A 288358-nucleotide genomic window follows, 5' to 3' on the forward strand; every position below is an offset into this window, starting at 1 on the left:
AAGCACTACAGACCATAGCTTAAAAAAACTGCATCACATCACAGAAATATTTGAGATGGCTTACCTAAACTGTGTCAAAATAAGAGATGGAATACAAACTCCTAAATTACTTAGAATGCACTGGGCTGGCCATATCATATGTCCCAGTCTTATGGGAAATTGTTCATTGAACAGGAATAGAAATCTGTTTAATTACAAGAGAGATAAGTCACTAATAAATGAAAACAATATAGCTCAAAGAGCTTTTTATGCTGATACTATTGATTACGAAACACAGGGTGCAAAATTCAACACTTGAAATTATATAAACCTTAAAAATACAGAACTTAACAGAAGTTTACAAGTCAAAATACTTCAGCACCTGAGATTTTCCTGTAGAAAGACAAATAGAGATACTTTCTTCAGAAACATGTAATACAATCAGCTCCTTTTTCTCAGTATTACACACAGGAATAATCAAGAAAGAGTTGAAATATACAAAATGCTCAAAAATTCTAATTAAGCCTTGAAGGTAAATGTGCTGTTAATCTATACTTAATATTTGATTAATGACTTTATTTTACAAAAACATTTTTATTAAAACTGGAACAATCTATTAAAGTGTTCTGATGAAATTAAAGCTGAAACAGAAGAAAAAGAACAGTATGTGACCTGAATCATGTTGACAGAAAACTAGGAATACAGCAACAGAAACAGGTTTGAAGAAAATGTAGGAACAATCTGCTATGCAAGCATTTAAATTTATAAACAACTAGTGGTTCTGTCTTTACTTTTGGTAAACTAATACTTTAAGGAAAATATTTTCTATTTCCACTTTGAGAGCTGGGAAGTTACATTTTATGTGTTCTGCTCCATGTGATTAAGACTTCATGATTTTGTTTGTATAATTGTATGTCATCTTCAAGGTGGATATTGTAGTGCATACAGTCTTAGAACAGAAACTTTCTTTTTTAATCCCTTGGATTTGAAGCTTTAAGCAACTGTGTATTCTATTTGAACTCCCAGACCCCAGAATAAAGGAGAAGAAAAGATTTAAATACAAGTCTTAACAAAACAGCATTCGGATGGGAACACAGTAGTTTTAGTCTAACATTATCTAATTTTATTTATGAAAATTATTTAAATGTCAAATGATCTGCAAAATTAAGACTTCAAATACTGGAAAATGAGGGATGTTCCTTTAAATCTAAAATATGCTTTCATCAGGGAAAGTATACTGTGCATTTGGTTTTATTTAATCATTCACTTAGTGATACTGTAAAAAATTAAACTACCAGTGTTATCAAAGCTAAATGTTCCTCCCCCCACAATTAACTACTTGGAATTTTCTGGAAACTTTCTATCACTGAAACCCAGTCAAGCACATCTGTTTCTGTCCTTTGATTCCTAAATATGAGTAAGCAGACACTCAGTAGTACCTTAGGAAGAAAAGCTACAGAGATTATACTGAAAAAATTAATATTAAATTATAGCAGTTTTAAAATTAAGTGCAATAAAATGCACCATTGACTCACTTAAAACCAGTTATCCTTAAAACCCACCAACTTTCTTCAATACAAGGTGCAGCAGAGTTTAAAAAACAAGAAGGGGGACAAACCCCTCTACCATAAACAATAAATTCTAACTCAAGAATATTGCTTTCAGTGCAAACACTGTAGTCTTCTAAAGGTTAAGAGTACAAATATTTACATTCCAGTGTATCCTTACCTACAAGGAAAGTTGTTTCACATCACAAAGTATGTCAAATACCTTTACTCCAATCACAATACTGAAGTTTACCCTCTCAAATCGATATGGTAGCTGAAACGGAAATGTTTATATAAGCAGTGTAACTTTCTGGAGAAACGAAGAAAGTTCTCCCAATAACCAAGGGCAAAAACTGCAAATTCAGCTCCTGGTTCTTAACCAATTTCAGTATCAATGCCTGCAAGCAATCACTTCCTTAATGAGGAGGGAACAGAGCCTCCTGTACCTGCACCTTAAACACCTTGTCCCTCTCCCTGAACCTACAAGCCCCAGAGGCAAGCTGCAGACCACCGCTTCTTAGGTGAAATTCTTCTTGACAGGGCACAACCTTGCTCTATATGTCATTCATTTTTTTAATGTGCGAAAGTTAAATTTCTAGCAAAACCTCTCAAACCTAAAGAAAACTTCAGTGACACAGCAGAGGAAGGTGGGCATTTTACTTTAATCATTCAAAATATACTTACGATGTTCACCTAGAATACAATTTTGCAGCATTGTGCTTTTAGAGTTACTAGCTGGGATTCCAAGGAACATTTTAAAAAGGCACCTACTACATTTAATTAGCTGCCCATTTTAATAATTTTGATACTATTTGTCACAGTACATCAAAAAACAGCAGCACAAAGTGTTAGACAGACAAGAATTTTATATTTGTTCCCCTTTACGAAGCAAACATTTTTAAACTGAAAGGCACTCAGGACAGAAACTCTCTCTCCAGTTCATATATAGATGGCCGACAAGTTTTGCTCTTCATTCTGCATAAAGGCACAGTACAGTCTCTGTTTTGACCTTCCACATCAATATCAAGTAATGAGGGCATATGGCAGTTAGTTCTTTCCTCAGTATCTGGCAAGAAGTTAACATCTGGATCTACATTGCCCTCTGAACATTCAGAGTCTTTAGAGTTTGGTTTTATAATACGTGGAATGATCTGCCATGCATCGATTTTACTTCTTAGAGAAGGTCTAGGCCTTGAGATAGTATTGACAGCACTTTGCTTTTCATTTGAAACACCACTGTGATTGCTTCTTTGTTGAAAAGATGGGGAGGGCAGAGTTCCAGGAACTGACAGGACCAGGAGTCTGGAGACATCATTGGTTGAAGCAACTCCATTAGCTAGGGGAAAAAAAGCCCAAAGAAATGCAAATTTAAACTATGTGATTTCTTGAATTCCTTGCCATTTGTAAAACTGGGTTGCTATAAACACTAGTGGCTTTTCTTCCACCAGAAAAATGAAGAGGTTTGTACATTGTGGGGAATCTCCTAAGACAAGACCAGTGGTGCTCAAGTAACGTGTTTGCATATAGACTCACTGTAACTGGCAATCACAATTCATTTTTTCTTGCTACGAAAGAGATGTAGACAAAAAGCACTAACCCCCCAATAACTGGATGAATATTCATACTGGAATGAAGTCCCATGAACTTCTCTAGTTTTTCTGAAAAATCACATATGCATAGAGCATCATGAAGAATATCATATTTAAGCCACCCCAGAATATCAGTATTGAAATTTAGAACTTCTTTTCAAACACTCATTGATCATGATCTTATCCATTTAAATGTACACCAGATTTAAAGAAATTATTTTGCGCTTAAATTTTTATCAACAGCTTAACTTAAAGATTCTTGGAAATTCTTAATTACCTACCTGTGGTCTGAAAATGGCTCCCATCTGATAAGGTTCGTCTGTGACCCAACATACCTAACTTTGTGGAGGAATCTTTTGGCACATTTTGAGACTCTTGTTTCAGACCCAGACTAAAAGGCTGATTTTTCAATTGTGTCGAAACTGTGTTAGGAGCCAGCTGTATCCTTTGTTCTCGCTTACTTTCAGAAGTCTGAGATAAAAAGTTGTCCATGGAACTACATTGACCACTATCACCAAGCACAGTGCTTAGAAAAGCATCTTCACTACCAGGTTGAAGCAGGCATTTCGTGGAAATGGAGGGCATAGAGAGAAGATTCACAGTATCTGATGCTGGATTTAGGGATGGAATACTTGTTTCCTCTTTCTTGTACTGCAGTCGTGTAGGGCTGGCACTCCTGCGGAATTTTGAAGCACGCTGAAATATTCCATCACGCTTCTTCCTCTCATCTTTAGGCAAGAGTTCATCTGGACCCTGTGATTTATTCAGCTCTCTGATGTCTAAGCCCAGGGCAATGGATGCAAGGAGGACAGCACACCCATACAGCACTGAATCAGTCATCTTTTTGTGCAGCATCCTGCTCAGACTGTTCGTAGGTGTCATTTGAGGAGTACTGTTTGTAGAACTAGCTGAGGTTCCTTCTTCAAAGCTCTCGTGTTCTACTTTGTTCTCTCCCTGATCATCTTTCCAAAGAGGTAGATTAATATAGGCCTGATTGGGCAACTTAATTGGCTTTGGTCTTTTACTGTGCAAACCTTCAGGGATAAGTTTCTTATCAGTACAGGCACCTGTAAAACATCACAGTATTCTTTAAGATTGTAATTCAACTGTTAAGCTGTTGCTGTCTGGATATGTACATCATTATTTCCTTTAAAATGCACAAGTATTAACGTTGAAGGATGCTCTACAATCCATTTAGATGCTGTCAGAAGATCAGACTCAGATTTTGAGTTTCAGAAACACATCCCACACCTAAACCTCTTGGTGTTTGCAACACTTTGATAATGCTTTTTAAATGACACAGAAAATATTTCAGTGTATGGATTACATAGAAGTAATTTACTATACACAAACTGGCAGATAAGATCTGGAACATATTCTTTACAATACTTTCAATTCAGCTGAGTTTCGAAATCCAGTCAGTTATTAGAAATTTTTCCAATTAATTCATTAGGTCATGGTGGTCTGGAGTAAAAAGTAAATTTGACATCTTACACCCAATGACAAATAAAATGGAGGTATTATTTGACTTGCATGTGTTATTCTACCATAAACTACTGAATGCTAGAGAATAAACACAGAAGCATTTGAAATTCAAGTATGGTAACTTTGTGTGCAGGGTTGTAGTAGTAAGCTAATAAATCTACAAAATTACTATTTGTGAAGCCTTGATTTATACACCTACCACTATACATGAAGATTAAAATGTCTTTTTCCAGCAGTGTCCAAACACCTTACTATTTCCTCTTCCACATGGCATGAATCTACCTGCTGGTATGAACACCAGGTTATATCACAGGCTTCTTTCTTGACACTGGTAACTTAATTTTCTCAGATAAGACAATACAGTATAGAAAAAGTGTGTGCAGATGTTAAAATTATTTTATCGTCACGGCCCATTATAGCAATGGTCATAAAAAGCAGCATGCAGCTATTAAGCTCCTGATCCTAAAGGGACCAAATATGTTTTTCCTTGTGATTTTACCTGTAAACAGCAATATGTTGTATGAAACACTTTAAGATTTGAAAACTACATTTCTGTCTTGAAAATTTAGATAATAGGTCTTATTCAAAAAACCTGGGAACTAATATCTGGGAATGTATCAGGGCTTATAGGTTTTTAAAAAACTATGCATTTATGCAACAACTATGCAGATTACACAACAATGTCAATGATTATTTAAATGTCAAGACAATTACTGATTTAGGTTCTTTTTAAAAGAAACAAAAAAGTGATGACTGCAGACCTCATATAGAGTAGCCTGCAACTCAAAAACATGGAAAAAATCTGTATATGCTTCTGTTCACAGACTATGTGTGTTTCTTAGTTGTTAATGATGTAAATACAGGGTTTTTTTGCAGAGGAAAATGGTTGGCAGCATGATTTTTCCTGCATAATATTCTGTGTGATCCTTTAAGGAATTCAAGCAATACAATTGATAACATTGGAGGTGATCTTAATACTATTATATGGCTACTTTCACTTTTTCAAAAACAGCTCTTACCTTGGTCCACAAAGAGTGAAGCTAAGGGCACACCCTTCTGATTTTTCATTAAAACAGTTGACCAAGGGTTGCTGCCATCTGAAAGGGGTCTTACTCTGCAATAACAATAGTTACTTTGAGATTACAGATACCATGCTCACATAAACTTTGTGAGAAAATTACTTCCTTTTCAAACTATAAACCTGCAGTACATAACTTGAAAACCTTTCCAAAGGTAAAAAGAATAAGGAGTAGCATTGAATCATATGATTATAAATGTAAACACATCTTAATGTCAGGCATTCTTTTAATGATAAAAATTTCATGTCTAAAAAGAAAGCAAATGAAAAATGGGCCTTCACTACCTATTGAACAACACAGATTTGTGAAAATCTGGACAATAGTTTCATTGTCTCAAAGAAATGATGTGAATATTGGAAGTTTATTAAACATTGTGACTTATAAACAAAAAAAATATAAAGCCAGTTCCAACTGATTGTCTGTAACCAACTCCTGACACAGGTAACTGAGTGGATATCCCTACCAAGAAAAATAAAGAAAGGCACTATAAATAATTGTATATATTAGAGAAATAAAGAAAAGTATTCTTACTATCTCTGGTTTTGAGCCATTGGAAAACATAATGTGTAAGTAAAGCTGTCCAGCTGATTTTCATAACCTTTTCACCCTCTGTCAGCATAAAGGATGTTGCTGGTGTGAACTCTGCCTCACGTATGCCAAATCAGTCAGTCTTACCTAATCATGCTGAAAGTACCCAGTGGGGGCCATGCTTGCAATTCCTCAATATAATGTGAGGAAGGGCAAGAAAGATGGGCCATGAATGTCTGGTATGCACTGGTAGCTCAGCATCCCAGTATGCTCCAAATCTCAAAAAAACTGAGATAAACAGTCATAGATAAGAATCAATAAAACTTTAACATAAGTAGATGTTTTATCCTCAAGATTAAGTGGGGGAGCTACTCATCAGTAATGTAATTTCTAAATTAATTAAAGGTAGGATTTCTTGCTGTAACTAGACACAGCAGAACTTTTTTCACTCACTACTTATGCCACCAAGAAGGCTTTAATATTATCAAAAAAACAAAATGTAGTAGACATACCTGTCCTTACAATCTGCACGATCCTTTGTTTGAACTGAACTTGGTCCCCATGTACAACCTTTCTTTTTAAAATTCCTCTTCACATCTTCAAACTCTTCTTGGTGATATGTTGTGCTCCTTCCCCAAGTTCTGTTGCTTTCATCTGAAGTTACTGGAGATTGGATTTAAAAACACAAAACCCACACACATAAATACCATTTCTAAACCCAAAATCTTTTGACAGAACAGAATATCTTCTGCACTGCAAAACCATTTTGACACAGTAACACATAGGAGCAGAAAAAAAAAATTGAGATTTTTTTTTTTCTTTTAAAAAAAGCACCACACAAACTTCACTGATCCATAAAGATGAGGAAGAAAGAAAAGTAATTTATGAGCTGATGAGAGACCCAGATCAAAGATAAAGCAGCAAAGCAATCACATTTTCCATGCTTCCCTTAACTGAGAACCATATATTTAGGTAATTCAGACAATTGAATTAGACTGAGCACTTAAGTTCAATGAAGAAAATATATTCTGTAGACAACTGGTATCAAAAGAAATAAATACTCCAGTTGTGACTATGATTAACATTTTCTTTCTCACTACACAAAAACAAATTATACTTTAAAGTGTCTAGCCTCCATTAAATGCTTAGTCTGTCACTGTCTCAGCTGATAAATTAAACAGAACCAGCACCTTGGAAACATAACGAAATCTTGCCTTTTTTCATAATCCCACAGGGAAGTTCATATTCACTTGTGATATCTACATCTTGCTGGTACACATATACACTGTTTCTTCGGCCATTAGCTGTGTGTGTATCTTTTTTTTGAATCACTGAGGAAAAATTAAGAGAATGTAGTAGAGATCTTAGTCAAATTGATTTCAGAAACAGAACTGTTTCCCTCATATTTTTATCTTTGAGTCATAAAGCCTGGATCTATAAAGGCATTAAGCATCTTCTAATGATGGATTTTCATGGTAGGGTTTAAAGGATCCTCTTTCTAGCACCCAGCCTAGGAGGGTATATTTTCACATGCCACTGACTAACTGAAGCATTAGCTTGGAGTCACGATGGCATGCTAATAGATATGACGAAGAGACCTAGGAGAAAAACAACGTAGCCAGTTACAACAGCATGATAAATAAGGGGGCATTTACATGTCCATGATTCTGCTTTTCCTTCACTGTACAGATTCTTCTCCTTCCTCACCATTCACCTCGCCAGCAAAGTTCACCCTGTAGAACACCACTACACTTGCCTACCTTACACTCTCATTTTGAACCACATTCCTGTGGAATATGTACCTTAGTGGCTTTCCTTCTCCCTCCAAAACTCCTTTCAAAATCAGCAGAATTTGTTTTAATAAGAAATTAACTAGATTTTTCTTTTAACTTAATGTTTAGATTTGAAAGCTAGATTTGCTCAAGAGAAAGTGAAGCAAGCAAATAACCAGTTGTTACATACGCCTGTTCAAATCACTTGTATTTGAGCAAGTCGTCTTGAAACAAAGACACTTCGAAGTTAAATCAAGATAAAACATTATTGTGGGAAAGGGAATTTATTTTGCACAGCTGCAGATGGGTGTGGAAGCTAAATTGTTTCAGCTAGATACTCCTGAGATATCTGATTAGCTTTTAGGTAAAAACCTAAGGATCCAAACCCAGAAGCAGACATGTACTTCTTTTAAACGAGAGCCTTTATGCTGTCCTGTGTGTTCAAGCCCTATGAATACAAATGCCTGCTCAAATAAAAAAGAAAAAATCCTCAGTGGTACTTAGCACACATGCAAGGAGTGGCACTGCAACAGCTTACACAGGGCTATGCAATTAAAAAAACACACACAGAAAACTCAAGTTTTCAGAACCATGCCAATACTTGACATTTGTTTAATTTCCAAGCATTTCCACACAGAGCAAGAAGAATCAATGATAAAATGAGATAGTTTATACATAATTACAACATTTTACTAAGAAAAGCCTTTCTTTACCTTTCTGCAAAAACCAAAGCCAACCAACCAGAAAACCCCACCACATTTTGAGGACAGGAAACTATTGACAACACAAATGCTCTGTTAGCTAACATCTGAAAAAGACTCCAGTTGATTTTCCTTCCATCTCAACTTTTCATTATAAAAAGCAAGACAGAGGTTGTCCACCTCTCCTCTTTATCCACAATGTTGCCAACTGTATCCACTGCAGCTCAAACAAATACTGAAGTGCCAGAGAAGACATCACTGCTCCCCTTTAGACATTAACAATGAAACTGATTTCATAAGGCGGAGTTGTTACAAAGGAGATGAGCGATCTGGTTTCTATCCAAACTTAAAGTGGCTGGTCTAAAATACAATCAATCTTTACAGACTAGCTACAGAACAGTATGGAAAAAATCTTCATGCATTCCGATTTCCCTTTCTCCTCATTTATAGGTGGCAAAGCCAGATTCGGAGCAGTGAATCCTGTAGGAAATGTTTTATCTGTGTATATGTCATTCCCAAATATGCTTCTCTGCAATTACATGATCATATTCCTGGTACCTCCACTGTGTGAGCATGAACATACCTTCCTTTCTGTTATCAGTATACATACTAATGTAGACCTACAAATGTACCCACAATTTTTTTGTCTCTTTTTCCTAAAAATCTAAAGCAAGATTTCTTTTGGATTTATATCTGTTGAAAGCTTGATTCTCTTTTGACATAAGAAAGTTGAGTTATTGGCTCATTCTTTGATCTTTCCATCTTACAAGACTCCCTTACTCTCTGAATCTTTCTTTTCCTTTACCAACTCCAATACCTAATAAAAACTTGTTTTCCATCTTACTTGGGTTCTAAATGTGATGCTTTGCCTTTTGTCAAATTTTGATTGGTCATTGTTTTATCCCAGTTTACAAATTGGTTCCCAAAGTAATTAAGTAAAGATACAATTTAAAGCATTCACAATCATTTTGAATTACTGAAAATTATTTAGCGTTTTAGCAAGATTATCCCTCCTTTCAAAGAAGTTGCAACTGTTAGAACCAATCAAGGGATGTGGAAATCAGACAGAAATCTGCCTGGAATCTGATACTACTACCAACATTTTGGTATGTATATAGAACATTCTCTATTGATCAAACGAACAGAGACTGACATTGTATAGCTCGAAGACGAGGAATTATTGTGGGGCTACTTGATGGGCTAGAGCTGTTACTGTTTAAACTCCTCCTCTTATCCAGATTGGGAGATGCCTGCACTGTTATTTTGTGCTGGAAATCTGTAAGAGAACAAAACAAATCAGTTTTAACATTCTGAATAAAAAAAACTTCTCAGAAGAACATTCTGCTATACTTCTTAAAACCAAGTTATATAATGAATTAAACTTCATTATATGTCATTTATTTATATAGGTAAGAGATATACATATTAAAAACATTGGAAAACCCTAAATGTAACAATTTAGATTTTGAGTCAAACAGGCAAGGCTTCACACCTTCATGTGATAGTCTTGCAAGAACATGAATAACAGCAAGTAGGTGCAAGTGGACCTGATCTGAGATACAGCCACACCATAAGCTGTTACTCAATCTTTTTGGTTGTCACAGGAGGGGCACAAAATACCCCTCAGTATTTAATCTCAAATTAATCAATACTCATTCCAATGAGATTTGCCTTATCTTTTTTAGCATGTAATTCATATACACCATAAAAAAGCAGTAACAAAAAGTCACATTAATTCATAACAGAAAATCATGACAGTAAACTACAGAATTACAAATATTTATAGCAAAGTAGTAAAAAAAAATGCAACAAATATTGCGGAGGAAAAAATTTATGAAATTAACCTTAATATGCCACTCTAATATCCACCATCAATGCAAATATATTGTACACTATTCTTAGAATAGAATTGTCTCAAGGACAAGTTCATCTGGATCTTCTTGGTAACAAGGAGCTAACTGCTATTCTGAATGGAAATATTTATTTTATCACTGTTTCAATTTAAATACAAACAGAACTGGAAACAAAGGACCAAATATTCAATTGAAGCTTGCAATCCAGCATAAATCTAACTAAAACCCATAAATGTACCATATTTGTCTGGGAGGCTGTAGGGTGCTTTTATCTTATTTGCTCTTATTTTTAAAGTAAGGAAAAATATTTCACTAGTGCTGAAATAGTACTCTAAATATTACTGTCCTCTTGGTGTCTTTCCACCTACCAGATAGCTACAATTTGGTCAGACTTGTGTTAACACAGATTCAAGTTCTTAATGCATTTGTAATAAACTGTCAGACTTGACCTGGAAGCCACTGAAAGGAAGCCCACCAAACCCAGGATGCTGGTAATGAATTTGAAATAATAATGAAAGCTTTCCAACCATTGGTGAAACCATGAGTTTGTGTAGTGCTGTCTGGTGGCAACACTAAAAAGGCACCTCTAAACCAGCCCCTCAGAACTGAAAGACCCTCACTATCTACAAACACGCCTCCTTTGCGAATGGGGCATTTTAACACATTCATAGGTGGAATGAAACGCTCTAGCATTCAAATTATACTATATTTGTATTCTGAAATCATCATCTGCTGCTATTAATATGTTTTCTTGCAAGAAACAAGGCACTGAAGATTGTAACTACTGTGTTGTACTTGCAACTGCAGTAAGTGTGCAGTTTGGACCTACTGCACCTGTACATCCCGAGCCCTTTCGAAGCATTTTTTTTCTGCTCAGTATTTGCAATTTTAGGGCAAACAGCACTAATCATGATCGAAAGTTCTGGCATGTAGTAAAAAGTGCCTTCCTGTCTGTACAGAAACAATGATAACAAAAATCTGAACTTTGAACCAGTATTAAATCAAGTGGCTCTAATGCTAGTGACCTTTCCCTCCAAATGGGATGGACTCTAGCTGAATCATTCTTCCAGATGAAATGAGGATTCATTTCATGGGAATATGGTATGTGAAAGCTTTTCCTTGTGGGAAGGGAGCTATACAATTCTTACCAAACCCTTCTGTGCATTACAGTGCAAGAACCTGACAACAAAATAAAATAGCAGCTAACACTGAAAACACAAACCATGGCAGTGAAGAAGCTGGCATATTTAATCATTACATATACAGTGAACTTTTAAAAAATTGCAGACCTGAAGGCAAACTAATTCTGTGTCCATCTTTGAGTTTTAACCTGCTTCTTTTAAACTTCCCCTTCCTCTTCTTTACATTGGGTTTCTCTTGGTTTAACTGGAATATCATGATATTCAGCTCACGCTCCAGTACATCGATCTCGCGTTCCGCTAACTGCTGCTCACGGCGCTTCAGTAATTCTTCTTGAGATTTTTGCTGAAGAGCTGCTCTTGTCAACTCCTCTTCTCGGGATCGAAGCTCCTGAAGACAAGAGTCACAAAAATAAAACTTATTAATGTGAAGGCAGTATTAAAGGACATATGAAGTGCACAGTAGGTTGTATTTCCTGATTTATTTTTATGATGCACTATATACATGCAACATGCGCAATCTTCTGCAAGTCCTCCATTCTCAACAAACCAAGACTCTGTATTCAGAATCAAGCATTACACATATTTCCTTTAAACTAATTAACTTGAGTCACTCCACTTAAAGCAGGTAAGCAGTAGCAATGGGGACAATACATGCAATCAAAGATTATCAGCTAACAGCCCAGCAGAAAATGCACTTCAAGTATTTCACATGATGAGAAGCTCTTGCACAGCATGAGGGCTGCTATTGGACAGCTCCTACACTTTAACATAAGTCCAATGACCTGATGAATACACAAATTATTGCCTTTATCTTAAATTCTCTAACCTTTCATGTTTCTCAGCCACGTATTAAGTAGCACTTTTCTATCTAGAAAAGCAATCAGTATTACACTGAATGGGGATTAGTGCAATTGGATAAGCTAAGTCATAAGACAGCTGTTTCTTAATTAAATCTAGCAGGTATCTCTAACATCAAACAGCTACTACTGAATTACAGCACACAGACTCCCCAGCCACCAGTCTCAAAAGAGTTGCTCTTCTTTTATTATTGTTTAATTTTGGAAAAGGGAAAGCTTTAATAAGGAAGCTAGTTAGATTTTCAGGGTAAATGAATACCCAAGGCTAAATAACTGTAAGCCTAGCATTTTAAAGTTATCTTAATCTTCAGTTTCCAAAATCTGTTAAAATACATCTGAAATTTAAGACCTCCCTAATTTTAGACCTTCCTTAATAGTATGGGGTGTATTACACAGGAGACAGAAGGAACACTTACAGTCTATATTGCTAATAACATTGTACGGAAAGTATAGGAAAAGGAAAACTAGATGTGACTCATACTATATATGTTTCTCACTACATTTTTTTTTTTCATACTATTCTATAAATTCCAGTTAATTCAACTCAGAAAACTATCATTTGGAACAAAGCTATGCTAAAAGTTCAGGGTATCTAAAAATTTATTTCTATTTAAAAAGAATTTATTTTTACACTACACAATTTTATAATGGGGTGTTGCTTGGTTTTATTTGTTTCAGAACTGTCTAATTCTGCTCATTGGTTGTATGTTATATGCCAGAAGAATTCCTTATTCCAGCAATGTTGTATGCCAGAAGAATTCCTTATTTCATACCCTTAAAGAAAAAAACTACTTCCTGAACTGTATTATTTCAGTGTTTTCAAATGAGGGGATGTTCAAATGTTCTTGCCAAAAAGACTATGGATGTCAAAAGACAGGTTGGCACTGAAGTAAAATGGTTCAGTGAGAAGTGTCTACTCTTCACAAAGACACTTTCAGGGTTTTTTTTGCAGCTATAGCACATGTATATTGCTTATCATGGGTTTAAAATTTAAGTGATATGACTTGACAAATTTCATATGGTATACTAATTTTGAGTGAGCTTTTTTCAACACAATATTGGAAACCAAATTTTTTAAAAGATATTTAATAACTTAATTCAGGGACTCCTGAAAATCCTCACTTTTCTCCTCCTCTGTCCACACAAAACAGGGTAACCTAAAACAAGGGTTGAAAGCAGAAACTACATTAATTCAGATTTAGAAAAGAGATACTTAAAAGTTTAAATAGAGAAGATCTTTATTACTGCATTAGTACAGTAATAAAGGTACATTAGGAGACACTGTTGATTTTTCACCTTTCACAGCCCTCAAATCCAGGTTCCATAAAGTTCAGCAAACAGGCAGAAACTGAGGGCCTGTACTGAAATGGTAGACCGTTTAGAGGATGTAAAAGTATTTCCTCTGTGAGAGATTAAATATTTACTCTTTTCCAAATAAACTAATTAAAACCAAACTTACTGCAATTAGTTAGGCAATGTTTCCACATCACTCTACAATTAAAACACCCATTGTAAGGAAGCTTGGAAAGAATTTCTGTATTTCAGTTGCTCAAGAACATTTGTCAAAATAAGATTGTGATCTTCTCTTCGAGTAGGCGTCACCATCACCCATTTGCAGTAAGCCCTTGAGGAAATTCCTCTAGCTACAGAAGTTCCTCTTTTACAAAAAAGGATGAATGAGACTCCATGCAGAGGATTTTTGTATTATTATTATTATTATATAAATACTTTCTAGACATGACTTTCGCTCTAGTAGCTCATAGCAAAATTGATAATATGGCAAATTAAAAACCCTGAATATATGAAAATCTTGTCTAAGTCAAAGTTATATGTTTTCAGCCTTAGAGAAGTATACCTCATTAGGGTAGATGCCTCTGGAGATGCACTTACCTTAGCATATTAAAAATAAATTTCATTTTATCTTTTCCCCTCTCTGAGCTTAACTCACTTTTGCACCCAAAATATGACTCTTCTCGTAAACCTTTTCACCTGCTTATTTAAACCTAGATTTGATTTAATCACATTTTTCTTAGGAAATCTCATACTAGAGTAATGCCTCCAGAAAAACAAAAAATAAACAAAAAACCTGAACAGGAAGGCCTGTTACAATTGCTCTCAGAGTAAAAAGAGGAGAATGGTTGGTTAAGCAGTTGCTGGAGGGGCCAAAAACAGAGTTATGTTCTATGGCAGGTTGAGGCAAGTGAACACAGTAGCTGGTGACCCCACGGCAAGTAAAAAAGGAAGCTTCTACTCTCTGTAGAGGGACTATAACTCAACTGCAAAGGAAGAGACCTGACAGCTCCTGAGGCACACAACTCAGCTCTAGCACTCTGTATGCCTACTGCAGGCAGAGCAGACCACACCACATACTTACCCACTTCTGTGAACCAAAATGAAGAGGGAAATGCAGAGGGTAGAAGAAACAGTAGAGAGGAAGTATGTAATGATACGGCAATCTTAGAGGTGATCAGTAAATTCTAAAACCACTATGCTGATATTTCAGTACATGTAAAGAAGGCATAGGATAGAGGCACATAACAGGATAAAAGGCTATTCATTCTCATAGCTGAGGAGAATGTTCAACAGCAGCCGAAAATTTGCAGTCATAAAGATTAGCTTAAAGGATAAATCCAATTTAACTGATACATGCAAACATACAAGAAAAAAATAGCACATTTTAAAAAAGAGCTTAGAATACGACATTTACAGATCTACAACTTCTTTTCTTTGCGGAGACAGGTGTGGATATCTTTCTTTTTCAACTATCTGTATATTTGCACGAGTACATTGGTAAGCAACAATTCAAAAGTTCAAAGTGTGCTGTATTACAAACATACATAGACACATACCCTTCCTTAACTGCCATGCAATTGGAAAAATCAACTTACTTTTTCCTTGGTCCTCAATTCATTAAATATCTGCTGAATTTCCAATTTCCAATCATCTTGCATGGAGTGGAAAGACTCTTGAGGCATTTCAGTCATAACTGCCCCTTCAATGGCAGTAAGCTGTTCAAGAATTAAGGCAAACGATGGCCGGATATGAGGGTCCTGCTCCCAGCATTCTAGAATTTATCAAAATCCCATCAGTTTGTAATAGCACATAGAACCTTTGGAAGAACTATGTCAATTTCAAGTTACTTGCAACTGCATTTCAAATTCTAATGTGTTCTCTTTACTTGCAAGAAATCCCCAGCCCTGTCTCAATTTACAGAGGTGACATGTACATACCTGTATTCAGAGGGTTGTTTTTGTATTAATAGTAAATTTTTTGTCTATTTTTAGCATCTGAAATAGCAAAACTAGCAATATTGTATGGAAAGAATAAACAAAAAGGTAGAAAAATTCACTAAACATATGGAAATAGCCATTAGCAAGCAATATTTCTCTCTAAAATATTTCGAAAACATTTTTGACACTCATGAAGAAACAATGGAAATAAAAAGGCATTTGCAATTCTTTTCCTTGGGATTTTAATCTTATCTTGTATTAATCCATAGTAGAATGCCATAATTTATGAAAATTAATGCAATTTCAGAGTAGAAAAAAAATCTGTGAAATCAGAGCACAAACTGTACTGTTGCTACTGAAAAACTTATATGCAACACCATAACACTGTATGGCTCCCTCAGAAACACACCCAACTCTCTGTAACACCAGACTGCTGTGTAAAGAAAAACAAAATACTTGATACACAGCACACTATCAAATGAGGTACTTATTTGGCAACCCATGATTATTTCATACCCCCAAAATGTAACTATTTAAATACATAGGAAGAAAATGTGGATACCTTTCATTAGTTTTGCAAATGGTTCAGGGCAGGTGGATGGAATGGGCAAAGTAAGCTTATTGACAGCTACTCCATAAGCCACAGTGAGGCCATCTATGCCACGGTAAGGAACTTCTCCTGTAAGCAGTTCCCACAGCAACACTCCATAACTACAAAAGGTAATTTTTAAACAGTTATTTTCTGAGAAAGAAACAAGAACACAAGAAAACACAAACAAGTAACCATCCAATCATGTACTCCAATTCATGAGGATTTTCCAGTCAAAGGTGAATGCCTTTGTCAGCTGTACTTTTGTCATTGTGCACCTTTCCGGTTATAGTGATTAAGCAAATTGGAACGTAAGCCTGAAGCCCCTCCTATGGAAATGCTAGTTTCACATAAATCTGACTTACAATAGGAAGTCTGAATGACAGGAAAACAAGCAACCTTCTCCCCACAAAAAAACTAAAAAAAAAAAAACAATAAAAAGAAATTCTCAGCAGAGCATTCAGGCCATCCCCTTTCCAAATATTTCCCAGTAATTTACCTAGAGGGACATATTTTTTCTTTTTTAAATAACAGTACAAAAATTACAGAAAACTCACATCTTTATCTGGAAGTTTGAATTTCTAATCCCATCATGTATATATGAAGGCCAGTGAACTTGTCACTTCCCACTGAAGATCCAACAAGTTTGAGAAATTATTTCATGCACACACAACAAATTTCTCCATACTAGAAAAAATCCCACCCACAAAATCCAAACAAAACAACATTATTTTCAGCAAAAGGTGGTGGCATGAAGAGATTTTTTATCAGAGTCAGGTACAGAAATCAAGAATTATGGGAACTCCTATTACCAGTAACAATTACCATAAGAACTTCTGCAATGCTCTCCACGCAAAGAAGAGCCAGGTGCTGCTTTTACCTTTTTTGGGTCTGTATGCCCAATGCTTGGCTTGTTCAAATTACTCAAGCCCCTAGAAAGGGCAGGGGCAGCACACTGGCTGCTGTGGCTCCAGAGCTCCTATTCTGCCACCACTGAAGTGGACAACTTTCACAGTCATTTTTGTGGAAGTGGGAATTATTCCTTTCAGAATGTTAGCCTAAAGTGGACTTTATGACTGGATTTGGTTTTTGTTCCTTCCTTCATCCCCCACACCCCCACTTCTATTCCTGCCCGGGAACCACTACCTGTAGAACAAGGATACAAAGGATAACCTATAGCTGCTTTTGAATAGCAAAGTGAGCAGGCAAAGGAAAAAACAATACAAACTACCACTCTTGCCCCTTCATTCCAAATGTGCAAAGAAGCCACCTGCAAGTTTTGCAGGACTAGACTGAACTCTCCAACAGGAGAAGAAAAGCATTGTGCACTGGGGAAGTGAGGGCTATGCACTCCTTTAGGACTAGAAATGACACCTCAAGTGGAGATGTCAGATGTGACAGGGAGAAGAACACACACTGGGGTTAAGGTTTTCTATCGCTGTCTGCTTAATCAGAAGAAGTCAGTCAGTACCTTAAAACAACAATAACACCTTACAACATCACTTTAATAAATAATAAAACAGCAAACTACACAATATCAGCACAAATATCAGCAGTACTTTGTTTTCTATGGTCTGTTTGTCTGAGAATTTTTGCATCTCATAAAATCTTAAAAACTAATGAATTTACAGTGCTAACACTTCATCAAAAGCTGAAGAAAACAGTCTGCACCTGCACCCAAAAGAAAAAGGAATTTAAAAAGTCTTGAGCTTCTTAATAATTTCTTCCTGATTTTTCTGGTCTAATTTCTACATTTGCTTGTATACTCAAAGAAGGTTTAAATAATTAATTCCAATTAGTTTTAAAACAGTGGTATTCTGACCATAATGAATACAACACTTCCTGTGGTACATACACATTTTATGCCTGATGGAGGAATTCTCCTCAACTATGGCTCATGTGTGTCTTTGGAGAAAGCATAAAAAAAAAGCATCTCTCAGCAAGTACAGTCTGTTCTGAATTCAAGTAATTCCTTTGTTCAGACTGTCCCATGCATATTTTAGCATGAACTCTGAAGATAAGCAAAATATTAAATTTAACTAAAAAGAAGTCACCTTTTATAAAAAAGTTGTCACACTATTAGCTTAGTTATATTTACAACTCAAGTCTTTAATTTTAAAGAGCTCTCAACAGTGCCAAGAAGGTGGTTGCAAAGTTTTAAACAGACCAGCATAGTAACAGCCTTTTAATGAAAGCAGTCTTAATGTCAAGTACCAAGAGCCAGCACTATGGGGGAAAAACTGCAAGGAGGAAGCCTAAAGACATTATGGTCTTGATATGTTGGAGTTTTTAACTACTTCAGCATAGCAGTTTTTAACTACTACTAGGGAGGTACTAATCTGCCATTATCTAGGAAAACAACTACTTGTTAACTCTCTCAGCTACACAAGTAGCTACTTAGTTTATTAAATTTCACCAGCTCACACACAATTGTCTTATGCATACAGCCTGAACTTCTAAGAAACAGCTTTTCTTTAAAGAGCAAAAGCCATGTCCCTTTCCATCATCAGCAAAAGGCAAAGCCACAACCTTGTAATTGAAATACATATTTCTAAACCACAAAAATGAATACACCTCCAAAAATATGTTAAGTATTTTCATTATTAAAATTATTTTTCCTTCAATCAAATGCGATTTAACCCTTACTGTATCTCACTCCAGTGAAAACTTGCTGATTTTACATATTTTAGGAGCTGAAAGTCTGCAGGTAAGGTTCTCAAAGTTTATTTTACTCTACAATCCATCTTCTAGAGCACAGGTTACTAAGCACTGCTAGGTGAATCACTTCAAATTTATACAAATGTTCCAAGCAAAAGCAACTACTAATTCTGCTGTACAGTAGATGCTTCCTGGCTTTGCCAAGGGCTTGTACAACCAGGACACACATTACTCTAAAGACCACTGCTGAAGCACACCATCAGCACTTGGAAACCTGTAGGTATATTTGCACTTTCAGGCTCCACACAAAACCAATACTGACACACCATTCAGAAATGTGTGATGATTGACGGAAGGGCAGGGTTGGAACAGCAGAATTCTTGTTTGGGAATTTGGAAACATGTGCCAGAGTAAAATAAATACAGTAGTTGAAGCTCTGGTCTGGAAAGCAAAAGGATACACGTGCAGGGCCTGGAAAGCACTAATTCTGCTATCTAGGATGACACCTGAGAACATAGCCTGGAAGGCTCTGCATGAAAATACTCCAACAACATTTCTGAGCACTGGCAGATTCTGGAAGACTAGCTGGAAGTGTAAGTTGCCTCAACTTGTGCAGCCTCAATTGCTCTTTCTTTTCCTAATAAGAGGTCTGCAGATTTCATTCAGAGCCCCAGCACTCAGTATGTGTAACTGAGGTTTAGAAATTTGCTGAAACATACTGTGTTTTTGTCTTACAGAGACCCATATACTTAAATTGGTAAACTGAAGGCTTTTTAAAACAAAAACCACTCCTGTAACCAGGATATTCTTTATTTGCTTTTCTTTTAAAGAAAGAGTAAAGATAAGCAACAGAATAGATCAAGGTGCAGTGAGCAGAAAATGTTTAGAAGCTAAGAAGGTCTAAACTATACTGCAAAACACAGCCTTTCTACTTAAAAACCTCTCCTGTTAGACTTCCATCATTGAACTAAATACTTACATTTTTACAAGAGAGGCGTGCAGAAGAGAAGGCGAAGAAGAGAAATACTGTAGGTTCCAAAAATGTAAACTAATGTTGCAGCAGAATATAAAATAATTGCACCAAAGCATACCCCCTCAGATACCTAAAATCACAGCAACAAGACTGGACAGGACCTGTAATTAAGCATGGAATACAGCTGATTAGGGAAACGCCTACACCCAACCTCCATCCCGCAAAAGAAAAAAAAATTAAGAAAAAAGTAAGAAAGAATGGGAAAAAAAAAGAATGAGGCCAAAGATGCTTCCCAACTGGGCATCAACTGAGACTAATGCAAATAAAATTGGTTCCAGAGACAAGACAAATGAGTGTCACAAAACAGCAGTGCAGATACAGAATCATCACAAGAATACCAAAAGTATTACTTCATGCTGTAGAGTATCATGCATTTAAGCAAAACAGGACCCTATTTAAGAATTATACAATACAGAACATGCATAAAGCAGCAGGAGAAAACAGATGAAAGTCCTCCCTCCTTCCCCAAATAGCTGTCTTGGATCCTTCGGAGCAAATGTATCAAAAAGAAAGGAAATTCAGACATTTCAAGGTGGGGCACAGCAGCTTTTAGAGCCTATTGTGCAATCACTGCTTTTCTGCACTTACAAAACAGAACTAAATTAAAACTAAAGTTTAAATTACCTTTCTATAGTACATGTATCCCACACTACACCACTCAAAAACAGCATCAGTAGTGAGAGCCATATTATTTATATTATCCACAATAACATCTTAAATGAGAAATTCACAAATTTAACACAGGGCATTTCCCACCTTTAAAATTAGAGAGCAAGTTAAAACAAATTTGTGCCGAATACATTCTCCTTAATCCAGCTACTGGAAGCAAAATCTCTGTAAATGTAGAAGCTTCAACATAGCATTAATTTTTACACACAATCACATTCCAGATTCCTAAAAACAGCACTAATTCAAGTTAACACTTGGCAAAGTTCTGGTTTGCACCTTATTATTATTTATCAGTCATATAAGGCAGTAATTGATTGGTCCCATTTTTATACAGACTGAGAGTTTTCAGACATTTAATATAAAATAAACCCACCAAAATGAGATCAATCATACATTAATGTATCAAGAGCACAAAGTTATTTACATTAAGACTCCAGAGAAACTTGGGTATATTAGCCAACAAATGGCTAATGGCTTCTCTTAATGAGAGCTTGCTTTAAAAAAAAAAAAAAAAAAAAAAATCCTTATTTTCCCTCCTCCTCCCCCAGTTTGTAAGTAATGGATAATAAAAGGTATAACATCTGAAGTAGATATTTAAAAATGCATTTGTTTCTTAGAAGAGCTAAACTAGCCATATGTAGAGGCAATAACCTAGCAAACCACCAAAAAAAATTCTGTCAAAAACCTCAACACAGTTCCACTGAACATGGTCTTCAGCAGAAAAACTTCTTACCTCCAAATATCACTTCCTTTAGAAAACATGGAGGACTTGATAACTTCTGGAGCCATCCATGCATAAGTTCCGGCTGCACTCATTTTGGTTGTTCTGTGCCACTCTCTAGCCAGACCGAAGTCTGTAATCTTCAGAGTTTTATTACAAATGTCATCATGCTCCACCTTCTCTAGCAATAAAACTGAAAAATATTGAGTTTGTAAATTAATGCAATGGCAATAAAAAAAAAAACATTTCTGTTACTAATTTCACACACAATTTGTATTGCACAGATAATTGTATACTTTTAGTGTTGAGAAAATATTATTGCAATTTTTAGCTGCATGAAAATGTTTCTTTGATAATTTTAAGCTATTCCAAGCTATAGAACCAAGAAATACCTACAATGTCATGAGCTTTTTATGCAACTGTAGGAGCATATATTAAATTAGTACAAGAAATACACTTGGAAAGATGGAAAGTAAATCAGATCATTTAAGAAAGCCCAGAATCCTAATATCCCAGATGATGACAGACTTTCAGAAAATTATCCACTTTGCAACCAGATTCTGGAATAATAAAAACAGCAGCAGTAGTAAACAAAAAACAAATGTTCAGAATTCTTATAAAAGACTGATAAAACAAAGCAGCATTATGTCACCATATAAAATCCATTCTTAATAGTGCACTCCATCCTGGCCCCTACTCATCTTCAAAAGCATGTAACAACTGAAAGAGGTGCAGGGAAGGACACAAGCAGGGTACTCAAAACAAAATAACCACAGCTACAAGGAATGGTTAATAGACAAGAAGCCTTTTCCTAGCCTTCCCCTAGGAAAAGAAACATTTACAAACAAAAATCTATATAACAATGCCTTGTTAATGAAGAAAACTAGAGCTAATAATTGTTCAAAGTTTCTCACTACAAGAAATGGACACCATCGGGTAAAACTAGCAGATGAGACTCAAACACATGTCATTTGTACACATAATACATAGGTGAAATTTGCAACAAGATTCTGAACTTTGGAATTCTTGGCATGGTATGTGAATATTATTATTTAACATAGATTTAAAAAGCATCTCCACAAATTCACAGGAGTAAACTTGATATAGGGAATTTATATCAAAAAAGTTAGTTTATTTTCATGAAATCCCTGGACTACAAATCAGAACAAAGTTGGGAAACTATATGCCAGGGAAATTAGTTTGCCTTAGGAGTCCCCAGCTGGCAACAGGCCACTGAACTTGGATCCAGTCCCTTTTATGTTATACGCACTGCACCTTCAGGAATGTTAAAGAGTAAGTTATCCTTTCTACGCTGTTGCATCCTACAGTGCCTGACTTGTTCAATGAGACAACATTATTGACAGAGTTGTAGCACCTCTTCAGGAAACAGTGTTACAAGAAGAGAATTGGGTAATTGTGTCAGAGCTCACAGGGAGGGAGGCAACAGATGGAAAGGAATCATGTTGACACATGTTGAATCATGTTGACATAATTTAAATTCCATATTCAGTTCCTCTGCCACTGTTTGAGAGCAACTGCCAGTTTTAACTTTCTATTAAAATGATCTCCTGGGACAAAGACCAAAAATTAAATTACATGTAAGAAGCATAAACATATGGTTTCTAGCTGTATGTAGAGCAAAACACAGTACAGGAAACCCATTAACAAAAAAGCAGACAAAGACTTACCCTCCCTTACAGAAGAAAAACTCATGACCTCGTACTTGCAATTGAAAGAAAGAATTCTTAGTGGTAGAGATTAACTCTTACAAATATTTCAAAAATTACATCAAATCCAGATAAAAGAAAAAGAACCCACATTCCATTTTCAATAAGCTTCTTAACAAAGCAAGAGAAATGAAGGCCAAAATGGTACAGACAAACCAAGACCTCACCAATGAGAACCACTAGAACAGGTTAAATTCATGCAAGTCATTTTACTTTTATACTTGAATCAAAGACCTATTGTTTGCTGTTCCATTTCAAACATGTTCAGCAGAATTCCTGACATTCCTTGTCAGTCAATGTGACCGAAACAAAAAACAGTCAGTCTTGCAAAAGGTAATATAACTGGCATGTGACCAAGTTTCATCCTACAAAGGTACAACATTTCTCAGCAGTTCAAACTTCCCATTCCGGCTGGTAACCAGACAAACAATACCACACACACATTACTTAGCAGCTGGGCAGTAAAAATGCTCAGCATAGCTGAGTAGCACTGTGTAAGAGCTTACCTTGGAGTAGCCTAGCAACCTTTACTATAGCATCCTTCTGCCTCTTCCATAGCTTCCTGGCCCTTGCTAGCTGCTAACTTGGGAGAAGCTATTTTACAACCACCAGTTTGCCCTGTTTACTCAGCATCCCCCTTGTTTCTTTTCCAAACCTTTAAATTGTCTTTTCTGGCTCCAATATACATGCAATGTTAAGTTTAACACTTTTGGGTTTACTTCAATATTTTTCAGACTTTTTATTTTCCATGAAGAATCAAGTTCATACTTACATTCTAGCTTGGCTCCTGGCAAGCACAGCCCAAAATATTTAGACGTGCAAAGACTATTTGAAAACAAACCCACCAACACCCACAGATTACATTAGGTATGCAGAAATGCAGGAAAATCCTATGTGCTTACTTATGTACAAGTAAGTAGGACATAGGATAAGGATATTTATCTAACTCCTTATTTATTTTTACATAAGCAAAACCATATACAATGTTTCTGAATGATTCAAAATCGAAGGAGATTAAATTTGGTCCAAATGTAAAACACTTCCTTGGATCCTTACCCAAACATTCCAGCCAGAAATAAAAAAAAATACCAAGTAATCTAAGGTTGCATATGATTTCTACCTGCAACACCATTTTCAACTAAATTCTGAATTATTACATCTCTCTTTGTGACTCTACCTTCCAGCAAGGAGATCAAGGAGAAAATATATCTGTGAACATCACAGAGCAAAGGCTTGGGTGACAAGTAACAGGCACTCCTTGAATATATGAGACAGCACATGCCCAGAAATATTTACAGCAGGGCAACAAAGAGATGTTATTTTCAATAATTCCTGAAATATAAATCAACAAGTTAAAGATAAAAGCCAGGTAAGTCAGAGAGAAAAATAAAGTGCTATGCAGTAAACTGGTATTAAAAGCGGTAGATAAGATATCTTAGAATCATAAAGGTTGGAAAAAATCTCCAAGATCATCAGGTCCAACCTTTGACCAAAAGCACCATGTCAACTAAACCTTAGCACCAAGTACCACATCCATTCGTTTCTGGAACATTTGCAGAGACGGTGACTCCACCACCTCCCTGGGCAGCACAGTCAGAAGGTAGTGCCCACTCTAAGAAAGAACAGACCATCATACTAAAAAATATGCAGATTTGCATAAGATCAATCATAAAATCTATAGCTATAAAGAAGAGATGAAGGAAGAAGAAATGCCTGGCTGTTTTGGCTAACGGAAAACTAGCAAGCTACATGTAGCTGTGCAAGTAGTTCATTCAATTCTAAAAGACACTAAAGAAGGCTTAGTTCAGTAGAAACAGGGAGGTATCAATAGAATTTTACAAAGCATAACATCTCATATGAAATATCGAATGACCAAACCTGCAAATGCATGTCCAACAACAAGAACTGAAGCAGACATAGAAAATAGAATAGTTAGGATCTAGTAATATCTTTTATATAGATAAAAATCAGAAAAGCTTGTCCTTTTTGCTAGGCTAAACAAAGGTTTAGAGGAGTTATGACAACAGAAGTTACCCATACCTAACAATAGAATGGAGACCTACAATACTGGTGCTCTTAACAACAATGTATTTTCCTAGGTGCTCTGGCTGGTCCAGATCTTACAGGTACACTTCTGATTAAACTCAGTTCTAGATCTGGAGTTAGCAGCGTAGGGAATTTTATTGCCTCTTTTCTCCCATCTCCGTTTCAGACCTCCTCTGCAGTATAAAGCAGAGTTCACTCCTCAAAAAAAAGTCTCAAGATCCAACACACATTCCTGTAACCTAATGGTCCCTGAAACAGGATTGCCATTAATCTTTCTTGCTTTCTGCACTATCATTGTTACAGTTGGAATATTTTTCTACTAATCTTATGGCACAATGCAAATATTTCATGGTGTAACAGTATGCAGGTAAGATGTTTTGCACACTTTTAGAAACCAAAATCTATCACTTTGCCATGGAGCTTGCCAGTACTTCCTAAGTCTGTTTTCCTCTAATTAGAACAGACCAAGCAACAATTCTTTGCCACACCACTACTGTTTCCATGTAAAGTGTTCTTAGTCAAGAAAAGCACAGAAATTGTGCTTGAAAAGAAGGCACGGGTCCCAGGAAAATCCTCCTCAAATGCTCCCAGTTGCCACTCCTTTTCCTGTGCCATTCCCATCTCATCAGTCCCATCTCCAAACCCTCCACACAGGCAATAAAGCTCTTTTTAACATGAGCAAAAGCTGAAATATACATAAAGTAGCAGACCAAGTCTGGCCAGAGTTGAACAAGAACTGCGTTCTCTGTGCTTTTGAGCTTGGGTTGAAATTTTATTGGGGAAAAGGAAAAATTAAGCAAGAGCCTACATACAGACCAATAAGCCAGAAATAATAGAACAGGGCACATCTAGACAAACCAGATTTCTGGGGGCACACGTCTGGCAAACTCAAGTACAGAATGACACCCCCAGTGCTACTTTCAAGACTAAGCTGAAAGCCTAGAGAAGAACCAGAAGTACTAATTTAAATTGCAAGCACTTTGTTTAAAGCATAATTCTAAATAAAAGGCTCACATTCCTGCCTCGGCTTCTCTTTTATTTGTTAAAATTCATATAATTTAGGAAACAGTATTTACAGCAAGCCTGAGGGAGGCCTGGACAGACATTTTAGGCAGGACATCTAGGAAACCTATACCTAGAACTAAGCTCTTCAATGCTACCCTTTTCATGCAGGTTATTTCCAACAGTGTTGGTTTTCTTTTTGTTTCTAAGTACATATAGATTGTATTTCTCTAAACTTATCTAGCCAAAGTCCCCATTTAAGACAACACTTCAGTTGAAATTTTTTTTTTAAATCCAAAGACTTCATACAGTTAAAGTCAGTTTTATTGCATTGCATCAACAATGCATTTCAGTGTTTTCAGGTGACTTTTTTCAGTTACCACACATATAAAATAATTAAGAAGATATTCTGAGAGAAGCCAATGCAAAGGATTGAACACCTTTTCAATAGTTCAAATGTACTGAATTCAAACTACCATCTAATACTTAAAAAAAAAAATCCTGAAATATCGAAGTCCATTCTATCCCCCCTATCATCTTTGTACTTTCTATTATACCCTCTTTATATTACCTATTTTGTTAGTACTAAAAATAAAACATTAAGCAACCTTATTTTCCCAAGATAATCAATTACTACCAACCATTTCTTGCTACTTTATCTACAATTTGCTAAACAGGTGACTATCATGGGCTTTGCAAATGTAAGCTATTTAATACCATAGCTATTTAAGTTACTATGATTATAGGTAAGAATGCCTACATATCCACTACATTTACCACCACTGATAAAGTCATTCTTAGAGAATACTATAAAGGAAAGAAAGTTGTTATGCTGTACAACTCAACTTGCAAATAGAGATTGTCCAGACAATGCTGCTACTGTCTCTGTTCCCGCTATACTCAGTCAGTTCCCTCTCCAACTGTTTGCAAGCAAATCTGGTTCCTGTTACTTCACTAAATCAACACGCAACAAAACCAGCAGGGTTACCCTGCATCTTTACCTGGAGACTAACAGCAGAAAAAAAAACCCTATTAAATGCTGTATATTCAATTAATGAAACACAATACCTTGTCCATATTAAGAGACCCACCTCCATCATTTGGAACTGTTATTTGGCTCCAACTGTAACTGGAAATTAAAATGCCAACATTGCTTATAGAAGCCATATCCAGATTTTAAACTGTAGATTAAGTATCATAGTGCAAAAAATTAGGTGTGCAAACCACAAATTAAATATCTCAGTGAGAACATGAACTGATCAGAAACTCTTCTGCATATACAAAAGATGATATTTTTGCCTATGCAGCACCGCTTCTTAAATACCTTCCTTTTCTCCTGTGGGCTCTCAGGATGGATTCTGCTATCTCTGTAGCTACTATCTGTCAGATTGTGATGGTCTTACCAGATTAAGTTCAGAGGTCACTATCAGCAAGGGAATTTTATCCTTTAAATACTTATTACACATACAGGAGACTTTTTTATTCTATGGATACTGTGCTCTTCTATTATCTATGTAATTTAACAGTAGGCATACAACCCATTCTTAATTTTCACACTCAACTGAAAGGAATAGTTTGTACTTAAATGCATTTGTCTAAAAATATCCAGCTTAAAAAAAATCCAAAACAATCAACAACCCAAGAAATGTACCTCAAAGGAGCCAACATAGACGTAAAAAAAAAAGAATCGTGAACCAAGTGTTCCCAGTTGGAAAGCCAAAACAAGACAAGACTTGACACAAGAAGTCCTCGACATTATGAATTGACAAATACACACCAACTTCATAAGAAAAGCACAAAGGATAAAAATGACTAGGAGTCACCTGCCTTCTGAAGAAAATGGAGGGAGAAGGAAAGAGAGGAAAAGGGACAAGAGATTTCAACAGCTCAAATGCATCATCATTTTTTGCTTCCCCTTCACTTCTTTAATAACTATTATTAAAGCAACTTTGGGCAAATTGAAACTTGAGAGAAAGAAGAAGTTTTACCAAGTTATTGGCACAGACTACAGGTGCTGCAAGTTATTTTACTGCATGCCATTTGTGCTTCACTTGCTCTTCAGATAGGTCTGTAATGCAAAACAGAAATGTATATTGTGCTGTAAGAGGAAGTACTAGAGGTAACAAGAATTTATAAGTAAACATTCAAATAATCGTAATTTAAATACTAGATCAGCAGTAAATTCTGAAAAAAATTGGATTTGGATACTACATCAGCAAAAAATCAGAAGCAGACTGAACACCAAACATTCTCAAGTTCTCTTTAATAAAATACTGAATTTAACTCTCCTATTTAAAAACTAAATTTAAGAAAAAACAACCTCATTAAGGCAATTCCTCCATAATTTCACAATTACGCGGAAATCAATCAACATTGAAACTTAGCTTTAAAACTTAAAACACTCAGTTGTGTTCTATCTACCAGGAACGTCATCACTTATTTGAAACTGCCTAAAAAGTCTTCGTCAATATATAACATATCAGGTACAGTTTCCTCCAGGAGAAACTTGGAGAAAACATTAATTTCCTGCCTAACCCAAATTTAATACCTGGCCATTCCCTAAATCAATATACGTCATACAGCACACAGAACAGGCAATGCAGATGAAGTTTATAATCTCACAAATGGCGTCCAGGGCAAGAGCTGACAGAGGTTACCTTCCTTCAGAACCTACAATTTAAGTTATCTATCATTAGTCAAATCACCTTTTCAGTATTTTGTTTTGAAGCTATGAATATTTCATTCAAATTTGGCTTGGATTTATAGTTTTATTTCTGAAGTCAATAGAACATGACTCGATGCAGTTTGATATTTCAAGCTAATCAGAAGAATACACAGCTTCTGAGTACATGGAAGTATTTACATAGTTGGCATACTTTTCCTGATCATAACACATTGCACACCACAATTACGAACTTCCTTGTTGCTTCATTTTTTGTAACCTATCTCAAAGGTACATTTGATGTGCTGAAATTAGAATATTTAATATTAAAAAAAGTCACATCAAAATGAAATAAAGTTTAATAGAAATACATAGATACATACCTAAAAAATTAAAAAGACGTTCTATTTTTAAAGGTGACTTACTGGCAAAGCTGAAGTAAAGAGGTGTAGTCTGATGTCACAACCAAGACAGTAAGAGCCTGCTGCCACTGAAACACTTACCTTAACCTCCTCTTCATTTATAGCCCCCCACCCTCTACAGCTTTTCCCCCCTAGACTGAGTCTAGCAGCTGGGTAATCTTGGGAGACTCAACCAGCCAGATAGCTCAGCAGAAAATGAAGCCTGCAAATAAACTAGCTTAGAGTAGTTTCCTGCTGAATCTCTCCAAAGTTTTAACTTAACCTACTGACCACACAGGCAGAGACTGGGATGTGTAGATTCTGCTGACAGGTGGAAGGGGGAGAAGCTGCCTGGAGGTGGCTGGGGAAGCCTCCTCATGCAGCTAATAGCTGCCCAAGGAATCCATTGTGGCACCTGTTGCAACAAGTAGGAAGTCAAGCAATAGAAACAGGTCAACCCTTTTACATATAGTTTTAGTCAGAGATTTAAAGATAGGATCCAGCTTTGCTACCTTTTTTTCCATTATAAAATCCCCTCTGACGAAATCTACTATTGGAAAGAACCCATTAAATAAACCAAAATCAACTCCTGGGCCCCTTTGAAGATGCCAACTGCTATGAATCCAAATTCTGGTTGTAGATAGTTAGGTTTAGTCATTAAGTTCTGTTAGAATTTCATCAGTTAACAGGAAACCCTGTTAACACAATTTCTATGAGGAATCTTAATAAGGTACACTTTATAAAGCATTTTTAGGTTGTCAGTTTCTTTTATAAAGAATATTTGAAAGAATCTTGCTGTTTTAACAAAAAATAAAAAAAGCCAAACAACTTGTTACCCACCAAACAAAGCAGAAAAAAAACCAGACCATTTTTGAGTCCACTTTTTTTTTTAAATACAAAACTTGGGAGGAAAAAAAAATCCCATCAAAATAGATTCTGTGGGGTAGGATTCCTGCATTCCATCCTTGCAGTTTCTTCATTACCTTCTCAGGGCTGTGCATTTTCAAGAACAGCAGAGTTCTTGAAAAAAAGAAAACACTTATTTTGAAATGAGAACTCTGCAAACTTGACAGTGCTATCCTCTTGAGAAGAGAAAATGAAAGGGAAGGCTGATTGTTTGTCTCAATAGCGTAACATTAAGCAATGAGTTTAAAAAGTACAATATTTTTTCCTTTCTTTTTCCTCCTCCTAATACAGGAGGAAATAAAAGCAATTAACTTCAGGAAGAACAGTGGCATCTAATCCTAACAGAAAAGAAAATCACAAAACTACCTGAACATTTAGAACTAAAATATAAACAGTTCCAAGGGTTAACTTGTCCCATAATGAACCACAGCAATTAAGCATTTACTCCTACATTTCTGAGAGGGAGGGCTGACTTATCATCTCTGAGTTAATAGTACACCTGCCAAAACAGAGATTTTAGTCACTATGAAGAGAACAAAGAATGATTATGTAGCCAACATTGGCATGTCTAGAACTGATTTAACTGGAGCTATGACCCCCATCCTACACAAAAAAGGTTAAAGCTGGCAAGAAGCTCCAAGAAGGAAGAATACGTCTGTGGTGACATTATACAAATATGTAATTTTTTCCAACTTACCATATTTAATCCATGAATTTAACATGCAGTAAGAGGGCTAAAATTTAAACATCCACTTATTTTCAGTGACCGGACTGAGGTAGGCTCTTAGTCCACATTTGGTCAAGCAAGGTAAAAATGATGAAATGTAGTTTAAAGCTGTCAATCCAGGAATGTACATTACACCAGTTGATATTTTTGCACTGTGAATATAGACAGCCAAGTAATTTGGTATTTATCTTTTTGTATCTATATATAATCTGTATTTATGTTTACTTAATGCCCTAATTTTGCTTCTAATAAACAAAAAAATACCAAAGCTCAAAAAAAATTCTGCATTTTCAGAAGCATTATTACTGAAAGTCATTGAAACAAATTTCAATGCCTTAAATTTTAACAAATAATCAAAAATAAATTTCAAGGTCAGAAATTACCCTACACTCAACCACTCCTTGCAAATGTTTATCATACAAGGTCAGCGTGTTTCAGAACTTGAAACACTGAAGCAAGTTTACAAGAAAGTTCATACTCAGTGGTAAGAAAACTCACAGATTGCAAACAAAAAGCCATTCTCTTCTAAGGTCAAAGAAACCACAAAACAGCATTCAACATCCAAATACAGTTCAGTGATGTGTTACTTCTCTATTATTTTGAGGATGAAGAACATTTTCATGGAACTTTTAACATTTGCTAAGAGGGTCCAAAGATACGCCTTGTCCCTGCAGCTCCAATGTGGATGGGGGAATAATCTGTAACTGACAACTCAGTTATATCTCAATTTCTTCTAATGCTTGGATAACACCACCAATGTCTAAATCCCAACCACACTTTACAGTCTGTTTATTTAAGTACAATACCTCATTAAACAAGTGCTATGGTCAGCAGTTAAACTTATTTTTCACTGTTTAGGGGAATTAACAAAATTGTATAAGTATTTTAACAGCTAATGGGAGGTGTGTAGCTGTCTGGTTTTCCGCTGACCTTTGTGGAAATGGGTTGCTTGCCCAGCATAATTTTCAGAGGCAAAAAGGTATATGAACATATCTTTAGGGTACTAGCTATAAAAAAAAAAAAAAAATTGAGCCAAATAATGCTTGAAGTCTTCTTTAAGACACAAATATTAAAAACACTTTTATCCAAAGTCCTACACTTCAATTTATAATGCTACCCCAAAACAGAACTCTTTATCATCAAAACCAGTGAGCAAACACAACATACAGACTAGAATGTGACTCCCCACATTCTCCATGAAGAGGTCACCAGAAACCCTGGTACAAATGAAAGTCCTGAAGAAACTTGCTAGGAATGAGTATAACAAAGCAGAAAAGAAAATCTTCCAAAAGTTATAAACCAGATCACTTGGTGTTTTACAATGACAGACAGAACAAAGACAGAGAGAAGAAGACATGAAAAACCAAGTTAGATCCAGAGAAAGATCAAAGTAATATTATTCTGGACTAAATAATCCAACCTGTTAGAGATGCAGTCTCAACACCAAATAAGAAACAACTCTCTACAGCTGTCAGATGGACATAGTTGGGAAAACATTAAAATGAAAGTCAGAATTAAAAATGAGTTATAAATAGGGGTATTAAAAGTTCATGAGGTTTTAATTAATCAAATTACATATAGCTAGTGTTTCAGCCTAGAGTCTTGGTTTCAGTATAAAGCACTACATGTAAGTATACTTCAGCCTTGTTAAATTTGAGGGACTTTGTTCTAAAGTAATGAGCAATCTTTCTCACCTGTTAATGTCCAGATTTGAGAAACAGAAAAACATCAAACAAAAGCAAATTTAAAGGCAGCAATTGAGGTGAAATAAATGGCTACTGCAGTTAAGTTTTCATCTACAAATAAAATAACTGCTGGATATTATTCCTCCTCTGAAAGCTTAGACTATACAAATATTGTGTTACAGAGCAGTAGTTCACAAAATTTCATTTGATGGATATTGTACTAAAATCATAATGTTCCTGAATATTATTTTTAAATGTTGAAACACATCCTTCAACTGGAAATTAGGCCTCTACAACATTTTAACACTATAGTTATTAACACTTTAGTTATTTCTATGGTGGATCGAGACAAACGCAGTAACCAGTTACTCAAAACTGTTCTCTCTTGAATTCCAGCATGTTTCTGGACATAAACTATACAACATATTTATATGCAACAGGCATATATATCAAGAGAATATTAAAACAGGTATAACACATAGCATTGCCTTTGATGAACTGGAAAAAGATAATACTCTAGCTCAAGGCTGCTAAGCAACTGATGCTCCCACAGAATCCAGCTAACCTTCAGGGCCTTTCAGAAAATAGAATCCCTATCTACATAGTCTGAGCAGACATGAAATAATGAAAAAAAAAAAAAATACTGGGAGCAATGTTTCATGAAACACAGAACTCTTTCATTTGACATAAGGACATTCAAAAGAAAAACTTCCTGGAATTCAATGGCACGCTAACTTTAAGTAGATCACAACCTTCAAAACAGATGTTGTTTCCAAAATTAATGAAATTTTGCAATCCTACTGATATTTGCATGAAGGTGATTTGATTTTGGTTTTCTGTGTTTTTCTTAAAGAATACTTAGCCAACAAGGTTATAAAAACCAGTGCTCCTTCCTGCATATACACTTCCAGATGCTTCAGGATGTATGACCAGTTCTTAATGTTGCAATGCAGCAGCATGATTTTTACAGCAAAGCACAAGGCAGGGCTGCCGCCTCTCAGAGATGGGATAGGAACATGGTACACCTGGCATAATTTCTAACTTTATGTGATTTTAAGTAATTAAAACAATATAAAGCATTCAAATACTGTGACTTCCTATATGAAGACAGCATGGAAAACTACAGCTTACAGATTTTAAAATGCTAAATAACTTCTGGCCCACTATTCTACCTGATTGACAGTTATCAAAGTGATGCCACACTCTCAAAGATGTGGTTCCTATAGGTTTTATGAAAATCGGTTGCCTTCTGGCAGAGGAACTTCAGTTAGTTCTGCCAGGAAAAACACCCACTCCCCTCCAGACCCCAGAGACACCAGCCACCAGGAGCTTAGCAGCTAGCCAGGCAGTACAAGCAATGTCAAACCAATTACAGCATATACAGAATGCTACAGGAGGTGCCTGAGTCACCCAGCACTGGAGATAGGCACCTTGGGACAGTCAGGCTTAGCCCATCAGGGACACTGGAGATGTGGAAGCCAATATGAGACTGTAAGTTCTACAAATGGGATTGCCAAGAGGAGGAGACTGAGATGCAGAATACATCAGCTTTTTTAGTTTTGTTACACCACAATAGGTGAGCAGTAATTGGCACAGTGCTACTGACAAAAAAACCTCCAAGTTTCACTGCCATCAGTGGGCATCTTGGAACTTTATTTTCAAAGGAAGTTACATTGAAGCTCAAATCTACTGAAAAGTCATTTCTCTTCTCTCTCAAAACTACCAAAGACAAGTGCAATAATGTAAGAATGTAATTTTGAATTCTCTTGGTAACTGTACAAGATTCCGCATTTCAAGCATTTAATAAAAGCTGCACTTACGATGTGAAAAAGTCTTAACCTCTTCAAAACAGTAAAGAGACAAATTATGCACCCTAGTGATTTCAGAATACATAAAATCAGTTCAGAAAATAGCAGACAGGCTTAACTCTAGTTTCGATCTCTTCCTCTCCCTGAACAGCTAGCCTAAAGTTGCTATACAGAGAAGTTTGAGAGAAAGCAGTTTTTACGAATTCTGGAAAACATCTCCATCTTATTTTAGAAGGTGTTTAATAGCATAATTTGAGCAATTCTGCTACAAATAACCTGTAAAAGCAAAGAACCAGAGATAATTTGTTCTTGCTTTTTTCAAACTCCAGGACACCTTGCCTCAACAAAAGCTACTGAGTCAACAGTTCTGTGAAAACACATCACACTTCCTTTTAAGGTTTTAAAATCAAATGGTTTATATTCTCTAACTGCTACTCATTATACTAGTTTGAAGAACATGACATTACAGTGGGTTGGTGTCTCATATGTTTGATTCCTTCAAATTCCAAGTAGTTCTCATTAGAACTGTCACTTCCATGGCCTTATTCAACAATCCTTGAAACTCAAGCTGACCTTGACAATTTCAAAAAGCAATATAAACTCAGTGCCCTTTATAGAGCTGAGAGCTGCAAAAGACCCTGGATTGTTGGAGGAGCTGGTGAAAACCACAGCAAACTGAACCCTGCTGGCATATCCATCTATGACAAGTGAGCACAGAGCACTTTATCAGTACTGTGTTAGTACACTTAACCTACACATAATCAACTCTGTAATCATGGATAGGTCTATGCCATAAGCAAGATATTCTGAACTTATTGCAATGCTTCCTACAAGTACACAAGGCTGCTGCACTAAAGTGCATTTTTTAAAAGGCAGAAGTAGTGCACAGTCTGAAATCAACCCCAGAATCCCAAACCTCAATTTTCTCTACCCTTGACTTCAGAAAGTGAAAATGTGGCATACTCTACCTGAACATATTACTAGCTTTCTTCAGGATAGAATAATCAGGGGAGGCTATGCTGACCCCTTACACAACCACAGGTATTGAAAATAATGGGGTGTCCTTACTCAGAAGCAAGAAATTTTATCCCCTCAGAGAAAAAAGTTGCCCTTCCAAAGAGTCAGAAAAACAGCTGAGATGTGGTAAAAAGACACAAATAACTATTAGTGTCTAGTCTTGTAGATGATTTCCTGTCTTTTATTTCCAGTAAAACCTAATTTTTTTTCATAATCAGCTGGCATGCTTAATCAAGAATAAATTCCTACCCAGAAGACAAAGTTAGAAATATTTGAGTATTTTCACAATTTATAAGACATTTTTTCAGTTAAAGCATCAATTAATTCAGAATTCCTTGACTAACAATGATGTTTGAAAAAAATTTTTTTTCTTCTATGATTTTTATTCAGATTTTAGATTAGGTAAAACTCATGTCTTAATCTTTAATTTTAGATTATGCCCTTAATCTATAAAGTACATCGAGGAATGTCAGAACTGCTTATGAGACGTTATCCTCAAAACAGGCCATGATCTTTGTCAGTGAAACTTCTCACCACTTCAGCCACACAAGGTTTTAAAAAGCAACATCTTTATTGAATTTGTAAGGCAACATTAGAGAGCATGGTTAGTAAGTTTCATTTAATCACACATATCTAAAGCTAAGAGTTCTTTACGCCTTTGTTTTATCTGCTTCTGAAAAGCCTGAACATTTAAATCTATTTTCTGTGGACTCCAGAACTGAAGAAACTCCCTCTGCTGTTAATAAAACTCATGAGTTACAATTTACTTCCCTGTTCAGCCCTCAAAACCAAGTTTGTTAGTTTTCCTTTCCAATATGGAAAACATTTGTTTACCTACAAATTTCCCTTACTCAGGCAGAAACACAAACCTTTTCTCACCTCCCAAAAGGAGACCAATGAAAAAAAGAGCATTCAAACCTAGATAGTCACTGCTGTTAATAAAAACTGGCTGCTCTCATGGCCCTTCTCTTTGTAGCACTTCCTCTTCAGTCCTGTCAATTTGGCATCAGTGAAACCACACTAGATATGCTACAGAGATCCCAACTCCATAAAACTGCACTGAGAGAAGTAACATGCTTGCCTTTGAGATGCTTGCTATTGCCTGCCAACCACAAGCCCAGACATATACCTTCTCTGGATCAAATACACTGGTAGAAGGGGCTCCCTTTCCCTGGCTGGAAAAATTAGTTCCTGCCTGCTTGCTAGGGAAATAGTTTGAGAAGCATTCCTTACCACACCGTATTAAGGGCAGTAATTTTTCTAATTTATTGTCTGAGGAAGAAAAAACATCCTTCTTAACAAAAATAACTAAGCCAGCACAAAATTGATACATTCATATACTACTACCTAGAGCTGCTTAAGGGTAAGCACTGACCCACCACCACTAGCAGTGCCTGGAAAGCAGCAACGAGCAGGTGAGGAATGGGTGCTGCCAGACCCCTGCCTGGAGCTGCAGCCACTGCAGAGCTGTTATTATCCATGCCAAGTAAATCACTCAGTCAACCCTGGCAGCATTCCACTCCCACTGTGCAAGACTGCAAAAGACTACAGAATAAGAATGAAGGGAAATTTCAATGAATGGATGAGTTACCAGAACAGGGGATACTGCCATGACTTGCAGTCATTTTAAATTCATGCTGTTAAACAGTATATGGTACCACCAGTACACCATTGTCTTCTAACACTATCTTTTAGGTGGATGGTCAAGAGTCATAATTCTATTTAGCATATTCAGTACTTCTTCAAACTAAGAAGTTTGTTTGAAGTATCTTGCTAAGACTAAGAAATACAGGTGAGAGATCTAACTAGCTCAAGTTAAGTGCATCTGCAAGAGGAGTTAGTAATGGAAGCAGTGAATAGGCACATATGCTGAGGTTATAATCAGAATTATATTTTTTAAATGCTCTGCTATTACCCCTATATGAAAAGATGATAATGGTAATCAGTTCTCAGCAGTACCCAACTCAGTTCCCAGTGTTATGCTAAACCACAGGGTTATGAATTCATTTCAGACATGAACTTTGTCACTGAACATGCTGCTAGCATGCAGCAGCCCACTCTGTCTAAGGAGAGCCACTAAATGCTCAAGGTGCAGCATCTCATTCTGAACACAGAAGCAAACTAAAAGGGCACAAGCTGGGCTACAGACCACTTGCTAGAAATAAAGGTGTTGGCTATGACGCTAAATGTCCATGAGTTCACCGCCTGTGCTACAAACATAATTACAAACACAGCTGAGCTAGGTTCTTTCTTTATCAAACAAATAGTGAGAGTATTCTCAGAACAGTCAGTCCCATGACTGAGCCTTGTCTTAACAGCCCATGCATGGTGACCTTCAAGACACACAGCCTCTTAAACAAAGTGCTTCAAACTTGAACAAAGCTTTTTTAGTTCTACTGGACTACTTAAGGACTCCTAACTGGAAAAAAAAAAAAAAAAAAAAAAAGACTAACACATTGCTGCACTTTTGGAACATTCAGAACAAAAATGAAAGAGTTGAGATTTAGGGAAACACACCGATTTCCACCTTCAGGTCATCATTTCTAAACACAACTGCAACGGCAATCCATAAACACTATTCTAGTAAACCAGCTTTCCAAATGCACAGTGGCCAAATCTCAGATGCTTCTGTATTGTCAGATGGACCAAGGAGCCATTAAGCACAAATTGAGCAACTCCCTCATTGCTCCAGGTGCAGCCAAGGGAATGAAAGCAAATCTGGCATCTGAACAACAGTTTCTACTGGTTTTAAGTTACTTGTCTTTTCCACCTCAGTGTTGGCTAACTGGGTAAATTTTAACAATGGTAAATGCATGCAGTGAAAAACAGAAACACATATGATTGTTCGGCAGTGAAACAGAAGTGATACCCTTATTAAATCTTTTCTTTACAAGGCGCTTGGTTCCTTGGGTAAGTTTTAAAAGGCAGGACCACACAATGCATCAGAGTAAAAACAGCCTTGTAGATTTGCAGTTGTGGTTGCGCACAGGATTTTATCCGGCTCTAACGGAGCCTCCCTCTGAGGGGGCAGGACTTTGCGTGTGCTGAAGGTACCTCCGGTTCCTCCCGACCTTTCCACGAGTTCGTAGCCAGCTCACAGCCCGGCAAACCGACCTGCCGCTTGCCCAAGCTTCTGGCACGGGGTGCCCAAGTTGCGACACCCATCCCGCGGTGGAACACGGCTCTCGGACGGAGCCCGTCCAAGCCCGGCCACCCGCCCCCGCGCCGCGGCCAGCGCCGCTACGCCGGGCTCACGCCGGGGCCACGCCGGGATTCCCCCGGCCCAGCGGCCTAAGGCGGGGACATCCCCTCGCCGTCGCGGTCCGAAGGTCCCTCGTCACCTCCCCCCACCGCCCCGCCCGAGACTCACTGTTGCTCGACTTGAGGTCCCGGTGCAGGATGGGGACGATGGCCTCGTCGTGCAGGTAGAGCATGCCGCGGGCGATCTGCACCGCCCAGTTCACCAAGATGTGCGGGGGGATGCGGCGGCCCCCGCGGGCGGCTGCGGCCCCGGGGGCGGCGGCCAGGGCCCTGTTGAGGGATCCGCCGCGGGCGAACTCCATGACGAGGCAGAGGTTTGGCTCCCGCAGACAGACCCCGTGCAGGGCGATGATGTTGGGGTGCCGCAGCATGGAGAAGAGCTTGGCCTCCTGCCGCACGCTCTCCGCCGTGGCCGTGATGTCCTGGTCGGGGTCCTGCCGTGCCGCCTTCACGGCCACCTCGCGGCCCCGCCAGGTGGCCCGGTACACCTTCCCGAAGCCCCCCACGCCGATGATCTCCTGCAGCTCCAGGTGCTGGAAGTCGATCTCCGTTAGGGTCCCCGCGGGGTCCCCCCGCCCGCCGCCCCCCGCCGCCGCTCCATTGCGGGGCTGGCGGGTCACGTAGTTGGCCGGGAAGATGCCGAGGCGGCGGCGGATCTTCCCCGCCCACCAGCCGTCGTCGCCGGACACCGCCGCGTCCTGCGACAGCACCTCCACCACGTCCCCTCGCCGCAGGCTCAGCTCGTCCTCGCCGCTCGCCTCGTAGTCGTACAGCGCCGTCCACAACGGACACGGACCCCCGCTGCCACCGGCGGCCGCCGCCGCCGCCCCGGCGCCCGGCAGAGCCATGGCAGCGACCTCAGCCCCGGCGGCTGCCAGCAGCAGCGCCGCCGACGCGGAAGCGCCCGCCCAGCCGCATCCTCACCTGCCGCCGCCGTCGTCGTCGTCGCTGCCGCCGCCGAGCGGGAGTCGCGGGAGGGGAGGGCGGGGCGCGGGCAGGGGCGGGGCCTTCTGGCCCCGGTCGCCGCCGCCGACGCGGAGCTCCGGCGGGGAGAGCGCAGGCGCGCGCGGGAAAGGCGGGGAGGGCAGCGCCGGTGCCCCGCGCCCGCCCGGCCGGGCCCACCCATTGGCCGCCCGCCGTCACGTGGCGCGGGTGCGGTTCCGCAGAGCAGGGGGACGAGTGGCCTGTGATCCGCCTTTTGTCCCTCAGCGGCTGCAGACCGGGCTGAGGGCTTGTGCCTCCGCCGCAGCTTCCCCTCTCCTTCCTTGTGCGGTTTTGGGGCTCCTTTTGAACAAACCCCAAGAGGGTTCTGAAGAAACCGAACTTCCTCGGTTCGTGCTTGCTCTGCCACCTGCCTCCGCCGCTCGTGAGCTCTCACAGAATGGGTCAGGTTGGAAGGGACCACAGTGGGCCATCTGTTCCAAGCTCCCTGCTCAAGCAGGGCCATCCTAGAGCACGTGGCACAGGATTGATGTGAGATTCTTGAACATCTCCAGTGAAGGAGACTCCACAACCTCTCCAGACAATCTGTTCCAGTGCTCAGTCACTCTCACAGTAAAGAAGTTCTTTCTCATATTCAGGTGGAATTTCCTGTGCATCAGTTTTCTGCCTGTTGCCTCTTGTCCTATTGCTCAGCCCCACTCAGAAGAGTCTGGCTCCATCCTCTTGGCACCCTCCCTTTAAATACTGATAGACATTGATGAGGTCCCTTCTCAGTCATCTCTGCTCGAGGCTGAACAGGCCCAGCTCCCTCAGCCTGTCCTTGTGAGAGATGCTCCAGGCCCTTAATTATCTTTGTTGCCCTTCTCTGGACCCACTCCAACTCTCCCCTGCTCACCACCCTGTCCATGTACGTGCTGAGAGAGTCACAGCCCTGTGTGGTGTGATCACACAATCCTTTCAATTAAGAGGTTGCCTGAAAATAGCAAATGCTGTGTATGTGCTATTTCTGGGTGAAGATTCTCCTGGTTTTAAGTGGAAAAATCGTATCACTTTCTAAACTACAGTTCTCATTTCCTTGGAAGTTGGAGGGAAGTGTGTGGGCTGGGGACGCCCTCCTGTCTCGCCAGTGTGGTGGGAAACAGTGGTTCAAAGTGGAAGGAAATGAGTTTTCATGCCAGGAGCCAATCACTGTGCTGTGGGACCTGTGGTTATGGATGTGGCCTCCTCAGCAGAGGCCCTGAGGAGGACAGTAAAGGCTCGGGAAAGGTGTAAAACTGCACTGCTGTGTTGAATGGCCTGATGCGATGAACACTCAATATTTTGTAGAAAAACCTACATTCAGAGCACCGTACATCTCTACATAAACACAAAATTTGCAGCTGGATACCACAGAAGGAAGGTTTGAACATAAAGACAGTAATTAAAAAAATTTACAGTATTCAAAATCATAAATTCTTGTTTATCCCTCTGTATTTATAGTTATACACCACACAAAAATACAATTATGCTAAAGTGACTTACTGAACCACATTAACCAAAAAGAAAGAATGTGGAACCAGTATGTCTATCAAGTCTTCTCCCATTTCCTTTAATATAACATTGCCTTGCAGCTATTCAGAGAGCCTTTCCCTTATCTGCATATTTGCCTTATTATAAAAGCCATAAAGTATGTTGTAATACAAGCGTTCTGCCACACAAATTCCACCTTGTACTTTGTTATCTAAAAGAATCTGCAGGAACTAATTAAGTGTGGAATGTTTTGGGTCAGACAAGGTATTGGTTGCAGTACAGTGAAATGTTTAAATATTTATCTAGAGCTATTATTCCAAAATTTGCTTTCTGAAGTGCCACTGTCCACTAGCAATCACTGCACTCGGGTTAGACTTTGTGCAGTGTTTCTTCAGCACCCAGCGTTCCAGGATATTGGTGTATATTTCCAATGGAAATATTATGACACAAAACAGTGTAAAGTGCCCTTAACTTTCCTGACGACACCACCTAGTGGAGTTAACGGTTAAAAGAGCGCCGTACAGGCGGCTCAGACTCTTTCTGGGTCTCTCTGGCATCTCTCTGTTGAGAAAAGAGGTCCCTTTTTTCATCTTTGGCACTCCTGCAACTGTGTAGCTATAATACTGTGCATCTACCTTGTGTTCAGAACACATATCCTGACCTGGAAATTACAGGAACCCTTCATAACTGCAAGTATCATACAAAAAAAATACTTGGTGTCAGCATTATCCAAAAATGAGGAAGAGTTCAAAGATTCCACTGATGTGTGGATAAGTGTCATAGTTTAACCCCAGTCAGCAGCCAACCCCCATGCAGGCACTCACTCACTCCCCCACCAGTAGGACTGAGGAGAGAATCAGAAGAGTAAAAATGAGAAAACTTGTGAGTTAAGACAGTTTAATAGGAAAAGAAAAGCCATGCTCACAATCAAAACAATACAAGGACTTAATTCACCACTTTTCATGGGCAGGCAGGTGTTCAGCTATCTCCAGGAGAGCAGGGCCCCATCACATGTAATAGTTACTTGGGAAGACAAACACTATCACTCCAAGTGTCCCCCTCTTACTCCTTCTTCCCCCCACTTTATATACTGAGCATGATGTCATATGGTCTAGGATATCCCTTTGGGAAGTTTCAGTCACCTGCCCCTCCCAGTTTTTCTTTTTTGTACCACCTCGCTGGCAGGACATGAGACACAAAAAGTTCCTCGATTTAAGACAAACATGACATAGCAACAACCAAAATATCACTGATTTATCAACAGTATTCTCATATGGAATCCAACACATGGCACTGTACCAGCTACCAAGAAGAAAAATGACACTATCCCAGCCAAAACCAGCTAAAACCAACAAGTCAACCTAATATCAATTGCAGTTTGCATTATCTAGGCCTTCCACATTGTAACCTACATGAGTTAGAGGTCTCAAAAAAAACAGACGAGAGGAGGTTTTGAAGAAGCTTTCTATTTGCACCCTAGTTTATCCACCTTTCTATTTTGGAGCTATGCATGTAAACAAAATTATTTGCTAGTCTGCCTGTGGGAAAATGACTTCAGTTGTTTCTGAAACTTAACCTTTTTAGTTATCATACATCAAAACATTACTATTAGCTGCATATTGCACTTGATTCAATCATTACAATTGGTTTAATAAACTTTGACATCTTTGAAAAGAACCTGCAAAGGATAAAAAAAAAAAAAAAATCACTCAACAAGGCAGAAGTTTGGGCAAGATGTGTTTACAGGAGTAGCACATGAGGCACGGCCAGGACTGTGCCTCCTTCATTCAGCTCACGAACAGCTAAGGAAACTTCCTGAGGTCACACTGAGCAAGTATTCAAGCCCCAAGGCTTTAGATCCTCAGGCATCTAATGGTGGCAGTGCTGCTGAGGGAGACGATGCCATTCCTCCCCTGCTCCCAACTGCTTGTTCATAGTGCTGTATCATCCCTCCCATCAAGCCAAAACTAGCATCCAGCACAGCCACATCACCTGTGAAATCAGGAAGAAGGTTGAGGTATGTGGTTCATGAGCTCACAATTACTATAATAGCATCTGTGGTCTCTTACCTTTGTCAAAAAAAAGAAAAAAATCCACACAAAGTACAGCAGAATGGCATGTTTGGTCTGTGAAACTGAAGCCAAAGTCAGGAACAATTGAAGTAGGGTAAATTTGGTGATGTATGCAAGATCATAGCTGTATCCATTACATACATGCATCCTTCACAAAATTGACTGCAATAAAGGTCTATACATGTGGAACAGTCCCTAGAGGGGTCGGTGAGACACTTAAAATTGAATTTCACCGCTATTTTCTGATGGTCAGGGATGGGAGGTCGTGAGCACCGTGTGAGGTCAGCCCTGGTGTTCACAACCCACCCTTGCACCCCTTCCTTCGGAGGTGTCCTATAAGAATATACCTGGTATCATTATGCCTCATTCTTCACCGACTTTAGTCTCCCCTGCTCAAGGCTTCCACTCAGCTCCATCACCTTTTCAGCCCCACTCTCGCCCACTTCGCCTATGCTTCCTCCAGCCCGCCCCTACCTCCTCACTCCGCTAGTTTGAGGTCAGCTGCATGAAAGCATTCAACGAAGGCACACTGGGCTTTTCTCTAAACCCATTCTTGAAAGAATACGAATGGGTTTTTTGAGGAATTCCCCCCATCCCGCCCAAAACACATCTTAAGTCAACGCAAAACGGGTGACATTAAAGTTGGGCAGAGCTCGCAGATCGGAAACTCGTGATGTATAGGGCAGGATCAGTGAGAACCCTGCGGTGGGGGAGTGGCCGGCGAGGCGCGCAGCCCAGCTGGCGGCCGCCGGGGCTGCCCCTGTGCCGCGCTCTTTTTGCACCTGTGAACGCACCTCGCGGTGCCCGGGGCGGGACGCGGCCGTGACGGACACCCCCGCGCCAGAATCGCCCCCCCTCCGCCGCGGCTCGGCCCGGCCCCGCTCCGCCCCGCGGCCTCCGAGCGCTGCCGCCGCTCCCGGCAGCCGGGCGCGGACCCCGGTGGGGCGGTGGCCTCGGCTCCGCGGCGGGGCAGAGCGGGCGCAGTGCTCGACGGGGGGCGGCCCGTGACAGCGCCCCCCGGCAGCGGCGGCGGCGCCTGGGGTGGGGCGGGCGGGATGCTCGGCGTCGCGGGGCACCATGGGAGAATCCGCGGGCGCCCGGCATGGCGGCGGCGGCGGCGGCGGGCGGCTGAGGGGCGGCGGTGGCGGGGCGCGGCCATGGTGTCGCCGGCGGCGCGGCTCGTGGGGCAGGGCGTGTGGGCGGCGCTGACCGGGGGCTGGTACCACGACCCGGAGCAGGGCGCCTTCACCAACAGCTGCCACCTCTATCTGTGGCTGTTCCTGCTGACGCTGCCCATGGCCCTGCACTTGGTGAGAGGGGCTCGGGGGCGGGCGGCAGTGGGTGTCGGGGTGGGAGCCGCGGGCTCCGGCCCTCAGGCGGCGAGGGCGTGTGCGCTCAGGCGGCTGTAAACTGCCCTCTGGGGAGCTTAAATATTGGGCATTCTGGGCTTTACCTGAGGGTTTTGTGTCTAAAGGTTAACGGGGTGAGTCCGCCGGCTGCGCTAGGCAGGGGCCGGACCCTTAGCCCTGCCGAAGGAGTTGGGTAGGGGTGCAGCAATGGCCTCTGCAAGTGCTGAATGACCGTGGGACGTTTGTTCAAAAATCTCTTTTGGAGACAGGTGTTTTGTGATTTTTTTTTTTTTTTTTTTTTAAGTTTGACCCAGTCTTACCTGCTGAGAAGGGTAAATAAATGGAAAAATCCAGATGCCATGTAATTAATATACCTTGCTGAATGTCACTGGTGCATCACATGGCTTTTTGTGACATGCAGCTCCCTTTGTCCTGAAATTTAAACTTTGCAAGTGATAGTAACTAGAGTTTCTTTGCTGGACTTTAAAATTTATTTTCCTGAAAAGCTTGAAACTTCTGCTCTTGTTTTTGTCTGTTTTCCTACTGTGTGAGAAAAGCTTAAAGTATGCTAGATCATCGAATCTATTTTGGTGTGTCCTTAAGTGATTATAAGGTAATGTTGCTTCCGTTAGAAACAGGTTCCATCCATCTGGTTCCTGGAGTGACTCAACTAAATTCTCAAGTTCTAAATAGGTTTGTTCACCCTACATAGTCAGATATGGGCCTGATTATCAAAAGGAAAGAGCATTTATGAATCTCCTTGTAATCCCAGGGGAAAACAAATCTTGTATTTTTAAGTGTGAATTGGTATTGGATTTTGTGGCATGGATTGCAGTGAATTCCTGTAAGAATGGCTCATGGAGTTAAGGAACCAGAGAAAATGTGACTTATCTACTGAATTCTCTTGAGCATCATCTTTGCCTGTCTAGATGGACTTGCTTTTTCTGCAGACTGACTTCTGATAAATCATCTGGTTAAATGCAGGACTTACGTTCTTGAGCTAACATATTGCTATGGGAATTCTTTGTCCTTGATAAGAATAAAGTGTTTATTATGATGGCTGCCTAACAGTAATTATATTCTTACATATTTTCTTGTTTTCAAGTGACTTGTTTCTAAGGCTTTGTAAACTTTATGTAAGACATCTGTTCTTGTAACTTAGAAACTTGAACCTGCTTTTTTCTGTTTTTTTCTGGTTTATGAGAAATTTTTTTTATAATATTCAGTAATATTTGGGGTGATATTTTTGTTACATACTTGACACCAATATTTTGGATTCAGCAAAAGCAGTCAGTGATGTTTCTTGAAATGGCAAAATGAAAACAGATCAGAGTACTACTTCTTAAATTTTTGATTTGCTTGGGATAATCTTTTGTTGAAGTCAGGAAGTCTCTCTGAAACAGTGTGACTTGAATTAAGTGTCAAAACTCATCCATCTGTTTTTAGTTTTTTCACAGTGGCTCAGCAGAGGCATGCTGATGGTAGCATTGAGAAGCTTAAAGTATCAAGTTGTTTCTGTTGTGTGGATTGAGAATTTCTTTCTCTAGCTTATTCAGCACAGCTTACTTTGGTACTAAGGATTCCTTTATTAGCTTTCCCCACCCCTGAAAATGCAGCTCTGTGTTTCCATTACTTTATTTTCTTTATCATTTAAGCATTAACAATGTACATTGGATATTTGGAGCATCATTGCTGTTCAAATCAACTTTCAAAATTATAAAGAGATCTCTTCTAACTGTGCCTTATCAACTTTCATAATATATTAAGAATTAACGTTATCTTGTTCCACCCAATTGAGGATCCCTGGGTGTTTTGCACATGAAAATAGTGATAACTCATTAGTATTCAGCCCCAGTAAAACACCAGTGACCTAGAGATGCAACTTCAGGAAATACTTGTGCTATAGCTTATTTTACAAGCTGCAAGAGAATGTGCATTGTATTTGGGTGACTGCCCAAAACAATGTACTGAATGTTTCTCCTGCCTTTTGTTGGACAGGGAACCCTTAAACTTGCAGGCTTGTTACTTCTCACACACTAGATCTTCAAATCATGCTGTGATAGGAGAAGTACAACATGGCAGTATAAGGGTGTGGGCACATAAATTACTCAGAGGTAAACTGTGATAAAACTAGCAGTGTGTCAGCTGCTTCCAGTCCCACGTGGCTGCCTTTTACCCCACTCTATCTCTCTGTAAAAGTTAAGAATACATACATCTCCGCAGCAGAGAGATAGGCTACCCTGTTATGTACTATATTTGTTGTGTGGTAGGACACACTTAGAACTCAATGTACACCCCAGGAATTTTTTTGCTACCTGCTTTCCCATATTTTATATTGTGTGATGGATATCTCTTAATATTGATTCACCTTAATTAACAGATAAACATGGATCTTTGGCCCCCAGTATCATATCTCCTATGCATGTCTCTGTTGGAAGTGGCTGACTGAACATTTGTTTGGTAGTTCCCTTATTTGTGTTCTGTAGCACACCAGAGACAGTGAGGCCCAGATGCAGCACTGCCTTGCTTTAGATGTCTCAGGGGCTCTAGCAGTGGGTGGGATGCATCTGGGTCTAAGCACCCTTTCTCATTCAGCCCAATTTACAAGGCGTGGTATTGTGTTCAAAGGTTACATACCTTTATGTACATATCTCAGTCACCTCCACCTTTGTGCTACTCGAATAAGCCAGTAGACACGTGAAGGAGAATGTGGCTGTTCTTCAGAGAACAATCTCTGGGCAGGCAGAAACTCCAAGCAAAAGTGCTCCTTACGTGGTGATGTCAACCCTGTCGCATTTACAGCAGTAAGTTTGGCCATATTTGGGGCTCACCAGCCTGCATTTCTGGCTATGACCCCATGCTATTCTGGTGCAGGGTACAACAACAGAAGCTACTGGAGAACAAAAAGTACATTATGGTAGAGTTCTTAATGGGACGAAAGAATGAAGAAAACTAGGGCTACAGCTTCCATAGAAACCTGTGGGAAGTCATGAAGCCCACTTTCTAATGAATTTGTATTTGTGGTTTTTTTTTTCATAGCTTTTAATAAGATGTCAACTCAGTTGAAGCTTTTCCTGTCACTGGGGTGGCATCAAAAGGTCAGAGAGCTGTGTGGGTTCCTCTCATTAATGGAGGAGGTGTGCTGCTGTGACCTTGCCCAGTGGGGTATATTCTCTTAAAGTTTGCTGAATAACTTTTTAATTCTTTGGCTACCTTCAGCTGAAGGGATGGAGGGAGATGATGAATACACAGACACATGGTGTGATTATAAAACCTCATTTTCATAGAAAACCAGGCTAATTATAACTATTAGTGCATCAAAAATGACTTGATCATCTAATTCCTCAGTGGCCTGTAACTTAGCTCCTCCTTAGCATGGATTTGATAGCTTTCACCTGTCTGTCCCTGAGAACACCAACTGCAGTCATATTACACTGGTACCTTATGCAAGAAGCCCGATTCAGAGAATGGAGGGCTTTCCATTATCATCTTTCTCCTAATTCCTCATGTTGACAGGGAGCAACCTGCTGGCTTGCAGAACTCAGCCTGCCCCAAGATTCAGAATATTAAAGATGCACTGGCCATTGACGGTCTTGGTGTGGTGAGCACACTAAAACACAGCATTTATCGGACAGATGGGCACAGAGACCATGGGCTGGCTCAGGGCACAGCTCCTGTAGGTCTGGTCACAAGGCAGGGATGAGGACATGCAGCACTCAACATTTGCTAAAACTGGCCCTGTTTTCCACTCAAAAATCTAGGAGCTTCCTTTGAGCTTCTCTTGTAGCATGGCACACATAGGCTGAGCTACTGGAAATCTCTTTTTGTTGTGTCCTCTTGACATTATTCATATAATATTTATTAAGCTTTATGAATGTCACCTATAAAACACTTATTTTCTTAGTGGGCCATTCTGAGTTGTTATTTAATAATGAGTGGTTGATCTGTGCCTTTTAGTGTATATTTGAAGAGATTCCTTGGAAGGTGAACAAATCTCTCTTAAACAGTTATTACAGGTAATTGGCTGTTGCTCTTTGTGAAACCAAGCAATTTCTTGCTCATTTTGTAAAAACATTAGTCATAAACCACAAATTCTTTAACCTCAAGTTCTTCAACCTCATCTACTAAACCTTATACCCTGAGAACATGACCTTGCAAATGGATCCTCTCTTTGGCCTGAGTTCACTAAATAACTGAAGGGTATGCTGGGAGTTGGTATTTTCACAGTACCATGAAGTACTCTTACCAGACTTAAGCCTCAGCTTGTAGAAAGTTGTGTCTGTCTTATTAGGGATCATTGGTAGTACATACGTCCTAAGTAGCTCCTCCACTATTGTGCAATAGATTCTTTGTATCTGGATCAGAATAGTCATAAAAAAGGATTTGCCTGAAAATTTTCATGTGTATATCTTGATGGTATGAAGTCCCAGTGAGCCAAAAGCAGCATCAGAATTGCATCCCACTTGCTTGTCACAACACAGAAATAATTCAACATATTAATTTCAACATCGAGATAAATGTGGTGACTTGTTCTAAAGATGAAGTAAGCATGCCTTGTTCCCTTCCCTTTATCTGTGTGATTGGTATGATTTATTTATGAATTTGAAAGAATTATTTAGTCCCAAAGTAAAGACTGTTCTTAAAAATTACCTTCAGCAGGCTTTTAGCAAGTCTGGAATATTGGAAACCTTTTTTTGTTTTTGTGTGTTGCTTGGATTTTTTTGTTGTTCCTGTGTGAGAATGTAGTAAATTTCTGTTTAAATAAACCCCCTGAAACTTTGAGATTTAACTCACTGTGAGACTGCAGCTGTGTAATGGCAATACATAAGCATGTTCCATGACTATAATGCTAAAGACTTTGGTACTTCAATTATAACTGCAAGTGTCCGTTGCTATGATTTGCCCGTTACTGTAAGGAAGTATTTGTATATTAAAAAGTTGTTAGTATGTCATGTCTGTGAAAGAACTTTACAGACTATAGTTGAACTGTAATTAATTTTAATGACTAAGAGCTGTGGTGCTCATCACAGATCATCAAACAGATCACAGACAGCTGCAAATTAACAATTATGTACTTTAGAAAAAGAATTCAAAGAGGTTGTGTCATAGTTTAACCCTAGCTGGCAACTAAGCATCGCATAGCCAGTCGCTCACTCCTTGAATGTCAGCTGGGACAGGATGCCTCTCTGTGTTTTTATTCGTTTGTTTTGACTAGTCCTGACTAATTATTTAAAATTCCTCAGTGGTTAAGGTATTTGGGAAAATGTTGTGAGGCATTAGGAAATGGACATCAAATGACAGTGTTCTACTATTGAGTCATAGCTGACATATAGAGTAAGATGACAGAATTTTTCTGAAGTTTTGTGTTTGTAGATAACTAATGTTTCATTTTGTATTTTTATGAATTCATAGTTTAGGAAAGGCTGCAGCTGCATTAACATGGGATGGCAGTATTTTTAAAAGCTTTATAATGTTTGTCAATGGTGAGATTTTGCTGATTTTGATGATAAATAATATCCACAGCTAATAAAAAGAAGAATAGATCTTGTGAAATGGTTTGAAACTTGAACAAACCCTTGAACCTTTTCTGTGAGCAGAACTCAATACATATATTATATTTAGAAGTTTTAGCAGCATTTTCTCAAAGCAAACTGTTATCATTGTGTCCTCATTATTTCTTTCTGTAGGCTTTTCCAGCAAATGCAGTGACAGTTTTTGTGTACTGCAGCTCAGTGACAGTTTTCTTCACCGTAATAAAGGTGATCAGCTACCGTTTACATCTTATGTTTGATAAAGGCGAAGTAATTCAACAAAAGCTCTCAAGAAAAAATGGAAGGCAATGTAAAGATACAGAGGTTCAAAAAGGAGAAGCGGTTCAGTCTTCAAATTGTAGGTAAGGTTTTCCTTGCATTGCTGGCACATTATGTAAAATGGGTGAGTTTGCACCATGGTTCTGCACAGCAGAAATGTCTGTTGAAAGCAAGAATACTCCTTACAGCTGTATAAAGAATGGCACTTTCAAAAACTTGCTTAGTGCTTTTCAGCTGGGTAGCTGAAATGTTCTTGTGGTGAAGCAGGCAGAGCTGCACGTGATTCAGAGGTTGGGCAGCAGCTGGGCATCATGAAGGTGGCAGAGGAGATATGTACTGGAGGTGCTAACAGATCCTGAAGAAAACGTGGCAGAAATTTTCTGGGGAAGCCTTAAATGCTTGCTCCTTCCTCTTCCTTCTGTGCTTACCTGCTGGGAAGAGGCGAGGAAGTGGCAGGCACCTGTTGGTAAAGAAAATGCTTTAATATCATGGCTTTGGAAGTCAAAGCAACCTCATGTTGCCTTTGTGTGCTTTTAGTAACTTCCCTCTCAGATCACACCTAGATGCATAAGTTGCTTTCCCCCCTTATGTTTTACTGTGACTGCTTATGATTCTTCTGTGGTCCTGTTCGTGAGGAAAGCTAGTACTGCTTTTATTTCTCAGGGGCATTTGGTAGGTTTTTGTAGCTTCTCTACCGAGGAGACAAGTTCTATTAGTCTTTGCTGCGTATAATCAATAAGGCTGCTTCTAGGCTGTGATGGTATTAAAGGTAAAAACAATAGTGAGATGGAGACTAGTACTGACGTTTTCCAGATTTGTGTATTGGTAGAATGTTCCTGCTGGTTTCTCAAGCTTGAGTCATACAAAGAAATGAAGCTGTCAAGTGGCTTTCAGTGATACGAAGTGTTATGACAGATGTGAAAAATGCTGAAAGAAGGTATCTAAAAGTGACAGAAGCGTAGAAATGTCCAAAGTAAGCTTAAATTGAGTAGCTTTGTTAAATCTACCAGTCAAGCTTCAACAGAGAGCTCTGTATAAAAGACCTGTGGGTATTTTTTTATTCATTTGAAATTGCTATTGTTAGCTCTGTGCTGGCTAAGTAGTATCAAGATTGTGTTCCTCTGTGCTGCTGCTCTTCTGTGTCTTTACACGTGCACATCTGTGCTACACTCCTGGCAGTGATATTGCTGGGACATTAAAGGTCTGCCTCCATCAGGACTCTTCTGAGAAATGCCTCTGTGTGTCACTAAACATACGACATTTTTATTTTAGATGGGGTTATGCCTTTCAGACTATTTTGGCTGAGCAGTGAAGGTAGAATAACTTAAAAGTTGCATGTTAAATCACGTGACTGTTCCTCCCAGGTTGATCTGTGTATGCACAACAATCCATTGATTAGTACTTGGTCAGAAAATAAAGATCTTAATATTATTTTGACTAGATGGATGACAGAATTTTTTAAACAGACCTTGATAGTTGGCAGGTTGGTTGAACAAGTTTTTGAAGCCAGTTAACTAAAAAAAATGTTTTGGAAAGATGATAGAGACCCCCAGATAAATAATTTTATAGCTTATATACAGCTTTAGAATTTTAAAAATAAACAACCCCATGAACAAATAGAAAAGCCCAACCCCATGTTTTTTAATGTTTCACTGTGGTGTTTTTCTGGTTTCTTTTTTTGGATTTTTTTTTTTTTTTTGTTAAAATGAATTTTTGTTGTGCTATACCTGAGAAATAGAATGTTTGTAGGTTATTGATAGTAAACTTTGTCCAAAAATACCTGCTTATATCCATGGAAAACCTAGTAGAACATGTGTAAAAGGAGTTAGTGGATAGTTTAGAGTATCCACAAAGGAACTGATCAATAAATTGCCTTATAATATATGAAATTAGTAATGGTTGTATATTTGCTTTGCCTAGACCAGAGCAAAAAGTTTATTTTCTGGTCTAATGATTGTATTAGTACTCTCTGTCTTGCATTTCAAGTAGGTGGTTATGGGAGATTTCCAGATAATCAGGCAATTAGATAAGTCTTACATTCTCCAGGACTTATGAAGTAAAAATTGTGAAAGGAGTAGCTTTTGATTGTCATATTTCTAAGGAAAAGCCCCAAATTGCCTTTTGTGCTAATAAATCTGTTTGTGTGTCAGGCAGGCTAAATGGCATTATATGGGCATAGAGAGGTTGAAGAGATGTCATTGTATTTCTCGTAGCTCTACTTCTGAAGACACCATAATCATTTTGCATTGATGGGTTTTTATTCTTTTGGTTTTATCAAGTTGTCTTGGTGAGGAAGTGCAGAAAGGTGTTACAATATTTTTACAGTCCTGTGCTTTTATCATTGGAGGGGAAAGAAGTGCTGTTACTTCATTGTGCTGTGCTACTTCTTCCCATTTTGTTCTTATTCATAAGCTGTTTCCCAAAGCTCACTGTGATGCTCTGCGGTAAGAAGCATTGCCTTATCTTTTGTGTGCTTCCCCTTCAGCAATAGCTCGGGGGATCATGTCGTCAGTGAGACCAGCCGAAATGGCTCTACCCAGACAATTCCTGACAGTTCCAGAGTGCAGGCCTCACATTCACGGGACTCACCTGGAGCCACGGTTAGTATGTGCACTCCTCTAGCAGTGTCCTCACCTCCAGCAGTGCACACTCACCACGCACGGTGTTGTGTTCTCAGGTGCTCATTGCTTGTAACACAGGCCTGCTCCAAGCAGGAAGGGTCATTCCATGCATCTACTGGGTATGCCACTGCTGCCTGTCAGCCTTGTCCTAAAGGTTTGGCTTTGCAGAGCTGGAGCTGTCATACATAATGCTGCACTTCTTAGGAGGGCTCCCTCTGCTCTATAGATAGCAAGTGGCCTTTGTAAATCTTGCCAAGAGCAACTAGTTTTTTTGGACTGCTTTGAGAGGAGGGAGAGGCTAATGCAATCAGCATTATTTTGTTGTCTCTGAAGGGATCTGCTCCTGTAGCATTAATAATTTGGTTTTGTGTAACTAGACTTATGCTTATAAAATGAACCAAAACCATCTCTTCAGTATTTAAACGAAGCATAAAAGTCATTTAAATCTAGGAGATGTCTAGAGGAGGTTAAAAGTACATATATTTGCACTCAACACCATTGGCTGTGCTTAATAAATCAAAGGTATATGAAGTGATGAAGGTGATGTATGTAAATGTTATTAAAGAAAAAAAATAGGAAACACTCATGATAAGTTGAAGAAATTTTCAAAAAATTAAGAAACAGAATAACACTGTCTGTGTAATCTGAAGCTACTCCCCTTGCATACTGTGATAACATCTTTAATTATGTGATACCATGCTATTTTTTTCTACAGGACTCCTGCCTCAGTCAGTGCAGTGGATGGTTAGTGATTTCTGAATAAGTGGCTATTTGATACTTCATTCTGTCTTCATATTCCTCCACATCCACTCTTTATCCCTATTTACTACAAATTATTCAAATCCTGATCTGAATCAGAACTATTTCTTCATTTCCTGGAGTGTTTTTACCTTTTTGTAGCATCTGTGTGATTCAGAGACATTAATAGTTCTTTTTGTTTGGTTTTTTTTTTTTTTTTAAACGAGGTAAAATATTTTTCACCTTGTTTCTGTCCTACTCTCCAGTATTCTGGTATTTGTTCATTCTGCAAACCTGTGCCTTCCTGGGATCTCATCCTAGTCTCCCACTTCCAAACATGTAGGTTGGGTCTTGTCAAACCAAGTGTCCTGTTCTTGCTACCAGGATACCACCATGAAATTTTAGAAAATAGTAATAATTTCCTCTTGATTTTAGTACCTGTCAGTCAGAAGAGAGCCACAGTCATTATTTTCAACGTCTTGTTCTTAATTATGCACTTAGGCTGTTGAATTTAAACCCCTGAAGTATTCCTCTGGGGTGTTGTGTTTAGTTTTGAGCTCCCCAGTTAGTTTCCAGGCACATTGACCTGCTGATGAGAATCCAGCAGAGACCAGCAAGGTGATTGAGGAACGTGATGTATGAGGACAGGCAAATGGGGTGTTTCAGCCTTTGTAAGGCTAAACTCTTTTGTAACCATTCAAGTAGAGCTTACTGCTGTCTTCAGTTTTCTAATAGTAAGTTACAAAGCAGGTTGAGCACACTCTTCTCAGAGGTGCCCAGTGGCAGGATAAGAACCAGTTGCAGCCATGGGAAGCTACAGTTAGATAAATTACATTTCATGTCTTTTGTGTGGGGTTGTTTTGGTTTTTGGTGGTTTGTGTGATTTTTATTTTCCCTACCGAGTGGTCAAATACTGGATGAAGTTTTCCAGAGAAGTGAAATCTTCTTTGGAGATTTTCAAAGCTCTGTTGAAGATGACCCTGAGCTACCTGCTCAAACTGTACCTGCTTTGAGTGTGTGTGTATGGCAGAGGGGATTTGGACTAAATGACCTTCAGAGCTTTCTTGGAATCTAAATGATTTTATATTAATTTAATGTCTCTGTTCTCTGGTTTGCCATTGAGAAATACTTACCAATGATAGAGGCCAAACTTTTCATTCTAGTGCTTTGGAAACACATAGCTGGAAAAGTGGAACAGATCTATTGTGGAATGTTCTATTCCTTAATGATTAAAAAAAAATATATCTGGATTAGGCAATTTTTTTTTTTTTAAAGAACATCTTGCTTTTCTTTCCCCTCCCCCAAATCACACACAATTTCAGTGATGCAATTTGGAGCGTGACTGTTCTATAATCATCTCCCTCACTGATCCCTTGCATTTTGTGCAAGGTACATGTTCAAATTTCAGTGATTTTAAGTAGCTTACCAATGCTGTAATTAACCTTTGATTAGATAGCTATTGATAGCTACATTGATAGACCTTTTTTTTTCCCCAACAGAATTTAATAAATGACCATGTTAATCTTGTGTGTTTCTTTTCATTTTTTTAGGACCTGCCAACACGGGAAACTATTGAAGATCTTAGAGGTATTTGAACGGCTTTATAAATCCCCTAAACTGTTGCTTGGCACAAAAAGTAATGGCACAGGGGACACCATGGCAGGTTCTGTTGTGCCTCCTATTAGGATCTGAGTTGAAGAGCCAGAACTAAATTTCAAGGGTATTCTAACAGACTAAGCTTTCTCAACTGTCAGCCAAGCTGTTTGGGATGCAGCCTTTTGAGGGGTGTGCAAATAGCTCTCCCCATGTTGATACAGGGCGATGAAAGAGCCTTGCCCCCCATTCTTAGGAAGTTCTGAGCTTCTGTAAAACATTAAATTAGGAAGCTAACACTTGGATTGCATCTTAGAACCCTTGAACATGTGGTTGTAAGTTTCTGTTTGATTGTCAACCTTTAGCTCTGTGTTTTATATTCCAGTACACCTTACTTTGCCTACACTTCCAGTGCTTGAGATGTCTTAATATTTTAAATCTTATTTTGTTTTCGTTAAGGCTGATCACTATGTCCTGTGTGACCATTTAGGAATTGCAGGAAGTGATGTAGCAAACCTGCAGCATTGGCTTATTCTTTTTTTCACCTCTCCCTAAGTGGGGATAGTTCTATAAAACATTTTGATTTTGAAACTAGCTGTTTCTTCAGCTATTTTGATTATTTAAATAGACACACTGCTACACTTGTCCCGACTTGGAAGGGGTCTATTCTTGCTTTTGTAGTATTTCATATGTAGCTACCAAAAAAAATCCCTCCTTGCTTTAGAACTGTTTTAATCAGCTGCATCATCTGTGCTTCCTTTGTTCTGCTCTGGATCAGGTTTTGTTGGTTAAAGATCATACTTTAATAATGCTTAGTGTTCATGTGAGACCTAATGCCCAAATGTTTTTTCTTAGGTGTTATGGTACTAGAAGATCAGACTACACCACCACTTTCATCTACCTCACCCTGTATCAAAGCAGATATATTACCTGTTTCTGCAACCTCTGGTTCAGGTGCCACCACATCAGCAATAGCAAGAAAACCAGCTGCTATGGAAACACTTCCTGGTGATGGAGTAAATGAAAAAGGATTGAATGGATGGCCTTGTGGCCACCATGGATCCCAAGATATTCTTGTGGGCAGAGACGTAGCTAAAAACTTCTCCAATGTTTCTTCATCACAAGGTGATATTTTAAGGACTGGAGTTTCTTCAGAGCCGTGGGACAGTGAAAATTCAGTTATTTCAGACCATTTAAGTAATCCTAAAAGCTACAAAAGAGAGAAATTGCCAGATGGATCGCCACAGACAGGCTTTACCAACAACTGCCCACAGTGCAATGCTATTGCAACCAAAGAGCACGAGCAGATGGAAAGTTCTTGCAATGCTGGTAATAGCCATGAGGACCTTGATTGCTCAGACAGTGAGACTGCTGTTGCAGTTGTGGACAATTCTCTTCCCGGAGACCAGCTGTGTGAGCCCATTAAAATTGTCATCACAATGAGTACTACACCAAACACCACCCTTAGTGACCTACCAGGCTCTGTCCATTTACAGGCCCTGGAAAGTGAGAGAAGAAACTCAGCCTTTGACTCTGGTGTAGTTAGAGCAGGCTGGTCAAGTCAGCAAACTAATGAACAGCTCAGAATCCCTGTTATCACGTTTGACCTGTCTGATGACAGTAAAGCTAAGCCTTGCTCAGAAGTTAGTGAAAGTGACAGAACTCCAGAAATGTTGAGGGCAGAGCTGTCATCCAAGCAATGCTCTGGCTACGAATCGGGTGATGCAGTAAAGGAGCTCAGCAACCCAGCAAATACACCTCTAAAAACTAACACTTGTTCAGATCCAAATCAGGAAAATGCTTTGGAAAATGTACAGACTGTGGATTTAAGTTCTAAGGAAGACTTGCATAACCTAGACCCGCAGTCCTGCAGAACTGCTCATGAAAAGAGGCACATGCGGGTGTTGAGTGTAGACAGTGGGACAGACGTGCTTTTAAGTAAGAATTTTGTGGAGGTATCTGACAAAGAAAAGACCTTACCAACCTCTAAATCAGATCTAGAAGCTAAAGAAGGTCAGATGCCCAACGAATCTAACTTTTTAGAATTTGTCTCCCTCTTGGAATCCATTAATACCTCAAAGATGAAGACATCTAATCAATCCACTGTCAAAACAGAGACAACAAAGGAAAATGGGCTTGTTGGAGGTATTATGCATGGATTACAATTCTTTTGGAGTAAAGATGTTGTGAAGAGTTTGATTACTTAGTGCAGCTTAGCTGGATACCTGCAGTAAGGCAAATTCCGAGAGAAAGACTGGTTTTGCTAATAGGGCCAGGGTAGGGCTGGACTTGGTGGGACAAAGTGGTATAGTGAAAGTGTGTGATAGTGTCAGCTGCACTTTTAAAATATTTTTATCTTCTTGAAGAAAACTGTTTTTCTTCCTCTAGGAAACAAGTGATAAGCTTAGTATCCATTATATATTTACTATTCTGTACTAAAATAGTGTGCCTGGATTGCTGGAGTGTCAGAAGTGTGCAAAAATGTGTGTAGCTATAGCATTACCCCTGTCCTTGTGCATCTTACCAGGTGCATGTTGAGGAGTTGTCTGTGTGCCTCTAAGTATGAAGGCTGGAATTGTCACTAGAGATGGTTCAACTTTTAGTTAACACGTGTGCACACACACACACATATTTCTAAATTTCCTGAATGGTTGTGGGTTGGCTTATAATTTTAAAAAAAGGTAAAAATTCTCACTAGGGAATAGTTTTGATTCTCAGTCACTTTAAAATATTTGCATTTTAAGGATGGAAGTTTGGCTGTTTTCAGTGAAAGCCCCCAGTGTTTTAATGAAAAATAGTATGTTCCCATGCAAGTTTCCATTTAATCAAGAGGGCTTTTGTTTAGAACAAAATCAGTCAGCTAATTTAAAAATTGATATGCAGTACAGTTATATGCAGCTCTTGTATAGAAATTTCTGGTTTTAATCAGCATTGTCCTTGCTGTCACTGAACTTTGTGACCCTTTTCTGTTGGGAAGGACTGTTGTTTGTAGTGTTTCTAGCAGCTCTCCAGCAAAATTAGTAGGGCTATGTAATGAGGATGTGAGATACAGTGCAGTGAAGGCAGATGCAATCTTGGGGTACTTCCCCAAGTGATCAGCACAATTGGTTTAGCAGATCTGAGTCAAAGTGAAATAAGGCAACCTGTATCTTCCCCTTCTCCAAAATGTTTGGTTTACTTTAGATCTATAATAAGCTGTTCTAAGACAGCCAAAGAGGATGCAGTCTCAATATTAGTTTGCATGGAAGGTAAGGAACGTGATGGTACCGTAGAAGAGCAGCTTGGCACTCCTGTTTTGTCTGCTCTGTCCTGTTCCACCAGCTTGCTCCTGCAAAACCTTCCATTACATGAAAAATGCCCAACTGACTTGAATGGTTTTTAAAACTATTGTGGAATGTGTGCTTTTATCTTGTTAAAAAAATAAGTAGATTTATCTTCTCAGTGGGTCATTTTCTTTTAGATTCCATTTACCTTTCACTCTGTCTTTCTCTAAGTCTGTCCTATCCAATGTATTACACCCCATCTCATTCCATCTTTCACCTGGGTTCATTTTTGCTTCCACTTTTTTTAGTTCTGTGCCTTTCCTTTCTCAGTTTAGGCACTCCCCTCCTGTGCCACCTCCTTATTTGTCTTACTCTTCATATTGGTATGCTCTTTTCTTTCCTTCTGATGAAGGAATTGAGAGAAGGGTAAGTGCAGGAGAAGTGAATTTTGCTTTTCCTAGACCTGCTGCCTCTCTTCTGGTGTATCTTACCATCTCTCCCTCCTTCTCAGGCTGTTTATTTTCACTGCAGTTTCTGTCCTTCTCTATCGAGTTTATCAGCCTGCCCTGATGGTTCCAGTCTGTGCTCTGGTTGCCCAAGACAAGTGCTGAGCAAGCCCTGCTTCTCACCTGAGCCTGCTGAGCCCTGCTGGATTCCTGGGGTGCAGAGTCACCTGCCTGCACAGCAGCACACAGCAATGTGAGGGGTGCAGCAAGCAGATTGGGATTTTTTTTTTTCTGATCCTCAGCCATAAAAAGGAGTGTTTACCTAATAATTGCACTTCTGAGTGATGTGACTTAGCTTGAAAAGAGAAATTTAGAGGTAAATTTAAATGAAAATTAAAAAAGAGAAAGTGCAGCTAATCTAGAAAGGCCTTTCAGATAAGTACCCTCAGGTAATATGAACAGTCACAGTTGCTGCATGAAAGAAAGCAGTGAATGATCAGAATAAGTCAGCCTCAGATTCCACAGAGAAAATACAACCCAAACCCCAAACCCAAAACTTACTAATGTGTATGTTGTTATTGTGCTTTAGATCTAGTGAACAAGATTCTCAATGAGGGAAAAGAAGAATTCTGCTCTTCCCTCAAACCAAACTCTCATTTAGTGACTTGAACTGAATTTCATAGAACCATAGAATGGTTTTGTTTGGAAGAGACCTTAAACATCATCCAGTTCCAAACCCTTGCCATGGACAGGGACACCTTGCACTAGGCCAGAATGCTCAAAGCCTCATCCAACCTGGCCTTGAACACTTCTGCAGATGGGAGATCTGCATCTGGTCTGGGCAACCTGTTTTGGTGCCTCACCACCCACTGAGTAAAGACTTTCTTGCTAATATGTATTCTAAATTTTCTTATTTTCTGAAGTCTTTACTTTTGTGAGATAGTGAAGTTGAGCTGCATACATGTGTAATTTTCTCTGTTTGCGGTGTGGGCTCAGCAAGTGTCATCCAGAAACAGATGAGGGACTGGAAAGAGGGTGCCCTGCAGGAGCAGGGATGACAGCTGTGGATTCTGCACCTTGAACTGGTGCTGTGGGAAAAAGGAGATTCAGTCTGAACTCCTTGAGCTTGGGAGAGGTAGTTCAAAGGCAGTTATTTTTAAGAGCAAGTAGGCTTTGTTTTCCAGCCTAGTCAGAATGTGCTGTTTGTTGAAATAAATTACTGTCATTACCGGCAGCTTCCCCTTTGCAATACTGAATTTTAGGAATGAGAGAGCCTTTAATTTGTTTACAGCCTTGCAATTGCAAATATGCTTTAATAATGTAGTATCTTGGAACAGATGTGAATAAACATTATTCCCACATTAGAGTGGTTGTTAAGTGTGTGTGTGTGGGAATACAGAGTCAAGCTATGTGCCAGTTGTTTTGAGGTAAGAGGTTGGTTCTGTTTGGTTTTTGTTCTTTTAACCTTGCATGCTGTCTAATTGGCAAAAGTTATATGTCTGGTCCAAATGAGCATGAAATGCACCCCATAAAGATTTTTATTAGGCAATGTGAAAAACTTCACAAATTCCTGGAAAGCTGGATATTCAGAGCTGTGCGAAAGAAAGCTGATATTTTGCATAATTTGTGGAACGTGGGGAAATGTGCTCATCAGAGCAGTCTGGCAAGTGAGTGAATGTCATGGATGGCTCTTTGTTATGGGTGATCCCTCACAGAACTTGGGTGTTCTGTGGAAATAGAAGAGTTATTATCCTGACCACGTAAGCCTTTGCCAGTAGACAGCTTGGTAAAATGCAGTACGAGAAAATTAAAGCCTTTCTTTACACTTCTAAGGGTGCCAGATTTAACCTGTTAAAATACAGGATATAAAAGCTCTAAGAGCTCTTCTATAGCCATTCCACTTCTAGATTGTGAGAAAATACCACTGACATTGTTGCTTAAACTGGCTGTTAGACCAGTGTCCTTTCAGTTTTGAATCACACTTATACCACCCACATGATGAAAGTGTGTTGTAGGGCAATTGCAAAATTTTTTTCAGTTTTCTAGAGGTGTAAGTAAACCTGGGTTTATTGACTGCTTTGGGTCCCTCTGATGTGTCTTGAACCAAGTAAGAGCAGTTGTGCATCAGACTTATGCAGGGCAAAGCCTCCTGTAGGTCCCCTTTGGCACAGCTGGCTTGTAATCTAGGATAGGCAAGTATTATCACCCAGGGAGCAAAGCCTGCCATGGAAGTGGTGGGGACTGGCACAGGAGAAACTAAACCAGGGCTGCATGGCCCAAATTTAGATGTTTTGCAGGCCCTTTTTAGAAAATGTACTCATCATTCTGGTCAGTGCACAAACCACAACCTCGAGTGAGTTGTTCTGGATCCCAAGCAATTACCCTTCTCCTATAAAAAAACTAAAACATACTCCTGTGGGTGTTTTTAGACTGCTATTTTTTTTTCCCTTGGATGTGGGAAATAGGACTATCACATACCATATAGTCAGGGGGAAGAGGGATCTTGTGCATTGAGTCACTGGTGCAGTTGACAGTCATGGTGGGAAGTGACAGCAGGTGATTTTGCTGGAAGGTGGGTAGCACCTAGAAAGTCAAGCCCTGCCTTTATTGTGCTAGCTTATCTCTTGGAGCAGTTGTGTATCACCCCTGACTCTTGTGCCAGAGAGGGGCTACGTGGCATGTGGTGCACCTCTTTGGATATGGAGGAACCTGGTGTGCAGAGCTCAGTTCTCTGAATCTGATGCTCAATGTGTAAGGCTTGACAGGCTAACATTTTAAAATTTCAGTCTAAGTTGAAGAGGTAGTAGTATGTATGATGACGAGTCTGATATCTGCAAAAAAAATATGACGTTATTTCAGAGGTCTGTATTCTGATGTAATTGGTAGGTATCATGATTAGGCTGCTAATTCCTAGCTCTGCTGCTGACACGGGAGATCGTTTCAAGCAAGCCACTTCCTGTAGCAGGTACAATGCCTATTGCTAGTTTTTCCTGTTGCTTCAGGATTAATGTGGCAATCCTCATTAACGGATAATGCCATGTGCTGCTTCAGTGTCCATGCTGAACTCTTGTAGCAATTATTGGATGGTGTGGTGTTCCCTGGGCACTCAGATTGTTTGTGGATGACCAGCTTAAATGTCAGTTTTTTCTTTTAATGTATTTGTGGCATAATAGGCAAATTTGGGCTGAGAAGAAAGTGCATAAGCTAGATGTTTCTGTTAAAGCAGTTGGTGAAGAAAGGATTAGGGATGTTCTTAGGATTTATAATCCACATATATGAATGACACAGTTCAGCTTGTAGAACTTTGGTTTCATGCTGGTACTAACAAAAGCATACAGTGATTTGAAATAATTTCTTTGTGGCTGAACAGGCAGCAAATATATTTTAAAGTGAAAATTTCTATTTAGGAGCATAATGTTGTTGAAGAAAGTGGATTCTGTAGCAAAGCAATTAATGAACAGAAGAGAGACAAGCTTAATTAGGTTAATTCTGCTTGCTCAGGTTTCAAACTAGATGGTGTTTGAAATTATGACAGCAGTGGCATTTTGTTTTACAGGAGTGAGCTATGAAGGCTGGGATAGGGATATGTAAGTAAAAGATGAGGAAGAAGGTTTGGAAGACTCCAGTAAGGGGTCACAAATAATAAAAATGTTTTTGAGGAAAGTTACAGAGTAATAAAATTTAATTCGAATTACCTAATAATAAGGTAGCTTTAAGGTTGAGATACACTGATAGTTGGTTGTCGTGATTACTGTATCACAGAATTAAAGAATGGTTTAGGTTGGAAGGGACATTAATAAATATCATCTAGTTCCAACACCCCCCCCCCCCCCACCCCTCTCCTTGGGCAGGGATGCCTTTCACTAGACCAGGTTGCTCAGAGCCCCATCCAATCTGGCCTTGAACACTTCCAGGAATGAGGCATCTATAACTCTCTGGGCAAGCTGTACCAGTTCCTCACCACCCTCACAGTAAAGAATTCCTTTCAAATGTCCAATCTAAACTTGCCCTCTTCCAGTTGAAAGACATTCCTCCTTGTTCTATCATTACATGCTCTTGTAAAAAGTCCCTCTTCAGATTTCTTGTGGTCACTCTTCAGGTACCAAAAGGCTGCAATTAGGTCTGCTTGGAGCTTTCTCTAGGCTGAAATCTCAGCCAACTCTCCCACCCTTTCCTTGCAGGAGGAGAGGTTCCATCCCTCTGATCATCTTGGTGGCCCTTCTCTGGACTCACTGTAATAACATATGTACAAAGGCTGTTTCATTTCAACTGTAAAATTGTTCACAGCCTCTTCCTAGAGTAGAACAAGGGTCTGTCTATAAAGATGATCTGGGATGCTTCAAATCTGTTCTACAAGTGAAAAAGTTACATGGCAAAAGAAAGTATGGTACTGTAACCGCTTTTAAGTTGGGAGCTTATTTGTTAGCATTGGGATGGTATACTTGTAAGTAATGTTGATATGCTGTTAAAAGTTGTTAATGCAGAAAAAATGTTTACTGAAAGTATCTTATGTATGGGACCTGTAAGAATTGTTCCTTTTCATAAGTATTTTACCACGCTAACTTAAGCTTGTGTCTTGTGCTCTATCAAAATATGAAAATGGTGTACAGACCAAAACTTGGCTGTTTATGCAGGACTCTTCGGAATCACCCTGCCCCAAGTCTGATTTAGCCATGAGTTCTGATACTTACACCTCATATGTCTGAGTCATGTGGCATATAATTTCCAGATAAATTATGTGGTTATTGCAGAGCTTAGGTCTGATCTTGATGCTACTGTGCGCCCAGCCATGCGTGAGCTGGAGATGCGTGGAGCAGTGGATAAGGCTAAATGACACCGGGAAAAGTGCAAATACACTGTCGTGTTGTCCTCTTTAATCTGCTCTTGCACTTGGGAAAGGTTTTTCCTGGTGTTTGAGCTTTGCCAGCACAATTTCCGTGCAGGGAGCGTTTGGTGACGTAGAGCCGATTGCGTACTCTGGCAGGGCACTCCTAGTCTAGACACCTCTATCTTCATTTAAATACGGAAGGTGTAAGTCACCTGGAAGAAGATGAGTAATAATCTTGAAAACCAGTCACAAAGCCATCATGGCCCGCTTTTCCAGCGCTGGAGGTACTCATCACCATGGTATTGTCTGATTGGCAAATAAAGCCTGTAAGAAGCAGTATGTTTAGGTTTTTGTTATTATGACTCTTTACCACAGCAGGAAAAAGAAGTCTGCAAGGCTTGTGGTTTGGAATGGAAAAGTGAGAAGCATATTCTAAAACCACTAGATAATCAGATTTTAAAAAATCTTTTTAATTGTTGCAGCCCTAAAGCTGATTTGGGGCACTATGGGACCAATTAGGTTATTTAAACCACAGTTTCTGATCTCTATCAATTATTCTTACAGCTTGAACAGCCCAAGCCTTTAGGAAGGTCATTTTGATTAGGTATCTGTGGCTCCATTACCACCCACAGGTATGGTTACATCATTAAGGGGGTGCTTCAGTAATGACACAGTTTCTGCTTAAACTGGAGTTTAAGTCTTTAACTAGGAGACGAAAAAATTGTTGTCTCTTTCCCTAAATGCTTCCCCCCTCCCCCCCCCCGAAGGTAGAATAAAATAGACCTGGAAGACCTATTGAATTTTGCCTCCATGCACAACAAAGTATTTCCCTACACCAAACTTGTGCTCGTTTCATTGTATTTATAGCACAGGCTCTAGGGTGTGAGGGGGCTTCGTCCTGTGAGTTGAAACTGCTGTAGAGATGTTTTAGCTCATGAAGGTAGGTTTGTTTATAGAAATAATGTGTTGGTAGATCAGCTGATGCAGTTGGAGGAAAACAAGACAGATGATCTGAAAGGTCTGCATATGCAAAAGCTTGTTTAATTTTTCAGTTTTATCAGCTGACCTTTTAAAAGGTAAAGCATCTCTTTATAAGCCTTCATTCTGTTTTATACTTAGACCAACTTAGATATGACACCACTGTTTCATGACTGGCAATTCTTACAGGTTAGGATAGTAATTATATTTATGAGATATGGAATTTTCTGTGGTTTGTTCCTTGATCTGAGGTGTTTAAACAGCAGGTACTGCAAGAAGTCTGAGTAAGTATGTTTCAATACACTTTGCTTGGTGTTAAAAGACTATAGGATTTACTGAGGCATATCCAACAAGCACCCTTTTTTCCATTTAAAGCATTTAATTGCACAACTGCACGGGGTGCTGATGAAATCATTGTCTTAGTTGCACTTTAAACCCTAACAGGTAATTGTTTTGGTTTATAAACGAAGTGCAGTTGAAAAATGTTTCACTATTCACCATGAATATGTTGTACACATATATACATATGAAAAAAATGACATGCATGTGTGGAGAGGCAATATAAATAGTGTAGAGAGGCAATATAAATATAAATATAATTGTACTCAAAGTAGTAGAAATTGGACAAATACTTCATGTGTATTTTTAAATCTATAGTTCTGTATTTTCCAAGCATGGGATAATCTGCTGTGAAATTGTTTTGCCAGTTTGTCCTTCGTCCTGCACCAGGTGTGTGGCCAGTGGGGAAGAGAGATTAGGCAGCTTTCTGCTTTCCTGTCCAAGAGCTCTATTTCCTTTGAAGGTGCTGCTTTCCCTTCTGTAAAAGGGGAATGGGCCAGTGCTTCTGCTTTTCCACTGCCGGCGTACACAGCTTGGGAACAAATTACAGCCCCCAGGAAAGCAGCCTCTTACCATTCTAAATTAGAAACATATTGCTTCCCTCTGAAACAATAGGAGAAGCAAAGCAAAAATTCTCTCTTGTTTGTCCTCTACTTTACACAGTGTGTTTTTGAAACAGCCCATTCATAAGGGTCAGAGTACCTCCTCATCCATATTTGTGGTTGCATTGTTTTACGTAATGATAGTGCTTTCCATAAAACTAACAAATACTGCAGTGTTTTAGATTTTCATTTTTAGATGCTCTTGTTCAGTAGTTTACTAATGAAACTCTTGAAAGCCGTCTGTGGAGAGTGGCTCCACTTCACTGCCCTGTTTTCCAGATAGCCAGATGACGGAGAGAAAAGAAGAAATGGTGGGAACAGAAAAGCACTGTGAGCAACTTCCTAAACAGGAAAGATCAGATGTACAAAGCCAAGATCGTGCTAGTACTAGTCCGGTGCTACCAGAGTCTGCCAAATTTGCAGCACTGTAAGGCCAGTTTACTTTACGATTTTATACTTCAAAGATATGACGTAAGCTGTTTTGTTTCACTGAGTAGAAATGACATAAACTTTTAATTAACCTCTCTTTTTGTTTTATTGAGAACAAGAAAAAAGTTCCTCATAGTAGTTTTGAAACATTTTTGTGTCAAGTTACCAGGGCAGCAGGCAAAGGCAGATAATCTACCGAGTAACTTCTCAGCAAGACAGTTCTGTCTTGCAAGTAATAAGTGGACCTGAGGCGTCTGTGCAAGATGAGCTCTCCGTGGATGCCATGCATGTGTTCATAGATGAAAACGGTGAGTTTATCTAGTTGGATAATTGCAATGCATGAGGAAATTTCTAAACACTTCAGATGTCCTGGAAGGATATTTCTCTTGTCTGTTACCGGTTGCATGTTTTTCTGTGTGTGTGGAAAAAAAAAGGGCTTGGTAATTTAAAGTCAGATGAGCAATAAATAGAATTTTCCAGATCCACAAATGACCATCACAGACCTGAGCCTTACACAGTGCCTGAAGTTTATCTTGCAAACATCATCCTCAAAAGATGCTGGCTAGGCCAGAAGACAACTTCTGTCCCATCAGAAGAACCCCTGGTGTTTTCTGCCTGACTAGAGGTTTTGCACTGACCTGGCTGGGCAAAATATGACTCCTTTTTACAGTTTTGTTCTTCAGCTGGCTCAGACTGATCTCTTGGTATGGTGGTGCTTGTTGTCATTTGGAGTTGTGATCTGCTACTCCTTTAAAGAAATTAATGAGTGACCTAGTCTTTCCCCACACATATAGTTGGGATCACACTGCTCTGAAGCTATTCTTGGAATCTGAAGCTGTAGGATGTGTTTGAGCCCTGTTTAGTGCCCTGTGAGGTACTGACTCATACCTCTGAAAGACAGCTGTCCCAAAAGCCCTGTTTCCTTTAAAGTTACCTTCAAACCAGCATGGAGTGAGTTCTCACGGTACTGGGTCTGTGACCCTGGAGATACTTTGATTTTCTGCCTGTTCTTCCTGACTCTGCTGGCAGGCTATAGCTGCAGCTGTGCTGTGGCCAGAAGGGCAGCAGCTGCCAGTGGGGCAGGTGACGCAGCCTCTGGGTCAGCCAGCACCCACCCTTGGCTTTATGCTCACTCTGCAAACAGGGAGGAGCTGTGGTTGCACTTGTAGCAGAACTTTTTGCTGCTTTGTACCTCCTGACCTCACCTTTGGGAATGGAAAGAGGGAAATATGATTTCACATTTTATGGTGAACTCTACAAATTGATGTGCTTTGTGTTTAATTTACATGCCTTTTAATTTTTTACTGAGACTTCTGTGTTTTGATTTTTCTCAGGTTTTCAGTTGTTCAAATGTTAATTTGCTTTCTGAAATCTAAAATGAGCCTAATGCACAGACTGAAAAATATATATTTATAAATGTGCCTGATGTAGAATGTGTATTTTATAAATTTTTTGTGTACACATATGATTGCATCACTGAACTGATATTTTCCCCCTCTGTATTTTCTGAAGGGGAAATCAAATCCTGCTATTTAAAAGCTGGCTGTCAGAAAGAAGGAAATTTTAGACATCAGCTATCAAATTGTGATTGTATTTCAAATGCTCAGTAAGTAAGCCCTTATTTTTAGAAACGTTGAAAATTTTAATTGCTGGAAATGATGAAACTGTAGCTGTGAAAGATGCATATGAAGGGGAGTAGTGGTGAATAAATGTGCTAACCTTTTCTAGAGAAGTCAAAGTGGAAAATTTTTTTTGCTTTCTGCTAAAACACTGACAGCTTTATAAGAATATAGGATAGAAAAAGTGAAAATGAAAATCAGAACTATGCACTTGGTTTTATTTATTTTCTGGGAATAGCCAAAGTCAAATGTAGCTATTATAAATGAAATTGTAAACAAAGTAAGTGGGACTGTCCCACCAACCTTGTCTTGTTTGCTTCCCATACCTGTTGCATTCTTTACAAATTTTTAGTGCTGTCTGTATCAGTCATTGACCTGTGGATTCTAGCAGCAGAGCCTTTCAGCTTGCATTAAATCTCTAATGATAATTTGCTGCTGCAAGGATGAGCTGATCCAAACAATTTTCTTTTTTTGAAATTTCTTTTTGGAATGATCCATGTAAATCCTGTATTTATTACTATGGTTTCCAGACTCTTCCATGTAATCTGTTGTTTGCATATCTGTAAAAAGACTTGTAGCTATTCGTAAGTATTTCAATAAAATAATTTTGGTTTTCATACAGAATATGAAATATTTCACAGAATTTTAGAGAATTTGGAGAAGTTGAGTGAAGGAGTGAGAATCGCCTTTTTTTAATAGCAAGCAAATATTGTTCTTCGAGTGTTTGGTTTCAGTGGAGGTTTTTGAAAAACCTTGGAACCATGTTAAAAAGAGCTTTAGCATTTTAGTTAGAATGCTAGTATGAGAGACATGAGAATAATGCTTTTATTTGTCAGTGGGCAAAGAGTAAAAAAATAAGAAAAAATTGAATAGTAGAAATAATCTGTCTGTTTTTAGCAAAATAGCCCCCCCCCCACCCCACCACCATCCTGGTGGAGTTCAGTTTTGACCTAAAAAATCAAACATTTTAATTGGATTCTATTTATTTCTTGCAACTTTCTTCGTTTCACCTTGCACAGAGCACTCTTCTGCTCCTTCTTCCTCTAACTATGAATTTGAATCTGTCCTAAATTCAGAAATAGTTTTCTGTCCCCTGACTTTTTTTTAATCAAAGAAGGACCATCTTCCTTCTCATGTAAGAAGTAATGCAGGATCTGCCTTTGTTAGATGCTTATGTGACACCTCTGTCTTGGTTTACAGACCTTAAAGGGATGAGGTTTATTTTTAAGGGGTCCACTCAACCACGTTAACAAAAGCAAGTTCAGATATTCTTTACAGGCATGTAATGTATTCTTTACATGCATGTAATTTCTTAAGATGAGCACCTTTGCTGGAAGTCTCAGAGTAAAGTGATAGTTCAGACCAGGGAATGGAACAGATCAGCAAAGAGAAGTGTGTTCCCAGGACTGTTTCTTTGTGGGGAGTCAGTGGGAAGCCAGACCATGAGCTTTTCCAAGAAGAGAGCAGCATGAAAGAAAGTGCAAAGTAGAAGTTAATATGAAAAATGAGGAAAGGGGACAAGGAAGCTTGAAGTATGCTTAAGCTGGTGTTTGCAGGGGCAGTCTGTAATGTCTAGGCCAGAGAGATTAGTGAGAGCTGTTTGTTCAGTGGGCAGTTTCTACCATCTGTGAGTAGATTGAAGCACAGGAAGGAAGGAGTTTTTGGTTTTTGTTTTTTTTTTTCAGGTGTTCACTATCAAGTAGTTTTGTATTTAGACAATATGGAGCACTTACAGCATATAGAAAATGGAAGTGCAAACCTGCTTTAAGGACAATACAGGAATGATGCATCTTTCTCTCTCCCCTGTCCCCACCTGCAGGCTTGCTCATCAGTTGTGTCAGGTTACTTTCTTTTTTGCTTTTTAAAGATAAACCAAATAATCAGTGAAGGAAAGGTTATTATTGAAGAAAAAGGCAAATAGGATTAAAAAAAGCACGAGGTGCAATCAACAAGTGCTTCACTTAATCTCTTCTGTTTGTCTGTCTGGAGAGGGTCCTTAACAAAAACTATTCCCTTGAGGGTGGGCTCTCTCTGGAGATGTTCATCGTAAGAGTAGTCCATACCAACAGGAGATGCTGCTGTTATGGAAGGTTATTAGAAAAGAGATACGGAAAGCACCTCTGAGATGAACATGACTTATCTACCAGCCCATGAAAAAGTTAACTAAGGAGAAGACAATGATTTTGACAGTACAGCTTCATGAGCAATTGAAATGGTGCAGAAACAACCAATAGCTTTAGGCTTGTTATCTGAATTCATTAATGAGACATCCAAATTAGATTTCATGTGTCAAGAGATGCAGGAGAAAACTAATGCCTAGCCAAAAGAGGTGTCATCCTCCTTTCATAGGAGGGGTGGATTTTTGGTCTCATGGAGCCCATATTTCAGAATTTAGAAAAAGCACAGACAGCAATAGAAAGGTTTGCTGTAGATGTATATGAGTTCTTAAAACACTTATCACCAATCACGCTTGCTTTATACTGTTAAGATTAAGCAGCTCCTAAGGGGAAAATATGAAACTGAGTTGAGCAAGTGGAGTAACCATGTGGATTTGAATGGACTGTGCCCTGATGTGCTTCTTTATGAGAAGAATTGACCCAGAACAAGAGGCCTCTTGCTTTGTGGGTGTTGTGAGAGGCAGTAGACCTGTTGCTAGTGTTTAGGAGCTGTGATGCTTCTGGGATGCTGCAGTTGTGAAAGGGGAAGGAATTTTGACTGGGGAGGGTATGAACTGTTGCTGGTTTGTCAAGAGTAAAGTAATTGCCTTATGAGTTGGCCATAGGTAACTATCTTTTAATAGTGTTATGCAAAACTGAAGTAGATGTTTAAATATTACTCAAAAGTTCTAAACTTTAGGGCAAACTAATTAATGTTCTATGATCTTCAATTCAAATTCTAACTTTCTATTTCTGTCTATTGAGTCCTACTATTGTCTTCTCCATTTGTAGGCTTAAGCATTTCACATCAAATTATTAGGAACTGAAATTAAAGTAGTATTCCTATGGCCCATTTTATCTTCTTGGCATAGTATCTGAAATTAATCTCTCACAAATAATTCACTGTCACAGAAGTGAGGATGTGTTAGGTTTTATTTTTCTTCTTTGTTTTTGTGTGCTTCCTGCTTTTCATTTGCTTAGGAAGGGCTGGATGGTTAACAATGGATTGCAATGTGTCAGAGAAAGCAGATGTCCAAATCTGGAGGAGTCTGTGATTTCTTCCTTCAGACACTCCTTGACATTGCAGGCAAAACTGTTAAAGGGAATAGACTTTGTCTTGTCACCTCTTTTTGGTTTTGCAGTGTTATGAGATGTTCTTTGGAGTATTCTCAAGTTTATAAATATTAATATATATTCCATCAGTTTCTACTTTTTGTCTTTGTTTTTGGTTTTTTAGCTTTATTGTTGGCTTTTTCAGCTATAGTAGTTGTTCCTACTATTACCTGGACCTACAGTCCTTGTCGTGAGAAATTTTCAGAGCTTCTTAAATGTAATATAAACACTTCCAAAACTTTGCCTTAATTCTATTAAAGGTTAGTGAAAATCAGAATTTTTTCAGATTATTTCTGGACTTGGTTCTTGCCAAATTGTCTCTCATTTGTCTAGCAGTCCAGCTTTTAAAATATTTGAAGACCTAGCCAAGTTAAATCTTGCAGAGGTTTATATGTTTTAATTATCACCAAAAGTAGGTAATTCCTATTCCATCATAATCTCCACTTTGATGGGTGATTCTTGTCACTGAGTTTGGTGAATTATTTAAACATTGGCAGGACTAATCAAGTCCCCAGTTATTGTCAGTGTAATTACCCTGACCCACTTTTGTCTGTTGGCTTGCCAACAGCACCTCTTGCCAGCAGTCCCAGTTGAATGGGTTCCCTGCTGAACTAATTGCATCTAAATTTGATGCTCCCATTACTCTGCCAATTTCACCTGTAGCCATAAATTGCTTTGTGACAAAAAGTACAAACTCTATTCCCAGCTCATGTATCATGTTAGAAATTAGTGCAAAAAGACCATTTGAACCAATTCTGAAGTGAGTCACCAAGACATGTGATGGAGCCTGGCTTTCTTGGAGGTGGCTGAACAGAACACCTGCTTGCCCTGAGTCTTGGTGATGTGGTGAGACAAAGCCATCACTCCAAACACCCTTCTTTCCTCCTCCTTCACCTAGATTTATATGCTGAGTGCTGTATTTTAAGGAATGTCCCTTTGGTCAGTTGGGGTCAGCTGTCCTGGCTTTGTCTCCTCTCAGCTGCTTTGCACCCCCAGCCTCCTGACTGATGGGGTGCTGTGAGGAGCAGAGAAAGCCCTTGGGGCTCTGTGTAAGGGCTGCTCAGAAACAGCTAAAGCATACCTGTGTTATCAACACCATTTCCAATACAAATCCAAAACATAGCTCCATAATACCAGCTACTATTAAGAAAAGTAACTCTGTTCCAACCAAAACCAGTACAAACAGAAAAAATAATTACCTAGCTCTTAGCAAAAAGCACTTTTATCTGAGGTGGAGATTCTCCTTGTTGTGTGACACTTGAGCTTTCATTTGGAAACTTGCTCTATAACTTTAAAAAAAATATTCCAGTTTGAGCCTTATCCTGCTTTCTTGGTCATGTATCTTTTAATTTACCTGTAAAATTATTAAAACTTTTTGTAGGATAAAATTATATTCATGTGTGTTTCATTACTACACGTGGCTCAACCATACCAGTACAATAACGCATCCATATTGCACTTTCCAGACATGTTCTGTCTGAGCAGTTGATCCTCTGAACTCCTCACTTTTTTCAGATGAGGCTCTGACACTGAAACCAGGCTTCTAAAAAGCTATATTATAGCCAAAATGTTTTGCAATACAAATAGAGGCCTCCATTTAAAACAATTGCTAAGATTTTTTTGCTTGTTTTGAGAATAATTTTAATTTTGGTATCACTGGGGCCAAAAGTTTTAAAATAAGTATTTGCAGCAAAGTAGTGGCTAATAAGTACTAAAAAAATAATTTAAGGTACAGCTGTCAGTACAGCTGCAGAGTGCTGGTGTTTCTGGCCCTGGGCAAAACAGAGAATGTCAGATCAGTGAGCTAACTTATTTGATTTACATTCTCACCCCAGAATAAGCTGCTTGAGTGTATTATACTATATGAAAGTCTATCTGAATGACTTAGTGGTACTATATGTCTCCTTCATAAATCCGCTAATACTTAGTATGTTCACTGCTGGAAAATTCCCTGAACTTTTGAAGTTATTTCTCACAGGAGAGAGTAGATTTTTTTTCTTGGTGTTTCAAAATGTTTTAGAACATGACCAAAAATGTATCACTAAAGCATCTTTGTATTTTTCAGCAAGGTGACCCAAATAAAACAATCCCCCACTGCTCTTGTAACAAGCTGCTGAATCTTAAAACATTTCTTAATGCTGTTTGTCAGGTTGTGCAGTTCTGCAGCTGAGCATGTTTTGAAATGGATGTGACAAATATTACAGAGTTCTCTTTGGGATTCAGTGGTTTCAGATGAGCTGCTCCCCTGGGCATAGAGCTGCTTGAGCACAGAAATGAGCAGGGGGTGTGCACTGAAAATGGTAATAATGTTTGTGTTGTAATGAAGCAATGGATTTTTCTGAAAAGTACTCTTTACAAACTCACTAGCATTTTCCAGATAGCTTGTAAGGGGCAGGAGGAAACCCTTGCGTTAAGCTTGGCCAGTTAAAATCCTTTCCTTTATTTGTGTAGGGGTTTTTAGCCCTAGTTTCATTGAACATTAGGCAGTGTTTTCAACAGAATGAGACTCAGAGGTGAGAGGGGACCATGCTGCCACATGATGGCAGCAAAATCCTGCTCAGGACTAGGAGCTTATGGAGTGCTTTTTGTGTTGGGGCTGGTTTCTCTTCTATACCCTGCCCTCCCATAAGGAGAGCAAAAAGGAATGTTTTAAAGTATGTTGGAGATAACACAACTGTGGAAGCTATTAATGCACTAATTCCAATAAGGCTGCATCTTCTCAAAATGCATCCTCTAGTTTATTAGCTAACACATACTGTTTGTTTTTAAAGTTTTTAGTATATTTATCTTTGCTTTGAAATGTATTAGGCTTGCAAATTTCAGTTTACATGCTTATTAGCAACATAAAAGTATCTGAATACTGGAAAGTAAGAGTGTACTGAATGGACCCCATTCTTAACATTTGAGTAAGAAGGCATTCATCACTTCCTGCCTTCATATTGACCACAGTGCCTTTGGGAACGTGCTTTACAAGGCCTTTCAGTCCATCTACAGTAGCTGACTTAATATGTACCACTACTTGTTTTGCAGTCTATTGCAACACAGCAACAGTGATCTCTTTCCTGCCTATTATGTCATTATATCACTACATCCAGCTTTCACATTCTGTAAACTCAGTCTGCCTTATTGTTGTTAGGGGTGTTATTTTTGCTAGTTAAAACAAATGCCAAAAATTGTCCCCAAATCCTGTAGTAAAATGTGTATAAATACACATTTGTACTACTAGCAAAATATGAATATTTAAGAGCGATTTAATCTTTAGCTTGAGCTGCCATCAGATGTAAGCACTGAAGAAAGTTAAGATGCACGTTTTGAATTAATTTTACACTTCATGAAGCTGCTAAAGGCTTACCAAAAAAAGTGAAGAATGGTTCCTCTGAGTTTTTTCTTTCTCCTGTGATTGGATTTGTCACATAATGATCCACTGCTAATGCAGCTATTACTGGCATATTTCAATCTTCTTACATGCTCTGAGATGCTTTTTAGTGTAAGTCTTGTTATTTGATTATTTGGGAACTGTAAGCCATCATTTTCTTAAAAGAAGCAACGTCCACAATTTTAGTGGCTCTTAGTGTCAGTCTTGAACTGTGCTGTACTCTGGTCAGATTGGTGCTGGCAGCTTTCTAGTGGAGACCTAATGAGCAACATCAGTTCAGACAGCTTGAGCCACAAATTGACTGTTTTGAAAGAGCACAAGGGTATGGGTGTGTTGAGTTCCTGCTGTGTTGTCAGCACTGGCTGGGTCTTGTACAGCCACATTGCTCAGGTTCAGTGCTTTTGGGTGCCCCTCAGACCAGTACTCCAGAAACAAATGCTTTTTGGATGTGCAGGAGGAGACTTCCAACTCTGAGCTGCCTTCTGGCTCTTTACAGCTGTAATTGGTTACCATCACCTGTGGGCAGTATTTTAGGGAGTATTACAAACAGCTTTCAGCTGTATTATTTATTATCATTATGGATATTTATTGCACACTGTACGCTCTGTAGTGAGCCAGACAGCTGTCTTCAGGCAGTCCAGTGCGATCTTTCTGGTTTTTAGCATGTGAGGACCTGTCCTTTCTCCAATATGCAAGTTAAAATGAAATTTAACCAAGACCTGCAAAACAGCTTTGTTAACAGGTAATTTTTTGTGGTGTGCCTGCATAATGAACTTATGGGGGGGTTCAGACCCAAGGCAAGCTAATCCTAACAAAGGGGATGATTTAGGCTGGATTATGTTTGAATGGCTTGGGCCAAGTTGTCGGTGGTGTAAGGCAACAGGCTAAACAGAGAGGGAGAAGGAAGATTTTTCCAGCACTGTGTGGTTATACTGAAACATTCTATGTGTTGTATGATTGCTCCCCTACCTTATGCTTACTGAGTGTTCTTACAAAATGGGATTATGAGTGAGAAAAAAAATTCCTGGTTTCATACCCAATTATCAGTAGAGGGTGCTATGTTGCTTTTAAATTTGACCTGTATAGGTTATATGTTTATCAAAGATATTTTTAGTTAATAATTTGTTATTAAAAATTTAGTTCAATTATACCTTTGCTTACATTAGCAGTGCAGTTTCCTGTGATAGATCTTGATAATATTAATTTGATTCTGCAAATGAACAAATTTTGTGTTTAGCAAGATTCTGTGTTATACTGCGATCAGCTCCATTATAATGATTTTATGATTAGAGAGTGTTTGTTCCTATTTATATATGGTAATAAATGTATAGAATCTAATTTACAGGCTTACAAAAACACAAACACCATCATTGCATTTCTTATTGGTGTTTGCTGTCAGTATGATAGCAGTGCCATCAGATGAGATGTACAGTTTCTAAGTAGCTGTGCAAGCAATTCATCTTTGGGGGTAGCAAGTGAATGTCAGAAGGAGGTTATGTGGAAAATAGGGATAAGGAAGACAAAAGCAGCAAACAGGAGCTGAAGGAAATGGAAGATCAGGAGGGAATCAGAAGGTACAGAGAAATGAAGCTGATGACTGCCAGATGACAGATTCTGATTTTGGAGTTGTTGCTTTACTAGCTCTGCCTTCACAACTTCTCTGCCCAAATTGCTTTTTGAGACTTAGGAAGTTTCTGACTCTTCCCCATGGTCAGTGTCCTGGCTGCTTGTGGTCTCCTCTGCTGCTTTTTGAGAGGCGCAGTTATGGTTTTTTAATGTAAACACAAAACAGACTATGGGCACTCTTGGCTTTTTGGTTAACTTCAAGTCTGGTGGGAGATGATTTATCTCCTAGGTTTATTCTTGGAAGAAGCCTTATTAGTTAAAGATTTTTGATTTCTGAGAACTGGTAGACTCCTTTGGTATTCTGTTCCATCCATCTGTCCTTCTGCCATTTCTGTTTTTGGTGAATTTGGGATTAAAGATGTGGTCTGATCTCAAAATACTTTTGGATTTTATGGAAAGACAGCTAAAGATGCAGCAATTTAGTGAAGATTGACTCTTCATTTAGGAAGGCGTGACCACTGTTTTATTTCCCTGCTTTTTTGTTGAGTCACCTTTTGGGCAGGAATTCCTAGTACTCCTGCATAGCCTGGGCTAAATTTGCCTTCTTCCTGCTGTGAACAGGGAGACTCAGGGTTGCACCCATAATGACAAGGAATGGGACAGCTCATCCTGAGGAAGCAAACAAAAAAATCCCTTGCCTTCCTTCTGACTGGACCAGGTTGTTCTGTAGTCCATATCTGTGGGAATCTTATTCCTGGAGACATTCCTCAAGGCTTCCTCCACTTTCTTCCTGCTTAAATCTTTTGGTTGTGATCCAGGATCTTGGATGTGTGCCCATCTCTTTTGTACAGTTTTGTTAATAACTGTTGACAAAGGAGATGAGTGATACAGAGCCTGCCTTGTGGCTGGGACATCAAGTGGATTGTGGTGGACCACCTTCTCATTTGCTAGCACTGTCCAAAGGGAGCATGACAGCTTTCCTGACTCTCTGGAATGGATCATGCTGCTGTCTGTAGCAGGAGGAGTGTGGAGTGCAGAGGAAGCCATTAGGGTCAGGAGCATTTCTGCTCAGCTGAGAGTTCTGCTGGAGTTGGCAGATGGTGAATAGCATGTCTGGAATTCAAGTTTGATAGCAGTCAAGGCTTTTAAAACATAAACTATCTGGCTCAGAGCCAGAGGCAGGATGGCTTCTCTGCTGACATCCCAAGGCTGATAGTGTTCCTGTTGGTCCAGGCAGAGCTGTCAAATCCTGGAGGGGAGGAGAGAGAGTGTGCATTTCAACCTGTTGGTGTGACACTTCAACCCTTCTTTTAAGTAATCCAGACATTGAGCTGCATTCCAGAACAATGCTAGCCACTGCAGCTGAAGTTAAAAGCCAGTCATGTGCAGGACAACCACAATTTTAGCACTTTAACAAGGGTTACCTAGGAGCTTTTGGGAACTGGCAACCAAAGGAAAGGGAAGTTGAGTTAACTAAAATTAATACAGTGCCTTTGGGGCAAATGTAGGATATGCAAGAGGAGGGTTTTAATCTTTGCACTGCCATAGGCTTCCTGGCTGACTGTAGGCAGATTGCTCTAGTTTCTTCCTGCTTGACTTTATGCAAAATAAGAACAACAGATATTGACTACATTGCATGAGCACTTAGGTGCTTTCACCTCATGTAGATACGAAAGTAAAGAGCCCAAGGCAGGTATCCAGAGGCAGTGGGGCAATGAGCTTGGAGCAGAGTGCCTGATGTATAAATCCCATTTGGAAAAGAATTAGAAAGAAGTATTCAAATTAGATCTCTTCCCCAAGTAACAATTATTTCATTTCAATAAAGCTGTCTCTGAAACCCAGTCAATCAGATCATGGTAACACCATTTCTGCAACCCAACAGGCACTGCTGCTCTAAGTGCAGATTTTTGCAAGTGTTTTGGTGCTGTACTACAACAGAAAACAGTAAATGTGAGGAAAAACAATAAATAGTATCTTGCTTAGGACCCTCCCAGGGTGAGTTTACACTCAGTACACGGGGGATGTCTGAACTAGCCTTATGTGAATTAGCTCATGTATTATTATCTTGTTAGGGCAGAAGGAAATTCTTGTAGCCTGAATTCTCAGCAGGGTAAATCAGTACTCACTGAATTCAGTGCAGGTGAAACCAGGCTTAGTTTGGTACCTAAGTGAGCTCGTTGGAAACTATTCTGGGATCTCTGCAGTATCTACTTTGCAGTTTTGCTCTGTAGATGTGCATCTCTAAACTTAAATTGTCAATGGACAGAAAAAGGCACTTCTGAAGTGTGATTCCTTGAGGGTGTTCATCTCAGAATGAGAAAAGCTGTGATACAGAAGTATCTGTTTCTCTGTGGTGGATGTAGTAAATCAAGTGTATCTGAATTTGGGTGTTGACTGCTTTGTGGATCTGTGCTAGATTTCAGATATGAAGGTGGAAGGTTCCCAAGTCCTGTGAGACAGCCAATAGTGTAATTACAGGCTTTCTTCTGTAATATTTCAGAATGGTTAAGAAAATATTGGTGCTTAAAACAATCTCTCCTGTCCTCTTGCACAGTGAAATACAGTTCAGCTCCTCCAGTACTACCACTTCAGAGAGCCAAGAACCATTGTCTGGGGATCAAGCAGCCAGCGCGCTTCAGCAGCAGCTCCTGCTGATGGTGGCCAGAAGGACCCTTTCAGAAAACCCACGGGTACATTGTTACATCTGAGTTTCTAGCATCTTGATGAACTGCTCAATAAACAAATGCTGCAGGCTTGTTCCTGGGACAATTTTGTTGATTTTGCTATACTGCTTTTCCTGGTATTGCTCATGTGGGAGAAGATGTGTTTTATGTTGATGGATGCAACTGAGCTGTTTTCTACTGACACTGAGTAGTGTCCTGGGGGACTATTTCAAGACTGTCACCAAAAAGGTTCATCTTCTATCTTCAACCATATTTCATTTGGAGGAGGAGACATCTGTTAGGATTTTAGACACAACACCAGATTTTAATAGTATGAAGTGTTTATTCCAGATTCATTGCTGTCATAGAACCTCATGTCTGGTTTCACTTTTCTGAATTGGGCAACCAGACCTCTGAATGTTTGCTGTGGAATGTTGAAGCCACCTCCTTAATGAAGCTAGTAAAAGAAAAAGGCCCTCAGACTTCAGTTTGCATGGTCTTATGTGGACATGAACTTCACAGTGTTTGGAGTCTGTGACTTAGGGCTATAATCTGTTTATAAAATTCCTTATTGTAATACCTTTGACTTTCTCTCTACCATGGCAAATTCTAGTTTGGTATTTATGAATAACAGTAAAATGACAGTTAATTGCCTTTCATCTTAGATTTCACACCGGAGTGTTAAGCTAGAAGTAGCTTGCGTAAAGGAACTATTGTAAACTAAAAATCAGTAAATTGTCCCAAATAATGTCTTTCATATTTGGACAGTGTCTTCCATCTAAAGGCTCTGATGTTTTCCAGATATTTATAGTCTTGTGAACTGCCTGTATATTAGAGAACAGTTGTCACTTTTTCTTTCTCTTTTAGGAAGACTGCTCCTCAAGGTCATATTGGCAAATTTGAAGCCAGGCCAGGCAGTAATTTCAGAATGTCCTGGTTTCTGAATTTTTTTTCTTAAACATGAAATTCTGAACCTACATAAGTCAGGAAAAGCATTGTCATTGATTTCAATGAAGCTAGGGCTTCAGGCTGTTACTGACACCATATAAATTTATGAAGTGAATTTTTATAAGCCCTTTCTTGATAGGAGAAACAGACTCGAGTAACTTTCTCAGGGCTAGTCAGAGAGTTTCCCAAATCCAGCTCAAAAATCTGACTCCTGCCTAAGCACTACAAGACACACAGATGATTTCATCCAAAGGTTACAGTTCCTCAGGAGCCAAAATGTTCACTTATGCACTCAGCTAAAGGTGTGTTAGGCTATTCTGGGGACTCAACGATCAGATCCTTGGGTGTTTTTAGTGAACTCTCTGCCACTGTTTTGATTTTTTTATCTAGTTGTGGCGAGCAATATACATTAGATGTGTGAAGTTAATGACTGCAGCAGACTGAGTTTTACTTTACTTTCTGTTGGGTAATAGGACCCAAGAGAAACAAAACTGTGCCAGTATTAGCAACTGTAATATTTTAAAACATATTTTTTTCTTTAAAAATGCCTCAACCCTATGTTTAAGTTACTTTTTAAAGTAGTAATAAAAATATTAAAATTTGGACTACATAAACTATTTGCAGATTTTAAAGTCAGCATAGTGAAAGGATTGCAGTTGGTCTCATGGCTTTTAAGTTGCTTAGAATTGTTAATAAAGGAAAGAATGCCAAATAGCCCAGCATCCCCTTGCATGTTTCAGTGCTCAGAAATATGAGGGATTGTCCTGCACTACTAGCAGTTGAGCTCCCTGGCCCTGCATGGCTGTACACTTTTAGTCAATTGGAGGCATGAGATAAAATGCCTAAACTTGAATTTCTTTCTCCAGAGCTTATGCTAGCCTGTTTCACCTCGTGTTTGCCAGCAGACTGAGGATATCTGAATTGTTTCCCAGCTGATGCACAGTAATACATTGTCATGTGTAAACTCTGTGTAAAATTCCTGTTCCTGGAAAGGGAAGATTAGAAATTATTCCAATATTCTGAGAAAAAAAAGTAACAATTCCTATGTGCAGGTGGACAGGTTGTTTAAAAAACTGTGCTTTGCTAACAGTTATGATTCTAAAATCTATTGCTTCACACAGAAATCCCCTGCCCTGACTAGGAATTTTAATCTAACATAAATAGCTCTAATGTCGACATTACCTAGAGTTCCATAATAAGTATATTTATTGATTAATTATCTTTAAGGAGGGGCAGGTAAAAGGCTGCCTAGGAGGAGATTGAAAACCATTGGATTTCACAGTAATTTGAAATCTCAAATTCGTTTACTTGGAAGAAAAATGATTGATTATTCCCTCTCTATAACATTAGTAATGATCTACTTTGGAAAAAATCACTGCTTCACAGAGATTTTTTTTCATCTATTGTCTAGCTTTGCAGGCTTGGCTGATGGTCTCCAGATAGTTGGAGGGGAGTTGTATAGAAGAGTTGGAAAAAGCCTTAGAATCTGGGAAAAGCAATATTCAAAAGGGTGGATTTCTGGTTATGATGGTATGATTAGAGACTCTCAAATTAGTGCTGTTTATGCTATTTGTGCTTCTTTGCAATTTTTTCTCCTCCTCTTGCTGTATTCAAAGCATCTCTGGAAAGATAAACAAAGATTTGTTCTGGAAGAAAAGGTGATAAGTCACACCTCTAGACTTTAAGGCCTACTTATTTTTTAATTTTTTTATTTAAAATGTAGGATTTGTCCTGTCATGTATTTATATTGTGCTGTAATTAGCCTGATACATGGGAAAATCTTCTAAAAGAAACTTCAGACATGTACTGGATCTGGACTAAAAAATAATTACTTTTTAAATGAATATTTAGTATTACTTTTTAAAGCATATTGTTACTATTGAGCTCCATAAATGATATAGCTTCTATGCATCTGCAACAATTATGCTGGTGTGATATTTTTGTTTCTAATTTAAAATTAAGGAAATAAATATGCTAATATGCTCCCACTACCCCTTTTAGTAAAAAAAAAAAAATCTGATACTTCATGTATATTTGGCCTTTTAGACTCCTGTTTTGCTTGCAGCTGTGTGAGAGAGTTTTGTGTATTTCTCATTTGTTTTTATAGCAGCCCAGCCAGGACCCTGAGGATTCATGTTCTTCAGCACAACGGAAGCTGAACAGGCAGTTTTACAGATTTGTTATATTCCCTGGCAAGTGGATTAAAGTCTGGTATGATCGTCTTACCTTGTTGGCATTATTGGACCGGTAAGCTTTTTCTTTTAAAGCTGCTCTATGTAGTGTTAGGGTGGGTGGCTCTTCATGTCCATAGAGCAGTGCTGACCACTAGAGAAGGAGGATACAGGTTGAGTAGATAGATGTGTTTTTGCTTTAAGTTCAGGGTTGGTCTCGGTGGTTCTTGCTACCCTTTGTCTTCAGGTAGAGACTTTGATTCATGTGAGAGCCAGGCTTGTAGACTAGTCTGTAATTTGACTCAGAGATGTTATAGATCCAATGATTTCTGATGAGAAAATCAGTAGTAGAAAGGTCCCAGGATACTGTAAACCAAGTACTCCAATGTTTAAAAAAAGAAAATGATTTATAGAATGGTATTCAGGTGAAGAATTTTTTGAGCTGCTGCATCTGTTCCAGTTCAAGTTTATTTGTCTCTGCTTCTGTTGGGGGTGCTGTGCCATATGGGTTAGCATGGGCTCCACAGCAGAAATTTCAGATGGCAGTTTTACCTGATGCAGAAATCAGGCTGCATGTCAAGGAGCTTTTTAGTCCAGAGCAGATATTTACTCATCTATGGTGTCTTATCTCTATGTTTCAATTGCATGGAAATCTTTTCTGCTGATAAGTTCTTTTGTTACAGCCTGAATATTGACAGTGTTTTTTATCTCAGCTTCCATGTTCCAACAGAACAGATAAAACAAATAAAACATCAGATGACAAATTTGGTCTTTCATCCAGTTCTTTGCTGTCAGATGTATATTTTTCATTAATGGAACGCCTTATTTCCTCATTTAAAGGTGTTTGGGTATTTGATTTTATTTGTAATTGTTCAGGTGTTGGGGTTTTTTTTGTTTTGTTTGGTTTTGCTTTTATAAGCATACACTTTTCTACACTCAAATAATCTCCCTCCTGGAATTCTAATTGGAAAGTGAGATGGGAAGGGATATTAGACTTCAGTGCATATGGCTTTTTTTCCTATAACATTTTAGCTATCATTTTGGGCAAAGTTTTTGGCATGGGGATGAAATACTGTTGAACATGGAAATGTAGTTGTAGGATCCAATGAATTCTGATAGCTGCAGCACTGACAGATCATACCAGCTACAGATGCACCTGCCTTGCTCTAATGAATCTATAAATATTTGTGCTTCTCCAACTTTTATTCACATAGGACAGAAGATATAAAGGAAAATGTATTTGCTGTCCTTCTAGTAGTTCTTGTTTCACTTTTTGGATTCCTGACTCTGAACCAAGGCTTCTGTAAAGACGTTTGGGTTCTGTTGTTCTGTCTTGTAATGGCCAGCTGCCAGTATTCTCTCCTCAAGGTAGGACTCAAGTTCATATCCAATTCCTGAATTCTGTTCTAACTTCTACAAAGAAAAAAAATCCTGTAAGCAAACATCTTTTTTTCTGTTTTGTTTTTAGAGTGTTCAGCCTGATCCTGCTTCACCCATACATGTAAGTCTCAGTCAGTAAAACAAGTCTTTCTCCTCTATTATTGATTTTTTGAAGAAATATGGATATTGATCTAGCACCAATATCCAACTGTGACGGACAAAAAATCTCTAACAGTTTAAAGTTAGAAAGTGTATGTTTATTGCGATGCTGGGCAGCATGTGGGTTAGCTCCCAAATACACACCACACCTTTCAAATTATTACAGAGTCCTTTTATCCACACAAGAATTGAATACCCAAAATACAAATACATATTCATCATTTTGGTAGATCCCATTCCTCGCTTCGTATGCTAATCATTTCAAAAGCTATTAAGCATGCATAGTTTGTTCCTTGAAATGGGTCGGTGGTCCCTTTCATGGGGAGGGGTCCCAAAATAAGGAAGTAAATGAAGTCTTCCTCATTTTGACCTTTCTACCTTTTCAATGCAAATATGACAAATGAACCTTGGTAGAACTCCCATTCCTTGTCTTCAATCGGTTTCAGAACAGAGGAGGCCCACAATTGTCTTATGTTCCTAAAAGCTATTTGTCAGTTTCTATATTCTTCATTATAAACCCAGCTAACTAAACATTGTGTTGACAAGCAATCAATTATGAGTTAACTACTAACTCTTAACTTCATCAAGGCCAACTTACAGAGTCCTTTTATTTTAATTAACTCTAGTAAGGCTTATCTCTAACTAAAATCTTAGCTCCTCTAAAATCTTTAAATCTCTTAAAGTTTATGTTTCATTATCTCTTGTGTACTGTGAAACAGCTGGCTGTTCAGTGAAACACAGGTATTAGTCACTTGCTGTCCAAGCTGATATATGAAAAGAAAAATATATCCGTGATTTCAAGACTTTGTACTAGGTTTAATTATTTTTAAGCTATTAGAATTTATCACTCCTATTAGAAAAGTGCTTTTTCTTTAATTTAATATGTGCACTAAAAAATTCATCTGGACTATCTTGCTGATGTTTGATCCTGTGGCATCACACAACCCTTTGCTTTCTTTAGAAACAGACAGAAAAGAGGAGAAATTCCAGACTAGCAGCTCAGTTGTTGCTCAGTTGGGATTTTTTTGTATTTTTTTTTCTTTGAGACTGGGGATTGATCTTTTTATTTTTTAAATCTGCTATCGAATATTTATTTATTAAAGGTATTATTAGCTCATCAAATGGCACAGGTGTTTTCCCTTTGTTACAATATTGTCACAGTTTCTGTGCTTGTGTCCTGAAGAAATTGCCAGATCTTTGGGTGAATGCAGGATGTAAGAATCCTTGCTGATTGATATGAATTTTTTTTATTGGATATGTCTAAGAAATTGAAATGTGATGGTGCCACACCTTGTAGAGAACCACTTCTTTACACAAGTCTGTCCTTGTTATAGGACTGTTCTAGAGGCATCATCCTACAACTTAAACCTTACCGCTTCACCTAACATGGTGTCTCAGCGTTTTTGATTTCTGGATCTTGGAAGACATTTCAGTGGCCATAATGCCTTTTCCTTTCTTTTACACTGGGTGCTAGTTGCTTATGTTTCTTATTTAGCTCTTTGAATATTTTTGAGGATGCCCTCTCTTCCCTCAAGTTTCAAAAATGACATGTTGAAAAGTTCAGGTCTGTTGGATCAGTTCTCTTTGGCAGGGAGCAATTATTTTTGTCAATTTAGAGGCTAGAAGTACAGGCTGAACTTGAAATTGATGTTATTTATATATGTATACTGCACACTTCACTAGCTGGATTTCAGAAGATTCTCAGTTTCTTTTTCATGCCAATTATTTAGGGGTGAAGTTATGGTGATTTTGGTTATAATGCATTCATAGGAAATACCTGTCTGCATAAAAAGTAGAGAAAGGTAATAAACAGCAACTTACCCATTGTAGGATAATATTTTCAATATATTAAAGAACTGGTCCAGTCTCAGTGAAAAGTTGGGGGATCTTGTGAGTGAAATAATATAATTTGTCAGTTCAAATCTGACTAGATATAATAATGTGAGCTGTAATCAAGTAGTTTGCACTTAATCAGACATTAGTAATGCGTACGTTTGTTTAAAGTGGGTGGCAAACAGTTTAATAAAAACTTCATTATGAACCTATCCAGCCCATATGTTTTTATAGTGTTAAACACAAGGTAGTGTTTAAACAGAACCTTTTTTTTGTGCAGAATCCAAGTCTGAATTTCAGGTTCTCACAGTAGTATTACAAGTGTTACTTGCTGTATTGTGTAAGTCATGCAGCAATGCAAAAAAGTAACAATAGGTGTATTCCCATCTTCCTTTTCTTTCCTAAAACTTTATTAGGGGTACTGTCTTGCAAACGTTTTGGTGCACTATACAAACTCCAATAGAAATAAAATCTAGAAAGTTTTTCCACTAAAGGTTTTGAAGCTGGAGGTGTTGTCATGCTAAAATAGAAGATTAGCAATTTCTACATTATAACTTTTTAACACAATAGATATTTGTAAAGGCTTGCTTGAGCTACTAAGCACCTCAGAAATAGGAGAATGAGTAGGTGAGAAGAGATACTCCATGTAGTGTTTCATAATTCATGTGACTGCATTCAATTTAAAGACAATTAATGTCTCTTGATGTTAATGTAAGGATGCAGAACAACTGAGTGATTAAAGAATGATCAGTATCACACTCATGAATGAAAATGCAGCTGAGACATTTTGAGTATGAAACAAACTATTACGAGCCTCAGATCTCCACAGTGAATTAAGTTCTGTTCGTGGATCCATGAGTAGCCACTAATGGCTTATGTTGACCGTGGCTGCCAAGGATGTTCCAAACTTCTTCCCTATATAATGTGGAGACTTTGTTTCTGTTTAATGTGATTTTGTCATCTCTAGCCTGTAGCATTTTGAAAGACTGCTTTAAAATAGCATCCAGTGAGTTCAGAAAACACAGTACCTGGAGATGCCATAAGCTTTTGTTCCAAACTCCTTCTGAGTGTCAATGTATTCACTTGTTGCTGTTGAGGAAGAGCTGGCATTTTTTGTTGCTGCAGGTTTAATACTGGTGCCTGCTACAAGATGGGAGTCTAATTTTCCTGTCAGCTGGAACTTTAGTCTTTCCAATCGTGGCCCACTGGGAGCTGGTGGCCTTTAGGTGCTGTTTACACAGGGGTATGTGGTTCTGGGATGGTGAAATTTGGGAGCAGCCTCCTCACTGGAGTGGTGGAGAGAAGAAAATCAAGTCCATTCCAAAGTGTGTTCTATTTTGCTGTTAGTGACCTGAAACAAGCAACCTGCTGGTGACTGCAGGGTATTAAAATTCAGAGATCCAAGAGATCCTTGTCATGTGCACTCAAACATTTTAGAAAAACCTTAGGCAAGGTTTTACATTTAGTAAATGGCTCTATAGAAGGATCAGGAGAGCTTGTCTCTAAGCACCTCATAAGACACCTCTATAGCTCAGCATCTAGCTTGGGCTTACAAAGGCATTTGAGCTTGAAAGATTGCAGTCATGCTTTTAACAAGATTTAGGGAATCTCTTGCATAAATTCATTGTCTCAGTCCTGTTATGTCCGAAAGCAGATAGCTAACTCAGTTGTGTACCTATCATAGGCAGTTTCCTAAATCCCATAAGGCACTTACAAAGTACTTGTAATTTGTCCCTGTAAGCTTTTCTGTAGAACTGAGCACATACACTTTTCGTTATATATAAAATCTTTCTGTCTTTCTCCTTTTACATGTGTGCACCCACAAACAATAAAAAAAAAAAAAACTATTAGATCTTTCTAAAATTTTGCTATCAAAATCCTTTGCAGTCAAAGCTACTGTTGTAGTGAATGGAAGTGTTTGTGAAATTATTCTTTGTTGAAAGTCTTAATATCGTTTTAGAAATAGAAGATGCATCACTGCTGTGTTGGTAAGATGTCATTGTGTATCTGAAACATATTAATGAGAAACATGGACATGAAAAAAGTGAATTTTTTTAGCAGACTAGGGGAAAGGAAAAGCTTTCACTGACATTTTTATCAGTGAAGGGAAAAAAAGATTGTTTAACAAATGAGATGTAAAATATAAAAGGAATTCTGCTTCATTATTTAAATTCTTCTGAACAAGAATGCAGAGTGGAGTAATTTCACCAAGATTAAATCAGTTTTGCATGTCAAAATCTGGTGAGCTTGCCTAGCAAAACAAAATGAACCCTTTATATCTAAAATACCTCATTAAACAAGTTGTGCTGCCACATGCCCATTTTGGTGAAGACTGCCTAGCTTTGTTGGTCAGTGGCAGGTACAGGAGTACTATTTTTCTGTTAGTTTGTTTCTAAAACCTTAAAAAATTAAATTTAATGTCTATTCCCTGGCTGTGACTTCTGGGAAGTGATCCTCTCTTTCCCAGAAGGTGTCCACTGTTGCCCTCAAACCAGTCCTGTTCTAAATAATGCCCTTCACATGAAGCATGTAAATGACAGTGAATTACCACATTAATACTTGCAGCAGTTCCTCTTTCTTGTGTTGTGTTGCATGTTCCCCAGATGTGGCGACTAGAGTATTTGCTGTGCTCTAGGAAGCTCATTCAGCTTGAGCACATCCCAAGTAGTGCAAGAGCGGTGCAGACACTGCCCTTCTGAGTGCATTGCTGCTGCATTGCTTTGCTTCAGTTGATAAGATTCTAGAAAGATTTCAAGGTTTTGTCTCATTACCCACCACCACCACCTGAAAAACAGGGAAGGTAATATTTGCTCACATTTTGCAGCTTTCAGAAAACCTCTGGAATCTGCTTCCTCAATTGTAAGTGGCATTACTGTAGTTAGCATCGTAAGAGTGATTGAATTAGTCTATTCTATTCTAACTAAGATAGAAGTGACCCAAATGATCATCCAGTGGCACTGCCTGACCACTTCAGGGCTGCCCAAATGTCAGAAGAAGTTGTTAAGAGCATTGTCCTAATGCTTCCTCTAAACACTGACAGGCTTGGGGCATCAACCACTTCTCTAGGAAGCCTGTTCTTGTGTTTGACCACCTTTTCAAAAGAAATACTCCTGCCTAATGCAGCTTAGAGCCATTCCCACATATACTTTCACTGGATGGCACAGGAGATCAGCACCCCCTTCTTCACTTCCCCTCCTCAGGAACCTGTAGGGAGCAATGAAGTTGCTCCTCAGCCTTGTTCTCTCCAATCTGCACAAGCCTGAAGTCCTTAACTGCTCCTTATAGGACATTCCTTCCAACGATTTCACCAGCTTTGTTGCCCTCCTCTGGATGCCTTCAGGGACCTTCACATACTTTTTAAATTGTGAGGCCCAAAGCACACAGCACTCAAGGTGGGCCTGCACCAGTGCTGAGTACAGCAGGATAATCACCTCTTGACCAGCTCATGTTGCTGTGTTTGATGCACTCCAGATGCAGTTTTCCCTCTTGGCTGTTGGCACTCACAGCGGACTCACATTGAACCTGCTGGTGAGCAGCACCCCCAGGCCCCTTTCTGCAGGGCTGCTCATCAGCCACTCATCTCACAATTTACACTTGTGCCCAGCATTAATTCATCCTAGGAGCAGGATCTAGCATTGCATCTCGTTAATCATTGCCCCGTGTTCCAGTCTGTCTAGTTCCCTCTGCAAAGCCGCCTGACCCTCAACAGAGTCAACAGCACCTCTGGGGTTGGTATCTTTGGCAAACTTGCTAAATGCTGCATTCAATTCCTACATGCAGATCACTGATAATCTGTTAGGCAGAGCTGGCTCTAAAACTCAGCCCTGAGGAACTTCACTGCTGATAGGTCCAGCCAGATGTGGCCCCTTTCACTGCAGCTCTTTGAGTTCTGCCCACCCTTCAGCCAGCACTTCACCCAGTGCACCATAAACTTCTTTAGAAGTCAGAGTTAAATATGCCCTGTAATCCTAATTGAGTATGTCAGTGTTCTGCATGGAACTGCAAGGTGTGTGGAGTTAAACCTCTGAGCTTGTAGTCATCAACTCTGTATCACCCAGCTGCCTTCAAATAATCACTGTGCAATGATAAAACTGGCTTCCATAGTTCAAGAGGTAAGACAAGAGTGTTACAGAATGTAATCATGATAAAACAGCCTTTGAAATGAACAGGGCTAATGCCTTTATTAATGTTCAGCTCTTTATTAAAAAGATCAGCTCGGCAGGGGGCTCGACGCAGAGCTCGCCCCCGCGGTTGTAGCTTTCCCAGGCAGCCGGAAGGAAGGCGGCGTGCAGAGCCGGTCACTGGAGTCCCGAGCAGCAGCTGTCCTTTCTCCTTCCTTGTGGCACACCGGTGGCCCGAGGATGAGGAGGCGTGGTGTGCAGATTCTGTTGCTGAAGTCCAGAACAACAGCTGGCCCCGCTCCTTCCGTGGTGGCAGCACCAGGGCTCTCTGTCTCTATCTCCCTGCTTCTCAGAGCCTAATATAGTCTGTTCTCTCTTAGGTGATGGCGACGGTTAAAAGCCAGTCAGGGGATGTGTTTCCCTCTTCCTCAGCTAGGGCATTTATCTAGACTCCTCTATTGTGTTCAGTTTTTGATTTATATTCATTTTTATCTCCTAAAAATACTCCCATGATCCTAAGGGTTTTTTATTTGCATGTTAGTCCCAGAATGGCAGCGTGGAGGGGTGGGAGGCCAGGTAGTTTAGAGAAAACAAACAGAGCAATTAGCTAATTAGCATTTCAATATCGGTACTTAGCTAGAGTTAGTAGTTTTCTTTTAGTGTTACCATGGGAACTAGGAAAGCCCTGCCTGGGTCTCTGGGGAACACCTGGAAACTGTTCATAACAGCCTTGAGTGAATGTCAGGATATAAAGCATTAAGCAATTGTTTAGGTGCATATTTATTGGCCTCTTTTCCTAAGGCACAGCTCACATTTTACATAAATGAACTCTAGTTTAAAAAAGGCCAGAAAACAATAGCTTAAATTATTTTTATTTTTTAAAGTTGTATTTTTATCTTTATAATTCTCTATGGATTGTTTTGTGGACATGTGTTCTATTAAAAAAAATCAGTAGTAAAATTGAAATTGATTAAAGAGCAAGGATTTGTGTCCCTGACTTGATTCATATTCCATGGATGTGAGGCATGATGTAAGCCCGCCAGTTCCCTGTAATCTTCCACCTTGTTAACTGATTGATCCCAAAAGAGAGTACAGATCATTTAATAACAATCTAACATGCGAGCTTGGCTGGCAGCCAAACAAACTCAGCCACATTTTCAAGTCAGTAAGTAGACTCAAAAAAAGACATGATCTTTTATTATACTCAAATTACGTTTTTCAAATAAGAACAGTTGCATGGCAGCTTTAAGCAAGGCAAACTTGGATTCTTGTCACTTTGCTTCTGGCTTTTCACACTCAAGGAATTTTTTGACTTACCGCTGTTTAAAATGTCTTAGTTACCCTTAAGCTTGCTACCAGGAGAGCTATTAAGGTTGTTCTTAAGTATGTGTTAGGTTCCCTGGCCTGCAGCCCCACAACAGTGTTTTGTAGGATTAGTGGGAATCAATTGTGTGAGAGATGTGTGTGAAAGACATCAGATGAGATTCCTTCCGCACCCTAATTCCTTTGGATCATAATTTCAAAGTGCTTCATGAGAAGCAGACCAGAAACTGCTGATGAGTGTCACCCCGTTCAGAAGGCATGCTGATTTGCTGTTAAGTGGTTCAAAGAAACAAAAAAATTAAATTGGCGAAGAAAAATCTATCCCCCTGCCTCACACTGTACCAGGGATATGCTCAATTATATTTTTTCTTCCCAGGAGTCAATTAAAACTGAAATTAATTTTATATTTCATAAAGTAAAAAAAAAGTCAAGCCACCTGAAGCAGATGCTCAATGAAATAAAATACATGTAGAGAAAAATTCTTTTTCTACTGAAAAGAAAGTTTCAGACAGATTGAGGTTTTCTTCTCCACAGAAAATGACAACTTCTGGAATTAGTAAGTTTTGAAAGGTCCAGAAGGGTAGGTTTTCAAAAGTATAAATGGTTGCCGGAGTCAGTCTTAACTGCTCATTGTGTCTTTTGAAAGTCTCCTCTGGAGAAGATGAAATACCTTGTCACATTTTTATTACTAATTATTATGTATAAGCCATTAAAATATTTTGTCTGACCCCTGACTCTCTCTTCAAGTTAATGCAGTGCATGCACTAGAAAAATGAATATAAAAGTTTAATTTTTTTTCGTTTTTCTTCCAGGGACACAATAAAGTCATAATCTACAGCAGACCTGTATATTTTTGTATATTGTGTGGCCTTATTTTGCTGCTAGATGCTGGATCTAAAGACACAAATCCTCCTGTTTATACAATGTATGGCCTGAAGCTCTTCTCACCTGGGTCTCTCCAGTCAGCCAGAGACCATGTAATAGGTGAGTCAGTATTTTTCCTAGGACTGCAAAAAGGAATTAAGCGAGTGTCTGTATTTTCCCATGCTGGCAATCAAATGCAAGTTATGGAGGCACAACCTGAAGTCAAATTGATAGAAACATTTGGAATTACTAAAGAAGGGCGGGGGGCAGCTGTCAACCTTCCCTCATGTAAAAAGAGTTCTTAATGAAATGAGGCTCATAGAAATGTCTCCATAGAAAACTAAAAGTCGCTGATGTTATTAGCAAAAGTCATCATCTGTGAAATGCTGTTCATCTGTGTAACAGCTTGTCTGTGTGGAGCAGTTACTGCAGAATAACTTGAGTTTTAAATTTAATGCCTGGAAGCTAATCCATGCCAGTTCCTCAGATGGACATCAATCTTCTGATCGCAAAGAAAGTGCTTTATCTTGGTTTAGTTTAATCATACTGTCCATATGACCAGTTAGTGAGGAGCAGCCACTCTGCAGTAGCTCTTTCAACCTGTTTCCTTCTAGAATCATGTTCTGAGGCTGCTGAGGATATTCTAATATTGCCCCAAGACACATGTGGTGATCCCTTGGCACTGATTTGGAGTGGCCACAGCTGACATTACCCTATTCTGTCAGGACATTTCTTCCTGTTGCATACCACACTTACAGTCTCTGTGATGTTACACCAGCTGAGCCACAGATACAAGTGCTGGACTGGACTCCCGTGAATAGTGCAACACTGCTAAGATACAAAGTGAAGGAATGTGAGGTTTACTGTAAAAGTTGTGAGAAGATTTCCCAGAAAGCTGTCTTGTAGTGTACCAAAGATGGCCTGCTGGTTTGTGAATTTAGAACCAAGAGAACCTACTGTAGCAGAAGAAAACCATTTTTGTGATATTGTGTATGACCTTCGAGGTCTTTGTTCACCTGTGACTGTTGTACTTGCTTTTTGCCATAGTCAGGTCAGACTTACTGCCTGAAAGGCATACTGTTTTTAGGAAAGCCTCCTGGTCCTTAACAAGGAGTTCTTCTCAGTTCTTCTCACCCGAAACAGGGAAATGTGAAGAGTTGCGTCTCACTTATTTTAATTAGCTTCTTTCATTACTTTCCTTTGGTTTCATTTAAGTTTCTCCTTACGTCTTATTTTCTGTCTGTCAAAGGTGAGCAGTAAAAATGCTGATAAATAATTCATCAAGAATTCTAGATGACACTTGGGATAGAGATAAATTAAAAACCATAGCAACCAGCATAAGAAAACAAAGTGTGGTTATAAATGTGTTCATTTTAGCTGGTCTCAAAAGAGATGGCAGAGCATGTTCTTGAAGCAGGAGGGGGTGGGGGAGAGAAGAAATAAAGGCTCATCTCCCCAGCTGGCATGTGTTAAATGAGAAAGAGAGAAGAGACCCTTTCCCTTTGCTTGTCCCTGTTCTTGTTTTCCCATGGTGTCTTGAGTCAAGTGATGTTTGGTGCTGTGCTTTGGCTATTCCTTGCTTTGTCTCTATGGGAGCCCTAACTTCTGGCTGCTGTGAATCCTTGCAATTGTTCACAGTGCAGTGACCTCTGTAAGCCATGGCAGTGTGGCATCCTGTGGCATCTTGCTGCACTTCTAGTGTAGATTCTCTTAGGTAATGAAGGTATAGAAATACTTTGTTTGGGCTATAAAATAAGGAGGGAAGTGGATGGCTCTGAATACCAGTCTTGCAGTTCTGCCTATTTGCTAGGTAGTTTTTATATCTTTTTATTGGTCTCTCATCATATGGTGACTCTGTAGTTTATATTTTAATCAGAATTTATTGTGGTATTCGGAGTTGATATGTTTGGAAATCAAAGAATTTTTGACTCTGCGTTGTAACTACTAAGGAAAGGAAAAGTCTTTTATTTCAGGTGCTTATTATGGTAGAAAGCAAAAGCCATGTAAATCATAGAACATACCAAAGAGCTAGTGTGATGCTGCATATCATATTCTGATGAAAGTCTTGAAGCAAGGTCATAAAAGAAATAATTGCAGGTTTGTTAGATGTGTAACCTAATTACTTATGAAACATGGTTTTTAACAGGTTCATTTATTTTCAATCTTCTTATGATCTGATTTGGTTTTATTTTAAATTGGTGATGATTCTGCTATTGTTTTATATTTCTATTAGTTGGAGGTTCATGACTTTAATTCTGACTGTGGTTTTCATCTTGAATTCCTTATTTCAGTTAACATTTTTGCTAGATTAACATACGAAGTGCAAGTAAGGGCACAGACAACCAGCCTCAGTCACTGGGACCTACAGGTGTGGTTAATGACAAAAGTAGCTGTGCATTTTATATATGATAGTTCTTGTGATTAAACCATTTTAATTCAACAGGTAAATGAAACTATTTCACAGACATCTCAGAAGACTTAAGAATCAGGAGGTGGCAAAATTTTTTGATAGTGAATCCTCTGCCTGCTCCTTTTAACAGTGACTGAGCTTCTGTCAAGAGAAGAAAGCCTGTGGATGTTATGCTCTCCCATGTTCAAGAGTGGGAGAACAAAAAGACTTTCTCACTGAAATAATGCCTTTTTTTTTTTCCTTGAGAAAAAAACACGTTTTAGTACTCAGATATTTAATTTTTTAATTATCGTTTTTTCTAAATGTCTAAAATGTTTGCAATGTGATGTTGCTATTCTACATTGCTCAAAAGACACAAATTTTCCAAAGTCATAATTTGTGTTTCCCCCTCACATTTATGTGATACATGCTTATTTAGAGGAAGACTGCAGTGTCAAATCCAGCAGCTCACAGAATGATCTCTTAGTGGTCCAGCTTTTAAAGGTGTTGTGGGTCTCTATGAAAATGTGTGATGTTAAGGAAATTCTTTCTGGAATTCATAATGCAATTTCAAAGGATTAATCAGTTGCTTTTATTGTCTGCTTCCCGCAAGGGGAACTGCTGCTTCTAAGTTCAATCCTTTTGTAGGTGACAACTGTTTATTTTCCTGTCCGGTGTGCTTCTTGCTGCAAGACGAGATAAACTAAGCTGCCTTAGCGGAAGAAGTTGCTAGGGTTGTTCAAGGTATTAATAGAGAGTGGGTGCGGTGAGGACAGTTTTACAGTCAACTAACTTTTCCCTCCTTGTTTACATTTGTCTCTATATATCTTGGTGTACTGTCAACTCTTTAATCTCATCCTTCCTTCCGTTGCTCTTATTTTACTTTTTCTGAGGTTGCTACAGCAAAGGCAATTATTTGGGCTGTAAGTTTGTAGTCTAAGATGAGTTCTGGCAGTTCTGCAAGTCCTTTGCCCAAGGAACAATATCTTCTGAGAGTTTCAGCAGTGTGTTTTTGGGATAGTTAATCCATCATGGGTCCACATGGCCTCTTGAGCAGTTTGCTATTGTGCCATTGCCTGTCTTCAAGAGTGATCCTTGCTTGGCTTGGAATATCTAAAAATGTGCAGAGTAATAGAGGAAGAAGACTTTAATATTGGCATTTTTATGTAAAACACTGAGAAGAGAGCATTTCCTCATTTTCTTACATGTGGATGATTTGTGCCGATAGTGGGAAGTAATGTTGAAGGTGCATTGTGAATCCAAGTATACTTAAGTGAGTGCTGTCTGTGTTAAGCACTTGAGTATGTCATTTTCTCCCCTGTGTTGGGCTTTCTCAGCAAGATTTACAGTATTAGGTAGCAGTAATGTATAATACGGTGAAGATAAAAGCTGTCAGATCAAACTTGGTGTATTGTTTCCTTTTAGCACAAGATGCCTTATTAAGATGAGCTGGCAGATGTGAAATTAGCATTCAGCAAAGAACACAAATCCTTTTGTTTCCTTCTCAAAAATCTGACTGGGGGAATGGGGAGTAAGTTGTTCTAGTGATTTGTTTAATTTGCTTTTTATGAGAATGACTAGGAGGAAACTGTAGTCTTCCTAGGATCTGAAGTAAAAAAGACATACTTGTTTACAAGGAAGAGTGGCTGACACTTTCTGCCATGCAGAACATCGTGGAACTAGTACAATGAATAAGTAAGACTATGCTTAACAATATGATAAATGTTGATTAATGTAATTATGTGTGTGTATTCTTGAACGTTTACATTTGGGTCAAGCGTGTGTTTAGATGCTTTGCTAGAGAGCATTTTCTGTGGTGGAGCTGAGAGTGAATTAATGGGGAGGAGGACTGCTGGAAGTAAACAGGACTTAAGACTAGCAGCATGATTACCTGAATTATGACTCTTCCTTTTCCTTGTCTATGAGGCAGCCATTAAAAGTAGCATTAAAATTAGCATTTCTATTCAGAAAGAGAGTATGTAAAGCTGTAAGACTGGGTTTTACCCCTGAGTTTCTTTCCTGTTTTTAATGTTCTTTCACTACTGTTAAAGTCTATTGTGCTGGAAGCAGGTGGAATATTCCGGAGAAGCTTCACTATAGGTTTCTCCCATTTTTTGGGGCTGCTATAAGTGTCTGCTCTTGATTGCTGGGAGAGGCAGGATATTGTGATAGCCAAGATATTTCAGATCTTAGCTATTAACATTTTTTTTTGTTTATATTGAATTGTTGTAGCTGTGCTTGAACCATCTCAGATTCAAGGAAGAAGTTCCAAAGTCTGCAAATTAAAATTTCTCTACTTTGAAAGGAACAAATATGAGCTTGAACGTATTTGAGAAACAGTAAGGAGGCTATGCAATGCTGTTTTTTCTGCTGTTTTTCTGCTCAGGTTAACTCTGAGCTTTAGTTTCTTATGTGTAAAATGGCATTATTTATTTTGAATACATGAGGAAGAAAGTGTAATCATTGCTGGTAAGGTTAAGGTATGCTCACTTGAATAATATTCAGAATTTATTGCAGCAATTTCTTATTTTGCTGTCATGCATATTTCTTTACTTTCCATATATAGGATGTGTGGCTGTGTTCTAAAATACCTTTTTTTTTCCCCTCAGTGTTTTTATATTGCTTTCCTGCAATTTCTCTTCTTGGACTTTTCCCTCAAATCAATACCTTCTGCATATATCTTTTGGAACAAATAGATATGTTGCTTTTTGGTGGTTCTGGTAAGTAGCCATCTGCCATCTTTCTGGGCTTATAACCTCAAATTAGAATATATTATTGCATGTTACATAGCACAGTGCATTTTAAAGCTCTAACAGTTAATAGTATTCATCTAACAGTGGGGTGAATACTTATAAGGCCCACTTGATTATATTTCTTTTTGCTTTTGAAAAGTTGTATACAAGTTTTTAAAACTATAAGTTGCAAATTATGGTTGATATCAAAGAGCTCTTTCCTGGCATATGTGGTGTGAATCTTTATTTATTAAAAAAGAAAACCTTTGACTTTCTTTTCTGTTAACATCTAGGAAAAAGTTTGCATTTTTCCAGAGAAAGGCATATTGACAAGACACTTGATGTGTGATAATTTTTTTTTGTGTTATTTCAGTCAGAGATTAAAGAAGGCCCTTGAGAGATGAAGCATCGAGATTTTTTGTTGGTAGTGTTTTGTTTTTTTTTTTTTGTTTTTCATTATAGCTTAAGTAGCTGGGAAGACTGAGATGCATCTATACTGTAGTCTTAGTTTGGGTCAGAAATGAAGTTCCTCTTTCTTCCCACTTCCCACATGTCTCTATTTCAGCTGCTGCTGGGTTCATGTCTGCTTTGTACAGCATTTCCCGAAGCTTTGTTGTTCTGATTGTCCTATATGCCTTCTGCTTCAGTGCAGTGAAGGTAAGCCAGAAAACCAGCATTGGAACAATTCAAAATTTCAAGTTGGAAATTGATGTAATCAAGGGAGACTAGCATTGTTTGGTCCTACATTGTTGTTGCTTACCAAGATAAGCTTTGCAAAGCCACGCTTCAGTTTCTGCATGGTAGTTACACTGAAATAGACCAAAACTGTAGCAAAAATTTTTAAGTAAACGTGTCTCTAATACCTGTGATTATTTGCCTCTTATATGTATCAGTGTGAAATGGTCCACTGAATTTTCTCTACAAACGTAAACAGCAGCCTTGACTTAAAAAGCTGCAGTCTCTGTTGACCTGCATACCCAGGCCAAATTTGCTCATAATTCCTGCTAAGGTTTTTGCTTTTGCTTCATAACAATATGCCTAAGAACTTAAATGTTGAGCAACCAGTGGACCATCTAAGTAAGTAATGTGTCTGCATCCACAGGGAAATGCAATTTAGGAATTTAATTCTAGCCAGATGACTGGGTTTGCCACTTTTTTCCCTAATATCCCACAATTGTTACACTAGGGATGTTGGAGAGTGTGCTTATAATTTGGTGTCTGTGAATTTGTCAAGTCCCTTCCTGAATGTGCTGGTTCTCTCTGACTCCACAGTTTTGTGCCAGCAAATTCTAGACGTTCACTGTGCTCTGTGCAAAGCAATGCTGTCCTTCATTGGTTTTAAGCTGATCTGCTAATTTCACCAGGTCTTGCTGATGCCTAGTTTTGTAGGATTTGTGGAAAACCAGGTCTGCATTCTATTCATCTGCTGCCTTTACAGTTTTGCTGGCATCAGGTATATCACCCTCAGCCATTTCTTTAAACTGAAGAGTCCCAGCCTTTCTGTGCTTTCCCTTGCTCTGCTGTTAACTTTGGATGTGGAGAGTCAGTTGTGTATGGTGCTTAGGATGCAGGTGTGCCACAGCTTTCTATGCTGGCATAGGACTGGTTCCCTTACCAGTGATGCCCAGTTTTGGACAATATTCAATCTAAAGCTTTTTTAATTTTTTTTTTTTATTTATTTTAATGTGCCTATGTCCTCTGCATGGGACATTTAAAAATGGCAATGAAATTTTGTCTGCCTTCAAGTCAGCTGTAAAATTCCCGGTGAACACAGCAAGACCAGTATTTTGTGTTAGACTTGTAAGAAAAAGTATCCTCTAAGAGGACAAGCTTTTGGCAGTGTTTCTTTGAGGGCTGGATGCTGTCAGTGTCCATGCAGGGGAGCAGCAGGATGTGCTGTGGTTGACAGGCTGCCCTTGACTTCTTGCGGGCACATGTCAGAGGAAGCTTTGTGGTGGCACATGCACAGCACACACAGGGAACCCAATAGGTTCTGCAGCTGCCAAGGCTGTATCGTGTCAGCACCCAGGCTGGCAATTAACACAGATGGGAGGGGCACTCAAGGATTCCTTTAAGGGAATTCTTTTAGGAACATCAGCATTTCTATAGTGGCTTTCAATAATTTTTCACTTGAAATTTTCAATAGGAGCCTTAAATCAAAGAAGAATAATTATAATGCCTTAATGGTTACCTGCAGATGATCAGAGCTGGTTGTGTGTTCTTAACCACTCCCAACAGTAAGGTAAAATGTGTTAAACACATTTGGTGGCTTGAGTCCTTACAAAATAAATTACAGCAACTCAGCTGCTGTGTTAAGACACTTAAAATTAAATGTCTTTGAACATGTGGTGTTCTCCCAGGGAATCTCTTGTCACCTGGCTCGCCCTCTTTGTCAGTTGTATTGGTTAGAGCTGACCCAGCTGTGTGATTGATGCTACAAAGTTTAACTGCTGCTTGTGCAGTTTCCTGCAGAAGTAGCCAGTACTCCTACTATTGTTTTCTGGCTGTATTAACGATTCGGAAACTGGCAATGGGATGGAGAAGGAGGCTCTTCTTAAGGATGAACAGAGAGAGAAAATGGGTAACTGGGATGAGAAACAGTGATAAAAATGAAAAGAGCTACATGGAAGGCAGGAGTTAAACTACTGTTAAACAGGCTAATACCTGGGGAATGATTTTTTTTTCTTTTTTATTCCTAAGATTGGCAGATGGTGATTCTCTAGTTGAGGGTAGGGAAGTTGTGTTATGGATACTTCAAAAATGTTTCTTGTAAAGAGTAGGGGAAAAAGCCACTTAAAATAGTCTACATACTCTTTTCTCAGCATAATACTTTAAATTACAGCATGCAGGTGGCTTTGTAGATAAGCAATCTCCTTGTGGATTATGCTTCAAACTGCTTAGAAATATGCTTTTAATGCTACCCTGAAGCTGAATGCTATGAAAGATTTCCAAGATATCTGTTGTAAATTACTAATATTAAGTTCAGACTTTCTGTTCACACAGAAGTTAGAGTTAATTTGAATTTTAATGGCACTGTTCCAGTAAAGGCAATTCTGAGAAGGTTAATTTAAAGCATGTAAAGATGATTCCTCTTGCTTCAGCTCATCATCTCAGTCTACCAGGGTGCTTGAAATTTCATACATTTTTTCTTCTAGAAGTTATAAAATAAGCACTTGTGTTAAACCTCCTTGTTCTTCAGTCAGGTCCAGAGCTTTTTATTTTGAGCTGATTTCTGTAATGTTGCAAGAGAATGATTATTTGGTTGATGGAAGAAGAGTAGGAATGAGCTTAATCTGATCCTGAATAGAGCCCACTGTGAAATGTGGTCTAATACCCCTGTAAGTAACTCAAGCTGTTTTGATAACTAGTGAGCAGCAATTTATAATCTTAATCAAGTGAAGATTTTAACTTTTGGTGTGTTAGAAATTGGGGAGTTTAACTCAAAACTGAGCAAATGCTGTAGTATGTTTCACTGAGGTGTTTGCACAACAGTGGTAACATGGTTTTCTTTAAGCTAGAAGGAATGTCTCTTCCATACTTGCACTTTATAGCTGTTATTTATTTTTTATTTTTGTTTTACTCTGTTCATTTTGATCAGTTTGCCAAAACCAACAGAGCAAAATTTTCAATATTTATGGAGGTCAAAAAAAAAAAAATCACCATAATCAAAATTTTTCAGGGCAGGGAAACATGATAGATTCTATTTGGCAGAGGATTTCTGGGTTGCAAAGCGTGTTGTTTTGGCTGAAATGTAGCATCCTCAAATGTCAACTCTATTTATTGGCAGAACATCTTATGGCTCAGCAGGTGTAACTACCAGAGTTCTATTTCCTGAAATAAATTGCAGAGGAGAATGGATCTCTAAGTGGTTTTGTGCTATTTACTGGTGAACAATTGCTCACATCAAATGCCCAGCCTGAAGAACATTCCAGTGGTATCAGGCTTGATTCTCTCCTTCCTTAAGTGGTTCTTGCATTCTAGTCATATTCTTGCAGGGTGAAATAGTCTAACCTGCTTTCTCTGTGTACATTAATTATTCTGAAAGAAAATCTATTACTCCTGAAGAAATTAATTTGGAATTTACTGTACTAGTTTTGTTTTTTATTAAAATAAGACAAATCTTTATTTTATAATTAACCTGTAATCTTAAGTGAGTTTTTCTTGTTCTTTATATACACACAATAGTTTGATTTCGTTGTGCCCAGATTTTGAAATTCATTTTGAGTAGCAAATTCACAGTGATTAATTGTTTACTCTAGAACTTCAGTTTTAGACAATTAGGAAGTAGGAATTGTTTTGGAGTATCTCCACAGAACTGTGTAAGTACTCAAGGTACCTTTCAGCATGTGAATATAAGCCCTGAAAACTGAGACTAGCAGGCCTGTGCTGAAGTCCTGTGCCTTGTCCAGCCTGATTTTGCTGTTGAATTACGTTGTACAAGACCAACTGAGAGCCTTTGTGAAAAAGCAGCTGTGGTATAGACATACAATTTAACGTAAGTTTAACTTACCAGTTTAACTTAATTCTCATGGATTTTCATTCAGGTAAGTTGCCTGAGGAAAATTATTACACAGTATTCTCAGTTGAGAGTTCATCCTGTGACCTGCAGACACCATTTGGCACATCCGACAGGTTCATCTGGCCCTGTCAGTCTTTCTGAGTGACCTTGCAGTGCCTTTGCCATCACATGACCAGAAATATTTCTCTCTCATGGCTGAAATGCACATAGCACCTAAAAATGGATGGACATATCTGTAGTCTTGTATGAATGGTGAGGGTGCAGGTTGGGTCAGGTGTCAGGCTGCTGTCATGTCCCATCACAGGCCTTGATCAGAAGCACATGACATGTTCTGGGGAGTGGCTGCACACTGCTCACCTGGCAGACCTGGGGTTTTTTACGTGGCCAAATGTGCACTTTGACACAACTAAAATAAGGGACAGACTGTCACCAGGGCAGCCACAAACCCTTTGCAAGATGATGATACCTGTGTGTGTGCTGTATGACTTGGACACGTGGAGGAGAAAAAGGAACATGTTCTTCAGAGGTGACTGGGAAGCAAATGAGTCCCAGCTGCTGTGGCCAGGCAATGGCTCCCTTCCTCAGAGCGCTCCTGAGCAGCTTTGCCCTTGCTTGATATTGGTGTGGAGGAGCTGTGGGTCTGGAGCTTGTCAGGACCTCCTCTCGTGATGCTACTGCTGGGATGATCAGTTTTCATTTTCTGTAAAGCTGTCACATAAAAAAGAAACCCAAAATTGGTCACAGTAGGAAGTACAGAGTAATGCATCTGAAATTACAACAGATAATTTCTCCATAAAAGCCATGAGCACAAAATAGCTGGTCTCTGTCTGTGTATTTGAGGCCTTGAGGACTGATGGGCGGAACACTGTTTATCACTGCTGTCAGTGAAAGCAGTGTATTGTGAGTGGAACAGGTTTACAATTCTGTCTGCCCTGGCTGGTGCAGAAGGTGTTCCCTGTGGTGATGATGTGAAGTCACATGGATAGATTTCTGTTGTGCTATCCCAGTGATGTAAAGGTGATTTGGTTACAGCATCTCTTCATAAACCTTACCCCATGACATATTTGTATCACAAGTGATAGGACACCAGCTGCTTATCCATCCTTGCACATAAGAATACTGTAAACCTGGTTTAAGTATGTAGGTAAATGTGTTAGATTCTGAAGTGCAAAAACCTGAGTTTCTTCTGCTTGCTTTGAAATTTCTTTATCTCCCAGACCTCTGTTTAATGATATCATCACTCCTTATCCAGTTCTTCCCAGGTCTTCTGTGAACTTTCATTTACTTTTGCTAATACAAAGCTCTAAATCCTAAGCATGGGTTTATCAGCTCTTTTGATCATTCCTTGGATTCTTACATCCAATAGCAGCAATTTTTCAGCTCACTACTTTTTTTGAGGCTCTTGGGTAACTGAGCTTAGTTGAACATTACCTGAGTTCAATTCAGCCGGACTTTATTTTTGTTCTCATCTTCAATCCTGTAATCTTGAGCAGAAATTGGCAGCTCTAATAGCTACCTTAGCTTTCATATGTGAAAGGGTTTTCTCTTTTGCCAGGAGGAGGTGTTCTTATTTTTCAGATATTGCATCCATCAGATTGGAGACATGGGAATTTCTGTGCCATCTTTTTCATAATGTACTGATTTTTGTCTCCTGCTCCATCTGTTTTGTGGTCTGTGCCAAAATATTTAAGAGATGTTTTAAAAGAAGTTAAGTATGCCCTCTTACTTTTTTTACAAATATTTGGTCTGGAATTTAGCAATCCTGATATGAGTCTTTAGCATTCCAGTGTTCCAGAGTTTTGCCGTGGGGCAGAAGAGCACATCCCTGAATGTTTCTGGAATCAGTCCTTGTCTTCTGCCTTCTGTTCATATCAGTTAGTTTTGATTTGAAATGTATCCAGAACCAGTTAATTACTTGTTATCCAGATAATTTTTTTTTTTTTTGTGTGTGTATGGAACTTGCAGTTTATCTTAATCAGCCTGGAAAAAAAAATTGGATTTTTGGACTTGGATCAGAAAAATTAAACTGATGTGAATGTTTTCATATGTGGCACACCAGCTTTCTCCAGCTGTATGTAAATGTATATTTTTTGAAGTGTAAGTTACATAGTTTCCGTTACCTCATACCTGAAGAAAGTACTTTCTGGTGGCTTATTTATTGCTTCAATGGACAGTTACTAAAAATCCTGTGTGGATTTTAAGTTTTTCTCAGCTCACATTGATGTAGTTTGGTTTGTTTAATGAATTTGAAACTCATTAATCAGAATAACAGTGTTCCTTGCTTCCTTTCTTCAGTGATGCAGTCTTCATCTGTGTACTAATAATTTTGAAATATTTGTCTTAGGGGTTTATGGTGGGAAAGAGTTGCAAGAATACATCTCCTTCAATCTCCAAAGACTGCCCAAATAAATTTCTAGACAGCAGTGAATGGGTTCATGTGTATAGACAGAATTCCTGTATATGTAAGTGACCAAAAATAGAAGTATATTATTGGACAGCTTTATTTCTGCTGCATAGAATACTCTCAGTCCTTTTGGTGGTTTTGGAGGCTTTTTTTTTTTTCTAGTTTATAAACCCCTGAGGTTCAAGTGAGAGCTGTTAGGGGTGTTAATTTTGGGGCATTCCTAGATACCATGCCTTTCAGTAGGTGAAGTCTGCAGCCATAGTCAAGTATTGCATTGTAGACATAACTTCAATAGTTATGATCTTAGTTTTCTGTGTGTAATAACTTGTTTTCCAGATAGAAAAAAGGAATTGTGCCTGTGGAATCCAACACAGCCCAGGGTTGCTCTCACTGTATGTCACTGTCCAGGAATATAGAAATCTGCACTATTTCTTTAGCATAAACTTGCCGTTATGTGAAACATGAGTATCCGTGCTTCCTGCCTGAAGCTGCTGCTCATCTTGCTTTTTAGCCAAGGCATTCCAATCACAGACCGGGATCTGATGTATAAGGTGCTGTGTGTGGACACACATGGACGCCCCTGTATCAGTCCAGTCTTCATGAATTTTAAATTTCAGCAAGGAAAATACAGTCCAAGATAGCAGCAATTGCAGAGAAAGAGGGCCCATGTTACTTGGAGTGGGCAGTGATACCTGTATTCTGGTAACTTATCACTTGTCATGTTTTTGGAGATCATCTGGGAAATTAATGCTTTGTTTTCCATGGATGATGGGAAGATAAGGCTGGTGAGCATCTCTTCCTAGATCTTGTCTTATTTCTGTGTAACATGAGGTTCAGTAATTCATATATTTTGGTCGTTAGTGTTTATTGAAGAGGAGTATCCATGGTAATATGGCGTTAAGCTTATAGTTAGCCTTGTAGAGAACAAGTTCTTACTATTTTCTCATATTTTGGGCGGTGAAGAGGGTTCCCTTTTATGATCTCTTTCAGAAAGTCAGTGTTTTGGATCTTCAGAAATAGGATGATAGTGTTTATTTCCATCTTTACCATCACACGTGTGGAATGGTTGACCATCAGCCCTTCCCCCTTATTGCTTGATATGTGAGCAATAGCACAGATCCATGATGAAGCAGCAGTGTGGGGGTAAGGAGAAAGAGCCAAGAAAGTTTATTGAATTGCACAAGGGGCTACGTGACTTTTAAAGGTCCATTCCAACCCTAGCCATTCTCTGACTCTGTAAATAGTGATGAAATTGTAAGTGTAAAACCAGGTGTGTGAAGACCAACTGGAGTTTGTCTCCATGTTTAAAAACCCAGCCACTATGCCAATGCCTTCACATTCAATGATGCTGTCACTGCAGCAATCTGCAAAGTCACCATTGAGAGGAATACTCTGAAATAAAAAAAACAACAGAAAAAGTAACGAGAATTTCTACTCAGCATACTTGGTTCTCTATTCAGAGCACTTTTTGCCTCTGGAATAGAACATATGATTTATTTGAGCATATCTTTGAAAGATAAGTGTGTTACATGCGGGTTTTTTAGGAGAAGAAAGAAGTAAAAAGGATAAATAATATGGGACAGAAAACTACTAACACTACTTTTTAAAAATACGTTTGCCTTCCTACCTCTAGCAGTGCTAAAAGGCTCATAAGTTCAAAGACACCTTTATCTCCCCTTTTAGTGGATTGTTTTGGGATTAGGCAATACTGTGGTTGGAATGGAACACCCCCACTCCTACCACTGGGTCTGTTGTAACTCATGGCTTTCATCCTTAACCCTATAAGTCTGTTTCACTTGTTTTAAAAATGACTACATGAGTGTCTGCATCAAAGGCAAAACCATATATGAAAGCACTACATGTCACCTAAACCCAATGAGGTAAACTAGGAGGTGAAAGTCCCTGTCTCATGTGACAGATACCAGCTTCCAAGAGTAAAACCTGTTAGTCCTGTTTTCCCACTGAGAAGAAACATTGTTCAATTAGCAATTATATATATTTTAATTTTTTTTTTTTTAATCTGAAGCTACCAGTCATCATTTCTGGGGTAGGAAAATGACAAAATGGAAGAGGGTACATCACACTGATACTAGAAAAATGACACCTTTGTTCATTCTCATCTTTTCTACAACGTTGTATAGCATTTTTCTAGGAAATCTTGTTCTCTAGGCACGTAGTGAATATTGATGCCTATCCTACCTGCTTTCCTGGCTCCCTGACATGTGAGTTTTGAGGGGACAGTGACAGTTTGGAAATCGAGCACTGACCAGACAAATGCAGAGGCTGTGTGTAATATGCAGAAAATATGGAAATAGAGTTCTGAGACGTTAATGTGGGGATTCAGCTGTGTACAGCTTTATAGTAGAAAGAAGGTGGAATGATTTTTCAAACTGGCCTCTGATAAATTTCAGTATCAAGAATATTGTTCAACTCTTGATAGTATTTTGCTTTCAAAATAAGTTGCAGAACAAAGGGTCAGTCATGCACTGGTAGCTGCTGGAAGGATCTGTACACAGTTGTGTTGCCCTGAAAATGCAGAGGATGTTTGGATAGGCTGTGATTCAGCTATTTTCAGAATGTTTTGTTTTCAGTTAATTTTCTTCAGTATTTTGAAGATATTAATTGAATATTACTATTCAATTAATTGATATTAATTGAATATGACTAGCATGGGAAAAGCGAACCAAAAATATATTTGTCCCCAAAACTGGGAAGAGTGAAATGAAGAGTAGGATTGTATGGTAAAGTTTAAATTGTCAAATAAATGGTGCTGGGTTCTTTCAGTAATATCATGTGATTCTCTCTTTTGTTTGTAATTACTATTTTGGGTAGGATTGTTTGATGGAACCAGGCTCTTCTGTCTTTTATCTTTGTGATTTTCAGTAGTATGATGAAGGGAAGATGATTGTTGGAATTAAATTTTCACTTGTTTGGTACTACTCTTAGGATAACAAGAATTTCAGAGTTAAATTGCAAAATTCCATGCTGCAATGGGTTAGATGTTTAACACTTAAAATTAGTTTGTCTTAGGTATTCATTGCACATGAAAGAAATAGAGTGTTTCCTAACATGCTAAGAAATCATGCATATAACTGAGCAAAATAAGGCTAATAAACCTACTTCATCCTCTGAAAATATTGGTGCTGTACTAACTTTAAAGTTTTTAAAGCAAGAGATGACCATGCAGAAGAAGTCTTATTTATGCTAGCCTGAAATGTCACAGATCCTGCAAGCATTGCTTCTCAAAACCTGTTCAGAAAATGCTCTGATGCCAGGATCTGGTGAGTTCACATTTGGCTGATCAGGTAGAAGTCATGTGGAGGCAAGGAATACAATTACTAAGTGAAATGGATTTGTTCCAAGTTTCTTTGTTCTTCACAGGTGAAATTTGTGTTCTTCACAAATAGGACTCAAAAGTATGTCTTAGGATCCCTAATTTGTACCTGAGGATGTCACAAATAAAGCTAATCTTGATAAGTGTTCCTTAAGCTTTATATTTTTTCTCTTATTCTTTCTAGCCAGTTTTAGTTGTTAGAGTCATCTGGAGAGAGTTTCTTATCTCAATTATATCCAGAGTGTGCTGGTGAGTGTGTCAGTTGTCTCCCGTTTTCCTCCTCAGGGATGTCACGCACAGTGGCGAGTGCTCTCCCTCTCTGCTGTTTTAACATCCAGGGCCTGGGTGTATAGCGGCCTGGAGTCCTGGGGGTCTGTCCAGTCCCCCGGGCAGCAGCCGCCATAGGTGTCCCGGATAGCACTGTGCTGATGAGGCGCAGCCTGTCTGGGCCCTCCAGCTAGCTCCTAGCCGCAGGCAACTTTAGCAAGCGATTGTGAAGTGATTTCAGCTCTCATGAGTTCAGCTCTCAGCGATTTCAGCTCTGTGCTCACAAAGTGCCTTGGCAGATGCAGGGATGGAGAAAGGTAAAGGCTTTGTGGAGTTCTGCGGAGATGTCTTTATTGGCAGCTTCTGCAAAGGGTTCCAGTGACAGCTCTTCTACTGAACTGGGCAGAGGTGAGGGTTTAAGTAGGCTACTGGGGGATTGGAAATCATCCAATGGCTGGGGTCGAGGAGAAGACGACCTATAGCCTTACAGAGAGATAACAGGGGTCCGAGTGCAGAAGAGGGGCAGCTCTGGTCCACTCATCATGACTCTGCATTTCTTATCTTAGGCTAGTGACCGCCATGGAGGCCTTTCAGGGCCTCTGACTGTTATATGGGTGGAATGCACAAGGCAGCAGAAAGATGTCTGAAAGAAACCCCACTGCCTGATCTACGTGATATTGTCATTTGTTATGTGCAGTCTGGCTACAAGTCGAGTGACAGCATATCAGTTTAGCATGTAGCTAAATACACTGCAGTTGATTTCACACAGATCTCATTTTAATGAGAATTTTCCTCTAACGTTTCATTGAAGAGGAAAGAAAACCTGCCTTTCATGTGGTTTCCTAGCTAATTGCTGATTATAGGGGAGTTGCACAATATGACCACAAAACATGCCTTTAATTGCAAGGTTACAGTAGTAATCTTTGATATGAAAAGGGATTTTCAGTCTGTGGTAGACGGTGTACAAATGTAGATGTTGTGCATGTAACACTGCATGTATGATTTATGGCTTAACCTACTTATTTTGGCTTTTTAAGTTCTGCATTCCTAACTTTGCTTTCTGTCATCCTCTCAGGAACCCTGGGATGCACAGCACATTCCAGCGCTGTTCTCTGCTTTCTGTGGTCTGCTAGTTGCACTTTCTTATCACCTCAGCAGACAAAGCAGCGACCCATCTGTGCTGATGTAAGTTGCCTGTAAATGTTTTTTTGCTGATTAGTCTTCGCAGCACACAGGCAGAGTGATGCCTGGGTTTCAGAACCACAGGGGTTGCTTCCTTAAAGTACTGTCATGAGGTGAAAGTCCTCACCATGTCTGCATGGTTGGTATCAGTCCTGTATATGAATGAAGTGCTGCAGTAAGATCACCAGCAGGGCTGGTGTTCTTTAAGCAGCACTATCCAAAATATCTGAAGCAGATTTTTCCCCTCTGGAGGTTGTGTCCTTGCCAGGTTGGAGGACAGTGATTTAGTTGAGGGGAGTTCGGGTGACTGGAGTTGCAGAATGTGCATTGGTTAGCACTGGGACCAGTAGAAGGAACATTTAATGTGCTGGGAAGATGGCTGAATTCCAGCTCTTGCTGAGGATTACTACAGTAGGCTATGCCTCTCTGTTTGAGGTTCCATCCTTCCTTTTGTTTGCTGACACAGTCTGCTAGAGGTAACTGAGGAGAGGAAGTGTATGCTAAGTGCTGACACTGCAAAAAGGGAGATGAAGGGGAAAAGTCCCAACATAGTGATCTGCATGTTGAGGTGATGTGTGAGAGAGACACACAATAGATCTATAGCTCAGGGACAGCAAAGGTGAACTTCCTAGTGAGGAAACTGTGATATGTGGCTGTTATAGGGGCTGTGGGGGTCAGCAAGCAGCTGGACAATTACATCTATGGCTGTGGGGCCAAGCAAGCAAGTGGGTTTTGTGCCACCAGTATCAGCATGCCATTTGGAATTCTGTTTCACAGGCATCTCAGTTTTATCCTAGGAGAGTGCAGAGGGCCTGTGAGAGGTTCTCTCACAGAGAGGTTCTCTCCTTTGATTAATGAGGTGAGGCTCAAGGTTCGTTATGCACAATTCTGCAATGCAGAAGAGAGAAGGGGGAAGTGGAGAACATTTTAGGCTGTTCAGGATTCTGTTTTTTTCCAAGTAGAGGAACTTGGAAAAAGCAGAACAACACTGATGAGGAAGGAAAAGATTTAGAGCACTAGTAGGAAATTGTCATCCCAGTAAATCTTACTGAAGAGTTGAGAAATTCTTTACCAAAAAATTCAGGGAATCTGACATTTATATATTGCTAGGTCCTGATGTGGCAAAGCAGTAAGAACTGCTTGCATGTCTTGCCGTGAACTTCACCCATAGCCTACTGTGTGTGACATGGATGTCAGGGAGACCTTGATCAAGTTTTGTGTGGATGGTGTGTAGTTTATTGGTCATTACAGTATGGAAATTATGTATGGAAGGAAGTAAAGCTATGTGGTGTATTAGGAGTGTTCTTAGCTTTGGAGTAAAATATACACAGGTAAATTATAAATCAGCATGAAATTGTGAGTTCTTTCAATTTTGAAGTAATTTAAATATATCCTTTTCTCCCACTTCCCAGAAAGGACACATCAGTTCATGAACCTCTTTAATGAAACAGAAACTTTTCTTCCTTGAAACTTTTGTTTTAAGGAAGTAATCTTAAACTATTAAATACATTTTAACTTGTAAATCTAGCTAGCAATTTCCTAACATTTGCAATGAAATCTTCAGCAACTGAAATGGTTAAAAATCTAAAAATTAAGAATACATATACAACATCAGATGTTTATTGCACAATTGTAAAAATGCATCATCCTTAAAAAAAAAAAATTAAGATTTTTTTCTCTAAACAGCTTTGAACTTCTTTTAAATAAGTTAAGGAGATTGGAAAAAATATTTAAGGTATGGCCTATGACATAAAATTCAAGATGGATGAGGAGATAGCACATAAATCTCGAAGAGAGAATTAATATACAGGTTGTAAAGACCTGGCTTCCTTAGCCATTTTAACATGGGTCTAAAGAGCTCACATATTGGTTTCAGCTTAGCTGAAACAGAACTAAGAGTCATAAATGCAACAGTACCCTCTCTCGTTATTCCTCTAAATGACTGAGTCACATTGATTGGTCTGCTGAGACTCCTCAGAATTCTGATGAGGAATTTCTGCCCTGATCACAGGTAGAGCTGGTTTGTGTCAATCTCCAGCTGTACAGAGATAGGAATGCTAACGTATACGTGAAGAAGGAAATGTGAGGCTGTTGTTCATCTTCTGTCCTTCTGTCCAGGAATATTCATATCTGTTGAACATGTTCTGAAGTGTATTAACTAGGAATTTTTTTAAACAGGTCCCTTATTCAATGTAAATATGTCCCTCACTATCTACGCCAGCGATTTGAAGATTCATCAGAAGATCCACTCCCAGAAAAAATGAGAGAATCAGTGGTAAGGCTTTTTCTTTCATTACTTTCTGTTCAAAGTTCTCTCATCCATTTTGCCTACTAAGGAACCTTGTAAATATTGTCATTTAGTAATTTAATTTACTAAAAGCACAGATAGATTATCTTTACAGTGAGGCTAGCAGTGAGAAGGGGATACATGCCATTTTCCTTTCTGAAGGGGTCCTTTGAAGGGCTCTGCCACATTGATTATTTAATATAGTACATGAGAAGTGCAATACTAGAGCTTGGGGAGTGGTGCATCTCTCATCCTAGTACACAGAGAACTAATACAGGTTCTGTGCACAGAGTTGCAGTCTGGGAATATGGTGTGTCCAAGGTAGACTGGATTGTTCAACGAACATTCAAAAAGGTGAGCAGTCCTGCCAAACTCATTGTGTGCACTGCAGAGGAGCAGGATTTGGTCCACAGAATTACATGTGTTTAAAACAGCTCCTATTCTTTATTTTTCTATGGCTAGGGCTACCTGTTTTTCAGGAATGCCTTTTCTGTGCCAGGATATACTCTTGACTGTGTGCCATCCACCCCAGCTGAGCCAAGTGGAGCACACTGTCAGACTTGGCACCTAGAGGTGGAAGAAGCACATGAAACTGGGATAGTATGGGAGAGGGAGGTACATGCCTGGTGCCAAGCATTGCCATCTGATCATCTTTTCTTTGCTTGGTAGGCTGTTTATTTACTACTGTCTGGCAGGAAGCTGTAAGTTTGTGTCACCTTATTTCTCACTTCAGCATAAACATCGTGAAGTGACCCATCTTCCTTTTTGTCTTTTTATATTAAAAAAATGTTTGCTGTTACCCAGGGGAGGTTGATTTTATAAGGCGTTCATGTGGGAAGATCATCAAGTTTCCAGAAATGCTAAGGGGTGTTTGACATTCATTAGTCACGTGAGCTGTCCTGCTTCCTGCTGTCAGACAACTCTTCCTCCTGACATCCCCAGTGCCTGCACATCTGAGCATTTGCAACCTAGGTAGCTATTCCTAAACTTCTGAATGCTCTCTGAAATCCAGGAGCAGTCAGAGAGTCTCTGGAAGATAGAGTGTGTTTTTTGACCCTTAGACATGACCTGGGAGTCTGTAGTTCTTACTGGCCTCCAGATGTCCCTTCAAAGGGATGCATCTCTTATGTACGTCTTGAATAATTTCTTAGGCATTTTATAAGGTGTTACACAGCCTACATTCAGCATATGCATTGATCCTACATTGCCAATGTTTTCTACTTTTCTAAGCTGCTTCTTAGATTGTAATTTTTACCATGTATAATATTATTTTAAACTGCTTCCTTTAACAGGACCTACATAAGGTTAAGTGATATGGCTATTTCTTTTTGCTTGTATTGAGCTACAGTTTCTTGCAAACTAAACTGTTTGCAGCAGTTGATACTGGAATATGAGTGTGCATCTAGAAACAGAGTAAACAAGTAAAGTATTTTTGTTAGAATTTTGCTGTGTTCTGTGGTATTTGTGGTGTTTTGCTGTAGGTTATTGCAGTAGTTCATTGACATTCTGTTTTTGTACACGGGGACTGTATGGCAGATGTAATGGAAAGCTTCTCATGCTCCTGTAGTTCTGTCTTTTGCTGATAGTGCCTTTCTTGGAGGAATACAGAATCTGATGTCATCTGTTCCGCAGATGGAGCCCAGTCTGGGGACTGAAGCAGTTACAGCAGCTGTCCTCTTAACTGGTTTCATTTCACAGTCCAGAGGGAAACCTTGAGCAAGGATTCAAAATACTGAAAACAAAATCCAAAAATAGTGGGAAAAATCTGCATCTAAGATCCTGTCTGTATTTTCAAAATGAAGTAATTCTGCAGATTCTCTAACAATTTTTGTATCAGTGACGTGGACAGGGATCTGCTGTCTTACACTAACACTGCACAGCTGCACTTGGGCCCTTGAGCCAGTGGGGTGGAAGGTGCAGAAGTACAGGAATAGCTGCACTGGGATTTTCCAGACACAGTAGTTCAGTTCTTCTCTTCACAATGTTTCATTACTGTCACACTTTTTCATTTTGTCACACTTTTAGGATTAATTAAGTGGGCTTCCTGGCACCTTTGCTTTCCAGGAAATGGCTGGATTTGGGAATTGACACTTTTCTGCTCTGTACATTTGATACTCTATGCTACTGCTGCTATGAGGCAGAGCCTGCTTTCCTTCAGTGTTGCTGGAGTTTGCTAGTTTTTTGCCTTTTTTCTCTCTCTGGGCTTCCTTCAATCTGTATAAAAATTGTAAGTGTTTGCTTATGATGTCAATTAGTAGTGCTAATTTGGAAGGAATTAGCTGAAGAAAGAGAAGGCAATTTCTGATGAATATGGGCTCTTGTCTAACCCCTGTGTTACCTGGTACCTCTGTCTCAGTGAAATACCAAGGAGACTCCCACTGCTATCTCACCAATGTAGTGCTAATAGGGCAAGTAGGGAAGAATTGAGGCAGGAGAAAATGCACGTGCATTGAATTCAAGGAGCACAATCAAACCATAGTCCCTGTTGACTTGCTTCAGCAATAGTAGTCATGTTTAGGATGTAGGACTAGGCTGACTCTTCAAAGCCAATTTAAAATAACTTCCAGAAGTTTTGTAAGGGGATCTTCAAAATGTTCAGAAGCTGGGTGAAACAATATACCAGTATTTGGAAGAGATTTCATGATGGTAGCTCATTTTTTCTGCTCCCCTGTGAGGAGAGTATTCCTAACCCCTGTCAGTGGCAAGAGATGGCAGGATGCCACCCAAGCCAGCCTTGCTTTGTCTACAAAACACCATTTAAATAAGACCCATTTTAATCAGAAAGCCAGAGGCATACAGAACCAAATCGCCTTTTCAAACAGCTGAAAGCAAACAAGGTTAATATTGAAAATTATTGTATTGTTTTCTGGATGGCTTTGCACTGATGTTAGGAGTAATAAATACAGCATCTCTAATGTTTGATTACATGACTTTTACCCTTTTCCTTTCCTTGAATAGCTGTGTAAGAATTGCCAGCTTTGGAAGCCTGAATTACGAAGCAGCTGTGATTGATAATTGACCATTCAACTTTGAGAATGGAGCTTCCTGTTATTATAATTAATTTCTGTAGGCATCCACATGGTTGATTACTAGATTAAGCAGTGGCCTGAGGGTGATAATGTGTTACATTCAAACTCAAGGTTCCTTCCTGGTCTTTAGTACAAACATTTAGATAGCTAATAAAAGGATTTGTACAAAGCTCCAAAAATCTAATTGAAAATAATGGTTGATCTTGATGATTTTAAAGATCTTTTCCACATAAACAATTCGATGATTCTGTGATAATAATTCAAACACAAAAACTGTGCCACTCTAATATATTCTGCTTGTGAAATCCCCAAGGCATCAAAGGTAGCAATGTTGGTTTGGAATTTCTTTTTTTTTTTCCCTTGAGTGTAACATGGAAAGTGTAGAATGGCTTTCAGCCCAAACTATAACAGTGATTGTCTCTCACTGGAGAGATTTGAACTGTGAATAGAGTTTAATTTTTACATTTTTGGACCAATTGCAGTGAAGGGCTCAAGCATCATGCTATAGAGCTATTCAGTACCCAGCTCATAAGTTCCTGGCTTTGGGAATGATATCCAAAATCCTGCTTTAGACAGCTGAGTCCAAGGTAGGCACATGTTTTTCAGCTGCCTTCCATGGGGAAGCCAGGAGCCACAGCTTCACCCCCAGCAGGTAGATGCCTGAGGTTTTCTCCTGGAGAGTAGCTGTGAGTTCCTCTCAGCCAGAGAGATCACTGCCATTTCCTGGGGGACCCTGTCCCCTGTGCAGTGACATGGAACAGAAGCAAACACTGCTTAGCTTTGTTTTAGAGGGAAAAAAGCCTGAATTTTGTGAGAAGTTTGAAAGCACTGGCCACATCAAGAGGGAGCTCCTGTGTGGACCATTGTGCCAGTCAGCATCTGAGTAGTATATTTATATTTTGAAACAGTTCAGTGATAGGACAGAAGGACAAACCTGGACATATATAATATTTAAACACTTTCAATATTGCCAGAAATGGAAAGCAATTGTCAAATTTGGGGTTGAATATCTGAATAATAATAATTTCCTTAAAAACATAGGCCTTTTTCTGTATAGGATTGTCAAAAGTGATGAGAGGACTGTAAAAAGGACAGTTGCAAAAGGAAAGATGGGAAATAAAAATCCTGTGCAATATAATTTGTGTAATGTGTTCCTTTCTGAATGTAATGCTTGAAAAGATTCTCTTTGGTGATCTGGCCTGGAATAGAAAGTTAGGATGCCACCTCTCCCCAGAATGTGCATTGTTATCACCTCTGCTGGTTTTACAGCTAAATTCTTAATATTTTACATGGTTTTAGTGTCAGCTTCTTAGTCATCTGATTGTGAGAGAAATCAGCCATTTTAATAGTAAACCTTTTGGGTTGTACAGAAGAACTTGTGAATGTGATTGGAGTGTGTTTGTTGTTCTTAGAAGCTTGTTTTAGATTACTGAGTTGAATTCAGCTGTGCAGAAAATGATACTTGATCAAGACTTTTCATGCTGTGTATTCACAAAAGGGCTGAAGTAGTGCCATATAAATTTGACACCACTTTATTTTCTCAGATACTGCTGTTTTACACAGATTTTATATGCAACATCTTTAAAAATATCTGAAAAGGTTAAAAAATAATTTCCATTACATGGATTGGTAATAATTTCATTATTAACTTTTATTAGACTGTGTTTTTTTCAGTACTGCTACTTGCTAGTGAGAGAACTGAACAGTGAAGTCCTGTGGGGACAGGCAGGGAGCCAAGGTTTAGTCAGGGAAGAGAAGGCTTTTCCTGTGGGCTCCCTCATGTTGTGGTTCTTCTGTTGAATGCAACAGCCAAGGAGCAAGGCTAGCAGGGCTGTGCTTTGGAAAGGTGGTCAGGAGGAGTTCCAAAGACTTAACTGGGCTCCCACACCTTTGCACTACATGTAGCCCAAGCTGAGTACAGGGCTGTCCAGAGAAGGATGACTCTCAGAGTGGAGGGAGTGCCGCTCTTTTGGAGACAGTTGCATACTCCTGAGCAGCATGGGAAGGGCAAAAGCCGTGGTGGTTGCTTGAGATTTCAGCTAAGCTGTATTGGAGTTTCCTGGGATAAAGCAAAAGTACTTCCAGAGCCTGAAGGCTTTTTAGTCCTGCTGCATTTCAAAGGGCTGCTGCAGTAAGTGAAAGTGCTGGTGCAGGTGACCTTTTACTGAGAAGCATCTTTCATAACAGGGAGTGATAGGCAGCCTAAATACAGAGGTTGCTACCAGCTTCCCTGGTAATTCACAACCCTTCTGTTCTTCACTTGTTCTGCTTGCTTTCTTTTTTATCTCCTTTTTTCGTAGGTTTGCTGTACCATCATTATTTTAGTTTTCTTTCTTTTTCTCTGATGAGATTCATTAAACTTACCTAGATTGCACCACCAGGAAGTCAGATGAACCTCTGGTTCTAACGAAAGGGTTGCTTTTCACATGTTGTTTCTAGGTATCTTTGAATTAAAACATAAGCCATCTTCTAAACCAAGAGCTACAAATAGTTTCTCATTTGGTAACTTAGCAGCAGAATTGAGTGCTGAACCTAAATGCCCTTTTCATAAATCTAAGACAAGATTTTCATTTACTCACAAAAGCATTTGGGTGACCTCTGCAGTACAATTCAGAAGACCGCACAGATCACAAGCTATCTTGTTTATTTGTTTACTGAGAATGACATTTTAATCTCAAGAAAAATGTGCTGTAAGGACAGTGATATTTGCCATCTTTAGAAACAAAATGACTCCTACCACAGTTATAGATCTTTACATAAAGGCAGATGTGTCCTTTCATTATCATTCAATGACACTGGAAAAAAGCCTTGTCTAAAATCCACAAAATCTTGCTGCAATTTGACTTCCAATAAAGAAAATCAGGAAATGGGGCATGTCACTTTAGAACATAATAAATGTATTAATGTTGTGTCTTAGAAGACATTAAGGAAAAGCATTACTTTTTTCAGTAATACAAGAGAATGGGAATAAGAAATATTAGTTCTTGAAAATAGGAAATGGAACCAGAATTTTGATTCCCAAAAATAAGAAGGTCATAATGGAAAAGAGTTATATTCCTCAAGCAGAATCAGATTCAGTATTAAAATGTATTGCATTCATTTCTCCAATATTATAACTTTGTTATTTAAAAATATAATTCAAAATTAGGCATGAAGAATTTAAATGTGATTACTTCAACAGACCTGGAGTGTGGAGAAATAATTTCCCAAAGCAGACTGGAGAAAATACTTTTGTATTAGGGAGTGCTGATTAGCCTTATCACAATGCAGAGTGTAAGTAATTGAGAACAGAATAATTACTTTGGTTAAAATAGCGCTGCCTTACTAATTGTGTCTAAAATAATTACTTTTACAGAAGGAAATCTTGAAATCGGATCTTATTGTCTGCACAGCAGCTGCTGTTCTGTCGTTTGCTGTCAGTGCCAGTACTGTGTTTCTGTCACTAAGGGTGTGTATCTATTTTTTTTCCCCCCCTAAGGTATTATGTCTCTTATGGAAAACCACAGGGTGCTTTAACTGGAAAGAATAGAAGAGGGAAGAGAAGTTAGTGGAAGTGCATTTACTGGTTATGATAAGACTGTTATAGCTGCAAAACAGTTTGTTTCTAGATATTTGTATTAATTTCAGTATTACTTATTTGACATCTCTTTCCTTAAACAGCTCTTACGATATGGAACCCAGAAGACAGAATGAATAAGCCTGACATTTTGCATTTTTTCCTCCAATTATGCAGGAAAAAAATAGTTAATTGTGTGTGTAAAACACATATGTCAAAATCCATATTCACCTAACGTCAAGAATTTGAACATAAGAATAAAAATAATTTGCACAAAAATACAGTTATGGAAACTGTTAAAAAATGTTTTAAAAAAATGTGTGTGAATTATAACTCTGTTTCCTTTTTCTCTGCTTTGGCCCAGCCATTTCTCAGCATTGTGCTGTTTGCTTTAGCGTGGACCGTGGGATTTGTAACACATTACATCCTTCCTCAGCTCCGCAAGCATCACCCTTGGCTGTGGATCTCCCACCCCATACTCAAAAGCAAAGAGCACCAGCAGCGGGAAGTGAGAGGTTTGTAAGACAATCTTTTCTAAACAGTGGATTCAATGACTTCCAGCTTGCCTTGGTTTGAAGAACTAAAAATAAAAAAATCCAGAAGTAACAGAGCTGGGAGAATAAATGATCCTTTTACTTCTGAGTAGCACACATATCTGATCATTTTAATTTTTCCACTGCATCACCAGCAGATCTGTGAACCTGTAGGAGTTGTCTTAACAGGCCACTGCCCAGATGGGCTGAGGCTGGGCAGACACGTCTGGAGATTGTCTAGTCTGATGCCCCTGCTCAGACCAGGGTCTGAGCAGGGGCAGGTTGCTCAGGGTTATGTCCAGTTTTTAATATTTTCAAGTGTAGAGACTCTAAATAAACTTTCTGGACATGGCATTCAGTCATCCTTACAGTAAGAAAAGTTGCTTCAAACTGTGTTTTTTGGGTGGATTTTGGTGGGGTTTTTTTCTACTTTTTTTTTGGTTTTGTGGGGTTTTTTTTGTGATTTATTTGTTTTGGTACTGTTTTTTTGTGGGAATAAATTTTCAGTTTATGCCCATTTCTTTTGTCCTGTCTCTGGTCACTACCGAGAACAGAGTGGCTCCATCAACTTTACTTTCCCCCATCAGGCATTTATACCCTAAAAATGCTGCCAATCAGGCATTCATAAGATGCCCCCAAGACTTTCTCTTCTCAAAGTTAAGCAATCCCAGCTCTCTGTTTCTCCTCATATGTTGAATGTTCCCATCCCTTAATCATTTCACAGCCTCTATGTGATCTTTCATGAGCCACTGTCTGATCTGCCTTTTGTTTTACTTTACAGTACTGTTACTTGCTGTGTTGCTTTACATGGTATAGTTCATGCCTAATACATTGGCATTCTACATAATTTAAAAACTTAAAAGATTGATGAAATTGAGGCAGATTTTTTTCTACTTTCTGATGTGTTAGCAAATGTAGTGCAATTTAAGTGTTCTAATTTCAATTGTAACACTTTTAGAGAAACATTACAATTGAAAAGAACTGAAATTTTCTTTAAGATTTGTTCTTGTTGATGTCTGCTGGCTTCAGTGGATGGTGCCTTGATATATGTGAATACTAGTCAATATTTTAGTATGTCGAGATCTGATTTCCTGTTCTGATAGAGTTATTTCTGAAGCAGGCAATGTGTTTTGCAAAGTAAAGCTTCCTCCCTCCACCCCAGTTCTCTTCTTGCCTTTGCTACCAGCCAAAAGCTTGCTTGTCATTTCTTGATGGATCCCACGCCTTAATAATTCTCAATATCTGTTTCTGAAGTGTTGGAAGACAGCATTTGCAGAACAGTCTGTTGAGGGACTTCAGTCTGTTCTTCAACTAGACCACAAAAGAATGCAGATCGCTCTCTGAAAAACCATACATGAAGGATTTAAGTATTTTTTATTTAAAAAAAAATTATGTGTTTCAAAACATTTACTTTCCAAACAAGGGTTGGGTATGATTGAAGTACCCAAGAGACTTGATTGAAGGTTGCCTTTTAACTTTTATTGCAATATGCCAAGGAAGGTATAATAGAATATAAATATTATTAAGCACCATGCCCAGCTGAAAACAGTGTCTGGGAGTTCCTGTCCCCGATAACCAGTAATTCTGATAAATACCCAAGTTGCACTGTTTGTTTCAGCACTTAATTATAAATAACCACTGTAGGATTTCTTTGCCTTTTCTTGATTAAGTCTGTATTCATTTGTCAAAGAAACATTGTTTTCCTAAATGCAGTGACTCAGCATTTGAAAAGGTTGAAGATAGAGACCTGCTGGACTGATTTCCACAGATGGGTTTCCTTCTGTTTTGAGATCCAGCTGCATTTCTCATGCTGCCTACTGTGGGGAACAGGCTTTTTTTGCTTCTTTTGCAGTCCTCATTTATATGTGGCACATTCCTGTACTTTGGGGTCTAAGTATTGCAATGTAGCTGGTGTTGTGTGATAGAAAACAAGAGTGAAAAAAAAAAGAAAAAAAAAATATTTCAGTCCCTTAGGCTGCTGCAGAATTTTTTTATCATGTCTGAGATGAGACAGACTGTGGAAAAGGTAATCCCTTTGATAGACAGATTGATAGAAGACAGGCTGTCTTCTTTCTTTTGTCCTGTAATAAAAAATGTAGGAACTAAACTTTAAAATGTTCTCTCTTTGTATAGAAAGAGAAACTTGGAAAAAGGACAGTAGTACCCCGTAGTTGTCAGATGCAGACAATGAAAGGACGAGTACACAAGATGTCTGTGAGGAGTTTTTACTGTATAGATTTTAATTCTAATCTATTTTTTTTTTGACAAGGGTAATGCTATTGAAAGACAAATGACTACTTGCAATTAGACAAACAACTGGCAGTGACAATTCCACAAGTTTATTACTAGCTTTGTTGCACAGACTTTGGATGAGCTCCTCGAACTTTAGGGTGTTTCACAGAATAGCAATTATCAGACCAGTTCTTGTGATGCCCCTGTGAGATAACTCAGTTATTACTTGTCATTGTCTTGGCTGGCTGCAGGATGAAAGATTTAGGTCAGGATGTATGAGCTTATGGTATATAGATGTGTAGAAATTAGTGCAGGAGTAAATGAGAAAGAAACCCTGATATACTAGGCTATTTTTTCTTTTCCTTTCTCCCTACTACTGCTTTTGTACCCCACAGGTTTGTGTAAGCCATTTTCAAATCATCCATGTCTTTCCCTGGGGCCCCTTCTGAATGTGAGCTCTTTTTTCTGTCTCCATTGTCAGAACAGATCTCTCTCTGCTCCTGCACCTGCCTTCTGTTTGGTTTATGTGATATGCTTATCTCTTTACTGAAGCCTGAGTTCTTACACAGAGCTCAGCTTTGGACATGGCTGAAGTTCTTGAGCTCAGGAGGAGGAAAGAGGAATGGGGAAAAACAATTAGATTCCAAAATGGACATTTTTCTGTGTGTATGAACTTTTAGGAGGTAGCTTTTAGGTAATGAAGAGGAAATATTTCTATGTTATAGCAAGAAACAGAAGTTGTTTATATTTTCTGAAGGGGGATTTTTGCAAGAGCATTGCCTTTCCTTAAAGTACTGTCAAAACATGACTTCAGCCTAATTCAGAAGGATTGGTTTTAGATCTTTGTCTTAGCCTATGCAGTATACAACTGTGCCTCTAGAACGTAGAAATCCACTGAGTCAGTATCTTTTCTTTGTCATTGAAAAGGTGTGTATGGAAGAGGGGTTGTCTGCATATAATTGTTTTCATTTTGCAGGGATGATTATTGAAGATTCAGTAGCTGGCATTTTTATTTCTGAGTTAATACCAAGTTCTGCCTTTTTGTGTTCACTCTTTTTCCAATAACCTTGTCTAGCTGAGCTTTGAGGAAAAAGGCATTATTTTTGTCTGTGCACAAGTGTTTCTGCACTCAGTTCACCTAAGTTCTCATAGCAGCTGAATTGCATGGAGCATTCGGTTCTTGTTTAATACAGTAAGCACTGTAGTATTGTTAGAAAAGTCTACTGCAAAAAAGAAAAAGCTATTCCTTAGAGAGGAATGATGTGAGATGTGATCCTGGCAGATACTTCTTACAATGTCTGTTTAAGTGTTTTGAGAAACATCTATGACAGTTTCTAGCTCGTAATATTTCTTCAGTTGTTAGATCTCAGGGGGTTGTTTCATTTATCAGTGAGGTCAATGGTAATTTACATTCTAATGAACAGTATTTTGCTACTATAAGATGAGGAAGTAGAGGCACGGAGTTGATGATTAAGCAGGTGATTAGGTGAGTAGGTGATTCAGCAGGTCAGTGCCAGAGCTGGAGAGAGTCTCTCTGGGGTCATTACATCCACTGAGAATACTATTTAATATACTGACTAAATAATTGGATGATGTAAAAACTAGCATCTATGTACTATCTTTTATTGTTTCTGAATGTGTCTCACGAGTGCAATTATAAGCAGCAAAACAGATACTTTCTAAACTCAGAGAGCAAACTGATTTCTCTATTGCCAAAGAATTATGAATTCCATTGTTTCATAAATTAGTTGGTTGACTATATTTATTAATGTGAGCTAACTTGTGTCTTCTATAGTACTCCAGTGCAAAAAATGCTGATGATTTGACAACACGATCTGTTATCTGAATTTCCATTTCAGATGCTGCTCATTTGATGTGGTTTGAAAGGCTTTATGTGTGGCTACAGTGCTTTGAGAAATACATTTTATATCCAGCCATAATACTGAATGCACTCACCATTGATGCTTTCTCAATTAGTAAATACAAGAAGCTTGGTACACAGTAAGTAGTTTATAACTCAAAGCATATGATTAGTAGAATATTTGGTTTTAGACTGAAGACTGAGAAATGGAATTTGTTTTTAAATAAGCCTGTAATCTTATCACAGTTTGCTTTCATGCATATTAGTTCAAAATACAATAATCATTGGCTTTGCTGCAAGAAAAATGCAAAACTACCTTAGCACACCAAAATATGTCTCCAGTGAGAGAGACTGAAATTAAAAGATTAAAGAGCTATATATAGATATATATGGAAGATCTAGATGTCAATTAAAAGCAAGACATACTATATCAGGCTGCAGGTGTTTGATGGGCATAAACTCAGTGGGGTAACTAGAATTAATCAGATGAAAATGAGAAATCTAGGCTGGATATCAGGAAACATTTCCTAACTGAGAATTTTTAACACTATGCTGTAGTCTCCCAAAGGAGTTATCAGAAGCTTCACCACACAAGTCTTTTAAGGCTGAATGAAATACTAAACAGTGTAGAAAGGTGGGTAGTTCTGCATTAAGAGTGGTTTCAAAAAGGTGGGGGTACAGGTTTTGATGAAGTCTGATGTCTTAGATATTAAGCAGAACTCGTGGTGCTGATCCATGGTCTCACAGTATGATCCTTGCAGACAGCCTTTTATGGTATTTTAGTCAGTGACTTGCCTATTGCAGATACGCAGCAGGCTTAGTGACTGCAGTATCCCCAGTGAGCAGTTTCTGCAGTCTTTTTATCAGAATGATAGGGATGCAGATGATAAAACAAAGACACAGCCTTGGAATGTTCCAGTAGCAAGAAAAACTGCTGGGAGGTGGGGGAGAGTTCCTTGGTGTCCATAATAATACAGATTCTTAATTTCAAATATTAGATAAAAGAACTTTGATGTAAAAATTGCATGTTGATTTAATTATTTCTCTCTCGAGGAGCAACACAGCTTTAGGAACTACACAACTATAAGGAAAAGGCAGCCCCTGCTTTTAGGCAGCCCCCTTAGTTTGAAACTTGGACTAGGGCATTAGTCAAATTTTCTGCATATTTCTCCCAGACAATTGTTTTTCCAGAGAGACTCTCATGAGTCACTCATTGATAGCCTCTGTAGTTCCCCACTGACTTTTCTTCCCCCCAGGCACTTGGAAGATGCTACAGCCAAGGTGCTTCAAGAGTTCAGGTGTATTGTCCAGGGTGACACTGAATCCACACTTATCCCTCTATTTAGTTCTGCAAGGCTGGGAGAATTAAAAGTAGTCAGAATGCCATTTGTTACTAGCTACCAGACGCGACTGAATACATGCACAGAGCAAATATGTAGGGTTAGGAAGGTGCTATTTTTACATAGTCATTCCTCCAAGCTAGATTGCACTTTAAAGTATCACCTCCCTCAAGTGTTTAGAAGAAATGAGTCAGACCCCCAGAAGTCTTGAGATAAAGAAAGTAATTACATTTGTCTGCCTCTGATTGTTTGGCCTGTGGGGGAATACCACAGCAGTCCTTTCCTTCCCCATCCCCCTTGTGTCTGTGTGATCACCTGTGTAAAACCTGCTTTCTCCTTTTCGTTGTAACTCTGGTCTATGCATGAAACTCCCAATATCACTTTTCCTTTGGCTTTCCTCTTTAATACATTCTCCTTACAGCTGCCATCCAAATGCCACACGCAAAGCATTCATCTTCATATCCCACCTCTTTCTGAACTCCATAAACCCACAAGGCATCCTGGATTCTCCTTGCTACTTCCACATACAGTGTTACTGAGGGTTTTAATGCATAAATACATGTTTTCTGTTGCTGGAACATTCTTTAGTTATTGACCACCCAAGGATCAGACCGCATCATGCTGTAGGGAAGGGAAGACTCTCCCACTCTGTATCTGAAAGTGTCTGAGGTGGTACATTTTGTGGGATTTGATGTTGAAGTTTTCCTCAAATTGAATTTATCTTTTAAAGAAGCTTCACCTTGCTTTGTGATTTAAAGGACTGCAGCAGTTTGCTTCTTGAGGAGGCAGAACAGCTCCTTTATAGTCAGGAGTTTGCTTGAGCTTTCCAGACCCTGGTGTGCTGGTTATTAATAGGACCCATGATGACAGTGCCTGCCCCTGTAACCTGCCAAAGAGGCATCAGCCCCTCCTTCTCATGCTCCCTTACATCTTTTCCCAGGAGTTAAGGCTCCAGGAAAAGCACCTTGTGTGGCAGTATTCTTAAAGAAGAAGGAATAACAAGCAAATTATTTTTTGTTACCTGTGAATGTACTATTTTGTAAAGCGTCATTTTTTGGTGAAAGTTTCATCATGGTAACAGGCACAGTGACAAAAAAGTCTTCCTTTTGCTCTATAATCTGTAAGTTTCCATGTGAAAAAATCTCCATGTTGCAAGAATTTTCTTCTTTCTGATAAATTAAATACAAATGAAATACATCTGGTTCGTGTAGGATACACTGGGATGGCTTCTGTTGGCTTCAGAATCTATTTAGCTTAGTCATTAGGTTTTCCATTCAGAAATGTGAGGCAAATTGAAAAGAACAGCTTTGACAAGGTGGGAAATAAGGTCAGCTTGGTGTTTCATTCCAAACTAATGCCCTGCTGATTCTTTAGAATGACCAGCACTCAAAACAAAGTTGCATCTGCATTACGGGAGATAGACAAAAATGCCACATATAATAAAGTCAACCTGGAAAAGTGGAATCTTGCTAGGATGCTGAAAACCTGTTGAGAGCTTTCTAGCCTGCCAAGTGTCAGTCATGGCAGCAGGTATTCTCCTGGTTAGCAGCAGGATGAAGGAGAACCTTCCATGCATTTTGCAAATACCTGGCCTACTTTCTCACTCGTTATACATTGAAGTCCCCACATTTTGGAACACATAGTTGCAACACAATTTCTTTTCATCTGATTAATTACTATGTAGAATAGTCAACTTTCTGATCAAGAACAGTGGTAAGAATTTCAAACACTTCACATCTATGTGTATTTCTATCCAGAATTTTGGCAGTGCATAATGAAATTACAAGTAAAATTATAAATTCTGTCATCAGGTGAAATTTCTTGTAATAAAAAAAAAATGGGTTTAAGGGTTTTCTTTTTTTCAAATTACGGTAATGTGTTAATGAAAGTGCCAAGGTATTTCGTGGACTGAAATTTTATTTTAAGAGGGATATAAAAATGTCTGGTCTAGATTCTTGGGTTTTAGTAATCATTACTACTCTTTTTAGTACAGAGATTGCTCTTTTTTACAACTTAAAAATATGTCATAATGATAAGGGAAAAATACAAAATTTCACATACATAAAATAAATGTGATGATTTCTGATATTACTTCTGTATCCTTTTAATAAATATGTAGATTTAGATATGCATAGCAGTCTAAAATACATCTGGTACAGATATTTGTATTTAAGAGCTTCTTAATTTAATGCCGTATGACTTGATTAGGTTTTTCTCTCTGCTTTTCTTACAGCTGTGACATTATCCTGATAACAGTTGCTGGGATGAAACTCCTCCGCTCCTCATTCTGTAATCCCATTAATCAGTTTGTTACTTTGAGCTTTACTGTGATCTTCTTCCGATTTGACTACAGAGACATTTCAGAAAATTTCTTGCTGGATTTTTTCATGATGTCCATTGTCTTTCATAAGGCGAGTTTTAGAGCTCCTATAATTTCTTTGGGAAAAAATATACTTTCAGTGTCAACTGGCTAATCAATACGTGTTAGAACTTTTTAGAAGTAGTAAATGCATACCTAGACTCAGACTGTTGGTATTGTAGAGGAAAAAATCGGTTAAATTGAAAAAAAGGCTTTGATTAAGTGTTTTTTCAGGCTTTGTGTGATGTTTTTCATCTACTTTTTGTTCACGTGTTGCTATATAAAGTTCAGAATTGTTTTCAAGAAGAGAATCCTCAATGAGTTCAAAAGAGCCTCTTGGGTCATTAGTGCAGGACTGCCCTCCAGATCAATCGCCTGGTGTTTTTATCTCAGTTTCCTTTGAATGCCTCTAGTGGTTGACTCAACAACTTCCTTTGGGAAATTATTCCATTATCTAATCACCCTCATGATAATAAATATTTTCCTAATGTCAGCCTTAACATTTTTCTTTTCCTATTTTCAGTCTGTTATCCTTGTGATCCTTAACCTTAACCTCAGTGCTCCTTCCTCTCTATTGCATTGTTAACTCTTGAAGTGTGCTCCAGTTGAGTTTATTAAAAAAACTACCAAACCCTTTCTGCATCAGTCAGAAAAGACCCTGTCTTTATTTGGAATCTAAAGTATTTCACTGAAAGAATTAGACTTAACTGATACCTTGAGAAAACATGGGAAAGTACTGAAGATTTGAAAGCATTTGTCCAGGGGTAATTCTAGTGAGGTGTTTGGTTTTGTTGTTCTTTGTTTTATTTGGTTCTTTTTGCTCAGGCTTCTTTGCTTGGTTTCTTTACCTAAAATATTCCTACTATATGTTTCAGAATGACCCAGCTAGCATCCCTTAGTTGGTGAGAGAAGAAAGACATGGTTCCATATTGATTGCTGCATGTGCTGTGGAGATATTTAGCCTTTCTACACAAGCAGCATCAGCTCATACTGCTGTCTATGCCTATCTGGAAGTTTCAGGCTTCTGATGGAAGGGTCCAGTTAATTGGTGTTATGTTGGGAGTTCCCAGTCATTTAGGGAAAGAGTGAAGGAGAAATTAAATGTTTTTCCTGGTTTATTTCTGTGCTGCTGTAAGGGAGGATGAGAAAGGAGGAGTCACAACTTGGTGAGGTAACTTGAGCTCCTACTTTTTGATGAACTCTTGGACCACACTCCAGCAGAAGCTTCACCTGCTTCAAGCCTTCACCCTCGGAACTGTTGTTCTGCTTTCTCTCTGCTGGGGTGAGAAAGCAAGGGCCGGGGAGGAATTGCAGAATAAGAGGACTAGAAGAGATGAAACTCTGCTTTAACAAGATCCCCCTCCACCATACTCTTATCCTACAACAGGACTAGAGTAATTTTTTAAGCTTCTTAGCTTAGAGTGAAAGATAACCAGCGAAGGCGATGCAGGGTTTGCTCGCATTATGCCACTTTTCAGTATTTGTTTAATTACCGTGTTCCCTAGAGAAAGGGGTAAATTTTTGTCTCCAGAGAAGTTGATCATTGCGAAGTCCCATGTCTGAATGATGGTTTACTTAGTCCTAAAACTCATTCTCTAAAAACCTCTATACAGGATCAAAAAATTAGCATGCCTGAATTGCAAATTCCACTATTTAATTCTTTTGAAAATGTTGAGCATATCACAAAATACTGCTGTGAATTATTGCATGCTTTTGTAAGAAAGAGATATGATTTTTTACAGCTACTTGGGTAGATTGGAGCTACTGTTCACAGTAGAAAGACTAGTGTTAGCAATGAGAATGAGATAATTAAGGATGCTTATTAAATTAAGCAGAGATGTTTGCTAAAATAACTACTGCTCTACTAGACTGAGGGCTGTACTGCAGACATGTATTGAAAATGTGGTTTTAGGACTGATCTTCCATCTTCATATCTAACAATATCTGAAATTTTGCAGGTCATTAGTTCAGCAAGTGGAATTGTCCTTGTTCCATTTAATTATTCTAAGTCAAGCGGTTGAATTCTTTATATTACAAAAGCACATGCACATTTTCACAATAATCATTAGATCCAATATGAAAAATTGCATTGCAGATGATAGAAATTTAATACCTTTTAATTTCAAATTGTAAAGGGCATAACTTTTCTTTACCCTAATTAAGATTTGAGCTTTAATTAGCTCAGCGTTGTGGAACTTCAGCAAAGGATATAATCACTTGAGGATAAAGATGATGTGTGTTTATTTCATACTATACTCTCTAAGCAAGCTGCATCCACCTTTGTTCCTAACAGCTTTATGGGTCTTCACAGATTTTGTCTGTATTTCAGTAACTTTTATGTTTGCACTTACTTTTTAAAATACAAACAAAATCGGAAATACTGTCTATTACTGTCACCTTTAGCTATGCAGAGTTTATTACACAGCCATGACTGATTTCTGTTTGCATGTTGAAAATGTCAGTTTGCCACTCTCTTAATTAGGGAACATTAGAAGCACTGTCTTAAGTCATAGTGATGGCAATTTTTAAACAAGCTTACCCCATAAAAAGCTTTGCACGCTTTCAAAACATGATGCTAATATTTTTTCTTCTACAAGGTGCTGGGGAAGAAAGAATCTCAATTCAACAGGCGTTCACAACTCCACTAGTCACTCTTGATGCAGATTATATGGAATACAACTTTGCTAATAATGTTTGATAGAGTATTTCTAAATAGCTCACTGATTGTACTTCCCTTGTTTTCCCCATTGTGGTGTTAATTTAATGTAATTCAGTCAAATCAGAAACTCCAAATGAGCATACTGCTCCCTGAGCAAGCTGGGACACGGAAGTCCGAATTGCTGCTCACAGATTTTCATTTCTCTTAGCCAAAACACCCACACTGAGGTAACACAGAGAACAAGAGAGTCTACTCAGTTCTATTCCTGAGATTTTTTTTTATTTTTTGTCATAGGACTTACTAATGTGACACAGTTAATTCAATTATTTTTAAAAAATGATTAGCTATTTACATTTTGACAATTTACAGAATGTGAAAACACTAAATGTTGATTTAGGCATATGCAGAATGTGCTATTTTGTATTTCAAATTGCCTTGGGAAGTCAGCAAGATAGACATTTAGGAAATATTTTCTTACTTGTTTTTGAGAATGATTGCAGCTTTTAATTCAAATGAAACAGGACTTCTCCATCTTTCTTAAACTAAGACTTCCCATGTAGCAAGACCAAGTTGTATCCTTGACTACAACCTGGGGATCTTCTGTCCAAAAGTCCTGTTGTCTCTAATCTTTAAATCAGAGCTGAATGGCCTTTTAAAAGTTTGTGGTTGCTCATTAAACATGCATGGGTGTAATGCTCTGATGTATATTCTGCAGGAAGTCAAACCAGATAATTGAGACAGTCTTGGTCTACATGACTCCATGTAAAATTTTCAAATGAGCCAGTTGTTCTCCCTGGATGTTTTAGGAGATAATGTCAGTGCAAAGGTTAATAAGAATGTTCATATTAAGTGAAAATGGAAATCCACAAAAAAAATAAGAACATATTCTTCATAGGCATAGCAAAGATATAATAGGACTTAGAAGATTTCTTCCTAGACTTTTAACACTAGGAAAAAATCTGAGACTCTTTCTTGTAATAGAGTAAAAAAAAAAGTGGAAATATTAAATGGTTTGAGTAATTTATTTGGAACTGATGAATAGATGGACCTTTCTTCCATTCTTTTGCTGTCTACTGACATAATATTTAACTGAGGAAAAGCTCTAACATATGCAAAAGCTCTCAGAGGAAGAGCATATGGATGGTTAAGTGATATAGCTCATCCAGTCCATTTTTCTTCAGCGTGATAAAAACAAACGAAAACTAAAACAGTAATGGACCCAGCACTGCCTTCTGTGGCAGATACTTTTGAAGGGTGTCTGGAGTAGCTGCTCAAGAATGAACCAGTATTTAAGTGTGAAGTAGAAGTGAATGCAAATCAGTCAGACAGCAGGGATATCAGTTTGGAACTGGCTGAATGTTAACAAGGATGCTCAGGGCAAGACTTGTCCCAGGCTCTTTTGCTGTGCTCTGTTAAAAATGCGATTTTCCGTTTCATCCAGTGCCACAGGCATCCTCTAAATTTTGCTGGTGGGAAGGAGTCATAGTATCTCCCTGAACTGCTTTTGGAACCTCAAGCAGGGCTGATGTTGAGCTGAAGGAGCAAAGACAGCAAAAACCTCTGTACTAGAACCCTAGTGGGGGGTTCTTGCCAGTCCCTTCACTACTGGGAGCATGCTGCTAAACTGGCTCTTACCAGCAACTTTTTCATCTCTACAGCACAACTGAAAAATTATACTTGTATTTTGGAATATGGATTTTTGACAGATCTCTGCAGCTTCCTTTAAGCTCTAAAGAGTGAGCCACCCTTAGCTTACACACTCATCTACCATATGGATCTGAATGGGAATGATAAGCCCAAGTGCCATTAACCTTCCAATGTACAGGACTACAAGTTCTTAGCTCTTTCGCTCTCTTATATGTTACTGTCACGTAGTTTAATGGCCTCCTAATTTGTGTGTGTATATGAACTAATTAGCAATACAAAAATATGAAATCACCTTGTATTTTCTTATCATCAAGTCTTCTGAGGGTCCTGAATTTGTCTTCATGCATAAGGCAAAATAATCAATGAAGCAGAGCTTGTTAAATTTGCCTTCATTAACACTGAATTTATTTGCCTAAATACTCTTATCCCTGCTGAGCTCACTTAAATATACAATTTCCCTGTTTGATATTTTTTCTTCTTTCCCAGAATACATTTTCCAGCTAAAAACGAATCCACGTTTTTATAAGAATTTTTTCTCTTTCTGTATACTTCTTTCTCATACAGTATCCAAGACCACAGGTTTATAAAATATGATCTTTGTCAAAGTAGATGCAGCTAATGCAGCCAGTTTGTAGCAACCTGGCAGACCTTTGTTGATCAGGCTTAACATTCAACATCTGTAACACAATCCCTTGGACAGGAAAGAAATTTTGCGTCATCTTGTTTTCCTTCATTTTATGAGAAAGTGTTGCCAAGTGCATTGGCCTTCTTGGTGCTTTGTTGAAGTCAAGTAATTAACCTATTGGATCTTTTTATTGCCTTTGTGGCAATAAAACTCTTGGTTAGTTGGCATGTCTCATTGATTTAGGTGTGACTTATCATTCAAAAGCCTCACTCTTTTTCCTTTCCTCTTCTGATTTTTCATCCTTCTCTAAATCTGATGTTTCACTTCAGAGCTTCTGGGTCTGAGTCATTAATTCATATTTTAATCTTTTCCTTGCCATTTGTGCATACTAAAAGCCAATGTCTTAATCATCTGTACCCTCTTGGCTCACAGCTGTTTCCTCAACTTTTGGTATCTGGCATATAAACCCTTTCAAGACACTTTCTGCAAGTAAAATACCCAAAGCTACATCTGATATTTGACAGGATAATCCCAGTGGTATTTTCCATACACTCCTTAACTCTCTTGGGCACTGTACATTTCATGTTTCCTCTTAATATTGGAGGAATGGTTTAATTGATTTTTCATTCAGCCTTCTGTCACTGACCTCTTTGTCAGACTTCATTCATTACACTATTCCCAATTTGCATTTTCTCTCTCTCTTCTTTTTTTTATTTTTTTTTTTTTAATTTTCTCTAGAATGGGGCAAGTGCATTTGGGGGTTCAGGGAGATGTACACCCACTCCCTGGGTCAGTATGGCTCAGTATCCACTGAGGTCTATGTTCATGTGCATTCGTGCTGATAGAGGCCTGTTCTGTCTGTGTTGATATAGGCGCTGAAAGAGAAATCTGGAGTACTGCAAACTTGGTGTTTTTTCTTATGCCCACTTTTACCACAGAATGTTAGAATGGCTTGGGTTGGAAGGGACTTGAAATATCGAGTTCCAACTCCCCTGCTATGGGCAGGGACACCTTCTACCAGATCAGGTTGCTCAAAGCCCCATCCAACCTGGCCTTGAATGCTTCCATGGATGAGGCATCCACAGCTTCTCCAAGCAACCTGTTCCAGTGCCTTATCACCCTCCTAGTGAAGAATTTCTTCCTAATACTTTATCTAAATCTCTTTTAATTAAAAAGCATTCCCCCATCTCCTATCACTTCAGGCCCCTATAAAAAGCCCCTCTCTCCAGCTCTTTTGTAGGTCCCCTTTCGGTACTGGAAGGCTGCTTTAAAGTCTTCCTGTAGCCCTCTCTTCACCAGGCTGAACAGCCCCAACTCTCTCAGCCTTTTCTTCATAGGAGAGGCACTCAATTCCTCTGACCATCCTCTGGACCCACTGGTTCATGTCTTTCTTGGGCTGGGCACCCCAGAGGCTGATGCAGGGTTCCAGGTGGGGTCTCACCAGAGCAGAGCAGAGGGACAGAATCCTCTCCCTGGCCCTGCTGCTCACGCTGCTTTGGATGCAACCCAGGGCATGTTTGGTTTCTGGGCTGGGAGTGCCCATGGCTGGGTCATGTCCAGCCATTCATCCACCAGCACCCTGCAAGTCCTTCTCACAGGGCTGCTCTCTTATCCATTCTCTGAGCAGCCTGTATTTGTGCCTGGGATTGCCCCAACCCAGATGCAGGACCTTTCACTTGGCTTTGTTCAACTACATGAGGTTTGCATGGGCCCAGTCCTTTTGAAAAGGAAATTTCTGGGAAGATACAGTCTTGGCAGAATCCATGCCTGTGAAGGCTTTCCTGAAAATGCCTGAATCAGTGCAGCTGATGAGTGCACTCTGAGCTGCATTGATGTATTTTGCTTGTCTGGCCCTCTTCATATTAAGCTGATGAGCTCTGATCTTGTCCTTTTTGCCCACCTTGGGATATATGCAAGTCTGTTTTTTTTACAGTGCCACAGGTTCCTTCCCTGAGCTCTTGCTATCAGCTGACAATGTAGGAAGAAGCAGCATCTGCCATGAGCAGATCCAGGGCTCTGTTAGGTTTTATCATCATCTTCTTGTCATAATCCTTACCATAATTACATCTGGCTAACATTTAACTTCAATTGTAAGGCTTTCAAAGCTTGCTGCTCAAACTGCCTAAAACGTGCCTGTTTTGTACAGTGTCACTATTAAGTGCTCAGTGTTGTGCTTGAGGAATATATTCTTTTCTCCAAGGTTTGATGTCAGAGACTTGGACTGATTATATTTTGATCCTCTTGTATGTATTGCATTAGACAATGATTTTGGAGCCCACTGTATAAAGGCTTCAAGGGTCTGTAAGCATGTGCACATAAAGACATCCTAGAAAGTATTTGTTGTAGGTTCAAACACAGCTGTCCAAATACACCATAGAATGTCACAATGACTTAAAACATAAGCATTAAAAACCTTTACTAAAGCTAATGCTCCAGAAAATCTTGTTTTACAGGATTTCGTAGGCGAAGTTTGTTAAATTGGTATTAAATAAAAACCCAAAAGTCAATGATTTGCAAAGCAAAGCCATGAACAATAATAAAATTATTCCAAGTTTAATTTTATGTCCTTAAATGCATGCATACTTACAGCTTTTCCCTCTTGATGTATATTCATTTTTATTGACATACTAAAAAGAAAATAAAAATATATCAGGTATTAGAATTTAATTCTGAAAGCTGGAGTTTCCACTTGATCAGAATTACCTTAACATGAAGAAGTAAATACTCCTCTCAGAGTCTCAGTTCAAATAATCTCAAGGTCACAGGAGGAATCTAAGGAGTAATATAAAGAAATACCTGTTCAAACTAAATAATTTCTTCCTGCACTTAACTTTTTAAATCGCAATTTGTGTTGCATGTAGAGCATATAGCTATATATATATATATAACCATTATTTTTGTTTAAAACCTATGTGTGTATATATAATGCAGCTTTTTTAAACACACAGAAAAAAAAATCAAACTTAGCAAGAAAATGTTAATGTTTATGCATTATTTAGTCCCAGACTTGCCAAGAAGTCTGCCCACACAGAATCCCGGCAGGTGCCAAACACATAGAAGGGCCGCCAAAAGCTGAGAGCATTGCATAATCTCCATCTCACACTGAATCATTTAAATTCAGGTGTTAATCTCTGCCTAGTTCATTAAAATATACCAAACTGAGAAAAGAAGATACCATTTTAGTGATGTTTCAGACTCCACAAATCTTTAGTTTTTCATGTATGTTGACTAATTTCCATTAAATTAGCTTGCAATGGTACCTAAATTTGGTTAAGTGAGAATAACCAGATTTAAAGAAAATCCTGGGAAGATGAGTCTTTGCCTTTGCTTTCTTTATAGCTCTCTGGTGCACCAGAAGTCTGTAGAGGCTTCAGAACTCATAGAAGACTTAAGGATGATTAAAACAAAATGTGTGTCCACATAAAATAAACATGAAAGAGGGATGCATGTTCTGCACTTTTACTTGAAGGTAGTGGGAATGTGCTGGTTTAAATTCACCAAACATGCCGATAATTTAAAGTCCTTATGAAAGACTTTAAAAAAGGTTTACTGTGTAAAACTGCCACATGCATAAAGATATCTAGGAATATTAGAACTTTTATGCCCTCTAAAGATATATATTTATATATATTTTAAATAATATATAAACATATAATAGTTTCTGCTTATTGAACTATAGAAAACATTGACAATCTAATCAGGCTTAATACAAATATTCTTTTATAAATCATTCTAAACTGAGATGCAGAAGTCTTAAATAAAAATTAACCTTTAATATATGTTTAAGCAAGTGGTTGTGGAAAGAGGGTTCAAATTCACCATAGACTGTTTTTTTCACCTTCACTTTAGATGGGAAGGTTCTCTCTTTGTATCTAGCACTGTTGCACCTCACCCTCATTCAAACAGAACTCTACTGGAGATAATTTGTGTTTCACAGAACCACAGAATGGCTGAGGTATCCCATCAGGTTCCACGGAAGTAGGTTTTTTCTAGTTTGGTTTAATGTGCCCTTAACTAATCCTTTGCTATGTAGGTTGTCCCAATTTCTCCATGCTTCCTCACAGCTCTCAGGGGCCTCTGGCTTGAAGGGTCACTAGTAAAGACCAAGACAAGGAAGGCATTGAGCACTTCTGCATTCCCTGTGCCCTTTGTCACCAGGTTCCCTGCCTCATCCACCAGCAGGTCCATGGGATTTTTTCCAGTTTGTGTGTTGCTGTTGATACACCTGTAGAAGTCCTTTCTGTTTCCTTTTACTTTCCTCAACAGATTCAGCTCCAGATGGGCTTTGCCTTTTCTCTCTCTTTCTAATTCATTCTGGTTTGTTTCTGACAATTTAAAAGAGATGAAGGTTTTCCTCTTTAGCTCATGTCTTCAGATTACTGAAGGTTGAAATGCAGCTAGTTGTAGTTGAAATGAGAATAGCTCAGCCTCCCCTATTTATGAAGGCAATTTTAGCAGCTTCAGTTTCTTTCTGTGAGAAAAGCTCTGTGAGTTCCCCTATCAGATATAGGAGGAAGCATATTGCAAATTTGATGAAACTGATAAGGAGAAACAGTTTCTCAGATCGTTTTAGCAAAATGAAAAAGAAAATGTAAAGCCAAGTCTTCCTTTCCTAAATCTCAGTGTTGTAGTTGGTAGATGACATCACCTTTAGCAATTATAGTTAGAGATGTAAAATGCTAATGGCATATTACCCTGAAGGCATTTTGCAGAACATGCCCTGGAAGCAGGGATTTAAGAAGTAATAGAGGCACTTGACAACTCTTAATGAAAGCAGTAGCCTGAAAATCACACATTTCCAGGCTTTTAAGTGCAGTGTTGTAAGGCTTTCAAAAACCAAGAGAGGTTCGCTAAAGCATTATTGCTTCATGTTCTTGTGAATGGAAATGAGGTCCTTTGCCTGTCTTTCGAAGTGTTAGCTGAGAGGAAAGTGTTGGAAGAAACAGCAGCAAGTTCATGCAGAAGTAGTAGGACTTGTTAGATGCAACAGGGAACCTGGGCTCCATGGGTCAAGTTTTGCAAGGTGTAAATATTAAAGAACAACTGAAAATTATATATTGGAACAAGGAGCCAGAAGGGTGTCCTCCTGGATTTGGTTTCCTAGCAAATGCAAAACCCGAGTTTTATTTGAGATTTGAAAACCTTTTGATGAATTCTGTGCTTTGAGCACAGCTAGGGTGATTTATGACTCTGTGATGTCAATCTGTAACTGGCAGAACTTTGCTGGGTTGTGCTGCCATTTTAAATCTTTGAAGTTTCAAATGTAAGTCATCAGATTTTTCCAGCCCTTCACTTAAATCTTTTTGCAGATAAAATTTTTCTTCCAGCTGTTAATTGTGGTGTTTCAGATAAATAAAAATGAAGCAAAACAAAGCAACCCCACAACCTGCTGAATAAGACTGAAATAAATAAATGTCCATTTGAGTTTCAGTTCTGTTTTACTTGCCTACTTTAATGTTGCAGTCTGCAAGTCACGTGTAGTATTTTTGACAGAAAACAAAGTTAGCAAGATATGAGTTTCTCAAACTAAGTAGGGGTAACCAGGCTGTGCATTGAAGGGATTGTAACAGCTTCTTTTTATCAGGGCTTCGGTGGTTTTAAATAGTATATCTGTGCAAAGTAAGTGTAATCTATACTTTGTGTATTGCTCTTAATTTGAGTCATGCCAAAGCAAAGAAAGTGGGTGAATCACTGCTTGCATCTCACCTGGAAGGTTTATTAGTTGTAACTGGAGCTAGGGTGACACTGGTTGTACCGAGTTAGCAGCTACTGTTTGATGGTTTTGTAGCACAAAGACCAAAACAGGTCAATGCTACAAGTGATTCTGACTTCCCTCACACTTGATATGCAATTATTTACTACAGTCTGTGGAGAAGCTCAGTGAAACATCCTGTAACTGCATTGCCACTGTGTATATAGATGGCCAAGTGGGATTTTGGGGCTGGTGACTTGAGGAGTGAAAGGAGCTGGCCAGAGAAGGTGTGTCCTCTCTGACTGCCAACATGCTTGTACATGAAGTGTGCCCAGAACCGTGCTCTGTCCCGAGGCCAGCTGTCATGGGGGAGCTTGTGTCTGGGCTGATGAACTCTCCCAGTCTCTATGCAAGGTGCAGGTATGGAATTGCCACCTAGAAATGAACCATGGAGGGTTTTCGTTCAAAAGGATTCCTGGAGGTTGTTTGGAAGAGTGTTAGCTGGGCCAGACCAGAACCTTCCCAGATGCCTTTCTAACAGTTTAAAAATATGCACAATATCAGTGCTTGAGAACATTCCCTGGAAGCATTTTAATATACAAGTATTGATACAGTCTCAATGTCTTTCAGGATGTTGGCAAAGTCTTATTTTTCACTAACCCAGAAAAAAATTACTCTAAGAAATTCAACATATATTTGCTATATAAGCATGAAATATTGCATATACTCCTGTTTCACTGTCAACTTCTCTGTGTGTTGAGCACTAATGTCTATTGATGGCCAAATCTTTCCTGACAGTTTGTCAGGAACCCACTCTGCAATAGATGAGACATAAGATCTGTTTTGGCCTGGTGCCAAGAGAAATGACAGGGGGGAAAATGTATTCCAGGGAAAAAGTATACATCATTCTTGAATCAGAAACTGCTAGTTGCAGCACCAAGCGTATTTTACAGGAAGCAAAAGCAAATTCATTGTGGTTTTCAGTTTGTACTGCACAACAATAAAAGCTCATATTTATGCAATGTTTTTATGATACAATGGTCTTGAAAATGCAACTACAATTCATTATTAATGCCATGCATATGCTTACATCATGATAGCTTCTCCCATTAAGTCAAAAAATGGGAATGTTGTATTCTTGAGAAGTAAGTCTGATTTCCATGTGCACAGCCACATGTCACACATTGAACTTTCTCTGTTCATGGTATCCAATTTCTCCTGGAGACTCCTCTCCTGTAACTGTCTCACTTGTGGTCATATATAGTCAGTGAATATCAGAACCTGTTCTCCCACTTTCTAATTAGAGCAGACATACTTCTGAAAGGTAATCTGGGAACTACCTCAGTATGGTGGTCAAAAATGTACCTCATTGCAAGTTTGAATTTTAAATGAAGAATATATTTTAATGCCTTACTGAACTAAGACCTTAATACCTATGAAAGCTAATAATACAACATAATTTATCTCATGTTTATTCCAGGGCACATTTTTTAAGTGTCTCTTTCAGATACTAGTTTTGAAATTATCTCAGTGCCTAAAAAGTGACAATGTTTTTCTTTTTTTGCTTTTTTTTTTTCAGCTGTGGGACCTACTGCAGAAGTTGCAGTTCATCATGGCGTACATTGCTCCCTGGCAGATTGCCTGGGGGTCATCGTTCCATGTTTTCGCTCAGCTCTTTGCAATACCTCATATCCTTTATAAATTTGTTTTTCTTTATTCTTAAGTTCCTGTTCATATATGAAATTTATTTACAGTGTTTGAATGATATTTGAAATTCTTAGGTAACTTACTTTAAATTTTGAAAGTCTTGGATCTTCTGAGAAACAGAGTTTTCTCTTTTTTTTTTTTGACTGCATAGGATCTGAAACTGGGAAGCTGAACTGAACTCTGACTCAACCTAGTGTGTTTATTCCCACCCCACCACATTTGCAGATTACTTACTTCCCCAGTCCTCAGCACTGAGTTTTGATGCATCCAGAAAGAAATGTTGTGACAGACATATTGCAGGGCTTATGGCTGACTGAGCTCTCAAATATTAGTTTCTTTCTCACTTGTTTCTAGTTGGTATGTCAGATATAAATTCATTTTGGTGAGCCAATTTCTGCTGCAACTGTCCTGATTTTTTTTTTCAATTTTAGAAGCAGCTAGATTTTTACACTTTAATGTAAATTTTTTCATTGGGGTGCTGAGGAATATTCTCCTTTTTAGGCTTTCCACTCTGTTTTGTGAATAAGAATATATGTTTGTCAGCACCAAAGCAGTCCTTCAGAAGCAGTCTGTTTGGTGCCTGTTCCAGGGCTGTCTACAGGTTTGTGGATACGGGGAGTAAAACACAGAGTTCAATGACCTCCAAATGACCTGTCTGAAGGGTTAAAAACTATATATTGGATTTTTAGAACAAAAATTACTCAATTTAAATTCAAATTCAGTTAGATACTTGATTGAATACAGAAAGAAAACCCCAAAAAAACAAAAACCAAAAAACATTTTTACTGGACAAATTTAACTATATTGATGTTGAAGACGTTATCAGATACTAACTTTTAATTTCTTCCTTCCCTGCTAACTAAAGTTGTGGAAGAAGAGTTGACAAAGTGGTTCTAGTTCAGACCTACTGACAAATTCCCTTTGTACTGTTTGTTAGATATACATACTTAAGTCTTTGTCCCTTTCATCCCACAGGGTTGGGGTTTTTTCCCCTTGAGGGATTTCTTCCATCTGCTCTTTGCTGTGAAACATAAGCAATGTTGAGTAACAATGCTTATATTTCTAGATGGGAAGAGTAAATGGAAGCCTCAGAGAGAGGAAAGTGCACACAGAATAGCTCCCAGAGGGAAAGTTTTAGATTGTCTCCTTATAGAAGGAAAGCATTATAAAAGCAGTGATCTGTCCTAAGAGTTTTAGGTTATTTGTAGCAAATCCTTCCAGAATTTCATAACAAAAAATATTTTCATTTCTGTTGGGGAAGTATATATGAATTTATTTAGCAAAACATTTAAGATCGAAGATTATATTTCAACAAGTTTCCCGTTGGTTGCAAATAGTTTCTGCAGTGGTAACTTTACTCTTGATAAAATTACCAATTAAATTTTGCAAAATGGAAAGTAGTTAAACCAGAGTTTTGTTTGTTTACAGAGTTATTGCTAAAGTGATCTAGCCTAGCTTTTTATTATTTATATTTATAGAATGCTTTGTAAATGAAAATCTGTCTTCTAAGGCAGTGCTGCAATTAAGATACTGGTTAAATGCTGAAGTTAATATTCCCACAGCAGCAATAACTCTGCCTCTTTGCACAGTAATTTTATTTGTTGTTGTCATAACCCTGCAAACAGTAATGATGAATGCATGTTGCAGTTTACAGAGGTACTAAACCTGCCATTTCTTTACAGAGTTAATTATTTGTCGCTCTTAATTGCTTCAATCAGTTCTGCAAACAGGATGTAAATTTTTAAATTTCAAAGTGCCTGGGTGAGCTTTTGCTGCAGAGCTCAGTGATATGAGTAGTTCAGCATACTTTAACGCCTTTGAGTGCAGCATGCAGGGCATGAAGGGCAACACGTGGAGCTTTCCCTGGTTGAGGTTGTAGAGTCTCCACCATTAGAAATCTTCAGGATTTTAGGTGACTGTCTATCAGGAGTCATACAGGTTTAGCTGATCTTGTTTGTGGCTGCTAGATAGACTAGGTGACCCTTCAAAATCCCTCTTAATCCTAAAAGACCAGGAACAGGAATGGGCTTCAGACTTGAGGATAGATCTGCAACTTCATTTCTAGCATTTAAGTGGGTAAGATGAGGTTATGCATTTATAAATATCAGCACACTGGGAAAGTCAGTGTAGTTGGTGGTTCAAAGGCAGAGTTTACCTAAAAAAGGAACAGTGAAATTTGGGAGGGGAAAAAAAAAAAGAGTTTGTAGTTGAGATTATCCTCTTTAGGAGAGCTTCTGCTTTGGTTGTTTCAGAGTTACAGCTCTAACATCAGAAAACAGGGCCCTGTGTCAGTCAATTTTCCCATCCTCTTAAGTGATTGTGTGCCTGAAAGGGACTTGTAGTAATAGCAAGTAAAAATGTGAGTTTTGAGAAACAGAGGATTTGAGCTGGCCTCACTGCATATTTTTGTGTTAAAAGAAGGGGATAGAAGATTTTCAAAATGTCAGTCTTTCACTTACTTGTTTTGAAGCTGGTTTGAATTTAAACAGATTTTTAAATGGCAATAGTTGATCCTCAAAGACAATGTTTTATTTAATGTTGAAGAGTTTTTAGCTTTGAGGTTTTTGTTCTCAAATTTTGATTTTGGCCATGTCAGAAAAAAAATCCATATTCACAAAGAAACAAGTTCTACTTCTAGACAATGTAGTCTAACAAAGATGGTACACAGGAAACCTGGCTTGGGTCAGGTTAAAGGTCAGTGAAAGAAAGTATGCCTGTAAGTTTTTGATACTTCTATTTTACTTAGATATAATTAAAGCATTGGTATTTAAAGTAAATAAATAATGACCTAATACAGACAAATTGGATCTCCTCAAATAAAAATACCCCTGTGACAGATAATTTCCCACTGCACACGTTAGATATACGTAAGACAGTCAGATGCTGTCACTTGCTCTCATGACACACTTACAGATAGGAAACAGTTAAAATCACTTTTCACAAATCAAATGGGTAGTGTCTTCTACTGTCCATTTAGTAGAGCATTATGTCTTCTGAGAAAAAAAAAAACCCTGTTGCTACTGGTTATGTCTAAGACACAAACAGTTCACAGTGGCGTGCGAAATGTCTTAGCTCAGGATGGTGGCAATTTTTAAATCAATCATTATTATATTAGTACCAACTTTAAAAAAACTTTTGTTTGCTGCCCTTATCTGTCCTCTTTGTTCTCTCTTCCTCTCTTCAGCTCCCATGCCTCCTTCCCTTATCTGACACTTGTAAATACTTGTTCATCTTTCACAGCCAGTGCTTGGTTAAGACTGCACTGTAATGTGACAGTTCAACTTTTTTGATGCACTTGCTTTCTGCTCTGTGCTCTGTGTCACTGTTTTAAACTTTAGACTCTCAGGGCAGCTCATTTTTCAATCTCTCTAATGCACAAAGATACCGTTCCAGACCACTGTCTTTTAGAAAGGTTGAGAGATTTGAAAGGTATCTTTTGGCAAATATTTGTGTCTAAATTTTGCAAATGGCTTTGAAAGCATGGCTAGCTAGCAATTCTGTGGAAATGCTGTACCAAGAATGATGCTACTTTTGTTAAAATGGGTTTTTTGTGAAGTCTCAGGGATTGTGGGACACGCGTACAGTATATTGCTATAAGAGGGTAATCTAAAAGACTCTGGTTATTGGATGATTTTACCTGAAATTTAGTTTGAGACGTGCTTGATCACTGTCCGTTGGTAGTGGTTCCTTTAGTTCATGGCTTTTTTACTTTGCAGGTCCCTCCCAAGAGAGGTGTAAGGAATGACAACTGGTCTCTTATGCGAGTTTAAAAGTATTTTTCCTTAAATTTCATGGATGTGGTATGAATTAATGAAGAATTTAAACCTAACATTTTATTTTCTTGGATTTATTTATGTTCCTTTTAACTTGCATCTTTTTCAGTATCTTTATCCATCTCCTAACTTGCTTTCCAGCAGCCTGAAATACGACTTTACATTTGAAGTAAACTATGGATTCAGGCATTTGTTATGATGTTTATAAGTGTGATACGTACTATTCCCCTGTCCTCACCTTCTCATTTCTTACATATTTCAAAAAGTATGAAATGCTGATAATTTTTTAGCTTTTGGCCAGCATGGGATAGTAAATTCTCAGTAAGAATCAATGTGAAAGCATGACTTTCAACCAGCAGGTTGGAGTATAGAGGCTTAGTTTCTCCACCTACCGGATCATTCCAAACAAGCAGAAGCCCACAGAATGGAACACTGGACACGGTGAAAGCAAGACTCCAGTGTGGAGAACAAATAATTTCCAAGAGACTTTTTTTTTCTCATGTGTGTGTTTTAAACTCTGTGTCAGACTCTGGAAAGGCACTTTTATGTTACAGAAGGTAGCTTAGGTAGCTGGAAAAGGATGTTTGCTGCATTACCTATGCCTAGCATCTGTCCTCGGGCAGAGATTAGACAGGGTCACTCCAATAGTAAAACTGTAGCATTGAAGAGCCACCGACTACGTGCTGGTAATGGCTGATTTGGCACTGCCTGCCTTCCTCCCTTTTCGTGTTAACTTAACTTGCAGTTTTCAGACTCTGCTATGCTTTTTTTTCAAACTCTGGCCACTTCAGTCTTTTCTACACCACTCAGTCCTTTTCTGGGTAGTGTCATCTTCATCGCATCGTATGCACGACCAATCAAGTTCTGGGAGAAAAACTACAAGTAAGACTATTCACAAATTTCTGCCCATGTTATTTGTAAAGGTTTTGCTCTCATTAGTTTCATTTCTGGTGGTATTTTTTGCTTCCAAAGGTAATCCTTAAATTAGGGCATAGAGGTTAATCTTTGAATCTTGTTTCTGCTGTTTTACTTTCCCATGGTTATTTGGCTATTTCTGAAAATGTATTTAAGCAATTATCAGTATGTTGCAGATGAGGTGTCATGTTGCATTTGTTATACAGGCAGACAGTAACGAAACTGTGAAAAAGAAAAAAGAAGTAAAACTCCCAGTTGTCAGCCTTTTTTATCTTGCTAGCTAGTGCTAGCAAATAAATCTGTGAAGGCTTTGGCACTAGCAGTCAGACTGCATAAATACATTTTATACTAACTTGGCTGATTAACTGCTACCCTCTGGGATGCAGCAGGTAACTCTGCAGCTGCAGAACTGTGATAGAAAGGGAAAATTGCATTGGCCAAGTCTGGGCCTGGCCTCACCAGTGAGAAGGGCCACACACTTAGCATGACTCTTGCAATGGTGCTGCTGGTGTATCTTAGTTTGAAGAGTTTTCTTTTGTTGCAGTTTAGCTTGTGTCAGTGAGTGAATGTGTACTCATCTATCTATAAAGAAATTAGTCAGACAAAGCCAAGTTATATAAAGAGGTTTTGTGTTCATTTCTGAATGTGATGAGATTTGTGGAAACCTTTTGAGAGGATCTGAGTTTTATACACTGGGACTAGATCTTAACAAAATTCTCTCTCACATCTTTTTTACTGGGTCTGCAGTAAAAAAGGGAGCAAAGTGGAGGGCAGTTATGGAAAGGCAGGAAGCTACCACTAATCCCACAGACAGCTATACATTTTTGGATGGAACCTTTGAACAATATTAAGTAGGAAGTGAGGATTTTAACATTTGCTACATTTTACTTCATCGGAGCATTTTGAAGTCATGCAGTTCCCTTTCTAGGTACCAGTTAGAGAGCCAACCTCTGTTGAAGGCACATAACTGCCATATAGTTAGGTTAGTGTCAAGCCTTTAGGTTATAGTCAAGGGGAATACAGGGAGTAATTTATATTTGCTTTTGGTTTGTCTAATATTTTGATTCAAAATGAACAGGGGATATTCACAGGAAGTATCTAAAAATGGTTGATACTCAATACTTTAACAAGGGTGTATGTGTGACTTGTTTTCATCAGTAGTGACCATCTGTGATTCTCACTAAGGGAAGAACTTGATGCTAGTAGTTTTGCAAAGCAAGGTAATTATACATGAACTATAAAACCTCAAGTGCAGGAAGCCAAACCCTTTTAATACTTTAATCCACCACCACTTGTCCTTTCAGAATAAGCAGCAACTACAACTTTGTTTTCAACCAGAAGGCATACATTATTCTTTGTAAAAAACTGTGCTTTTTTGCTTGTTAGAAATTCTACTGTATCTTCTGTGACCTCACTTAAAACAAATACCACAACCTTGCCTCTCTAAAACCTTTCAGAAGTAGAAAACAGCCTTGTAGAAGGTTCAGGTTTGTCGTTGAAGGGAAATAAGTCTTTTCCTGAACCTGTGGCATCTCAGAATATGTACATGGAATGATTCCTAAATTTGTATTCATTTTGTCTCTAATAATTCTGATTCTCCTTTGCTGTACTTCCATTTCACATGAGGAGCTAACCAGAATGAGTGAGAGTTGGACTGAAAAATTCCTGGTTTATTAAAAGGACACTGTGAAAAAGCAGAAAAAGGCAATGAAGGGGAGCAATTTAGTATTAAGAATAAGGAGATTTTTTATAAAATACTTCAAATAATTGAATTAACTGAATGGGCCTTGCCTTATTGCTTTGAATTTTGCCCTTTCAACATGTAAAAATTTTAAAGGGTAGCATAATTGCTTTCTTTTTGAGCTGTGGAGTTACATAGGATCGGGAACTTGAGCTAGAATGGAAAGTTGTTCTGGCTCCTGCACATCTGCTGTCTTTGGGCTGCGGTTCTTACAGCCAGTTGTGCACTGCACAACAAACACATGGGGAAGTTGCTGTACAGATTTCTTTTTTGGAGTGCATTGACAGTTTCCCCAGCTCAGGGTACTTCTGGAAAGTCACAGGTTCACTGCAGTGTTGTCTGAGTTTATACAAAGCAGAAGCTCTTGGAGATTTTTTTTTTTTTTTGCTGTTTCCCTACTCACTGCATGTTGGCAGGATCTTTGCCCAGGGGAAAGCTACCTTCAATGTATTTTATATAGCTTTTTTTACTGCCTGCTTCACATACTCATTTTCAAACACTTTCTTGCTGTATTGATGACAACATTAAGTTCTCATATATTAGCTACAAATAATTCATTTACACTTACATGAAGTTAGATATTGTCAGTTCCAGGGTTATTTTTTAAATAATTTCTTAATTGGAATAACTGAAACCAACTTTGACAAGCAGTCTAAGTATCAAAATTGTTTTTCTTTCAAGTCATAATTTGGATTGCTTTTTTAGATTGTTACTTCTGTACTGATTGTAATCAGTATCTGCACACTTTTCTGTTGTCAAGCAAACTTCATTCCTGTTTCACTTAAGGAAGAAAATTTTTTGCATCTCGTTTGGGCCAACAGCCTGAAATTAGATGAGGACAAAAAAAACCAATCCAATTCATTTTTGGTAAAGTGAATCCAAAGTTGAAACTTTGAACTTTAGCAAGTACAGAGTACCATGTTTATTAATAGAACAGGGCTACTAGGCCAGTAGTCTGAGTGCTGAGCAACTGATCCATCTGTTACTTAAAGTGTTGGTTTGGTTGTCCCTACCTGGTGTTTTCTGAGTGCACACACATGTATCTTGTGTTTCCAGGTTTCTCTTGGTCCCACTTTATCTCTTGGCTAAAGAGGAGTTTGACTCCTCAGGTTTCTTTGACTGAGCTTCTTCTAGATGATGCAAGCTGGAGCTGAAAGTCTTGGAAAATTAAAATGATGTTTGTTTTTTCAAGGAGCTGAAGGACTCAAGTGGGTAAAAAAAGAAAAAGTGATTCATTTTGCTAGTAAGCAAACTGTGAAATTCCTAACAGGCTCTTCAAAATTCAGGACTCATGCTGTGCCTGTTTGGGCTCTTGTGGTGTGTGTGCAGAGCATGGGACTTCTTCCCTGCAGTCAGCAGATGCTGTTTGTTTTTAGTGTGCCCTTTGGTACTCACTGCAGGCAGAGTCTACTACACCAATACATCACTGAGGTCAGGGATCCTTCAGAGGAGAAAAGGAAGGGTGACTAAGAAGAAGAAAAAATAAAGCATTAAGGAAAGTTAATGAGAAAGAAGAACTCTTGCAATCACAGTTTTGCAGCTTTTGCTGTCTTTGTTGTTGAAAAGAGAGGGGTGTAAAATGAGAAGCTGGGCTGCTGCTCATAAGCTGGTTACCTTGTGGGAGTTCAAGTATGAGAATTTTTCTCTCTCTCCCTCTCTCTGTTATTTTTGAATTTGTTTTTTTACAAAGGAAAGTTTACTGTGACACTGGTTTTGTCCAGCCATTGGCCTGGGTCCCTCGTCCCAGTTTGAAGACTGCTCTTTTAGTCCCTGTTTTCACAGCTGTTGGAATGATTAGGCTGTAGATGTCAGAGAGAGAAAAGGAAATAGTAGTAAATCTTGTTTAATGTATAGGTGCTTTAAAGCATGAAGTGTTTGTCCAAACGCTATTGTTCAATTCCTCTGCTTTTGCTTTTTTTGCTCGAATACTTTGTCACGCTGTGGCCTGACTCTGTCCTTCTCCTCCCTTCCTCTTATCTTCCTTTGTATCTTGGATATGACAATGACAAAACAGAGTAGTAAGTTTACTTTTATTCCCCAGTGGGTCTAACAGCTGGATCACGTGGAACAACCTGTTTGTTCTCTGCTGCAGCTGTGACTTGTCCCCACAAACAGCAAACTGCCACCAGGAATCTGGAGATTTCACTGTTTACAAGCTGCTTGTCTTTCCTGTACCTTCCCGTTTCTACTCTTCTGCTTCAGTGCCTATTTTTGGGTAAGGCGCAGCTTGCATTTGCTTTGAAGCGCCTTGAATGAATTACAGTGCGGTGTAACTGAATTAATTAGGTGTCTCTAAAGAGGCTGTGATTAAATTGCCAGTTATCTCAGACTGGCATTACATGATGCCTCTCTGTGTTTGGGACTATGTGAGCAAGCCTTTCTTTTCTCCATCTTTTTAAAAAGTGCATCACTGTGTTACTGTTCCAGTCATTGTGGTCTGGAAAATAACCACCTGTAGGGTTAATACAGCTGGGAATGGAGGGCGAGGAAAACCTGCCCTGCTTCAGATGTAGTGCAGATGGCTTTTTCTTCTTTTATTCCTGCCAGCCCACTTGACCAGCCCATTGCAGACAGCCTGCAGGTGGAATGGGAAGAGTTTTCCCAGTGTACACGTAATTCTGGTTGACCTCACATTATGTACATGTGTGAGAAAAGGAGCTGTGAAAAGTACCTGTCTGCTCCCTCCCTTTTCCCCCATAAAATAACAGCCCTTCCACTTCCAAATGCTTGTTTTTAACACATGCTGGTGCCTCTGGTTTCTCTGTGAGCCTGCTTATCTTTTACAGCTGTTAAAACCCCTGCTCCAAACACAAAATGTCATTCACCCATAACTGTCCATGGGCCTTGTTTGGGATCTGCACACTCAGACCTTTCAAGCTGTTCTTTTTAAGACTGGATTTCTTTTTTCCTTAGTCTTTTTCTTGCTGTCTTGTTTGATTTTCACATGTTTTTAGACCTCCATAGTAGTGATGTTTACAGAGGAACAACTGCAGCAGATTTTTATAGCTCAGTAATGGTTTGGACTTTGATTTATAGTGAATAGCATAACTTCAGCATTTTTCCTCCTTTTTTCCTCTAATTGACAGGACACGGTGTTTGCCTTATTTTGTCAAATATCATCTCATATGTTATGTTCTAACTATTGTCACTGCAGTAGTAGACAGTTTAAGGGTTCAAACTTACTTAGGGCTCAAACTTTCTTGAGTATTTCCAGCTACCTGGTCTGAAAGCCACATTGTAGCCTTGTTTTGCAATTATTTTAGTTTTTTTTTCCAAATTGATTTCTCTGCAAATTTTTGTGTTTCTCTCTAGCTGACTCTATTTCTGTACTGTTTTTATGAATTGACCAGAAAGAAGCACTGCATTTCTTTTTGTTCTGAGGTACTAGTGCCTTTGTTCACAGCTATTACTCACTAATGAATGCTGGTCCCTTTGGTGACTGTGGTTCTTCTAAGAGAGGTCTTCACTGAGGAGTTAGCCTCAGGGCTCCTTCAGGCTTTTATTGAGAGTTGAGTTAATATAGAACTCTTCAAAATAGCATAAATAAGTATAAGTATGCAGATAAACCTGAAATGAGTGTTTATTATTGCATGGGACTTACAAATCAAAACAAATAGGACCAATGAATGAACAGTTTTTGGCCTTTATTTTTGGGGTGTTGCCTCCAAATCAGAAAGCTTACCAATCCTTTTTACAAAGCATGTAGAATTTGGTGAATTTGTCTTTCTGGAAATTTCAAAGGTGCTTAGTTCTGTGAGAGCCAGCCTGTACTGGTATACTACAGCCTATACTGAGGGATGCTTAGGCCTGACTTGGTATCCTTGAGTATAGCATTGATGCAGTTTTATGTGGCAGTCCCTGGCTGGCAGCAGTGCAAAAGCTGAAGTAATAGCAAGCTGCTGCCATTTTTCCTTTGTTTTTCTTCTCTTAAGGTTGGCAGATTTCCCAATAGAGGTGATTTTTTTTTTTTTTTGGAAGAACATGCTCCTTTCTTTAAACAATGAGTGTAAACTGGTCTTTGGGAAGTTATGCCCTGTTCTCCAGGGGCATTTGTGGCCATGGTTCTGGCACTGGGGGAGAGAATAGAGAAAACCAAAATGTTTGAAGAACAAAGAACATCTTTGTGTGTACTTCAGCCTTAGTTCTTCTTGAGCTCTCTGAAATTACATGTTACTCATTAGACTTATTCATCTGACTGTCTTCTGAAGACTCTTCCCTGTCTGCTCCCTGCTGTAGTGTAACCACTCTCTGTCTTGCACACCACCAGTACTGCCCATAGGCCTGTACCTGCAACACTTGCCTGGTTTGGGAGTCTTTCATTCCTTTCAGTGTAGGGCTTTGCAGAGTGACAAAGCCCACAGCATTCAGGTATGGGGAGTGTTGCTTCAGGTACAGCCCCAAGCAAAAAGAAGCCCTGCTAGAAACTCCCATCCCTTCAGTGTCTTGAGCTGTGATCTCCCCTAGAGCAAGTGACCATGTGTGCCCCTTTGGCTACCTGCTGTAGCACAGAGCTGTGCACACCTCCTCTCCAACCCAGTCCTCACCTCATCGCTTGACTCCACGTGGGGAGTCACACCTAGCTGGGAAAATGTGAGAAAGGATGGGCAAGGAAAACCAGGCGCCTTTAATCGAGTAGGTTTGATATTAAAATAAGTGTTTTCTGAGTTGCCTGGAGTTTTACACTCATGGGAGGTTATACAAAATTCAAAGATGTAGTTTAACTGTTTGGCAGTCTCTCTTTAACTGGTAACATCTCTTTTTCTCAAATTTTGCCCCTGGCAGTCAATAAAACAAATTGAGTCTAATTGAATAGGAGCCATATGTGTGATAATTAATTGGGAATGTATTCTGATTCAGTGCTCTATAGTTCCCTGCCGAGTTAAAGATGCAGTCACAACTCCAGTTCACTGAATCATTCTAAGAGGACAGAGTAAAGACAGAAGGGAGACATCAGAAAGGGAATGCATGCTGAGATCAGGAGGAACACAAGTAGAGATCAAAACCATAAGTGGCATAAATGGAATGGGAAAGGGGTGAGTGGGCAGAAAGGAAAAGGCATGCAATGAAAAATCTGAGGGGGTAACCCAACAGACTTGGGTAAGCAGGAACTCAGACCTAAGAAGGATAAGAAATCATGAGCATGATAGAGGAGGGCTTTTAAATATATATTTGGAAAGGAAGGCACAACAGGATGTAACAGACAATAATGGACTCCCATCAGAAATGAGGCCCATGTTTTAAGGGTGTACATTAAACATTTAATGTTTTAAGTGGCTGTACAGTGGCACTAAAGGTATATAATGCTGTTCATCTAATCATTAGCCTCCAAATTACGTAAATCTAATGAGATCGAGTTAACTCATGAAATTTCTGTCATGTCGAATATTTTGAAACCCCTTGAAATGGGTTGTCTGAATTTCCATAAGAATGAGTGTTCTCAACAAGTGTTCATCCATTCACTTGGATAATGTAGATCACGTCCTGTGTTGGATTTAACTGCATCAAACATTTAGGGGCAAGCTGAGGTTCGGAGTACTAAACCTAAACCTTACATTCAAGGAAATGCTTATTCAAGCCACTTTTGTCAAAATGTGAAAACTGGTAAAGCTGAGATCCAGGAGGAGATAGATGTTCAGCAAGTGTAACCATTCTAACCGAGGTGATACATTGTGCACAGGCAGTGGCAGGGAACAGTTCGTGCTGCAGCATGCTTGGGTCTTAGTTGTCTCCTGATATACAAAGGTATGTGCTGGACCCAGGTTGCCTTGGGGCTTGTAAGAGCAAAATGCAAACCATCTCTTCTTTCTGAGATAGTGCAAAATGCAGAATTGTGTCACCATTGCCACTGAGAATTGCCTCTGAAACTTTGTGCTAGTTGGGACTAGGTAAATACTGGATGAAAGCTAGTGGGATTTTTTTTTTTTTTTGTTTTAAAGTCCTTTCATTAGCAGTGTTTGCTCTCAGAATATCAGAGATGTTTTCAGTCTGAAGAGTACTGTAGAGGATACCAAGATGAATGCTGTAAATTATTAACATTCTCAACAGTTTTGACAGTAAAAAAAAAAAAAGAAAACAGAAGTATTGAAAGCTATCCCTCTTTTAGATTGGATTTTGTACATCTGCAAGTAGCAGTAAGATTTTTGTTGTTCTTCAGTGTAGTGTCACTGGTGCTGCACTTGCATGTTTGCAGCACTGAAACGGCTTGGTTAGCTTCTGTTTTGCCTCCTTTCATCTTTTGGTGAGAAATATGGATAAGGAAAACCCTGTAGTGAACTAAACTAGTAATTCTGATACAGGCTTTCTTTGGAAGACCAGTCTTTGTCTTAGTCTTGTATTTCCTCATACTTTCATGCCATCTCTACCTTCTAATTTTATCATTAAGCAGTCACATTGAGTCTGAAAGTGAGAAGTAAAATATCTTAAGTATATGTTATTTTAATATTGCACACTGAAAAAGCATGAAAATACTTTGTTATCTGCAGTAAAGAATATCAAGAATGAATTCTGAAATACCTTGTTATCCTTTCCTCTTTTTATGATGTTTAAACAATGTTTCTCTCTTTGTCTGGAGTAAAGGAGAAAAACATCTTGGCCTCATTTGCTGAAGCAGCTCCCAACATTTGTTTTGGTCTAGTTTTTTGTTGTTTTTTTTTTTTTTTCACCCCCATCTGTTCTCACTCTCTCTGGTGAAAACTTCACCAGGATATTTCTCATCACCTACTTTCTACTCTCCAGCTCCTTGCAGTTTCTCGGGGTTTTGCTGCTTCACTCTTAGGCCCGTCAGTGCAGAGCCCAAGTGAATCAGTCCTGTGGAGCTCTTTGCCTAGGGCTGGGCTCAGTGTAGTACCTTTCCTATAACGTTTGTGTTGGTTCATGATGGGAACAACAGAAGAATAACACTCAGATACCTGTTTTTGTGTAATGTCATTAGCACATTTGCTTTTAAATTAAAAGCACTTCTTTCAACTGCAGGCAGCCAGGTCCAGCTGTGAAGCAGAGTCCTGTGCTAAGCCCCATCCTTAGAGGAACATTAGGATCCTGACATTTTTTGCATCCTGAAGAGTGCATACAATAATCCTCTGTGCAGTTGCATCATTTTTCCACTTACAAAGTTTCTTCTATTATGTAATAAAAAATAATCTGAAGACAGTAATTAAATGTCTTTTAAAAGAAAAAGCACACTTAGACAATGGGAAAGAAATTAAGTAAGACAAAAGCAGGAATATTGATGACATTTTAGTAAAGCATTAGTGAGTATTTTAAAGTACATGGATGCTTAAATCACCTGGCTTACAAATAAGAGGTGAATTCTCCAGCTAAACCATTGAATGTCAGAGCACTAAGGTGGGCTGTTAACCTATGTTTGGGCACTCACCTTTGATCTTGAGTTCACACCTCGTATTTTCATCCCCCTTGCTGTACGAGATCAAAAATACAGAAATTTCCTGACAGGTGTTGGAATATGCCAAATAAACCTACTGAGTCATCTCAGCAGATGACTCTGGTTTTAACACCCACTTAAACAAACAACAGCATCAAAAAAAACCCCAAACCAAACCCTCAAAAACATTAAAAAAAAAAAAAAAAACAACCCAAACAAACCCAAGAAGCCTCAAAATCAGTTATAAAAACCTTTTTAAGAAAGTAATGAAGCTCTAAGAACAGGAAGTGTTATTGATAATAAGACCTTTCTGTGTTTTAGAAGGATGCTTCAACAGTGCTGTCTCTAACAACTGGGACTGTTTATACTTTAGCCCCGCCCTGGTTTCCTAGTGTGCAATCAAAGCCACTCTTTATTGTTGTTAGATGAAACAATGGCCCAGTCGGGGAAGGAGAGAAAGAAGAAAGCATAAAAAAAAATCAGAGTGTGTGATCAAGAAGGCTGCCCAGAAAACCTGGACAGGGACATATATGAAGGGGCTGTCAGCTGTTGCTGTTAAAACCACACTGAAATAATTCTGTCTTTTAGCTGAAACTGATTTAAAACTACTTTAGTATCCTTCCCTTTCCGATTAATACCATTGTTTTTACCTCTGGTGTCCTTCAAATACTGATGGGTGCCTGCTTATTCTGCCATGTCGTTCTCCTCCTGCCTCACATTGTAGACAACTGCTACTGTTTTTTTTTTCATGCTAAGCCTTTGTTTGTAGAGCCAGCAGCAGTAGGCATTCACATGAAAATACTGACGATTTTTTCCAGAATCCCGTGAATAATCATAGGGCTGCAATACAGTTAAGTTTCTCTCTTTTAAATTTGCCTGTTAGATGTCATCGAAGAGTGGATTAAAATTCATTGGACACAAACAAAGAAAAACTTTGGATCAATCCAAGAAAGGTATCTCTGCATCTCCCAGAGGGAAACTGCCTGTTTTTGATTTGTTCTCTTTCAAAGTAGAGATCCTCTTCTACACAGCAGGAATCATGGAAATCTTGAATTTGTGTTCAAATCTTGAATTTGTGCTGCTGGGAAAACTCAGCAGCAGCAGGGCAGATAGAACAGCTGGAATTTCATTTTGATCTTCTGGAAATAATGATTTATTTAGCATCATCAAATCACAATGATTTATTTATTTGCCTCCATTTACCTGATTCTCAGTATAATCTGTATATTCCCCAGACTGCCTTGATCCCCCTCAGCCTTTTTTCTATCTTTCTAAGGAAATTGGGAAACTAAGTGGGAGAAGAAAATCTTTCTGGGCAGTATGTTTGGGACAGAGAATATAGGAAGTGACCTATTTTTATTGAAAAAGGAAGCAATAGTTTTAATAACCTGAACAGTGCTACACAAACTAGTGGGTTATCTCAGTGTCCTTGTAAATGGGGAATTAAAAGAGCATGAGATAGATATTTCAGGAACTAAGCAGGATGTTGACTTTGAAATTGCTGAAGACTCAGCTGAAGACAGTCCAACACAATTGCTTTTTCTCTAGGGTAATTGCTGGAGGAACTCTCCTTGGTTTGCATAGAATAATGCAGTTCAGGAAGAAATTCAATTACTGAGCTAATTATCACATTGGATGAGTGGTAACAACCAAATATAAAGTAAGAGGCCACTGGAGGAAAGCCCAAATCACCTACTAATCCCAAAAGTTCATAGTGGGAGGTCCTGGTTGAGAAGTAAAGGTGTTGCTGGTTTGTTAGATGTAGTGGATTATAGTTTAATCCAATGAAAATTCCCATTGCTTTCAAGAAGATACAAACACAGCTTTGGTTACTAATAATTGTAGAAGAATTTTAAAACCCAGAATTGATTACCGGGTGGCATTTATTCAACTAAGCTGAATTTCAGCACTGAAGTTTGCTTTATAAACTGTCTATATTACCCTTGGACTTAAAAAAATGAAATAGAATTATACCTCATAAGAGCTGTATAAAGATTTGAGTTCTAGTTGTGTTTGAAATGGTAAATTCTTGTCTCATGTCCCAGAGCTCATGTTTTAGCTGCTTAAACAAAGCCTTAATGGAGCCTGGTTTTGTTTTGTTTTGGTTGGGTTTTTTCGTTTGTGGGAGTCATTCTACTTCCTTCCTATTTTCCTAACCAGGCTGCATCATCTGAATTGCAGTGTTCCAAAGCATTTGTGATTTTCCCTGATTGTTTAATGCATCTTTCTGTCAAAAGAAACAGTAAGAGGTGGGGGGGGGGGGGGGGGGGAAGAAATAGACCCAGAGCTGCATGCTGGGCAAAAGGATTCCTGTTTATTAGGAAATTAGAATTTTCTGAAGTATTGGTTGATTTTATGGGTCTCTATATGCCTCCACAACAGAAATGGTGAGAAACTGGGGTAAAGAATAGTATTAACTTTTACCTTACACTACCACACTGATTTCAGAGGCACTGAAAGTTAATAAAGAATCTCATAATCTTAAAGCATATGCATTTAGAAATCATCAGTGCTTCTCTGCTGAGAATAGAAAATTGATTGAATTCCACAACCTAATGTTTATGCTTACTCTTGCATATGCAGGTGGATATATATCAGGGTGAAAGAATTCTGACAACCTTTTTAAAGTAAAATGATTCTTTATATTCTGAATTGCTTAGAAGTCACTTCCCCCCAGTGCCACTTTCTGTTGAATAGGAAATGATAATTGCAGTTGCAATGAGCTGAGCCAACCAGAAGCAGGAAGATAAATAATACCTCCAATAAAATGTTAATCTATGTAGATAATATACTAATATTAATTACAAATAATTTTAATTAAGACTCTTATTTTCTCAATCATACTTTTTGCAAAGTAGAGAACGTGCCTTTTTAAGGAAAAAAATCAGTTGCTTTTGGTAGAAAGTAGAAATAAAGCAAATCTGTTCCTCTTCTGTCTACCACATGGAAACCTATGTGCAATTTTTCTGTTGGTCAGTTTTCCACAACTTTTTTGGGGAGGCTGTGGGGAGTGGATGAAAAGACTTTGTAACACGTCAGTGGCATCCTTCTCCCAGCTGGATTCAGCATGAATTTACACACAAAATCCTGGAAACTGCTACAGACTCTCTGCTGTGTTTCAAAGACAACATTATCTTTACACCATCCTTTTTCATTGTTATTTAAGCTGTTTGAAAACCTCCCTTATAAGTGATCCCTCTTTGGTGCTGTCTTCCTTGGGGCACGTCTGCAGTTTTCACAGTGAGTAGTTAAATTCGGGCTGGCCAATCACCAGCCTGTTCAAAATCTCCTCTGGGCCCTGTGCTCCCCACACCATGAGCCAGACCCCAGCCAGTCCCACCCAGCCATGCCAATCTCACTGCAGTTCCACCAAGGACACATGAGGGACACACCTCGGTGTCTCCCTTGGATCCCATGCCAGAAAAAGTGGTGTTGTGGCTCTTCTGCCCTGTGCTTGCAGGCCTTCAAACAGATGAGGCCCTTGCCACTGTCACACGTGACCTTATGCTGTTGTTTGGGCCTTTTCCTGTTTTTGCTTTAATCTCATTTTCCAAGGAATGAGAGATCATATTTACATATTTGATAGATAGGTCTTCTGTTAAGGCTAGTGATTGAGGTCAAAGCTTTTGAGGCAGTATTTTCAATTAAATGTCCTGAAATCCTTATCTACCCATGCCAGAGCGGTATTTCAGGGAAATTGTTGTTTACTATAACATTTTTATTAGCCAGAGTTCCACTTTTATCCCAAGGACCCTTGGGTGCTTGGGAGATGCTTTGGACTTGGTGTTGAATATCCCTACTCACCACAACAATCACTCTTTTCTGTTTAACACATGTTGGCCCACAGTGATTTACTCATTCCTTATTTTCTGACTTTAATAGTATCTTTTGTTACAGTTAGTAATAAAAGCTCAATTCAATCTACCTTTTTAGTTGCTTTCTCTTTTGTAATCATTTTTCCTGTGTTGTTTATATTCCACTGCTACAGTGAAAATACTGAATAGGGAATGTGCCATTCATAAGGGTGACAGGATTAGTGCCTGTATGAACTAAGACCCTCTAATTTACTCTTTTTCAAGCAGTAAAAATGACCAGGGACTCTCCTGTTGCTGCCTAACTAACTATGAAACTAAATAAAGTACTTTTGTATAGTTTTTCCGTAGATGGTACACACGCACAGAAATGTTTTTACCCAAAGAAAACTCCTTGAGTCCAGCTGTTTCCCTTAAGGCTTAGAAGGAAAGAAAGACTGATTAAATATTCTTTCTATTCACTGTTTTGGTGGCACCTGGCTGATCTGTTTCTGGAGCCAGTTCAATTATTGAAGTACATACTGTTGTGTCAGATGCCAAATTCTGAATTGACTGTGCCCCACAAGAAGGAAAATGGGCAGAAATAGTGTGCCGATAAGCTACAATATCAATAGCAGTACTGACCTGAAATAACTATATATGCCTGATGAATAGACTAGTGTGAACTGCCTAATTATATAAATACAAAATGAAGGGTTTTGTTTCTGTTAAACAACAAAAAAAAAATTGTTTATTGTGAGAATTGTTTATTTAATAGAAAGAACTGGCTGTAAACATGTCTTTATTTCCAGCACTAAAAGATCAGACCATTCCAACACCAGACTGGCAATTCAGATCGAAAAGGATGCAGGTATGGCCTGGGAGTTTGCGTATCTTGCTTGATTTGCAAAATGTGATGTATTTACGCTGGTGAGGCTTTGCTGGGAAAGCTGAAGAGATGCAAAGAGTTGAAGTGTTGTGTGTACAAACCAGAGCATTTTAAATGTAGCAGAGCACCAGTTTGAGTTGTGTGACCCGATAAGTAAATTTACTCCTCAGTTATGTGTAGCTGATCACACAGAGAGCTGCTGGGCTGCCAATTGCTTGGTTAATCACAACATTGGTGTTTGTGTGGAATGTGCAGCAGGCACCCTAACTAGACTCAGAGGTCAGCTGTGGGCAGGGAAAGGTTTTGGGGAAAAAAGCAAGTTAGTGGTGCCCCTACCACTGAGCAGTTTGGGCTAACAGGTATCTCTTCTTCCCCGGAGAGAAATCTTTTTGAGAGGGGGGAGAAGGGAAGTTGGAAAACTTGCAAGAGGAAGAAGTAGGAAAGATGGTGGGCTGCTCTGCTGGGTATCAGTGCATTAAATGAGCACCAATCCTTGGCCATGCAAAGCAACTTCCAGGCCAGTGAGACTGGGAAATGAGAGCAGTTTTTGGCACATCAGTGGACACAGAGAACATCTGATACATCAGCTGACACTCTTCAATGCCTGGTGAGACAGAGACCTTTTTGGGGGGAACTGATACCAGTGTCTCATGGCAAAATCCCATCCCAGTGCGAGAAACCAAGGTTTCATATATGTGTTCTTCCACTTTAGTGTTCCATGGCCGATTTTATCTTGCCACTAAGATGTCAGGGGTTGTATTGTGAAGTTAGGCATTTACATTTTAATTATTGCTGGTTTACCCCCCCCATCCTTTTTGTCCTTATCCATTACATCAGTAACATGAACAAATACATGTCTTCAAGCAGAAATAGATGTAATCCAGAGTGTCCAAGAAGGCAAGAGAGGTATTAATAGTTTGAAGCATGAATGGTGGTTTTTAATTATTTATCATTTAAGGCAAGGAGCTAAGATTTTTCCTAAGGCCATTTTGTCATCTGATAGCAGTGACCTTTAGCATTATTATATATGCTAATAAGTGAATTATGTTTTAAACCCTGTAGCACAAGAAAAGCATTCCTTTTGTGTATGTGCTTAAAAGACTTATTACTTGGTTAAATTTTGACCAAATACACTCCAGAAGGTGCACAGGTGAGTGTGCCTGTGTGGACATGGGCACGCATGGACAAATGTACCAGGGCTGGGTGCGTAATGGCCACGGGCACAAAGAGCAGTGTAGTTACAAGCCCTTTACTCCTCTGGTGTCAAGGAGCAATTTGTAGGGGAAGCCATAGCCTCTGCAAGCCTCATCTTCTGGGTTATTTCTTCTCCATGTTAGATCTCCTCCTAAATATGCACAAACATAAAAATGCATGACTGCCTGTGCGTCAGTATCCACATACACTCCCACGCATACAATACACCTGCAAGATGTTGGTTTGTACATGTATTTGTGCACCAGCATTTTAAGAGTATTGAAGGTGGGACTCTGATGCACAACAGAAGAGGAAAGCAGTTCTCATGTCAAGCATAGGACAATACCATGGATTGTGCAATTGGACAATACTTGGATTATGTGGCATCATGATAGCATTTGTGATGGGTTCAGTCCCTTTCACAAATCACCATCATAAAGTGCTCCTTTTAATCCAGTTAAAGGCCATAGACCTTTAAGAGATGACACTTCTAGACTGTGATGGGGTGTTGTTCACCTAGGCATTTGGTCCAAGCCATGTGTAATTGAACAGCTACTATTTTTAAATTGGTAGCCATGCTGGTGATGCATGTTTCATGCTTACTCAGTATACTGAGTAAACTCTTTTAAAATCAATATCCTAATCTTAAGAACCAACAGATTCTTCATGGACAAAGCCTTGAAAAATTACTAGAGAACTATAAGAATAAAATCCCAACAAAATTATTGGTATCTGTGTGACCAAAGTATTTGAAAATCTCAGAAAAAAACATTCAAATTTAACTACATGTACCGAACTAATAATGATTTTTGTTTCTTTACATTAAGAATAGTATATAGACATTAACTTAGCATTGCAGAGACTTTTAGTGGACCAAAAAAGTTCTTACTGTTGTAAATCATGGAAGTTATTTGATTGAGTCTGAAATATGTGTTATCACTAATGTGATCTTTTATTTAAAATATTCCTCATATTAACCTGATTCTTTGAAGGACTACCTAGGAAATGTAGCTTGTATAAAGTATCAGAAAGATATCATCTAGCTAGAGGAAGCACATTTAAGTAGGAATGAAAAAGAACATAAAATTTAATGCAGAATGGCTTTGTATATTTTTTTTTTTTTACAAATGTGTGCTGCTCTGGTTGTAGGAAATGACGACAATAATCTCAACTCCATTTTTTATGAGCATTTGACAAGATCTCTGCAGGAATCTCTTTGTGGAGATTTGATCCTGGGCCGCTGGGGAAACTACAACACAGGAGACTGTTTTATTCTGGCATCGGATTATTTAAATGCCTTTGTGCACTTGATAGAAATTGGAAATGGCCTTGTCACCTTTCAGCTCAGAGGGCTCGAATTTCGAGGTAAGGATCCATGATGATTTAAATAGCAACAAAACCAACAATAAATCCTGTCTATCTTTTTAATCTATCACAACTCTGTAGTTGGACACAGAGTTTGAGGACCTTTCTCTTTCTACAGATACTTGTCTGTCTGAAAGCTTGGTACTTCTTTGTATCATTATATGGATGTTGTTTTGAAATCTAGATGTTAAGAAATTTGGAGCCAGTATCATAAGACTTTCAGAAAGAAAGCTTGTTGAGTGGTTTGCTTGGTTCACAGATCTTTTAAGTAACGCTTTGTTAGGTTTTCAGATTATTTATTTTCCTCCATTACTGTGAAAATTGGTATTTTTCTTAAAATTTTTCAACCCAAAGAACCTTGTCTTTGGGAGACAAACAAACAAAAAAACGAAAACCAAAATAAGACTCCTTCCATATTCTATGTCCTTTTGACACAGGAAAATATCCTGTATCAAACTGGGCAAGAAGCCAGTGCTGAGATGGTCTCTGTCACACTAGAACAGCAGAGTATAATCAAGGTGACTTTTCAATAAGGTTGAGTGTGAGAAAATAAGTGACAGACTGGCTCTTTGAATGCACTTAAGTGTGGGAGGATTAGACTAGGAAATAACATGTGTGGGCTCAAGTCTTGACTCTGTGACAGACTCCATGTAGAATGTTGAATCAGTTGTGGTGAATGCTTCATGTTCACTTTCCTTCCTGTGTAGTGAGGATGAAGATAACAGTCTTGTGTACTCAGCAAAGTTATGTGGAAAGAAAATAGTAAATGCCTGAAACAGCTTGGTATCGTAGTACCTCATGAGATGCCTATTCAGAACAAGTGCAAATTGTAAGAAAAAACAGCTGGAAAGGAAGAAAGATAATTTGTTTATCAGACTTTTAATTTCTTGTTATTTATGACGATTGTTGAGGAATACATGGTCATGCATGTGTGGTTCTTAGGCTTGCTTCAACTTCCAAGAGATCAACTTCCAGTAATACAAATATTATTGTATTCATCTTCTCCTTCAGTGTCCCCATTGTGAGCAGTGGTGCTGCTGTGTCAGGGTTAGGTACTTGCAGTCTAACTTCCAGAATTTATCTTTGCTGATTATCCTTTTGTGTTAAAATAGTTCCGTGTGGGATTTGAAACAAACAGAAAAAGAAATCTTCCCACTTAAATTTCAGGAGTTTTGTGAGGTGGTTTTCTTTTTCCTTGTGCAGTTGCCCTTACTGCTGGGTCCCTCTCTATCATCACCATCACCAGGCAGCAGAAGTAAAGTAAATGTTGGAAACAGGTGAAAGCATATGAAAGGATCATGCTAGCTGGATAAAAAGACTGGGGCCTAGCAGACAGGAATGAACTGGAAGTTGAATGGGGAACAACTGGATAGTTGCAAAGTGGTTTGGGAAGATGTTCTTTGACATTGAGCCAGGATCATTCACAGCCAGCAAGTGCCATTTGGCACTTGGATCTGAGAGCAGAGCTCAAAAATTGCAGTGTGCCACCTGTCGAGGTATCTCTGTATTCCCTAAAATCACAGTTTAAGTAATTAAATGTGTCTGAAAATTGACCTTTCCATGCAGATTGCCTAATGCTGTTCAGTGTTAATTAACTGTAGTTATTAGTGTTTTACTTTGTGAATAGATCCAGTATGTCTGCCAGCTGCAACAAGTCTTTAAATTCAGCTGGGACTGAGCTCCACAGCCTCTCATGTCTTTCACAGACTGCTGTTGAGAGCCAGCTGAGTTCTCAAGAGGAATATCCTTTTTCCCAGTCTTTCTTGCACTCCTCAGGGGGAGGCTGGCATCCTGCAAAGCAACACCTCTTTCTTACCAGAGTCTTGGACGGACCTGGACCAAGAGAGGAACAGCAAACTGAACTGGAAAGTAATGCCAGTTACTGGAGCTAGAGAGGACTGGGGAAATGGTGGTTTCACCTAGGTTATCTCATCCTCAGTACAAATCTATGTAATCCTCACCCTCAGAGTTTCACTGGTGGAAGAGACTGCTCAATACTAGAGGAGGAGGTAGTAGGAAATAGGAGAAAAATGGACTCTCTTCTCTGAACCCACTGGATAATCCTATTTCAAGAATAAGACAAAATTTGTGGTTATTTTGTGTCCTCAGAGACACGGTACGTAAGGAAGTTTTCTCTGGTCTTCAGAGTGTGTGGTAGAGGAGTTGTTATGGGAACAGAAACTAGAAGTGTGTGTATTGCTATTCCGTTGTTTGGCCTGGAACAGAGAAGCCATGTAGGGTGAATAAAGGAACTTACCTGAGACAAAACCAGCTCAAACATGTAGCAAGTGCTGTGCCCTGTGAGAGCTAAACCCGACTGGAATGTGTGGAATGAGTGCCAGAGAAATCACACAAATTACAAGCCTGCTTAAGGATGGAGTGGGAGAAGCAAAGGATCCAAGAGGGGAACCAAGAGGGGCTTCCCAGAGGGGAACCAAGCACAAGCCAGATAAGGATGCCTGGATCTGATGCAAACTATAACAATAGCCTCATGGACACCAAAGTGTGAGCAAGTAATCTGCTGTGTGCCCAGTGGAGACTTCCTGCAGTGATGTGCTGCTGCCAGAGGGTTGTTTGTGTCTCCAGGTAACCCATGACGGCTGGTGTGCTTTAGATAAACTATTCTGCAGAATTGTGCCCTTCCTGTACGTGGTTTGGTCCTTCTGCCAACAAGGAGCTGGGTTGCTCTGGTGGGGCTACAGGCCACAGGGGCTGACCTGAATGCAGAATTTCTTAAGGGGATGAACCAAGGTTATTCAAAGGAAGTTGTGTGAAAGCTGAGACTGAAATTCTGCCTTGGAAGGCATTCTTTGCTCCTTCCCTTGAACAGATTGCTGCCTGCAGGGGCAAGAAGGCAGAGCAGGCTTCCATCAAGCAGCACCAAGAGACATCTCTGTGTGGACTGGGCATGTTCTTCCCCATTTCAAACCTTGCAAAGGGCTAGTGAATACAGCCTGAATATTGAATACAGTAGGATTTTTTTTATTTTCTGCAGAAGTGAGAGAACTGTCCTGGAAGAAGCTGGTGGTTTACAAAGTCAAGTGACAGTTATTAAGCACCAGACTCTGCTTTGGGCATCCTGCATTCTTATTTTTAGTTGTCGGGTCATGCACTCTTTTTTACAGGGGACCCTAATTCCTTTCATTGTACAGAATGGTTTCCCACAAGGGGGAGAAAAGGGCTAGAGGAGGAACTTGCAGTCTGTAATTTCTGAGCTTTGGCAGCTTCATTTCAATTTCAAACAAGTAATTTTAATTGAGGGCCCCAAAAATCGGCTGTTCCTTAAATAGGAAATCTGTGTTTGCTTTGGAAATGAGTGAATCACAACAGTGTTCTCTGTGACTGTTTTCTGTTTATGACTAAACCAAAAGCAATATTTGCATTGTGGAGCTCTGGATTTTCCTATGCGTGTTTCTCCTTGTGGTAGCTGAATGGCTGTGCTGGCTGGTAGTGCCCTAAGAAAGCGTCACAGAGCCTTCTGAATTTAAATGTACTGTAGCAGGAGGTATTTGCTGCCCCCGCAGTTTGCAGTCCATTCTAATTGAGGTTTGGCATTGTAAGTGACTGATCTAGATGCCTTTCTAACTGTTTGTAATAGAAGCATTTGTCTCAGCTTTTAAATGAAAAAACAAACTCAACCAAACGCCTGCAGGCAGCCTAAGAAGGTACAGACTGAAAGAAGAGCAGACTGAAAGAAGAGTCAGCATATCTGGGATTCCTTTCATCTGTCTTTAGTCCTTTTTGTATTAAACACCTTGGATGAATTAGTTTTTCACTCTCCCATTCTATGGACAAAGAGGGGGTGTGCCTCCCTTGTGTCATTCATCCTGAGTATAAAGCAGGGGGAGGCCCAAGACCTCCAGGCCTTTACAGGAAAGCCCAGCTCCTCCTCTATGGACAGCAAAGAGAAGGTAGAAATGAGCTGAAACTGGGGGAACGCTTCCAAGGAGCTTCACAGTGGTGTGGCGGAATTGAGCCCTTCAGGAACTTAACTCTGCTGGGTGTGTTAGACCACAGCAGAATGCTAAAAGCAGCCAGAAGAAATACATAACATATCATTTAATTTGAAAGGAAGAGATGGGAAAACCCACAGTTAGGGAACAAGCAGAAACAATGTCAAAATATCTCCCTCTCACGAGTTCCCTGTAGAACAAGGGAGGTTTAAAATGTTTTCGTGTTTAGTCTGTGTGTCTACAGATTGTCTTTTGGGGAATATTCATTTAGCATTACATGTGTAGAAACTACTTACTGATGGTGTTGCTGAAGTCTTCAGGAGCTGTTTTCTAAATCCTGCACAGTATTCTTCAGTCATTTAACAAATTTCTAAATCTCTGCTGTGATTTTTTTTGTTGCATGTTGCACATGCAATATTCACGCTTCACTTAGAACTTCATTATATGGATCAAGGCATGAAGCACAGAGCAGACACAGAGGTAATTGTACACAGTGGCAGGCAGCTGTGGCAGCAGGATGGGATTGCCCATGGGGCTCTCTGTGCTTATTTCCCACACAAAATGGTGTATGAAGGCAGCCAGTACAGGCTGTGTGCCCTAGGCACAGTACTGATGTCTAATGAGGACAGTTACTCATTTCTGCAGCATGTGTGTGGTGCATAGTTTTATTGAAGTAGCAAGTGCATTACCAGTGTAAGGAACATTTATTTGTGTTTGATTTTTGTTTCTGAAGGCTCTGTAGCACTAGGAAGAATCATTCTTTATTTGAAGAGTGGTTGCAGCTTTTATTTTTTTACGAATCATTTCTTGTTGTTGGGAAATAAAAGTGCCCATGTTCATGTTTTTCCTGTGACCACACTTGAGGTATGTTCAATGTATGTACTAGAACATTGAAAGGTATTGATAAATTACAAAGAGTTTGGAGAAAAACAGCACTTTTTGACACATCCCTTGGGAGAAAAGGTTAAAAACCAAAAGTGCAGTGTTTGTGGGAAAGAGCAAAAACTGAGAGACACAATTCTTGGAAATACTAGAAACATGGACAGAAAGGATGCAAAGGGGTTTCTTTAATCTTGGTGATGTATAAGCCTTTCTAGGTGTACAATGATGCTCCAACAATGGAAGCTGTCTATAAATTTCAAATAGGCTTAGAATAGTTTCAGTAGCACGTACTAGAATAAATATTTGATATCTTTTTCCTTTTTCTTCCTTTCACAATTTTATGTGTATTTATGGGTGCACTGGAGAAGACTTCTGGAAAGAAGGAAAATGTTAAATGCAGTGCAGCCTTTTTACTGAGAAAATATCTTTGCCAAAACCAAAATATTGCCTCTTGCATTGCGCTGCAGAGGATGTGACACGAGAGGTTTTTGAGGTATTTCATAGCTGCAAGTTTAACAACAAACATCTTTGGAGAATGCTACCTCCACGTGGCCTTTCTTAGTGTGCCTCTGTGGGCCGAGAAAAGGAAAGGTTTCTGAGGAGAGGGGATGCCTGTTATTGTAGCAACTGATCTGGTTTGAAAACCAGGTTGTTTTTCAGACATACAAATGCCTGAAGGAGCTGAAAGCCAAACCACAGTTTTATACCTAACAGCTTTGATGTTTGAGGAATTGATACTGTTTTTTAAGTCCTGAAATTTTTCTTTGAAACAAGCTGAGACTAGCAGAACCTATAAATTACTGTTCTTTATCCCAGTTCCACAAGCAAAAGAGCAGGAAGGAGCCAAAAAAGTTGCAGGTTTCCAGAATGTGTCTAATTCTGAGGTTCATGACTTTCCATTTGTGAGCTCAGTTCATTCCTCATTGAAGTATTCGGTTTTTTGTGTTTCTAGAACCACATCTGATGTGTGTTTCAATAGAGGATGGCCTTCCAAGACTCTAATTATGCTCACTGTGCTTTTTTTTTTTTTTTTTTTTTTTGTGTGTGATAACTTACTGCTTGTTAAACTACTATCCTGAACAGAAGATAAATGCTGGTTGAGAAGAAGCCTTATCCATCAGAATTTGGGAATACTTGGATTTGTAGCATAAGCTTGTTGAAGCAGAGCCAGATAATTCTACTGTAATGCATTTATTAGTAAGACATTCTTGTGCTCAGTTTTGCCAAACAAATGGTGGGCAGCCAGGTGTTTGTGTGGAGTCATCTGTGAAGAGACCTCTGCATGGCTTAGGAAAGGAGTTACCCTGGGCATGAGCCCTTTCTGTGTAGATTTGCACCCTGGTTCCTTACTTGTCATCAGTCCTCAGTGCCCAAGCTGTTACTACCTTCAGCCGCAATAATTAGTCCCTATTCTGGATGTGTTGTTAAACTAAAGTGTTTTATGGAAATTAAAACTGCTCCTAGAATACTTCTAGTATGTGGTTGTGTAATGGATTTTTCTTGCTGGCCTCTCAGATACCGGAAAATGCTTTTCACTTACTGAGTTTTCAAAATTGAATTCAAAAGCACACTATGGTTTCAGCCTTTTAATTCTAGAAGGCTGAGTGATCATTCAATTAGGTGTATTTTATCCTTTTGAAGCAAGATTAGTCTTCAGTTTCAATTTTCTCATTTCCATTTAGGTCAAATCATTCTGGCAGATCACACGTCTGTCCTGAAATCCTGGTGTGTCAGGAAAATACAAAGAGTTCTCACCCTGGCTTTCTCCTGAGCTCACACAGGCTGACCTTGCTTTGTTCAGCTGGCACATTTTTTTTACATTGATGGACTTTTGGCAACTCTCCAGTGTCAGATGTCTTACAAATGAATTGGTCACATCTGTACTAGCAAGGGTCAGAGTGAATGACTAAACTTGAGTGAAGTGCATGAGATTATTTTCCTTCTACTGCAGAAGGAAATGTAAAAAAAATGTTTTCCCTCAGATTTTGAAATTACTAATTACTAGTGAAAACATTTTCCTGTATTTTAATCTTTAATGGTACTACACTTAATTAAATTGCAAAAGTGAAGTGCACGTTCTGTTCCCTGCTCCTTGGTTTTGTGAATAATTCTCACAGAATTGCTTGAACTTGCTAATTTTTTGAGAAGCAACATAAAAATTGTCATTAAAATCATCAGCTTATAGCATATGCAAGAAAAATCCAGGGCCAGCCTTCTGTAAAAGACAGACAAAAATGCTTGCCTTCATTTACTGTGTCCTGTCCCTTCTGGCTCAACACATAAAGCTGAGCACATGGTCTTAGTCTCTGCAGTACCAGTGTCTGGAGTAATGAACCAAAAAGGATTGATGTATGCACTGGTAAATGAAATTTTACAGTAAACTGCCAATCTGGCATTGAAATCCAGCCAGTGCATTAAGGACTAAGGCAAGGCTCCATTAAAGCTGAGAGGAAATTTCTGGCAGTTGCTCTAGAACTGACTGCAGGAATTAGAAGGGAACCAACATGTACTTGAGTATCAAGCCTGAATGTTGTCTTTGTGGACTTGAGTCCTTTTAGTAGATGTTGTTTGGAAATACTTATTTTTGTATTGTGTTTTTATATTTCTGAAACAGTTCTGTAATGGTTTGCCCCTTCACCCCCCATTTTCTCCCAATGGTTCCACCCCAAGCTTTCCTGCCTTCCCTCAATGCCAATCTCCCTGAAAATGCTCAGTGCCCTGTCCCCTCCCTGGTGCCCTGTCCATCACTTGACTCCTCATCCCACTCTCCCAGAATCTTCCACCTTGGGCGTCAAGTGAGTAGACGAGGGCCAGGGGTCCCTCCCTTGAACTTCCCCCATTGGTTTATGTATCTGTCTTTCCTTCCACCTTCCACTCCCTCAAATCCCCCATTGGTGAATGGGCGTCCCTTCCCCCTGGTTACCGCCCAGGTATTTGAGCTGTTGCGAAAGCATCAAGGGCACTTTTGGGTGTCGGATGCTCTGGCCTTCGGAGCTCCTCGGAGCTCAGATTAAAACCTGAGACTGTTTCCCCGGCCTTGAGTCGACTCCCTCATTACCTCCTCAGATGTTGCCTTTTCTCCATACAGGCAGACAGCATAGCGCTCTGTCTTAGCCGCTCCCTGCCTCTCCTTGAGACACAGGGGAGTGTCCCCTGCAGCTGACCGTGCCTCGGCCGGGCAGGTGAAGCCAGGGAGCTTCAGGGTGGGCACGGCGGCAACTTATTAACAGGAATGAGGATTTCGTGTTTTGTCAGAGCACTGGCCATGACTCAGGTTACACCATTACGAGGGACAATCCAGATGCTCCACAAGCAATGAGGACACCAAATCCCCAAGGTGGTAGTGCCCAAGTCCATCAGACGGGTTTTGTTAATCAAGTGCTTGTTTACCAGATGTTGACGGGCACTTCAGTTTATTCTTTGCAATAAATCCGTAAAACAACCACATGAACTCCTTTGGTTGTTTCGTATAGGTTTTGTAATAACACAGTTTCTCTTAGAATGACTCTTGCTCCTCGAGTTCAGCATTGATTGCACCCCCTGTAGTATAATTTTAACTCTAGCTGATTAAAATTACCTAGCAAAGACAACTTTGAGGCATTTTAACCTGTAGAATTAGCTAAAAATGCAAATAATGTTCTGGCATCATCTTCTGTGATGCATGTGATGACAGTTTCCTTTAAACATTGAAGGTCTCTTGAATTCACCTTTTCTTTGTCTTTCCAGCTTCCTTGGCCCTGAATTTTACAAAATATGTCCCCTAAGAAAACTAGTAATTACAGAAACTACAGTAATAATATTTGGCATTTATTGAAAGAGGTAGTAAAGAGAGTAAAGTATAGAAATAATAAAAATAAAATAAAAAACATTAAAAAGTAAAATATATAGAAAAATAAAATAAATAAAAAGCACAGAAATAAAATTTGATACTTCCATACCAAAAGAAAAAAAAATATATTAATAGTTACATAGACTGGGAAAAGGCATCTTTAAATCTTGTTGTAGAGGGATCAAGGACAGTTGTTCATTGTATTTTTCATTCTCCATCACTTGCAAACATTTGGCAATACTTCATTTTGCACCTGGGATGAAGATGTATCTTCTTTTAAGTTCAGTGTAATACTGAAAGATCTTTAAAATTTCAAAAATAAATATAACAGCAATAGTAACAGCACCAGCATGGAGCATTTGCTTTACTCTTTTCAAGCAATGTACAAAGGAATGTTTTCCCTACTTCAGTTTGAATATGATATCTTCTGACTTGATTTTACAGAAGCATCTGCTGACCCAGAGCAGTTCTTGGTTTTTTTGCTGTCGAGCAGTAAGTGTTAGTTCATGTAGAAATCTGTGAAATATGAAGCAGAAGCAGTCCAGTTCATGTCCAGTGCAACTGGAAATGTCAGACTAATAGGTCATGTTTTGTACTTGGCAATACTGAAAGGCAAGATGTTTATATTTGAATGACCTGAAGACTTTTAATAATTTTTCATATTGTATATCCCTAAAGTCTAAGGAGGAATGCATATCAGTGGGTGAGCAACACTGAGTTCACAGTGTAAATTTTCATTCATGGCAAACTGAACAGAAAACCCTGGAAAATACTGAATTTATTTCCTTCATCTCTGAGGGCTACGATCCTGGTTTTTCTCATGCATTTTCTTTGGATTTTTCTCTTCTTTTTTACTTGTATGTTTTGCTTGCTGCACAAATTTTACCAGATGCACAGGCAAAAAAAGAAGTGATAACCCATACTTTAGCATATTTTGTTGTGTTTTGAAAGGTTTTTCTTAGTGAGGAGAAAGGAATAGTCTAGATGCTACTTCTGATGATACAAACTGAAGGTCGCAGGTTGTTGACCAGAGAGTTGTGATGGGATTGGAACAGACAGTTGGGAGCACAGCAGTTGTCATCATGATCCACAGAAAGGCCTTTGGGATGCTGCGCTGCTCCAGGCTCTCTTTTGGGGTGCTGGCAGACTGCAGCGAATTGAAACTGGCACTGTGTTCTTTCCTGGCTGAATGTTCAGGTGATGAACACAGCCAAATTCTTCTCCCATTTACAGTGACACAACAGGTCTGTTGGTCCTGGTGGAGAGGGAGCTGTTGAACTGCAGTGCAGTCTCACATCTACCTCTCCTGTCAAGTCTGTTTAGAAGTTGATGGAGTCAGCAGTCTGTGGGGTGATACTGAACCTCTGGCAGAAGTCTTGTGCAAGGTGTGTAACTTGGATCACAGGACATGCCCTTGAAAGATAGTTTATGTACAAACTCAGTGGGGAGTAAGTTCTGCAGCAGCCTATGGAGAGTAAATTTTAAAAGAAGCATAGATCAAGAACATGAAACTTATGTATTCTGAGAATACTGGGGGGAGCACATGGGTATCTGCCTCCGTTTCCATTAGTAGTGCCCTACGTAGTACAGAAACTGCATTCATAGATCTCAAATCCACAAGGGCTTGGCTTGACCATCTAGTGTGCACAGCACAGGAAATAAAAATGCAGAGTCTGCATTATTGCTTCTGCATCTGCCTCATGACTTCTTTTTGAGGTAACATATCCTTTTTAGAAAAATTTGCTCTACTTTGATCTAAAGCCTGTGTAATAGACTAATTAGAAAGCTGTTCTGTTCTTGTGATGTGCTGTTCATTAGAGATGTTTGATCCAGAGTAGCTTTTACTCCAGTGGGAGAGAGAACAACCCAGTAGATGTTATTTTAGAACCTGCTTTCCAAGATAGTTTGCTAAAACCCAGATTTTACAAGTGCTCTGACTCACTAAAATCTTTCTTTCGGTCTACTATGTCAATTGAATAAGCAGACTGAGACTTGGATCAATTTACTTAATGTGCCTTACAGAGCGAGACTCTTTAGAATTGCTTCTTGGTGAATTTTTATGAAGGCAGAAGCTATGGTCTGTAGTTTGGCTCAGCTCAGAACCCATTAGAACTAGAACATTGGATCAGGCCCTTTTGGCTTTTATAAGTGATAGTAGTAAATGAGTAATGTACAGCCCTTTATATGCTGCTGCACGTGGCTCACATGGAGTTTGTTGCCGTAGTTCGTTCTTTTAGATTTTTGTAAGTGCATACAACCTTCAAACATACTTTGAATGTGAGCTTGCAAGACATCCTTTGTTTCCTCCTCCCCCAATAACTGGCAGCATGCTCTCTTTTTCTCGCTGCCAAGGGACATACTGCCAGCAGAGAGAGGTGGAAGCTATAACAGAAGGAGATGAAGACAATGAAGGCTGCTGCTGTTGTAAGCCTGGGCACTTGCCTCACCTGCTGTCCTGCAATGCAGCCTTTAACTTGCGCTGGCTGACGTGGGAGATCACACGGACTCAGTACATCCTGGAGGGATACAGCATCATTGACAACAACGCTGCCACAATGCTGCAAGTGTTTGATCTGCGCAGAATCCTTATCAGATACTATATCAAGGTAAACTATTTGCTCAAGTGCACTTTGTTCCTAGGCAGGTTTGTCAAATATAATGCTGTTTGTCTACAGAAGAAAGAGCATTTGAAGTTTTTTGCTTTATGTTTATCCATCTGCTCTACAGTCTGGCAGTCAAACTGACTTGATAGTCACCGTAGAACCATATCATAGAACCATAGAATCATTTGGTTTGATCTTAAGATCATCCAGTTCCAACCCTCCTCCTATGGCAGGGACACCTTCCACTGGAATAGGGATAATTAATTGATGTCTCCCTTTACTAAATTCAATTCTGATCACTTATACTTACAGTTAGTACAGAAAATGGCAGGCATCCTTCAGTGGAGATCAAGAAGGTGAGTTACCATCCTGTAGTGATAAAATCAGGCAAAGTATTCTTACTTATGTTCGTATGTTCTTACAACACTTCACTAACTAACATCTTTCCACTGTTTCTTTCTTTCTTTTTTTTTTTTTTTTCTGGAAAACAAAAGAAAGGTACAAAAAAGGTACAAAACAAGCATAAAGTTCTTGGGAAACTTCTGAAGAGCTGTTTCTCAAATGTACTTTTTTTAGTAGTGCAAACCCCCTACTTACCTTCTGGTTTAAATATATATCACAACACATTTGATGTTGGTTTATTACATTGATTACACATCAGTTCATTTATACCACTCCTATTATTGCATTGTTATTAAGATCACCATAGCCACACAGATACTAATTTGTCAAAATAATTGAACCTTATAGTCTAGCAAGACATCTTCATCCTCTGCCAAAACAGTTCCCAATCAAGAAAATGAAGAATTTGTTGAGCTTTATAGTCTTCTACTGAAACAGCAGTGCTGCTTGCTATGCCACTGGTACTGCCATGAAGCCAGTTGCTAAAGCTCCAAACCATCCCTGACATCTTCTTTTTACTTACATCTCCACAATTGTAAAAATCTGTCAGCTTCAGAGAGAGACCTGTTGTAAATAAGTTAATCACCATTTTTTGCAAACGAACCAACGTAGTAAAAACAAGCTCATTGCCTTACAAAGCTGCTTTGATCATGCAGTTGATTACTTCTGGGATTTCATAAATAATTTTATAGGCAGTACTGCCTGGTAACCAACCTGCTTTGTTTAATAAACTAATTAGAAATAAAACTGCATGTGAGCATGACTTTTTTCATTTTAGAAGTGGTGTTTGTGGCTATAAATGGTTTTAAAGCAAATTGTTTTAAGCTAAAAAAAACCACAAAACAAAAACCCAACTCTTCTTTAATGAGTATATTGCCACAATTGGTTTGCTTTACTTTACAAGGTAACCTGAATAACTGGAACATAAACTGGTGCAAGCTGGCAAATGACTCAGCTTTTGATGGGGAATGAGATTGAAAAAATCCCAGTCTAAGCTGCAATCAAATCAGCATCTTATTAGTTTAAAACAGTGAAGAATTTTGCTTTATATACTGGAACTGTTTTTGTGCCTTAAAATGAATTAATACATGGAGGAGTTGTGGGAAGTGTGAGGTTCACCACATGGGATGTAAGAACTTAACTGAAAGGTATTTAGAGCTTCTGGTTCTGGACACACGTGAGAAGCAGCTGACATAGGTAAGATGGCTTAGACAGACTTCCATCCCATGCGATACAGGTGTGGTTAGTTGATCCTGTTTGGAGTAGAAGGGAGTGGGTTAAATGCTCTCCACATCACTGAGGTGTGCTGTGGCTCCATCTCCGCTCTATGCAGAGCTCATGTGCACTACTGATGGCTCTGAAAGCATGAAAATCAAATCTCTTGTTGTTGGATTTAGTTGAGCCAGTATTATTATATTGCACTGACAGAGCTTTATTCTCAGAAAGGTCGGTCTTCATTCTCAGGCTGTCTGTCTTTTTAATCTACTTCTCTTTTTAGGGAAGAACAAACAGAAGATAATAATAACCATTTGGCACCTTCAGTATTAGCCTGGCCTGGAGCTCACTTTAGTGAAGGGAGGGTGCACTCAGGAAATCTCTTCTCTAGAATGTCACTTCCCAAAAGAAAGTTCTCTGGATATTTTCTCCTTGTATTTTTAAAGTAATTATTTTTTTTCCATAAACAGGGGCTTTAAAAAGATTTGCTAAAATCTTTAGTACAGCCTTGGAAAGTGAGAAGATTATAATATGTATTAGATCCGCTTTTTTCCTGTTTATTTAATGCTTGCCTCCAACTAAACAGTATCAGACAGAGAGGTGAGAATTGATTCCTTTCCCAGCTCTTTCTTCTGGGGGAATCTAGATCAAGACCCTGTGCAGTTTCACTGTGAACATTCTAAAGTCTTTCGTGCTTTCTTTTTAACAGTATGAAAGTAATTGCAAGAAGAACTATAGATAAGGCAGTATTCAGGTCACATAAAACACAAACTCAAAAATCACTTATGCTGGAGTTTCTGCAGGAACTGCACTTCCATTGCATTGAGCATTTGGAGTGTTTCTGGTTTATTCTCTGTGGCTTACAATGTTGTAAATATTTACTATATTGTTTCAGAAATGCCATATAGCTGAGGATGTACTCGTGCATAAAACATATCTTGTAAGAGTTACCAAGAGCAGAATTTAATTAGGTGACAGAAGATTTTGTTGTTTCTGTGTCTGATTGCAAGTCTGATTTTTTTCCCAGCTGAATCAGCTTCTTTGTAAACACAGATGAGGGTAAGAAAAAAAGCAAACTCTATCTCAAAAATCAACAAAGAGAATGTATGCTTTGTTTTAGTTCTTCTATCCTTCAAGAATAATTACTGTATTGGTCTTTTAAAAAACAAGTTGCACTGAGCATCTTATTCCTAAATCACATTTATTTCATTTGCAGTTTCATTGACAGCCTAGAAATGCATACATTTCTTATTATGGAAGGATTTTTATTCCCCACAAATAAAGTAGGTCAGCTCCTGTAGCCCTTCTGCATATATTTTGAAATAATTTCCTGCACAACTACTGTGATATTTTTCCCTTGTGCCTCTTCCATCTCTTCTCAATATATTCTTATTTAAACATCTTTTAGTATTCAAGAAGTCTGTGTATTTGCTGAGTACTGTGTTTTCAGCTCCTATTGTTTCTGCATGAATCTTTTTTAAGAAGTGTATTGTTCTCCCCATGCCAAGAAATGAAGGGTCGATCCTATCTGTATCTGTCTGACTTGTCTTTTTCCTCTGAAGCTTGATTCTTCTCTTACTTTTGTACAATTTGAAAATTAAACTATGGAGAGCATCTGGGGTTTTTCAAAGGGCTGGTAGTGCTTCTGTCCTATGTAATCCATCATATATTATTTTTGTACATTTATTTGCTTAGCACTATTTCCATTGACTGGGTAAAGTACAACTACTTTACCCATCATCTTCAGCCGTGTATACTTGCTACTTGTTTGCTTTGGTATCCAACTCTAAATTAATATTATAAAACATTATAATGGGACTTTCCTGCTGATAGAACACACTGGAACTTCTTAAGTTTCATATTCTTTTGAAAATATGCTCTAAGTTGTGTTTGTATAGATTTTTTTTATTACTTTTTTATTTATTATTATTTTAATGTGTCCAGAGAGAGCAGTTAGAAAATCTTAGAAACTCAGGTACAGATATGAGATACTTTTGTTGCTGCTTTCTAACATTTATGTATTTGGTTAAAGAGCCCCTGCTGAATGCTCCTCCTCCTTCAGTGCTTTAAAAGCAAACTCAGTTACATCAGTTACCAGCTTTTTAACCCAACAAGTAAGAAAAAATCTATTATTCTTTACCTGCTGCATTGACAAATAACAGACTTGGGTCATACACATCTGTTACATCTCATCTTTGTGGCTAATAAAGAATTAGGAAAGCATCATCTCCAGAAAACAGTAAGTCCACTGAGGAAAAAGAATGCCCTATTTTGAGGATGGGACCATCTACTACTGTTTTTTCAAAACATGCCTAAGCTGTTATTGATATCACCTTCTCAGTGATAGACTCTAGAATCCCACTAATATTGACATGTTTAATGGTGGAACTCTCTATTCCTATCATTGTATGGATTCTCCTGGAAGGCAGAAAGATATTAAAAATACTACTTTTTCTATTGTCTGCTATCAATATAAATTGTCATCTTTTTAACTTGAATACTTTTGTGAAGCAATAATCATGCTAAGCAGTAAAATGTAAGAAATAGCTATACTATTACAGTTCATAACAGGGTCCTATTTGGCTTATTCTCTTCTGTGTAAAATATGTTTGCTTTAATCAGAGTTCAGAGTGACTAACGTTTGTACATTTTGTCAACAGAGTATAATATACTTTACAGCAAGTTCTCCCAAAATCCTGGACTGGATAAAAGATGAATCCATCCAAAAGATACTGCAGCCATATGCAAAGTGGCATTATATTGAACGTGACCTTGCAATGTTTAATGTTAACATAGATGAAGATTATGTTCCATGTCTCCAAGGAATAACAAGAGCTAGCTTCTGCAGTGTTTATCTGGACTGGATTCAGTTCTGTGCCAGGAAAAGGGTGGAGGTACGTGTCAGTTTTGGTTTTTTTTTTAGTAGTATTAGTTTTAGTGTTGCCCTGATTTTTAAAAGTGTTAAGTTTTCTTTTATAGTTCTTTTGAAAATTTTAAAGTTTTCATAAAACTTCTTTAGCCTTCTGATAATGTTTACATATTTGAGAGTCAGAGTTCCCACACAATTTCATGTATAAATAGAATAGTTTACACATTTCTCTGTGGGTGGAGAGAAATGACTGATTAATCTTTAGACCAGTGTGGTTGGAGAGGTGGTAATTCCATCCTGCAATCCACAGTCACCTTTTGAATTCTATAAATAGCAGATGTTTAAATAAAACTGTTTCTTTTTCTCTTTTGAACTTACCAAGCTTCTGTGTACTCATTTCGTGTCCAATAGTGACATTTCTTGGGATATGAGTGAAATGGTGCATGGCTGCTCTTTTACTTGCTCAGGATTAGTAGAATAAAATTTATTTCATATAAGCTTTTGGCTTTAATATAAAAGGAAAACAGGTTTTGTGGAATGGAAAAAGCATATTTTGGAAACTACCCATGTGCAAAAACTGGAGTCTTAAGGAGTGTCAGTCTTTGAATATGGAACCAATTCTTTACTATGCAAATTTCCAACAATGTTAATTTCATCAGCTCTAGAAAGCACAGATATATCAAGTGCTTACAGAAGTACTGCTAGAGCAGACTCCATTCAGAGAATGTCATCAGAGAATTACAGTTCAGTGTTGCAAATGGTTATTACATTTGCCAAATGTCTGTGATGTCTGTGTATCCTTTTCAGAAATTTGTTTATATTTGTGTGTAGTTGCAGGATGGTAGGGGAGTGCATGGCACGCTCCCTGCTGGCACAGGTCACCTCTGACAGCTCGTGACTCAAACATGAATCACACCACAGAACTGTGTGCAACCACTACAGCTCTGGAAGGTCAAGGGCAGATGTGCAGGTGTGCATTTGCGTGCTCTGAGCCACTAAGATTACTGATGGTCAGCAGTCATTTGTCAGAAATGCACTACTGTATTTCCATGGAATAGTCAAAATAGCCCAGAGGGAGAATACAGTTTCAAACAAGCATATTGCCTCCATCTAGTTTTCTGATTATTGCTGATAGTAGCAAAAGTGGAGAAGTGTCTCTTTCCTGGCCACGATGTGCTGTATTTGTGCATTTTTCCACTCGGGATCACAGACCGCATGTCCCATTGCTGACCTTACCTGGTATAACATCACTGAATCTTTCCTGAAACATCACTGAATATTTCTGCTCCACTTTGGTTCCTTCTCATGTCTCTGATGCTGAGTACCATTCCACCAATTCCCCTGCATATCATTATATTGATATTGTTTTCATTGAATTGTCGTCTAAGCCCTTTCCAAAACACCATCTCCTCCTACTGGGAATACTTCACTTCTTTTTTTTCTCATCTCCATGTCTCAGCTCCCAAGGTCTGATGCACAAAGAATTGCATGGTGCAGGGAAAGCCACTGTTAATTGATGCCTTTCCCCTTGTTCTCTGCCTTAGATTTTCAAATTCAATAATAGATTTAGGGATGCCAATAGACTTGAAACATGTAAGTTAGGTTTCAAAAGGCAAATTAATGCCTGCACTGGTGCCACACACACATACATTTATCTTTTTGTTACATATTTTACCTTTGTTTTTTAATTCATTGATTATAGAGAAGCACAGTTCATGTAAGAGGTGGGATAAAAAACTCCAAGTTCACTCTACACATAACCCAGAAAATCAATATATTTTATAGAAGGAGCTACATTTCTCCATTATAATTGGCTTCAGTTTTGGAGTCAAAGAAAGCTGTAAGAAATCACTCATTGCATGGATGCATGTATCCTCCTGAAGATTAACATGCATGAGGGGTTGTTCCAGTTTTTTTCCTCCTGCATGGTAGCAAGGTTTTCTTTGTGAAAATTTCATTAAAAAACCTCTCCTGAGCTAGTAAACATAAATTTTACTATTTATGTAAATAGTACATTTACATAAATAAGTATGTGTTTGAGTGCTTGTTAAAATGGGCAGTCAGTGTCATCAACCATTTAGATAGATACTGTTATTTACTGAAAGTGTATGCCTCTGAACTTTTCCAAAGGTATTGTACTTCTGAAATCTGTGGTAAGGTTTCACAGAAACTGTGTTCCATGAAAAGGATTTTGGCTGTCTCCAATTGCAGTGTCTCCCAACAATGAGGAACCTCCAGTTTAGAATGTCAGATCTGGGAGGAGTGGAAGCAAACAAAAATCCCACAATAAAACATCACCACCACCAAAGCTCCTTTCCCTTGGGATCTCACTACCTGAGAATGAAATGTTCTGTTTCCAGCCAGTGGGCAAAACAAGCTTGCATTTTGCAAAAATCCTCTGATGGTGATGGTCTTCCTTCTTGGTCTGTTTATTTGCAAAGAATGTTTTGGTGTGCAGGTCCAGGCACATGCAGATGTTATGAATGTCACTATGTGTGGTGCTTTTAAATGTGATGTTTGCACTTAGAGTAACGTGCTAATCTTAAAACTTTGTAGCACCTGGACAGCGATGAGGATTCTCCTCTAGTGACACTTTCCTTTGCCTTGTGTATACTGGGTCGGAGAGCTTTGGGAACCGCATCTCACAATATGGCCATCAGGTAAGCTTTAGGAATCCTGTTTTCCTCATGTTAAAACAAAGACCTATTTGCCTTTTTTCACGTTATGTGGGATCTCAAGATTAGATCAAGGTAAAATCTCATTCCTCCATAAAATGTTTTCTGTCATTCCTGGTCATCTTTTTCTTTGGGGTTGGCTAAATAACTAATTATTTTATAGGGCAAAGCAGAATTTGTGATTGAAAGAATGGATACCAATGGTTATTGCTTGTGTTCACTCATGCCTGGCTATTGGAATGCTGTTCTTCCTCTGGCATTCCAGTAGAAGGAAGAAATCTACAGAAGAGGAAGAAACTACTGTCATCTGAGTTGTAGTTAGCTAAATAATAATAAATGAATAAGGGTTCTTCTCTGTATTCATCAGCGGTGTATTCCTGTTCACTGTGCCACTTCATTCTGGCAGCTAAGGAAGGGACAACCTCTCATCTCCTGAGGCTGCAGCTTTGTCTGTTCTCACTCTACCTTGCTCATTTGTTCATTCATTCTAAACACTTCTTCCTAGGAAGTCTGGTTAATTAAAATATGCTTTGCTGATATTGTTTCTAAATATGCTCTTCATCTTTTCATTAGGGATTCTTCCATTTTCACTGAGAGTTCTGAGTTGTTTCGGTTTTATACAGTATAATTTACACTGTGCTATAGATGAGGCATTTTATTAATGAAATAATGATTATTTTAATGGAGTTTTACTTCCCACATAATTTTAGGGGTTTATTAGATTTATTTGAACCCTCTGTGTGCACAGGAGTTTAGTAACAATGGAGAAGCTGAATAAATACAGCTTCTAAGTGACCTTGCTGTGTTGGCACAGAATGGTGAGCAAAGCTACCTAGACCTCTATCAACATGCTCCTTAGAGAGGATTTGTCTTACTAACAAGCAAACAGAGACAGCATGTGTGATTTTGAATGCATTTTGTTAAAACAGCATTTTAAAATATTCATTCTAGCTTTGTTATCTGTTGAGACTTTATAACATTTTGTTTTATGCCTTCCATGCAAAATGTTTGTGGCTCACGTGGCTTATTTCTTGTTGTGCTGCTGATTTCTGCTTTCTAAAGTGGCTTTTGTCATCTCTTTTCTACTAGTCTTTGCACATTCCCTTCCTGTAGTAGTTTTCCTCTGGGCTGCATTTCTTCTCCCTTCATTCCTATTCACTCAAATTAGTGTGATGTTAGGTAGGTAAGTAATTGGTATTTTTTAAATTGTCCTATTTTTTTTGATGATACAAATTTTAGAGTTTGGGGGCATGATGGGAAAGTTTATGTGCATTTATATTTGTTCGAGAAAAGATTAAAGTTATTTTGATCTGCGCCTGCAATAGATAGGTCACAGCCATATTAGGAATTCATCTGAAAATAACACAAAAGCTTCCTAAAACTGTCATCACATTGCATGTACTTTCCACTGGATCTTAAAATCTTCATTACAATGCTTTGGCTCTAGTACAGATACAATAACAATGTCCCCTATTTGTACTGGCTTACATGGTTAGTAGCTAATGCAAGGGATAATATTATCAGATGCTTTCCAAAGCTTAACATGCAAAGTATGAATGTTGAGCATAATTATTTGTATAGTGTTCTGTAAAGATTTTAATAATAATTTCAGGAGTCAGCTATATCATGTCTTTTCAAAATCTGACAAATATCAATGAACTGAATTACTTCTTCTCTTTTGATAAGTGGACTCTCCATATTTAAAAATACTTTTCTTGGGGAGGGAAGGTCTGCAGAAAGACAAAAACTGGGGTAGTCATCTGAGGTGCACAGCTCTGTCTCTTTTTTTTTTAATCTGTTCTGTATAATCTATATAATAATCTGTATAATAATAATTAAGCTCTGGTTTTCTTTCTATTAAGCAAGTGCTCCAGGGCAGTATGAAATCATTGTATTTTAAAATGTATTTTGCGACATGAAAGGGACTAAGTGGAAGCTTCTGTCAGTATCTTTTCCAATGCTACTTCACAAAAGCTTTCCCTGGAAAAGTTTCACTGCGGAAAAACTATGTCACTTCCCCACCTGGCTAAATTACCTGTAATGCATTTCCACAGTCAGAAGGATCTGGAGAAATATAAAAGGAATCTGAGTAGCACAGTTGAAGTTATAAATTGCTGCAGCTACAAAACATGACTTTATCTTGGTAAATTACATTTCTTCTTGTCTTTCAGAGCATATATATTTTAACTGACAAAACCAATTTAGTAGAAATCATTAACTAAGAACTACGGTGGATACCCCCTGACATCAAGACCTTTATCAACAGAAATCCCCCAAATACATTCACTTGAGCATGAAGGGCACCCTACTAAAGGTGTTTATTGCATCAGACAGATCTGCACAACTTGTTTAAACACAAATGAGCAGTCAGTCAGTGAGACTCCAATAGGAATACAATTATACAGTAAGCATGCCAGGGGGAGGAGACTTTGTCCAACGTGTGTGATGCTGATGAGGCCAGAAGGAAGTGCTCACAAGAATTGTCTTCAGACACTCCTCTCTCTGTGTTTGGCAAAGCACAGCAGCTCTCACCAAGGGCAATCTCGGGTGTTCTGCTGGTCCTTGCCCCCAGCTCTCAGACTTCTGCAGGTCTGCCTTCAGTCACATGGGGCAGAGGTACTTGAGGTCCTCAGAAGTGGGAGGAATGTTTCCTTGCGTGATGCTTCACAGTCCTTTTCTTTGAAAAGGTGCCGTGATATTTCAGGGACCTTTTGGAGCCTAGTAGTGCTGAAGAGGGTTTTAGTTTTCTCAGGAATGGTCAAAGCAGGCAGTCCCACAGCCAGATGTGTGTATGAGAGGGAGATGTACCACATGTATGAGGTTGGAACCAGATGATCTTTAAGGTCCCTTCTTACCCAGGCCATTCCATAACTCTGGCTTTTGGGGTGTGGCTCATTTTGTCAGAAGTCAGGGCTCCTAACATATTTTGTCACGCTGAAATGCTGGATTACAAAAATACAGATTTAGATTACTCTGGTAAACTCTGAGAATGTACCTTGAATGTCATCTCAGGACTTTCTATTAATTCTTTCTGTGGACCATCTCGTGTACAACATTGCTAGAGCTTTTGGGATGAGTTTGGAGATGTAAGGGCCAAGTAAGCATCATACTCTTCTCACTGTATTAAGCATTTCAGATGTTCAGTGGAAGCAAACCAGCCAAGAATCTGCTGTGCTCTGCAGTTCATGTATTGTTCTCAGAGGTGACTATGCAGGTAGTAGGAAACTTCCTCTGGACTAAATCTAGTCCTTGCTGTGTCTTGGAGGAGTGACAGTCATCTAGCTGCTGTGAAGTGGAACAAAGGTAATGTTACTGTGGGCTGTGCACTACGGAGTTGAGAGTCAAGTTTACATTGTGTATGCAAACTATCAATTTGCACTCATTTACACATGATTTTGTCTAATCTATTAATCAGCAAATGTCACTGTGTAAACCAAGATTTGAAATGCTCTTATATAATGTATGTAAATAATTATTCACTGTACATGTTCATGTAAATGTCAGTAGAAACCTAACATTAACACTAGATTACATAATAAATGCATTCATTAAGGAGGCAGAACATTGCAATGAAAATCACTTGCTCTTTTAAACTGTCATTAGAAGGCATCCTGCACAAAATGCAATTTGAAGAATGACATGACATTACCATTAATTTATTCAAAGGTGGGTGATATGTTTAGTTGTCTATTTGTTAAAAAAATACAGAATAATTCTATTCAGCCACTAAAGCTACTAGTAAAGAAATATTTAGTAAAAATTTCAAATTTGGAAAAATACAAAAATCTCTCAATAAAGCATCTCTCATCAGATACTTCCAACACTACCAAGGTCGGCTGCTCAGGTTCCCCAAGCTCAGTTTGGACAAAAGGTCATTCCAGGGAAGGCCTCTGCCTGGAGGAACTGCTGCTCATTTTGAAACACAGGGAAGAAGCTGGCCCCACTTGCCCCTTCCCACTTGGTCACCTCACTGCACTGCCCAGCATCTGAGGGAAAGGGAAGACATAGAGGGCATGGACCATGGCACCACAGGGTGCTGCACTGCTGGTGGGAGTTCAAGCAGACAGTGCAGCTTGATGTCTGACAGAGCTGAGCAGGGCAGAAAAGTTCGACTCAGCTCACAACTACTGTCATCCAAAATATCCAATTAGAAGAGCTACCACTGAAAATATTTCAGGTGAACTATGACATTCGGGTCATTACTGGCTCACAGACATGCCTATTCCTTTATTCCTTAAATAAACTTACAGTTGACACTGGAGAAGGTCTGCAGATGCAAAATACACACAGAGATATTCACCAGCTCATTAGTCTGCATCCATACTGTTTTCAGGCTGGCACTAAATGCTTTTAGTTTCAGCTGTCAGAGCAGCGTAAGGAGTGCAGTAGGAAGGAGTATTTGCTTTGGCACTGTTGCCCTCCCTCTGGTGTTTGTGGCGCTACTTAATCCCCGCTTTTCTGCACCTTCCAGGGGCTGACGGTTCTCACGCACCTACCAGTCTTGTTGTAAAATAGCTTGCAGTTGTGACAGCAGCTTTTCAGGTTGTTAGCTCAGAGGGTTGGAAATGTTGCCAGATACTGTAGTTGTGTCTCTTACAGATTAATGTTGTTTCTTTGACATGTAATTTTACCTTAAGATGTTTTTAAAATATTTTGAACCAGCCTGTAACTACAGCAGATTACTAATTGAGGTATGTTAAAAGTGGGCCAAGAAAACATCAACAACCTTGAGTAAGGCCTGACATCAAAGTGGATGAGAGTCAGGCCTGAGATCAAAGTGGTTGACTTTTACAGCTTTGTAATAATCTCATTATTGTCTTCAGGAGAGAGCATAACAATGGGAAAAATAACGAGAGCTGTATCTTATATGGATTAAGGAGGCTGCATGTTACAGAAGTAATGGCTTGAGATAGTGTCACATTGTAGGCAAAATGTACCCAAAAGCCTCATTACAACTGTCAGGAGAATAAAAGATGCCCATGGTTTTGTGAATACAGCAATCTCCTCCAGACCGCTCTGGTGGAAAATACAATACATAAAATAATTGACTCTCAGCCTCTCACAACTACTGCCACCACTGATTTGCTCCTTGTAGCAGTCATGTTTGTTCTTAAAAATCCCCTGAGTTAGAGAATTTATTATGCAGAGGGATGACAAATGGATGAGCCTCCCCTAAGCCCAGGGAGAGCTGTATGTGCTTCCCCCTGCTCCCTCTGCTGATGCTCAGCTGCAGTTTGCGTGGCTGTCCTAGTCCTGGCTGTGCCTTCAGCACATCCTGCAGCCTGTTTAGCTGGTGCTGATGGCCGTAAGGCACTTCGATGTGAATGCAAACTGTCTGTCTGCTCTGGTGTTCAGATTTGACTCTGAGAGCCTACCAAGATGTAAAAACCAGTTCTCTCTCCTGCCTACTCTTCCCTTCATCCCAGCCAACTTTTCAGAGCAAATACAAGGGGCGTTACGTGGGGCGAAGCTATACTACAGATCATCATTAGATGCAGAGTTCAAGGTAGCTTTTAAAATTTCTTCCTGGGAAGAATATTTAGGTAGAGAAAGTTTTTTTTTTCCAGGCAAGGTTTCAGCTGTGTATGCTGATGTTGTCTGGTGGGTGGGCAAGTGAAAGGAGTCTTCCTGATGTATAGCCTTTTCAAAGGGGGTGATAGTCACATATTTCACCATGCTGGCTGCACTCACCATTCTCCCCCCACCCTCCCAGCTGGCTCATTCTAGGGCTTTCCTAGCTATTAAGCAGGGTTTGAGTATATTATCATCCTCTGAACTCTGAAGATGGTGGATTGAAAGTCAGTGGGGACCAGGACTCAGTCCTTAAGGACACATAATAACTCCCACTGAAATCAGTGCTTGAATGTTTTGAAGATCTGAGTGTGCCTGTCTCACACAGGCATGTTTTAATACATAACTTAGTACTAATAAATGCAATTCAGTTAAGAATTCATAAAAGTTTCTCTGTACTCCTTATGTTCCCAGCAGTGACTGTAGCCCCGCCTTTCTGGCTAGTTTTGGTCCCACTGCTTAGTTGATTACATAATGCTTTCACAGAGAAAATCAGTATCCAGCTGTTTCTCTGGTAACAACATATGTATTTCCACTTTAATTTCTAAGACATGCTACCCACCAAGAGCAAAATTAGAATGCCTTTCAGCTGAAGCTGGCCAGGCATTCTCCCAGTCTCTTCTTCCTCTCTCTGAGAAGAGAATATATTGAAAAGATTTCTTCTTTTTTTATAAAATAATTAAGAAAGCTCAATTATGTGGAAAGATTACATGTCCTCTAGAGAAAGGCTGAGCAGTAATGAAAACTACTAACATCTTAATATAGCTTCTCCCCAGAGTTTTTACAATCTAAAAGACCAACTGTTGTAACAGTGAGTAAAATCTTAGCAGGTAGATGAAACCATGTCCTGTGGGTTTGCAAGATATGCCTCTCTTTAATAGACAGTTGTTTTCCTCAATTTTGAGATCACTTCTTTAGAGCAACATTGGGACAGCAGTCACCTACAAGCATTATACAAGTGACAGTGGCATGAGAGTTTTGTAATTCAGGGTGCAGATCAGAGCTGAAGGCTCATGTTTTCCCTTCACAAAGCCCTTGCACAACCATCTTCTAACAACTACCTGATGTTGTAGCTTTTACCTTGTGCTTGTATCTCAGGTCCAGGTAAGCCATCATGCAAGGCCAGGCAGAACTGCCTATATCTAGTTTCTTACATTAGAAAAAAGAAACCCAGTGTGTATTGCTTTAGGGCTCATTGTGAGAAGGAAGCACCTGTTAGTTGATTCCTGCTCTCACCTGGTTTGCTGAACAGTTCTGAAATATAGTATTCTTGGTACATCTGCTTTAATGTTCACATTTAGGTTTGAATGTCATGAGAAAAGTCTTAGATTTCGTGAAAGTATTTTTTTCTATTATTATTTTTCACTTACAAGGAGAAGTGCTAACAGGACTGATCAATAAACTTTCAAATAAGGAAGCAGCTTCTGCTGGCTGCACAGGGAGTGCAGCTGGCACTCTGACCTGGTCTCTTCGGCACAGCTGCAGAGAAACAGCACCTGAGGCACCCTGTGACTCAGTCAGTCACCCATCCCGAGGACATCCTTCATTCCATTCATCTCATGACCAGTCATTTACAGACCACACATAAGGAAAACTGCCTCTCCCAAGGAATGTTTTTTTTTGTCAAAGAAACATGATGTGACCCCTGCTTTACACCCACCGCAGGCACTCGCCCTAGGCCAGAGGGTCACTGGCCACTGCACAGGTCAGCAGGAGGCTGGTGACAGACAGATCTGCCTTGCAGAGATGGGAATGACTTCTGGGAGTCACTGCTGCCTTTCTCTTACAGCTTGGACTCTTTTCTTTATGGGCTCCATGCACTGTTTAAAGGAGACTTCCGAATAGCAGCCAAAGATGAGTGGGTCTTTGCAGACATGGATCTGTTGCATAAGGTTGTTGCCCCGGCAATCCGAATGTCTCTGAAGCTACACCAGGTAGGGCATTTATTTATGTATTTATTTTTAACATTTACTGTTGTGTTTGTTTTCTTTGGAAAATGCAGGATACCTTAGCAACTGTCCAAAGGAGGGGGAAAAAATAGGGAAATGGAGTACTTGACACCTTATTCTAAGAAACATCCTTTACCAAGATGGAAGAGTTGGGCATTTATTTATTGTGCATTCACTTGATTTTCTTTTCTGAACCCCTTAGCTGCCCATTTGAAACCACTTTGCAGAGCTTGACCCTGCATTTTTCATCAAAAGAAAGCAGAAAATCTTGTCATATTTTACTTGTGTGGATACTATAAAGGTGGTTTCTAGATTGAAGGGAAATACATTGACTGTGCTGATTTTACTGCTAATTTCAGGTCAGGCTCTCTATAGCTTGGAGTTGATTTTGTTCCTACTCTGGCACATTATGATGTAATATCATATGCTTTTATCATTAATGGTATTTATAAATGTTCTGGATGTTACTGAACTGCTGTGAATTTGTATCTGCTTCTTTGGCACAATAATTTTATGGTGTTATTGCTGGCCATGGTGCTGCTGGTTGAAATTTCAGTATTGTGGTATTTGCTGATGTATTCCCGGTCTGTGCTATTGTTGGTGGCGTTTTGTGAATAAAAATAAGAATTTTCACAAGAACTGTGAACTGTCCTAGGTAATATCTCTCTCCAACTTACCCTAAAACTCTGCCTCCCATAGTTTCACACACCATTAAAAAAAAAACAAAAAAAGGATAAGCTGGTATTCTCCAAGTGCCTTTGTCCAGTGTAGTCATGAGATCAGAATAGGTTACAATAAAACTGAAATTGTACCTTTCTATATCTCTGTTAAATGAACCTCCCAAAAGATACTCTTTATCAAGTGTCAAATCACTTGGAGGTGACCAGCTAGCAACTGTTTGGAAGCCAGTATTTTGTTTACTGTCAGTAGTTTTTGTGTTTTCATGAATGTACCTGACCTTTTCAGTACTTTTTCCTGTACGACCAGGACCAGTTCATGTGCCCAGATGAGTATGAGGACCCAGCAGTTTTGTACGAAGCAATCCAATCCTTTGAAGAGAAGGTTGTGATTTGTCATGAAGGGGACCCAGCCTGGCGCAGCGCAGTCCTGTCCAACCGGGAGGAGCTGCTGACTCTCAGACACGTAGTAGATGAAGGAGCAGATGAATATAAAGTTATCATGCTCCACAAAAGCTACCTGAGCTTCAAGGTGATCAAGGTACATCTGCCATCTTCCTAATGTTGCAGTAATTTAGGGCTGTGGTAACTAGTGGTATTTCTGAGTAATGTGGCCAAAAGGAGAAGTTAATTGTAGCTTTTAAAGTAGGGACTGGAGGCCAAAAGAGCTCTCTTCAGTTGACTTCCATTTTGCCACCCATGTTTGTGTCTTTGAAATAACATTACAGGCTTTACCAAGGAGTAGTTGCAAAAGTTCATAAAAAGCTGTTGGTGCAAAGACATCATGATGTGTTTACACACTCATCCACTGCCATTCTACTTAGATCCTGTAGTTCTGCATCTTGAGTAGCAAATGTTTTTGCATTATCTGTATGTTTTAACCCACCTGCAGGTCAACAAGGAGTGTGTCAGAGGGCTTTGGGCTGGCCAGCAGCAGGAACTGATTTTCTTACGCAATCGTAACCCGGAGAGAGGAAGCATCCAGAACAATAAACAGGTGTTGCGGAACTTAATTAATTCTTCATGTGATCAGCCACTGGGATATCCAATGTATGTTTCCCCCTTAACCACCTCGTACCTTGGGACACACAGCCAACTGAGGAACATTTGGGGGGGACCTGTCAGTTTGGACAACATTAAAAAGTGGTTCAAATCCAAGTGGTTAAGGTAGGTGTTAAATTTTGGTTATGCTAATAAGAGACCCCACAGTGTCAGTTTCACTGTATTTTCTGTTAAAAGAGAGTAATTCTATATTGTTATCTATGAGTAAAAAAATTAATTGCAAGTAACTCAGAATATAACAAAATAGTGCTGCAAACAGAACAGAAAGAAAATCCATTAACTCATTTATGACAAAGCTTTCTACATGTTCAACAAGAATCATTCAAATCACACAGCACTACAGATACTTCCCTCATTCCATGGAATTTTACTGTTTATGCCATCTAAAGAAGGGTATCTTTTCTGTAACTCTGAACATGAGTAAATGTGCTGGTGCATTTTGGTGAGTTATGCTCCAAAGCTTTGGCATTTACATATCCACCCCCAAGTTATTGTTCTTGACCAAAGCACACCTAAAAATGTACTTGCTATTCACCAAAGCTGCCTGACTTCCCCTAGCTATGCATGATCAGTCCCTGACACTGCATCTCCCATTCCTACTTGCACTTTTCACACAGCAATAGCTCCCTTGCCTCATTCCCTGCCCTGTTGCCACTGTAGCTGAGGAAAGGCAGGGCACCATGGAGACCCGATAGGAGCCAGCTTGCATACCAAGACCTATGTTAAAATGTAAATATTATATCTAATGGCTTAACATGCTAGTTTCCCCACCATGCAGCCCATCCCTCTGAGATCTCCAGTCCATTCCTCTTTGCTACTTGGTTACCTCATGCAGACGTTAATCTTGGGAGACCACTGTAACATTAGAAAAGAGCTCTAAGGTATTTCAGGGTTCCAAAGCCAATAAACACAGACAAGGGTCATGAGCAATTGTCTTGTGTCATATACAATTTTGTTCCAAGAAAGCTTATCACACCATCATCTTTGCCATCTCATAAAATGTCAGAAGACCTCCAATGGTGTGGGAGACAACACTCTTTGAGAGCACCTAACAGTGGTGACACAAATTTTCACGTGCAACAAGTGGCTGACCCTGTGTGTGTTCCTGCAAACAGAATGCGAAAGGACTGCCATGCAGCAGCTCACCATGAGAGAGGCAATGTTGAAGAGGTGGATAGTGCAGGGGGGTCTTCATCTAGCAACAATTCCACAGGGAATTCAAGCCAGAGCAGTAGCTCACAGCCCACCAGGGATGGAACCCCTCAGCTGCAAACTTCATCTCAAGAGGTCCACCAGCAGGCAGGTATTTGCACAATTTACTTGCCTTTCTCTGGAGTCTTTTCCTGGGGGGTTCACATGGGCAGATGCCTTTGGGGAGTCCTCAAATCCAGTGGAAAACTAATTTCAGAAAGAGAGTGCAGTTTGTCTCTCCTAATGAGCAAGAACATGTAGGAGATGGCTTCCCGATATTGTTCCAGATATTTACTGGGAGAGTGTAACACAGAAGTGATTCACCAAAGGTTCCACTGTCAAAGTCCATTATGGGTAATTTTTGGCCTAGCAGGTGCCACTAAGAATGCCAGAATGAGAAATGCAGATGGGAGGGAGTGTATGCATGCCATGCAGGGAGCCTGTACCATGGTGAACCTCTGCTTATTGTTGGCTGGGAACAGCAGAAAGAAAGCATGCAAAAATCTTAATTATCTTGGAAGGACCGTGGCAATTTATTTGAGGAATTGGTTTGGCTGCTCATCAGTGCATGTGGAGAACAAACAAATGGAAAATAGCTTCTTATGTCTATATAGCAGTTACCAAAAGAAAATCAAATGTTGCCAATCATTCTGTCAACAGCTGAGCCCTTCTCAAATTATGGATTCAAAAGTGCTTCAGACATTCATTCACAAGCTGGAACTAGTGGCCTTTACGTTGGAAATGTATGTTAAGTGATAAGGATAAGCAATTGTTTGGACAGTCACATCCAGAGGGTAGTGGTCAGTGGTCCAGAGTCCTGATGGACATCAGTGACAAGCAGCGTCCCTTGAGGTTCCATACTGGGACCATTGTTATTTCATATCTTCATTAATGACATAGACGAAGGGATCGAGTCCACCCTCAGCAAATTTGCAGATGACACTGAGCTGAGTGATGCAGTTGACACGCCTGAAGGATGGGATGCCATCCAGAGGGACCTACACAAGTTCAAGAAGTGGTTCATGGGAATCTCATGCAATTTAACACGTGCAAGGTACTGCACTTGGGTCAGGGGAATCCCTGGTACCAGCACAGGCTGGGGGATGAACAGATGGAGAGCAGCCCTGTGAAGACTTGTGGGTGCAGGTGGATGAGAAGCTGGACGTGACCCAGCCATGGGCACTCCCAGCCCAGAAACCAAACGTGTCCTGGGCTGCATCCAAAGCAGCATGGGCAGCAGGGCCAGGGAGGGGATTCTGTCCCTCTGCTCTGCTCTGGTGAGACCCCACCTGCAGTGCTGCATCCAGCTCTAAGGTCCCTGGAGAGGAAGGACATAAACTTGTTGGAGCAGGTCCAGGGAAGGGATACTATGATTACATATGAGGAAAGGCAAAGACAATTGGGTTTGTACAGCCTGGAGAAGAGAAGGCTTTGGGGTGACCTAATTGCGACTTTCCAGTACCTGAAGGGAGTTCACAAGATGGAAAGTGACTTTTTACAAGAACATGGAGTGAACAAGGGGGAATGGCTTCAAACTGAAAGAGGGTTTAGAGATTTAATTGGATATTAGGAAAAAAATCTGTTCTGTGAGGGCAGTGAGGCACTGGATCATGTTGTCCAGAGAAGTTGCAGATGCCCCATTCCTGCAAATATTCAAAGCTGGGTTGGATGGGGCTTCGAGCAACCTAATCTAGTAGATTAGATGCTGTCCACAGCAGGGAGGTTGGAACTAGACAAGCTCTAAGGTCCCTTCCAACCCAAACCATTCTAGGATTCTAAGTTTGCAAGTGGGTCACTGAGATCTATCACCGTGGGATCAGGACCTGTAATGTAAAGCAAATCAACTCTACATTTCAGCAAGTTTGTGGTATTATTGTATAAATTAAAGCAGAGAACTTGACAGGTTTGACACTTGTTTGTTTCCTGTTAGATCGTTTTGACCTATCATTAAAGATAATGGGTAGGACTGGAATAAATCTTGCCCTGAATATAAATCACATTGCAAGAATAAAATAACTGCAGCTTTTAATTGTGTCTAGGGTTAGAGGAATCTTCATGTGCATACTCATAACTTGACACAACAGTAATTAGAGTAGCGAACTTAATTGTGATATAATGATCCTGAGCATACCATACAATAAAGTAAGTTAGTTGTGAGTTGTTTATAAAAGAACATATTGACTGGATGCCCAGAAAAACATAATCAAGAGACAAAGTCACACTTAGATAAGAAAAGCAACCTGGCTTTTGTTAAGACATGTGCAACAAATCCAAGGAAATAGTAGCAAATGGAAATCCATATTCACTCTTAAGATATTGTAGAGAACGAAACAAGAAGAATTTTTGGCTAGGGCCATTAAGGACAAAAAGATGAAAGTGAGCTTGTGGCTGTTTATTTTTAAAGAATATTTAGAAGCAACAGAAATCCTAGCAGGAGTCTTGATCTGTCACTGTATAGAAAGGCAGAGTTGCCAATATGCAATATGTAGAAATGAGAAAATAAATGTCTGGTTTATTTAGGGAAAAAAACACAGATAATGTATTTCGATGATATGATAATGAAACAGTTCCTTCCATCCCAACAGCTACAAAGAACATGAAAGAGTGGCTATCAAAGCTATATCCTTAATTGAGCAAAGCCAAATGACTCATTCAATAAAGGTTTTAAGAGAGCTGGTTAAAAAACAAGCTCTGTTCGATCTTCAGTAAGTATCAGGACATCAAGGCAATACCACAGTACTGGAAAAGAACTTATGCTATGCCTGTTAAAAATTATAATATTGTTCTCCTGCCACGTGCAGTCCTAGTGCCCTAATTTAAGGACATTTTTAGTTTGGAAGCACTTCAAAGAAGAGCCAAAAAATGATCAAAATTCTGGGAAATACATCCTGTATTGAAAGATAAAGTGCTTTCCAGCAGTTGGCATTGTAAGAAATGCCTTGATCATAGTCTGTAAGTGTTTACCTGGGCAACGAAAAGTGACCAAAGACCGTTGCTCTCAGCAGACCTGGATGTAACAAAACTAAACAAATTCAAATTTGAAATCAAGAACACATTTTTAACATTAAGAGAGCAAATAAATAGTGAAACAAGAGATTAAGGGTTAATGTGGATTTTCCATGACTGGAGATGCTGGATACACTTTCATAAATTACAGTAACAATTAATAAAACCACACAGGAATTAATTCTGAGGAGTTCTATGGCCTATGCTATATAGGACAGCAGACTAGATAATCATAGCAATGCCTTCTAGATTCATAATCTGTGCATCAAGCACATTTAACTTCTTCATATTTCATATTGCGTTTTGCAGCCCAGTACCACTGAGTCTGCAAAATTGCAAGATGCAATGAAAGCCCAATATAAAAGTGCGACCAAAATCAGGAGCACTGGAAACATGTGGGGTTCTCCCCCAAAGTTTCCTTATTTCATGATGCAGTTTACAGAACAGCCTTTGTTTTCGAAGTGTTTTCAGGGACAGAGTTTTTTAGGCGTAGATGTGGGTGGTCTCCTGCCCAGTGCTCCAGTCACTGCATTCAGAATGAATATAGAATACTTTTGGACAAAGGTCAGCTTCGCAATTTAAATCACAGATGTTTGGCCATGTTAGCCACGGTGCAAAGTAACACACCACAGCCCCTCTGTTCTTAATTCCAGTCCTTTCTTTTTATTTAAGAAAGGTAACCTCTTGAAATAACCATCAGATGTAGAAACCAAAGCACTTAAGCAGAACCCCAGGGTTTGAAGAACCTGAGTACCTGCAGAGGCAAAATGTGTGCACAGCCGTGGACACGGCAGCCAGGCCTGGCACCTCTCACAGCATGTAAAGGACAGACGACACTGGCAGAGCAGTACACAGGGGCCATGGAATCACAGAATATCCTGAGTTGGAGGGGACCTACAAGGACCATCGAAGTCTAACTCCTGTTTCTGCAAGGACCACCCCAAGAATCACATCCTGTGCCTGAGAGCATTGACCAGGAGCTTCCAAGAGCCATGTGTGTCTGTCCCATCATTCTCCAGCAGAGATATTGGGGCTCTTATTACTTAGAAAAAAAAATTTTTTTTATTGTTTGGAGTATAAAAGTAGAGCTAAAGATACATTTTAAATTAGGTGTGAAAATGTCCAACACTTGCCAAACCAACTAGGTTTTAGCAAGCTCTAGTTAGGTTGTAGCCCAGCTCTGCTCATCTGACTCTGTGCCAAGTTACCTAAATTCTCTTTGGGATAATTGGAATAATGATACTAGCCTCTGAAAAGTAGGTCTGTGGATATAAAACATCATGTTTCAGCCATATGATGTAAATGGCTTGGATATGAAATACTGCATTGCTGGAATGTGCATGAATTCAGCAGTCATGTTTTTAGAAGATAGTGTGAGATTTATATTCCTTTATGCCAGCAAAATTAAAATGTCAGTATTTGGAGGAGTTCAGGTAAAAAAAAAAAAAAAAACCAAAAAAAAACCAACAGCCTGGAAACACCTGCCAGAAAAAACTTGTTTCTGTGTTGATGGCTCTCAACAGATTTCCTGGCATCAACTCCCCACCCTACAGCTATAGCTAGGAAACCGAAATGCCAGCTTGTGTTAATGTTTGGAGTTTACTAGAGAGCAAACAAAACCAAGCAGGCACTTTTGTGACTGGGTATTTGCTGCATATGCCTGGGTTAGAGCCTGTCTCTGTCTACAGAAACAGTGAACTCTGCTGGGGCCTGTGGCACACACCAACCCATGGCAGAATGCCTGGGTACAAGCAGGCCACTGGTGGGTTCACTGGCCAGTATTTTATGATTGATTTTCCATTCTATGGCTATTCAAATACACAAGCATAAGAAATACAGAAATTGTTTGCTTGAATGACAGAAGCTGTTGATATAAATGTTAAATACGGGGATGTATTTGCATAGGAAGGATTTGTCTAGGCATGTCAGAATAGCTTATCTAATCTACTTCCTGTAGCCAGTGGTGGCTGCATTGAGATGCTTCCCAGAAAGGGACAAGAGTCTTATGTGGGTCTCATTCAGACCTCTAATAGTATATCCTCCCTAAAAGCATTCACATCTTTTCAAGTCTGTGATGTACTGTAAATGTCTTTCTTGGAACTCAGAGTTTGCTGTTAGTCTTAAAAACTGTCTTGTGGCTTGAATGCTGTATTCTTCCACTTGGCTGAATTTTCAAATTCTCTCTCCCCATATGCAGGAATAATTTTTTAAAATGTGTCATTGTTTTAACATAGAGTTTTTGGTTTTATTGTTGCACTTAATTATACCAAACCATTTAAGGTGGATATTCAACATTCCATTAGTGTGGTTGTCAAAGGGGAGCAGAGTTATAGCAACACTATGCTCAGTCATTCACTGGGCTGATTAAATTGTACGTAGCAGAACCGCTGTGAGCCTGTGATTAGAGTGCTTTGCTTGGGGTCTCTTCTCATTTCCCTGTCTTTTGACTCAGTGCACAACCTCTAGAGCTATTTTGACCAAAACTCAGAACACCTGTAGTGGAAAACACAGAAAGATTGATAGGGTTAGGAGTTGCTGTTCTTGGAGTTCTTATGCTAATAAAACCAGTAGTAATATGCCAACAGTAATACATACACATGGGACACTGTCAATAGCATGGAGTTCATCAGAATGCCACTTACTTAAATATATTAATCTTTCTTTTGAAGGCAGGAGAAAACCCAGAAGTCAGTCTGTCCAGGCACACAGTGCTTTAAACCAAAGGCCCCCTGCTTCAAGTCACTCTGGACCAATTGTAGAAAGCCGGCAGCCTTTCATCCAAACGTCTACATCTGCCCACGAAATTGCCCAAAGGCTTTCTAGTAGTCAGCTATCATTCCACAATTCAGCAACATCTGTGTTTTCTCAGTCCCCTGCTGTTCCTGTTGCTGGCCAGCTGACTGTGCAGGACCGAGCTGCAGCAATGCTCAGGTCCAGCCTGGCCTCCTCCACCAGCTCAACTCTCAGCCTGCTGTTCGGCAAGAGAAGTTTTTCAAGTGCTTTGGTGATTTCTGGGCTCTCGGCTGCAGACGGAGGCAACACGAGTGACACGCAGTCATCCAGCAGTATGAACATTGCCATGGGGCCATCTGCCAGAGCAGCGAGCCAGGCAGCTCGGGTAAGGCTGAAGCTAAAACAGCAGTACTGAGTGTGAGTCCTGTTCTGCTCACCTGTCTGGTTCTTAACTGTCCTCACCACCACTGGGTTTCTTCCTTCTCAGTGGCCAGAGAACATTTTTTTCCAAAACAGTGTTGGGATTTTGCTGCATCCGAGAGAGACTGTTTAGTATTAGTGTGTCTGTGAGAGTGTTTGTGAGTAACTGATGGGGGGGCTGTTATGCGTACACCTGGAATTGCAAACTGTTGCCTTTCCTTTCACTCAAAACTTGGACTTATGTCTCCAGTTTCTGCAGCCCAGGTGATGAGTACCATCACAGCAGACTAAATAGCTCCTCCTTGCCTGCTTTAAGTCCTATGCAGTGATGCCTTGAGAGGCTGACCTAGAACAGAAACTAGACAGAGTTAAAAGAATAAAGTAGGTATTTATTAAAAGGCCTTAAAGGATACACCTTGAAGAGCCTGGCCAGGGCTACACCCAAGAAGGACCCAAAATGGATGACCAGTCACAAGGTTTCACACTTTTATAAGTTTTTGGTCTATTTACATATTGGGGTTAATTGTCCAATTACAGCTTTGGGTTATGAAGTACAATCCTCCCTGTCTGCTCTCTTCAATTCCCCACATTTTGGGCCTGAAGCTTGTAACAGTTGTCCTTGGTCTCAAGCTGGAAAAGGACTGTTTTGTCTACCTACTCTGTGAAGAGAATTTACTATCACTTTATATGAAACTCAGAGCTACACACCTAGGCAGAATCTCAACAACATGAAAGCTGAAACTTAAAGCATGAGCAGGACTTAAAATTATTTTATCTGTAGGAAAAGGAATGGCTTCCCCTGAATAGTGCACTTGTTCTGTCCCTCTCTCTGACCAGAAATTCAATCTAAGACTTGAAACCTGGTTGCTGAAAGTTAGTCAAAGAAATCCTGTACGAAATGTTTACCAAAGGAAATCAGTATGCCCTATGATCAAGCATTTTCTAAGAGCAAAACACTACACACAAAAAACTTCCAGCCTTCTTCCCAATATACTCACAATTTTATTCCTATTTTCCCTGAAAAATTCAATTCACATTGTAGAGTTACTGTTTTATTGTTTATTTAAGTGTATTTATTTAACTTTGGTTGCCATCCATTGCTGCCCTGAATTTTGAAAATTGACCTCAGCACTAAAAAGCAGAAACATGAGAAGATGGACTAGAAATAAAAGGTGACTGCAATTAGACAACATAATTAGACAGACTTTTGCATTTGGCCTATCAAAACGGAAACTAAACTGGTGACAGGGGAAAACTGCAGATGTAAGTCCCAAACATTTTCTGTTACTACGCTACTGAACTGTGTATAACTTCCTTAGTTTCCAAAGAGTTCTCCAAACCTCAAGTGTGAAAAGCTCCTTGGCCTGTGCATATTTTGCTCTGAACCCTAAAATACCATGTGTGGTACAGTTCCCTAGAGTTTCGCCATGAACTTCAACAGGAGTCAGCTGAATGCTACTCATCTGGGTCCAATCCTACTTTGTTACAGTAACAAGTATTAGTATTTCCTCACATACAGTTGAATATAGTGAGAAGGCACGATGAGAAGGCACAATTCTAACTCTCAGGAGTTTATGGCCTAATTTACAAGAACTCAGCCAGTCTGTGATACTGAGTACTAATGGTAGGATTCATCTTGTCAAATTTTAAGCTATCTAAAATTTGGGCATGATGTCTCAGTAGGTTGCTGTTAAGGCTTCTGTTTTCAGTGAAGAGGCCTGCATCGTCTTCATCCTTGGAGCTATTACGAGGAAATTATCCCCTGGGAAACTTGTATTTCTCTGCCAACCATTGGTAGCCTAAGTGACACAGCAAGACCACATGGTGAAATTCAGATGAGGTGAATCCTGGCCAAAGTAACTGCTCAGAGCCCAGGTGCCTGTTTGATTGAAAGTGGTAAAGAGGAAGTGTTTCATTTCAACGTTCACACAGCAAAGTTCTGGAATGCTTTCATCCTAATGGACTCTTTACAGTGGGGTGGCACTGCACTTAACGTTTTCAGACTGATAATTGCATTCCAGTTTTGATGAAAAGGTTTCTTTGTAAGTTGGTTTTAAAATTTGGTGTATAAAGCAAGCTCCAGAGCAACCTGATTTAACAACTTAGAAGTCAGCCCTGCTTGAAACAGCAGTTTGTACTGGATGACCTCCAGAAGTCCTTTTCAATCCAAATTCTTTTACAGTTCTCTATACATGTACATCTGTGGTACTAAACCTCCAGCTCCTGGTCTGCTTTTCCTTCCAAATTTATGCGTTACACAAAGTGTGACAAGTACCTCTTCAGAACTCCCTTGTGAATAATGCATGTTAAGAATCCCATGGAGTTTCACAGAATGACATCCCTATGTCAATTTTTAAACTCTTTGCACCTGTCACTTCAAGAAATAGCTGAAGTGTTACTTAGAAATTTCTTAAACTAGTTGACTTTTTCTTTCTTACTTTCCAGCAAGTCACTGAGACCTGTGAAGCAATAGATGCTACAGAACCAAGGCCCCAGCGGGAGGCGGGTCCGGCCCATGCACTATTCATGAGTCGGAACCTGGAGTGCAGGAGGGCCAGCCAAGAAGATATGGCCCTGGAAGACACCGCTTCTCAGCAGAGCCTGTCTGAGGAGCAGTAAGGAGCATTCCCAGTACAAGGGCCATGTGCTTCTTAGCATTAAATACAGAGTTAGGTCAGGAAGCCACACATGGGTTTAGGTTCTTTCCAATGTAATAAGCAACCTTCAAATGTTTATTTTTCTAACTTCCACACAAGACTATTCCAGGGCAGATGTTCTTCAGCTAATGGCCTTGGCATGGGTAGGGTTGGAAGATATCCTAAAAAACACACAGTGCCACTTCATCTCAGGTTCCTGTAAATCCTAGAACAATGAATACAACCTGTTTAACGTTCCTTCCCCTGGAATGGTTAGAATCACAAACAAATACAGTAGGAAACATTAATACAACTCAGTGAAAAGCACACAAAAGATATTTCTTTCCTGCCACAACTAAACAGCTGATTGCATGCAAAGTAATTGAAATTTGGTATATAGCAAGAGGCAACTAAGAACAGAAGCAATGAATACATAAAAGGACAGTACAGTGTCCTGTAACATTAGAGCTAAATCTGATTTTTTTTTTCCAACAGCAAATCTCTTTTTTTTTTTGATGTGTTATGCAGGTGCTAATGCTGAATAGTAACACAGCATCTCAGACTGATATACTGCATGCAGCTATACTGAAATACTGTGTGAAGAGCCACGCTACACCAATTAACAAAAGTCAAGTGTAAGAAGAGAAAGTATCCAGTGCATGGAAAGTCTTCAGAGCATATGGTGCACCTTATTTGCAAAGCAGCTTTGCATAAATTAGGTATTATCTCGTGCTCCTGTTTGGTTTACAGCAGTGTTTCTCAAATTCTAAGCAACAGTACCCTTAGGAGTCGCAAAAGGGCCATGGGGAATCCTCCTCAAGGACACAAAAGTGCAAAGCAGGCTGTAATTACTGTCTGGAAGTGTTTGTGTTAGGAAGGGAACAGCTAAATAACCTTTAATTGCTGGACACAGCTCACTGTCCATGAACACTTGTAGGCAGTAATTACAAAGCCTTCTGATTTCCCTCCCCCAGAGAAAACTGAGCTGCTGCCAATAAAGACAGATGATACAAAAAGGGAGGCTGTGCCTTCACAAGGTTTGAGAAACGCCAATTTACAGGAATGCATGACTACTTTGAAACCCAAAAGGCTACAACAAATCCTTCTTCTACTATAGAGTCTAAACAAACACGCATGTGTTTTTTTTCAATTAAAAAGAATTGCAGCTATCAGTGTCTTGCTGTTCCTCTTTACTGTAACTACCATAGATTGTTTCTAAATCTCAATACAATGATGTGCAGCCAGGCTGTCTTCTCCCAATTAACAAGATTTAACAAGAGATGCTGTAGCTAAGTCTCATTACTGTTAGGCAATACTCAGTTGCATTCTGAGCTTCCTACTGTGCCACACTTCAGATCTCAGTAGTAGAACTAAGTAAAACTGAGTGAAAATAAAATTATCCAAGTATGTTTTGTGCGGCAGCTGTTTCTGGGTCTTCTGTTTGCAATTGTTTTCACTTGCTTTCTGCCTTACAAAATTAAGAAACCTATTCTTTTTTACTTCACGTCAGATCTTGATGAGTTGATTATTAATAAAGCTTAGCACAATCTAGGAAAAATTCTGCTCATGTTCACAAAGACAAAAGCAGAGTATTCATATACAGCCCCCTAGACACATAGTCATGAGTGCAGTTCAGGCCCTACTGATGTCTCCTCTAACATCCAGGTAAGATGTGGAAAAGGAAATTGAATCCAGCTGCTCCCTTCTGGCCAGTTCTGGTAGATGATGACTCTTGTCCCACCACACTCACTGTTCATGAAGTGCTTCATTACAAATGAAGGATGGAGGTTATAGAGGTAGGCTCCTTCTGACAGCTACCAGCCCCGTTTCTGCTTTGGGGGCTTTTGCATGGCAGTCCACAGGATAAAATATCACTGCTTTGTCTTCCTGCATGGAGGCAGGGCAAACAGGTGGCTCTGGAAAGCACTGAGAACTTTCCCTTTCACCTAGCATCACTTAGGCCTCCAATTTTCACATCTTTAAGTTTGAATCAATTTCCATCAAAAATAAATAATTCTAGTAGTCCCAATCAACCTAAATTATTCTGTGTATCCAACTCAAGCATACTAAACTAGATTGGGAATGACTGCATAGATTCTTTCAGCAGCAACCACTGTATTTGCTTAGCATGGATTGAGGCCCACCGAGCGCCTTCCCCCAGCACCACATCTTCTGCAAGACTCCACCACCTCTGCAGCTTCTAGTACTGCATCCTAAAATAATGCAGCTGCCTCACAGTTCCTGACTTCCCACCATCCCCTGGAGCGTAACTCCTTGGGGACAGCAGTTGTGCCATGAAGTTCTGACTCCTACTGCACAGGGTGGTTGCCAGAAAGGGCAGGTTCTAATGCCTTTGTGAAGTCCCAGCAAGCAAACCCAGCAAAATAGGAGTCAAGGTAAGATTCAAAAATCAGTTCCTTTTTTGTAGCCATGTCTTACATAGTTTCCATTTTGCCTTAAAGTTGCTATTCTAGCATAGTGGGTTGAAAAAACCCAAGAGTTACTACTAGCAAGCAAATGTAACATAGGAAAAAAAGAATCAAAATGAGCATAAACTCGCCCATGTAACATTTCTCCATATTTTTGGAGATAGTCTGCTGTTACAGTAATAAGACTACTGCTATATGCATCAGTTTTAAATATGAAACAGTCCTACAGAATAATCTGACATAATGGTTAGAAATGAAACCTGCAACTAGGCATGAGGTTGTATTGATTTAACAGATCTTAGACTCCCCCATTTTTGCATGAGGTAAGAGATACACCCAGTGAACTCTGCTTGGGATAGAAGGTGCATTTAAGGGCTCCGGATGCACACTAAGCTAATAAATAGGAACCTAATCTTTACACAAAACCTAATTTGGACAATAAGCTGCTCCAAACAGCTCTGCATAACACCAAAAGGCACCTGAGTCCTCAGCACCAGTGCCTACATACACATGAAGGCTTTGAGTGACACCTTTACTCCTGAAAGACAACTTGATACTTAACCTCACACACAAGGTGCCTCAGAGTTGCAAGATGGAAGTACACCATTTCTGGAGCAGGTTTCGGCCTTTAAATGAAAAGCAAATGCGGTTTTTATTGCTTTTATGTCATCTGTGACTCTGCTGATGGGTTTCACAATGCTGAACACAGTTAAAACTTGGCCCTAAACCTGCTCAGGCTTAACAGTTTTCCTGTGTGTCTGATCTCTTGCTACAGCTACGATGCAGGAGAGATACTGCACGACCATGTAAGGACCTTTTACCAAGAGTTCCATCAGTGTTTTTTGCATCAGGCGCTATGCTTGGTTTTTCCAGAGCTGCAGAGGCCGCTTACCTCAGCCAGTCCAGAATGTTTTTGTTTCTACAACATGAAAATAGTGACATTCCCATCTTGTTAACAAGCTGAATGCATCCTTTGAGGAAATCAAGTGCTCAATCCACAAGACCATTTGTACATGCAGTTCCTTCATAGAAAAGTCAGAAGGGATGAAGAGATAGAGGCCTTTTCTGCCTCCCCCCAGCTTAACCTCAGATAATATCACTGCTGAAGTGATTTTATTCACACTGCCTCAGCAACCATAGAGGAACATGAACAATACAACAGGTTACAGGAGGGAGGATAATGAGTAATGGTAAAATAAACATAAACACAGTACTTCGGCCTTCACACTGAACATGAGATACTTACCTCCCTCACATTTTGTTTTCCTAAAATTTCCTTTCTCAAATAGACTCTTGTTTATGTCATATAGTAAAAGCCAGTTGCTACACTCATAGTGGTGAAACATAGCCTGAAGATCTGACAGAAAGACTTTCAGTAACTTTTTACTAAAGCCAAGCACAGGCTGCTGAACTGCTCACATCCACCAGGAACACTGGCAAGCCCCAGCCTGACCTTCAGCCCAGCTGTTTCCCACCACAGCAAGCCAAGTAGGAACCAGTGATGGACGTAGTCTGCAAAGTTCATTCCTGTTCATCCAAAAATAAAAACCAGAGGTGCTGGCTGTTCCCTCCATTTTGTAGTGTCATGCAACTTCTCTGTGAGGAACTGAAGTCCTTGTTGCAAAGTCTCACCTCATTCCCATAGGCAGAAAATCTTGGTATTCACTTCACTGAAGACAAATCTCAATGAAAAGGACTTACAACGAATTTTTTTCCCTTGATATGATGCCTAGATAATATCTATGAATGACATTCTGACACTATTAAGTTGTTAGGACTCTGTGATGTCATTCACAGCTTTTTATCAAAACTGCTTATTAGAATAAGGCAAGAAATGTCACCTGCATTTGTCTCTAGCCCACCAACTGATGGCTCTTCTCTTACTGGAAAATTTAAGTTAAAGATTAGCTGGATTTTGTGCGGCTCCTTATAGAAGATTAGAAATACCAGTGAGATTCTCCAGCATGTGATAATCATCTTCTCTTCAATGCATTTTTTAAAAATACCCAATTATTGCCATAATTACATTACTCCCTGAATTAGGAGCTGGTACTTAATTACCATGTTTCACTAGTGCTTGTACATCCTTACATCTGCAATGCAGACATATTACTTATAATTAACTTTGCAGTAGGTCCGGTATCAAAGATTCACCTCTCTCACTCAATTTTACAAGTCAAAAATTGCCTAATGCTTGATAAATAATGCAGACCTTGTTTACTCCATGCTGTGTGCAATTTTATGCTGGAATTACAAGACTTCTGCCAAAGACATCCCTGATTCTCAGGCTCTGAGACAGTAACTGGTACCTCACATTCACCCCCTTTTTGCACCAATTAAAACCTGCAGGTACACTAATGTTGTCATCTGGAATCTAGCTGGTACATCAGAGGTACTTTTTACCAAATGTGTGCTATTAATAAAATTGGCCATCAGGGGAATTGTGAATGCTCCATTTGCTGTTACAATGCTCTCAAGGCCTTCCAAGTATTTTACTAGTGCAAGACCAGACAATAAATTTTTACCTTTAAAGTAAACACAGGTTGTCATAAAAACTTAACACGCAGTTGGAAATACAACTTTCTCACTCGCTTGACGTGTATTTTAAACAGGCAAATTGTATCTTCAGGATCATCTGAGATTTAAAGGCCAGACATGACTGTTAAGGTCATGTACATTCTCCTGTTGAACACAGATGACAGAATCTCTCTTTATTTCTCTTGAAAAGCACTCTAGCTCAGAGAGAAAACAGGTTTTAAAAAAGGACAACAAATTAATGACACTCGCCAATCTTGAGATAGGTAGCAATAAACAAGAGACACTGATGTCATTAGAAAAATATGCATTAGTTTAAAAGCTGATATTTCACTCATAGTTCCAGAGAAGGAAAACTCCACCAAATTTTCTAGTGATTATCTAGCCTCAGTACAAAACCATGAGACAATGGATTAAAAGTGCCTATAGTAATAGGCACGGATCAGAAGTTCCCCAAACTTCTTGTTCTAATTGTTTGGGGATTTCTTCCTCCACACTCTACTAAATGATGGGACTACAGTAGGCATCATGGCACTATATGCAGGGCAATGTATCTACTTTTATGGGTAGTAAACACCATATAAAGGCATCTCTCAGCAATACTGGCTGAACCAGAATTCAGAAGACTGACTCCTAACAGAACCTCTACCAGAGAAATGTCAAATCTCTTCATTTTTTATTTAGCTTTAAAGGTCACTTCTCATTTAAGACTCAACAGTAGTGCCACTAAAACTGTACTAGATTTTGGATAACTCTTTAATCATTGAAAGAACTATTCTTTTGCAGCATATTTTATAGCTTAAAAGACTTAACATTGAAACAGGAGAGCACCCAACACTTAGGTGCAGAGAGGTTTCTATTCAAAAGAAACACAGCCCTGACAAAGTTTACTTTGGTCCCAAGTCCTCCACATCTAAAAAGGTGTTGTGTCTGAGTAGAATGCCTAAAGCAATTAAGGGATTAGTGTGTCTTTAGAGCACAACCTTATTTTGCAAATAGCAGCCAGGAGCTGTACATTGCTAAGTGGAGACTCTTAAGAGGAGTCTTCTTTTTCCCCAGGTATGATGAAGACAGTACTACCATCTACATGGATTTGGGCAGACAGGTAGTCCTAACAAGGCAGTGAGGCAATGAGCCCATGGCATCCTTTAACATGGCATGCACCTCCTACCACCTGTGGAGGTGCAATGCTTCTACCAGACCCTTGTTCTGCATACAGGAAAGAGAAAGAACATTCCCACTATGCTCCTAGGAGGTGTTTGCAGGGCGTATGTAAAAATACCTATCGCCATCCAGCCCTATATAACACTGGGTGTCAGTTTTACAGAAATAAATCAATAAAATGATACTTGAAGATGCCTTTAAATAGTTTGCTCATTTTAACAGTCATTGAACTGAACAGAAAAAAAGTTAACAAACAACTGAATTTTTAACAACTTTCTTCAGCCAGAGATGACCATAAATTTTACAATGAACAGTGTGCACCTGGGAGGGAATTCTGTTTTCATAACATGCAAAACTGATTAAGTGGCAGCACTTTTGCTGAACATTTTGAACATTTGCATTCCTCACAGGGAAACATATTGTCTAACACTCTCAAACTTTTATTTCACCATTAAGCATGTACAGAATTGAATAAGGCAAAAAAACCCAAACAAACATAAGTTTCAATAAACATAGCAGACTGTAAAATTAATATAGACAAATGCAGTATTAAGTCAATTATGACTTAACAAATGCAGCATGAAAAACACAAGATTTTATTAACTTCATGGACTCGAAGATTTTTTTTTTTTTTTTTTGTAAGGGGGTGTGGGACAGGACTGCCACCAGAAATGGAAAATTAATTCAAAATGCAGTCCTCTTACCAATTAGTGTCTGGGCCATGCAAGAGAGGATAGATTTGCCTATTTTTCCTCCCAAAATGGAATTCTGTAAATGTCACTCATGAATACAGGAAGTCTTCTTGAAACTCTGGATAGCCCTTCTTATACTGCAACTGCAGACAGGGCGGCCTGGGGGTAGGAGGAGAGAGCCCATCTGCTTATATCCTCTACCTGCTGATTTGTCAGCACCCATGCTAAAACACACTTGAATACACCTAAGCTGGGTCACCAACAACTGTACTCCTAAATAACCAGGCAGGACTCATCTACATTTTGGACATGGTTCTGTTCTGTTGCAGATATTGAACTGATCTGTAGGAAGACATTGAATTGATCTGAACACACTCAGAAAGACTTAAGATCTCCAACAGATTTTACAGCTAATTGTTTTCACATGAGGTAACTCAGATCAGAGTTGACCACCTAACTTCCGAACACCCAGATTAGAACTGGATGTTAGCTACACATCTGTTCAATTTTTTTAATTCAGTGAACTGAATAAATTACAATCCTGCTATCCCATTTTAGAGCATTACCAGCTTTACCCTGCTTACCCTGGTGGCTCCAGTAAAGCCTCCAGGGGGCTAAAGCAGGAAGGACAGACTCTAAACCATCCATGAAATGTTGTAATATTTTGTTGAAATGAAAGCTTTAGTGTTTACAGGACAGAAAAGGTCTTCATTTTCTGCAGGATTCCACAGCTGCCAAGATGTCTTGCAAAATGCTGTTTCTGTTTTCTTTACTAACCTAGAGAAAGGAAAATTAAAACTGATGTAATTTCATGAATAGCTTCTATACCAGTGTTTACTTCAAAAACAAATCAAAGCAAAAATTCTAATGCATTTCTTTTTCAGTGCAGGAATGTTGAGTGTCAAACACCTGCCTTCTTCTGCTACTGAGAACACAGTATGCTAAACCCACAAAAGCCCCAGTTGAATATTTAGTGATCTTTTGATTTAATTGCCTGTGGTATTTTGCAGTATTATTCAGGGCTTGAGTAACTAACAAGAATCACTCAAAGAACCAGCATGCACTTTTGTCATTACTAGAAATCCTTTTCAACTACCAAATTTAACTTTCCTAATATAAAGTGGAGTGCTTATGCCTTCATTACTTGAAAGGGGTGTATTTATTAAGATGACAGACCTAGTCAAAAACATCTGCAAAGAAAAAAAAATTAAAACAGCCTTAGCAGCATAACTCTGTACTCTGAGAAACCTTATTCCTACAGGAAAGAAACACCCTGGAAAATAAATAAAACTATTTGAGAAAGCTGGGGTGTTTTGTAGCACACTGAGATATGCCTTTGGCTGACCAGTCCATGGGAATGCTGGGCTTTAAGTCCAGCATATGTGAATACAGATGACTGTAAACTGCCAAGCAAGTGCTCGTGCTTGCTAGTCAGCTCAGCTCCCAGGGGCACAGAGCTGGGGGCTGTGTGTGTGTAAATTATCCCTTCCTGACAGACTGGGTCTTGATCCAGAGCCCTGTGACCCACAGCGCCATGCATTACTCACTCAAACAAAACCTGGGGAGGTGACTGGGGTTGTAAAGGAGTAACAAGCAACTGTGAAGCATCAGGAAAAGCTTCATTTTAAAAAGTCTAAGGAATTTTCCCCATGTTCAGATCCCTGCAGAGAGGGCAGGAAGAAATCAGACAAAGACATGTGAGCAGAAAAAATAAGTAAGGGCATTCATACAAAGTTGTAGAAAAGCTGTTTGACGAGGAAAGAGACACAACACCATGCACAGCATAAAACCAGCAAGGTTCCACTGCACTCCCTGCATCTGTATTTAGGATGTGAGCACAAGTATTTGTACCCATTCCAGTATTACAGTCAATAATGAACAGGAGAAAGTACTACTATTATTATTGTTGTTGTTGTTGTTAAATAGGTGACAGTTCTATCTGAAGAATTTGGCCCAAGGATCTACCACTATTTACAGTCACACACATCCTATCCAAGTGCTGTAAACCAACACTGTAAAACCTACAGACAGTGGTCTCACCTACCACTGAATTCAAGACAGCAGATCAACATGGGACTAATGAAAAACTGACACTGAAAAAAAAAAAGCGAGGGGGAAGAGTAATGAAAAGGAAGGAATGTCTGAAAATGTCACTGTTTTTACTGAAAATCAGTCCAAGCTTTATGAGAAAACCCCACAAAAACAAAGAGAGCAAGACAACAAAGAATGCTCTTCAGTAAGGCTATTGGGACCCCAAGGTAAACAATACACAGCACACATGAGCCAAACCTTAAATCTCACAGCAAGTGTACTGATATCCTGACTTTCAAAGGACCTTCTGCACATTTGATAGCTCTTCCCACTCCCTCCCAGCCAACAAAAACAATACTACATTTTATCTATCCTTTTTCCATACCTACATGCCAGAAGTCCAGTGAGAGCAGCAGAGAGAAAGCGCCAAGCGCTAGGAAATTTTCACAACTGTTTTACAAAGGCTGTTTGATAGATATAAGTCTCCTCTTAAGATCTGGAGACATTCTGTGCAGGCAGCTTTCCCAGAGAGAACAAATCTCCCAGTATCTGTACTGAATGTACAAACAGATGGGTGTGTTTTTAGAAAGGAGTTGAAAATAACTGTAGATGCCGACATCTACAACAGCTTATATTAAGCATTTATGTAATTTGGAGGAAATTGCCACCTAGACTCCAAGCAGGCAACTATAGAGGACAAAAGCTTTCTTCCTCTAACTGTTAAAAACACCATCAAGGAAACCACTCGTATACAATCTGTTCAAATGGAACCTTTTCTTCTCCCTATCCATTTCACTGTTTTCTTTCTTAATAGGCATATGCAACTAATGGGTTTCAAGCAAGCAAAATTAATAGATGGGAAAATAGGAGAAAAATTAGTATCTGCCAGCTGCTAAGGATAAACTGATCCTATTCATGCTACCATGTCTGCAAAACTACACAGACACAGGCAGTGCAAAAAGAGCCTCTGTAGTTTCACTGGAAAGTTTAGTTCTCAGCAAAATGGAACTGGGTAACAATAGAAACAAATGTGTTAAATATCAGAGCTCCTATCGTTAAGTGCCCTAAACATAATAAATTAAACATTTGGGACTAAATGCTGAATTGCTTTTAGGGCATCTGGGCCCACTTACACCAACAAAATATGCTTTCAAGACAGAAGGGACTGTAAAACACCAAACAGCTGTTCTCTCATCAGAACTGTCCTTGTGACACTAGGAGCAGGATGAAAAAACTGAGATGAACTATTTGAATGCAGCCTAACGCCATATTAAGTGACAAAGCAGGCAGAATGTTTTCGAAGTTAGCCACCTACTTCTGTACACTTCCAGGCTTCATCCAAGTTAGTAAGAAATTACTGACTATGAGCTATTTGGACACTCCAGGTTTCCCCATGCCACAGCCCTTGAAGAAAACAGCTGGTGACCCAGTATCCACTTCAGCTACTAACACCTCTGACTCCCCACGGGCAGGTTCTGCTCCTGCACACATTTGAACCAGCTGGGAAAGAGCATGTAGTGTGTCACTGGAGCAAGAGAGACAGATGCTCTCCTGCACAAGACTTCAGCTTAGCAGGTCTGTGACACCTGGGAATGACTGCAGTCTGTCACACATTTCACGTCCATGCTTTTGGTTAATGGATTCACCAGACATGTCTATTTAATTAAAGAATTCTGCATGTCTTAATCTCCGCAGCATGAACAGGATGGGTCATTGTTTTAGTAAAGATCTTTTAGCTAGATAAAACACTACTCCATCAAAATTTACAGAAAGACTTTTGCTGGCTGGAGTCAGTACTTGAGAGAAAGATTTATCAGCAGACTGATACAGCTGAAAACCCAGGGCTGAGTAGCCCATGCCCTCTGAATATCACCTGATAAAAAAAGAGACAGTAGAAGCCTCAAAAGCTTCCTTGAAAAGCCAAATGCTGTCTTCTAGCCCCGTTTCCTCTCACAAGAGGACCCAATGTATGTACCATGTCCTGCCATGACTGCAGCCTAAGCACTGAATGACTGGTACTTCCAGCAAGGCTTCTCCATCCTCTCTTCCCCAGTCCTACCCCTGTAAAGCTGCTCATACAAAATTCACATTTATGTGCATTTCTGTTTAACAGCCTGACTACAAACACACATCAGCTCGGTAGTGGAAAAACCTGGGGGTTTACCTCTGAAAGTAATGAAGGGAGTTGAATGTTTATGCAAGGAAAGGAATAATCTCTCATCTTTGCTCCTACAGTTGCTTTAGCATTTACTTCAATATTTAATATAAAAACAGAAACTGAAAATGTCGATGGGACTCTCAATTAAAGTAAAGCTGAGGAACTTTGAGCACTGCAGGTTTTTAAGCCAGCTTTGAATAGGAAACAACATAAACCTAAGGAGTGAGAGGTGCCTTTGTTTTTGTGAAGCATCAAGGACACTTACTGATGTTAAGGAAACCTCACACATACACTCCCCTAGGAACAAGCTAAGTTTTGCTGTGGGAAGTTTTTCAGAACCGCCCTGTAATTGATCAGAAATGTATTCTGAGGCCCTAATATTCTGAAAATTATGCCTGTAAAAGTAACATAATGAATTCCAAAATTGGTTCACTGACTGCAGAGAAAGTACACTCCATTTACAACTGTCTTTCTTCTATAAATCATTCCTGCAAACTCCACTGCTGCTTTTTTTTTTTTCCTTGAATATGACTACTAGTAATGTTTCTGCAAGCCAGTCTGGAAAAAAAAAAAAGAAAAGGTTAAAAATCTGACTGTATTTTAGAAGATTTAACTCTTAGGAATAATGAATACCTATACAGTAATAATACTACAACAAAGAAACCTTTTAAAACAACTATAGCATTACTTCTGCAGCCCCTCACAAGCAAAGCCACCTGTGTGAGACGGCTACAGTTAGTGCCAAATGGGATTTTTTTTAATAAGGTGAACACCTGCCCATTAAGAATAAAATGGAAACTAAAAAACTTATTTCATGCAAGCTACCCACAGCTATCAATTGGCAGTAACAGTTTTTAAACAGAGCCAAATCTAAACAAGTAACCTAGAACAGAAGGCTCTTTAAAGATATTAAATATTACTCACATTGAACACTTTAACATCTTTTCTATTTCTTATTTCTTCAACAAGATCCAGTGGTTTTCCCTTAGGTATTGGAATAGTTCCAAGCACCACAGTCCCTGAGCCAGCCAGCGTTTGATGAACAGCTTGAATAAAAGCGTGGCTGAAGAGTTCCATTTTACCAATCTCATCTATGACACAAATTCTTTTCTCTGTGTCACCACCATGGTTTACCTGTAGAAAAGAGCATCTGTAAACAGCAAAACTTATAACAAGCAACAGACATAATCTCTATGCTGACAGAAGAAATACCTCCAAAAGAAACAAATTCAACTGTAATACTGGGGAAAGCAGGAAGTCAAAGGTACTGCTGGTAAATGACAGACTTATAAATCTGTCATTTCATTTTTAGGACAGATTTTTGGAAGGATGGAAACAACCATACAGTATAAATACCAACTACAATAGGAAATATCCTTAACATCAGATTTTCTTTGAAGCAGAATTCTCACAATGGTCTCATATGAGCTACCTGACAATTAAGAACTGCACTTTTACAAGCAGCTCTCAATCATTCTGAGGGTCAGCAATTTTTAAAAACTTTACTCTTCCCACTAAATTATGCATGTAGTGATTACATTTGATTATGTGATCAGTAGTCACACAAAACAGGTATCTAAAAGAAGGCTTCCATTAAATCTAGATTTGGAAGTTTCTCCTCTGGTAGTTGGGATGATGGAGCATCTCACTCAGAGCTACTGACTGTCTTCAAAGGTGTCTGGATAATAACCAAGCCATCTGCAAGGGTCTCTCACATTAGAACAGATACATATTGAGATATACCTTATTCTGTAGTCCTAGCCACTGGATAGTAGGAGAGACACAGTTAACCACATTTGAGGCTTCTTTGTTTTTTCCATGAAGTGAATGCTGTGCCAAACAGTGCCATGCTGCAGGCAGTTGGAGCAGCAGGGTGAAAACAAGGGTGATTGCTATTGAGGGAAAGGCACTCAACTGTACTGCCTTCAACTGTACTGCCTACCCTACTTTGCTAAAAGTGACTGAGAACTGTACTCCATTATTTGTAGAAGTGGGGAGAAAATCAACTCAATTCAAAACTACTATAGATCCATGAATATGTACCAATACAAGCCATACAGCACAGAAACTAAAAAAAAAAAAAAAAAAAAAAAAAAGATCGAAACATATTCCTTATGAAGGCAAAGCATTTGCTTCTGGGAAAGTGAAAGAACTGTTTAACATGCATCCTAAAATCCTTTCAAGCTAGGTCCCTACTGAGTAGCTGTTTTATCTAAAAATCCTTTAATAGATCAGTGAGCCAAAAAGCCAATACTAGTCACTAGGTCACATCTTGAGGAAGAGAGTATTTTGCTTTGAAAAAAAACCTGATAAAAACTATCTCTCCTGCCTGATAAAAGCTTGCAGAATCAGAGAGATTTTCCACTGCAGGATCTAGCCCATTCTCACTAGAGTGAAAAAAGCCTTAAGAGCTGAATCTGTCCTCAAGTATAAATGGGCATGTGTCCATTCTGTGCTGCTCTCTCATCAAACCAGAACATACCTCTGATGCTCCTACCCTCATTCTTTATTTGTCTCTCCTTGTTTCAGTTCTCTCATCTTCCTCACTCTCCTCTTCCACACTGGGCCATCTTCACGTGTGACCACATGCCCACAAAACTGATAAACAACACTTTCTATGAGCATGGGCACATTCACTGTGTGACTCTGCTGGCCCCAGTTCTTCTCTACACTTTCTTGTAATTGCAGAAAGCTATATAAATAATGGAAAAAATTCAACACTGCTAACACTTTTCTAGGAACATCTCTCCTGGATTTCAGTGGTAAAAGGATTCCAAGTACAGAAACTGGCCTAATGAATTATTTTTAAATAAACTATCTTTCTATTTACTAACATCGTAAATATGGCTACAGTGGAATTTAACATATAAAAGTTGTCCCATTTTTTAATTACTTCCCTTCTCCCTTGCCCCAACATCCTTGCTTTCCTACTCTCAGATTTCAATGTTCTTTGACAAAAACAAGAATCATATCCTCAATCTCATTTTTGCTCCTTGGACCTCTTTGGGCTTTTTGTTTTAAGTTCACAAAAAAAACCTCCTTCTTTCTTGTCCCCTTGAGCATTGGCAGTGTAGAAAAATCACAACAGGATTTTTTTAGTAGTACAGTTCAGCAGCTGCTGCACACTGTGGTATGTTATTGCCGAAATCAAATCTGTTCTTGGTGAATTTTGGAGATGGGAAAGGTTGGAGTGAGAGAAAGGAAGGAGAAGAAAAAAAGCAGTGACAGAATATTAGCAAAAGGATAGTGTGGGAAGTCTTGACACAGCCAGAGCACTCCTTGTGCAGCAGGCTAAATCCCAAATAATCAGGCTGGTATTATCACTCTGCAGGTATTTATACAATGGTAATCAAAAAGACTCACTGGATTCAAGAAACAAATGCTTCTACTCTCAGAAGATGGAAATCAGAGGAAGAGGGGGGGAAAAAAGTCTGTAAAGAAGAGCAACAGCAAAAACCTTTTTCTTCAGTGATTCCATCCAGTGCATTTTGTTTGCTTTCCAGTGTGAGACAGTGACATAGGAAGAAATTTCCTACCTGCTGCCTCTTCAGGTCAAGGAGGTCCTGCTCACAGGACTGCAATCTCTCCAACACCACAATAATGACAAGAGAACTAGCCAGATTTGCCCCTCCAGCTTCCTGACCCTGACTTACATCAGAATTAGCAATACCCAAGAAACAGGCCATTAATTAGTATCAAAAACTAGCTGTGTAAAAGGGCCTTCCAATAACACTGACTATCATAAAGCATACATTTATCAGCAGCTTTCATAGAATACTCACATTTCTCAGCATAGGTAGAACCAACTGCTCAAATGAAACAAGGTCTACAGCATATTGTCCAACCCGGTATTCACGTCTTGAGGCAGAAGAATCAGAACTGGGACTGAAAAAGAGATACACAATTCCTTCAAAGTACTGAGTTTAGTGAGAATTCACTGCAGTCATTTCAAGTGAATTTATAAGAAGTTATCCAAATAAATCAAATCCCCTTAATTCTTCCTATGAAGGAAGGGAAAGAAATTCTAAACCATGCAGTATGTCATACTGCAGATAGTTTGCTGTCAGAAAATAAATATACCATATGCTCCCCTCACAACTATGCAGGCTCAAATTTCAACAGTGTATAGAGGACAATGGCATTTAAAAGTCAGCATGTATATTTACATTGAAATCAAAATTCATGCCTGCAGTTTAGATCTTTGAATTTTGTTATGTGACACTACAGACAGCATCAGAGCGGTATCACCTCAGTATGGGCTGCAAAACCCTTTATCTTGGAAAAATATTCACTTTGCATGTGCTGTACCACACTGTGCTAGGTGCACCTTCATTATTAACAGAGTGCAAATTATTTTCACATCTACTCTGTGTGAATGAGATGCTAAGGTCACAGTGGACATAGACCAAGTTTTGCACTAAGTATGAAAAGCTAAGTCTAGTGAATCAGGAGAGAGTGTGAGGCACTCTGCACTTCAGAGGCCCCTTCTGGGGCTCTGAAACGCGTTTTTTCTTAACATTCAGATGAGTTTTGTGGACCAGTCAAATGTTCTTTAAAACAATGCTATATGCAATTTCCCTTTTCATTTTCCACTTCTGTCACCATAACTGAGCTAGCGGAAACACAAAAATCTTTCTCCCTGCCCACAATAAGCTACTTAACTGCATCCCAAAGGGACTAAGCCTCATAGCAAAAGGCTCAGCAATGTTTCCCCTATCTGGTTTAAAATTGCCAGTAAGGGAGAACAGAACACCCCTGCCCAGCACATTTTCAGTATTTCACTGTGCAACAGACACTGCCTACATATACAATATAGGTATCAGCTAGGACACAAAACCAAGCAAAGAACTTCAACCTGAAAGCCAAGTGTGCTGGAAATCACCTTCTGGAGGAGCATTAAATCTCAGGTCCAAAGGACTGGAGCAGACACATAAAACAATAAGCTGCTTACAGTTATTAACACTTCAGTACCTGACTCTAGATAAAGGTCCTCGGTTTCCAGACAGAGTGACAACATCAAATCCTGTTCTCCTGCCACCTTCTCTAACTTCCTGTGTGTAAAATCCATCAATAGGAACACCTGAGGATTTTAGAGCTTGAGTGACTTTCTGGATCAAAGTAGTCTTTCCAACCCCTAAAAATAAAGAATGGAAAAAAAGCACACAGCATTAATCTTCTCCTGCACTAAAAGCCCATTTTTTTAAATGCCACAGTTTAATGATTCAGTTCAGTGGGAACATTGATTACTTTTGAAGGTTGCAAATTACTTTTTCCACATGGTAGGAAAGAACAGAAGTATCTTTTAACATGCATGCTGCACTGACACTGTAAAGCTTCACAACAGAATGGTACAAATATCCCAGGCTACCAATGCATTTGTTAGCTTAGATGATGCATGAGCAGGCCACAAAACTTACCACAAGGCAGATGGCACAAAACTGATATCCAAGCTTGCTGGAAGACTGACGGATGAATCTCCCTTTCTACCACTGATATTCACTACTTTTAAGATCAGAACTAAGTTCAGCCCCTTTTTAGATCAAAAGGTCAAAGCTGACTGCTATTACCAGATGCCTGGTAATAGGACACACTTCTTCCATTGATGTCGTAGAAATCAGAAGCACTTAATGTCCCTGAGATACCAAGTCCTTACAAAGTCCCAACAACTGAAAAATGTTTCTTCTGGTAACTGAATCAAGAGACATTTTGACTAGATACAGAGAAAAGCTTGTTTATAGTGAGGTCAATGAAGCCATGAATTAGGTTGCCCAGAGGGGCTGTGCAATCTTCACATACTTTTAACGTTTTCAAGACATGACTGGATAAAACCTGAAGCAACCTGGTTGGGCCTGATAGCTGATACTCCTTTAAACTTCCCCAAGTCCCTTTTTACATGAATTATCTTCTGACCCTATAATTTCATTTTCTTACCCTTAGACAGGTCTTTAAAACTCTCTCCTTGCACAATGTGATGCACCTTTTACAATGTGAACACTGGCCACGTTCCAGACATACTTTCAGTTTTTCTCCTATGCCACTGTACAAGTACATCCCTCAATGATCTCCTTTTAAACTCACCTTTACTGCCTCTCTTTTATTTACTGCTATCGCTTCATTTTCAACCACTACTTTAAAAAATTCAGATGACAGAAAATAATCCTGCAGAATAAACCTTCAAATTCTTGGAGATAAGGAACACAGACCAAACATGAGATGCCTAAAGATGACAAAAGAAATCATTTCAACATGCACACACCAAATTTCTAACTTAGACTTTAAGCAGATTTAGGAACTGCTTTCCTAACAATCAATACCAGTGACAAAATATTTGTGGCTTCAAAGGCATGTAGTCAAATGCTTAAGCAAACTTCTCAAATTTGAAAAAAAGGGCTTTCTGGCAGCTGAACAACAAAAAAAAAGACAAATGTGGCACCCTCAATTATCCAACATCTTTTCAAGGCCTTGTCTCTTGTAAGTGAATTTTGCTAAGTGAATTTGCTATCTCTAATTTTTTTACTTTCATTCAGTAACCTCCCAAACAAGCTAGAGTGATTCAAACTAAGTTTAAAGAAGCTTGAAGTTAGGCATTTAGCTAATCAAAACAGTACATCCAATTTCAGGTAAATGAAAAGAGACAAGACCTAAGCAGCTCTAACCTCTGTATCTCCTGAAAGGCTGCCTTTATTCAAGTGGTTGGAAAGACAGTATGAAGTGGGTGGAAGGTATTCCTATCTCAGCCCAACAGCAGCATTTTAAATCAATTCCAGTGAAGACAGGCATCCTCAAGATGTTCATAAAAAGGAGAATTAGGCCCACCGCTTTACTCCCACAGCACAAAGGAAAGCTCTACAATCATAATAACAGATTAATTTCTTTATCAACCATAGAGTCTGACCCTCATACTATGTCCCACTCAGCCTCCACAATAACCAGATTCCCTTACCATGACAAGCTACTTCACTGCTTCAATCAAGGCCTGCCCATCCGGGACACCAGTTATTACCCACACCTGCACTTCACTGAGGCTGGAAGTGCTAAATCACCGCAATTAGGTTACAGGAAAGATGAGCTCTCAGAAATTATTAATCGCTGCAGTTTATATTGAAGCAGGCAGGATTAGTTGCCCGGGAGGTGTTTTATTTTCCCCCAACACTGAACTCCAGGGCAGAAGCCAGGGACAAAGCAGCAGCACCTGGAAAAGTGCATGCCGTGGAGGACTGGATGGAAAAGTAAAGTGGCACTTCATTAGGAACAAACGAATTAGAGCAACAGCTCGGATCTCGACACGTTGGGGCGGGGGGGGGGTGGTTCCGGGCCCACAGCCGCGGAACCTCGGGCAGTGCCGGGCCCAGCTGCAGCTGGAGGCGCTCCCGGGGCTTCCTCGGAGCCCAGGGCTCGGCAGCAGCTGCCTTCCCCCGGCTCTAAGCGCCTCACAGCCCCGCCGGCACCGCGGAGGGCCGGGCTGGGCGGGGTCAAGCCAGGCCAAGCCAGGCCGAGCCAGGCCAGGCCGTATTCCACGGCATCCCCTCGGCCGCGCCACCGCCCCTGCCCGGCTCCCCGGGCTCCTCCCGCCCCCATTACCTGGGGGTCCCGTGAGAAACACGTGCTTGGACATGATGCGCTCCCCACTCCGCCCTCACCCCCACTCGGCGCTCCGCTCCGCCCCCAGCCCCGCTCCGCCCGGGAGGGCGGTGCCCCCCAAGGCTTCGGGCACGACGGGCCCTGCCGGGCCTGAGGCCGCCTCGGAGGCGGGGCCAGGCAGGTGCTGCTGCTGTGGTGTATATGAGAAGATGGTCACAAGTTAAGGTTAGGGGAGAGGGGAAAAAAAGCAATTAGTTTCCTAGTTGAGGGCCAGCGTCTTCTTTATCCAGTTAGCTGAACCTGTCACATGTCTGAGTTATTTTAATACAATAATGGAATGTTAAGGTGTGGGAATAGACCTTAAAGATCAGTCCCAAGCCTCCCTGCCATGGACACGGAACACCTCCCACTAGACCAGGTTGCTCAAGGCTTCATCCAGCCCGACCTTGAACACTGCCAGAGTTGGGGCATCCACAACCACCCTGGGCAACATGTTCCAGTGCCTCACCACCCTCACAGTGAAAAAAATATTTTTAATATCTAACCTAAATTTTCCCTCTTTCAGTTTTTACCCATTACTGTTTGTCCTATCACTACGTTTCTGACAAAGAATCTATCTCTGGCATCACTGGAAGGTTGCTGTAGGTCTCCACACAACCTTCTCCAAGCCGAACACACACAACTTTTTCAGCCTGCCTTGGTAGGGAAGGTGCTCCAGTCATTTTACCAGCTTTGTGGCCTGTTCTGGACTTGTTCCATTAGTTCTATGATCTTCTTATGGTGTGGACACCAGAACTGTACCAGAGGAGACCCCTCCAGATGGAGTCTCACAAATGCAGAGATATAATAATAAACTCTCCCTAGAGCTTTTTGCCTGTTTCAAATAAGCAATGTACTCCAGGGTGTAGCAAACAGGCAAATTAAAAGATAAATGGTTTGTCTGATACCTCGATGCAGACAGCAAATGTAACTAGGGGGGTTGATATACAACCAGGGGATTGTTACAAAGCTAAGCAAATTGAGAAGGTCCAGCAGGTTTAACAAAGATGCTGATAGACATCTGCATCCCAAAATGCCATAGGCATGTGGCCTCCTTATTTGTTTAGGCTTTCCTGATGGGGTGCAGTAAGGGAGCAGGGAAAAGGATTTTTTTATGGGGGACTATGGTGCACAGGCTTCTGTCTGGGTGAAGTGATGCCTGAGCACCAAGAAATACTGATTCCTGCCTGACCATAAGCACCAAAGTGGTTACCCAAAAATACTGGGCTATGAAAGGGATACATTCCAATTTCTGTTCGCTTCACTAGAATGGATCACTTCAGGTTCAGCCCATCATTGTCAGGCTTTCATTTTAAGTAATTTCTCAAGGAGTTAAAGGTTTTTCATCATTTTCCAAAGATAATGTGTATCCTTGTCAGCCAGAGGAAATGTGCATGTCAGCAGGTAGAGTGCATCTCACAGTAGATGGGTATTTCCATAAATTGAACAAAATATCTTTGACCACTCTTCCCTGTATTATTTTATATTCTTAGAAGGAGTGTCTGCATGCGGAACATGTTTCATGCTTAAATACTTAATTAGAAAAATTTGACAACTCTGGCATGACTCTTGGGAGGTCGGAGGGTCAAGAAGTAACAAAGACATCTTCCCTTGTCATCTAAAATGAAAACTGTATTTTCATAGTTTACATTCCAGTACTTTGTTCTGGTGGCTTTTTAGAATCAATAAAATAGTGATGTTAACTTATAGCTTATTTGTCAGGCATCTTTAATCTAACGAGAGAACTGCAGAAAAGAACTGCATATTTGAATGGACTATTAACACAAGAACAACACTTGATAACTGGCTACTTCACCCTTGCTCTGAACTTCCTGTGCAGAGCTTACCGTGATTGATTTTACAGGTAGGTTTTCTGTATAATATTAAACTAAATCAGTCTGTTGGCTGGTCTCTCAGGCAGGCCAAATAAAGAGACACAGACAATGTTGTTTTGTTCATGTTGAGTTTTACTAGGTTTTACAAATCAACCCTTTCTTTTTCAGAAGTGCATGTGGAGAATTTTAAGGCTATCACTACTGTTTGACAGAACCCTTGTTTTCTGGTATTCAAAGAACTCTTTCATCCCATTTTCCAAAACAGGACTCTCAGAGTTATTTCACTGTGTGGTTAAGTCCTTTCTCTTGCAAACAGATGTGTAAGCAAAGTAGTTGCAGCACCAGGGTATAAATTAGTTAGCATTTCACTTTGGTTTCCATTGTAATTTCTACTATAAAATGTTTTCTCTTTCTGAATGCTCTGTCTAGGTTGCAGGCATTTAAAAGCATGAAAGGTATGAAGGTATGAAAGGTATGCCAGTTGTGCTTTTGAAGAGTTTTGCTGTTAAAGAGGACTTTATGTTTGCTACATTAACTGGAATTTTTATGCATATTTTGTCCAAGATTTACTATTTAAGGTTGTTCCCTTTGATATATTTATTCTATAATCAGTGACTGCATAGAAGATGCAGGTTGTTCAAGAAGTACGAGTTGCAGGGCACAAGTTGTTTTCTCTGTAGCTGTATGCTGGAACCAGTAGTGTTTGGAGTCAGCCTGTGTGCTTTCCTGATCCTGCAGGGATTTTTGCATTCTTGGATAGAGATGGTTAGCTGAAATAAGTAGAAGGAGCACATACCCTAGCAGTGTAGATAACTCTAAAAGAAAATAGGTAAAGGGATTTTGTTCCTTCCAGGATGAGGACAGAAGAACAAAGCTTTTCCTCTTCCAGTACAGGTAACTTAATTAGTAGTAATTTATTCCTAAAAAGTTTCCAGTTCAAAATATTTTCCTGACCAAGTACCTATACTCTTTTTTTGCTAAGTGAGGGTGAGTAAAATTCAATTCTTGCTGAATTGAATTGTGTGATTGGGCAAGGCCATGAAAGAAGTATTTAAAAAAGACCCCCTCTGCAGTTCCAGGGGCAGGGTGTGATTCTGAGCGATCTGTGGAGACCTTGGAAGGAGCTGTCAATCATTTTTATGAACTGTTACCTAAGGCTGGGGAAGCTTGCATTTATTGCTGGATGTTGACTAAAAAAAATGGATAGAGTCCTAGACCTTTATGTTGAATGGGATAAAATTAATTAACTGCAAGTTTCCAGACCAGTGACTAAGAAAAGAGGCCATTTATGATATTTATGGTATTCCCTAGAGTAGAAGCTGGAAGGAATGAGAGTGTAATCTACCATCTCTGACCTGCCTCAGTAGGCAGGAGTTCACATTTCAGCACTCTGCCTTGGGGTAGGCACAGTACCTCATTACAGTTTCAGCCTGTGGTTTATCTGGTGTTAGGTTTTGGAGATTTTCCACTGATGGGAGAGAGAATGGTCAAGTTAGAACCCTTTTCTTTCTCTCCAGTAGAACTTGTCTTCTTGATTCACAATACCTCAAGTCGGTATAGCATTTTGCTTGCATCAGGAGAGGGAGGTATGCTTTCTAAAAAAATAACACTTTGTATTAGAGAGTTCCTTATTTTGTCCTTGTTCTTCCCTGCAGATAATTCTTCTGCTTGCAGATAGTGGGTCTGGCTGTATACCACTGGCCATCTAATCATATTAGTGATTGTATTTCAGAGTTGACTTCCGTTTGGCCTGTCGAGCAATCATGGCATCAGCAGGTGTCTGAGAGAAAGCACTGAGCATCTACAGCCTGACCATCTTTAATCTTAAACTTCACAAAGAGATAAGCCATTAGCTACATGCAGATCTCCCTCTAGACGAAAATTATGATCCTCCTTCTATCAGAGATTTACCTATAGAACTTTTTTGTGTGGGTTATGCAGTAGAAATCCTTTATGTTCATTCTATCAATGGTTGTGTTCCCGAAAACAGAAAAAAATTCTGAAAGTATTTCCTGAAAAGAGAAATAAATAATAGAAATAAATATATCAAATGCTATAAATAAATATATGGTAGTTGGTGAGTATTTGTGAAATTGAATTTACCATTGTAAAGCAACAGAGAGCAACCGACATTCAAAGAATGTAGTCCTCTGTCTCTCCCAGTACAGCATGTTGAACCTTCTGGGCAATTGCAGACAGAGGGGAAAAAGTAAAAATCCAGTAAGTTGCTGTACATTTTTAAAAATGTACATGTCTGGATATAAGAGGAGGACCCTTTTAATGAGTTATGCAGCATAAACAGAATCCTTTTTAGGCAGGAGAAAAGTCACGTAGAGCTCAATCCATAGCACAAATCCATAGGAAGCCAGTTTCATTGTTTCCATTCTCAATGAAATATCTTGCTGGTTTGCTCTTCTGGACTGCCACCTCCTACTTCTTGCAAAAGATAAAGAGTCTCCCTGAAACTGCATGACATTTTGTATGGTATTCTTACAGTTTTACTAGAAATAGCAAGATGGATTGACTTAGAAAAAAAAGTGCAGCTTAGTTTGTTATGGGATGATAAAACCAGATTTACAGTGATAATCTGTTATTTTGACAGGGATACTGATCTGAAAATTTCAAATTTCAACTGAATTCTGTCAGGAATACTCTGTAATTGAGTAAGAACATTGCAAAAGAGAATAAATTTAATTGTATTGCTAAATATTTCATTGCTGTTTTTTAAGGTGTAACAGTTTTGTCAAGCAAATGTCATTCTTGTGGTTGTTGATTTAAATAGGCAGGAACATAAGTGAATTTCTATACTACTTTGAGTGACAGTTGGCAGAGTACAAACTGCTTTACTAAAAAGCGCACTAGGCAGTAGTTCCTACAAGACAGTTCAGAGAAACCTTAGGTTGAAGTGAATTCAAAAATCACAAGAAAGTGAAGCAAGTAACCTCCCATTAGGGCTGAGAGAATACAAGGAAAAGCTAAGCCAGTTTGACAAGCTGTAGATATAAATGTATTTAGAAGAATATAGTTTTCAGATTTCTACACCTCAGAGATGCTCCTTTTTCGGGTAACAGCTTTTATACCTAAAGGATACAGTGGTGAGTGCGGCGTTCTCTCTTCCTCCCCGGTCCAGGGCAGCTCCGACGCCCTCCGGCGCCGCCTCCCCCCGGAATTCCGGGTTGGCTGCTTCTCTCCCACGTGCCACTGGCATCGGCACGCGGGTCAGGGTCTGCCAGGTTCTGTCACCCGCGCTACGGGATCCGAGGTAAAGAGGGAAGAAATGTCCAAATCACCCAAGAGGAAGGCAGGAAGGCTTTATGGTCGCTGAGAGCTGCAGTGGGGGTAGCGACCCGCACCTCCCACTCCACGTGGGGGAAATGGCGGCAGGACCTGGGAGGGAGTGAGATGATATATGGGATGTGATAGGGAGTGCAGACGCCGCCTCCCAATCCATGTGGGTGACGCGATGATGACATAGGACAGCGACCAACCAGAGAACCCCGCAGGGGCGGGCACCGAGCCTCGGGCTGAGTGGGATTGTGGGGATGGGGCGGCAGGCACGGGGTTTCCCGGGGCTGGATGGGGGAGTGGTTACAGGAGCAGCAGAGGGGAAAGGCCCAACGGCAGGCAGCCTGGGGCCAGAAACCGCAGGGGGGGGAACGACACGGGGGAAGCGCGGGGGTACACAGGACTCGGCTAGCTAACACAAATAAGAACCCCTAAAACCCAATCCCAGGATGGAACAGGTGAGCCCTGCAGTACACAGAGAGACAAGTGTAAGGATGTTTCAGGAAGGCCTTCATGTCTTTGCACCTACATGGAAGAGGGCAAATATGGAGTGATCATGTAGGCTGTTAGTAGTTGCTGAGTCTGGTAGCTTGTGAGAGGAAAGTCTGCTCTAGCTACATGCTTCCTCATTCAGCTGGTAGTGAGACTGAGCACATAGTCCCAGCAGACACACAGCTACACACAGTGTACCTATTGCATACACAAGTGATTGGCCATGCAGATCAACACAACAGAAAACACAGCATAAACAATAGCAATGGATTCACCCTCCCTGGCTGATCAGCGTGAAAGCCCTTTAATAGAAAATGTGCATACCTGTATGTATATTGTCATGGCTTAGGAATGGTACTCCCACTGAGGCTCTCCAAACCACACTGCTGCTCTCTCTCACTCCCCTGTGTCCCCCCCACCTTCTTGCTGCAGCAAGATGGAGGTGAGAATTGGAGGCACAAAAGGGAAAGGTCATGGATTGAGATAAGAACTGTTTACTGGAAACAGCAGTGAGATAAGAAAACAAACAGTAACAGCACCAGTAACAAAAGTATACAGAAAGAGAGAATGATTCACATGCAGAAATGTTCACCACAGATCCTGGGACAATGAACAATAGGGGAGAGTTTCCCCACCATGTTTTTTCAACAGGAAGGCACCCCCTCTCCCCAGAAGAGCAAGAGTTCCTTTCCTGTGGCCTGAGGTGAGGTGGTACAGAATAACATCAGGGTCCTGGCCATGCTCCCTCAGCCACATCCCTCCTGGGTACTTCAAAAATTAACCCTATCCTGCCCAAAACCAGCAATATATATAAATACATACACACACAAACACATATATATACACACAATATGGATTCGTTTAGATCCATTTAATGCAACATGAACAGGACAGCCAGAGGATCAGCCCAGCCAGCATGGGTTATGAAAGGCAGCTCCTACTTGACCAACCTGATCTACTCCTGTGACCAAGTGACCCACTTACTGAATGAGGAAAAGGCTATAGATGTTGTCTACCTAGACTTCAGTAAAGCCTTTGATACCATCTTCCACGGCACTCTCACTGAGAAAGTGGCTTCCCACTGTGTGTGTGGATTGGTATTCTCCTTGCTGGGTAGAAGATTAACTGGATGGCCATGTGGGTGTTGGTCTCTTCTCCCAGGCAACAAGTGATAGAACAGGAGGAAATAGCCTCAAGTTGCACTAGGGGAAGTTTAGGTTGGATATTTGGAAAAATTTCTTCACAGAAAGAGTTGTCAAGCATTGGAACAGACTGCCCAGGGAAGTGGTGGAGTCATCACATACAAAAAACATGGTTATGGCATTTGAGGACATGTTGTTTTAATGGTGAACAAGGTAGTAGTGCTAGGTTGGTGGTTGGACTTAATTTAAAAGTCTGTTCCAACCTTAACAATTCTATGAAGCTGAAAATTGCAATTCAGTTTTTCTTCTATTCTGAATAATTTAGCATCAGTTGCAATCTTTGTCACTCTTCTCGATATAATTTGTGATGAAGTTGAATAAAATAGCCCTTAGAGTGGATGCAGATGGATATCTGGTGATGAACTTCATCATTATGAAAAATGTCCATTTGCCCCTACATTTTCTTTCTTGTATTTTATACAGTTATTTATCCATAGTAAGATTATTCCATGGCAGTTTGGCTCTTCAAAGGCCTTAGGTGAGTGGCCTTTCAAAGGCCTATTGGAAACCCAAATGAACTTTTTCATTTGGATGATTTATTTCCATATGCTCTAATAAAATCTAGGAGATCTGTGAAATATGACTAATTTCTTGCCAGGATCAGATACCACATTCTTGCAGTAAGTCCCCTGACATGGATATGTTAATAGATTAATTCTTGCAGACAATGAGGAAAAAGCAAGTTATATGCCTGGTGCATCAGCTTCAAGAATTTAATTTCTCAGACACTTAGCATCCCATTTGTTTTTTTAAATTAGTTATTACTTTCAAAAGTTATTAAGTCTGAAGAAATAGAGAGACAGCATAACTACAAAATCTAATTTCCCTAAAACAGAAAGTTTCCAAATTTTCCAGCCTTATTCACACCAGTGATACCTTGAAATTACTTCAAGTTAGATTTTATTATCCAGTAAAATACTAATCAGCATAAATGAAGCTGTCAGAAAGCTACATAAAAAACTGCCATAAATAGTTCTCTTGTTCTTTTGTATATTCAGTTTGGATTAAAGCTTTTGGTCATTCAGGGTCAGTAGAGACCATTATGGCTATGTACTCATATCTGTGTTTTATCAGATGCCAGGAAATAGTAGCCATTTATTCTGTGTGAAGTCTAATGCATTGTGGTCATTTGATGGTCCAAGTGGGATGCTGAGGAATCTACCAACACATTTCAATAAAATAGCCCAGGAGGTTATTACCTTCATTTAAAATTTGCATTTATCTTTCTGGTCAGATTTTTCTAGCTTTGGATTTCAGCCAGTGAATCTTGTAATGTCTTTGTCTGTTCTAGAAATTGGACACTGTTCTACTAAACTGGTACTATGTGTACTTATATTTGTGCCACTGTCAAAAAAATGCTTGTACATTTCTTTTGTTGCATCCTCCTTCTCACTGTGGTGTTAAAAGGGACATCCTGTACCCCTGTGCTTATTGTAACACTTTCCCAAGAAAATTAGGTCTCTGGTAGTTACTTTTCTATTTCTTCTCTTTCTACCAAGAAAAGTACAAGGGAAAGAAATTTGCCAGCTGAATAAATTCCTCCTAGTGCCACCTATGTTTTTGCTCTGACACGAGGAGGAAAGTCACAGGGAGTAAACAAACAGTCTCTCCTGTGCTAAAATCTATACAATCTCTGGCATGGCTGCCAATCATGTATTGCTTGATGTAAAAAACAAAACCCTATTTCAGCATGAGCAGTTAATGTTATTGATATTGCTGAATAGCCAATTCAGCTCAATATTACTGGAAAAAACATAATTTGAGCAATCAGATGGATGAAATTAATTTTTTAAATGATAAAACCATCTTCATGGCTAGCATTTTCTTTAGTTATCATTTTTTTGTCATTTTTTTTTAGTGTAGCTACATTTGTGATGTTACGGGTAATGTAGTTAAGTTTAATTTCTCTTATAAACCCTTGTAGAGGGCTGTGTATAATTCTGTTTGTGTCATTACGAATTCTGATTCATCAGTTTAGATTGTTGTTCTGAAGTCTTGGTTGCTGGAAACAGTGATTTTCCTCCTTGCCAGGAACTGATTCTTTTTTTTCTCCCCAGAAGAAAAGCTTGTTATTTACTTGTTCATAGTATGTGCTTTGTCTGCCTGACTGATATTTGGAGTCCATTTGTAGCTTAGGTGTTTTTCAAATAAAAGTCTTCCATAAGTGAAGCAAGTAGATCAACACCAAGTGAGTAGATTTAGCAAGGCAATGCATTTAACATTTAAAATATAATAAAGGGTGGATCTCTGCCTCATGACGTAGAATCAGAGGTTGGCTATCATTCTGCAAGCACTTAGGTTTTATTCAGCCTTGCCACTGTTATGTGTTCATGAACCAGCGATGTCATGGCCTGTTCCTAGGGGTGGTGGAAGGCTCCTTCCTTTTAATTGAATTTGAAAATACCTGCTTTTGTGCTAGGAAACTTCTCCCCATTTATTATTTTTCCTATTCCATTGTGGGGGAAGTTAGTGTTAATCTTGAATTAAGTCTAATTATTGGAAATTAAATTTTGGAAAGTGGCATCTAAAGATCACCTCAGCATTTTGGTGTTGAAAGGAGAGCTGACTGATCTGACTTGTTGAGTTAATGGGAGATTATGTGACAAAGTATCTTTCTTAATTTGGGAGACCATGAGAGGAAGAAAACATGGAGGGAAACAGTTAAGGCTCATTAAGATACTCTTTTTCCCCTCAATCATAAGTCTCTTTACCAACAAATTAAAACATCAGACTGGTGTTGTGCTGAATGAATAACAAGAACCATTCTTTCTGTGCTCTTTTCCTAAGTTCCCAACCTGAACTGAAGGGCAGCACCTTTATAGGTAGGTTGGTTGCTGTGGTGGTGCATAATTTTCATATTACCTTTCTTTTTTTCTTCCTTTTTTTTAGGACTCAGCAGCTGACTTTGCTCCTGTTATCTCTATGGGCAATCCTGTTCTTTTCCACCTTTATGGGAGAAAACAGCTTATATAAGTAGAGATGAAGGGACCAAGACACAAACTGAATTAAAGAGGGTAGTTGAACCTAGTGAGAATTATCCAAATGTATTTAAAATACAAATGTTATTCTATACATGCTTTTTGTTCATGTTATTTGATTTTAAATCCTTCTTGTTTTACATTGCGTAGCAGTTACCAACCTTTTAATGTAACTTACCTGGAGACAGCATTGTCAAGTTCAGCTTAATGGTTGCTAATGTTTTAGAGAGCAGCTTGAGTATACATTGAGAGAAACTAAGGGAGAGCCAAAAAGTCCAATGGGGATTTAAAAACAAATTGGATGACTTATACCATGATACATGTTTTAAGTTACTCTGTTAGTCTCAGCATCCTGACTAGAACATGGTTTTGATTATTTATGTTCTGTTTCTTCAAATTCCCCACTATGTTTTGTACTTAACTGCTATAGCACTTGACATTGCCTGTCCTAATCCATTTTGTTTGGGATGTAGCAATTCTCATAGCACAACATTTTCCTCTAGAAGTGTAAACAGCTTTTCCCAGTGTAAGTTGGCAGAAGAGAGGACACTTATTCCCATGGTATGCACAAAGCCCACAAATAAATCCTTCTGGATGAAAGATTCTCCATAAGTGTAAGATCATTATCACAACTGCTATAAAAACCTGAATGCTGCTTGGAGAGTCTTGAATATACTTCTGACACTCTTTCCTTGCTGGTAGGCTAGATCTTCAGTGCTTTTCCTGCTCTTTAATCCTAATGTTCTGGAGTTTTATTTAAAGTGAATAAACTGGGAATCCTGGCTCCCACAACTAACCACTCTGCAGCACAAACTGGTCCCAGCCCCTTTTACAGGAGGTGCTATTAGCTGTTATAATACCTGTATCAATCAAAGCAGCATATATCTGCTATATCACTATTTAAAGTAATTTACATCTTAAGTTTGGTATATAACTCCTCAAGGGATGGAATCACATTTAAGCATCATACCTAGTGAGCAGTGATACTAAATGTTCTCTAAGAATACTAGTCGCTGATGTCTCAAGTTATCATGATCAATAGTAAGCCAAGTTCTGGCAAATAGCTGTGTCTTATGGGAAGTGCTACTAGTGCACAGGCACTGACACACACACACACACATATATATCCTGCATGTTGTCCTTCTGTTAACTTGTTATCCCTTGACTCTTATTGCCCTCTTCTGCATTTTAAAAATTTTTGTTCTTGGGGATTTCTTTTGTTGTTGTTTTCCCTTCCTGCCTCATAATTAATGCTGCTGTAAAGTCATTCCTTCCTGGCAAACTACAATCCAAACAAAAGTTGGGCTTTACCTTACACTCAAGCTTCCTGTCTCAAGGGCTGGAAACTCTGGGTGATTGCAGTTACATCCCATCAGTGTGAGACAGCAGGCTTGCTACTGCCCCTGAGCTTGCAAGTCTTAGCTCCTGTGTCCTCCTAACAGGCTGATAGGGTTTCTGGCCTTGGAAGGGAAGGAATTCTTTAGACTACAAGTGTGCTCTCTCCCCTTCTCACCTGTACTTGCTCAAATCTCGTAGTCCACTGACCTCAAAATGAAATGGTGTTCAGGGCCATTCCTATTATGTCATCCATGATTTCTGCTTCCACTATTTTCTTCCAAAGTTTTGTTCAGAGCTTTGGCTGGAGGCAAAACCTGGTGGTCAGATAATTGTGGATATTTGGGGCTTAACACTGTATGTTCTTTATGCTTTTCTTTCAAGCACTATTCATTATACCATCCTTTGTATTTTACAGTGCTTTCCTTTGAAGTTCTAAATGTGATTTTCACAGATTAATCTAATTGGGATTAGATTTACACAGATTAACCTGATCTGGTGGAACAGGTAGAAAGTCGATACTACAGTTTTACAGATAGTAATAGAAGAGCATAGTTGCACAGCCTGGGACATGAACTAGCTTTTAGTCATGTGCTGTTTTTCTGTAGGGCTAATAGTAATGTCTCTGTGGTCTCTTAGGAAAAAGATGTCATGGCTGCTGCCATTATCTTACCTAACCTCAATTTCAAATAGCACAACTTGGTGTCTTCAATGGTCATGTGATTATTTGTTGTAATTGTCACAGTTCTCAGGTTTCCTTGTTGTTATATAGTTCTTAAATAGGCTGCTTCTATTATGTATTTCATACCCCAAGAAAGGATTGCATGTCTGAAAGCTTATTCAAGCTTTTCAAAAAGCTGTACCTCTTGGTCTAATAAAATAAGTTACATTGACCTACAAGCTTTGTCTTGTCCTTAGCTGTAGAATTCTTTTTGTATTTTGTGTTCCTTGAATGCTGAAGAGGGAGTCTCAAACTGGGCCATAAAGTTTCTATTAAATGCACCATGATGGCAGTTATGTTTGTAGTCAGAATGTGGCAGCTGGTTTTAAGTTTCAGACTGAAGTTGTGTGGAGAAGACAAGGTAATGCAGGCACACAGTTTGTGGTAATTGGGAGTGGAGCTGCGGCTGAGCCTCATCCCCAATGGGCTGCAGCTGTGAGGAGCAGGTGAGCAGCATTGAAGGTAATGAGACCTGGAGTGCCCAGGTGCACTGACCAATCACCAGAGGCAACAGAGGGCACACAGGTGCAGTGCATTAACATGAGGGCTATAAAAGGTTGGGCTAAAGAGCAAGAGGTGTAGATGCTTGAAGTCTTCTGATGTTGTGTGGTGATGGTTTGGGTATTGTGGCCAGCTCAACTGTGATTTATGCTGTGACAAGGCAAGGCTGTTTCTGGTGATAAAGAGAACATCGTTTTATCCTGTCTAATCTCCATTTACAGTAACTTTGAACCTTTCACAAGTAGCAAATTCAGGGGAAAAGAAAGAAAGATAAGAAAAACAAAATATGAAGTAAATAGTCTTCTTGTTCCTGCAGTCTTCTTGTTCCAGCTGGTGATAGATGAACCTTCAGGGATTTAAAATTCAGTCCAAATGAGCATCCAGCACTTCAGATTGTTATCAGATGAACCAGTCAAATCTAGAGAGATCTTACATAGGTTTACCATTCTGTGCTGTTACAATGAAATAACACAAGGATAAATTTCTTAATTGCATATCACTATTTGTTGTATCAGAACAGAAATTGGAAGCTGTCTGAATCTGGACTGCATGTCAGTTTAGAGAGACAAAGAAAAGCCAAAGGTTTCCTGTTTATTTGAATTATTTTGTTCTTTCCCATTAAATATGTTGGCTTGGACAAAACCACAAAATTTAAATACCTGACTGTATTTATATGTGCAGAGATGTGTGCACTTCTGTCAAACAGACATTATTTATCTAAATGTCTATGTTAGAGAATGCTCAGGGTCACAATAAAAGCATTTTCAGTATATTCTTATTTTTACTTGTGCATAATGATCAGCCAAAGGTTAGCATTGTAACCATTTTGCAACTATTTGCAGAACATTAATTATTTCTTCTCACTTCAATGTGTCATTGTAATTAATTCACATTGGATAATAACATTCAAATTTAATTTACCTAGTTCAGTTTAATTCTGGTTCTTTGTTAGAATGTAGCTTAAACAATGACCGCATCTTATGAAAATATTTAACAGTAAAATAATATCTGCTGCACTATGCTGGCAAACACCAAGGCTGATGAATGGTTGTCAGTATCAAAGCAGATGTCTGTTAACAGTTTAAAAATATTCTTTACCAGTCTAAGTAAATCACCAAATTAATTTAACTCTTGTTTGTAGTGTGTGGCTCTAGTTGCTTTTCCATGGTGAGGCATGATGAAAATATTGGTAGATTGAAAGGTTTCTGTTCCCCTTAAGAAGTCTGACTTCAGTGTGACATCCTATTTGGCTTGTGGAATTCATAAAAACAGTTTGATTTGTTGAGGATTATCTTGTCAGTAGAAGAAGACCTTCCTAATATGCTGAATATATTTATCTGCATAGGAGTATTACAGTTCAGAATTCTAGAGGGTTTTCCTTGGAGTGGAAAAGGAGCATTTAAAGGAAATACAGATAACTGTATCATACAATCAAGTGAAATAAAATCGAAACAGCTTCAGTTTCTCCACTCCACATTTCATATTCTTCGCAGTTCTCAGCATGTATACCTTAGATCTTCTTAGATATACCCCACTTCCCAATGTAAGCAATGTAACACCAACCCTCAAAACCGTGAACAAACTGCATTCAACATCCGTAGGCCTCTCTTCCATTTGTCTCTCCTCACTCAAGTCATATTAAATTCAGTTCCTTCTTTTTCCTGGGATGACACGTTATTTTAAACCTTTCTTGGTTATCCAGGTCAGTATTAGGAAAGTTCATTTTCTAATGATGAGTCTTATTTTTTCAGCTGAGATATTCAGTGTACAGAGTCAGAGGTTTGCAGGTCAGGACGGAGCCATGACTGCAGATTCTAAATTATTTCCTTGAATGTATAGAATTTTTTCTGTTACCTTGTAACAGTGACTCTAGCCTGTCAAGTTTCATAGCTCTAAGTACACTGTCATGGAGATGTGAGCATGATACAATATATTTTGATCACTTTTTTCCATAATGGTGACTCTAATACTTGAATAACTTCATTCTTTTTCCTTATTATTTTTTCTCCAAAACAAATAGCATTCAAGGAGATTAATTGATTTTTAAGAATGAGTCAACAAATTACATGTTGTGTTTTATCTTTATCATACACAGAAAATTACTGCTACAGTGTGTCAGTAATTCAAAATGGCATATAAATAAATGAATCCAGCAGAGATCGTAGATGGCATATAAATAATATGAATCCAGCAGAGATCGTAGTGTGGCAAACACTCCTCATTATTCAATTTATTTTTATGGACATCAAGAGGAATTAAAAAGGTGTCTGTAGGTGTCAGTGTGGCTTTTGCTGTTTTGCCAGAATAATCCGTAAGTATTGCACATACTTAAACAGTTACAGAGGTTATGTGTAGTGCACAAGTGCAATGTCACTTTTCACCACTTGCACTGTTAAAACTTGCTGGATTGCTGTATTAGTCTTCCTGAAAAGTGCAGTCTAGTTTTGTATCTGAAGTTTTAGATGTATCTTCCTCTTTGTTGTACGTATTGACTTGCTCATCATAAAGGCTTCTCAGTAAGATGCAATAAAACCCATGGGAATAATTTTTTCCAAATGATTTTCTGTCTCCACAAAACAACTTTTTATGAACTACTTGCTACTTCAAAACTATGGATTTGGATTTTTTTTAATCCTCTCATCTGAGTTTCTAGCAAATGTGAGGCACCGATTATCTTGTAGAAACCACTGAACTCTGACTTATTATTCCTTTGATGCTTCTTTTGTTGAATTACTTCTCCCAGCCAAGAGTAGAAGCAAGGCAAGGAGAGAACAGGGTACAAGGAGAGAGAATTTCCTGTGCTTAGAAATTAAAAAAGCCATGAATTATAGTTTATCCCACAATTACAGTTTATGGTGCACTATATGTATGTGGAATTCTGGAATAATTATGCCGTGAGAAAGGTTGGTTTCTTTGGTTTCTCTTTGTTCTTCTTTTTGCACAGAATCAGTTTTAAAATTGCTTCCTTCTGTTATGCCTGGTAATAGACTATGCATTTTACAGCATCACTAAAACCAAAAATAAGAGACAGAGAATGTGGCCTCTGAGCAGAAAGTTTGGCTGTGTGCTGACAGGATGGCAGAAAATCATCTTCTGTTCCCTGTCTTTCATTAATGTAGAATTGTAAGAACCTCTCTTCTGTATATTTTGTCCTGTGTGATGGAGGGGCAGATTTAGGCTGGCAGAGGACTGCCAAGATTGTATCCCAACTTCTGTCTCTCTTTGCCATTGCCAGTCTGACACGTGGGGCATTTTGGGTGATGCAGTAGGGATCATCACAGCTGTTGTGCTGCCTCTTGCTCTGCATTAAAGCTGCACCAGGGTTAGGAGTGTGTTGAATGTGAACATAGACTAGAGTGCCTAGGAAAACTGGAAAACAGTGAGAGAGTCACCAGGAACTACAGTATTGCTACAGTTTTGGATGATCCTGATGACAGACTGGTTGAGTTACTAACAAAATGTCTAGAAAAGAGAGTGTTGTCCTTGGCTCTGGAGAAGAATTATTTAAGAGGCATGTAAGGAAAATAATTATCTGGAGAAAAGCAGACTTCAGAAAAATAATCTGCTTGAAACCTTCAAGTTGAGTGGAATGCAAATCAGTGGAACTTTTTGTTCAGGGTAATCAGTTTCTTTAGTTCTACTCCTCCGGTCTTCTTTGTGTGTTGGGGAACATAGTTTGAAAGAGAGAACTGGTGGCAAGATACACTTAAAATAGTGGCAGACAGACAATGAATTCTATGCATTTCTTTGTGTTTTCCTATCATAGAAATACAGACGTGGTTGAAGACCAATTCTGACTTTCCTGAGGAACTTTCTGTCAAAAGTATTTGCTAAATGGCGTTAAACAAGAAAAACTCAATCACAACAAAAGCTCATCAGAGATAGTAGCATTCTTCTTTTTATAAAAGCTCATGTGATTTTTTTATAAAAAAAGCTGTTTTGAGGCATAGTTCATAACAAAGGTAACAGTAATTTTTCTCCTCTTACTTCTTTCCTCGCTATCCTATGGTCTGAGTAAATACCAGAGCATACATAGCTACAAAATTAAGCTCTTTGTAATTAAAATTAGCTATCAATTTTGTATGTTTATTGCATGTTGTAGCCACCAAATATCACTTTTGGCAGTGTCCTAAGTTAAAGAACTGTGAGGCTTGAGTTGCTTTTTTAAAACAAAATAAATTGAAATGAGCTATGAAGAGTGAATGGAGGAATGGCCTTTTGCCTGTGTTTGATACCTTGGTGGAACTGTGGCACATCTGTCAATAGCAACACTGGTTTCCTTTATGCTGCTGGCCATCTTTTGTATAGAAAATATACCAGTCTTGCTTGCAGTTTTTTAAGATTAAGGGAGATTAGGTTATTCTCTCATCTACAGAATTAGTTTCCCTCTGTAGCATGCAGAAAATATATGGCATTGCATGGAAGTTTGGAGATGATAAAATTGGTGGGATAAAACAAATGAAGAAGGTACTGCATTATAAACTAGGAGCATTTGCACATGCAAAATGAAAGCCTTTGTGTTTCAGAAGTACAAAGATATTGATCCCACTTACACAGTGGGAGCTGCATCTTGAGAAAGAAAGCTTCAGAAATAGCAGGGAAGGGCCAGGGATTGAGGGGTAGTTGGTTGAACATGTACTCCTGGTTGTATGCGGAGACTGAGTAGTTATCACAGTCCTTGTAGGCAGTGGGTTCCTTATCTGTGCTGGTGTTAATACACTTAGGAAGGATGACATGAGAGAAAAGTGGTATAGAAAACTCAGTAAGTCCCCCAGATTAAAAGGAAAACTCTCAAATTTACCCATTGAAGTGACTTGAGGTGACATACCAGTCTTAATACACACAGGAAGATTTGTAGTATGGCAGTTTTAATGAGCTGTAATAGGGGAATCGGGCCAATTCATTTTAGAAATAGAGTGCCAGATTTTCTAATGGGATGGTAATTAGCTCCTGGGTCGTAGCAGTCATGATGGATTTTCCATCACTTCCAAGACCTTAAATCTGATTGTGCAGTTCTCCATACAATTAGTTTTGACTGCACCTTATTAAAGTGACTTGTGAATTGTTGTGTGTGAGTGTCTGCTCTGGCTAGTTGAGTGTTTTCTGTTTTAAACTTACTTGTAGTTGATGTACCATTCCTAGTCGACAGAAAATTCCAAGGTTCAATTTTACTGAAAGTACAAACCATCTTTAAAAGTGCAGATCCATGGAATACTTCCACTGTGTTGGAAGGAATAGAAACACTCTCCCTCATCTCTCAGGGCAGCATTACTTTTTTTTAGCTTGGTCTCTGCTCATCCTGATCACCTATGTGGATCTCCAGTGAGACCTGGCAGATCACCAAGTTCTTGCTACTGTTTTTGAGTAACACTTGAGAGTGATTCCCTGGACTGTTTCTTGGCCCTTGTGGAGAGTCCTGCAAATTCCACTGAATACTGCCATACTACTTGTAATGTAACAGATTGGAGATGAAATCCAAACCTCTTAAACTGTGGGTACAGCTGTGAAACAATTTGATGCTGCTAATTTGGGAAAGGTTGTTCAGCATTTCTGGTGTACTCAGAGGTTGTTATGATTCTTCTCATTCTTCAGACTTTCTGTAGCAGTAGTTTTCAAGCTGTTTTTGTTCAGTGTAAAAGTATATTACTTTCAAAGCTGACTATAACAAAGTGAAAGCAAATTTACTGCTTCAGCAACATAACCTGCAGTGGCAAGGTCTCCTCCGCAAAGAGATGGATGTCTGTGGGATGCATTCTGATCTATGATAACTTTGTTACTTACGTGGGATTCTACCAGTGTGAGAGGACAATGTATTATATGGTGTTCTTCCCACAGATAGGCTTGTATTTGATAAGAGTGACATGTCTCACATCCAATATGGTTTCATGAGAGATGGAAGTCCTGCTTGTCAAGCCTGATTTCTTTGTATGACACGGTAACCCACCAAACTGATCAAGGGAAGCCAAAAGATGTAATCTTTTTTGATTTCAGTAAAGATTTTGATAGTTTTTCTCACAGGATCCTTCTGGACAAAATGTTCAGCACACAGCTGGATAAACACATCATGAGAAGGGTGAGCAACTGGTACAAAGGGTTAGGCACAAAGGGTTACAGTGAATGGGGTGACATCAGACTGGGGACCTGTCACTAGTGGGATTCCACAGGGCTCCATCCTCAGCCCTGTGCTCTTCAACATCTGCATAAATTACTTGGACGCAGGACTGGAAGGGATACTGAGCAAGTTCGCAAACAATGCGAAGCTGGGAGGAGTTGTTGACTCCCTAGAAGGCTGGGAGGCCCTGCAGAGAGACCTTGACAAATCAGAGGGCTGGGCAATCACCAACCATATGAAGTTTAACCAGGGAAAGTGCTGGACTCTGCACCTGGGATGGGGCAACCCTGGATGTATGGACAGACTGGGGAATGAGGTGCTGGAAAGCAGCGCCATGGAAAGGGACCTGGGGGACCTGGTCAGTGGCAAGCTGAACATGAGCCAGCAGCGCCCTGGCAGCCAGGAGGGCCAACCCTGGCCTGGAGGGCATCAGGCACAGCATCACCAGCCAGGCAAGGGAGGGGATTGTCCTGCTCTGATCTGCACTGGGGCAGCCTCAGCTCAAGTGCTGGGGGCAGTTTTGGGTGCCACAATATAAGAAAGACATTGAACTGTTAGGGAGTGTCCAAAGGAGGGCAATGAAGATGGTGAAGGGTCTTGAGGGGAAGTAATTTGAGGAGCAGCAGAGGTCACTTGATCTGTTCAGCCTGGAGGGGAGACCTCATTGCAGTCTACAACTTCCTTGTGAGGGGAAGTGGAAAGGCAGGCACTGATCTCTTCTCTGTGGTGACCAGTGACAGGACATGAGGGAATGGCCTGAAGCTGTTTTGGATATTAGAAAAATGTTCTTTACTGAGAGGATGGTTGGGCACTGGAACAGGCTCTCCAAGGAAGTGGTCACAGCCCCAAGCCTGACAAAGTTAAGGAAGTGTTTAGACAACACTTGTCATCATGGTGTTGCTCTTTGGGCTATCCTGTGCAGGACCAGGAGTTGATTCTTGTGGGTCCTTTCTAACTTAGTATTCTGTGATACTGTGTTCTCAACAATGCAAGAGGGAGCTCCAGGAGAATAAAAATCATGTTTAATTTTGCAAGATGGAACGTGTCTCATAGGGGCTACTGCTTTCTTCCCCACTTCTCCTTTCTTCTCTGCTCTCTCTTCTCTCCCCACTGCCTTGTTTTGACTTGTACTCTCTGCTTCATTTCTGTCTGCTGTGCTGAAGAGATGCCATCCAAAAGAAAGCCTCTCATCAAAGCACTGGGCACAGAAAAAGTTTTGGTAGGATCCAGAAGCAGCCTGAACCTGACCTGGCTGAAACAATCAATCATCTAAAGATACCAAATCATCCATTTTTGTAGCAGCTTTAGTTGCATCTGTTCCATCTCATAGAAAAAAATACCTCTGAAGCGAATGATTTTATTATCTGTAATTTTAGCTAAACACTTTATTCCCTGTCAGAGTAACCTCTCCTATTTTTATGAGTCACTATTGTAGCATAAATCTTCTAATATTGTGATTTCTGGACTAGCTTGCTGGTGGCTCATCACAGCAAGGTTTTTGTTTATTTGGGTTGTAAAACCAGTGTTTTTTCAATCAGTTTGGTTTGGATGAAATTGTTTCTAGCAAAGTCCTCAACATGGAAAAAGGTATTAATTCTCAAAGCTATGTGAGTAGCTTCCCCAGGCTGCCCAGAATCACACAAGAGAGTGGTGCGGTAAAAGAAGTCACTTTTTCCCTTTGAACATTTTGAATGAGTGGGCTCAGAGAAAGAGTATCAAAGAGACTCCTGTCCTTCTTTTTAATATAGTCCTGTTCAGTGTTGTGTTCAGTTCACATGTTAGTCATGTTTCAAGACCAAGGTGATTGTGCAGACCCTGAAATCAGCTCAGTTGATTAGAGTATGGTGCTAATAATGCCAGGTTTGTAGGTTCAAGCCCCCTGTGGGTCATTCACTTAAGAGCTGGGCTTGGTGTTCCTTGTGGATCCCTTCCAATTCAGAATATTCTGGAATGCAGAAGAGGAGAAAATCATACATTCAGCTTCTATGGATACTATGGATACTTCTATGGATACATTCAGATACTATGGATATAGTGACTTATTTTGTAGTTTCTAAGTTACTTGCATCTTTGGCTTCCCATGGTCCTAGCTGCAGTCAAAGAATGGTGTCTCCCCATGCTTGATAGTCCTGCTCTTCTCTCCCGACTGTTCAGTCCTGGTCTGATCCTATCTGAGAGCTGAGCTGTTCTCAGGGAATGCATCTCTACAATTGCAATAAGATGCCAAAGCTATAAATGACCCGACTTGGTACTATCTGCTCTAGGTTTGTGTTTAATGTGCAAATTAAACACAGTTCCAGAAGGGAGAAACAGCACAGTCTTGGTATTGCAACAAGGCTCAAAGTTACAGCAAGGTATCTTGCAGTGCTGACCTTACTTGCACTGCAGGTGGATACAGAGCATGTGAGGCCTGCCCTTGGCTCCCAATGTGTGTTGTGGACATGTAGCCTGACTACTTTGAGCAGTCTGATTTTGTTACAGAAACCATGAATTAAAGCAACCGTATTGCTTATGACCTGTTAGGGCCTGTAAACAAAATATTAGCTCTTCAGAACTCTCCCTCCCCTGTTCTTTTAAGCATCCATAGCTAAATGGATTGTTCCCAGCCTTTCATCAGTGTTCCTCGAAGGCCAACACCACAGAGCGCTACACACAGCCAGCTCTGCTTGGCTGTGACCTCACTCCCATTAATAAAGACTGACTGTCCTACACCAGTGTGTGTTATCCACAGAGACCTACAAATCTAGTTAAAATATTCAATGCTTTTTCATGTGGGATGAGGATGTAAAAAAAACCCAACAATTTATCTTCCCTATTCTGGTACAGAGGATTTACATTAACTAGTTCTCACTGTCTTAAGTCTGTGAAGGAAATGGAATTTTATCTTTCTTTTCTGGCTCTGTAGACAAGAAGTCCTTGCATATGCAAGCAGCTGTCAGAAAATTCCAACAATACTTTCTGAGTTTTCCACAACTGTGGGGTCTCTGTCACACAGTACATACTGCTTTACTGTATTGGGCTTTAGAGACCTTCTGCAAATCCATTTAATACGGACCATTTAGGGTTCAGTTTTTATTGCAAGCTTTCAAAGAACAGGGTGATGTAGATTAATAAATATTTCCTACCCCTTCATTCAGGGAAGATACTATTTAAGTAAAAGCAAAGATGAATGCCTGTACATAGCAAGGAAAAGGCAGACAAATTATAGAAATTGCAAGTCCTGCCCCTAATTGAGAAATAACAATTCAGCCCTGCTGTAAAAGTCTATTTGGTTTAGGTTGGGGGTGACTTTATGAGGGGGTTTGCTGTTTCTGGTTCCTTGCTATCTCACAGCAGCCACAGATCCTGTGAAGGGTGTGGCTGTAGAAAATTCTACGGGGGGTTCTTTATCTGGGGACACAAATGTTGTGTCATGCGGGTTTCTCAGACTGAATTTTGAAAGTGTTTCTGACGCTGGATTTTTTTTTTTTTTTTACATCTCAGTGCAGTTTGAAGGGGTACAAGAATATCTTCTACCTCTACACAGCCATCTTTTCTTCTTACAGCATTTTTTTGTAAGTCAAGCAGGTTTTTGGGATCATGTCTGCTTGCTCCATGAACAACTTTTGAGGTGGACCAATATGTTTAGGCAGACTGGCAGAAGGGTATTGATCTCAGGGGTGTAATAATCCTACAAGTTTTAGGAAGAAGCCAAGGAGGAGGCAGAGAGACCCCTTACTAGTGTTTCCACAAGAAAAATAAAAACTATGATGTGGGAAACATAGTAAAGGTAAGAAGACTTCCAGAGAGCTGAAACAGAAAGAAACAGAAAGAGCAGAGAACTTAGAGGTAGCTGCAGCTGCAAAGACTGAAAGTAGAAAAGTTACAATAGTACAGCAATCAAGGACAATGAGACAATAGTTTGAGTTTTAGGCTTGGCCAATATAGACCTTAAGACAGTAGAAAAATATGCCTAGCAGGATAATAGAAGGTTTTAAACTTAATAATGGAGTATTGTGCATTGTTAATACAAAGCATACAAGCAAGCATTGTGTGAAGCAGGTGTCCGTGTGCCTTTAGTGATTGGCTAGAACAATTGTCTGTAAGCTTTAGCAATATGCTATTGGCTAGAAAGTTTTTTAAATATTCTGTAACAAAGAAATCTTTGGCTGCTGCTGGCAAGATGTGAGCTTGCCAGCTTTCAATTGTCTTAACCGTATAATGAGACTGATGCCACAATAAAGCTAAAGGAATGTATCCCAGCAGTCCTGTCCCGTTTGTGCAAACCTCCAACACACTGTGGGACAGACTTGTGCCATTTTAGACAGCAAGAGTACACTCAGGAAAAAACTGTATAATGCCACACTCTTGGTGGTCTTCTTCACTTACCCAGTGGTGTGTTTTATTTGTTAGCATCTGTATCAAATTTTGTTTAAATTGTCCAAGGTTTTAAGAAGTTATGTAGAGGACATATATAAGATACACACAGGAAGCCTGACTCAGATGTAAACTAGATGCCTCTTGAAACTGGCAGTGGATAGTTCAAACTTCCCATATGTCAACAATTAAAGAATAAAGAGCAAAAGTAGAGAAATAGTCATAAAATATTTCTTCAGAAGAGTGTGGTTTAGAGGGAGGCAGTACTCTCAGCACACAGCAGATGAGACCAGTATAATTTGGTGCCATGTTTTTCTTCTTGCTGTTTGATATGTTATCTTTCTGGGACAGCACCATACTACAATTTCAGATTGTAGGTTCAACATGATAGAGCTCCTCCCAGAGGTGCTGCTCCCCAGAGCAGGTTGTATGGTGCTGTGCAGTGTTTGTCTTTGTTGTTTTTAACCAGCTTCATTATATCTCTTCTCTGGACTTTTTCCTCCAACCATTTCAAATTGCTACAAGGATAATTCATGGGTATTAGAATAATGTGTGTTTGGTGTGGCTTCTTGTAGGAAGTGATGCCTGCTTTCAGCATCTACAGGGGGTTATTATAAAAAGTTCAGACTACTGGAAGGACAATATGTGTGGTTTGGATTCCAATTTATTATCCAAATAGTGCCATTTAGTTCTAGATGGGAAACAATTAGGAAGTGTTAGTTTAAATGTTAGATCTAACACATGTTCCTTCACAGCCTGGTGCCCTAGTAGGCAATTTCTCCATTTAGTCTCTGCTTAGGAGTAGAAGCACTTATTGCCCTTACCCAGAGGTGTGGAGGCTGCCCATATTGTACCTTAGAGTAGAAATGGACTGTTGCCTTCCTTAAACTACCCCAAAAGTCACGTATTTTTAAATGGAAATAAACTAATTCAGTGGACTTTTTAGTTTGAGTACACATCAAAACCAACAGCATGTTTGGTATCTATAGAGAATTTCTGGCAACAATGCAGCAAATCAGAATTTTGTAAGAAGAACATTATTAACATATTTTTTACCTGATTAATATAACCAAGGAAGAAAAATGTGAATACTTCTCTAGGAGATGGCACAGGAAATCGTGTTTTCTGATTGTGCATCTAAGGAAAACAAGCTTAGATGTGTCCTAAACAATTATTTTTGCAGGTTATAGTTTTTTTGGAAATACATTTCCTTTATTATCTGTAGCTCTTGTCTGCCAGCCCAATGTACTATAAACTGCTGTTCTGATGACTGTCAGTGCTATTGCAAATATAATACTGGATTTGTGGGAGTTCTTACTGAAAGTTTATCTGCAGTTTAATACCAAAGGGTCAACTTGAAGCACTTGGTGTTAAAAATCCCATTTGTTTCTTAATGTCAGACCAAAATAAAAGCCAGTATTTATTTTCTTCCAACTGTTTCCAAATGCCTCCCATACACATACTTTTTTTTCTGTTAGTTGTCTTTGGGTTTTCTGGATGTGAGTGCTGTGCATTGGGCTGGGTGTGCTAAAAGGTTCTTTAAGGCTCCTGAGTTCCATTACTTCACACACACATTCCTAATCACTTTGAAAAGACAATAAATATCAGCTTATAAATTAGTTATTTGCATCTGCCTGCTAATATTACAGTCAGTATGTAAGAAGCCACCTATTCTTGTCTTGTATGTAACAAATATGGACAGATAATCCAAGGTGCTCCAAAGAACTGGTCAGGGAAATGCTTATTTTCCTCATGAAAATGCTTGATTTTTATGAAAAGCAAACAATCATAAAAAGTCACAGGTCCCAAAACTATCTAGGAATTTTCTCTGAGGTTAAAATCATATCTTTTAATGAAAATTTCTGTATTTTTACCTTTTACAATGCAAGTTGTTGGTGGTTTCCTTTGGTTGTTTGTTTGGTTTGGGTTTGATTTTGTGTTTATGGCAAGTTCCAGAAATTTCAGTTCCTGGTTTCCTTTGTTTGAAAAAACTGTATCCACATAGATTGAAATTTGTTTTTTGAGCTACATTTTATAAGATTATAGTACTAAAGCCTTTTTAAACATTAACTGAAGCATAATTGGAAGGCAGTTTGACCAAGTCATGCAAGTAAAATACCCTGTCCCTTGTTAGAAATGAAATGTGGAAGTTTTTTGATCATGATCAAAATATTTTGGAAATGTGTGTTGTACTGTTGTGCTTCAGCATTTCTAAGGCAGCTAAAAAAGGTACTGTCCAGTTTGTTGAGTGGAAATTTCCCAAACAGTACAATAAATTGGAAGGCTTGGTTATGCTATATGGCATTCTGTGAAAGTATTTTATTCCTACATGGAATGAACCCAAGGTTTAAAAAAAAACCCCAAATACAAGAATATGATGTGTTTTATGGGCACTACCTAAAAAAGTTATATGCCAAAAATATGCAAATAAAACTAAAAGGCCTGGGGGCAGATGATGGAGAACATGGCATTAAGATGTTTCTCTACCTTTGACTGTAAAAGTTGAATTTCTTGGTCAAAGAGAAGAGTTAAAGTTCAACAAACTGTAAAATGGGATTAATAAATCCAGTATGTTAACAAACTATGGAGGCTACTTAGAAGGATGGCTGCCTAGCACACGGGAATATGTGAAAACCATTGAAGTGAATACATAAAGGGCTTCTGCTTTCCTTTTGCTAGAGGGAGATAACCTTTGAATAAAGGTGAAGGAAGTTCAGCAAGGTGGGAAATGCATTCACCCAGGTACACACTAAAGTTGTATTTCTCAAACTTAGGAGCTTATAGAAAGGGAGTCTTGAAGAGCTGAATTTATGTTTTAAAAACAATTTTTCACTGCTAGGAAATATTTCTGGAAGGCATGCATTTACTTGCTTTTACTGCCAGCAGTTGCACATGCTCTAGAGCAGGTGAATCAGTATTTAGACTTGTAGCAAATATTTGCAGATGCTTTTCACTCTTACAGTCTGGTGGGGCTTAATAGCTGCTCCCAGTAGAGAAGTGCTAATCAATATGGCAGTGGCATCAAAGGGTGCAAATTAGTGCTGATAGCTGTGTAGGCATGTTTTCTGTGGTTTCAGACACAGTTTGTATGAAAGAAGGGAAGGATAATCACATGTAGATGGTAGGCCCAAATAGAGAGGCATGTCTGCAAACAAAATTGAGATAACTAACAAATCCAAGGAATACTTGTTTCTAGAGTCCTACCATGAGGCAGAGTTTACTCCATCTTTGTCCTACCCTGCAGGGCTACTCTGAAATGAAAACTTTAAAAATAAACACAGTGTAATACATACACAATAAATGTAAACAGTTTGTTTAGCTCATTCACAATGGGGCTCAGTAGTGGGTGTGATACACAGGAAAGAATAAAACAGTGGTTTTTTGGTGTCTTTTATCCTAGCGTAAGTGAGATGGACACATCAGGACAGCTTGACCTCTGAAGTCTTTCATTCTTTCCAGTCTGTTGATACTAATGAGGCTCTCGGGCAGAATGATCTCACCTCTTCTGTCATATCTTCACTTCATTCATTCCTGGCACCCTCTCTCTTTGTTCTCCACATGAAAAGCTCATTTACTTGTTGTCTTGCTGGCTGTAACTGCTGGCGTTCATTTCCTTTCTGTTCATTTTCTTCAAAAGGCTTGAAATGTCACATAGCTACATGTCCTGCTGAGATGCTGTTGTCTTATTAATGTACCAATGGGTGTTTTTTGATGACAAAACATGAAATTACCATGAGCCTCCTCTGCACCTCCCCAGACTGATCATGAGAAATTGATTAATTGTGTGAAGTCTGCAAAGACTTGGGAATTCATTTTAAGTCTGTTTGGGCAATTATGCACAAATAAGAGTTTTTTCTTTAGGAAATAGTTTGAAATTGGCTTTTCCAAATAGCATATTTTGATGAGGGCTCAGAGCTCTGAGGCTGAACACAATCTGGCACAGTATCCCCAGAATGATATGACTAATGAATTCTCCTAATGTGATAAAGGCAACTTGCATCACAAAGGCTTGTATTAACTGTTTTCATTGACTTCTGTCTCTCAAGTTAGTAATTTGGAGCTCATATATATTCTCTAGCAAGAGCCATCAGATGCTTATAGGCTGCATGCTTGCTCTCACTACTAATCTCCTGAGGAAGTGATACAGCATAGACCCCCTGACTAGGTTCTCCCTGACCAAGTTCCTCATCTCAAGACTGGGCTTGTAACTCTGATGGTGTGTGGTTGTTCCTTTGTTGTAGGCTGAGGCAAAAGTCATCATCCCAATAGTGCTCTTGAAGAGAGCTCTGGTAGGTGTTTTCTTGTGAATTTGGGAACTTCACTTTCAACTCTCCAACATCAAACTCTTGGTCTAAGTGATGTTTGCTTTGGCTCCACTTTTTGTTCCACAGCATTCATTGTATATGAGAAAAGAGAAGGCAGGAGAACAAAAAAAAAAAAAAAAAAAAGGATAGGGAGCTGTTTAATCTCTGTATCTTGGTACTGTGTTTTAAACAGGTCTGGAGATACCTGTCTCTCTGTCTACAGTTACACTGTGTGAGGCAGGCCTATTGCAGCTCACTGAAGGAATGGTTTGGTGGTTTCCTTAGTGGAGATTTTCTTCTCTTGGTTCTTTCTACCCACCATGTATGGGCTGTGCATGACTTTGAATTAAGGGATGTGGCTGGTATCAGTAGGAATCACAGTACTTTTAGAAGCAGGGCAAAATACCCAGGACCACAGATTTTAAAAGCCTCAGCTTTGGGTTAATAATAGGGTAGTTGCTATGGCTAGGGTTTTTTTTTTGTTTGTTTGTTTGTTTGTTTGTTTTTTTGAGTGTTTTTTAAGTATGATAGATCAAGATGTGATATCATTAATTATTTGTGCCTACATTACTTTCAGGAGAAACTGAGGCACAGATTCTGAGCCTAAGGGATTTCTAAACAGTCACACTGCTGATATGATAAGGTGAGGACACGTGCTAGGCTGCATCTGGGAGCGTGCCTTTGACTGCTGTATGACTTTCCTGAGCAATGTCCCCTGCCAAGATACCTCCCACACTGCAATGTGTGTCCCTGCTGCTCCAGAGTCTCCCTGTGCACAGTATTGCATAGTTCCAACCCCAAAGTGAGGACAGGAAGGTTGGAATTAGCTAATCTTTAAGGTCCATTCCAGCCCAATCCCAAAGCTATGGTTCTATGATTCTATGCCAGATGGAGCCACTCAGCACAGCCATTGCCCTTGAGGCTTGCTGGATGCACTGTGGGGCACTCTGAGCCAGATGTGTCTCTGTGCTGCAGGCATGTGAGAGGCTGCACTTTCAGCAAGGAGCAGGTCCTGTGCTCCATATCTGAGATTTTCTGGGGCCTGCATTATATTGTCCACTATGTAGCTGAGACTAATCTGCTTGCTTGCATGAAACAGGAACAAATGGGGCAGAGTCCACCTTCTATCACCTAGAAGCAGTTCCGTGTAAGAAAATGCAAAGAGCCACCCAAAGACACAAGAAAGGTTAATCTAATCACTATTATGTTTCTGGTGATAGCCATCTGGGGAAGCCTGGAGAGGAATATAAGGACACAGCAAGCCTGTAGTGATGCCTCCACAGAATACTTCCCCAAAATCCAGGGATTTATGGCTCAGGTACTCCCTAAAGACAATGGTGGTAACTTTGTATTCAGGAGTCCTTGACAGATTTTCATTGTGAGTTTTCCAGTTTTGAACATATACACACTTTTACACCTATTCCTGCTAGGATGTTTTACAGCTTAACCATGTATTGTGTCATCAAGAATCTCTCATTTGCTTTGAACTTCTTGCCACCTGCAAATTTCATTTAATGCCCACAGTGGGAATTACACTTTGACACCAGGAGATCCCTTGCTGAGCATGTGATGTGTACTGAAATGTGTGCTGCATGGGCAAATGGGAGTCATAAAACAGGGATGCTTTTGGTCTGTGCTTTGTGAAGGCATGTCAGACTACCACTAAAACTCCTTCTCCACTGCAAGAAGAGTTTCCAAAGAGTGACTCACTTTGTACTGTCAGGTAAAAAAAAAAAAGAAAAATCCTGAAATCTAGTGTGAAGCCTAGGGGAGGAGGTGTGGGAAAGGAATGATGAGGAAGTTTCAGATAAGACCTTGTCTTGATACATGCATTGAATATTGTAACCTAAAATCCATTTATAGTGAGGTCAAAAGTGCAGAAGAAAATAAAGCACTACAGGAAAAGTATGGTAGGGAATTCCTTTACAAAAATACATCTCAAAATGTGAAACCGTCCTTGAAAATAAGAATAGTAAGATGTAACAATAGAGCACAAGACTGGATAGAGAAGTTATTGATGGCAGCAGATCTTTAAATTACATAGAGCAGTGGGGAGCACCCAGTGCTAAAAGATAACACATATATATCCACATGTTCTTTTTAAAAATCTGGCCTCCTGTGTTGGTGAATTCATTTTGCAGCAGCAAAATAAATTTTGCCTAATCTCTGATTTTCATTCCAGATAGCATCTTCCTTTTTCCAGCAGCCAGTAGTTACAAGGATGTCATGCAAGAATAGTCACTTATTGGTATGAACTGGTGCCTTGGCCTTTCAAATCTCATAGTCCTGACTCCTGTGTTGATGAGCTGTGCTGTTTCTTTCTCGGTTCTGTACCTTCAGGTTTCAGGGGATTACCTGCATGAGTGAGACTTGTGGAACTGAGATCATTATAAGTGCATCCTGTGTGCTCAAATTCAGTTTTTTAATTATAAAAGCATATCATTAATTCCTTCTATTTCATATTTGTGTGTGTGTATCTAAACCTTATTGTAATCATAAAATCAAAAGGGAAACCACTCACGAGCTTCTAGGATTGAGGTTTCATGATGCCTAACATCCATACCTCCTTCCACTTATAGCCCCACACGTTTTGAAACAGAAAAGCATTGTTTTGGTGGGTTCACACACTGATGTTTGGGGAGTTTCAGTCATCACAGTAGTATGCAAGCAAATGTAGAAACATCCATTTTAAGGTGTTTTACCCATCACTTTTTTTGAATGTCATCCCTGCCAGCAGGAGTCTGAACTAGAGAGTTGCCACTGAAACAACACAAAAAATCTTTACTTGGACTGTAAATATAGGATCAATAGATACTGTGAGAGCTTCTTGAAGCCACTTCCCTTAACTGTTCTGACCAGATGATTGTCTAATGTCTTCTTAAAAACCTCCACTGATGGAGATTCCACATTTTCCACACAGAGTCTTTGAGTGCTAAACTAATCTTCCCACTATAAAGCTTTCATTATGTCAAATACGTATCTCCCTTATGCAATTAAAGCCATTAATTTTGTTCTATTTTAACAGGCATTGGGAAGAGTTCCCTGCTTTACAGTAGCATTTTATGTACATAAAGCTTATAGTGTTCTCTCTGCCTTCTCTTTTCCAGATTAAATCTCCCCCATTCCTTTGATCATAACCTGCTGTTCTCTAGATCTCTTCCTTGAAGTGGGCTACCAAAAATGGATGCAGTAATTCAGACCTTGCCTTAACAGCATTCATTTAGTAGAAGTTTTAGAAATTTCTTTGAATGTATTTCTATAGTTTAGTATGCCATTTAGCTTCATCCATCTAAGGGTAACCTTTGCTGCCTTTGCGACAGAGTGGAACTGTAACAGGAATGGCAAACCTGTGTTGCTGAGTCGTGTGGTCTGCAAGGGGAGTACGTATTGGGCTTGGAAGCATTCCCTGTGACTGGAGACAGAGAAATGGCTCAGACACTAGAATTTGTTCCTCAGACTGAAGTATGGGAGACTCATTTTCAATTTGGATTGACTCCTACAGTTCTCCTTAAGAAACTGAGCTTGAAGAAATGGGATGAATGCTGCTGCCAATTGAAGGCAGCCAGGTAGTCACTCAAGCTACCACTGTAAGACAGGGCTGTGGTTTTCCTGACCATCCCTGCCACAAAGAGTAAAATCTAGCTAAATGCTCCTCATTTGTAGCACTTGTATTTAATACAAAGGCAGTACTATCCAGGCAGAAATGGTCTAAGCTGAAGATATCCAAAGGGATAATTTCTGCTGAGTGAAGTCCACTGGTTATCACCGAGATGGAGAAACAGGACTGCTGAGCAAAGAATCATTGGGATTCACTTCTGTGATGCATAATACTCTGCGGCGTGGGTTTTTGCTCTCCCCGGCTGCACGCGGCTCTTGGGAGCCCAGCTGTGGCGTAGCTTCCACGTGCTGCCGGGGTTTGCTGCCGCGGGTTCCCGGACACGGCTCTGTGTCTCAGGCGCGTGGGCTGGCCAGCCTCTGTTACCGTGCGCTAGGGACCCGGCAAAGAGGTAAGGAATTTGTCCATTTACTCCGTGCTTGGCAGGAACGGTTTATTGGTCACACATGGCGCGGATCGATGGAAAGACGCGACCGCTCCCGGCACTCGCATGGGAGAAAATGGTGTCTGGGTGCCGGCGGGATAGGGTTTTATGGAGGGGCGGGGCGAGAGGATCCACAGCCTGCCGCCCAATAGGGGCGGCTGCCGTGGCGGTGATGCCAGCAACAGCGACCAACCAGAGAACCCCGCAGGGGCGGGCACTGAGCCTTGGGCTGAGTGGGATCATATGGCTTGGGGTGGCCAGCACGGGGTTTCCCGGGGCCGGACGGCAGGGTGGTTACAGGAGCGGCACAGGGGTAAGAATCCGGCAGCAGGCAGCATGGGGCTAGAAACCGCGGGGGGGGAACAACATGGGGGAAACGCGGGATTACAGAACTTATTTTAACATAAATTAAAAACTCTAATCTAAACCCAAACTCCGGGATGCAACAATACTCTAAATATAAAACACTGTCTAGAGCTAGTCTTGGATACTGAGCTGTGTGTACAACCAGTGTTGCACAGCTCCATGAGAAAGCTGCAAGAACTGCTTGTCTTCCCAAGCACAGACATGCATTTGGAGCTGTACACAAGCTCTTCTCTATTAGTCCAACCTAAGAATGAATAAACACTGATAAGAGATGCTTAAATGTTGGGCCTGAACTATATTTTGACAGCTGTCACTTATACTGTCTCCTGCTAGGTCTATCTTTTAATTACATCATGTTAACACAGTGTTTCATCTGTCACCCTTGGCTGATAGCAGAAAGGGACAAATTTAGCCATAGAATGAAAAGGTTTAGCCTTTCTTACTGCCAGGATGCAGTGCTTGCTGCTCTCCTCTTGAATCACTCACTACCCATAGTCAGTTATCATGGTTAGAAAAAGAAATGTCCTGTCTGAGGGTTAGCAGTGGATCAGGGAATTGGCATGTGCTTAATATGACATTGTGGTCCAGCAGCTAAAAGCATTTTTAGCTGAATCTGCAGCATGTAGTACAATTGTAAATCCCATGGGTTAACTGTATTTTCATCACCTAGAAGTGTCTGAGAACTGACTGGAGAATGAAAAAAAGTAGTCTTAGCTCTTGATCAATTACTTAAGCTGTGTCTACATCTTTCCACTTTTTAGTGTTGCTGCAAATAGGAATTGCTCAAATATTCCCAGAGAATAAAATGGAGAGCCTTCAAAGTTAGTGTTTCCTCTACACACAGACTTCTAGGTGGGAGATATAGGTAATTACCTTTAATGGCAAGTTTATGGGGGCAGGATCAATCTGCTGGGGAAGTGATTCCATATCACACATCTTCAGTGAATTCTGTACTGTTGCTGGGATCTTGTATGTGAATAACAAGCCTTGGAAATACTCTTTGCAAGTGGGCTGGCTGCTCTAGAACAAAGATTGAAACCAGTTCAAAGAAAAGTATCCACTAACAGCTTGGAATATATTTTTTAAATGACCCTGGAAAATGAATTTCCTTTGGTAAACTTGTAACTGCGAGGAACTCAGAATAGACTCTTTGCTGACTGCTGCAGAACTGTATTAAGAAGGAGCAAAATATAATAAGGTACAATAAATGTTACAACTTGCACAGAGAAGTTCAGAGTATTGCAATGTTTTCCAAAGATAAGAATTCTAAATTTAAGGAAGAGTGGTTAGATTTTCCCTACCTTCTACCATGTAGTAATGTGCAGTAACAGAAAGTAATGGGCACACTTAATAGTTTCTTTGAGATGCATCATTAAGTAAAAATAATGACACTCATGATAGTGATAATTCACTGGAGCTGACAATTTGTTATCCTTATGATGCAGACTTTATTTTATCTTTGGCTCTTCACAGATTCAGAAAAGGGAAAAGGCTTTTTATTAAATGAAAAAGGAAAAGTAGTTCCACTTTCATGCATTCCAGCTCCAGCCAGTTCTGCAAAAGCCACTACAGTGGAGGTTTTCTGGCTGATTGTCAGCCTGACACCCTTCATGGTCAGCTGGTGACACAGGACAGACCACAATGAGGGGCTGATGTCAAGCAGGGAAATTGCAAAGGACTGTGCGTTAGAAAAAAAGTCTGAGTTTCCAATTTCCGTCACACAAAATGTCACTATTTGTTTCTACTTATTTTCTTGTTTGCATTCTAACACTCCTTTGCTTCTGAGAAAGTTGAGACATCACTGAGATACTGAGATAGCAGGCAGAGCACAGGTAGTTTTTCTCAGAGAAGTAATGACTCTCATGTTTGTCTGATCTGGCAGACTCTCTTTTGGTTGTTGGTTTTTTTTTTTATGATAGGTCTCCTGTTTCCAGTCTGGACTGCAATCTCTCTCACAGTGAGGGAGGAAACTGTAGATGACTGAGCATTCTCTATTCAGAGAAAAATCACTGTAGCAAGAATATTTGTATTTGGGAGAGACCCACAAGGATCATTGAGTCCCACTCTTAAGTGGACAGCCCATATGGGAATCAAACCCACAATCTTGGCATTATTAGCACCATGCTGACATCCCTAAAGGAGATTTTCCACCCCCCCTGCACCCCTTGCTGGAAGGAGTTGTCTGCAGGTCAAGTGGGTGAGGTGGAATGAATCACAGAGGAGAGAGCAAACAGTCAGTTTGGGGTCATCTCTATTCTACCTCCCTTGTCTCTTTTCTTCCATTTTCTAGTCTTATTGGAGTTAGCTCTTTCAAGATCTTTCCTGAGAGCAAAAAGGGGCAAAGACAGCACACCTCTCTCATTTTGTCTCTAGCTGTCAGCCAAAAGCTAGTTAGACTTTAGCACCTATGAAACTGTGAGGAGTCATTTCTGCTTCTGTGCTAGTTCCTACTCATCTTGGTGAAATGCCTCCTAACTTTCTACTTTTGTAGAAAGGAGAAGCTTTCTGAAATGCTCTGCATACTGACATATACCCAAAGCACTTTTCTGGAGTGAGAAGAGGTTTGTGATAGCATGAGTGTCATGGAGCCTGTGCATGCTGCAAACCTGAGACTTGCCAGCAGCAAGAAAGGAAAGGCCAGGACACACACTGTGTACTGTGGCTGCTCAGCTGACTTCAGCACTGCCTCCCCACAGCCCTGGAGCCTCACACAAGGGCTCGAGGGCCCTGTTCCAGCCAGTGGGCTGTGGCAGTCCATCATGGCAGTGGCACTGGTTTGCTCTTGCTCACTGTTCCAAGGAGTGGTAGCCCTGCCCTTGAAAATCCTGCCTGCCAGAGCTGTTTTGGTACTGCTCTGTGCTGCAATGGGCAATTGCAGCTACAACTACATGCTGGTGACATTGCTGCAAGAAGCTTTAATTTTGACTAAAAAACGTGCTGGTTGTTAATGGTAATTCTTTTTCCAGGGCTGGCTGGCTGGCTGCTGGCTGGCTTCTCTGAACAGATTTCAAACTGCAGTGTAAATATGGAAGAAATTCTGTAAACTTACCAGGAATATGGGGCAAAGCTCTTTCCTATCTCATCTGTGCTTTTGTCTTGTTCTTTCTTCTAGTTTGCAGAGCCCTTTGCTCCTTTTCTTGCTGTATAGTAGATAGGAACGTTTGGCTTTTTGCAATCAAAGCAGCTAGGGGGGTCTCAGTGGGATTATTTTTACATGTAAACATTGCACAAGTCCAGCTCCAGGAAAAGAGGCCAATATTTTCTTTAACACATGCTGATATAAAATAGGAACAACTCTTCTAAAAACTAAGACACTGAGATGGCCTTGAATTAGATCCAACGGCCTCAGATTAATTATAAAACTAAATCAGAATGAATGTTCTTTTATAGTTCTGCTGCACAATGGTCCTGGACTTAGTGAACCTGGATGTCGAATATATAGATCAGGTTGGTCTATAGTGAAGCAGAATAAAGGGCACACTTATCTTACTGTAAATTAAGGGTCTATTCTTTGTGAAATTCTGCTGTTACTTTACTGTATTTTAATAAATCTAAGAGCAAAATCAGATCTCTGCTACTGAGGAGAGGATGTTGCAAGGCATATGCAGCTTGTTTCACTCAGATGTGCTCCTTTGCCAGAAATTCGTCTCTTCTCTCCCAGAAATGGTGCTGTAATGTTTCTTGTGCTACAGAAACCTAGAGCAGATGCCACAAAGGTCATCTGTCCTCCTTCTCATTTAAAGGCTGTCGGGGTAGAGCCTCTATTAACATTGTGAGTTTTAACTTGCAGAGCAAGAACCTGAATAAATTGTAAAGAACTCCCATTGCCTTTCACAAAGAGATGAACAGTCCTTTTATGCTTTACATAACTGCAGCATGCTTTGGAAACAAGGTTACATCTATTTCAGGCCTTGCGACAGAGGCAGCTCAGGCAGCACTAACTGCAGGCAGGTTTCCAAGCAGAGAAAAGAGTTGGGGCCTGCAGCATTTTGGGAAAGACAGCATTTGGGAATGAAGGAGCCCCAGGACCTACACTTGCCAGGAGCCACACATTCACACAGATGCCTGGTACTCCTTGTAGGTTGATTGGCACTGTCACCCGCCAAAAAGGAAGCATCTCCTGCTGGCTTCCTACCAGCACGCAGAGTCTCTAATTTAGGAAAGCAGAGTACAGAATTGCATGCCAGTCCTGAAAAGCTACCAACCCTGATGTGGAAACAAGGACAGGAAAATCTGTAAATCTCTAGCCAAGAATAAAAGAACACTTTCTTCCGAATAGAAAAATTTCAGTGCATGGTGAGATGAAGGGACTTCATTAAGCCTGGAGGAAACTCAGGGAGATCTGCTGGCAGCTAGAAAGGGGTGAGGAGATGGAGCCAGGCTCTTCCCAGAGGTGCACAGTGGCAGGCATGCAGTGGCATCAGTCACACACTCCAGTGAGAAGCACTGGCTTGATACAGGGACAAAAGTATCACAGCCAGGGGGATGCTGCTTGGGGACATATTGTCCAGGGAAGGTGAAGGGTCTCCATCTTTGGAGACCAGTCAACCTTGCTTAGCTGGACAAGCATCTGAGCAACATGCTATCCCTTTGCTGGTGTCCCTGCAAGGAGTGGAATGCTGCATGAGACAAGCTCCATACTTCAAATTTTAATTTGATTTCAGGTTACTACTTATGTTATTTCTAACTGACTGACTGTAGAAAGTCACTTCACTCTGTTTCCCTCTGCTTCCTTACCTCCATATTGGAAATAGTATTTTACTTACATGAAGCTTATGTCTTTCATTTTTATTGATTTTTTTTCACTCTAGGCTATGCTTGAAGTTATACAAACCATGAAAAAAAAACGCCAATCTCTAGGAAGGCAAATACTGAAAAAAATGGCAGGCCAGTAGTTCAAATACCCTGCCACTGCTGTAACACCTTAAAAAAGAGATTTCTTGATAATAGGGATTGAAATTTTAAAGTATATTTGTCAATTTTCCCCCTTTTAAGTCTCCAGAAACAATTCTGTCTACATCTAGATAAGCACCATTAAGTGGAGCAAAAATAGTGCCATCTGGTTATTCTGAATCATGTCCACATGCAAATTTGCTTGAGATGATGTAGAATTGGTCCAGTCTTAACTTACACAGAGCTTGTGGGCATTTGCAGTGTGAGGCTGAATTTAAACAATTATAATAGCCACAGGTGGAAGGCACCACAGGACAGGATGTTTTGGTTACAGACATTGGAGATCAATTTCCTAAATGTCAGTGATGTAAAAAAAACATTTTTACTATGTAGCCATAACCTTCTCCTTTTCCCTTAAACATTCCACCCTTAGAAAAAGCCACGCTTTTTCCAGTAGTAATGCTGGAAATACTTCATTGCCCTTCCTGCAGGCAAAGTTTACTCAATGTATGGATGCATGAGAATGGTCAGATAATGAATGAGCCAATTGGCTGAACATCTGCAGGTACTCTATAATGAGAACAGTTAAGCTATTTTCAAGTCATTACCATATTACATTAACTTACTACAATACTATTTAATTAGAATTCATGTTCTAGAAAGGAAACAGAGCAGCAATTACACTGATATTTAATGACCTGTATGAAAATGGTAAACTTCCTCATGTAATTAATTTAAGGCTGGAAGATGGTGGGTCAGACTGCTCCCCAGTGTAACTCTAGCCCCTTCTGCACTTTACCAACAGGAATGATTATACTTGTTAGCTTTTGTCTTGAAAGAATGATTATTTGCATCTAAATAAAAAACTCTTCTAAACAGCTCTTCAATAGATGTGCCAAAAGCTAGGTATCAGGCAAAGTTCAGTTCTCACTGAGAAGTCTGAAATTTGATATGATTTTGGGAAAAGACTCAGTAAGGTTTGTGACTAAAGCTGTCAGTTGACCTCAGCAATGTATATTTTATAGACAAGATTTAGCACTGATTACTGTATTGAATAGCATTTAAAGACTCTCTTTACTTATTTTCTAGACCCCCAAACTTTGACAGAAGTAAATATAAGTGGTTTTGAGCTATTTGATATTGAAATTCTCAAATTCTATGACACAGTGATTTCTTCAGGGTATGTCCTTGAAAAGTGAAACAGATGTGTCCTGCCTAGCTCTCTGAGGAGTTATAAGATCAGGTCCTGTCTGCCCTGGGGTGCAGAAGCCTTTGCAGCTGTGAGAGTTTCATGAAGCAATGGAGTTACCTTTCCTTGTGTGCTCAGCACAGACCTGCTTGGAGTCCTGAAACAGAACTGTTTGTGTGAGCCCAGCCAGTCCAGTCAGGAACCCCTGAAACAGCTTTTGCTCATTATTTTGGGCTCCCTTACAAGTGGGAACTCTGGACACCATCCAGGCATGAATCACAGCATTGTGAAACAAAGTAAAGAGAATAAGCTGCAGCAACTGGAACATGTATGAGTTGCTATCTGTAACAGCAATAGAAACTGGGTTAGACAGCTCCTGTCCATGAGCTATCATCCACTATAGGCTAAGTCCACAGAGCAACTCATGGGTCTTGCTGTTGGTCTGAGGGAACTCTGAGCCACAGCTTCTTCCAGCCCTCCTTGATGATCACTGATACAAAAAGGATAGTTGTGATGCACATTATACTTCTGTAATACAAGGCCCTAGATCCTGGCTGCTTGTCCAAACATTTTCTACTGCATGCTTTTTGTAGAAAATGCAGAACCACGGACCTGGCCATTTACAAGGAATTATCTAGGTGAGAAGCTACTATACTTACCCAGGGATCTTCCATAACAATGCCTATTTTCAGATTGATTTTCTTCCCCTGGTGAGAGAGGAGAAATTGTGGGATTTTAATGATTCATTTCACTGAGAGACCTGAATATTTATTGTTGTTTTAACTATAAAAATGTAGGGAGGCTGGAATCTATCCAGAGAAAAGAAGGCTATTTCTTTTATTTCCTTACACTGCATGGGACAGTTGCAGGGGAGTATTTCCATCCTTATTACAATAAGCATTTTCCTGAGCAACAGTGGGGCACAGAAATCTGCAAACTTGAAGAAAAACAGGATGACAGTCAAAAGTCAGAGATGAACATTGAGGTGTCTTTTCTTATTTGATATAAGTGCTTGGTTTTCTAATCTCCTCTCTATCTATGCAATAATAGTCAAAGCAAAAATAGTCAAAAAGAATATCTTAGCAACTCAGAACTTCAGGTTATAGTCATCTTTACATCTGCTTTTCTAAGGATTGATGCAAGGATTCAGTGTGTATTTATTTTTAATTGCAGTAAGTTACTGTGTGTATGTGTCATGTGCTTACATGAAACTACAGATGTAAGTAATATAGCCCGTATGAAATCCCAGGAAGGCAATTTCTGTTTACATATTAAACATAGTTTAGTCTCAAGTATTTTAAATCAGGCTTAATCCCCTTTGCCTCTTAACCAGGCTATAGTACCCCACCATTTGAAAAACAGTTTCATATACCCGAATAGGGAAACATAATCTTGACACGCTGCCCTGGTTGTCCTCCTAAACTTTTGAGGCAAGCTTTCAAACCTTCAGACAGGCATAATGGAAAAAAAGAAGTCAGAAGGCACATGACGTTCTTCTTGAATATATTTAAAAAAAGATGATGGGATGTTGCAAAAATGGATTTAAGGATTGTACCCAAAGCTTTGCAATACTTCAAACTAAGCCATTATAAACTTTCTCATTTGACCTTTTGCTTAGTCTCTCTTGGAACTTTTCCTGTAGACTCTGTTGCAGAAGAACTCTGAGACAGAAGTTCCTTGGTGAGGCTCTCATATAGGACTCAGTCTCCAAAACAAATTGTGTTCTGTATTAGTATTATTTTAATTGTTATTTCATAAAAATGGCAATGTGCTTGAACAACTTTTCCTTTTAGTATGGATGGTAGAGACAGAAAATAAAGCTGCTTTCTTACTTTGAGGGCTATTTGTCCAAAGCCCAATATAATTTGAAATGTATATTAATAATTGAATCAGATTTGGAATGAATTTGTTCCTTACAAATTTGGCACTAACAACTGTGTCCCTAATTACAGGAAGTTCCTTGTGTTAGGGTGCTAAAGTTTACTGGGAAAAAGGAGTCTCACGTTCCACCATTTGTTGTGTGGATTTTCACGGGATGAAGACAAAAATCCCAGAACTCTGCACAGCACAATGGTCTCACTGTAAAATCTACAGTGTACTCCTCATGAATGCATCTTGCCTTGGCAGGTTTTTAAATTCAGAAATATTTGGTGATACATTCTCTGAAAGCTTAATGTTATGTCCCAGGTGTCTGTCCACCTCAACAAAGCCATGCTTTTTCCTCTTACTTGCTGTTTTTGATGATTAAACAGAGCCATCAATCCACAAGACCCAAATATGGGAAACAAAATGCTTGAAATAATTTTCCCTACCACACAAGTGAGAATTTGGTGTAAGGATCTGAGCCCACACAGCATTATGGGTAATAATTTTAAATAGTCACCTTTTTGACACTTATCCTAACCCAATTAAGTGTCTGTTTTATCCTTAGGGTTGGCACTTTTAGTAGATGAGATAACAGCTGCATCTCTGTGAGAAGCCTTGTGAAGGGCAGAATATTTGTTAGCAGTTGCTATTTTCAGCCTTACCAGAATAAACAAAGAATGAGGCACCTGCAGTCATTTCTTTTGAAAAGTCAGCACAATTTGTACATGCTCCGGGGTCAGCAGAGGAAGGCACAGGGAGGATGGGCAGGCTCATGCATGAGGCTTTAGGAAGATCCTTCTGGAGGGACTGATGGGCTCTTCAGCTTCGACATATGGGACTTGTAGGTGATTAAAGTAGGAACACTTACTCTTGTAGCAAGGGTGAGGAATGCAGAGGGGAACAGAGTGCTTTGAAACCATTAATGCATCTCAGGACAGCTCAGTGTGAGATCCACGCTGGCTATAAACAAGACAGCTAGCACAAACAAATTGGCAGAGTTCAGTCAGAAGGCAAAGAAGAAGAAAACAAGAGATTTTTTGTTTTCTTACTCCTTTTTATAATTAACGACAACTAGACTTTAGGACACATCATTTTAGAGCCTGATTGTCTAAACAATATATCTTCATCTTGAAAACAATTAGGCATTGGGCTTAACATGCCTCAGAGGGTTACATAAACTAGATCCAGGATAACTCCTTACCCAAGAAAAACATTCCTGACTGTGTGGGAGAGCAGATGGCATTTAGGTAAACTGTATTTGCAGGAAACCCCCCTGTGCCATGAGATGGCAAATGGCTACTGTCACTGCTGTTTCCTTGCTTGGGTTTGTGGGAAGCTATGGAAAAAAAAGAAGAGCTTGATAAAGTATACCAAATGCTGTGGGGATGAAGCAGAGTGTTAATCTGCAGAGAGCTTATTACAAGGGTCAGACCTGTTGTACACTTACAAGTGCCTGTTGCTGATGTGCCACATCATCCTCTATACTGGGCAATGGGGGAGGAATTAAGGGGGATTTTTGTCCTGGCAAGGGAAGACCAGGAGTCAATGCAGCCACAGATAGGTTTGGATGGGGAAGAAGTGTCTATAGCTGCTCCCCATCACATGATTGAGGGCATCTCTTACTGGGAAGAGCTGTGTGGATTGGGCTAAACATCTGCGACTCTTAAGCAATCTCATTTTGAAAGGCAGTAGGAAATGTACGCCAAAGTGTGGCACTGAATTTTACACCAGCTATTTCTTCAGTGGGAAGATCTATGTTGTACTGGATAAAGGTATGTGGAAGAAGAGTGGCATAGCCCTGGAGGCACCCACAGGTCTTAATGGCCCTGGTAAGAGCCTCTTTTCAATCGTTGGGGTTGTCAGTCCCTGCTCTAGTCATGCTGCAGCAGTGCTGGTCACCCTGTTGAGGTAGGCCCATGTCCTGGCTTGTGCCTTGGTGACAGAATCCAGGGAAGAAGTTGCTGCTTTGCGTGAATGTAGAATGATGGATTGGAGATTCAGTGAATGTGTCTGTAGATCTTAGGCTATTTATTTCTGCATACTGAGAGACCTAGAGGAGAATTAAGGGAATTAGACTGGAGCTGATCTCTCATAGCTACTTGGCTGGGTTGGGTTTGAAAAAAGTTATTACTGTCTGGTTTCTGCTGCTATGCTTACCTGAAGATTAAATTCTCTATGAAACTTTTTTTCCCAGATATAAGTTAAGAATTAAGAATCAAACCCTTGTGACTCAGTAACCATGTGGGTTGACCAAGAGGTTTATTTCATCACCCTGGTTTTGGTCCCTCGTGGTCTAATGCCTTTCCCACAATAATCCTTCAGCCTTGATTTGTTGCAGTTACTCAAAGGTTAAGATTATTTTTGAGACTACTTTTGTGTTATTACTATTGTTACCTATAGTATTTTTAGAAGAGGATGGGTATTTGAGGGTGGAGAATATGCAGATGAAAATGCAATATTTGATAGCCATGAGTAAAAAAGCCTGCAAAAAGTCAGATTTTCTAGGTCAATAAATGAATATTTATTATTTAAAAATCTATTGTGAAGAGGAAGAAGTTCAAAACTTGACTATGATGAATAACTTGTATTGTTTCTGAACTCAGAGATATCTAAGGGGAAAAATAAATGTCTTTTTATAGAAAGGGATTCTCAGGGGACTAAAAGAGACTGGCAGAAACTATATATTCTGCTTATTTGTAGAACCAGTGCTAAACTACAGAAGATTTTAAAGGGCTAGTGATCTCTCTTTCCCCTTCAGGTAATTTTGCAGTGTTTCATAGCCTTTCACAACTTAATAGTAGGTTAGGGCATTGTGGGAAAATAGGCATGGAGGTGCCTGATCAGTGAGCCTTCATGTTGCCAGCAGCTATCCCAAAACAAGAGCTCTTCCAGCACTCTGCACTCAGTAACTCCATCTCTTCATTTGCTCGGCTCATCCATATTAATGAACCCCTCTTGCTTTAAAGAGAGCATGTTCAACTGAGCTTGTGGAGAAGCAAGTTTTCATTTGGCTTGTAGATCATTACCATTGCCAGTGTAGGAACTTAGGAAAAGAATCAGTCATTCAGAAGAATAACATTAACTGAGTACCCAATGCTGTTGGCACCCAAAAGATGGACAGAGTGCTGTTCTCGATCAGCCCAGAAAGCAGAAAAGGATGCTACTCACAGGCTCCCAACCTATCTTTGTGTTAATCCAGCATTCATCTCAAGACCTAAAGTTCACCGCAGTAGTGCTGGAAATAAAGACTGACTAACGGTTTGTGTCGATTGCTGGGAACAATGACTATAATTTAAAGGAACCTAATTTAAACTTACAGTCCTTCTTAGGTGATCTGGGATATCTCATCCATCGGGTCACCCTGAAAATATCCCCAGTGCTTCAAATGTAGTTAGCCTGATCTGATTTCTTTTCCAAAAGTAAAACTAAAGTGTTGTTAATTATCCTTTGCTTTTGCCGTCTCTCTTTTGCAAGAAGGGCTGTGTTTCCACCACAGGCCCTTTGAAAATGAAGTCAGAAGGATCTGAGAGAATCCCATGAGTGCTTTCCCACAAGATAAAAGGATGGAGCAAGGGTGTTTGGGGTGCAGCTGGCTGAAATGGTTAGTTTAGCACTGCAGGGATCGTCAGCATGTTGTCAAGGTTGCATCACTGGGCCAATGCATCCAGCAAAGGCTGCAAGTACACTGAGGAAGGGCTATTGTACATGTCACCTTTTCTTAGAGTTTTTACTGAACCTTTAGTCACACCCAGTACAGTCTACTTTATAAAGCCCTAGCTAAAACAGCTTTTAAAACTTGACTTATCATTATTTAACTAAGTGGTTAGTTCCCAGTGGAAAGGTCTTTTCAGATTATCTTTGAAAGACAGGCTTTATTGTACTCTGGCTCTGTGGTAACTTCTCCAGTTTGTCCTCTGTTGAAGGGGAATCTGTTCCATAATTTATAGCTTCTTACTCTTGAATTTGTATTCTCCGAGGGCTGACACCTTTAAATGTGGTGCATCCAATGGAAATTAATCTAAGAATAGCTGACTCAAAAAATATGCCTATTAAATGCATTAGTGAGATGGCAGATTCTCAATATTTTGCCAATCTGCATCTCCCCACCTCCTTGCTTGCACTAAGGACTTGCTCCTAGAATTCAAAGTTGCTTCTTTTGTTAAATCTGATAGGTTCCAGCTAAGAGTCGACATCAAATGACTCTATCTCCACTCTGTAAAAGCAGGCAACCCATTCTTTTTGCCTAAGTGAGAGTAACACAGAAGGCAAAGCTCTTGTTGTTGCCAAGAAGCCTCCAGTCCAAAAGCTGGAGAAATCTGACTTAGTAAAGAATTTTTAAATCTTTTGTTTACAAGTTAAAAATTCACTTTTTCTACAGTAGATTCAAGCCTGAATAATGTAATAGGAACTGTATTATAAGCTCTATATCTATGCTTAAAGCAATAGTTACTGAAATCCCAAACCACCTGAGCAAATCTGCTTCAGATTCGGCTCATTGTATTTTATTCTTTTGAGAACAGAAATAAAGTTTAGAGTCAAAAGTTAATTTCTTATGACATGCCATTGAAAAAAGAGCATATCACGCAAATGTATTCTGTGCTGACCCAGTCACTATGGAATAGCTTTCTATAGAGAAAGTATTAAGAAAAAACATGAGAAGCTCTTGTATCACATCTAAGGATTATCCCTGAACAGTGAACTTAAACTGAATCACAAAATGGAAAATACATTTACAGGTGGTGCTGTCTTTTTCCCTTATGAAGTGGGAATGGACTGAAATTGTTGTAAGGCAAATTTAAAGTTAAAAATTGCAGTTCCTATTCCAATCATTACATGTTTAAGTGTGTATTTAAAGGATACATTTTATAAATTTAAAGCAAAATTTATTCTAAATACATAAGTATCTGACAGATACTTCTAAAAATTCACTATGAATATAAGGCTCAGAATGATTTATTAAGCCCACTAAAGCTGGAGTCATGCATAAGCAATGAAGGAAGGCATGCTGTAGCTTTGTTCTAGCTTTGCAAATTCCGCTGCTGGTTTTAAAGTTCCTAACTTTTAAATCTCTCTCTCTCTTTACTGAAATGCAAATGTCAGTCCATCTGTTGTTTGCTGTATGTTTTCTTAACAATATTATTGTTCAAATGTTCGTTAGGAAAAAAAAATCTTGAAATACTCTCTTCTTGCACTCTAAAGAATCTTATTTTAGTTTTGTAGATTCCACACCAGTGTTTGCTAAGACATAAAACCTAACTTTTGACTTTGATCAAGCTGTCATTCAGCTTTATTCACATTGATGCTTAATACAAAGTAGTTTTTCAGATAACAATAAATTGAAAATGTTGTCCTTAAGAATTATTTTCTAGGCATGAAAATGCTAACTGAATGGTCAAAATGAATGAATGGAAAACTCAAAAGTTCTGCAAAGCTATCTGTCTTTTGCGTGAAATGTGTGACACAGTGGTGTCTTGAATCCAAACAGTTCTAAAAATTAAAGAAGGATGTTGCAGCTTTTTATTTGGGAAAAAATATAATCTGAGTCCAGCTGTGAAAGAGCTTGTACAGTTTTGAAAAAGAATGTTTAAATGTTGGTAAGAGAGTAAAAGGTAATCAAGGGATACACAAGTGAAAATAAATAGTGGAGGGAGGTTCAATTCAATGATTAAGTTAATTGATTATACTGGATTGAATGAAGAGGAATTCTGGAGGTCTCAGATCCAAAAAGAGGTAAAGAGTGGAGACAGTGGGATTTGTAAGCATGAACATTTCTGCTTTATTTTTGAAATTCATGTGAAGAGCTGCAATGTCTGCCCTTCCAGATACATTCACGACTCTCTATCATGAAAGCTGGGATTTGGAGGGGCCCTGTCCTTTGGGGAGAAAAGATAAATTTGAGATTATGCCCTTCCATAGGGAAAACAGGCTTATACCAATCTCTCCTAGATTGTGGATTGGAACCTGCCATAACAGGAAAATGCAGCTCTTGAATGGGAAAAAAGGGAGGTGTACTGCTGCAAACAGGCATGCACTAGGATCTGTGGGCAAGGCCTGTAGGGATTTGGGTCCTTTTCCCTGCCCTTTCTATATGAACCATTGGATGCCTAGCCTGGCCTTTTGGTGTGGCGAGCAGAGAGCAAGATTTCTCCAGACTAAACCAAAAATACTGCACTGAGATGGCACTGGGGGACTGGGTAGGTACATTCTCTGAGCTTGTCCCAGATTCCCAGTAGGGTGCTTTACACCTCTTTGGGAAACATTTTCTGTTTCCAGTCTGGTCTCCAAGGCTACATATCTAATAGTAAATACAGCAGGCTGTGTTCACCTTCCAGCCCATTGTCAAGTGGAAGAATCTCAATCATTTCAACATCTTCACATTCTTTTTCTTCTAGACAGGGACAGTCTTCTGTAGTCTGTTTCCTGGGAGCTGGCCCCAGCCCAAGCTGTCCCCTAGCCCAAGCCTGCACATGTGGGATAGAGCTGCTGGGTGCAACTAAAGCCCAGCTGGTGAGCTGCAAGCTGTTAAACAGCAGGACTGCACATGTACCAGGGCACAGGCTCTGGGACTGATTAGTTTCTTATTTTTGACATAGCCCAGGTACTATGTGACCATAAGCATTTGAATTCCTTTCTGATTTGCGTTCCTATGTTGTCAGCAAGAGCTGGTGCTTGATGCTCTTCCTGATTACACCTGGAAGGAAATTTCTTCCTAAACATTGATGGTAAGAAATCTTTACTGTAAGTAATTTCCAGCCTGCATAGAGATACATTTTCTATTTAGTGGAAATGCAACTTTATTTACTTCTCTTTAGAGTCTCTTGAACTGCATGTCTTGTTAGTTTGATAGCAGTTAAGTTAATCCTTTTAAGGCAAAGTTGTTCAGGGATTTGAAGGGGTGCTATGGTTTAATGCTATCATTATTAAGTTTTTGTGTGTTCTGGTGAGTCTACCTTAACAATGACTAAAGATGAGTAAGAAACATAAAGGATTTCTTTAGTCTCGCTTAAAGGTTAGTTTTTTAAGTTTTTTTTCCATTCAACTGCACTTAGTTTTATTAGAGTTTTGATTGCTTATAGATGTAAGCCACTGAGGTATGTTTTGTTCTATTACTCATAATTTGTTTTTCTGGACAGTATGTCCTTACTACCAATTACCTGTATGTTGCCTGTTTCCCTTTCAAAATCCGCATGGGAAAATGCTGTAACAAATAATCACATAAACATTGTATTAGTGCTTGAAAGTTGACAAGGAAAGGAATAATAGCCAACATGAATTTGTCAAGAAGAAATTATATCAGATTAATCTATTTTTTTCTATGACCATATAGACAGTCTGTTTTGTTGGGCAGAATCAACAGATGTCACAAACCCTGACATTAAATGCTCTCACATTTCTGCAGATAATCTGGGGAAACATACTGTGGATGTGAAATTTCTCATGTGGCTGGTTTTGTGTTCTTTGTGCATAGTTCTCCATGGGTCACTGATCAAATGGTGGTAAGCAGTAGTGAGGCATTGTAAGGGTCTATTATGACTCTGGGCATACTCAATCTTTTCATTAGAAATTATTGATAAAAGAGGGAGCATGGGTATTATACTTGCAGGTAATACTAAACAGGGAGACTGAAAGGTGTGTGAGGTCCGAGGTCCTAGAGAAACTTCCATTGGAGTGTCAGGGTATAGCTTAGGATACTGTATCCCAAGGAAGATGTGTATGGCGCTTATTGGAAAGGAACAAGAACAACCAGTTCTTGTGAGGGAAGGCTGAAAGAGCTGTGGTTGCTAGGTCCAGAGGAAAAACAAGAGGAGAGACAAGTCCTAAGTATGAAGAAAGCTCTCTTAAAGAGGAAGGGGGAAAATGGCTCTCTTTGTCTGTGGCATATAAGGGGAAAAATAATTTTATTTGTGGACTTAAAATGTATCAGAGGACACTTAGGTTTGACCCTGGGAAAACCTTTTAACTTTCAGGATAATTAAGCACAGGAACATGCTGCCTGGGGAAGATGCATAATCTCTCTTACTGATTTTTCTTTTTTTTTTTTTTTTTTTTTTTTTTTTTTTTTTTTTCTAAAAAAGAGCTAGACAAAAATCTATCAGGACTGATATAGTTACAAGCTGATTTTTGCCTTAGGGCAAGGGGATGGGCTAGATGAATTCTTGATTTCTTCAAGCACTATTGCCTATAGTTCTATGTCACTGCTGAATTCAGCACTTCCATATTCATGTCTAAAAGATGGCTGAATATATAGGGAGCCTGAGTTTTCACTCAGACCTTCCCCTGTGCTTTCCTCTAATCCATAAAATGAAGCCCAGAAGGGGTAGGATCTAATTATGTTTTAGTTGAGAGGTACAAGTATTAGGGAGGTAAGAGATAAAGAATCTCGGGTGAGAAATGTCCTGCCAAGTGTACTGAGTTCAGTGTTATGCTCCCAAATGGCCTATCTATGATTGCGCTAGCACAAAGTATCACTGTCTAAGAAGAATTCACATGCAGAATTCATTGAATTAAAATTTAAGGCGATAAATGAGGGCTTATAATAAAAATTGGCAACATTATCAGTAGCAAGATTGCCAGCATATTAGTGACTGTGATGGATTGACTACTGGGGAATTCATTAAATTTACAAGTCTCTTCAAATGAATCCACTGGCTAAAATACTAATTGCTGCCCTTGGGAGCACTTTGCCTATTTAGTTTCCAAGCAGAGCTTACTATGAGAAAAGGATTATGCTACTGGTGTTTGCTTGAATTCAGGAGTAGAGTCAATTTATGTTAGGGTTTTTCAACATTGACAGTAGTTTCTGTTTGTACAAAGTTTGCTGCCTTACTAAACATAGGGCCTAAAAGAAATAATTTTATGAGTGAAAAATGGATTATTTAACATAAAATGCCCCAAATGCATAAATATAAACACTAACCAACATTATATTTGTGCAATGAAGCTTAATATAAAGGCTGTGATTGTTTGGTTGTGCAGAGGGTGGCAGTGATTTCTGTCTGTGCAGTCACTTTTGCTAAAAGAGAATTGCTGAAGCTTTAAAAATGAATGTAGAGAAATCCTCTGCTTCTTGAGTTGATGGACACTTCCAGGTTAATGTTGCAAAGCCAAGTGTATCTGCATATTTGTGAAAATGCACTGGAGAAATTCTCCAAAGATTGAAACTGCAACTCTTTAGCAGTGTGGATCTGTGGAATTTTCTTGGATTAGCCCAAAGTGCAAAGGGTCACAATCTGGATTTAATTTTCTTATTTGCAAATTCTGATTATGGTTTAGACAACTGGAGATGGTAGAAGCAGAATAGACCTTCTCCATGTGCTTGTGATTGAATCACAAATTGGTTTATTGACTGAAAAATTGAGACCTTTAATAACTTTCATGGGTCAGTACCTGCAGAGCCAATGCCTTTAGAATTATAATTCAACTGTAATATAGAAAAGGTGTTCCATTTTTGGACAAGGTGACTTTTTTTTTTATAGACCCTTAGTGTTATATACTAAATGTTAAAGATAGCAGTAATAGTTACCAATGGCTGAGAGAAGACAGGAAGTTTAGAGCTTGTTCATCTGGTGCTGATGGGCTGCTATTTTGGGACCCTGAAGACCAACACTGTTTGATAGTAAGGTGAGTGTTGGGGCAGGAGAGAAGTTTTCTTACACTTCTGAGCTTTATTTCACAGCTCCAGGAAAACCCGAATGCAGGTGCAGTGGTAGCTGGAATAGTCTTATTGTTACAATACATTCTTTCCTTTGGGCTTTTATCTTGCACAAGATGCAATCCTGGCATGCCAAACCTGGGGAATGAGTGACTCATCTATTGTATTGCCTTGTTCTCAGTAAATTGCGGTGTGATTCCCAATTTACCTGCCATATGGTCAGTTCTTCTTAAAATTCCAACTGCACAAGCAATTTGTGCCCAAGAACATAGGGAAGGAGCACATTACTTACGAAGTATGTAATCAAGCAGTGTGATCCAACCCATTAACTGGGCGACATCCTTCTCTTTATGTCAACAGTTTACTGGCTCTGAGGTTTCAAGTGGGAGCTGTCATTTACACTTTCTGATAGTAAAACTTAATTAAAATTTCATTCCTGTACCAGCAAGTGCCAGGTCACCAGATGGTTCCTAATAGTTATGTCCACATATTTTGTGCTGGATTGCAGCAGATGATGTTTGTGCTGATGTTACTGGGACAATTGCTATATGCACTTTGCAAATGTTTAATACACATATCTTAGTGTTTAAATAATGTAAAATAAATCACTTCAGTACTAATGTAAAGTAAAATAATAAATGTAAAGTAATAAATTTCCACAAGACCCAAACAGCTTTTTAACTTCAATAAACTAGTGGGTCCTTATTAAAAAATCAGAATTTCAGAGAATGTAGAAACTATAATCCAATCAGGGTGTAAATCAAGTCACAATGTCTCATCATATCAGTATGTGTAATATATGTAACAATTTTCCTGAGGCAAATGCTTTCCACAAGATGGGACAGAATACCCAAACTGGGAAGTTACAGTAAATGTTAACAGGACAAAAAAAAAAAAAAAAAAGAAGGAAATCTGCTGAGTATAGCAGGTTTATGGAAGGTAAGAAAGGATACACACTGAGAGGATGTGCATCAATACGCTTCATACTTCTCGAACTCTTGCTTAGGACCAATACACTCAATGTGCTGGGCTTAGAAGTGTGTGTCATGAGCTCCAGGCCTATCTTTGGCAGAAAGGGAGGATGATCACTGGTAAAGTTGTAGGCATGGATTGGACCTTGCTTCCCTACCTGCCTGTGTCCTTGGGGCTCTTTTCCCTTTTGGTTGTGTACATGAAGGAGTGGTAGGTTGGCTTTTTTTCCTTGTAGCTGGTTCTGTGACTATATGTGGAATAATGAAGAAGGAGAAGATAAAGTGGTTGCAGATGATTCTTGTAAGAGCAGACATCAGAGCTGCTCTGAGTAAATGGCAAGAAGAAGCTGTCATGAAGAAATGGACAAAATTATTTTGGTCTCTTCACAAGAAACAAGCATGATACTGAAAGACAGAATCAGCTGCCCTCTTAGACATATGAACTGAGGACAATCACAAAGACAGCTTTTTAAAAACAGAATGTAATAATAGATGATGTGGTGATTGATGGATTTCCTGACCACTTCCTTGAGTGGGGACAGGAGGTTTCCTAGCTAATACATTTGCTTCAAGAGACATTTTTTGCACTTAACCTCTAGATGTGCCTGAAACTCTTGCTGATATTCCCCAATGCTGTCAGGGATGAAAAAAGAAAGAACAAGGAATCCCTGTCACCACTGGTGACTTTCTAGCAATTTCTAAACTTTGAGTGGCAGGGCTTTCCTTTTTGCATCCTCGGTTGTTTTTGCTTAACTCTGTTGTCTTGAAATGGGGTATCAAAGGGTATGTGGTGATACATGTGTTTTTGTGTGTACTGCTTGTTGTTATGCAGAGCAACTCCCAGACTGAAAAGAAAAAAAAAAAAAAAGATCAGCAAGTTGTGGTGTGTTGTGCAGGAACAGTCAAAATGTCATTTCTGATATATTAGAAATTTTTATTCAGATTGTCTTAAATTACAAATTCTTCCTTGTACAATCAGGAAGCTAACTGAGATGCCAGTTGAGATGCTTAAGTTAGCCAAGGGAGAAGCAAATGGCTCCATCCAAGAGGGACTCATCCCTATAAAACTTACTTCCTCCTTCCTTTTATTGTCCATCTTCATTTTAATGTCCCGTGGACCAAGATGCAAGGCCTGTGGAGCTGCTCCAGAAACATACTTTCTTTGACCTGGAGTGCAGGGATCAAACTCTTGTTACTATTGCATCAGTACAACTTGAGTCTGTTTTCAGCTGTACATCTGATCCATAACATTGGTATTTACTCCAGCTGCAGAACTGTTGGCAGGCCTGTGTGAAATGGCTCCAGTAAAAGCAGGACTTCTGCGATCTACACTTGCTAAACTCAAACCAAAACAAAATGTGTATCTTCACAGTTCTTCCAAATGAGATGAGAAGTAGATGTAATAAGTACAGTGAAGGACGCTGTTCTCAAATTATTTGGGATGTTAAGTGGAATGGGAAAGTGTTTGGAAATATTTCTTGAATGGTTTCTGTAAATATTCCTTGAATAAATTTCCTGTGTCTAGTGTTGATGTGTGTTTAAGAAGATAGGGACACTTGCTAGAAAATTAGTTTTGTCTTCCCTTTTGTTTGTTAGAAATCTCATAGAGGCTGGGGAAACAAAATTTCAGTTCCATGTTAAGACTTCAAAAGAAGCAAAGAAAATTTCAGAGGAACATCTGGAACTTACTTGACAGACTTCTCTAAGTTTGGCCATGACTCACTGTTCTGGACATATAAATGTGATCAGCAGCTGACAAGGGATGCTTCTTTGGCTGACTACTGTGCTGGTATAAGGTATCAGATAAACAAAAAGCAAATTTCAGTTAAGACTTGGTTGCAATTAGTGCTTTCCTTGATGCAGACCTTGATTGTATCAAGCCATACTAAATTCACATGGCATGTGTGTAATTGTACAGAATTTAATCAAGAGCTAAAAATTTGAAAAAAGGATGCAATTAAAAAGTGGTGTTGTAACAGTGATGAACCAGGGAAGCATCAGGTTAGCAAATCTACTGCTCTCATTGAAAATGAACCAAATCCCTTGTTGATAAAAGGTTTGATAATGGTGAATGTTTTGTTATTAAAAATGGGTAAGTAGGAAATGTACTGAAGTACCTTGAATTTGTGTTCTTGTCTTTTCATTGAACCCTGTGAAGGTTTTGAAGGTTGTTTTGAAGAAACCCTATACATGTATTCCACTTTACAAATAAAGCCACACAATGTTTGGAGGGCTGTAGAGTAACACTGCAGAGGCAGCAGGAGATGAGACCTGCAGCAATCAAAAGGCTCTTAACAAATAGATTTTCATACATACAGAATTCTATTGCTGAGTCTTATTAGAATTATGGATCAGAAAATCAAAACTGCATGCCATGGTACATCAGAGCTTCCCTCATACTGTGTTTGATGTTAGCAAGGTTTGACAATACATCCTTAAGAGTTTCCCTACATATGCCATTAAATTTTGATCATTACCTTAGTCTTATCCTAGTGTTGACACCAGCTGTCAGGAGTAAGCATACAAAATGTTAAGGAATGCAATGTAGAGAAGATCAGACATGATCTGATGGTTTCTATCTAAACTTTTGTCTGGCATGTTCTTGTGGACAAGTACTCTAGGCAATACAGGTACCCACAGAGAGGATGATCAGGGAAGGAAGGAAACACAGATGTACAGCAATTTCCATATTTTATTATTTTAAATGAATGAAGGTAGAGTTACACAGAAATGAGTACAGAGAAGGAAATAGGTTCATAGAGGCAGGAAGGTGATAGACCATGCAGAGTCCAGCAGACAATGGTCAGAACTTTAGTTTGATATCAAAGATGAGAACAAATCAGTGAAAGTGTCTGAGAAGTGTTAGGAGTTTTTCTTAATGGTAAGTAGGGCAAGATGAATTCTAAAGATAGCATGAAATACGTGATGAGAAACTGACAAAGGCAAGGTATCAAAATGTATTATGGCTTGGTGGTCCCCGGGGGTCTGTCTGGCCCCTGGGGCAGCAACCGCCATAGGTGTCCCGGATAGCACTGTGCTGATGAGGCGCACCCTGCCTGGGCCCTCCGGCTAACTCCGAGCCACTGGCCACCTTGCGAGCACTTGTGGAGTGATTTCAGCTCTTAGTGATTTCAGCTCTGTGCTCGCAAAGTGCCTCAGCAGACGCAGGGAAGGAGAGAGGTGAAGGCTGTGTGGAGTTCTGTGGAGATGTCTTTATTGGCAGCTTCTGCAAAGGGTTCCAGTGACAGCTCTTCCGTCTGAACTGGGCAATGGTATGGGTTTATATAGGCTGTTGAGGGATCAGGATTTGTCCTATGGCTGAGGTCGAGGAGCATACGACCTATAGCCTTACAGAGATATAACAGGGGTCTGATGTGCGGAAGAGGGGTAGCTCTGTTCCACTCATCATGACTCTGCATTTCTTATCTTAGGCTAGTGACCGCCATGGAGGCCTTGCAGGGCCTCTTGACTGCTACAAAAATGAAAGGCATGATGGGAGAACAGGGGAAGATGTCTCTGAAATAAGGTTCTGGATATTGTGTTGGCATGGAAATTTAGGGAGGAGTCAAAGGTTAAGTACTCTCTGCATAAGCATAAGGGACAGGAAAAATACTGAATCTGCCAACAGTTAAAGACAAGAAAAAAAGGGTTGGAATATCTTTGACACCAAGGGAGTTTCTTTCAATCATGATACCACTAAACTTTCCAAATGCCTCTGAAAATATTTGTTGAAGCATGACTTATCTTCTTTCAAAAACATTTTTGCATTCCAAGCGATAATACAGAGTTCTCTGCATGGATTTCCATTCTACAACCATTTTTGAGGTGACTAATTCTCATGGAATTTCAGGGGATTTGACAATTTAAATACCTTTATTTCCTTTTAAAAAACTGCTACCTTCTGTTAATAGATGCATCAGAGAACATGAAGGAAATTTTCAGGCTAATACCCAAAATGTTTGTAAAATGTCTATGATTAGAATAAAAATATATAACAGACATCTGAAATTGTTTTAGTTAACATTTTAATTTTATGGTTTTGGTTTTTTTTTTTTTTTTTTTTTTTTTTTTTGTTGTTGTTGTTGTTTCAGGAGGGAAGGTGGGTTTGTTTGGCTTTGGGGTTTTTTATTCTCTGTACCTGAATCAATCTTTAAATGTTCATTTAGTTAGGAGTAATATGTATCTCAGATGTTATTTAATCACTTCCTCTACCAAGCCATGTTATTTTAAACAATTGGTAAATGAATCACTTGCAGAAGTCTCTGCAGAATTGAAGATTAATACTGTTTTCTCCAGCATGAGACCCTCAAATTTATCCTCTAGAAAACAATAGAGAACACAGAATATGCTTCTGGGAATATGCAAGCAATTCTGTAAAGTCAGGGGAGGTTTACATTACGATTGCCATATAAAATTCAGACAAGTGAAATCATAAAAGCCAAACTAAAGCAAAAACAGTTTAATGCAGGTGAATGTCAATGCCAAACAAGAACACAACAGTGAAGTTGCAGCTTGTCTGGGTGACTTCAACATAACTGCATGCCTACAAGAGACTAAACATGAGGGAAGAACCTCAATGTGAACAAAACTGAAATTAAAATTCAGCAGTATACTGACTAAAAGAGAGGATGGAAAATGCAAGCAGCTATCTGGTAGCAAACATTAGCTATAGCAGATGTGGTTGCCATTAGCACTAAATGCATGGTAAATTAAAGCCAACATCTGTTCTCACAGAGATGGCCTCAGTCATCTTAAAAGAAAACTTAATTTGGAAATCAAAATCCTTTAATCCTTTAGAAAAGGATTAAAAGGCAGGGTTTGGTAGAGGTAGAGAAGCCTGATGTCTGCCATGGCAAATGATAACTATGGGCAAATGTTCACAGTCCCGGGTGGTCATTCTACAGTCCTGAATGAGTGGCGTTACGCAGCTGCTGGTGAAAGTCCTGCATGTAGAAGTCAACAAAATCTTTTAAAAAAAGTGTAAATACAGGATTCAATTATTTGACTTCTTTTTAGATAAGCAAAGACAACCAAGTAGTAAAGTAAATGCTGGTGAGAAATGCTGAGAAAAGGAAAGCAAAGTAATGAAGATTTCTAAATAATGACTAGCATCCAACTCTGAGCAGCACTTAGACAAAGAGAAACAAAATGATTACAATACCAGGCATCACAAAATATTGGGGCCTAGAAAAATAAAAGTAGTAAGAACAAGTCAAAAGTTCAATTGCACTTCGTGTTAAGTTCAGTTCCAAGGCTGGATGGAATTTCAGAGAACTGAGGAAAAGGATTTCCAAAATGATGATGGGATTACAAGTAGTAAAATAGGTGGTAGGAGCTGTTATCAAAGAAATCACAGAGAAGAAACTGTGTCATCTAATCAGAGTGCTGAGAAATAAAAAAATGAAGTGGAGGAAACCTACCTGGCTGGGATTTCTTAGCACTGTTCCTGGCCATCAAGTAATAGGACTTGTAAGAAGTACTTAGTAGCAGGAAAATATTACAATAGAAGGGGAAGAATGTCAGAAACTATCAGTATTTGGTATCCTGCTCTTCCCGTCGCATCATCAGTTACGTAGTAGTGGCTATCTAAATTTACTTTAGTAAATAGTATGCTGGAATAACTGTTTAAAAAACAGTTATAGCAACACTCATAAACTCTGAATTAACCTAAGATCTAAGACTTTAGTTTTGGGTCTTGTTGTAAAACATGAAATTCAAAACATGAAATTTTATTTGGGCAGATTTAACCACCCTAAACTTAAGCAATGAAACTATGTTTTTTGAACACCCATCTTATTTCTATAATATCACAGAGATTTAAAGCAATCTTGTTAAAGTAACAAGTCTAAAGTAAGAAGTGGCTTTGTTTACTGAGGATCTATAAGTTTAGGTAATTACTTCTTGCCTTTTAATTTTGCTGTAGTAAAGTTTACAACAATATAAAACTTGAAGTAACTATAGTTTTCTGTTTAATAGCGTGCAGCAAGGAAATTTTTAGATGTAATGAGTCAATGAGACTATGTATTCTTAAGTATTTATGTTACTTCTGGGACAGCTGTGCAAGAATTGCAGTGTATATGCTACTATTATTTGCTTCTCCCAGCATATTGTCATATCCCCTGCAAAAACATCATCCATGCAATTCAGCCCTTACAGTTTAGAAATTATGTCTTTATGAAAGAATGGTGTAATACCTCCATTAGAGACATCTCTTATTAAACCTCTGATCTTAACTACTTGATAACAGGGGTACAGGCTGCAAGTTGTAATGACAAAACTGGCTAGCTAGTGTAATGTAGGTGTAGATTATTACAGGAATTGTACAAAAGGGAGTTTGCTGTGGCCGTTTGTAAAGTATTTTATATTGGTAATTAGTATCTTTGTTTTGTTCTGTTGTGTTGACATAGAAGCCTCTTGTCATTAGCAGCTATTTCTTGCTAATATATTGGTTTATGAGTTTTCAATAATAAAGTTCGTTCCCATTTTTGTTGACTGAGAGTTGCTGTTTGAATGTTAAGTTAAACTTAATTTACTCTCACAACAATATAGTAATATCTGAAAAGACTATTATCCCTGGGAGCAGAAACTACCTGCTAACCTCTCCATGCAATAATCACTACCTGGAGTATGTATTTGAAAAGAAAAAAACAAGCTAAGCCATGCAAGCATGATGCTGCAGTTTTGTTCCTAGTGTAATGTCTCCTATTGTCTTCCTATGCATTTTTTGTCATTTTCATCGTTCTCCTGATAAAATTATAAATGCTATTACACAGTAAACATTAGAAATGTTATTCCAAATAAAATCAGCTGAAAAGAGATTAGTTTCATTATTTAAACAAAAGAAATATTGCTCGTACCATATTTGCTTCTGGAAATTGAAGAGTGAAGATGGAATAGGGGATAGAAAAAAGACTGGAAATTTGCCCTTGAGTCTCAACCTGCTTGGAGTTGAAAATAAACTTTTATTTTTGAAATAAAATTTTCTTAAATAATGTTCTTCAAATTGTGCACTTGTAGCATTAGCAACTCATTTAAATAGCCACACTGTAAAAATGGTTGGTCAGCATTGTATTTTAATGACAGTTTTGCTCATGAGAAGTGCAAGACATTATTCCATCAATAAATGTATGACAGTCTGAATCCATGTGTATTAGAGAAGTCCATGGCATTGCAAGAAAAAGAAAAAAAACATTGGTCTAAAATTGTAGCTGACGAAAGACACCCTAAATAAGATTTAGGAATTGCTCTGGCCAGAAATTCCTTTGGTATATAGGTAATTTCAGCTGCTTACCTTTAGATTAAAAATATTACTAGTGGTTTTTAGGAAATCAACACTAGATAGTCCAATAATCCTCACATATGTTCATGCTTTAAATAGGAGAGATGGTGTAATTCTTACAAAATAAACACATAGTAGGAGGGAAAGGAAAAAGCTCCTCTAAGATGTTAAAGTGTAAACACAGGCTCTTGTAATAAAGTACATGGAAAATTACAGTGAGAAATGAAAAAGTTGTGGAAAAAAGTCAGATTGTAAATTATAAAGAAAAGAGGAGTGGATAAATCTATCATTTAACCCTAAGGATAACTGTCCTAATTTATGAGATAGTTAGGAATGTAAAGCTGATATAGCAGATGAACTACTCAAAGAAGGGGGGAAGGGGGTACATGAGACTAAAAAGTAAGGCAGGAATTCAAGTGAAAAAACATCTCTAAAATTTGGGATCAGCACATGGATTCTAGAAAAACCTCCGTACTTAAACAGAAGACATTAAGTTCAATGATCAAAGTGGAAGCTACTAAAAGCAAACCTAAAATCAAAATCAAACATCAGTTCAACTATCTTAATGGCAAAGGAGACATGGTAAATTTCTCATTACTAACATCTTTACATCATGACATAATATGCTCATTTGTTCCAAGTTTCTGGACTGTGGGTGCTGACCCCACCTCTTTCCCTAGAGTCAGAGAATGCAATTATGAAGTTGTGAAGCGTTGAAGATTTACTATGCTCTTCCCTACTCCTTGCATACCCTTAGTCTTCAAGGTCAAGTAACTTCCATCCACCTCTTAAAGCTTGCCCAGATTATATCACCATGGTGATTTACTGTCACCAAAAATTCTTACACTATTCAGTAATAAATTGTGAAAATCTGACTTAAATGAAACTTCAACCTAAGAAACTCTAAAAGGGCTCATCCAGTTCTGGTCACTGTATTTAGTGATGGAAAAGGGAAAGAAACACATCATTATACTGATGAAAGCTGATATTATAGCTGATAAAATTCTGTGATGCTACAGGCTGTGACTATATGTTCTAAGTAACTATTTCTAATGAAAAGGAAGCTTGGAAATTTTCAGGAGGAATAAAACCTTTTGTTTGGTTAGGAATTAATTTTGTACTTGGCTGTTCTGGCAGCATATTATTACTTCTACCCTGGACTACTTTTGTGGGTACTGGCGGCTTTTGCTGCTCCTGTTTTCTTTCTGCTTTGACAGTAAGTTAAGTTTCATATGCTGTTTGGATTACTTTGTGTTAAGATAAGTGTTAAAACGCTGAAGTCAGGCTGTAGACACCATATGAGAGATTCAAATAGCAATTTTTAAAAAAAATCTCATATCTAAATTCACTAATGTAATAAATGTGCGTGATAAAATCATAAATTAACTTGCACATAGTGCAACTAAATGTAACAGGATTTACAAAGTTTAAATATTGTATCTCAATCCAGACAGTGAAAAGTTATAATTACATTGTGTATCCTGGGAGTTTATTACAAGTTCACTGATGTCTTTGTACTGATTAGGACCATGTAGTTTTTCCAGAAAATCATCTTCTTTGTCTGACCTACTGTTTTCCAGAACACTAAGTTCAAGATCAGACATGTTAGATGGCAAGTAAGAGCTAACTTGAGTTACTGACTGCTTTTATCCTGTAGAGGTCTGCCCCTTTCCTGTATTCAGATCCATATCAGATTTAACTTGTTTGCTTCTCAGTGTAGACATTTCTTGAGTATATCAATCACCCCTGTTCTCTTCCTTACTCATCTGTTGGGCTTTCTGCTCTTCTTCTGATAATGATGCCTCCATCTCAGCAAGGTTAAGTGAATCAGCAGATTCAGCACTAGTCCCCATGCTGGTTTTAAAGTCACAGTTTCTCCTCAAAAACTGGACTGGAGATGAAGCTGAAGGAACTGGCACAAGATCTGAAGTACTTTGAGCTCTTAGACTTGTCTTTGAAATTCTGGACCTGCTGGATTCTTGCTCTGTATCTGACCTATCTTGCTTTGGTCTTTCAAGCCACAGAGGTTCAGGACTGCTGTCACAAACTTTTGAGTCTCTGCCTGTACACTCAGCATTGGTGAAATCTTCTGAACAAACTGAGTTATCTGGACTAGCAACAAAGTCATCGGAGTATATGAATTCAGAGCTGTTTTCAACATTCCTGCTGGGGCTTAGTTTATGACCACTTACAACAGACACATAATCATGCTCCATGGTTTTATGATGGATTAAGTGTGTTGCATTGTTGTAACTTCCTTTTGCATTAGCATCTGATGGGAATGCTGCTGGGATTTGAGCTTTTCTATATTTTTCCTCATGAGCAGATTTTAAGAGAGTTTCCTCCAGTAAGGGGGCTGTAGTTATTGAATCCTTCCTGGATAGACTTGCAGTAGACTGTTTCTGCAGGCCAGGGGATATACCTCCTGTCACAGACATTGACTCTGAGAGAGCACTGTTTTCTAACGAAGTCTGAACAATTTTATCCAACTGATTATTCTGCCTTGAACTACCTCCTGTGCCACAATGCTTGCAAGACACCACATGCTGTTCTTCAGTATTTCTGGCCAACTTTCTCTTGGATAAGGGGCTTCTCTCTTTTAGCATCTCCATTTGCTTTTTTCTGTACTGCTCCCTCCTTTCATGAATTATCAGCTTATCCGGGTTGGTCTGCTGCAGCCGTAGCCTCAGTGTATCTGTCAGCCCATACAACAATTTCTTTCTGGGAGGTCTGTTCTCCTTAGCTTTGCAGCTCCTTTCACAGGCTGGCTGTGCCTCGGGCACAGCTTTCTTGGGTCTTCTCCCAACCCCAGAAGACCCTGGGGAGGTGGCCTTTTGACAGCCTTGTTTGAACAGAGGGCTCGTGATTTCACTGCTCCTGCCAGGCCCCACAGGTGTCTCTGCAGGCCTGAGGGCAGCAGAGCGACTGGGGGGCCGTGAGGCTGTGTCTCCACTCCCTGGGGCCTGGTAGAGGCAGGCAAGATGAGGGTGTACAGCAGCATCAGGAACAGCGCTGCGGGTGAGCACTGACAGCTCCGCCAGCAAGGCACTGAGCAGTGGCAGCTGCACCAGGGCGTTCTGGGGCTGTCGAGGGCTGGCAGGGTGCAGCAGCAAGGGCCCGGCACTGGGACGTGGTGGACTGTGGCCCTTGTCCTTCTCCTGCGGTCTCTGGGGCTCGATATGCTCCCATCGCCCCATTGTTGCTGGCGGCCGCTGAGGCTCAGCCGCCTCACGGCTGTAATAGAGCAGCAGAGGGCAAAAGACGTTGCCTTCCAGCTGCTCACTCTCCTCCTCGTCCTTCTCCTCCTCCTCCTTCTCATCCTCCTCCTCGTCTCGCGACTCAGGAGTGGTGGCAGGCGGTGTGGCAGCGCGGGGGGTGGCGGGACGCACGTCACCGCCCCCCAAGCTGGCGAGGCAGTAGCGCAGGACCAGTTCCCCGACGGGGCGGCCCGCGGGGTCCCGCAGCGCGAAGCGGCCGCGCCGGCCGCAGGATGAGGGCGCCCCGTGCCGCTGCAGCAGCTCGGCGGCAGGGCCCAAGGACACGACGCAGCTGCCGAGGAGGCGGGGAGGTCCCGGGGCGCGCCCGGGAGGCAGCGCCAGGAGCAGGGCACGGAGCGGACGGCGGCGGAGCGCGGCGAAAAGCGAGTCCGGGCGCCAGCGGAACAGGCAGCGCTTGCCGCGGCCGAAGGGCAAGGGCTGCCCCGGCCGCAGGGGCGGCGCTGCGGCGGCGGGGCGCAGCACGAGGGTGGGGAGGTCCAAGAGGCGCAGTGCCACGGCCGGGTGTTCCGCGGGTCCCGGGAGCTCCACGGGCCCCGGCTCCGCCACGCGCAGCGCCTCCACCAGCACCTCCAGCGCGAACAGTCGCTCCATGCCGGCCCGCAGTCCCGCTCTCGCGAGAGTCTCGGGTGTGCGCGGGGTGCAGGCGAGGCGGGCCGCTCTCTCGCGAGAGTCGCGTCCCAGCACTGTGCTGCGTGTGCGGCGCGGCCCGGCGGCCGCGGCTTCCCGGCCCTCAGCGCCGGGGAACTCGGGGCCGGGGCCCTTAGGGGTGCTCGGCCCCGCGTCCCACCGGCGGCGGTGTGCCTCCAGCGGCTCCAGCGTGCCTCCAGCAACCATGTTGGCCGCCTGCCCTACTGGCTGGGTGGGGGGCAGCGGTCGCAGCCCACGGAAACAGGTGCTCGCCAGTGTCTGAGCGCAAGCACCTGGTGTGTCGTGGCAGCAACCGTCGTGCTCCTGCCCTCGGCTCTGAACCCCCTGGTCGTGTGTTCCCAGTGTAGTTCTCAAGAGACAGGAGCGGGGGTGGGATGGGCCCTGTGCTCCGTCAGGAAGCAGGAGTGGTGTTTGTGGAGGGATTGAGGGACCTTAAACTGTTTTCACATCCACAGACTCACTAAATCAATTGGGTTGGAAAAGACCTCTGAAATCATTAAGTCCAGTCTTTGACTGAACACCACCATGTCAGCGAGATTGTGGCACTCAATGCCATGTCCAGTCATGCCTTAAAACACCTCCAGGGGTGGTGATTCCATCACCTCCCTGGGCAGCCCACTCCAATATCTAAACAGACTTTCTGTTAAGGAATTCTTTCTAATGTCCATCTAAACCTCTATTGGCACAGCTTGAGACTATGTCCTCTTGTCCTAACCATAGTTGCATCCTGTTCCTGCTCCAAGAGAAATATGGGGGTGTCTGTGTCAAGGGCTGTATACTGAAGAGTCTTTCCACAGTATCTTGGATATGCATTGATAAACTCATAGTTTCTCCTGTCTGCATGTAAAGTGGGAGTTGAAGTGAACACACTTGTGAAGAATTTCATTCCTCAGCCTGCTGCCTGGCAAAGAGAGTGCTCTTCCCTCTCTGGCCATCCTTCCCTTACACCACAGTCTCCTTGCCACAGGTACAATGAATACTTACTGAGATAGAAAGAAAATTGTGTTGTTTTCTTCAATTAGTAAGTTGACTCTAAAACAAGGTCTCCTAAACTGAGGATGTTGGATTAAAATTACAGTACACCTTCACCATTTACCAGCAGCAAAGTAACTGGAAGAAAAACCAATCCTCTCTCTCTTTCTGGTTATTTCCTCCTTTTTTTCCCACTTTCCTTCAGGTAAGGAAGTGGGAAATTCACAATTTTTTAGAAAAGCAGAAACCAACAGGAGGTGGTCAAAAAATCCAACTCTTCACTGTTGGTCAGATCCCTTGATTATTATTTAAAGGACACCTTTCATTAACTGTTATATCTCAGAAGAGCATTAAGGAGTTTGACTTCTGTCTTGTGATTAGGACTCAAGAATTACGTAATTGAGTTCTCAGTTCCTCCACTGCCACTATTCTAAGCACGTGAGTCTAAAGAGCTACACGTCTTCTGCCATCAAGGCTGCCAGTGTTCACATGTGGTTTGTACTGGCATTGTGGCAGGCAAGACAAATGGCCAGTCTGTTTCACTACTGCATTCATGTCCTGCCATATGTCATCTGCTTTCCTTGTGCTTCATTTTCCTCCAACCAGTTCCCACATCAGGAGGGCTTGACAGTTTAGTAGACGTTCTCCATAAAGGAGAAATGGCAGAAGAAAGACTTCCTGTTACACAGAAATTGACAGATTTTGTAGTAGTTAAATGGTCACTCTTGAGGTTGCCACAAAGACAATGGATCAGCATTTTGCCTATTTTATAGATGGACATTACCGTGACTGTGAGGTTTAGTCCATGACTTCTATTCTCTTATATTTGAAACTTCCCATCTTTGTAGAGGAGGATGCATCTTTCTGTGTGGTAACTGGAACTGGAGTTTGAGGGTGAATTAGGGAGGAGCCTGTTGCCTTCTGCAGAGAAGGCAGGCGACCTGGTTTCAAGACACAGCATGACGACCTGGCCTCGCCCGGGTCACTCGGGCCACAGACATGCACAGACACCAATGTGGTGGATGGTCAAATGGTGTTTATTATCGCATCTCGTAAGGTTAAATAGTCAAGGGGGTCTTACTACGTCAAAGGGGGACGGTGGGTCTGGCTAGGGTTAGTAAGGAGTGGAAAACTACTGGAGTTAGGAGGGGCTGCATGCTTCAGGGGTGACTGATTACCTATAGCAGGATGAGGGGGGAAGGGTCTTGCTTTCCGTCACATCCTGAGATTTTCCGTTCGCCTGTCCCTATCTACCACAGGAGCCATGTTTTTTTTTTAAGATGCTGAATCTCTGCACGCTGAAGTTTTCAGTTTCATGGCCCTGAAAATCAGACAACTCCTGTAGTTTGTTTTGCACAGAAAATATAAAGTACTGGATACTTGTATAAACTATAGGTGTTAATAAGCTGTGTAAGATCAGTCAGCAAGCTAGTGACCAAACAATTATTTCAATAGAAAGGAGTAAGGAATTTTAAGTATGTTCCAGTTGGTGTGTTTTATTAAGTCAATCCTCTGGTTATGAGAGCATATTTCTATTCAAAATAAACAGAAAACAACATTTTGGTTTTGAATTGCAGATTAGAAGAAAAAAGGTATTTTTCTTCCTAATAGATTTAGTTACTACTAACCACCATTTAAAGGAGACTTGTGATAAGACTTCTTCAGATTACATATCACTGAAGAGTGATTTAGAAAACCATCATGCTGCGGAAGTGGGGTTATGAAGCCCAGATTCATTACCTCTATCACTCTAAATACCACAGGTACATATTCGAATCTACATTAGTTACATTTAGTAATCTTCTTCTCAGTTCTCCTTTCTTATAAATAGACTTTAAATTTTCTGGCTTTTTTTTCTAAAAGACTGGAAGACAGAGGAATTTTGCTGATTCAGTGAAATCTTTCACTGACCTTCTTTGTATGTTTGAAGTACCAACTTGCTGTCTCAAAAAATTCCAACCCAGACAATTGGTATCATTAACAGCAACTCAGCAACTTTGGTTCAAATCTATCTTTTGAAGGCTTTGAGATGTCTTTTTTTTCTCTTAATTCCTGTACAATTTCAGATTTATCGATCTCTCTTCACTAAGAGATCTGTCTATACAATTATGTGTCTGTTTATGGATTGAGACATATGACATTTTAAAAAATTCTTGAGAAACCATGGATTTTGCTAGATTCGCAATTGAATCTGCCTATTCTGGTGTTGTTCTAAAGAATGCATTTTTTAGAGATCAAATGCTGGCATAAAGAGCCACTGTTTACCTGCATATAAAATTGCTCTGCAGAATTTGCAGGGCAATGCATGGAATTTGTGCAAATATTTGGCCTGGTAGCACTCTGATTCAGAAAGGAGTCAGACAGTCTGCTGGAATATTCAGCTGCAACATAATAGCAGTTCTTAAAATACTGCAGCTTAAAATGCCAACCAGAGAAAACTTATTTAGTCTTTTCTCAGTTGTCTGTTGAGTCAGCCACTTATGAAAGGGCAATAAACAGGAAGAAATTCAGGAATTAGCATGGCAGTCTTTGATCACTCTCTTCATCAGTTCAGAAAAAATATGAAAATTTATAAAATACATGAGCAAAGCATTTGAGGGTTTTGCAATTTATTTAGGTTTCTCTCTTGAAGAATCTAGAAGAAGTTTTGAAAAGAAATAAGGTCAAATAAAAAAGCTGAATCTATTCAGAAATTGCTGTTTGCATATGTTTTGGTATATAGTGCAGTCTTGCAGGGAACTTTTCTGTGTCTAGATTCTACTTCATGATCCTTAATTTTATGCTGACCCAAATCTAGTGATGTATGGAGCAGTCTAGGAACACTTGCAATGGTATTGTTGGCATAGGCATTTTGTTATCCATCAAAATGAAGGATACTGTGGTTTTGCCCCACTTCTCAATGTGTACTCGCCTGTCCACAAAGTGCCCTATTGTTTGGGTGCTCAGAGCAGCTGGTACAGAACCTACTCAGGCATACAGCTCCAAAATTCCTCCCTTATGTTGCTACCCTAAAGATGCTTGTGAACTCCTCTTACTTCAGTGTGATAGCTCTCATGTTTATTTTCACTCTCTGCTATCTTTAGCAGACTATGGGAGTGCTAAAATAAACATTCTTTGCCTAGTCATGTGGCCCTTCTCCATTTGGCAAACACCCATCTGTTTTCTGTCTTTTTAATGATTTTATCACTTTCCTTAGTATTTCACTTTTTCAGAGTGGTGAGAGTTGGGGCTTATGGCAGAGCTAGTTCTTCCAAGTCAGCAGAGGTGGCACACAGGATTGGTGGGGGAAATGGTTGGTCTTTGAAATGCATGTGCTTTTCACAGACAGCTTAGATATACAACCCATGCCAGGTTGTCTTCTGATTCCAAATTTTCTTCAGGGATTAATGGGATTGCAGCAAAGCACAGCTTTTCATTCTGTACTGAGCAGTCATCTGTCGCCCTGTTCTTTTGAAAGTTTTAAAGTTGTTTTAAAAGTTTTCTGTGCTTTCTGATGTTCACGTATTTCTACTGAAGTTTCACACACACTGTCATGTAAATAATGACTGTTTTGCATTCTTTGTGAGAAGAGAAAATTAATAGACTGTTAGTTTAACCAGTGTAGTTAAAGAGGTAGCAATTTCATCTTCCAATCCACTGTCACTTTTAGAATTCTATCTATTCCGAGGTCAGAAATAAAGCTTCCTCTTTTCCCTCTTTTACATCTAGCGTAAATGTGTGAGTTATTTCGTGTCGTAGTGCGACAGTCGTGATTATCTTTCTTAGATGCAGCAAAACAGAGTCCAAGTAGACACCTAAAGGAAACAAGGAAAAATCTGGCAAGTACTGTGAGAGCCAACAGGAAGCAGGTTGCAACAAATACAGGAGTTCAGAAAACTATATTGAACGTGACAGTGAAACATATCCACAAGGGTTGCAACTGAGGTGATTTCTTTTATTTGAAAAGAATTTTTATTAAAGCAAATAAGACATTTTTGCTTAAAACAAAACAATAGTGAAGGGTCAGCCTCAGGATTCAGCTCATTGAATATTCTTTGTATAATGACCAGCAACATTCAAAGCCAATTTCCTTAAATATCTGGGTGTTATTAGCACATGGAGGCTTTTCTATCAGTTTTTTATTTTATATAAACCATCACAAACTCATTTGGTGTTAACAGAAATTCCATGGGTTTGCATGCTGTCATTTATAATTAATTAATCTATCATTGTTTAAACTGTGTTAGTTCCCATCCAATAGCTGTGAAGCTCTCAAAAATCCTCAGAAGGATTTGATTTATTTCCTTTGGCTTCATGGTTGCAGCCCATACTTGTCGGGCACATATGTAGTGAATGAGGAGAGGATTCCAGGTACTTAGCCATCCGAAGAGGACAGCTTAATCACACAACAGATCAGCTCCTGGATATGTTTGAGAAGCACAGAAAATCTGCAGCAAAAGTTTTTGTCAGGGTGTGGGAATCCTTAAAATTCCTGTTGTAACTGTATGGCCAGAGAGGTCCTCAGCTCCTTTCAGAGATGTTGTCTTTGCAGGCAGTGATTTTCAGACTCGTCACCTCCTAAAAGGATATGTTTACAGCATTTCTCTAGCTCAAGCTGGGAACCATTTGAGACAAATTGCAGTTTAAATATCTGACACGGCTTCTGACAGTGAAAGCTCTTGTGAGCTTCAGGGTGGTTCTTAAAATCAATTCAATACTTAGATGAGATTTCATCAAAATAAAAAATCAGAGATGTCTGCAAATATTTGAGTAGGAAACAGTATTGTGTTTTTGTACCATCCCACTGATGACACTCATTGTTTAATCTGTCATAATTACCATTGTAAAGTATGTTTTTTCAGAGCTTTTTTTATAGTACAGCTGTTTCATTTGCTGCGCATTTTCAACCTCTGATGTTTCCCTTTGTCCCTTTAAAAACAACTTAAAACCAATTTGACTGTTTTGAGAGCTCTCCTTTAGAGAGAGAAAAATAAAAAGAGACAGGCGTGTTGCTGTGCAGATCTGGACCAGATCCTCCTCACTGGATATGCATGAGGCTGAGTTATAGCCAGTTGCCTGTGCCTGGTGGGAAGGGGCAGAAAAATTCTGTCCCACTTAGTAAATTGGATTTATGAAGCTGCTTGTTGAGATTGCAGAAAGAAGAGCCAATATGCTCTGTATTTTTCATCTCCCTTCTTGTTTTCCAAGGAGACATGATGCAAATCCCATGGTTTAGTAAGGTGGATTGTGAGAGAGATAGCTCTGTCCTGAATGTTTGTCCCCGGCTTGCCTGACAGTGGGATTTCTAGTTGAAAGGTAAGGTTCTTTTCTGGGCTAACATGTTCCAGGGATCTCCACAGTGCTGTCCCTCCCTCATGCTCCATCCCTTCTAGCTTCTGTCCTTACTCTTGCTCTGCCAGGCAGCAAGTGTGAGTACTTCCCACTGGTGTTCTGCTAATGTCTGTAACTTGTTGACTCTTTCTCATCATGGTAGTGGCTGTGAAACTTCAATGTATGGACAGGGAAAAATCATGACCCATAACATGGCTTTGTTGATTAGAAAGAAAGAATAAACTGTATTTTAGGATGATAAATGTGGGAATCTGTAGATCTAGCTTCAGTTTTCTCTTTTGACATAGATCTCCTCAGGAAAATTTATTTTCTTGGTGCTTGAATTCCTCTTAGAAGACCAGGGTTTCACAGAGGTGCTGAGTGAATAAGTATACCCTGGAAGGGAATAAATATTTGATTTGCTGAGAACACAGCAGCCCTGTCCACCCCACAGGCCCCTTTCCCTGGCCAGTGATGGTAAGTGGCTATCATCTGGATTGTTTCGCTTGCCCCTGAAATGCAGTACCATAGTACAGTGGTGAGGCCACTAGCCCTTCACCAGCAACGAAGAGCAGATGGAAGCGAGCAATTCCTTATTGCAAGACCCACTCAACTCTGTCCCGCGTTTCAGAAGTGGCACTGCAGTACAAGGGGAGCCACTGAGAGGCCGGTGCATCGGCGAGGTTCCCCATGTTGTCATGCAGGGCTCTTAGGCACTGAAAATGTGGCAGCCTACCTAAGCTCCCCAGCTCCTGAGAGGACTGGTCCAGGCACGGCACTGTGCTGACACAGCTGCACTGCTGCTGCTTCTTCAGCTGGCCCCAGCTGGGGATCCCAGTGCTGCACTCCATTATGGAGTGTAACTGTGTCTATAGGGACTTTTTACAGGTAGTCACAATGCTGGAAAAGTAATTGATTGAAATGCAAATAGCCCTGTGGGCTACAGCTAGGAAGCAAAATAGACTTCTGTCTCTTGCACTACACTGTGGATCTGTGTGGCAGGATGAGAGAGTGCTGTCTGTTGTAAGCCCTTGACACAAGGTCAGACAAAAGCTGTGCCAGTGCAGAGGCCTGGCTGGCCAAACTCCCTCCTTGCTAGCTCCACTGACCTTTTGTGAGCTAATTCAGGGATGTCTTTGGCCCAGTAAGTTCAGATAAATCATCTGTATTGACCTAACACAAAACTTCCTGGTTTTGCTGGTATGTATTTTAAGTTTATTGCTATTTTGGTGCAGTTTCTTGCATTTCCTTTTTGAACAGTTCCTGTTGGAAGCATGTATTGTTTGGGAAGACATGGCATTAATTACTGTGTGAATTATTTGGTGTGTGGGTACCATGGAAGAAATAAATACATGGGAACTGTTCCAAAGTGTCTTTAATGAGTTCAGTCATCCAAGATCCTGATTTCCATCTCATAAATAATAAACTGTCCTCAATGTGCTAATTTAAATTTGCTTTTAAATTGCTTATTTTAATTTTGGAGAAGAAATAATCAAGAAGAAAAAGTTCTGAAAAATGCAGGCCTGCTGTGTTTCTGTACTAGGTCGCTCAGGGGTGCAGTAACTTGTCCTCTTCTCCATGCTAAATCCTGAGACAGTGAACATGTGACTAGGCTGGTAATGGTTTCATGTGAAATTGAAATGCAATGAATGAAAATACATATGAAATCTTTGCTCCATGGAATATAACCTTATGAAGCAAGATCTTTGCCATCTCCTTTTGATGGGATCTCCAGTGTTGATTTCCGCACTGATCGTTTGCTGTTTGGAGCAGTGGAGGCCAAAAGTGTTTCTCTGACAATAGACCCAGCCTCTGGCAAGGTAATAGTGTGTGCTCAGCAGTGACCCATCTGCTTCTTCAAATGCAACATCAACAGTCTTTTAGATAAAGTCTCATCCAGTCTTGCAGTAGTGGGTGAAGTATTTTCAAAAAGCCTTCTTATATTTGTGGACACTTGTTCAAGGCATGAATGTACTGTTAACTGGAGTAATGATTTCTTAATGTGCTGACTATAAATAAAAATGTTTCTGCTCCAGGCAGGAAGATCCTTACACTCAGAGGGTTTAGTACCAATATAACAGTTACCTGTGAGATTTTTATGTTCTGAAAGCATCCTTTTAATTATCTTTTTGGGTTTTTTTCCACTCAGCCCTTTAGCTTCAGTAAATACATATGATTTTACATGAACCTGTGTTCTCTAGGCTCTGTAAGTTCAGACTAAACAGCTCATAGCACAGCAAAAATACTTCAAGAAAGGAAAAATAAGCGTATTTTGCACATGCACTAGCTGATCATACATCTTTCAGATTTGTTAAGATTCAATACCAGATGAATAGACAGGAATAGGTTTGGATTGTTTGTGCAGACGTGTGTGTAGACGTGTGTGCAGACACATCTTACTAGAAACACACTCACCAAAATTTAATTTCAAGAGGCAAACCAGTGAAAAACCTGAAGAGGTATTCATTTTCCTGCCCTGGAAGGAATAGCAGCTTTTTAAAACATTAATATCCTCAGTCAGGAATCACAAATATTAGTTTGCGGTTCCTTCAAGGGGTAAGAAGAGATAAAAATAGAAGCCATTCTGAGACCTCCCAGAGGGTGACAAATGTATTCATTCATTTCCTTATAATGATATCTTTCATGAAGGTCTTAACACTGGAAATTCTCAGAGGAAGATTCCTTCCCCCTAATACCTTCTCACTTCTCTTGAAAGCTGTCTGTATCATTGCAAGCAGGCAATGGATAAAACACTTTCTGAAAACTCAGCTGTGCTTCTGTAGGCTGATCTTAAACAGGAAAAAGGCTTATTCTGCTGAGTGCACTGGGCAGGTGGTGCTGTGACCTGTAATGGGAGTGGGAGTGCCTGGATGTGGTGCAACAACAAGAGAGCGAATGGCCGTGTGTAATTCCTAGCAAGAGGTGAGCAGACCAAAACCCCTGCACCTCTAATCTGTGTGTGGAAAACACTGCACAAACAGATGTCAACTTTGCAGTAGCTTGCATTTCACTCTCTGCTCCTCACATTTGCATCTCTACTACCCTGTTTGTTCATCTCCACTCTAAGGGCTGCACTAATACTACTTAGTGGAGGCAACCTCTGCTGAAAGGGATGAGAGCCTCTTCCAGAAGTGTCAGGTCTTCAGATTAGCAGACTGCCTCTCTGAGTAGCTTCCTGCTGTGTGTTGGTTGTACAGGAACCAAGACGTGTTTAGCTGCCTTGGTTAAATATCTGCAATTGAGTGGGGTGATTTTGAACTCTACACTTTGATCTTTGGTGAGATTGGCAGACAGAGTGGTCAGTTGCTCTATTTTTCTTGCACAAGATTTTAAGAGTATTTTTCACAACCAGAGCATAAAGCAAAACTAAGCACATTGATACTGAGAGTTAGAGATGGAGCCTGAAATGGTACAATTATTGCAGGTGGAGCTTGCCTGGCCAAATGCAGGCTGAACATAGAGATGAATAGAGATGAACCCCGAAAAATTCTGTTTGACTTGTTACACTATAAATGAACCCATAGCCGATAGTTCAGGGGTAGTTATGTGCATCTAGGATTGCATCCACAGTTCCCTGCAGAGGTCTCTCCATGGCAGTCTTTTCAGAGTAAGGGGTCAGCTACAGAAGACACAGGACTGAATGGCACCACTCAAGTTGTCCAGTCAGTGCCTCTCCAAATACAGAAAGGCATGCTGCAGATGTGCAGTCATGTGCTCTGTAGCTCATATCACCCCAGGATGCTGTACATTTCCAGGCTTCTCACAACAGACTCCAAGTCTGTGCTGGAAGACAAAATGCCACAATAATTGTGTCACAGGAGGAGAACAGGAGAGATCAAGGGCACTTCTAAGTCCTCCCGACTAGCAGGAGATTTGCTGGGTGACATTTGCAGATGCTTCTGGACCCCGCACTGTGCTGCAGAGAAAGATAAACAAAACCCAGCAATCCCTGTTGAGCTAATCTGAAAGGGGGTTGCTTCCCAGTTCCAAATCTGGTGATTAGCTCAGCTCTGTGCATGCAAACAAGAGCAGACAGCTGATGGATGCTGATACTTAAAGGAACACTGATGAACCTTACATCTCTCAGTGACCATGTTTACGCCCTTAACTGACCCAACAGAAGTAAAGTCCTTTGTCTTACATTTCTGTGAAAAAAAAGATAAAAGGGATTAGGAAGAAGTATATTGTTCAAGAAAAATGCCAGCCTTAATTATTAAACTATACTGCTCTAATTTTACTCCTATGATTTCCTGTGTACAAAAGATCTTTAGTAGGAGGTCTTTTTTTTCTTTAATAAACAAAGGCTTTGCTTTGCAATGTGCTGCTGATTGGCACAGTCACTGTATAACATACAAAGGCAGATCTTTAAACAATGTGCTGTGATCTTATCTGATCTGCAAGCTGGATAATATATCATCAATATAATTTGTGGCAGGATATTTGTATAGATGTGGTGAGGTGTGTTGGAAACTCCTCTGAAATCACACAGGCAAAAAGGAGAAAATATTAGCTTAAATAAAAGATGCTATCAGCTTAACAGCTCCATGAATATGTGTTATTACTAGAATAAGAAATCACAGTACTTAGAGCCAGCAAAGAGAAAACATGTTGGCTATGATTTTCTGTTACTAACATGTTGGATCACACAGGGAACCAGTAATTACCTACAGAGATTTTCAGCGGTTGTTCACAGGTTTGTGTGTGGCTTTGTACTTCTATCACTTGTATCCAAAGTCTTTTTTTTGGTACCAGAGAAAGAAGAGCTTGAAGGGCTTGTCCCCAGAGAAGGAGGGCTGCTGAAGTCCTTAGTAGTTGAAAGGTGCCATTCTGCAAACACCACAAACAAAATTAATTGATTCCTCTGCTGGTACTCTTGAAAGGATGAATGAACATTGCCAGCACTGTTCAGGAGACCAAGCAAAATTATCATAATAGACTCTTCTGGCCAAAAATTTTGTGTATCACTGACAGGTGCTCCTTTTGTGTCAAGGGTCAAGATACCTAACAGTATAATTTAGGTACCAAGAGCTGGTTATGATGTCAGTGACTCTACTCATACTGTGGATGAAAATATACTTTAGTTTTTACATCAATAATTTCAGCTACTTACACATATTCTCTGTTTGCTTGAAGAAAATAAGCTGTGCTCTACAGTTAATAATAAAGGGCTACTCTTTCCTGAGCAGTACCTGAAATTGTAACCTAGCAAGAATACTAGGGAGGCTCGAAATGTCAACTTTGCCCAGTCAACCAATACTTTTCTTTTTATTGTGCCAGTGGTTGCACCTTCTAGAGCCCTGATGCTGTAATGGGATATGTAAAGGCTAGAGACAGAGTAAAGCTCCAGATCTGAAGCTGAAGCTTCCCCAGTGTGAGAAGTGTTGGTGTTGGTTATGCTTCCTATCTAGCTGCTTTTTAAGTTGCAAAAAAGATTTCCATGTCTAGTATAATACCCTGTAAAGCAAGAGCATGCACTGACTTCTCTTGTTAAAATTCCTTTCATTTTCTTAGCTCTTTTTCCTCCCTTTATTAGTTAGGAATGGTAGAGGTCAGTGGAGCTTTGTAAAGGACCTTTTCATCAAG

At 39.5% G+C, this 288358-nt stretch overlaps 4 protein-coding genes and 1 long non-coding RNA gene across 10 annotated transcripts; 2 read left to right on the plus strand and 3 right to left on the minus strand.

The window, feature by feature from the left end:
• Positions 1 to 2169: 2169 nt before the first annotated feature.
• On the minus strand, positions 2170 to 39713 carry MAP3K21 (mitogen-activated protein kinase kinase kinase 21). 3 transcript variants are annotated; one of them, XM_053974331.1, is made up of 11 exons: positions 38784 to 39713; positions 21445 to 21625; positions 16325 to 16473; positions 15421 to 15596; positions 11823 to 12063; positions 9834 to 9956; positions 7422 to 7538; positions 6720 to 6870; positions 5620 to 5714; positions 3397 to 4182; positions 2170 to 2862 (listed from the first exon to the last, which is right to left on the minus strand). In XM_053974331.1, exons 1-11 carry the CDS (start codon positions 39520 to 39522, stop codon positions 2441 to 2443), a joined length of 3180 nt encoding a protein of 1059 aa, XP_053830306.1. In that variant the 5' UTR covers positions 39523 to 39713; the 3' UTR covers positions 2170 to 2440. The 3 variants fall into 3 exon arrangements, with proteins under 3 accessions (XP_053830306.1, XP_053830305.1, XP_053830307.1); XM_053974330.1 differs by having other exon boundaries at positions 7398 to 7538; XM_053974332.1 differs by lacking the exon at positions 7422 to 7538 and having other exon boundaries at positions 38784 to 39711.
• Positions 39714 to 44354: 4641 nt separating this feature from the next.
• On the plus strand, positions 44355 to 197982 carry PCNX2 (pecanex 2). The gene is made up of 34 exons (XM_053972346.1): positions 44355 to 44507; positions 50234 to 50439; positions 52842 to 52956; positions 55266 to 55302; positions 56164 to 57453; positions 66044 to 66191; positions 66356 to 66501; positions 67706 to 67799; positions 78578 to 78713; positions 81742 to 81881; positions 83020 to 83173; positions 83274 to 83306; positions 91434 to 91605; positions 96484 to 96594; positions 97172 to 97263; positions 108206 to 108315; positions 110491 to 110587; positions 116984 to 117076; positions 117549 to 117699; positions 121809 to 121950; positions 125384 to 125561; positions 137712 to 137822; positions 142367 to 142494; positions 156253 to 156311; positions 158673 to 158888; positions 169905 to 170158; positions 174433 to 174666; positions 177198 to 177301; positions 184677 to 184821; positions 185824 to 186054; positions 186406 to 186680; positions 187691 to 187878; positions 193442 to 193890; positions 196371 to 197982. The coding sequence occupies exons 1-34, from the start codon at positions 44355 to 44357 to the stop codon at positions 196542 to 196544; spliced, it is 6366 nt and encodes a 2121-aa protein (XP_053828321.1). The 3' UTR covers positions 196545 to 197982.
• A 3833-nt stretch (positions 197983 to 201815) lies between these two features.
• Positions 201816 to 215253, minus strand: NTPCR (nucleoside-triphosphatase, cancer-related). 3 transcript variants are annotated; one of them, XR_008436101.1, is made up of 6 exons: positions 215152 to 215235; positions 212542 to 212704; positions 211353 to 211455; positions 208495 to 208704; positions 208008 to 208128; positions 204029 to 204158 (listed from the first exon to the last, which is right to left on the minus strand). XR_008436101.1 is itself a non-coding variant. In XM_053972348.1 (5 exons), exons 1-5 carry the CDS (start codon positions 215183 to 215185, stop codon positions 204090 to 204092), a joined length of 579 nt encoding a protein of 192 aa, XP_053828323.1. In that variant the 5' UTR covers positions 215186 to 215253; the 3' UTR covers positions 201816 to 204089. The 3 variants fall into 3 exon arrangements, 2 of the variants coding, with proteins under 2 accessions (XP_053828323.1, XP_053828324.1); XM_053972348.1 differs by lacking the exon at positions 208008 to 208128 and having other exon boundaries at positions 201816 to 204158; positions 215152 to 215253; XM_053972349.1 differs by lacking the exons at positions 208008 to 208128; positions 208495 to 208704 and having other exon boundaries at positions 201816 to 204158.
• A 36-nt stretch (positions 215254 to 215289) lies between these two features.
• On the plus strand, positions 215290 to 225078 carry LOC128804532 (uncharacterized). Of its 2 annotated transcripts, none has more exons than XR_008436103.1 (3): positions 215290 to 215376; positions 220161 to 220287; positions 224894 to 225078. It is a non-coding gene; the product is annotated as an uncharacterized LOC128804532 (long non-coding RNA). The 2 variants fall into 2 exon arrangements; XR_008436102.1 differs by lacking the exon at positions 215290 to 215376 and adding an exon at positions 216917 to 217054 and having other exon boundaries at positions 220156 to 220287.
• A 47265-nt stretch (positions 225079 to 272343) lies between these two features.
• MAP10 (microtubule associated protein 10) lies at positions 272344 to 276679 on the minus strand. The gene is made up of 2 exons (XM_053973280.1): positions 274039 to 276679; positions 272344 to 273243 (listed from the first exon to the last, which is right to left on the minus strand). Exon 1 carries the CDS (start codon positions 276677 to 276679, stop codon positions 274304 to 274306), a length of 2376 nt encoding a protein of 791 aa, XP_053829255.1. The 3' UTR covers positions 272344 to 273243; positions 274039 to 274303.
• Between the last annotated feature and the right edge of the window lie 11679 nt (positions 276680 to 288358).

The sequence above is a fragment of the Vidua macroura genome, chromosome 3 (assembly GCF_024509145.1).
Source record: "Vidua macroura isolate BioBank_ID:100142 chromosome 3, ASM2450914v1, whole genome shotgun sequence".
Classification (NCBI taxonomy): Eukaryota; Metazoa; Chordata; class Aves; order Passeriformes; family Viduidae; genus Vidua; species Vidua macroura.

What these genes read in the sequence shown, in the direction of transcription:
- PCNX2 (XM_053972346.1), top strand. Translation starts at nt 44,355, where the DNA reads ATGGTGTCGCCGGCGGCGCGGCTCGTGGGGCAGGGCGTGTGGGCGGCG. An exon ending in AAAAAATGAGAGAATCAGTG is followed by an intron (nt 110,588 to 116,983) that starts GTAAGGCTTTTT and finishes TTACTTTTACAG; the next exon opens with AAGGAAATCTTGAAATCGGA. An exon ending in TGAGCTTCAAGGTGATCAAG is followed by an intron (nt 186,055 to 186,405) that starts GTACATCTGCCA and finishes ACCCACCTGCAG; the next exon opens with GTCAACAAGGAGTGTGTCAG.
- NTPCR (XM_053972348.1), bottom strand. Translation starts at nt 215,185, where the DNA reads ATGTCCAAGCACGTGTTTCTCACGGGACCCCCAG. An exon ending in TTCTACCTATGCTGAGAAAT is followed by an intron (nt 208,705 to 211,352) that starts GTGAGTATTCTA and finishes TCTTTTCTACAG; the next exon opens with GTAAACCATGGTGGTGACAC. An exon ending in AAGATGTTAAAGTGTTCAAT is followed by an intron (nt 204,159 to 208,494) that starts GTGAGTAATATT and finishes TCCTTTCTCTAG; the next exon opens with GTTAGTAAAGAAAACAGAAA.
- MAP10 (XM_053973280.1), bottom strand. Translation starts at nt 276,679, where the DNA reads ATGGTTGCTGGAGGCACGCTGGAGCCGCTGGAGGCACACCGCCGCCGG.
- MAP3K21 (XM_053974330.1), bottom strand. Translation starts at nt 39,522, where the DNA reads ATGGCTCTGCCGGGCGCCGGGGCGGCGGCGGCGGCCGCCGGTGGCAGC. An exon ending in AAAGGAAGTGATATTTGGAG is followed by an intron (nt 16,474 to 21,444) that starts GTAAGAAGTTTT and finishes TACCTTTTGTAG; the next exon opens with TTATGGAGTGTTGCTGTGGG. An exon ending in TTCACTCTTTGTGGACCAAG is followed by an intron (nt 4,183 to 5,619) that starts GTAAGAGCTGTT and finishes GATGTTTTACAG; the next exon opens with GTGCCTGTACTGATAAGAAA.